At 43.0% G+C, this 254,114-nt stretch overlaps 3 protein-coding genes, 1 long non-coding RNA gene and 1 other non-coding gene across 7 annotated transcripts; 2 read left to right on the forward strand and 3 right to left on the reverse strand.

The window, feature by feature from the left end:
- Positions 1 to 97,941: 97,941 nt before the first annotated feature.
- On the reverse strand, positions 97,942 to 98,013 carry TRNAE-UUC (transfer RNA glutamic acid (anticodon UUC)). Its single transcript has one exon. It is a non-coding gene; the product is annotated as a tRNA-Glu (tRNA).
- Positions 98,014 to 111,472: 13,459 nt separating this feature from the next.
- On the reverse strand, positions 111,473 to 112,356 carry LOC109265810 (60S ribosomal protein L37a-like). Its single transcript, XM_019447365.2, has 2 exons — positions 112,336 to 112,356; positions 111,473 to 111,880 (listed from the first exon to the last, which is right to left on the reverse strand). Exons 1-2 carry the CDS (start codon positions 112,354 to 112,356, stop codon positions 111,488 to 111,490), a joined length of 414 nt encoding a protein of 137 aa, XP_019302910.2. The 3' UTR covers positions 111,473 to 111,487.
- Positions 112,357 to 126,275: 13,919 nt separating this feature from the next.
- NUFIP1 (nuclear FMR1 interacting protein 1) lies at positions 126,276 to 165,867 on the reverse strand. Its single transcript, XM_019447508.2, has 10 exons — positions 165,415 to 165,867; positions 163,287 to 163,369; positions 161,389 to 161,487; positions 160,586 to 160,648; positions 159,481 to 159,557; positions 147,360 to 147,452; positions 140,614 to 140,807; positions 132,633 to 132,749; positions 127,874 to 128,091; positions 126,276 to 126,557 (listed from the first exon to the last, which is right to left on the reverse strand). The coding sequence occupies exons 1-10, from the start codon at positions 165,815 to 165,817 to the stop codon at positions 126,441 to 126,443; spliced, it is 1,464 nt and encodes a 487-aa protein (XP_019303053.2). The 5' UTR covers positions 165,818 to 165,867; the 3' UTR covers positions 126,276 to 126,440.
- Positions 165,868 to 165,932: 65 nt separating this feature from the next.
- GPALPP1 (GPALPP motifs containing 1) lies at positions 165,933 to 229,620 on the forward strand. Of its 3 annotated transcripts, XR_008421044.1 has the most exons (15): positions 165,933 to 166,127; positions 169,332 to 169,464; positions 170,239 to 170,337; positions 172,702 to 172,810; positions 176,310 to 176,441; positions 176,891 to 177,055; positions 185,601 to 185,699; positions 188,817 to 189,035; positions 198,163 to 198,280; positions 198,807 to 198,862; positions 201,141 to 201,343; positions 210,981 to 211,277; positions 213,481 to 213,586; positions 221,132 to 221,233; positions 229,492 to 229,620. XR_008421044.1 is itself a non-coding variant. In XM_053899245.1 (9 exons), exons 1-8 carry the CDS (start codon positions 166,040 to 166,042, stop codon positions 189,033 to 189,035), a joined length of 1,044 nt encoding a protein of 347 aa, XP_053755220.1. In that variant the 5' UTR covers positions 165,933 to 166,039; the 3' UTR covers positions 193,740 to 193,758. The 3 variants fall into 3 exon arrangements, 2 of the variants coding, with proteins under 2 accessions (XP_053755220.1, XP_019303057.1); XM_053899245.1 differs by lacking the exons at positions 198,163 to 198,280; positions 198,807 to 198,862; positions 201,141 to 201,343; ... (2 more) ...; positions 221,132 to 221,233; positions 229,492 to 229,620 and adding an exon at positions 193,740 to 193,758; XM_019447512.2 differs by lacking the exons at positions 198,163 to 198,280; positions 198,807 to 198,862; positions 201,141 to 201,343; ... (2 more) ...; positions 221,132 to 221,233; positions 229,492 to 229,620 and adding an exon at positions 190,205 to 193,681.
- A 2,180-nt stretch (positions 229,621 to 231,800) lies between these two features.
- On the forward strand, positions 231,801 to 239,308 carry LOC109265911 (uncharacterized). The gene is made up of 2 exons (XR_002079416.2): positions 231,801 to 234,439; positions 237,289 to 239,308. It is a non-coding gene; the product is annotated as an uncharacterized LOC109265911 (long non-coding RNA).
- Positions 239,309 to 254,114: the final 14,806 nt, after the last annotated feature.

The following is a 254,114-nucleotide window of genomic DNA, read 5'->3' on the forward strand; positions in this document are numbered from 1 at the left end:
ACTGACCTGGTATCCTTGGATCCTGAGAGGCTGAGTTGCAGGCCCTACTGCAATGAGGAGTTCAGCAAATAGAGACTTTATTGTTATAACCAAAGAGCCCTTGACTTGACATCTTGGTAGGCTTGGACCCAGGCTCCTATATGTAGCTCTTGACCTGGAACATCTCGGTCTCATTCACCACTTTATGCTGGATGGTCTCGGCTTGCCCCACCCCCACCCCCAACCAGCTCCATTAGCCATCCTGCTCTATACCCTATTCTTAGAACTCTAAACACAGCATCTTTGGACTCTTACCTTCTGGCTTCCATTTGGGCCCCTCAATGTTCGGGGTATTTAATACCCCAGATTCCTCAGCACTGGGCCAAAATTTGGCAGTAACTGCATCCATGTATCAAAGGCCAGTGTGGCTGTCTGGAAGCCCCATTCCTATAGCTACATTCTTGGCCCAATTCCTTTGCTCACTGCCTCCCCTTGGCTCTCTGGGCTTAGCAGTGAGCTTCCTGTTACTGCTCTCCTGGGGTCCTCCTCATCTTCTCCTGGTTCCTTTAGACTCTACCTACACCTTTGCAAATAGTCCCTTCATTAACTCCCGAGGGTAGGTGCTTCCTGCTGGTACCCTGATTGATACACCACTGGCTCTTCAGTATCTAGTACGTCAGAAAATAGCAGTACTCAATAAAAATCCGTTGGGGAAAAAACAGGATTGATGCACAGGGAATAGAGTTTGCTTCAGCTTTGAAGTAATCCTTTTCTTCCTTCCCTCTCTTCACAGTCACCCTTCTCTCCATTCCTTTCTTAAATTTTTGTCTCTTCAGCCTTGGGTTTAGGATCTTGCTCCCCAGTTGTCTCCAGGAACAGAGAAGTGAGGTGATAATGGCTTAGCCACAGTTACTCGTCCCTAACCCCGAGAAGAACTAGAATTGGAAACTTGGGGCATCCAAATACCTGATTCCCTAACCCAGGGTTTGGATTCTGCCTCAAATGTCAGTGGAAAAGGTGACACAAGGGTTTGGTGAGAGGGGAGATGTCTGTGCATGGAAGTCGACGAACTGGTAAATTAGCAGTACCTCCCATCTGGCACGGAGAGGCCATGACAGAGAATAAACTGGGCTTGTGGAGGGGAATTCTGGACTCATACACACTGTGCCAGAGAGCTTCTCGTTTGGCATTTTAACATGCTGACAAGCTGTGCTGAAGGCCGTCTCATTTTCTGGGCCCATAATGAAATGATAAAGGAAAGAGAGGTCACCTGCCCTGGTGCCCTGGGCCCTCCCCACGCCCATTTCTTTCTTTCCTTTTTGTTATTTCTTTTCTCTCTCTTAAGTTTTCTCAAATTTATTTTTTATTGAAGTATGGTTGAGGAAACTGAATAGACATTTTCCAAAGAAGACATACAGATGGCCAACAGACATGTGAAAAGATGCTCAACATCCCATATCATCAGGGAAATGCAAGTCAAAACCACACATGAGCTATCACCTCACACCTGTCGGAAGGGCAAGACTCACAAAGACAATAAATAGCAAATGTTGCCCTGGGCCCTTCTTTAGGCAAGGCCACAAATGCTGAATTGGTGCATCTGGATAGAGAAGGCCAACTGAACATATGAAGTTTATCATGAGAGATTGGAACTAATTGGAAACCATGAGGAAAGTGTTCAGCTGGAGTTTCTGGCCTTTATAGAATCAATATAGAAGAGGTAGGGGACTCTGATGAGTCAATTATTGATAGAAACTTAGACCTCCATTTCTTTTTACCCTAACGCTTTTTACAAAGCCTCTCTAAACATCCTTGTATTGAGTGGGGACATTTTCTGTGACTTTTAGAAGACACTCTCGGTCAACCTCAGTCTTCTCATATCTTTTGGGTTGTGTTCCATTCGCTGTAAGTATTTGTCGGACATCAGGGATACTCTAGGCCTTCCAGATCAACATCCCTGGAGGCGACACGTCAGAGGAGGGGACTCCCTTTGGCCTATCAGACATCAGTAACAGGTACATATTGAGGACAGCAGTCAGTCGGGAGTGAGCCAGGCCTGAGTATGAATGCTGGCTCTGTGGCTGTTAACTAGCTGGGCGACCTTCCCCTCTTCGCATCTCTGTTTCCACGTGACCACAGTGGGGATAATCCCTACATCACAGCATTGTTGGGAGGATTAAATTAGGCAACATGTGCCCAGTACCTAGAATAATCCCTGGCCCTTAGTAGGCCCTCAGTAAGCGGTGTCTGTAAGGGTTGCCCGCTGCAAAGCCTCGCTGCATTGGTTGACCACAAAGACCCTGGTGAGGGTGCGTGATGAAATGAATCACTTTTGTTTCCTGATCCTAACAAAAGAAGTCCCCTGGCTCTTGCTGGGTATAAAGCAGCCAAAGCAGAATGAGTCCTAAGAGCCCCCTTTGTCCCGACAGAGGCCTCATTTGTCGGACACAAATGCTGCTCTGGCAGTCCTGGACGCCTGTGCCACTGTTACAAATCTGTTTGGGTTGGAGAACCACCAGTTCACCGCTGTGACGCGTCCAAGCTCCCGGGCTGCCCGAGCGCAGCTGTGAATTCATTCAGAGTGGCCCCGCGCACGGGGCTCTTGTAACCTTGGGCTTTAAATTCTGAAAGTCAGCAATTAATTTTGATGATCTTGGTCCTCTCTGGGTCAAGGTTTCCCAGGGGCCCCGGCCTGCCAATGGGTCAGATGACTTCTGGAAAGACTTCTGGGATCAGGGAACAAGCATTACTGGTGTTGGAAGTGAGGAGACCCGGCAGGATTCCTTCTCAGAGCCTGTGCACTGTACACATTAGCTGGGGGAAAGCTGCTGCTTTTGCTTTGTTAAGTTTTTGTTGTTGTTTTCCCTAAATGTTTATTTTTGAAAGAGTGGGGAAGAGAGAGAGAGAGAGAGAGAGAGAGTGCGAGCATGTGCCTGTGCACAAGTGGGGGAAGGGAAGAGAGAAAGAGTGAGGAAGACAGAGGATCCAAAGCAGGCTCTGAGCTGTCAGCACAGAGCTCAGTGTGGGGCTCGCACTCACGAACTGCAAGATCATGACCTGAGCCGCAGTCGGACGCTTAACCAACTAAGCCACCCAGGTGCCCCTAAGTTGTTAAAGATAAAAAGTGGGAGACTTGAACAGAATTTGGTAGAGGGACTCATTACAAACAGTTCCTCGTTCCGACCCGATGAACTGCAAACCTGAAGACAAGGTCAACTGGAAGCTATCCTCTCTAGCAGAGCGCGAAGCATATACCTGGAACAGGGGTGTAGACGGGGCAGCCCAGGGTTCCACCGGGGAGGGCCTCACACTCACCCCTATTCCTCTGGGGCACTTGCTTTTTCTACTCTCCCACTTGCTGTAGGGTGAATGGTCAACGGACACAAATAACCATGCATCTACAGAATTTGCTGCTAGTGACCTCACAGAGGTCTTTTTTTTTTCTTTCTATTTTTAATTGTGGTTAAATACATATAACAAAATTTACCATCTTAACCATTTTTGAGAGTACGCTTCAGCAGGGCTTAGGACTCACACTGTTGTGCAACTGATCTCCAGAACTCTTTTCATCTTGCAAAACTGAAACTCCATACCCAGTAAACAGTAAGTCCCCGTGCTGACCGCCCCCAGCCCCCAACAACGACCTTGCTACTTTCGGTCCCTGTGAGTTTGACAACTCTAGGTACCCCAGATACGTGGAATCTTTCAGTATTGGTCGTTTTGTGACTGGCTTACTTCACTTAGCCTAACGTTCTCAAGGTTCCTCCAGGTAGCAGCACATGTCAAGAACTTCCTCCCTTTCACCTGAATAATATAAGAGTTCATCTTTTCTTAATTGGAGTTGTATTAGGGATCCTTTGAATATGAGGGAGAGCAAGGTTGGGTGACAGAGATCCTGTAGGGCCTGAAGTTTTCGTAAAGCCTGCAGAGACTGAACCTTTTTACGGATATGTTCCCCTCACCCATACTTGATATCTGCCATCTTGGGCTGGCAGTCAGGCAATCAGTGAATCTTGATCACTGACCACGAAGACAGCCTTGTGTCATGCCTGGCCTTCTGTACTGACTTTTGGGGAAGACCAAGCCTTGCCTCCCAGGGGAGAGGGAGGCCCACCAGCACACAACTCTGACATTTATTGATGGTGAGATCCTGGGTAAGTACAGTGAATCACAGTGAATACGATTCTTCCAGAATAACGTGAATGATATTATGAACTCACCCTGGATTGAATGGCGATTAAATGAAAGAATGTATAGTAAAGCTCCAAGCATGGTGCTGGGTATGTTTTCAATAAGTGGATGTTATATATTAATACACAGCAAATCAAAAATGTATGCACCCACATAAACCAGGGGCTCTTCGCCTGTTTTTGAGTCAGGGATACCTTTGAGAGTCACACATACAAAGACACAGTTTGATTTGAATTTTCAGGCAATTCTTGAATCTTGTGATTCGTATGCATGGACTTGAGACACAAGATCAGGGATCCAGGACTAGACGGCAGAAGAGAAGACACTCATACAATGCAGGTTATGCCCTGTACAGGGAGCATAAATGGACTGAGTCGCATACAAGGCTGAAGAGACACTAACAGAAAGGGCCGAAAGAGTAGGTGGATCCAATCAGGATCGCTCCGCCGTGGATATTCAGACATTTCCCAAGAGCTCAGCACCTACTCTTCATTAGCCTGTGAGTGGTTCATTAGTCTTACGAATTCTCTTTCACTCACCACCCTTTCTTTGAAGGCACTTACCCTCTTGGTAGCTACACACTGTAAATACTTATCGGTGTTTGTCTTGTGGCTAGTTTGATTCGCTTGTCTACACAATTTTTGTGCGTGCTTCCTCGTGTTGTATGCTCTGGAGAGCTTGTCTGTTGCTGGGTGCCTCTCCCAGGGCCCCATAAACACAACCCTTTTGATGAGATTGTGAGTGAACAATCACTCTGGCAACTGTTTTAAACTTTCAGATACACCACTGTCCCATAAGGTGGAGTCAGTTCTCAACTGATTTCAAGTCACTCCATATGTGTTTCTATGGATGCTTGGCACAGCGTGGATAAACACAGCCTTGTGTGTCAAAGGGAATTTTTTAAAGGGCTCAGATGGCTTAGCCCTAAGATCCAGCTACCATCCTCTACCTCATAGAGTTTTCTGTCTAAAATTGGGGATTGGGGGCGCCTGGGGGCCTCAGTCAGTTAAACACCCAAGTGTGGCTCAGGTCGTGATCTCACAGTTCGTGAGTTCAAGCCCCATGTTGGGCTCTGAGCTGACAGTGCAGAGCCTGCTTGGGATTCTCTGTCTCTCCGTCCCTCTCTGCCCCTCTCCCGCTTGCGCTCATGCTCTCTCTCTTTCAAATACAAATAAAGAAACTTAAAAAAAAAGTAAAAATAAATAAAATTGAAGATCAAAGGTAATGATTCAGGGAACCATCCTGTCTCCTGCCTGCCTGCCAACCTGGGCCATTCTCCTGCCAGTCCCGGACATGGGCATCTTGAAAGCGGTTCTAGAAGTGTGAGCTGTCATTTCCAGCCCACTTACGCTGGCACTGTTTCAACTGCGTTACAGATACCACTTCTGCACCCTCCTCTCTGTGGTCTGGTGTGAGTGTTTTACCAAATTTCAGTATCCTTGTAATCGCCGCTTCAAGTGTATCATTAAAGATTTATATGGTAACAAAAAGCCTCTTGTCTAAGCACGTAGGGGAAAAACATATAGGGAGTCTAATCTTCTAATTGCCTAGGAACTGGCAGGTTACCTAGCTCTCCAATTAGAGAACCTTTGATTTAAGTCAAATAGCAAATCTATTAAATCTGATACCTTAGAATGGCTTGAGCAGCCATACTGTTACAAACTACTTTAAAATGGCAGTAATCTGAGGAATCCAGGGTAAGATAAGAAACAAGTCTACTCACACGGCCAGAACAAATAACACAACTCCCCCAAATATGTTAAGCGTTCCAAACCCAGAACCATGGAAAAGAAAGCATCGATCAAAAGGATTTCTACTGTTTTTCCCCAACAATCTCAATTCCAGCAAAGCCGAATCCTCCCAGTGGCAAGAAAAAAAAGTCAAGCTATGCATTTTGTTCGATTTGTTTTTCAAATAGCAGTTTCTCCCCAATTACAAAACGTGTTCATGCTTCCTGGGGAAGGCTTGGAAAACAACATAACAAAGTAAAGGTTACTTATAATCTCACTTAGCAGCAATGAAAACTATAAGCATTTTAATATATATCTTTCCTTTCTTTTATATTTACATAGATAGACTATTATTTTTACAAAAATGATATGCTGATAATAATGTCATTTGGTCTACTGATCTATTTATTTCCCTTAGCTAGATATAAATACAAATAGGTTTCCAAAGTAATAGATTTTCTCTTTAATATGTCACCGAATAGCTATATATAGTCCCATCATTTAAATGTACTATAATCCTCTCCACTTAGATGTTAGGGGTATTACAATGCTGTCACAAATAAGGCTTGGATGGACATCTTTATGTGAAAATCTTTACCTTCACCTCTGACTGTTCTTAGGACAACTTCCGACAAGTTTACCTCCTATCATCAACATATACACATACTTTTAATCTTTGGCAATCTGCAAGTTCTTCCTTTGATCCTATTTATTTAGGAGTAATGTCACCACCAAACAATAACACAAATGTAGGTATAAAACAAAAACAAATATGCCTCCTGTAGACCCAGAAACATATCAAAAATGGAAGTTGTTTGTTAAGGAACGCTGTAAGGCCAGACCAGAGATGAGCTATTTCCTGAAAAGCCAAGCAGAGAAATGAGCTATCCACTGATGTTAATGGAAAGACTCAAGAGAAGTTACTAAAATATAATTGCAAATTCAATTTCAAACACATCCAAAAGCAAACGCCATCGAGGAAGGTAGCACAATTAGAAGAGATACCCTTTTTGCACAGGTACCCTGTGCAAAAACAATGCATTATTTACAGTGAGTAATGTGTAAAATTGCAACATGTGTAGATTAAATTGTCAAAGATAAAAGCTGGTGATGCAAGAGTCACATCTGGTTCTGTTTGTTTCTTTCTATCCATGTTATGCATGCATACATTTAAGGAGTGAAATAGTTTTACAAGGCTGATTATGGAAAACAAGAGTGGGTCAGCACATTGTCTCTTATATTCTCCATGCTAGAGGCAACCACTTTCTTATCTGCTTAGCTCATTCTCTTGCCATTAACCTCCATATTCCTAATAGCTTATTTATATGCTATTTTTTTAGTGTTTTATTAAATCCGATTCTTGAGATTACTTCATCATATTTTCAGATTAAATCACCATACTTCGACTTTCCACCATGGAAGATGAGAATTTAGCCCTCCTCACTCCCATCCACATATTCATGCAGCCGCTCAGCATATTATCCATCAGTGTGTGTGTGTGTGTGTGTGTGTGTGTGTGTGTGTGTGTAAGTCTGGTTAGATCAATAATCAGTGATCACATTCTCTTAATAATACTCTCTGATTACTTTTCTGCACAATTTTGTTTTCCCTGGAAGCCATCATTATTTCCTTTGTTTGCTTAGTTTTGTATGTACTTACTATTGAGTCAACATCAATCTCCCCACCACCTTAGGCAAATCATTCAGTTGCCTGAATCAGGACCTGAGCTGAAATCAAGAGTCGGATGCTTAACCAACTAAGACCCCCAGTTCCCAACTCTTCTCTCATTTTTATCCTGAACCCATATCTCCTGGAAATCCCAACTGCCCCAGTCTGATCCAGCTGTCATCATGCCTCATACAGGTACCTCACCCTCACCTCCAGAGGAGTCTCTTCCTGTTAGATCTTCTGTTCCCTAAAACTCATGCTTTTTCTTGACAATGCTCCCAGGAGTTTTTCAACAAGGAGTGCTTAGGAATTAAACATTTTGTGAGCCAGAATTTTTTTTATGCTGTCCTCTCACTTAATTGATATTTGACTGGATGTAGGGTTCCAGGATAGAAATAATTTTACATCAGAATTTTGATAGCAATGATCCACTTCTGTCTAGACTCCAGAACTGTTGAGAAACACAAAGCCATTCAGATTTCTGATTCTTTGTATGCAGCTTGGTTTTCTCCTCTGGAAGCCTACAGAAACTTCCCTTGTTTTCAATGGTCTGAAAACTCATGATGATATACCTTAACATGGGATTTTTTTTTTCACCAGCACTGTTCTGGTGCTTCATTCTGTGAAATTTTCTTGAATTAGTGATTATTTCATTCCCTCTATTTTTCTAGTTTTACCTTTTCTCTTTTTCCCATCACTTCTGCTTTTAGTTCTACTTTCTGAGATATTTCTACAACTTTATTTTCCACCCTTCTAGTGAGTTTTCCATTTCAGCTATACTGTTCCCAAAACTGTCTTTTATTCCCTTGATTTTTTTTCATTGCATCCTGTTCTTCTTTCATGAATGCTATCTCTGGGAATATTAATTATATTTGTAAGTTTTTTCATATATCATTTATTTCTTCCTGTTGTTTTTCTGTTTTCTTTCCTATTTGCTTGTTTTGGTCCCCATCTATGTTTTTGAAGGCTTACCCTCAACTGTCCTGTCTAGTGACTTTACGTTGTCTAATCATATTTAAGAGCAAAGTACTGAAGTTCTGCTTGGAAGTTCTGAACACATGAATGGAGCTTATTGGATGTCTGCTTCAGTGTAAGATGGTCCAGCTAGGTCATTCCCATAGAGAAACTCTCATATTACATATTTAGGTCTTTACTCTTGAGCTTGTCAAATTTCCCAGAGAAATTCCCTTAAGGAGTAATGCCTTGGGCATTTCCCTGGAAATTTCTCTGGGAATTTCTCTCCTGCCTGGAGATTATAGGCCTGTCAATATTCCAGAAGCTTAAGGAAGGAAGAGAGCTGGGAATCAGTCTCTCTTTTTTTTTTTTTTTTTGTAATATCCTCACTGTCAGCTGTGGCTTGTATTCCCCAGGCCATAAACCCCCTCTTTTTAGCCTCTCTAGAAAATAATACTCATCTTCTGCTGGAACAGGTAAGGAGCAGTCCCTGGGCTACACAGGGTGAGAGAAGATATTTTGAAATATAATTATCTCTTAAATGTACCTTTAGTCAATATTCATACTATTCATATGAACAATATTCATACTCTCCCTACTGTTGGTGTAGGATTCCATGCCCTCAGGTCAGCCAAATTGGTCAACACTCATCCATATGCTTACCAGGTTTCAAAACATACTGCCCTTATCTTTACATTCCTGTTGAGGTTTTGTCATGTAAAAATACTATCACTTTATCGATGTTTCAAGAAGAGAAACATAGGTGCAGGTGTTCCTAGAAGCAGGGACTAATTTTAAGGAAGAGATATCACAATAGGAACAACTATTGCAGCCAAAGTTTGGAAAGAGCCCAAATGTCCATGGATGGCTGAATGGATAAAGAAGATGGACATACATACAATGGAATATTACTTGGTGACCAAAAAGAATGAGATCTTGCCATTTGCAATAACATGGATGGAAGTAGAGTGTATTATGCTAAGCAAAATCAGTCAGTCAGAGAAAGACAAATATCATATGACTTCACTTATATGTGGAATTTAAGATACAAAACAGATGAACATAAGGGAAGGGAAGCAAAAATAATATGATATAAAAACAGAGAGTGACATATCGGACAAAGGGCTAGTATCCAAAATCTATAAAGAGCTCACCAAACTCCACACCCGAAAAACAAATAACCCAGTGAAGAAATGGGTAGAAAACATGAGTAGACACTTCTCTAAAGAAGACATCCGGATGGCCAACAGGCACATGAAAAGATGTTCAACGTCGCTCCTTATCAGGGAAATACAAATCATAACCACACTCAGATATCACCTCATGCCAGTCAGAGTGGCCAAAATGAACAAATCAGAAGACTATAGATGCTGGAGAGGATGTGGAGAAACGGGAACCCTCTTGCACTGTTGGTGGGAATGCAAATTGGTGCAGCCACTCTGGAAAGCAGTGTGGAGGTTCCTCAGAAAATTAAAAATAGACCTACCCTATGACCCAGCAATAGCACTGCTAGGAATTTATCCAAGGGATACAGGAGTACTGATGCATAGGGGCACTTGTACCCCAATGTGTATAGCAGCACTCTCAACAATAGCCAAAGTATGGAAAGAGCCTAAATGTCCATCAACTGATGAATGGATAAAGAAATTGTGGTTTATATACACAATGGAATACTACGTGGCAATGAGAAAGAATGAAATATGGCCTTTTGTAGCAACGTGGATGGAACTGGAGAGTGTGATGCTAAGTGAAATAAGCCATACAGAGAAAGACAGATACCATATGGTTTTACTCTTATGTGGATCCTGAGAAACGTAACAGAAACCCATGGGGGAGGGGAAGGAAAAAAAAAAAAAAAAAAGAGGTTAGAGTGGGAGAGAGCCAAAGCATAAGAGACTGTTAAAAACTGAGAACAAACTGAGGGTTGATGGGGGGTGGGAGGGAGAGGAGGGTGGGTGATGGGTATTGAGGAGGGCACCTTTTGGGATGAGCACTGGGTGTTGTATGGAAACCAATTTGACAATAAATTTCATATATTAAAAAAAAAAAAGAAATAAAGGGAAATTAAAATTCTAAAAAAAAAAATAACAGAGTGAGACAAACCATAAGAGACTCTAATTTTTTAAAATTTTTTTTAATGTTTATTTATTTTTGAGACAGAGAGAGACACAGCATGAGCAGGGAAGGGGCAGAGAGAGAGGGAGACACAGAATGTGAAGCAGGCTCCAGGCTCTGAGCTGTCAGCACAGAGCCCAACGCGAGGCTCAAACTCACAAACTGTGAGATAATGACCTGAGCCGAAGTCGGACGCTTAACTGACTGAGCCACCCAGGCGCCCCGAGAGACTCTTAAATACAAAAAACAAACTGTGGTTGCTGGTGGGGTATTGGGTGGGGGGATGGGCTAAATGGGTGATGGGCATTAAAGAGGGCACTTGTTAGGACAAGCACTTGGTGTTATATATAAGTAATGAATCACTAGATTCTATCCCTGAAATTATTATTACACTACATGTTAACTAAGTTGGATGTAAATTTCAAAAAAATTAAAATTAAAATTAAAAAGGAACAACTATTGCCACAAAAATTCAAAGAGCATACACACCTGGGAGGATAAGGGGACAAGATATGATCCCCCAAACTCAGCACTTTCTTCTAAAAAGTGAAGCAGAATGCAACTGAATGACAGAGGAAGAGAAAACACCTCACAACAGGAAACAACATGGGGAGCAAAGTTTACTATAATGTGTGATTTTATCTGCCCCCACCAAAAAACAAACAAGCAAACCAGCTGTCATTTCCAGATTGTGTCTCTAAGTGTTGGTGTAAATAATTCACTAACACTTAACTCATTTGATCCTCATGATGTTATCATGCTCACTTTTCTAATGAGGAAACTGAGGCACAAGACGATAAACAGCATATCTAAGAATATAAAGATAAGTGATAGAGTCCAGATTTGCCCTCCAGTCATTCTGGCACTAAACTTGTGTCAGAATGTCCCTGGACCAAATTCTTAATGTAACACACACAGCCTGTATTTCTAATATTACACTTAAAATTGACCAGCCATCCATATTTTCCCCACAATTCCTCACTCCCCCTCACTCCCACTGATACTCAGAAACATGTGCTTCATATTTCTTATTTCCCTTGTTGGACTATTTGCTTTCTTTTCTTTATCGCTATGCTGACTTGTTTCCTTAACTTCTAGCTCTTCAATTAGTCAAGATCCATATCACTGACGGACGATCAGGGTGTGGTTCTTACCAATGTTTGTGGACAATGTAACTCAAACAAATAATATTTTATGGAATACTTGGAGAAATTTAGCAGATTAGAATAAAAGAAACTTGGCTTTATCTTTACCCAATGGACTAATAGCTAAGGACAAGAAATGATTTCTTGGGTGCCTTATCTAGAACACAGAAAATGAGTTTTTGTCTCTTTGGGTAATTAGTTTCTGGTCCATGCTGGGATGAACCAGAAATTAAGTTCATTGGCACTCTAGTTTCATACCTTGAGGTTTTGTATTTTGCTACTCTGTCCTTCTCCTTGCAATGCTAACATCTCTTCCCAGAATTAACAATTTCTTTCTTCTTTCTTTCTTTCTTTCTTTCTTTCTTTCTTTCTTTCTTTTTCTTTCTTTTCTTTTCTTTTCTTTCTAATGTTTATTTTTGAGAGAGAGAGAGAGAGAGACAGAGCACAAGCAAGGGAGGGGCAGAGAGAGAGAGAGAAAGACAGAATCTGAAGTAGGCTCCAGGCTCTGAGCAGTCAGCCCAGAGCCTGATACAGGGCCTGAACCCATGAACCACGAGATCATGACCCGAGCCGAAGTCCGATGCTTAACCAGCTGAGCCAACCAGGTGCCCCTAGAATTAACACTTTAAAATATGAATATTCAGGGGCACCTGGGTGGCTCAGTTGTTTAAGCGTTAGACTTTGGCTCAGGTCATGATCTCAGGGATCATGGATTCGAGCCCCACATTGGGCTCTGTGCTGACAGCTCACAGCCTGGAGCCTGCTTGAGATTCTGTGTCTCCCTCTCTCTCTGTCCCTCCCACACTTATGCTCTCTCTCTCTCTCTCAAAATTAAATACACATTTAAAAAAATAATAAAATAAAATATGAATATTCTGCAATGGGTGTGGTCTAGTATAAAACCAATGAACCAGTGCTGGTCCTGTCCCCCAGTTCAGAGTGTCACCACTGACTCTTCACAGTGGCCCTATGTACCAAGGGACACCATGCCAGTCTTCAGGTGGGGAGAAGGGAGGTGACAAATGTGGGGAAAAAAAGATAAGGAGAGATAAAAGAAGGGAGGTCAAGAAGAAATGGAGGAAGGAAGAGGAAACAAATAAAACCAAGAGGTGGCCTTGAGTACAGGTTGCTACCTTGGGGAAGGGGAGAGGTGCCCAGTCATCTCTGGGTCACCATCTAGGTTGCCCAATGGGGACTGGGCAGACATCCCAGGCCCAAAGGGCAGGAGGCTTCACCTTTCATTTTGGCCATAATACAGTTTCTTCAGTTCTTCTCTCATTGGTTTTAACCCATCCTGTTCACCTGTTCACTTCAAAACTCACAAATTACATCAGCTTCTGGGAGTGATATAGCCCTTAACTGTGATTGGTATACCCCATAGAGTGTTTTTTAAGTTGAATTTGAGGTGTATCTGGTGACTTAGTTGGTTAGGCGACCAAATCTCAGTTTCAGCTCAGGTCATGATCTCACCATTCGTGAGTTCAAGCCCCCCATGGGGCTCTCCACCGATGGTGCAGAGCCTGCTTGGGATTCTCTCTCTCTCTCTCTCTCTCTCTCTCTCTATCTCTCTCTCTCTCCCCTCTCTCTGCCCCTCTTCCACTCATGCTTTTTCTCTCTGGCTCTCAAAATAAATAAATAAACTTTAAAAAAATAAAAAATAAAATTGAATTTGGATGTCTTTAGACAGACCTGCATTTCACAGTGTCTCAGCCTCCCGCGTGCCTCATTACGCCCTCCACTTCTCTTGCTTAAGTAGCCTACCTGAGTATATGACTCCTGAGTCTTATACCTTGTGTGCCCTTGAAAGTTTGTTCTATGCGTTCATGTTCTTCACCCACCACACAGCAAAGCTGTTGAAGGCAGGAGCTATAGGTCAGGGTACCTCCCTGCCACTCTGCCTCCTCACAGCCATAACGGGAACTGTATGTGTTATATTAACTGCCATTTATTGAGTTCCTAATATGTGCCAGGTTCTGTCCCAAACACTTTACGTGTGATAACTCATTTAATCTCAAAACACAATCAGGTGGGGACACATGAGGAAACTGCGTCACAAAGTTAGGCCAAATTCATCACATGGAAAATCCAGGACTCCAACCCCTTCTGACTTTACAGCCTGTGACCAGCCATCACACCCAAAGTCAGCTGCTGCCACCGGCCATGGACGTCTAAGGAACTGATTAAATTGGAAAAACAGTGGGGAAGACTAGCAGTTGAGGCCTCTTGGATTCCAATCTATTTATTCAGTTCCTTAACTCTTTCCTCTCTGTAGGAAGGAGCATATTAGGCAAATTATTCCTTGTGTGCTTCAGGTGTTCTGTCTCCAAAATGAGGAGAACAGATCACATGTATCCATCTACCACCCAGAGGAGCCTCTTTTGTTTATTATGCAATTCTTCACCAATTAGGATTGCAACTCTTCTAAAGAAAGGTTAGGAAAAAACACTAAGCAAAATTGAAAAACACACCTTTCAGAGCAAAGCAATGGCTTACTTTGTAAAGGCTGGGGACAGGTTTCTGGGTATTTTTTCAACCATGTCTTTGAGCACTATAGGAATGCAACCCACCAGGCATAAGCTATGTTCTTAGACAGTCCAGAAGCTTGCAATACAAAAGTATTTGGAATTGCTTTTGAATGCTAGGTATTTAAAGTCCCCAACATAATGACTTATTAATAAAGTTCTCCACTGCTCATAAGTGAATGTTATTAACAAATCCTATTTAATCAGTCAATATAATCTGATTAACTGGAATAAAAGAGGCATCTACCTCCCCAGTAATTTGCTGAACTTGCACTACACCAAGGGATGTCTACGCTGCAAACCAAAGTAAGAGCATTTTTTGAATGTGTGTGTGAGAGGTCTGACCCTGCCCAACACCTTTCCCAGGGGGCTGTTGGCTTCTGAATTCATCCATACTCATCAGCAAGCTTGCCAGGGGACCTGCCTGTGTAGCCAACTCCTGCTGGCAGGATAGCTCTCTTCTCTCTGCCTTCCAGTTTCTGAAGTCAAAAACCTGTGCAGTCTTCTCTGGGCCCATAGAGGCCATGATGGGGGCAGGGACAAGGGCAGTGGAGCTAGAAGCAGCCTCTGAACCATAGGGACAGAGAAGCAGGGGAGCCATGGGGATTACCACCTGGGATTTACTACCCGGGGCCATCACTGGGTCCTTTCCACAGCCACCATTGGTTAGGACACCCATTCCCGCCTCCAGAGCTTGGGGTCTGTTGATTGCCAGCTCCCACTCCCTTCCCCCAGTCTCCTGGGAGTAATCAAGCAGATAGCTGCTTCCCTCTTCTCAACCCCAAATTTGGGCAATCACAGGAGTGGGAGGGAGGTGGGGGGGGGGGCCAGTGGGGGGAAAGGGTAGGAATCAACTAAAAATTCTGCCTTAGCATTATTTTTAAACTCCCCAAATTCTGGGCCCTGACCTACCTTTCTAGTTGTATTTACCATAATCTCTTATTTTTCCCTCCGCATTTGCAACCAGCTTTGAACACACCTTTCACATTTCCACCCTGTGCCTTTGCTTCTGCTTCTCCCCAGATCCCACAATGCCCTCTTCCATACCCTCAGGGCCGGGTGGGGCAAGTGTGGAGGAGTCTATAGGTACCACTCCTTCCCTGGCTTTGACCCTTCCTCAAAACTCAGGCCAGATCTCACCTTTGGGGCTTATTCTCTGACAACTTGAATTTTTGTTCCCAAATAGGGAATTTTTGTCCCAAATTCTGATAACATTTTAATCAATGAGTCTTTTATTAACATGCAATGAGCCCAGGTTTCTTTACATTGCATCTGCAGGGCCAAGGAAACAGATAAAGAAAGCATGGCTCCTGGCCTCAAGAGGGCTTCCAGTCTAATGGGATAGCACAGCATGGAGGTGCTAAAATAGCTGTATGAACAAAGTTGTGGAAGTGCTTTCCAGGGGTGGGACAAAAATCCCCCGTAATGGTCAGAACTCAGCATGAAATACGTCATCAGGCGTGACAGTGGGTATCCATGGCGGATTCAGCCCTGTTCCACTTTTACGTAAGTGTACTTCAAAATACAGTTCAAAATATTTGTATTTGGATTGTTTTAAGTCTCACAATGACCCTTCCTTTTTTCCTCTTCCTTCTGGTTTCGAAGCTCTTGGTCCCGTACACATCACCAGTCACTTGTGTGCCTTACTGGGGCTCCAATTTAGGCCGTAAACAGCCACTGGAAGGTAACAGTAACATTCCTAAATATTGCCATCCTGTGGCCACACGAAGACATAACAGGAAATAGCCGCCCTACTGCCATTTAAAGGGCAGAAGGCAAGCCCGTCTGCAGTCACCATCCACCCTCCTCTCCACCTCACATCCCACCCCCGGAGGATGGCTAGCAACCATAACGAAAAATTCCTAACTTGAAAAGCTGCTTCTGAAAAGAGGATCTGCAAGCAAAAAGCATTAGGAGGAAGGCCTAGCCTTCAAAGGTTCTGCATCTCAGGATGTGATGTTTCTCAGGAGGGCAGTTTTGGGATGAGCCGCAAACCAGTCATCTCTTCAGAAAGCTCTGGTTTTTTGAAGACGCTTGTAGAAAGCATGTTCTCAGAGGCTGCCCCATCTTTTCCAGGGCGACATTGCTGTCTTTGGTTTAAATAAGACTGCCTGGAACAACACCACCAGATTTTCAAATGTCTCCGTGAAGCCCCTGGGACCTGGTAGCCCCACCATTAGGCGCTGACAGCACTGACCATAACTTCAGGAATCGTGAAGAATGCTGCCTGGCCAATGATGCTAGAGGGAGAGGGAGAGGGAGAGGGATCCGCCTGAGTCTGTTTGCCTCTTGATGACTGAGGGTAATTGTCACTGAGGGTACCTGGAACTGCACTTGGGAAACCAAGCATGAAGAATGGACCTCAAGTTTTTTCAAGGTGCCTGACCTGCTCATAGACACCTGATAGGTAAAGGTACCCACCTGAGTCATTATGTGCCCTTGCAGCAGGGTATCGGTCTGGTTTAGATAGTCTGGTCAATCCAGACTGTCTTACATCTGTGACAGGCTCATGTTTCTTTGCTCTGAGTCATTTCCCCTGCTCACATAAATGGAAAAAATGATGAGACACCTGCTCATTTGGTCATCTCTACAGCTTCTCACACAAGGTGATGGGCACATGACTTTGTTAATCTGGCTTCAAATTTATTGCATTAGCTGCCAATGGACAAGGAAAATAGTCTATGACAACCTCTTCACCCATGCTAATGACAGAAATAGCTTACATTTTCATCGTGCCTTTTAAACTAGGTACTGTGAGAGAGAGACATCAATTGTTTGGGAAATTGAGACTCAAATTACTTACATTAACTAAAATAAGAGAATGGAGGGAAGTTTCATAATTTTAAAACATAAGATTTGTTTTTCTAGCCTTGAGTAAAAATAACTGGTAAGCCTAGTGTAAAAACTGATTATTTTCTCTTATCTAACAGAAAATGATCATAAGTCATGCCTGTGATCAGAATTCCAATATTCATTAGATTAAGAGAATGGAACGGTCATAGCACTGGGTGGTGACAGTAAGACCCGTTAACTGGCTATGTCAGTTACATAAGTGTGGCAGGCTGAAGGATGGCCCCTGGAAGATACCCAAGCCCTGATCCTTGGAATGTGTGAATGGAAATTTAAATGGCAAAAAGATTTTGCAGCTGGGATCACATTAAGGGTCTTCACAGGGGGGCTTATCCTGGGCCACCCAGGTGGGCCTAGCGTAATCACAGTGTCCTGATAAGAGTCAGAAGGAAGAAATCAGAGTCAGAGAGAAGGCGATGTGATAACAGAAGCAGAGGTCAGGTGTACTGTGAACGTGGGGGACAGGGCCACAAGCCAAGGAATACGGACAATCTCCAGGAGGTGGAAAGGCAAGGGAACAGATTCTTCTCAAGAGCCTCCAGGAGGAACCAGCTTTGCCAATAACTTGACTTTAGCCCACTGAAACTGACTTCAGACTTCGGGCCTCCAGAACTGTAAGAGACTGAATCTGTGTTGCTTTAACTCACCAAGTTTGCGGTCATTTACTACAGCAGTCATAGGAAACCACTGCAATAGCTTTGAGATAAAAATGGGCCAGACGAAAGGTTAGAGAGACTCCATATTCCTGACTGTAGTTTCCAGGCCCCACAGACCAGAGCTACTCTTTAACTCCAGTGTGAATCCTCTGAAAACGTAGGTTACCCCACAGGCTCCCAGATCTGCAGCAATGCACGTCCCTGCGGGCAAGGTGTGGTCAACTCTGACCACCGGGGCCTGCACGGTGTGTATGTCCCACATTCCACACTTGTGGTGAGCTGCTCTTAAAATGGCTCCTGGCATTCTCGCCCTTGTAGATTCCCCTGCCCTGGAATGTGGGCTGGACTTAGTGACTTTCTTCTAATACATAGAACTTGGCAAAAGTGATGGGATGCCCCCTCCAAGAAGGGACCGTAAAAGACCAAAACTACATCCTCTCCCCTCCTCCCCCTCTTCACCCCCACTACCCCGTTCCTCTGTGTGTGTGTGTGTGTGTGTGTGTGTGTGTGTGTGTGTGTGTCCTTCTCAGGGGCCCGCTACCAGATGCATCCAGGAGACCTCCCTGCCTGTAAGGACTCATTCTCCTCCTGAGGCCTCATGCCTCCAATATTAGACCAAGAAGGGTCAGCGTTTATTTGTCTTTGGCTGCTTTATTTGCGCAGGCTGTTTTCCTGAGGTAACCCGAGGCGTCCTCCTAAGGAGCACCGGGGAAGGTGGGGCGGGAGGCAGGCTCTGTGACCTCCTTGTCTGAGCTTCAGCTCCCGGTGAGAAGGCTTTCGTTTGTATGAAGGCCTCCACAGGCCCCAACCCCGGACTGTTTATTTACATTCAAGAAATAAATCTCGAAAAATGAAAAACAAACCCAGCAGGAATTTAGGCAGCAGAATTCTGGGTGGCAGGGAAGATCCTGTGATGATTTCACAAGCAGGATTTCAGAGAGGATTCCATCCTAATGCTGAATAACTTTGGGAACAGAATGCTCCCCTTCCTCACTGCTCAGCTTGGTTTCCAGGCCCCTGCTCTTTCCCGTAGCTGCTCTATCTTGCTTCCAGTTACAGGCACAACTTATTTCCTTGCACTTCACAGATACTGCACTTTTTACAAGTTGAAAGTTTATAGCAATCCGGGCAACCCACAGTATCGAAGGTGTCCCTGTATTGGGCGCTAACTGAGCCCTAGGCTTTATACCAGATGCTTTACATGCTCATTTCATTTAGTTATCACAACTCAATGAGGCTGCCGGGCACCATCACTATACCTACTTCACAATCAGGGAAACAGATGCTTCAAGAGGTCATTTGCTCATGGTCTCAGAGCAAGAAAGTACAGCAAGGGCACCTAGTGGCCCAGTCGGTTAAGCATCCAACTCTTAACTTCGACTCCAGATCATGAGCTCATAGTCATGAGATCGAGCCCCACATTGGGCTTCGCGCTGACAGCACGGAGGCTGCTTAGAATTCTCTCTCTGCCTCTCTCTCTCTTTCTTTTTTTCTTTTTTTTTTTTTTTAAGTCTATTTATTTTTGAGACAGAGAGAGACAGAGCATGAACAGGGGAGGGGCAGAGAGAGAGGGAGACACAGAATCTGAAACGGGCTCCAGGCTCTGAGCTGTCAGCACAGAGCCCGACGCGGGGCTCAAACTCACGGACCGTGAGATCATGACCTGAGCCGAAGTCGGATGCTTAACCGACTGAGCCACCCAGGCGCCCCATCTCTCTTTCAAAATAAATAAATAAACATAGAAAAAAAAAAAAAGTACAGACCCTGGAGTCCCGCTCACACCCATTTGACTTTACAGCCATCCACTAACCACTGTGTTCTTTCTCCTTCGAAACAAATGCTTCCTAGCTTCTGACCTTTAAAAAAAAAAAACTTTGCTCTTGACCTTCTAAACTGGTTTCATTTGTCAAGAGCGTTACGTACGAACCCACATCCTCCCACTTTTATTTTCAGAGATTGCTGTGGTGTTCAGAGTTTCTCAACCTTAGTACTCTTGGCACTTGGGGCCGGATGGTCCTTGGTTGTGGTGCTGTCCGGTGAAATGCAGGATATTTAACAGCCTCCCTACCCTCTACCCGCTCCCTGCCTCCCCCAAGTTGTGACAATCAAAAATGCCTCCAGATATTAGCAAATGTCCTGAGAGAGGGAGACACAGTCACCCCCAACTGAGAACCACTGGGCTAGTGTTATACATAGTATAACAGTATAACAGTATAACAGTAGCTATTTTAAAGAAGCAACAGGGGGTGCCTGGGTGGCTCAGTCTGTTAAGCATCTGACGTCGGCTCAGGTCATGATTTCACAGTTCATGAGTTCGAGCCCTACATCAGGCTCTGTGCTGCTGGCTCAGAGCCTGGAGCCTGCTTTGGATTCTGTGTCTCCCTCTCTCTCTGACCATCCCCCGCTTGTACTCTCCCTGTCTCTCAAAAATAAACAAAAACATTTTAAAAAATACATAAATAAAAATAAAAGAAGCAACAGATTTCAAAAGTTCCCTCCACACATTCCCCATCAGCTCATTCCAGAGAGGATTTCCAACCTTCAGTTATGTTTATCCTGCCACTAAGTTCGTTTTCAACTAACCCTCAAGAAAGGAGCCCAGAAATGGTTTGAGGAGGAAAAAAGTCTAATTTCGATAGGTGGGACAGCAGCAGGGTAACAGGTCTGTGGCCGGGACCGAGACAGCCAGCTATAAAGGACTCCGCAGTGAGGAGGAGAGACCACAAGCCATTCTCTCTTTCTTTTGGCTTCAACATCCACAAGATCCTTTGGGACCAATCTCGCAGCTTCACTATTTGCTCCAAAACACGTGTTGTTTGTGGATGTCATTGACACAAGTCCCAGGATTCTTAGAACCACACAGATTTATGAAATGAGAAGAGATATAAAGTGTTGCAAAAGTGCTCAGGCAAATCCTGTTGTGATTCAGCTTGATCTAGAGGAGATTCGTCATTGCCTTAAATCGTGGGATGGAACACAACTGTTGGAGGTTGTTAGTTATTTTACATCCTTAGCGAAACTTTTGGAAAATACCATACAGAGGTTTTAGCTGAGTTTGGGTTCCTCCAAATATAGATCCTGAAAAAGGATTTGGATGCTAGTAGTTTGTTTGGGTGGTGATCCCAGGGAGCATGGTAAGCAGTAGGGGAAATGAGGGAAGGGAAGAAGCCAATGAAGGCTGTTTCAGTGAATGGGTTACCTCTACATGTAACTATGGCTCAGTTTGCCCAGGCGAGACTGACAGACTATATAGAACACATTTTAGAATTGTGCCCCAAGGATTAGGCAGCTGGAACATCTGTCCATTGACTTCCATAACTCATTGGCTGGCCTCTCCTGGGGACATGAACTCCAGGGCACTTCTGGGCTGCCACGTATGTGGCCAAGCATGTTCCTGTGGCCAGAGAAAGCTCTCAGTTATAGCGCAGCAGGTGTTGCAGCCAAAGAGACAAGTGAGTTGCGTTAGTTATCTACGGCAGCATAACAAATTTCCCTGAAACTCAGTGGCTTAAAACAACACACATTTGTTATATCCCAGTTTCTGGGGGCTGGGAATGCAGGCACAGCTTAGCTGGGGGATTCTGCTCAGGGTCTTTCATAAGAGTGCAGCAAGGTTTCAGCTGGAGCTCTAGGCACCCCCAGGTTCAGTGTGGGGATCGGCTTTCAGGCTCACTTCGGGGGGCTGTTGGCAGGATTCAGTTCGTCACGGGGTGAAGGGCTGAGGGCCTCAGTTTCTCGCTAGCTGTTGGTCAAAGGCCTCCTTCAGTTCCTTGCCCCATGGGCCTTCCATAGGGCAGCAGGCTTTCTCGCTCAAAGAGAGCAAGAGAGAGCAAGCATAACAGACATCACAGTATTTATAACCTAATCTTAGAAGTGACACCCCATCACTTTTGTTGGATACTATGCATTAGAAATAAGTCGCTAAGTCCATCCCACACTCAAGGGGAGGAAGTTATGCTAGGCAAGAATACCAAGAGATCCCCCAGGGACCCTTTAGAGGGTGACGTCTCAGGAGTGTATGAGAATTGCCCTCCAAAGCTGTAGGTGACCTCTGGGCAGAGACACAAGAATGCAACCAGGGCCTTGGTACCTCTGCCCCAGGGATATAACTTCATGCTGTTCCACCATCCCTGGTGAACATTCTGGTTGTCTTCAAACCAAGAGGCCCCAGAACACACCATTTTTAAAAGATAAGTATTACGGTAAGTGGGGACAGTGCATGAACCTGTGCAGACTAAGGGAGTCCTCCGGATTCAAGACAAATCTGAAACTGACTTGACCCAAGTGACAGGCACTGTGCTGTGTTCCAGAGACACAAGAGTGAAGTCCAGAGCAGTCGCTGCGGGGTGGGGGTGGGGAGGATGTAAGCCAACGATCGCAGAACAGGACCATGAGTGCTGTACTCTGCCAGATGTGGGAACATCAGGCTGTGGGCACCCAGGTTTTCTACTTCCAGCTGGGTGGGGAAGGTGATGGAGAGGTATGGGAGGTAGATTGGGAGGGAAGGGGGTGACATGTGCCAATCTTCCTGCCGATATGGAACACTGCTGCCTCTCCTTCCCTGCAATGTCACCAGCATCCCTACTATGGGCTTTCACTCACTCCCTCTTTTGTGGAGACCTCTCAGGGCTTCAAGAGGCACACTATGCCAGGACCTCAGGGAAACCAGGAAGAAAGGGGGAAGAAAGAAAGGGAGAACAGAATGACAGAACCAAACTAACAGACCCCAAATACATGAGATAACAGGCAATTCCCCCTCCTCCTGCCAATTAGTGCCCACTAACTGCCCCCCCCCCCGCCCCGCTCCCACCAGGCCCTCTGCACCCCCTGACCAGGCCATCAATACCTCCATACCGTGGATCTGTGGCTCCCAGGTGTTAATCTAATCTATACCTGCCTCCTTACAACATTCAAACCGCAAATGGCTCCAGAGCAAACAACTCCCTGCTGTGCCAGCATTTCCCCTCTTTATTTAAGAAAGACCTTATCTTGAAGTTAAATCCATTAGCGTGAACATTGGAATGAAGTCCAACACCTGATGAATAGCCCTGCTGCCTCATTCCTGCCTCTTTGCCATTCAGACTAAATGGAGGAAGGTCCCAAAGGTAAAGGGGAGGGAAAGTTGAGTCACAGAAATTAATGACAGGACTCTACTAGCTTGCTTCCTTGGGCAAAACTGCATCTGATTTTCTCAACACCTCTCCCCCTCCTCTTCATTAACTTTTATCACCTTTGATCTTCTCTTTTTTTCCTGGCCTTCCCACCCCCACCCCCCGCCGCCTCCTTTTATCCTTTCCTTCTTTTTTTTATTTTTTCAAATTAGCTTCTCAGGGCACCTGGGTGGCTCAGTCGGTTTTAAATGTCCAACTCTTGACTTCAGTCATGATCTCGTGATTTCTGTGATAGAGCCTTGCATCAGGCTCCATGCTGACAGCACAGAGCCTGTTTGAGATCCTCTCTCCCTCTCCCTCTGCCCCTCCCCTGCTCATGCTCTCGCTCTCTCTCAAAATAAAAATAAACTTTAAAGAAAGGCATTAAAAAATACAACTACTCCCCATCAATCCCTCTCTTCAGAATGTGCTTTACGTGACTAATCAATTAGCAATGACTAATGATTAATGTGACTGATCATTTGACTTATTAAATGATTTAAATAATCATTTGCATATTTTCACTGCTGGCCGGTGAGGACATGGAAGCTTGTTTCAGAAGAAATGGAGAGCATCCGGCCCGGAATGGATATTAGGACCCCCATGGGCAAGGGTTACCCACTGCAAGCCTTCCTGGGCGTCTTCTAAATTATACCTCACATAACCCCGGCTGGGGAAGAATAAGGGCCTTGTTTTACAGATGAAGAAGTGAGACTTGGTTAAGCTCCCTTAAGTTATTGAGCTGAAGAGCTGAACTCATACATACCTGTGTGGTTCCAAAGGCCATACTTTTTCAACTATGCTGATCTCTCCAAGTGCCCAAAACAAACAGAAGAGCGCTACTGCATTCTAGTTATCCACATTTAAGTTCAGCATCCACTGATCTTAACCCCCTCACATCCACTTATCCCTTTACCTTTATTAAATCCCACGGCCAATCATTAAAATAACAGTCAATCAAGATCACTCCCTCATCCACCCTGTCAACCACCTTCACTCTCTCATAACTAGTCTCACTGGACAAGTCTCATTTCCTGGTAAAACCCAACCCTCCACCTACCTGAAAACTGCAGTCAGGCTGGAGAAGAGCACACACTGGGATCATCGCAATGCTCCGGTGGGTCCTTAACATGACCGGCCGTCCTACCAAGCTCCCCTGGTCCTGCACCTCCACCAGGCACTTTCCCCTCCCACCTCCTACCCTCTCCAGCCCTGCCCTCTTGCCTGGTGCTCCTGTTTCACTGAAAGACCTAAAACCCTCCCAAGAGAGCTCCCTGATCTCCCCTGCCCCATGCACCTGCCCTTCTGTTACCACAGAACTGACCTGCTCCTGCCTAAGGATTGCATTCTATGCCCATCTTAGTCCACTCAGGCTGCTCTACAAAATACCACACACTGGGGGCTTATAAACAGCAGAAATGTCTTGCTCACAGTTCTGGAGGCTGAAGTCCAAGATTAAGGTGCCAACATGGTTAGATTCTGGTAAGAACACTCTTCTGGGTTGTCAACTTCTCATTGCATCCTAATATGGTAGAAGGGTGGGGAAGCTCTGTGGGATCTCTTTTAAAAGAATACTAATCCCAGGCATGAGGGCTCCATCTTTATGACCTAAGCACGTCCCAAAAGCCCACCTCCTGATACCATCACATTGGCCATTAGGATTTCAACATATGAAGGCTGGGGGGGGGGGGGGGGGGCGGAGGGGAGACACATCCAGACCGTAGCAGTGCCTGCCCCACCCATGTGTCTGGCTCCAGCCATTCTCTCTCTCTTCCACATCATCAGTATCTCTCTACCGAGCATTTCTATCAGCATACAACATAGTTACCTCTTCCCCATTCCCGTAAGACTTCCCAGAAGACTTCTGCACCCCCTCTTTCACTAACACTGATCTTGTCACCAGTGACCTCACAGCACCAATCCCGAGGTTGGCGCTCAGACCTGCTCTTCCTTGGCTTTTCTGCCAGTGTAGCCTGCTACACTGGCCCCCTTCTATTCCTTGAACACACCAGGCATATTCCCACCTCAGGCCCTTTGCACTTGTTATCTCTCTACATGGGACACCTCTTGCAGATATGTGCAAAACTCACTCCTTCGGTTCTTTGCTTGAATATTACTTTCTCAGTGATATGTCTCCTGAGAATCCTATTTGGAATTATAATACCTCACATTTCCAAACCCTCTTTTCTGTTTTGTTTTGTTTTGTTTTGTTTTGTTTTTCTCCATAGTGTTTGTCACCTCCAATATTCTTTTTTTTTTTTTTTTTTTTAATTTTGTTGACTGCCTCTCTCATGAAGAGGTTAAGCTCCTTGAGGGCAAAGATTTTTGATCGATTTGTTTATTACTTGTCTTAGCCAGGGCTCTCCAGAGAAACAGAAGCAATAAGATACCACAGATATATAGAAAGAGATCATTATGAGGGATTGGTTCACATGGCTGTGGAAGGTGAGAAGTGCCACCACCTTCTATCTGCAAGCTGAAGGCCCAAGGAAGCTGGTGGTATAGTTTCAGTCCAAACCTGAAGGCCTGAGAACCAGAGGACCAATGGGGTAAGGCCCATTCTGAGCCTAAAGGCTTAAGAACCAGGAACACAAATGTCTAAGAAAATTCACCCTTCCTCTGCCCTTTGTTCTATTCAGACTGACCAGATTTCGGATAGGGCCCACTGGCATGGTGAGGACAATCTTCTTTATTCAGTCTACCCTTTCAAGTGCTAATCTCTTTTGGAAACACCCTCATACACACACCCAGATATAATGTTTTACCTCTATCTGGGTATCCCTTGGCCCAGTTCAAGATGATCCATGAAATTAACCATCCCTCTGCTCTTTCCCAAAGCCTAGAATTGTGCCTGGGCCATAGTAGGTGCTCAGTTCTTTACGGTGCCCACATCCTTCCTTGGTGTAGGGGATCAGAAGACGCTACTCCAAAATATACCACTTTGGCATATTGATTATTTTGAGCTGAAGACACTTGAGAAACAGCACATGCAGGAAGGCCTTTCTGACCTGAAAGTCAGAACAAAACTTCCCTTTCATGTCCCAGAAGAGAATATTCTTATCACCAGAGACTGGGAGTCGACGCTGAAATAAATCTGTACATCCTTATCTTCCCTATCTTCCCTTAGTTTCCCCCCATATATTTCCTAGTCATTTTCCCACAATTTATCACCCCTAACTCGAAACCCTTTCTCCTTCGTCTTGGTACAGCTCCACGATTTATGACTCTTCGTTGAATTGCCACATAAGCTCTCAGGCTGATCCCCTTCTTTGGATCTTCATTTCTTTCCTCCGAAGCCTCCCCTACCACATAAGATATTAACAACAAATGAAATCTATACGATCCTCTCCTGTTAATCTCCCTTTTGTTAATTCATTTCTCAGGCCCAGCCCAGACCTAATGTCAGCAAGTCCTCTTGCCCAAATGTAGACCCTTACAGTTAAAACCAGAAATAGACAAGCCCAGGGGCACCTGGGTGGCTCAGTCCATTAAGCGCCAACTTCAACTCAGGTCATGATCTCGAGGTTCATGTGTTCGAGCCCCACTTTGGGCTCCGTGCTGACAGCTCGGAGCCTGGAGCCTGCTTCAGATTCTGTGTCTCCCTTGCTCTCTGCCCCTCCCCCACTTGTGCTCTCTCTCAAAAATAAACATTAAAAAAACTTTTTTAATAAAAAGAAATAGAAAAGCCCATTGAACTCATGCTCTAGCTGAAACCCATTGTGCCAATTTCTTACACTTTCTCCCGGCCTTGATGAAAATGTTTTACCATGACCCAGCCAGAAAAGGCCTCCTAGCAACAGAATTACCTAGAAGACCACACCCCAGATGTCCCCTTCCCTGCCCAGTCCTCACTCGCTGAACACACATCCCACCCCCAACCCTGTGATCACGTGCCCTCTGACTGTAACCCCGGACATCTGCCTATAAAACTCTAGCGTCCATCTCGGTTGTTAAGGCTTGAGACTGTCACCTCCCCCAGCTGCCCAAATAAAGTTCTCCCTTTCTCTTTTCCAAACCACTGTCTCCTGAGTTATTGGCTTCTCTTGTGACAAGTGTATCCGAGTTTGTTCTGCAACCAGACAGGGGCTGTGCTCAGGATTTGTCCAGCCCCCTCGGGATCCACCTGGAGAGAGCAGTTGGCTGAGAAACATTTCCTGCGTTGGCGGCTCTGACAGAGAGATAAGTAACTCGAAGAGAGTAGAGGGAAACTCTTTTCCTTGCTAACAGCAAGAAGTCAGCTGCTCAGAAGTGCCCCAGTGTCTGGCAAGCCAGGGAGAAGTATCAGACTCAATGACCTCTGGCCCACGGGCCTTGTAATAGCGCCCTCCAGCGGGCTCTGAGCTCCAGGCTGGGCTGGATTCCCCACCGCAGCCCCCAAGCCACAGGCATAAATCTGAGGTTCGAGGTGGAGCCCAAGAGGAAGCCCGACCACAGCCTGCCTGTGGAGCATTCCTCAGACTTTTAGTCTTCTCCATCTTTCAGGGATTAGAATTTACCCAGCAGGTCAAGAGACTGTGGCTGTCCAGAAATGGCCTGGGGCTGGCCTAGGGCTGGCCCATGCCCTGGAGCAAATCCCACCAACTGCTTTCCAGCCCATCTCCTTCCTGCAGGCAGGGTCGGCCTTGAGCCCCTGAGCTATGAACTCCAGGTAACGACTGTCACAGTGATTTGTTCATCAGCTCTGTCTCTTTCTTAATTTCCAAAATCTGGAGAGGGGGGAAGAGGTAAAGAAGTAGGAGAGGGAAGGTGAAGGATGATATTTTGAAACCTGGATTTTCCCCTTCTTTTTTTTTTCTTATATGTTTGGTTATTTATTTATTTATTTAGAGAGTAGGGGAGGGGCAGAGAGAGAGGGAGAGAGAATTCCAAGCAGGCTCTGCACTGTCAGCATAGAGCCTGATGTGGGGCTAGATCTCTTGAACCATGAGATCATGACCTCAGCTGAAATCAGCTTAACTGACTGAGCCACCCAGGCCCCCAGGGATTTTCCTCTTCTTCAAGGACTTCATCAGTTGTGTCTCCAGGGTCTTTAAATTTTTTTTTTTTTATGTTTATTTATTCTTGCTAGAGAGAGTGAGACATAGCATGAGCAGGGCAGGGGCAGAGAGGGAGACACAGAATCTGAAGCAAGCTCCAGGCTCTGAGCTGTCAGCACAGAGCCCGACGCAGGGCTCAAACCCACCAACCATGAGATCATGACCCGAGCCAAAGTCCAATGCTCAACCAACTCAGCCACCCAGGCACCCTGTTTTTAAAGAATTAACACATTGGGGCATCTGGCTGGCTGTTAGAGGAGCCTACAGCTCTTCATCTCAGGGTCATGAGTTTGAGCCCCATGTTGAGTGTAGACATACCTTAAATGAACATAAAAAAAATAAAAATTAAAAATAAAGAATTAACACAGTAACTGATGAATGGATTTAAAATGTGGTATATCCAGGGGTGCCTGGATGGCTCAGTCGGTTAAGCATCCAACTTTGGCTTAGGTCATGATCTCACAGTTTGTGAGTTCAAGCCCCGCATCAGATCAGGCTCTGTACTATCAGGGCCTCTGTCTCTCTCTCTCTCTCTCTCTCTCTCTCTCTCTGTCTCAAAAATAAATAAAAACATTTTTTTGAATGTGGTATATCCATACAGTGGAATATTATTAAACAATAAAAAATAAAGTTTAATGCAAGCTACAACATGGATGAACTTTGAAAACATTATGTTAAGTGAAAGAAGCCAGTCGCGAAAGGCCATATATTGTGTGATTCCATTTATAGCAAATGCCCAGAACAGGCAAATCTTCTGAGACAGAAAGTAGATTAGTGGTTGCCTAGGACTGGGTATGCTGGAGGAAGTGGCTAGTGACTGCTGATGGGCACAGGGCTTCTTTCTGAGGTGATAAAAATGTTCTAGAATAGATTGTGGTGATGGTTGCAAAATTCTGTAAATACACCCAAAAAACCCACCCAATTGTATACTTTAGGTGAATTGTTTCCTATGTGAGCTGTGTCTCAATAAAGCTATTATTTAAAAACAAAAAGTGTTAACACACCCTCTGAGGAAGTGGGGTTGAAGGTGGTTTGGCTTCTCAATTTTCTGTAGGGAAACTCAGGGACAGATTCAGTGTGACCCAAAGTGTGAACTTCCGGCTTCTCACTTGCAAGGGGCCCCTTCAAAATCAAGTCATTCGTAATTCTGTGTTCATCATTTTTATTCTTTTCCCTAAAGATGTAGCCCCAAATTGTGTATGCTTTAGGACCCAGAAACCCTGGACCTGCCCAGATGCACATACATTACTTTTACAGTCAGAAAAAAAGCAAGCATGATTTTTAAAAATGTCTTTTTAAATCGCTAATGTGCCTCCCTTTGTACAGTGCTAGACCTCAAGGAAAACAGCCATTGCAGTCTCTGGGAGCTCGTCTCACAGGATCTGGTGGATCTAATCACAGGTTTCTCTGGGCACTCAGTGCCGTCCATGCTTTAAGGTATCGGGCCCTCCAGGAGTTATTCCAAGAGTAAATGCTCAGGAGCATCTTGAGCAAGAATTTTTTTTTTTAATTCATTGATTTATTTATCTTTAATCTGTGACTTGACTCTAGCCTCATGTAGTCACCTTTCCCCTTAGTATTTAAGAAAAAATGGTTCCAAGCGGGTAGTGCAGAGATAGTGGGAAATCTAGCATCCCCTTTCCTCCTTGTCTGGGGTCCCTGGGCCTCAGTTTCCAAGGAAAGAGAGACTGTAATACCTCCTACTGAAAGAGTGGTAAGCACAGAGGGAAAAGAGAGGCAGTACTGGGGGGAGGGGGGAAGATCCACTGTAAAGTCGTCCTTCCCTCTGGCCAGTCGGGCTGGTGCAGGGTCTGGGCGCAGGGTGTTGTTAAGCAGAGTCACACAACTCCACCAGCTGGGAGAACCCATATTCAAAGGGACAAGACAGAGGGGAGGCTCTTCTGAGTTCAGGGTATGTGGTGCTCCTGGAGTTTGAGAAAGAGGCTAAGAGGCAGGCAGAGTGATAGGACCCCTATGGTTTTGCCAAAAAGGGATCCCATCAGAGACAGGAGTACTCTGGGGGGTTAGCTATAAACACCCACACAACACTTCATCTGCTTCCATTGTGTGGACCCCTTAGCCAGCAATCAGACCACTTAGAAAGACTCAAGACTGCTAAACTTCAAGTTCACCTAAGGGAAAGCAAAATGCAGTGTTTTTACACTAATGTGAGATTTTACTGGTAAAGAGACCTCTATTAAGTTCATGGGATGGAATATTCTGGTTCCAGGGTCCTGACTGTAATCCTTTACCACCACTGGCTGGACTCTGCAATATCACAGTTTCTGAAGAGAGATGCTCCCCAATATTCAGGACTCATCTCTGTAGGCAAAACTTGTAATGCCTTTGGGATTTCCCTAGAAACCATGTATAATTGTAAATATTTAAAATGCCAAAAAACAGTCCCTACATTGAAATAGTCACCTTATGTACAAGAATTCAACTCAACACATACATGGTGGGACATGGCATCACACTGTGCAGAGGTGTGGGAAGTGGGGGCCCGGCTCTCCCCTCCACACCTACCTGGAGCTCCCTCCTCACACCAGAGTGCTTTCCCCCCCTCCCCAGGGACATCTGCCTCCTCACTGGTGAGCCACTTGGCTATAAATTCCATTTAAGCAGTCAGTATCAAGGGGAAAAGCTAACATCACTCAGCAGCTCCGTACAAGTTTATCCAATATCAGATTTTACCAGCACACAACTCTGGAGATGTACAGCCTGCCATTTTTCTAAAGAAGAGGCTCAGAGAAGTTGAGTAACTTGTTCAGGGTCACCCAGCCACATCATATGGTAGAGCAGGCTTCTAACACGTCTGTTTGAGGTCCAAAGGCTTTTTCTTTTCTCCTTTTTTTTTCTTTTCTATCCTTTTTTGATTCTAAACAGCAATCGGAATTTTGCCGACTAACAGAGGCCATTAAGGATGTTTCTGAGATTTTTACCTGGGAGCCCTCATTTAATTTTATAAACATTCTAGGAAGCCACTGGTGGCAAAAGAGACTCCCAAATTTTTATCCAATCCAGTACCCCCCCCAACTTTATGTTTTTTAATTAAAAAAATTTTTTTAACGTTTATTTGTTTTTAAGAGAGAGAGCAGGGGAAGAGAGAGAGGGAGACACAGAATCTGAAGCAGGCTCCAGGCTCTGAGCTGTCACCACAGAGCCTGACGTGGAGCTCAAACTCACGAACCGTGAAATCATGGCCTGAGCCGAGGTCGGACGCACAACTGACTGAGCCACCCAGGCGCCCCTTTTTAAATTTTTTTTAATGTTTATGTATTTTTGAGACAGAGAGGGACATAGCATGAATGGGGGAGGGGCAGAGAGAGAGGGAGACAGAATCTGAAGCAGGTTTCAGGCTCTGAGCTGTCAGCACAGAGCGTGATCCGGGGCTCAAACCCAAAAACCTCGAAATCATGACCTGAGCAGAAGGCAAATGATTAATGCTTAACTGACTGAGCCACCCAGGTGCCCCTTTGCCTGCCCTTTCTAACATTGCAACCCACACTTGCCCTTTCCTTCCCTACTCAGGTTCTGCCCACTTGTTGCTCTCTGACAAGCTCTGTATAAACTTGATTATTTTCTTTGTTATCTGTCTCCTCCAGTAGAATATAAACTACAAGAGGGCAGGGAAGTTCATCTGTTTGACAAAGTATCCATAGACTTGGAAGAATATTTGTACACGCTAGGACCTCAATAGATATTGGTTGAGTGAATGAACGAACAAATAAATCCTCTCCTCCTGATCATACTTTTTAGTGTATACCCTATAAAAAGAAATTTGAACTTCATAATCCCTAAAGAATAAAATTCAGCCAATGTTGGCTATAATCCAAATTCAGTTTTAGTATAACATAATTTTTTAAAATAATATTTTATAAAATCCCTACAAAAGTATTAGTAGTTAAGACAATAAATTGGGGCACCTGGGTGGCTCAGTCAGATTCTGTGTCTCCCTCTCTCTCTGCCCATCCCCCACTCAAGCTCTGTCCCTCTCTGTCTCTCAAAAATAGATAACGTTAATTTTTTTTTAAAAAAAGGACAGTAAATTGTACTTTATGTGCTCAATATGTGTAGGAATTTAACAATTTTTATTGATAAACTAGCGAATGAAACACAAATAAATAGGCAAGACCATCATTCAACCTGAGCTCTGTTTAAATATAACTTTTTTAATATAAGTCTGTCTCATAGAGAAGACCCATCATAGCCACTTGAGTCTCATAATAGTGAAAAATAGTCAACATTCACCTCAAACTTGGAGCACCACAGTCCTTCTGAAAAAGGATTCCTACAGAAAAGTGTACCAAAATCACGCCATAATTAACTGCACAAACAAAATCTATTTGTAGAGAAAAAAGTGTGTTCGAGAATTGAAGAGAAGAGACCCATGGGGAAAAAGATGGTATCAGCAGTCAAATTCTGCTTTAACCAAAAAAAAAAAAAATAGATGGGTGGAGGGTTAAAGAATATATGCATTATAATAACCAAGCTTTTTAAAAGTCTTATCACAGAAAAGTGAAAAGAAGATCCACAAGGAAGATGCCTGAACAGATGCTGATCTTAAATGACTGGCGAACTATAGATGAGCCTCTAAAAAAGAAAAGGAAATACAATTCACCAGGGGAGTTGGGGAGCAAGAATAGCCTTACAGGAGGCAAGTGAATTTGCTCAGAAATGTTTTTAACACTTTGTCATGTTCAGTTTTCAATACACACAAAATTATAGAGTATAGTAGAACGGAGACCATCTACCTCAACAGATGCCCAATTACAACAATCACAGCCAATCTTGGTTTCTTTATAGTTCCCTCCACTTTGTCCACCAAAGGAATTATTTTGAAGCCAACCCCAGACATCACATCATTGTGCAATATGCATGTCTTCAAAGTCAAGGACACGTTTTTAAAATTATAAACACAATACTAATATCACTCTAGAAAAAATTAACGGGCCCGGGGTGCCGCAGGTCAGCAGAAAAGAATGAGCTGCATTACCTTTTAGCTACGAGAGGGATAGGGCATCTGGATAAAAAATCCCAGAAGAGAGACAAATCCCACACCCTTAGAATTCACACTACCAGCCTGACTGCCTGTCAACATCTCCAACTTCTCCTTCACTTGTTCCTTCACGGCGTGAAGGCCACCTGGCCACCCAGTGCGGTGAGTGAGAGCAGAGGCTTGCGGAGAGGGCTTGATTCCTGACACGTCGCGTGTTAGTGTGTGACGCTGGAAGAGTGCCAAAACACCCTAAATCTAATCTATAAAAGAGCATCCACCGTGTAGGTTTTTTTAATAAGAGCAAAAGGAAATGGTGCTCATATTCATTCGGCAAAGAATTTAGCACATTAACAAGTGTGCAAAATAGGTTAACTTCTGTTATCACCATTGGGAAGTTATGGTGGGTGAAGATCTCAAAATTGGGATTAAAAGTGATGGTTTTCTAAGATATCTAACATACGCAGTTTTAAGCCAGTCTCTAAGTTCATTTGGAGTATCTGAGTATCTTGGGCTGAAATACCCAAGGAATGCTGAAATACCCAACAGAAATTATTTATGTAGGACCAGCAAAGCATGTTCTTCAAAAGCATGTGACATTGTTTATTGTAACATCAACTTTGATATCTTGGCCAAGAGCACCTTAAAAATCTAGCAAAAGCATCACAAAGCAAGGGGGGGGGGGGGAGGGTGATTAGTATGAAAGGAAGGACTACGTCCCAAAGACCATTTTGGAGATCAAGCAAATGTTAATGTTTTAGTGACTGATGGAACAGAAGAAATGGAATGAACTACTGAGATTTAGGAGAGGCCATCAGCTGGAGGCACTAAAAGCAACAGGGAAAAAACAGGAGGGGGGGAATCTAAGACACCCTAAAACGGGAAGAAAGTAAACCTAAAATAACAGATGAAGCCTAAAAGGGTAAAAGAAGCTAAAACAAATATTCCCTGGAAGGGATAAATCCAGAGAGGGAGAATCCTGAACAAGACCCAAAAGTAGCTGATGGTTGAGGGCAGGTAAAGGAAGAGGTAAGCAAAGCACAGTGTGAAGATATCTCCAAGAAGCAGCATCACCTTAGCCGCTTTACACAAGATGCAATCATCCTGGGATCCACTTGGGACCTGTGAGGAACAGAGAATAATTCAAAAGAAAAAGGATACAGAAAAATAAAGTTGGCTAATTTCTTTTCAGTCATATTGCAGTTGCTGTGGTCTCTCTTGCCTCTGGGACTTTGCACATGCTGTTCCCACTGCTTGGAAGGCCTCATCAGATCCCACATCACCTTGTTGGTTGCTATCCACCCTTTCGGTGTCAGTGGAGCTATCAGCCCCGGAAAGCCTTTCCTGGCTTCTTGAAACCAGATAGAGTTTCCCCCTGGTCACTCCTATGGCAATCTCAATTCCCATCCTAGGATGTCCATTTATTTGCTCCCCTGTCTCCCATCTCTGTACGGTACACTCCCAGAGAATAAGGAAGATATCTAGTTTGTTACCGTGTCCTCACCATTTCACACAGTGCCTTATTAAGAGTGGGCACTTATTAAACACTGTGAAAAAAAAAATCAATGTTTGTATGTATTGAACGCTTACTGTGTGCCAGGCACCATACTGAGCACCTTCCATTTAGCCCTCACAACCTTACAAAATAACTAATGTTATTTCTCCTATTTTATGGGAGAGGGAAGGTTCAACTGAGGTCCGTGATCACCCAGTTAGCAAATGATAGCGTTAGGTTTCAACAGAAAGTTGGGCTGTAAACCTACCCTCTTCATTGGTTACACTCATGGAAGGAAGGGAGGAAGAGGTGGGAGAAAATCAAGGAAGGAAATGCATCCATACGGCCCTCCAAAGCTTCACTAGCAGTGATGAATGGCAGGGCGAATCGGTTTTAAATACTAGTACTTGAAAGAAGGAACAAGTATTATTTTGGATAAACCTAAGAAATGTAAAAATATACATTTGCAGGTGATGAAAAAAGAATCCTCTTGTAAAATGGGCCCATACAGATAAAGAATGTGATTTTATCATTTTTATGTTTGAAGAAATGAGCTTTCCATGCCAGAAGATACTTAAAGAGTGAAACAGGATGTCCTTTCTCAGGGAGTCGGCTGTATTCCAACATTTATTCCTGTAACCTCTCAGTGCCTGCCTTTACAAACCTTTAGTCGCAACATCCTGAAGTCTTACCACCTGAGGTCATTATTACCTAAAGGAGGATTCTTTGAGCACAAAAACTAGAGGTCACACTTCCTACTGACTAGAATAAGAAGGAAAGACTTTCCTCTTTCAAAAAGTAAGAAGTGAGAGAGGAACCCAAGATATTCTTAGATGAGAAGCAAAATACACTATAGAAACTAGTTCTGGAAATGATAACTCTATTTCTAATCTAAAAGCCCAAACTTTAAAGGAAGATAGAATTCATAAAACTAGTTAGTTTAGCTTCTCAGGAAATGTAACTCACCAATCACTGCACTTCGGCGAATCTTGGCACATTCGGGACATATTTTCACTTCTACAGAGTTAGGCCATTTACATGAACATTAATCTTAAACAAGTTTTTTATGTATTCGTCTCTTTCTTTGAAAAAGTTGAGGGAATAGAAATAGCTTCGAACATTGAGTGGCTTTCACCTTTCCCATCAGTTTGGGTGTGTACCCTGAGTGACCGTCTAATATGACAGTGTGAGTGAAACAGAACCAGACCAGCTACAGGAGACTGGGATCAGAAGTCCTGCTGTCTTAAAAACTGAGAACAGGGGCGCCTGGGTGGCACAGTTGGTTAAGCGTCCGACTTCAGCCAGGTCACGATCTCGCGGTCCGTGAGTTCGAGCCCCGTGTCAGGCTCTGGGCTGATGGCTCAGAGCCTGGAGCCTGTTTCCGATTCTGTGTCTCCCTCTCTCTCTGCCCCTCCCCCGTTCATGCTCTGTCTCTCTCTGTCCCAAAAATAAATTAAAAAAAAAAACGTTGAAAAAAAAAACTGAGAACAAACTGAGGGTTGACGGGGGGGTGGGGGGGGAGGGTGGGGAGGGTGGGTGATAGGTATTGAAGAGGGCATCTTTTGGGATGAGCACTGGGTGTTGTATGGAAACCAAATTGACAATAAATTTCATATATTAAAAAAAAAAAAAAAAGAAGTCCTGCTGGATGAGGGAGGTCACTATAATGAACAGGTCAACTCAGGGAATCAACAGTTAGAGGCAGACCCTCTGAGACCCGGGCAAGCAGCCTCCCCACTGACCCTCTTCTGACAGTGCCCTTCCCCACAAGGTGAGAAGTCTGCGGGACTGAGGGAATGAAGGCCCCTAAAACCAACCACTAGATTATATTCCAGGTACCCAGGACCCTGGAATTTCTGGTCCAAACAGCCTGGAGCCTGCTTCCCAGGCCTGTGCAGTCCTCTTTTCTGAGTTCACCCTCCTGAGGATGTATCTCACAGCCAGCATGCAGATGTCTAGGCCCAAGTGGTGGCCACGGGTCAGCTTGGATGTGTGGGATGGGACATGAGTGTTGCTGAGGGTCAGACCTTTCACAGCAGAAGATAGATACAGGGGTGGGAAGAAGCCAGGAAGGGGAGGAGAGGAGGACAGAGATGCCTCCACCCCACTGCCACATTCTGGCACAGAACACTGAGGAGTCCGGGATTTCTACATTCAAACCTGGCCCTCCTTGTCAAGAGAGAAATGAGAAGAGAAACAGAAAAGCAGCATAGCCCCATCAGCCAGGCTTGGTATGACCCAGAACTGGCCTTCACATTCAGGTGAGTACTGATGTCCTCCAACTGAGCATAAACAATTTCACAGATCACAAGTTACAGGCCACACTGTGACCATGACAGAGTAAGAGAGAACCAAGACCTCTTTGTACTCACGTCTGAGTACAGACCAAACTGAGAACATTATTCAAACCACAGCAATGACCACTATCCCCCTACCCTGGCTAAGAAGACTGACTACTGTTTCTTCACCAGCCACAGCACCTACCCACTTTGTTAAGGTACCCAGTCACAGGACTACCCCACTTTTTTACAGCATCCATTTAACCCAGAGCAAAACCATACCTTCCTAAACTCTCCCCTAGTCACCCATCATAAGCCCAAATGTCTACTACGCCCTTTCTAACACTGCACGAGATGTCCCTTAGTTCCCCATGGGGTAGAGTCTCTCTCTCATTGGTATAAGTCAATCCACCCAACTTTGTTCCACCACAGGTATGTTCCTGGTGATCTATGCCTGAATGGCATTGACAGGAGATATATTTGTCAGGGTAGGAGGACAGACATAGTTTATTTAACAGCTCATAAACTTGCTTTATGATGTTTAAACACTTAGACATGTGGTAAATGGCCTCCATTTGGACTCTTGCCCAACCCCCACAAATGTTACAGTAGGCCTGACGCTAAGGCGGGGCCTGTGACTGTGTACCTCTGGAGAATAGAGCCACGTCCCAAGGAGAGGCATTAAGGAAAGCTTACTGGAGAGAAGTTTTTAGGGAGGTGGTGAGAACAGTCAAATGGATGTACATTCCAAGGCAGACAAATTGGGAACAGCACTTCAGAATCCAGAAAAACTTTTAGAAGACCAAATACAGTATGGTTGCGATTATGGACCCTAGATGGGTGCCCATTTGGAGCAGGGGGAAAATAAAATGTGCGGCATTTGTGAGGCAGAGGGGAGGGCTCTTTCATAGACAGTCATCAGAAGCTTGAGGAGACTAGCTGAGCTCTAGAGAAGGGACATCTATTCTAAGTGCTGTGACATCATTTTCATTAAGGTCATTGTGGATGGACTTGAATGGATCCTCCAGTTGGTTGCTATGGAAACCCTGAACTAGCGAAGACAGTCTAGTAGCCTGAGTCAAGTGAGTTTAAAAGAAAGAAACTTTTGAAAATGCCTAACTAAAAAATTCCTGGAATGAGGGGAAGAAGAAATTATTCAAGGTGCTTACAAATTTCATCTGAGAAGAACATGCTAATCAGAAATCATGACTGAAGGCTGAGGCCAAGCAAACGACCTTCATTCCTTCCTGTTCAGCTCAAATGCCTGCCTGGAACTGAAACGAGGGCCTCACAGCTCAGGCCTCAGGTCTCCCTCAGCTAAGTTATTGCAAAGAGATAAAGGGGCTTTTGTCTTCCTCTTAGCTAAACACGATCTGGTTACAGGCCCTTCTCCCTGGTCTCTTTCCTCTGCTATATGGAACATCTGCTTATGTAAAAATATAATCAACAAAGGTTCACAAAGACTTTCTTGTCGGCCGAGGGGGACCAGAGATCGCAGGCTTCACCCCCAAACTCAACTTGGCTTATGTGTTCCTGCTCAGATAATTAACTATCCAATTAAACTCAGGTCTGGAAAACAGGGTCACAAAGTCCTCTGAAATGTTGGAGCCAGAAACCAATGGACATGGCTTAACAGAGAACAGAGCGTTCTGGGACAGTCAAATATAGAAGCTTTCAGAGCCAAAAAATTCACCAAAACTCCTGTATGATTTATTTTACAGTTCAGGCAAGTCTCAGGATAAAGGTTTTAAAACTCATTTATTTTTAAGTAAACCTCCCTCCTTTCAGAAGGAAATGCTCCCTAGCTGTTGGCCATAAGAAGTCAAACTCTCTACGTGGTCCCAATAATGGTGAGTAAAACAGAGGGTATTTCTGAAGCACAGCCTCCAAGACTGATATGCTTTATTAAAAACAGCAACAAATCTTCATTACTTTTCAGTAATGCCATGAGAAGACCTGTGTTAGAAGTGAGAGTTCAGAGCACATACCTGAGAAATCAGTGCAGGATGATAACAGCCCCATTGGTGCAGAGGAAATACTGGTACCATATGCAACATTACCAGGCGTGGGGTCTTTAGGAATAATCCCTCATCCACTCGGTAATTTTATAGAGAGCAACAAAGGAAGTGCTGCTGTAGTTCTTTTTCTCTAAACGTTTATATATACAAACACGTAAAGAAAATAGAATGATAACAGGATGTTATTCCTATAAATCTTCAATCTGAGTTACCTCTTGCTTGGGCTTCAGCCACGTACAGTGGCAGAATCTTAATTTCACTTCCAGAGCAACCTTTTGCAAAGATTTCCCCTTGTTTTCCCATCAGGGCAATAAGAAAACACAAAAGAGACAAACATCCCCAAACATGAACGCTAATCCAATTCTCTGCCAGGAACCGGGTGAGATTTGATGAAACGCTCAGCACTTAACAACTCTGTGCTTCGCATCTCTCATCCAACAAATGGAAATAATAAAACACACCCTGTCTACTGTCATGAGGATGTTTCAAGAACCTGGGAGTAATAAATATTTAGAGCTGGATGCTTCAGAGGCCATCTGTCCCACCCCTCATTTTACGGATGAGGCCAGGGAGTCCCAACAGATTGACAGCTAGGAAATGGCACGGCCACAATGAGAACCCAAGGTTTTCTCCTGTGTGCTTTCTGTGTGGCCGCACTGTTCACACGTGGAATGTAAGATTGTTACATAAATTGGTCAAAAATGGCTTCTGTGCATTGGCCCCTAGGTTGTATATGTTTTCCACTGTAGGCTGAGACTCATTTGTTCAAAAGCCCGCTGACACCAAATTTAAATTTTTACATGCCAGGTTATATAGCCAAACAAGCAGATTTGTAGCCATTTACAGCCCACCTCTAGAGTTTTGCATACCCCTCGAAAACTTGCCCAGTACCTGTTGGCCATTGATAAGATAGAGATTTCTAATTACAAGACCCCAAGCTAACACCACCTTTCAGTGTTCTCTTACCCAGAGACCACCCACCATGTGCTGAACGCCCCACCCCACCTCCTTATCCCCCACTCCCTTCTCCCCACCCCACTGCTCTCTGCCAGGAGCTCCTCTACTCTCCTCCCCTTCTGGATGTTGGCTTCCTGGAGCCTCTGGATGGAACCTGATTGCCAGTTTTCTGACCTCTGTGGGTCTTCTTAATACTGTTCAGCCTTGGCCATGTGCGGATAAGCCCTGACGATGTGGCCCCTTCAAAAATTACATCTCTTATGCTCATTCACAGGTACCGAAGAAGGGATTAAGAAAAAAATTCACGTAACAAATTGGCCCCTGTGGCCACAAAGCAAATGCTCCACTCGTCTGGTGTGCCTCTGGAGCACCAACATGAAACCCTGAGATCAGGGACAATGCAGAAGTCACCCAGGATGTGACAGTCCTCACAGGCAAAACTGCTTTAGAAAACAAGGCAAGGAATTTCAGCTTAACATTGAATGTTTTATTATTATTTTTTATTTCTTTTAATGTTTATTTTATTTTTGAGAGAAAGAGAGAGACAGAGTGTAAGCAGGGGAGGTACAGAGAGAGAGGGAGACACAGAATCCAAAGCAGGCTCCAGACTCTGAGCTGTCAGCACAGAGCCCGATGCACGGATCCAACTCACGGACCTTGAGATCATGACCTGAGCCGAAGCCGGACGCTCAACTGACTGAACCACCCAGGCGCCCTTGTTTTATTATTTTAAAAGTTCCAAAATTTGAAAAGTTCTAAATTCTACCCATCAAAATCGAAATGCATGCACTTTTACAAATGCACAAAACTATTCAACTGCCTTAAATATTACTGACAAGGTGGGGAAATAGCCGACAGGTAGCTAGTTAAACTCTTCTCGCTTCCTGTTGCCATAGGTGTAGATGTAAGGCCATTTTACATTTTACTGGTCTGATGAAATCAAAGATTCAAGTACTTTGGGGGCCCCTGGGTGGCTCCGTCGGTTAACGCATCTGACTTCGGCTCAGGTCATGATCCTTACGTTCATGAACATAAGACCCCTATCGGGCTCTGCCCCAGTGGTGCAGAGCCTGCTTGAGATTCTCTCTCCCTTTCTCCCTGCCCTTTCCCCACTTGTGCTCCCTCTCTCAAAATAAATAAACTTTTTTAAATGTTCGAAAAAATAAAGTACTTTGAGTATGTGTTCCTGGTTTGGGCTAATAAACAATCCCACCACCACCAGCACCCCACCACCCCAACACAGATCTAAGCTCTAAATTTAACTCAGTTTCACTTGGTTTTGAAGTACTCTATTTTGGAGAAAAACTAACACTTTTCCCTTGTGTACTTTTGCCAAAACTAATAATGCTAGCTGACACAGATCGATCAAATATATGCTAGGCACTGCCTTGAGGGCTTTAAATATATTTGCACATGTCCTCTGCACGACAGGCCCAGTAAGGCAGATCCTATTATTCTTCTCATGTTACCAATGGGGAAACTGAGGCATGGGATGCTTAAGGAACTTGCTCAAAATCAGGCAGTTTCTAAGTCAATACAATTTGACTCTAGAGCTGTCCTGCTCAATACAGTAGCCACTAGTCACATATGGCTACTGAGTACTTGAAATGTGGCTAACTGGAACTGAGCTGTGCAGCAAGTGGAAAAAAAAAACACTATATTTTGATGACTTCGTATGAAGAAAAGAATGTAAAATATCTCATTAATGGTTTTTAAGATATTGATTACATGTTGAAATAAGCTTTTGACTATACTGGATACAATAAAATGTTACTAAAGCTAGTTTTAGTTGTTGGCTTTTGCTTTTTGTTAACGTGGCTTCTAGAGAAGTAGGCACGCCACGTGTGGCCCGCGCACGCGGCTTACATTATACCTCTACTGGACCCACGCCGCTCTAGACCCTGGACGCTTCACCATTTTGCTTTACCCTCCAAAAGAAAGAGCTTATGCTCTTCACATTAATGAAAAAAAGTGAGATCTTCCTTCACGGCAAGACTTAGGTTTTGTTTGCATGGGAGCACGCCAAGGGACAAAGTAGTTAAGACCCACAGTCAAACATTAACCGTGAAACAATCTTCAAAGCCTGCGAGAACAAAAGAGCACACTCTACCCTCAGCTTTACTTGCTTGAGCTGCTTTCCAACCTGGACTGAAGCCACAGAGTTCAAGAAGTTCAATGACTGTCTGAGCTTTAATGTCTAATCAAAAGCCAAACGTTTGCTTGCGTTTTTGCTCTTGCGTTATTCCCACTTGTGTGATGCCCACACGGAAGAACACAACAGGGTTGGGAGGATGTCGGTTTGTGTGGCTTCTTACCAGGGGTGGCGGGTTGGTTTTCATAGGACTCACACTTCAGTTATTTAGTGATTATCATTGGGTTTCCATTTTCAAGGGAATGTATGAAACACATGCCTGTAAGCAAATTCACCAAACAGCCTAAGGACTCCTTAAGAAAGCCCAAGCTATTCATAAGCTGTAATCGTGGCTCGGAGGCTGGACTGGTTCAGAGCGGAGGCTGGATTTTTCTGTTTTCCTCTGAAAGATCCCTAGGCAGAAAATATTTCCTGAAATGTGAGCGACTCCACAGGTGCCGTCTAATAGAACGGGACTTGGCGGTGAAAACTACAGACGTTCTGGTACTTTCTGAGAAACTCGTGGTCCAGCCCCGCCCCCACCCAGCTATGGACATGACGTCAGTGTGTATTTACTCAGCTCCCTGCAGCACAGGGAGGCTGTCCTCTGTCACCGCCTTCACCTGCGACAGCGCTATTTAAAGAGCCTTTATATGGTCCGCACATGTACATAGGAGCCAAGCCTTCAATGGACCCCTCCACACGTTCCCTCCCCTAACTTTTCTTAGGGCCTCCCCCTCTTTAGTCCTCTAATGCTTCTTTCTTCCCTGCAGACATGGAAAGGAAGATGTGAGGGCACTGAAAACCTTCCTGGGGTGATGGTAGGGCTGGCCCTCCACCCTGCTGCCCCTCCTCAGTGAGGATTAAGTGTTCCTCCCGGGTGTCCCAACACTGGGCAGCTGTCCCTGAGCCATTAATGGTGGATCAACCAATGACGCTCCAAGGGCTGCAGCTGAGAGAAGAGAGGCCCCGTGCGTTTTATTCACAGGGCTGCGTGTACTCATATGACCTCTCTCTATACAGTGGACCCAACTGTTACCTTTCCCAGTTCCTTGTGGTTTTGCCTCATCTTTCTGGATTCATTATAGGCTTGATGTTCCTAGAGAGCAGCATGCCACGTTGGGGCAGAAGCTGGATGAAAACCTGGAGGCTCAGACTCTCGCCGCCATTGTGTGACTAACTAGCTGTGTGGCTGTGGACGTGTCCTGGAAACTCTCTGGGCCTATTCTTCAGGGAAGTGAAGTTTGAATTGGATGACACCTAGAAGCCCTCTCCGTGCTACAATCCCAGGATCCGGAACTTGACAGATCTTCTGGAGTCGTTGGTATTCATTTCCCTAAATCTTTATTTCCGGTGACTCTTGGCTCCAAAGGGTATCACATATTTTGGAGATTTGTGATAAGCAAACTGAACAGGCCCACTTACGAGTGAGTGACTGATAGAATTCCATCCCAGGCTCCAGGACAATGTCCAAGTTATATGACCACCGCCCAGGAGTTTAAAAAAAAAAAAAAAAAATTAGGGGCATCTGGGTGGTTCAGTCGGTTAAGCATCAACTTCAGCTCAGGTCATGATCTCACAGTTCATGAGTTCGAGCCCCGCATCGGGCTCTGTGCTGACAGCTCAGAGCCTAGAGCCTGCTTTGGATTCTGTGTCTCCCTCTCTCTCTGCCCCTCCCCGGCTCATGCACGCGCTCTCTCTCTTGCTCTCTCGCGCTCTCAAAACTAAACAAACATTTAAAAATTTTTAATAAATAAATCAAATTAAAGTTAAAAAATTAAAGTGGAAGAAATTACTACAAAGGGTAATTTGTAGGAAGTGGAGTGTGAGTAAGGCCTGATTTCATTCTTGTAAGAACTGTGTGAAGTTTTTATCATTTGTTCCTATATTTGTTTCTTTGTTTTTGGATTCTTGGCTAAAAGGAATTACTGCTGGGGTCTTCAAACCACAGCTCTCTGTTTGTGGCTCTCCCCACTAGTCCCAATTTACATAGTGCAGCGGGATAAATACCACAAAAGCTGTTCTCACCACTCTGCCCCTGCTCAAAAGCCTCCCAGCTCCTTCTTGGCCAACTGGACTGAGCACAACCCACTCAGCTTGGCAGGGCAAGGCTACCCACACCATGGCCTCGTGATCCTGACCAGCCTGTCCCACTGCCGTTCCCCAAACACAATGACCAAGGCGCTCCCACACACCAGCATCCCTGGAATTATCACAGCCATCCCATGACCCCATCTCTCCCGTCCCAGGAACGTTCTCTGCTCTCTCCACCTGAAAGATCCAGTTCTGCAAAATTAATACCAAAAAGCCACTTCTTTCATGATAGGATTTCTCTCTCCCTCAAAACCCCTTAGACCAACATTATCCAAGACAAATGAATACAAATCACATATGTGATTTAAAGTTTTCCAGGAGTCCTATTAAAAAGAAAAAAAAAAGAGGGGCGCTTGGGTGGCTCAGTCGGTTGAGCGTCCAGCTTGGGCTCAGGTCATGATCTCACAGTTTGTGAGTTCGAGCCCCGCGTCGGGCTCTGTGCTGATAGCTCAGAGACTGGAGCCTGTTTCGGATTCTGTGTCTCCCTCTCTCTCTGCTCCTCCCCTGCTCATGCTTCTGTGTGTCTCTCTCTCTCTGTCAAAAATAAATAAACATTAAAAGGTAATAATAAGCTCAATAAGCTTTAAAAAAGAAAAAAAAAAGAAAGAAAACAGATACAGTCCATTTCAATAATATATTTTATCTAACCCAACATATCCAAAATACTACTAATGAATTTTTACATTCTTTTCTTTTCTTTCTTCTTTTTTTTTTGTACCAAATCTTTCTTTTTCTTTTTTAACTTTATTTTTGAAAGAGAGAGAGACAGAGGGCAAACAGGGAAGGAACAGAGAGAGAGACACAGAATCCAAAGCAGGCTCCAGGCTCTGAATTGTCAACCCAAAGCCTGAGGCGGGGCTTGAACTCACAAACTGTGAGATCATGACCTGAGCCGAAGTCAGATGCTTAACCAACTGAGCCACCCCGGCACCCCTGGTACCAAATCTTCTAAATCTAGGGTGCATTTCATAGTTACAGAACCTCTCACTTAGGGTCCTAAATTTTGATAAGAAACACACAATCTGTATGTAGATCTCACAAAGCCTAAATTGAAAAAGATACGGGCACCCAAGTTGTTCCAAAAAGCTAAAAAGTCTGCTAGTAACTGTACCCAGTATTCTTCAATTTACACTTAAACTAATCATAATGCAATAATATTAAATGTTCAACTCCTCAGTTACACTGGCAGCTTTTCCAGTATTCAACAGCCCTGTGTGACTAGGGGGATGGTGTCAGACGAGCAGCCATAGCCCGGCGGACCTCCCCAGAGGCATGAGTTCCACTTGGCTTCCTTCGGGCAGGTTTCCTGTGTGTGTGACCTCAGCTAGATGGCAAACTCCACAGGGCAGAACCGCACCCCTCCCTCTCACTGCTCTATCCCCAGTACCCAGCGTGGACCTCCCACAGGCTAGGCTCTGAATAAATACTTTATGGATAAATGGAAGAAAGAGTAAATGAATAAGGATCTTCTTTGTGCCATTAGGTTATTGGTTATGGAGTATATATTTTATTCTTCTGGATGTTTTCTATTGTGCAAACACAGGGTCGTGCCCATTAAGACAGCCAGCAAGCATCGGCTCCTCTCTGAGATGAATTTGGGATGCTGTAGCCACATAAGATTCATTTTTCACCTTATTATACTCACATATACATGTACATATATATATATATATAAAATACAGAAAAATAGTTCTTAGCCTTTAACTCTTTAAATTTTTTTTTTAATTTTTAATGTTTATTTATTTCAGAGAGAAAGAGTGTGAGTGGGGGAGGGGCAGAGAGTGATGGAGACACAGAATCCGAAGCAGGTTTCAGGCTCTGAGCTGTCAGCACAGAGCCTGACGCGGGGCTCAAACCCACGACCCTTGGGATCATGACCTGAGCTGAAGTCAGACGCTTAACCGACTGAACCACCCAGGCACCCCTCTTTAAAATTCCTTTTCATGTGGGGTGCCTGAGTGGCTCAGTCGGTTAAGCATCTGACTCTTGATTTGGGCTCAGGTCATGATCTCACAGTTTGTGAGTTTGTGCCCCGAATCAGGCTCTGCACTGACAGTGAGGAGCCTGCTTAGGATTCTCTCTCTCCCTCTTTCTTGTTCCCTCCCCTGCTCTCTCTCTCTCTCTCTCTCTCTCTCTCTCTCTCTCTGCCTCTCTCTGTCTCTCTCTCAAAAAATAAATAAACTAAAAAAAAATGTTTTTTAGTTCATTTTAGTGTTAGGGGAACCTGGGTGGCTCAGTCAGTTGAGCATCAGACTCTTGTTATCAGCTCAGGTCATAATCTCACAGTTTGTGAGATCGAGCCCCACGTTGGCCTCCGCACTGACAGTGTGGAGCCTGCTTGGGATTCTCTCCCTCCCTCTCTCTCTGCCCCTCCCCCGTTTGCACATGCACACTCTCTCTCTCTAAAAATAAACGTTTCAAATAACTTTTTACATTTTTTTCAAATAAAATTCTTTTTTGTGTTAGAATCAATGAATGTGCCCCCCCCCCAATGTGTTAGGGCCACACTGCACAATGAGCACAGCAGTATTTTTCCTCCTTGAGCAATGCTCTCAAGCATGCAATTCTGACCGATTCACTCTCCCTCCCTTCCTCCCTCTTGCTGAATCAAACACTCGACTTCTAAATTTTAAACAGGATGAAAGAATGAAAGAGAGAAAGAGAGAAAGAGAGAAAGAAAGAAAGAAAGAAAGAAAGAAAGAAAGAAAGAAAAGGAAGGGAGGAAAAGAAAAGAAAAAGAGAGGGGGAGGAAGGAAGGGAAAGAGAAAAAAAGAGAGATAGAGAGAGAGAGAAAGGAAAGAGCACTGGTATGCGGAGTATGAAGAACAGCCAGTAGCAAACCCCACTGGGAGCACACCGTCCCCACAGCAGGGTGCGGCCGTGGCCCCGTGGGTTCAGCAGCAATTACATCCATTTCCAGGATATCTGGAGCCTTATCTGGAGATCAGTACCTGGAGAGACAAGCCTTGTTTCCATGACAGAGGAATTACTACAAAAGAATCAGGCTGATGCTTATCAACTATTCTCATCAAAACATGAATCAGACTCATTGCTTTATGGAAAAGCTCCTGATCAGGCAAGGTGAGGGCGATGAGGCTGAGCCCAGTGCAAATGGACAGTCCTTGGACTTTTATCACAGAACAGGAGCACTGGGGCTCTAGAGACACAGTTCTGAAGAGTCCTGAGGAGTCCTGGGGTTAGGAAGCTAAGAGTCTGTAATCCCAGCCACAAGCTTGCACTGTCCCATTGCACCCCAAGCAGAGAATATCAGCCTCCCTTGCTCGCTCCCTCTCAAAAACAAGATGGAATTCATGTGATTTTTTTCTCATACTCCATTGACCTCGCCCTGCGAGCCCTCCATATGTGGCTCGTGAGTGGGTATGCCTTGCCCTCAGCGTATCCCCTGCCATTTATCCTAATTAAGCCCCTCCGACAGATATCAGGATTCCAGTTGAAATAAATCCTCCTACAACATATCCCATTTGTCACTGCTCCAGTCCAGCGGTTCCTCTCTAAGATTCTATTTCTGACATCTGAATAGGAGAAGGAAAGAATATCTGGCCAGAGGAAACAGCACAGCACAGGTAATCACTTGACCTGGATCCGTAATGATTCCCATATGACTGGGGGCAGGAGTCTGCTCCGACCTTCCTTCTTCATTTCTTGTCTTTTTGTTACTCCTAAATGTATCGGGGCTCTTAGAATTTTGTTTTGAAAAAAATTGAAATTACAAGAATATCCAAGGCAGCAATTTTAAGTGGAACCTCACTTCTAAGTCCAAAATGTTCCACCCAAACTGGAATTTCCTGTCAAGTTTCCTCCCATGCATATTTTTCCTTATAGCTGCATGATTTCCAATTGATTTTATATTTAGTAGTGGTTCCCAGAATTCCTAAGACAATAGACATCTTACCAAAAAAAGTTACATGACTAAATGAATCCTCATATTAAAGGAATTGTGAAAGTGGAACAGATGTGATTAAAAGTAACCTTTACTGGGGTGCCTGGATGGCTCAAGAGTGTCTGACTCTTGATTTCGGCTCAGGTCATGATCTCACAGTTCATGAGTTCAAGCCTTGCATCGGGCTCTGCACTCACAGCTTGGAGCCTGATTGGGATTTCTCTCTCCCTCTCTCTCTCTCTCTGCCTCTCCCTGGCTTGCTCTCTCTCCTCTCTCAAAAAATAAATAAATAAACATTTTTTTTTAAAGTTAAAAAAAAAAAGAAAACTAACCTAGGGGCACCTGGGTAGCTCAGTCGGTTAACTGTCAACTTTGGCTAGGGTCATGATCTCGTGGTTCCTGGGTTCAAGCCCCATATCCAGCTCCATGCTGATAGCTGGGAGCCTGAAGCCTGCTTCAGATTCTGTGTCTCCCTCTCTCTCTGCCCCTCCCCTGCTTGTGTTCTGTCTCTCTCTCTCTCAAAAATAAAGAAACATTTAAAAACATTTTTTAAAAACCTAACCTTTATTATCAGATGAAGGATAGTATAAGACTGACTTTCTGTAGGGCAAGGTTAACTGACTGCATTAGTCAAGATACTAACAGAAACTCAAACTACTTAAGCAAAATGGCTGGGTATTGCCTTATGAATCTGGAATATTTATGAATGAATGGATATGGACTTCAGGAAGAGCTCGATCCAGGTGCCAAAACAAGGTTCTCAGGACTCTTACACCCATGATCTTCATTTCTTGGCTTGGCTTTCTGCTGAATTTTAGAGAAATGTTATTCTTCTCTGGTACAGCAGTCTTATTCAACAGCTATGAAAAAATGGCTATTGGCTATTCTAGATCACAGGCTCCTGGCTTAGAAATCCTAGTGGAAAGAGAATATGTAAAAGTAGGTAAATAAGTCAATCTCTCAGAAGGATTCTGAGATTTTGGCCCTGACTTTGTCACATGTCCTCCTCTGCAATAATCATTCTTTTGTAAGAATAGGTGGAGGGAGTTTTTCAGAGCACCACAACCTGCCGAGAAGGCAGAGCAGGGATGGCGAATGATCTGGAGCTCTCTGCTACTGAACAATGCAAATCTTCCAGTTCAAGGGGAGGGGAGAGGTACCCAGAGGACTGGTGTGGAGGTGGCTCAGAGATCACTTACTGTGTAAATGCACCTCACTCTCTGGCTCCCTGACCAGAAGCTGCAGTTCAATTGTCTCAAATGCCCCTAGCAGTTCGACATACCCTTACTTTCACAACTCCTGAGAAAAAGCCCTTCCACCCTGAGTGCACTGTTAGAGGTGGAGGTGGAGAGAGGAAGGAAAGAGGAAAAAGAAGAGTGTCTGCTGAACCATCCCTTGGCCCTCCCCCTCTGAAAGGCATGGTCCTGCAGGGGTCCCAGTCTGGATGTCCCCAGCACTATTATGCACCTGCCCACAACCTGAGACAGTCCACATCATAATTCCTGCCCCAAATTTACTTTACTGCCTGAATCATCTGACCTTGAAACTGCAGAAAAGACCCCACCCAACCTTGCACAGGATCCTTATGATCTGAGTATCTCTGCCCCTGAGGCGAGGCTGAGGTACTAATCCAGTTCGTTCCCAGGAGGTGACGGACTTTCTAGGAACTGACCCACCTGTGCACACGTGGAGCCTCCAAGACCAGACAAAACAGGTCTCTTGCCCATCAGGCTGCCCTCGTCCACTTAGACTCTACTCGCAAGGAACAGCCAGGGGTCTTTTTCTTCTCTGCTCTCTCTCCTTCCTCTCCTCTCCCAAGACCCTTCTGCTGCCCCTACCCCAACGGTTCGAGCTCTGATCTGGAGGAACAGTGCCTCTAGAGGAACCCCAGGGTCCTTCTGATTCTTCAGCATAAAATAGCATGAAGGAAGTACATGTCTTTTTCCTGATGACACTGACCCCTTCTTGTAGCTCAGCCAGGCTAACAGTGTCCTCATCTATTTGCCCCATGGTCACCCCATTCTATCAACACTCCACATAGTGGCGAAATGTTCATGGGGGAAAGAACTCGCTGTCCAGCCACCATATTTTTCTGGATCAGTCTACTGTTCGTATTCTTCTGGATCAGAGCTATTGCTCTGCATTTGTGAGGTCATTTTCTCAGGGTGGACCATTTGGGTGGAAAAGAGGCCAACCAGGTGAATTTCTTCCTTCTGAGGTGCAAACTAACTTCTACTCCTCACTGGTCCAGATTATCATCTGGGCAACATAGAAAGAGAATAATAGTGCATAGTCCAGGGAGTTTTAGTACATTTTAAAGAATCTCATGACTTACTCATGTACCAAATATGTATTTGATGAAGCAGCAAAAGGCAAGCACAGGGCAAAGCACAAGCTAACACTCCATAAGGACCACCCCCCACTCAAGGTGGGATATGTGTGACATTCCTCAGGCCCTCCTGGCTGCCCAAGAACAAAGAAACAGGAAAAACAAATAGTGAACCGATAGAGATCACAGTCCTGCAGGACATAAGTCTCCATCAGTTTGCAACTGTCTTAATGATTTACAAGAAAAAAGGCAATCTCCAGAAACCTATAGACTCCATTTCCTGGAGTCCTAACCACCCTCCCCTCCATAGGATAGAAATTCTTATATTATCAGTCACTCCTCACAACCTCAGTGCAGCTCTTTCTACCCGAAGGTCCTGTCCCCGGGCTATAATAAAACCGCCTTTTTGCACAGATGTCTCAAGAATTCTTTCTCGGCCATCAGTTCCAAACCCCAACACTTCAAACCACATCATATTGAATATCATAGTGAACACGCCCGGCCCTCACTGGTTAGTGGTAAACTAAGCAGACATAATCACTACTCTCACGGCAAATTAACATCTAATTCCCAGTTGTCTTTTGCAACTCCCCAAGAAGTCATGTGTCAAGGCAGCAAACAGCTAAAACCAGTAGGTAACAGGGGATTAGAGGGGCTTCCTGTCTCTGCTGTAACAAATTACTGCAATGGTGGCATAACACAGCTATTACCACACAGCTCTGAAGGTCAGAAGGCCAAAATGGGTCCATCTGGGCTAAACTTAATGTGTCAGCAGAGCTGTGTTCCTTCTGGAGACTCCAGGGGAGAATCCATTCTCTTGTCTTTTCCAGATTCTAAAGGCCACCACATTCCTTGGCTGATGGCCTCCTTCCTCCCCCTTCAAAGCCAACAGCGGTAGGCTGGGCCCTTCTCATGCCGCCATCTCCCTCGTCCCCCTCTCCTACCTCCCTGTTTCACCTTTAAGGACCCTCGCAATTACATTGGGTCCACCCAATGATTCAGGATGATCCCTCTATTATAACCAACTGATTAGCAACCTTCTCCTTTACCCCTAAATTTAACAAACTCACACGTTCCAGGGACTAGGGCGCGGACACCTTTGGGAAGCCATGATTCTGCCTAACACAACTTCCAGATCCCCTCTTCCTGACACCGAGAAACAGCTGGATCCCAACCTGCCAAGTTGAGGCGGCAGGGCCAAGAGTGCTGCGTCTCTCTCCTCTGGCCTCAGTCACCACCTTCACATCTACGCTCTGGTCAAGGTGCTGAGCCGGGCCTCTCCTGGAGGCCTCAGCCTCCATTTCATTACCTCTCAGAAAGTGGGCCTCTAGTCCCGATTCCTCAGGTTCTTTAATTATCTGGTGTTTCTAAAGGGTTCTTCTATTCCAAAGCCCAGACTTAGCCTGAAGCCAGGAAGAAACAAGAATCCAACTGTGACCTGTGACCTCAGTCTCTCCCTCTGCCTAACTTCTTGTTCTCACAACCCCAACAGGAGGCTCGAGACTGCTCTTTCCTCCACACCTCCTACCTCCTCCGGGCTGGTGACAGACAACCTGAGGCCTAACCCACTACCTGCAAAGGAGGAAGAAGCTTCTCCAAGATCTTCTGAAGAGATTCATAGTTCTCCTACACTAAATTAATGTGAAGAATTCACATTACACTTCACTCCACACCCCCTCCCTTCCTCATTCTCCCAAGACTAGGATCTGACTGGGGACTGAGTCGAAACTATTTTAGCCACCAAAACTGACCAATTATCTGGAGTGCCTGGGTGGCTCAGTCGGTTGAGTGTCCAACTTCTCAGGGGTTCATGAGTTCAAGCCCCACATCGGGCTCTCTGTTGTCAGCACAGAGCCCACTTTGGATCCTCTGCCCCCCTCTTGCTGCCCCTCCCCCCACTCATGCTCTGTCTTTTTTTCTCTCTCTCAAAAACAAATAAACATTAAAAAAAAAACCAAAAACTGATGGGGCACCTGAGTGGCTCAGTCCGTTAATCTTCTGGCTTTGGCTCAGTTCATGATCTCACGGTTCATGGGTTTGAGCCCTGCATGAACCCATGCTATGCTGACAGCTCAGAGCCTGGAGCCTACTTAGGATTCTCCCTCTCTCTCTGCCCCTCCCCCACTCACTCATGCGTGTGCGCTCTCTCTCTCTCTCAAAAATAAATAAACATTAAAAAAATAAAAACTGACCAATTATCTTGTTGTTCCATTGGCTCTCTGACCTCCACCTGAAGCTCCCCAAACCCATTGCTTCACTGGGTACCGAGCGCCCCAAAGTAACAAGATTTACAGGCTGTGGAAACACATCTGAAAATGTTTCTAAAGAGCACTCCAACTTTTCTCATATAGAAGTGTGCATGACGTTGGAGAGGTAGGAAAAAGAGGATTAAACTAGAATTCAATCCGAAAAGCGGTGAGAGTAGTTTCTAGCAAAGCCCTGAACCAAAAAGAGAAACTTCTCTATGAAAGGCACATCGTGTGGTTCTCACAACAAGCCACAGACGTGGCGCATTTAGTTACCAACTGAGAACAGTGCAGGGGAGAGTGCCAGAAACTGTCGACACTCACAAAGGGTCTAAAACCCCAGCACAACCCACTGCCGAGTCATTAAGTTTCTGAATTTATTTGGTTAAATGTATGGGGTACTTGAATTTATTTTTTTAATGTTTTTTTTAATTTATTTTTGAGAGAAAGAGAGCACAAGGTGGGGAGGGGTGCAGAGAGAGGGAGACACAGAATCCGAAGCAGACTCCAGGCTCCGAGCTGTCAGCACAGAGCCCGACGCAGGGCTCAAACTCACGAACCATGAGATCATGCCTGAGCTGAAGTCAGACACTTAACCGACTGAGCCACCCAGGCGCCCTGGGTGTACTTGAATTTAAAAGCAAGGGAGCTTTCCTTTGAGACACTGTGAGACAACAGTGTTTGGTCTGTTATTAAAACTCCAGTTCAAAGTCCCAGCATCCAGGGGATCCACCCCATGCCAAACCTACTTCTTATGCAAAAGGGCTTTCCACAGATTTGTGCACATTTTAATTGTGGGAGAACTGATGTGGAGTTTGGTACCATGGCCTCTACTTAAAAGACCCACAGGAGTGCCTAGATGGCTCAGTCAGTTAAGCATCCAGCTCTTGTTTTCAGCTCAGGTCATGATCTCATGGTTCATGAGTTCGAACCCCGCATTGGGCTCTGTGCTCACAGTATGGAGCCTGCTTGGGATTCTCTCTCTCCCTCTCTCTCTTTCTCTGCCCCTACCCTACTCGCTCTCTTGAATGAATGAATGAATGAATGAATGAATGAATGAATAAGACACATAAAGGAGAAGCCCTGGAGTGCTAAGGGTCAGAACTCACGGTTTCTTCAGGATGTATTGCTAAGATGTGACTGAGTGGGGTCTTCCAGGGGGAGGCCTCCAGGGAGTTTTCACAATTTATTCCCCCACCAGCTTGTCCCATCTGTTGTCCTTCTAGTACAACGTGGAATCCACCACACAGGATGGTTGAAAGTCCACCGAGTTTAACGGTATGGGGACATGCCCGTGACATGTTGCTTAGTGAAGAAAAGAGGCTCACAGTCTATACACTTCTAATCTGGTTTACAAGTGTGTCTGTGGATATGCTTTATATATGGGAGTATGATGTTAGAAGGAAATAACACACAAATCTTAGGGCGTGAATCTCATGAGCGAACTTGTTTTCATCTCACTTTTTTGTATTTTTCAATTTTTCAACACTCAACACATACGGCTTTTGTTATCCTAAAAAGAACAAAAACGATTAATTAAAACAAAATGTCCTTTACGTCCTCCTCGCCATGGAGACCAAAGTTCAAATTCCTCCTATCTCCTCCTCCTTTGGCATCTGATCCCACCTTCTAATGAACTACAGCCAAACTATGCAGAAGAGAAGGGAGAGGACAAGAATTCTCGGGTGAACCCCGGGGACACTGGTAACCAAAGGGTTAGTGAGGCTGCACAGTCGGCAGAATTTACAGGGGTCACCATTTTGCTGAGAACCCGCACACCTTTCTTTTTGCTTATAGAAGGTGTGCATTCAGGGCTCTTGGCCGGACAGAGAGGTTCTTAACCAGGGTCTAGATGACCCGGGAGATTTGTCCACAGGACAGGCCAAGACCCTGGGCTGGACTAGTTGGGTCTTTCCAATGTCAGGTATGAAGCAGGGAGAATGAAGTCACTACCTGTGTTTGCCCAGCTTGGCCGGTTCTGTTTGGCAGGTGGGTGTGGAGGACCCACAATGCCCACTGCGACTATGCAAGCCGGGGCAGGCACAGGTGGCTCCCACAGCTGCCTCCTCCCAGAGGACAACACCCTGCCCAAGGCCAGGCTTCCAGAACGTCGCTCCCCTGCACCTACTTCCCCGGCTCCATGTATTATGGTGCAATGAAAAGAACAAAACAGAAATCAGATCACTAAGTTGGAATCTGTTACCTCCTAGCTGTGTGACCTCGGACAATACTTAACTTCCAGAACATGTGTCCTTATCTATTAAAATGGAAAGAATGTACTAAAGATCTGATTGAGCTGTGAGTTTTAAGTGAGAGCACATATACTGAAGACACTTCGTATTATACAGCAGTAAACACAGGTTTGTCATTCTCCTGAGGAGACGGGGCCTAGCCTTCTGCACCCTTGTCCCCATCATGGCAGGACCTAGGGGACAAGAGTCACAGTCACAGGATAGGTAGGATAAAGAAGTCCCTGCCCACCTTTGCCATCTCATCTGCCCCCGTCCTGACAGGGGTCACCTCCCAGCAAACCACCCTTATGGCACCCCGGGGATAATGATGGTGGCTAATGGGCATGGAGGAAGTTAGAACGGAGGCTTCGGTCGAAACACTAAGACAACAGATAAAAGACACCGAATTGCGTTGTGAGCAAACCATCCTGTAGCCCTGGTAAATGGCGAGTGGCCAAGAACAGCCTGGGGAGTCAAATTCCCCATCCCCATGGAGAGCAAGGGGGCCCTGAGAGGGAGGACTTGCACAGAGGACCGTTGATTTAGGTTTAGGACAGCAGATGCCAAGATGCGAGAGAATGTTCCCACTCCCCCCATCAACCCCTCCCTGCACCCCATCCCAGGGAGGCCAGGAACCACCACTGGCCAGTATGTTGAGCAAGAAAGAGAAAGAAAGGAACCTCCCCCCCACCCCCACCCCCCACTGCCCAGACAGACTTGATCGCAGCCAGCCCCTCTCCTCACCCACCCCAGCAGAGACAGAAAGACTGGAGTATTCACAAGGATATGAGAGCACACATTCTGATTTAGATGTGAAAATGACTCTACAACTTTGTATTTCCTAGAGCACGCAGGGAAGTCGGAGATGTTTCCTCCAGATGCACAGGGCAGTGGGGGGGAAAGTCAAAGCTGCTTTGTGACTACACCCCAGGAATTTGTGATTCAGTGCATCAATGTTCTAATTATATGTTTGTTGAGCACTGCTGAACACTATTTCAAGCATTCACTTTTATTAAGTTGTTTTAGTCTGACAACAACCATATAATGTCTAATCCCCATGTTACAGATGAGGGAACTGGCACAGTTCCCTGTTCCTGTAAGTAACTTGTCCAAAACTCAGAGGTTGGGTTCAAATCCAGATTCACCCTTCAAGCTTTAGCTAGAGCTCTCTTCCTGGGCCATCTTGGATCTCCCCAGGATCCCATAGGCCCTCACCACTAAAGCGGAATTGTGATGGCCTCTTTGGTGCTGATGTCTCCAGTTACGGTGACCTTCCCTGGGGCAAGGGCTAGATCTCTTTCATTTGTATGGGGCAGGACCAAAGCTCAGAACATCCTGCCTCAGCTCATGCCTGTCCTATCTCTGCTGAAGAGAGCTCTGACTCTATACACTGGTCCTCTGCCTTGGCCTAGCTGGCCCTTGGGATTCTTGAGCCACTGAGCTGAGAACAGGGACAGGGATGAGCAGAAGAAGCCTGAAGGCTAGTCCCAAGGAAGAGGTTTTCAAGGAGTCTGGAGGAGGAGGCATGGGACAACTGTGGGGTGTGGAAGGGAGAGAAGAGGGTGTTCTGAGATAAGGACCGGAATCCCACTTAGGGACGTTCGAGAATCACATAGACATATTTGCTTGAAACTACCTTTTTGGTGGCTGGAATGTGGCTTTTGCTGTGGTGATTTATTTCATTTTGTTTGTTGCCAACACTGCTCTGAAACTAAACTGTGTCTCAGCTTCCCAGTCCAAGGAATATCTGTATTCCTGGAACCTGGTCTCTGATGCATAGTAGGTGTTTGGTAAATAATTGTTGAATTGAATTGAAAGGAAATTGCAAAGTATCCTGTAGCTCTTAGTCACCCGCCTGCTTCTGAGGGTGAACATGTACTAGGGGAGGGGCTGGCAAAACAATCCCAGAAATAAACGTTGAGGGTCAGCGTTTGGGCAACTTGACCTCAGCCAAAAACCCAAAGACCATTGGTGTGCGGTTCGTGATTAGGGTCGGGTAGCTGACGAGAGCCTGGGCTAGTGCTCAAAATGTCAGAGCTTGGGCAGAATGCATGAACGTAAGATACCCTTGACCCCCCAGGACTTAAGGAAACAGTTACTTCCCCGGGTGGTGTGAGTCAGAGGTGAGGACTTGAGATGTGACCCTGGCCTTGTCTGTCACTTCGACTTGGTTAGAGTGTGTCCTTCCAGCCCTTTTTGATTAAATTCTATTTACCATTTTCTACTTTTAGGCGACCTTTGACAATATCCACCCTTTGAAATGGTCTGCCCAAAGGATTTCGAAAGGTCAACATCTTGTATCGGGTATTTTATAAAAGGGCCCTTCTTTTCTACATGTGGAACCCAGCTGGGTGAAAGTTTCTTGCTAGAGAAGCCAGCCTTAGAATATCCATATAACACATCATCGATTCAAGACTGGTCCTCATTTTTCTTCCATGTCCTTGAGGGGATTTCTCTGACACTATGGAGCAGAAGGGGGTGTGAAAGAGGTTGATGCCCTTGGCACTGAGAGTTTTGTTCAAAGTCTTATTGTTGCCAGCCTTGAAAGGAAGGCCAAGAAGAGAGAGTCTCTCCGTTCACAGCTGGACAGTTGTGACCTCAAGAATAGATGTGAACTAACCAGGAGTCTCTAATGAGGATCAGAGCCAGCATCCTCAGATATCTTCAATTCTGTGGGTCTTCAGCCCATAGCCTCAGTCCACAAAAAAGTTAGCAACTTCAAACTAAACTCTCCTTTGTCACATTGCTAGTGCTATGGAAGAGATGCCTCAAGGTAGAAATAGCCCAGTAAGTCCAATTAGAAAGGACGACATGAGACCTCAGACTTTCCCTGCCACTCGGGGACAACAGTTTCTTCTCTTCTGCACATATTCAAGAACTCCAGGACAACGAGTCTACTCCTTACAACTAGACTAGCAAGGAGCTCTTTGTAAACACGAACAGCAGAGAAACACTGTGAAGAGGCACTTCACTGACTTTTGTCAGAGTGGTTTTAAATGTTTGATATAGATGATAAGAAATAGGAATTTGTTCTCCAAATGGTGTAATTTCAGTAGGAGTTTGATGGTTCCTCTACTGCTGGATGTGGTTCTTCTTAATGCAGTATGGTCCCTTTTGAGGCAGAGATTAAGTAGGCATAAATTGGTATACCTGCCTAGGTATAAATTATGGCAGCCATCCCATGTCTGGATAGAGCTCCACGTCACTGCAAGGGGAATCATCATCCCCCCCTAAGAATCACATCTGGGGTCTTTCCTTAGTTATAGAAGGTACACATAAGTTATAGAGAGAGCCAGAAAGCATCTGCTGCCCAGAGAGAAGGGGACAGTGGCACCATATGTAGTCAGTCAGACACAGGGCTCTGAACAACAAATACCAAAGGATAAGGCCAGCAATGCTCTAGGGACACAACGGGCCAACTTTTGTGTTTCAAAACAGCAGGCAAAATGTCAAGTATGACAGCATGCTTCAAAATGGCACTCAGCAGGAAAGCCAGGGAAGTGTGGGTGAGGACATAGGCTCAGCCCAAGGATGGAAAGGCGTTCGGTCAGGATGGCTGTAGTCTGGAGCAAACCCTCCCAGGACCCAGTCAACCCTGCTTGGGACATGTGGGTGAGCACAGACACGTGCGTTGAAGAACGTAGGCGGCCCATGTAGTACACCTTGACCGAGCACGGCACCGAATGAAGAGTGGCGCTGCTGTCTTTCCAATAACCACTGAAGCCTGCGCAGGATGAGGACCAGCAGGGGAACCATCTTAGTCGAGGAGCAAACCATGCAAGACTCGTCTCCAACAGCGACACCGTGTGGCAGTGATGTGCAACTGTGAGCGTGTCTGCCTAGGCTCTCTTCAACCCTGTGCCTCAAGCTTGTGCAGAAGCTCACATCAGTTACATTCATTTCCATCTCTCTCACAATTGCTGTGTGTATAAGCACATAAATAGCTTTTAGCTGTACCGGTTTGTGGGTTACTTGTGCTGAATTTCTGGCTTTTCAGTAAATGTCAGGGCTACCCTTAAATGGCCCCAATTTCAGAGGTCTCATGGCAGTCTCTCAAGGGCAGCCAGCAGCAACGGGGTACACGCTGCTGGAAAAGTACAGTCCCTCCCCTGACTGGGTGGCAAAGGGACCCAATACAGCCAGGAGCCCACTGGCTGCTAGGTAATATTAAACCTCTTCTCTTCAGCCCTGTGACCATCTACATGGCCTGCAGCGACACAAAACTGTGACCCCTGAGTCTACTCTTTGGCTGGAGGTTCTCATTCCACAGGGTCTCAGGAGGACTACAGATGCCTTTTGCAGCTTTCTAGCATCTTCCCAGGACATTGTGAGCCTGTGCAGAGAGGGAAGCTGCTCCTGGTTCACTTGGGGACCAGGAAATCAGGTATCAATCAGACAAGCATGAAGACAAATGTCATCACCTTTCTTCCCTAAAGTGACAGAACATGCCCAAGAAGAGACCAAGGGGGCTGGGCTAGCCTTTGGTGTTTTTATATTTCTCAGTTATGCAGAGATGCCACTTAAAGGTGAGTTTTAAATGGGGAGAAGGAAATGGATCTGGCAAATTAAATGGAAAGCTATTTGAAGTAAGATGAAGGCAACACTCTACAATTTGCCCCCCAACCTCAGGTCACAGATCTGCAGCTTTCCACTCCATTTCAGTGTGTCCCGTCCTTAACTCAAAAACACAGAGGGCACCTGGGTGCCTCATTCGGTTAAGCATCTGACTTTGGCTCAGGTCATGATCTCACAGTGCATGGGTTCAAGTCCCACATCAGGTTCTCTGTTGCAGCACACAGCCCACTTTGGATCCTCTGTCTCCCTCTTTCTGCCCCTCCCTCCCCCCAAAAATCAACAAATTTTTAAAAAGCAAAAACAAAACAAATGAACCAAAAAAGCAAAATGCAGGCACCAGGTATGCTGGCCGTTCCAGAAGACGATGAATGAATATAAGATTATTCAGACCTTGCCACCTGTCTTAGCCTGGATGCCCCAGAAAGTAGAATCTGAGGCAGAGGGCTCACATGATTCAAAACTTTGTTAGGGAATATAATCGCCTAAGAATTCTAGGAAGCAGGAGTGAGGAAGAAGGGGAGGGAGGCAGAGAAGGAAAGACAACCGATTCAAGGATGCCAATCACGGAGCTGCCGACCTCTACTACGTGCAAATGCTGGCTACATATGTGGGCATCCATTCAAAATGTTTTTCTTTAACACTTATTAAACCCTAGGTATTATGCGAAAAGCTATAGAGTCGGTGCCTGTCCTCAGCCCCTGGTGGGTGGGGAGGGAGTAATTTACCCATCAGCTCTTGCCTCCCATTGGCTGAAGGTTCACCCCACAGGACTCCCCCTGCCCTTGGCCACTTCCAGTTTGCACATGGTGGGCATGAGGCAAGTCTCATGGAGGCGTCAGTAGAGGTGCCTGGAGCAGGGAGCTGAGAGGTGACCAGCATGCACGTAGGCAAAGCACCACTGTACCCATGTGAAGTCAACTGGAACCCAGTGCCACAGGCTTGTCCACTGGGACAAGAAACAGGTAAGGCCAAGAGGATGGGAAACACCAGCCACGGGAAGAGTTAGAGGGACAGGACTGTAGCAGCTGTCGCAGGTCCACACTAGGACGTCTAGGGCTAAGTGTCTCTGCCACAGCCAGCACAGCGTGAAGGGGCCAGACTCTCTGAGACAGATGGAAGGGACAATAAGGACATTCTAAGTCTGCAGAGCGAATGGCATTTCACAGGCCTCCAGGGTCTTCTCAAAATGTGCTTTGCTCTGACTCATAGTCCGTGTCCTCCACCATTTGGGGACCCAGCACAATCTCAGTTCCCTCCCCCTGGGAAGGCAACAAGGAAGTTTGCCGGCAGCCTGTGTTCCAGTCCCAGGTCTGCCATCTACTGGCTTTGTGACCTTCTGCAACCTTCTGTGACCTTCCTAAACCTCAGCCTCCGCGTCTTCATCTACACAAGGGGAAACTGATACATCCACTGAGATCATTCAGTGTAACATTTAGCCCATTGCCTGGCCTACAATAAATTCGCCATAAACAGAAGCCACTGTGGTTATTATGGCACCAAATACTGTGCCTCCAGGAGTATCGTGTTTCTCTGGGAAGAAATTAGGCTGGCATGGCACTCAGAGAGGGTTCTAAAGCCTGAAATATATCAACTGCTGCTATTTTAACACCGCTGTGAGCAAATAAAAAAAAACTTGGCAAAATCACCTGAAACAAAAATATAATCAAGTAGTAAAATTAGCATCACATTTTTCCATCTTCGCTCCAGGGCACAAGTGCTCGCCAACCCCCCAGGAGTGAGTCAGTTCTGGCAGAAGAGAAATGAATGCATCCTGAATGAGAATCTCTTATTCTTTACCCCACTAATCCTTTTCTTTCAGACTCAGTGTTTCAGCCTTAAGGAGGCTGCTTGTGAATGACTACATAGGCTTAGGACTTGGCCCCACATGTGTAACTTTCCATAAACAGAGATACCTACTCCGTGACACTCAGTGGTCCCCCTCTGCTTTGTTTTTGGAGTGCATGAGACTCTTATTACAGCTTTTTTCTTGCTTTCAGGGATAGATGAGTGACCTCTATCACTCACCACTGATGAGATATCAGTGATGAGTTTATCACTTCATTAGCATCCCCCAGATGTCTACAGAGCCCTGAATTCATGACAGGCCCTTGGGGATGCGGAGGTGAGTCTTTAGGGGAAAACAGCCTAGATGGGGAAACATACGGCACAACAGGTGAGCCCAGAGGCTCAGGTGTGTGTTCAATAGATACTCACTGAGCACTTATCAAGCCCAAGCACTGTGATAAAAGCCATAGACGTGGTGCCTGCCCTCAGGAAGTTTGTGAGCTAGAGGAAGAGACTGACTAATAACAGATGATTACAGTACAAGGAGATGGACAGTGTGCCTGGGGAACCTGCCATTGCGCCCCTTCTAGATATCTATTCCAGGAATCCGCACCAGACTGCACTGTGGCTGAGCCACTCCACACTCAATTCTCCGGCACATCTCAATCTTTCAGTCTCTGGGTATTGGTTCAGACCATTCTCCTCTCTTGAATAAGATTTTTATGTTTATCAAAGAGGGCAAAGATATTTTTTAAGGATTGATAAACAAGGGCACCTGGATGGCTCAGTTGGTTAATCATCCGACTTCGGCTCAGGTCATGATCTCACAGTTCATGGGTTCAAGCCCCACACTGGGCTCTGCACTGAGATTCTCTCTTGGGAATTCTGTTTGGGATTCTCTCTCCCTCTCTCTCTGCCCCTTCCCCACTGGCACTCTCTCTGTCTCAAAATAAATACATAAAAATATTTAAAAGAGGTTGATAAATATTCCTCTACAAGATACTTTCTGTCTGGCTAAAAGCCACCAATCTGGATTAACCAAACTGTCTCAGAGCCCTAGGCATAAGAGGGGGAGAAAGTTTCTCACCCTGTAAAAGACCTGCCTAACAAATTCCCATTTCCAGGCCCTAGACTGCCTCTTCCCATGTGATGACAGGGGAAAAGTCCACTCCCTTCAGTGGAGACCCCTCCTCCCTGCCAAGCCTTTCTCAGTCTAATTAATACCCATGCAGCAGCTGTGGTAAGAGATTTATCTCTATCTCCCTAAATTACCAAAAATCACCCAAAAGTGGACAGGTCCTTTCTTTTTAAATTTTATAAATTCTTTATTGATACATACCATACATATAGAAAAATTGCATAACTCATAAAGCATGTCTGGATGAATTATCTCAAAGGAACACCTCCCTCCCATGACAACTACCTAGGTCAGCAGTTATGTTTTCAGTTTTTAAATGTTTTTTTAATTTAATGTTTATTTATTCTTGAGAGAGAGACAGAACATGAGCTGGGGAGGGGCAGAGAAAGACAGAGACACAGAATCCGAAGCAGGCTCCAGGCTCTAAGCTGTCAGCACAGAGCCTGACATGGGACTTGAACTCACGAACTGTGAGATCATGACCTGACTCCAAGTCAGAGGCCCAACTGACTGAGCCACCCAGGCGCCCCTGTTTTCAGTTTTCTTACGTCTCAATGCTTAGGTTATTCCTAGACCTAGAGTTGAGATTCACCAAACCCAGTCCAAGTCTTTGTTATGGCTCCTTCTCCAGCATGAGGCCAAGGTAATGCCGGCATCCTCTTCCTCGGTCATGCTCTGCGAGCATCAGAGCTCCCCAGAGCAACAGTCTGCAGGCACAGCACGGTTTGGATCCATCATGGAAGAGAAGTCATTTCCCAAAGGCAACACTGGCTGTGGAGAGACATCTCTGCCTCCCACAAAGACAGCCTTTGAATCATTACACAGAGCAGCAATTAACTGCCTCAGCTCTAGCTTCATAATTTAATAGCCAGTTCAGATGTACTTCCCTGAAAAGAGAAGTTTCCATCAAAGGTATATTCAAGGCCCTACCTGTTGTATAACTGAAAACTATTGAGAGTGTGGAAGTGATCTTTTCCACATCTTTTACCACTCCCAACAAGGTGTCAAAGAACTAACATTAAATTCCCCTTCCCCCACAGAGGGCTCTGAAAGAAGGACGCTCCTTTCCAGCACAAGGACAAGGACAAGGAGCTCCACAATCACCTAAACTCCCATCTCTGGTCAGCTTTTTGTGCCCACTCCAAGGGCCTCATTTGATATTTGTAATCTACTTTTTCACATGCCATAGCATCACATTTGACCCTGGCACTTGATGGCCATCCAAGGTTCAGAAAAAGTAATTCACTCCACAGCCACCCTAGACATCAACTCTGGCATCAGATACTGGGTTAGGAGCCAGGAATACAAAGATAAATGTGTCTGGGACGGCTAGCTGACCAACAAATTTCGTGTCCCCCACCCCCTTCATAAAGTTGTCACAGAGAACTGACATCCCAACCAAGAACAACGTTTCCCAGTGCCCCCTGCATTTAGATGGGACTATGTGACCATTTCTCAACAACGGAAGATGAGCAGAACTAATATGTGTCATTTCTGAGCCAAAATGTTAAGAAGTGTGGCTTCTCTTCCCTTATCCACTACTGAATACAGGATTCCCAAGACTTAAGTCATGGAAAATCCACAAAAAGGAAAGAGTCAGTGTCCCTGTATGACCATATAGAGGAAAACCCCCCATCAACCAGGAATATTTATTTTATGAGACTGAGAAATGAATTTCTGCTGTGTTAAGCTGCTGAAACATGGGACGCTGTTACAGCAGGTGACATTACTCTAACTTTTACAATGAACAAATAAAGTCTCTACCCCCAAGATGCTAATATACCAGAATATTTGGACTTGCATTTTAAAAATCTCTTTCCAGAGCACTTGGGCAGCTCAGTCGTTAAGCATCTGACTTCGGCTCAGGTCATGACCTCACAGTTTGTGAGTTCAAGTCCCACATCGGGTGAGCTCCAGCCCCACTTTGGATAAAACATGAGCCCCGGGTGAACCCCACTTTTCTCTCTCTCCTTCACTCTCTCTTTCTGTCTCTCACTCACTTGTGCCCTCTCTATCTCAAAAGAAAAGAGAGAAGAAAAGAAAAGAAAGGAAAAGAAAAGAAAAGTAAAGAAAGGAAAAGAAAAGAAAAGAAAAGAAAAGAAAAGAAAAGAAAAGAAAGAAAAAAGAAATCTCTAGCAATGGGAGGGAGAATAGACTGAAGTGGGACCAATTAAGAAAGAAGTCTGGTATATAATTAAATGTTTTTAATGCATGTTAATTTTTATAATTATATATTTTTATATATATTATATATTTTTATATATTTATATACATATTAAATATACATTTTTTATATATTTTTATAATTATATTGTGTGTGTATCAGCTATTTTTTTCATTGTTTTAGGCCCAGCATTTCTCTCTTCTTATAACAACACCCTAATTTTTCCTCGATCCATGTAGTTTAAGTGTTCTAAAGGTTGGTTCGGACATCGGAGCCAGGTAGAGATATACTGAGACTTATCCTAGAAGAATGACAGAAAGGCATTCTCTTTTTTGGTTGGGTTACTGAGAGGGTGAATTGTGGGACTAGGGCTCAAGGCAGACATCTTGCCTCTATCAGGGGAAAAATTGTTGAGTGGAAGGGTTGAGGTGGAAGGAGTTAAAACAGCTGGCCCGTGACCCATTTCTTCCCCAATTACTAGAGGGATCCCTGCAAGAGAAGGCAAGTGACACGGCCTAGTCTCTTGGTAAGTGTGATAACTGACCTGATAATAGTTAACGTTTCAAGAAGGAAAGTCTTTATCTACGGAATGCTTTTAGCAGGATGTCTGTGGGTTTGGATTGTTTGTGGTAAACAACTCTAGAATCTACAGCTGTCTGAGGCACGGTTCCCTGAAAAATGTCACGTAAGCTCAATAATAATCTTGCTGTAAAATGGAGGTATTCAAACGTAAACCCTTCTTGCTGGGTAAGATGAGTGTAATTATTACTTTCGACCTCATTTTATTAAAAGTGTGCTTAAGCAGGAAGGAAGGGCCTGGTGAGCCACATGGGATGTCCCACACTTTTCTGGGTATTCACCTATCTAGTGCTGTGCAACAAATTCCCTCAAGATTTAGTGGTTTGAAACATCATCTCATCATCTCTTACAGTCTCTATGGGCCAGGAAGTTGACAGGGCACAGCAGGGTCAACATGTCTCCGCTCCATAACGTCCTGTGGGACGCGGGGTGCACAGCACAGCTGGGAGGGCTTGAAAGTGGCTGACGCTGCAATCACCTGAACCCTCATTCACTCACATATCTGAAGGTCGGTGCTGCCTGGGGAATCAGCCGTCGCCAAGGAGGGTTCCACTCCACAGCTTATTCGGCGTCCTCATGGCACGATGGCTGGGTTCCAAGAGAAAGGGTCCCGAGAGGAACAGACAGAAGCCATGTCACCTTTTATAGACCCAGACCCAAAAGTCACACAGGGTCACTTTGCAATGGTCACAAACCTGCCCAGATGCAATAAAAGGGAATCTAGACCCCACCTCTTGAGGGGAAAAGTAACAACGTCACATCATAAGAGCAGCATGTAAAATGGGAGATCCAGTTATGGCCTTCTTGGAAAAATGCAATCTACTTATGCGGTTTGATTATATTTTTGACATCACTAGTAAAGATCACTCATAAAGGTAAGATTGCTGATCTGACAGAGGAAATCAGGGCCAAAAGGTGATGAACCAGAGAGAGCCACGTTGACGGTGTTTGCGCTCTATTTTTTGGCTATGTTTTTTGTTTGTTTTGTTTTGTTTAAATATTTCTTTATTTTTCAGAGAGAGAGAGAGAGAGCACAAGCGAGCCAGGGGGTGGTACAGAGAGAGAGAGGGAGACACAGAAGCCGAAGCAGGCTCCCGGCTCTGAACTGTCAGCACACAGCCCGATGCAGGGCTTGAACTTGTGAACCATGAGATCCTGACCTGAGCCAAAGTCGGATGCTCAACTGACTATATTTGGCTATGTTCGAAGCCAAAATCATTCTCCTGCTGCCCAACTGCATGAACCAAAAATGTCCTCCTTTTTTATTTAAGTTGGTTTGAGTTTTCTTTCACTTGGAATCAAAAGGTTTCAAATTAACATAGTGTGTATATATTATTTACCACTTTGGTGATATTTTAGGCTTCTTCTAAAAATACATACATACCATGCAGCAAGAAAAAAATGTCTTTTATTTAATTTTTAAATTTCTTTAACACTTATTTATTTTTGAGAGACAGAATATGAGGAGAGGGGCAGAGAAAGAAGAGGACACAGAAGCCAAAGCAGGCTCCAGGCTCTGAGTTGTCAGCACAGAGCCTGACCCGGGGCTCAAACTCATGAACCACGAGATCATAACCTGGGCTGGTGTCGGATACTTAATCGACTGAGCCACCCAGGCACCCCCCAAAAAATGTCTTTAAAATGAGAGGAAATTAAGACCAAGAGAAAACAACAATAGAAAAACTTTTAGTTAAAATAAGGATGAGATTGGAACTCACCGCTCATGCTGGAAGACCAGGAACACTTACGAGAAGGAGGGGAGACCAGCTGAGATACTGTAGAAATAACCCAGGTGAAGGTGAGAAGGGACATGAGCAGATGGATTCATTAGGGTTTGTTGACTGACTAAACGTGAAGACTAAAGGAAAGAGTAGGATATAGCACAAGTCCAAAAAGGTTCTCGGGTTTCTGGCTTGGATGATTGGGGCAGACAGAAGTACAACTCGCTGAGATAGGGCTATCTCAATGAAGTACGAGTTTTACGGGGATTACTTGGAGGTAAGCAGTTCTTTTCAGACATTTTGAGTGTAAGGTACCATGAGTTTGCAAGTAGAGATGCAAATGGACAGTTGGTTTTCTACGACAACAAGTGAGGACTGGCTCTGAACTACAGATGCAAATTTAGTTTACAATAAACATTTTTTAAGATTTATGATGGACAAGGCACCGTGTCAATTACTGGGGCTAACTCGAGACGAAAAATAGGCAAGATTTCTGTCCTCGTGGAGCTGACATTCTAGCAAAAGCCATCAGCAGATTAAGTGATGGTTGAGGTCATGGCTGTGCAGGAAGTCACCCAGGAACATTGTCTTGGGCAAGCCATGGAAAAGGTCCCACAAAGGAAACTGAGAAGGTGGCCAGAGAAATGGGAGAAAAACCAGAAGGGATGGTGTAAACGCCACCCAGGAGAGAGAATGTGGACTATGCGCAAAAGGACTTAGTAAAGCACTATGTAAATATGTTTTATTATTATCATCTCTGGCTCTCCTCTCTCTGCCTTTTTCTAAGACCATCTTCTAGGTACTCGCCTTACCTACATCTCTTGAGGATGGGGACATTTTTCACCTTGGTGGCCCTGAGTGGCCTGGCTGGTGTCCTGCATTATACTCAGTGCCTATGGAAGTATCGTGCCTGTTCACTATTATGAGTGTGAGTGTGTGTGCTTCTGTGTGCAGGCGTGCACACGTGGCCCTGCCTGGTCTCCCTAACCTGATCAAACTGCTCGAGAACAGGGGCTGGACAGGACCTTGGGTTCTTTGTCATCAGATCTCCATTATGTCTCTAACACGTTAAGTCACTCAATCAGCATGCGTTGAACTGAATTTTCTCCCCTGTTCCAGAGGCTAAGCATTCATGTCTGACCTCTGAGCACAAATGTACTGCCTATAGGGAAAAACAATTTGTTTTCTTCTCCCTGATCCCTGTCGTTCCTTTGCACAACATGTTCTCACAGGGCTGTTTTTATGCCAGTGTTGGAATAAAGGTTTCCAAGGTTAGTAAGCAGGGCACTTAGCCTAACCAAGCCCCAAACAAACCAGGTCTGCTGGGATCTGAAAAGTCAGCCCTAGCAACACAGAATTCAGAACCAGAGGGATATAGGAGATCATCCGGTGATGGCCTTAGTCCCGCCTCTCTCTTACCAGCAACGGAACAAATACAGAGACTACTTCCAAAACTTGTCCAAGGACACAGCTAGTTAATGGCAGAGCTGAGATTAGACCCCAGTTCCCAGGCTCTCAGGCCTATCGTCCTTGAACTACACACAAGTTTTCCTCTCAGACTGAGTTTTATCTATAAACCTAGAGTACTTTGCCCTAAGCTATTCCTGTCACATAGGATTTGAATAATGCCGCAGAGGGACTAATACCCAAACAGAAGCACAAGTTGAGCACTCATCACAGCACTGCGTGGAATACCACGCGTGGAATACTTTTCATTTCCATACCCTATACACTACTGTTGCTACTCAACATTCACTATGGCATAACATTTGTGAAGACCGGAGACTAGAAGTTTCTCCAGACTCTTTTTACAAGACCTTCAGACTACCGTCTTTAAGAGGCTGTCACTCCAAGACCTAATCTTCTATTCACAACGTTAGAATCCTCTCCAGGGGCAACTCACTGTGGTGTCACAAACAAAGGATTATAACTACTTGAGGAATAAGCAGCGGAGAGGCAAGATCCTGTTTCCGTATCAGTGTTTCTGGAAAATTTGTTCTTAAAGAAGACACAAAACACAGCAGCCACTTGATCCTCACATTTAATAAAAACAATAACGCCTAACATCTCTTGAGGCTCTTGGTGAATCCCCTGTCACGTATGTGACCCCAATTAACCTATGCGACAATCGTTCAAAAGAGAAATTATGCACAATTCACCACAACGGGAAAGCAGTTAGAAAGCTTAACTAAACTGCCTAGCGTTGTTACGGATGGTGAGTGGCAACGCTGGCCCTTCCTCCAAGAGAGCTGGAAGAGGCAATGAGATATTCAAAATACAAAATACGATACGGACACATTGCATAACCTTGTTCGGAAAGAAACCACAAACGTCAGATAAAAAGGGGTCGTCCCTTTCACAGACAAACGTCCCAAGACCTGGAGAAGTTAAGGGACTGTTTCCCAAACTCCCAGAGCTGGTAAGTAGCAGAAGAATAAACTATTCGTTTCTCATTCACACTCTAGCACACTGGCCTCTAAGGTAATCTCAGTTATTACCAAGCACCCAGTGTAGGCCAGGGACAGATCTGGGTGCTAACTTACCTCACTGAATCCTTGCAATAATCTCACAGGGCAGTCATCACAATACCCATCTTACAAATAAAGAAACTCACAAAGATTGGAAAGTTAGAATATGCCAGAACCTAAACACAGGGCCGAGTCTCCCTACTGCTGGCTTGTTCCCTTTATCTAGATCAAAATATGTACCAACCAAATTTTTTTTTGAAAGACTGAATTTGCCTTCATCATCGGGGCACCTGGATGGCTCAGTCGATTGACCATCTGGCTTAGGCTCAGGTCATGATTTTGCACGGTTCGTGAGTTCGAGCCCCGCCTCAGGCTCTCTGCTGTCAGCGGAGAGCCTGCTTCTCTCTGCCCCTCTCTCTGCACTCTCTCAAAAATAAACATTAATAAAAAAAAAAAAAAAGTTGAATTTGCCTTTATCGTCATCATCAAAAAAAACAAAAAAAATTCCACCCACCTACCCCTGTGCTTCAAAGATCCACTGTGTGATTCATTCTTTCAAAATCATGATATTATGGAAGAGAAGGCTAATTGTCCCTCGGCTTCCACTTTCCCTCCACATTCCTTAGCCCAACTTGCAGTCAGCAGTGGATGGTGAGAAGTGGACCCATACCATTCTGGCCTGAGCCGCAAGACCACGGCTGTGCCTCCTGGGCACACTTTCCCTTTCTTGATGGCTGCGTGTTGGCATGGAGTGAAGGAAACGTCACCTATGTGGACAAGGACAACACCCTAGGAGAGGGAGGAGACATGCAATGGAAGAAATGGAGAAGAAGTGAATGGCTGTATGGAGCAGACCCACATGCCAATCTGGGACACCTACCTCATACTATTATCTGAGACAGAAATGTAATTCTGTCCTCTTCAAGCCACGAAATCGTTGAACAATAATACCCATTGTTTCAAGCCACTGAGTTATACTGTCACACAGCAATATCTGCTGATGCAAGTAGCAGATGGGACCTCTCTCAGGAGGCCTTTTCATGGTTCTGGCAACAGGAAGTGACTGACCAGTTGAAGCAGGAAATAATCTATTAAGAGAATAGTGAGTAGTTTACATAATCAAGGGAAGGCCGGAGAGGCTGCCTCGGGAAAACAGGCAGGGAAAAGGGCCCTTGGGCAACTCGGAGACACACTCCTGTGGCCACTGCTGGACACTGACTGGACACCAGAAATGACACTGGGGACTGGACCCCACTGGGGTCACCATGGCCACTGCTGCCCTGGAATCCACTGTTGTTGCTGCCAGAACAAACTCCCCCACCATCCCCTATTCCTTTTGAGAGAGAGAGAAAGTGTGAGCGAGCAGGGGAGGGGCAGAGAGAGAGGGAGGGAGAGAGTCCCAGGCAGGCCCTGCGCTGTCAGTGGAAAGCCCGATGTTGGGCTCGAACTCACAAACTGTGAGATTACGACTTGAGCTGAAATCGAGAGTCAGACGCTTAACTGACGGAGCATCCAGGTGACTCCTTCCAGATTCTAAATCCAAGCCAGATGATCTAATTGGCCACACCTAGATGAAGTACCCAAAACCTTGCCTTCGGGGGTATATATCTGGCTTTTCCAGCCATTCTAGGCCCACCACGACTCCTTTGGAAAGAGGTTCAGATGTTGGGCAGGCAAAAAAATAAGTGAAAATAATAATAATAATAGAAGCTGCAAAGCGTTCTCCCAGAGGAAAAATGCTTCTACAGCAATATGGTTCTGTAGAAACTCCTCAGTTTGAAAAGTGCTCTCAGAGGGCGCGTGCTTCCTCCCAGCTCATTATATCCAACCTCCTGGTTTGTCTTCACCGGGACTCTCAGTGACAAATGACTGAAACATAATTAAAACTATGTCATGCTTTTTAAAAAGGAGGAGAGTTATTGGCTCAAATAAGTAAAAAGTACAGACAGGTTGGGGTTTGAGGCCTGAAAGGTGTCACTGGGGCTCACTCTTTTCTCTGTTCTGCTTTCCCTGGAAGGCCCATCATCCCCACACACCTCCCTGTGTACGAGATAACTTCTGCATCCTGAGGCCTGTATCCTGTTGCAGGCTTTTTTACCTCAGACCTGGCGTTCGTTGTCTCACCGCTCAAAGAACGAAGAGGTGGACACAAAATAAAATGAGCAGCAGACAAAAGTTTATTAGAGTATAAGATCAGAAAGTAAGAATAGTATAAAAACTCTTTACAGAGAGGGGGCATCCAAAAGTGAGTGCCCGCGGACTATAGGCAAGGGACAATGTTTTATAGGGTTTGGGTCGGCCCCCTGTCCTTCTCCCCTGTTTCTTCTCAGGTTCTACCCTCATTGGGCAGGTAACTCTAAATGTCTAGTCGTTCCTTGTTGATCGGCTCATTTCTATTGTATGAGGGGCGGTCTATGACCAAACGTTCCTTGTGGGTCATACATTTTATGGGCTGCTACTTCTTTTTAGTTAAATTGCTGAGGGAAACTTGAGGGGGAGTAGGTGGGGTCTGTTACATTCTGAAGAGGAACTTTACCCCTGAGGGGGTTTGCTGTGCTCAGATGACGCTCCCAGCATTGTTCCGAAATATGTGTTTGTCCCCACCCAGGGACCTCGGGTCCTAACGTTTCCCTCTCTGCCTACTGAATCCTGTCTTTTCCTATCATATCCTCTCTCCTCAGTGTACCCAGAGAAAAATGAGAGCCTCTCCCCCACAGTTTATAGAAGCTCTGGCACTAATTGGTCCATGTCCCTTGCTGACCAGCCACTGTGGGCCTGTGGTACAATGGTCACATTCCCGTATCTGCTTCCCCACAGGGACAGTGAGTGCAGCAGGGCAGTTTTCTCAGAGAAAATCAGGATACGACCACCAGAGGAAGGAGGAAAGGAAACAAGAGATGCCTGTCAAAGGGTTGAATTGACATCTAGCCTAGGGCCCTAGGGGTTGCTAAAGAGGTTGAAGAAAAACATCATCACACAATACAAACCAAATAAAGAAGCCCCCCTAAATCAGAACTTCCTCCCATCTTCTGTGAAGCTTAGCTTTGCATCCACAAGTCAAACCTGAATGTTAGTCTAAGAGTATAAACGCTGTCTGCTTGCCAAATGCCCCCTCAGGGCAGAACCGTCCCCCGGGGAAAAAACACCCATTAGAAGGCACAAGAACAGAGAGGAAGCATTCTAAATCCTCACCAGGAACAAACCCGAGTCCCCTGGTCCAGGCGGGGCCCCCCCTTCAGCCCTTTGCTGGGGGCTGGGGCTGGCGTCAGCCTGCCAGGGTCTCCCCTGCAATTCAAGGTACAGGCAGTCACACATTTTACCACATACGGAGCGCCAGCTGCAGACGAGGCACCACCGGGCGCCTGCGGGCCCTTCCTCACATCACCGCTCTGCCACAGATGTCAGCTTCCTTTTACAAAGGGGGAAACCGAAGCTCTGAGAAATGAACTGCCCCCAAACCACCCTCAGTAAACGCTCGAACCGAGATTCGGAACCTTGGCTATCAGACTCGAGTCCTCGCCTTTTCTGATGCGCCCTGCAGCCTGTTTCCACTTCAGATGGCTCTCTGCATGCAACCTACCATAACTTACGATTTATATGCCAGTTTTTATTTTCTTTGAGGTCTTATTTTAGATTTTCTTTTTTTTTTCTCCTGGCACTTTTTGGTTTCTGCTTCGAGAGTTTAATGCCTTTATCGCTGTGGACCTCAAACAACAAAGAACCAAATTACAATAATGCCTTTTGCTCATCCTCTGTGAATGACCATACTTCACTCTTTCTCTTGAAGACTGGGTCATTTTCAAGATTTTGTTTCATGATTTCGTTTGGAATTAGGGGTTGGGGGGGTTCAGGCCACTGCCTGGATTTAAATTTATCATCTTAGAGAATTCATAGTATAATGAAGGGGCTTAGGCTTGGGACTCAGAAGACCTAGGCTTTCATGTGGGCCCTCCTACAAACTTGCTGTGTGACCTTGGGAAAATGATTTAACGTCTCTGAGTCTCACTTTTTTTTTCAACTATAAAATAGGAGGCCTGGACGTATTAACCTACAAGTACCCTCCTAGCAATCTGATGAAGACACTAAATCTGAAATTAATTCCATGAAATATTTAAAATAGTCTGCAAATAAGTAGCAACTGCCACTTTGCAGGGAAGACACTGGCAAGAGCTCCTCTGTGTGGAATAACAGCTCACAGCTGACTTTAGCTATGTTCCAAGAGGACAGAGAAGGGGGTAGGGCCGTGTCACCTGAGTCTTGATATAAAAGTTAATTAAAAATGCATGCCCAGGCTGAAGGAGGACACCTAGTGAATTAGTGATGGCCCTCGGATGTCTACATTTCAGGGGTGACAGCATGGGTACAGAAGGCACGAGGTAGGACCCGGAGTGAGACCCCACCAAGGAACTGTGTAACCGAGCGCCTGGCTCAGGAGGCCTTCCTCACCCGGTTTTGGGTGTAGCCACGGTGCAGAAGGAGCCTGCCTCTGAGTATTAGGTTAACATGATTCATTTAGCAGGAGCAGGAGGCAAACTCCGTGCCTCCCACACCACCAGGGCACACATCTCGTCTCGCAGCCTGCTGGCTACAGAGAAAATACCAACCCTGCTGTCAAAAAGGGGAGCCTCGCAGCAGGAGCAGGAATCCTACAGAGATGACAGAGTAGTCGGACCCCCCCCCCCCAACCTCTGCCAGGAGCCCACGACCTCTGGAAGCAGGGGAGGAGTTTGTAAAGTGGGCACACACACAAACACACACCCCTTCCTACCTGTCCCTGGCACTCCCAGGCCCTAGCACAGCTACTGGCAAAATGATTCTTCCGTTCTGAGTCCTTAGAGGGAGTCTCCAATGGATCCTTCACAGTCCAAGAATTTGAAACCCACCAGAGCTGGAGGGAACCCACCTGCTTTTCGGAGTAAAGGTGGTAGGGGAGGGTTCAAGAAACCCTCCAGGGAGTAATCAGAGAAAGGAGCATCTTCCTCTTTCTGTTGTGCTGTGGGCCCCGGACTGTGAGCCCCACCTGGAGGGAGAAGACCCAGAGGGTGTTGGGAAATTACCCAGGCCCTCCCTGGCCCCTGGAGTCCTGGACAAATCCACAGGCCCTGGTCATATGCACAGGGAAAGTCAGCCCCAAGCAGTGGCTGCGAGGAGACAGTTCAAAGAATGATTTCACCCGAGGAAAGCAGGGAGAGGAACGGCCCCGGGCTGACGAGGTATCTGGAAGACGCCAGGCCAGTCACCGAGGTTGGGAGGTGGAGAACCTAGAACTCTAGGATCACTGAGCATTTTGGGGTCATCAGCCACCAGGGAGTTAACGCTTGGAGGGTGGATGAGTCTGTACAGAGTGAGTAGATGAATAACAAAAAGCCTCATCCTGAAACATCCTTTGTTGAGATGCTAGGTTTTCTCTGCCAGGTCACTTTCCAGTTTTTAGGAAGGGCAATGATGATGATTATCACATATAAACTTTGCAACAACTTTAAAGTCTCAGTTAAAAGAGCAGCCAGCAGGCATTCCTCGGCACCTTCCAAGCTTTGACAGATATGCTGGGAAGCTTCCCTGACTCCCCCAGGCCCAAAGGGGGCTTCCTTCATCCACTCAACACATATACGTCTTTGACTTCAAGCCTTCATCGGCTCAGTTTATCCTTGTATCACAAGTGCCAGAACAGTCTCTGGCACATGGAAGGGAGTCGATAACTGTTTTATGAATGAATGAATGATTTAATCATCAATCTTTCTACTAAACACTCAAACCCTTTTTAAAAAACCATTTCCAGGAGCCTGGGTGGCTCCGTTGGTTAAGTGTCCAACTTCAGCTCAGGTCATGATCTCAGACTTCATGGGTTTGAACCCTGCTTCAGGCTCTGTGCTGACAGCTCAGAGCCTGGAGCCTGCTTCAGATTCTGTCTCTCTCTCTCTGTCTCTCTCTCTGCACCTCCCCCACTTGGGTGCACGCGCGCTCTCACTCTCTCTCTCTCTCTTAAAATAAACATTACCAAAAAATTAAAAAAAAAAAAAAGTCTTTATCCAAAGAGCCTATACCAGTGCCTGTCATACAACAGTTGCTGAATAGGTGTTTCTGAATGAGGTAAAATTATCCAAAGCCAACAGCAGGCAATGTTTGCTCCCTGGCTGCCGGGGGAACAGTTTGCTCCCACCCAACACTCCCCACACCTCCCCTCATTCCTCACCTAAAGGTGAGGTGAATTTCTGAGTTGTTTTCTAGACAAGCAATATAGTCACTTATTTCTCTTCTAAAGACATGTGTGCAAATTATTTCTTTTGGCTAAAGATAAAACCAGGCAAGTGTCTACCCCCTCCAACAGCAGAGAAATAAACACAGGACATAGTAAGGATACAGAGTAAAGGAGGAGAATATGTCTACCTGCTTTAGTTAATTTGAAGTGCTGATTTCCTAAGCAACTGTGTTTGTAGAATTATAACTGAGGATGTCCAGACCTCCCAGGCTTTATTTGGTGGATGCTATCAACCGCCTCCATTGATCCCCTCGGCAGCACGGGCTGAGCAGGACAGCACCTTCACCACCAAATCCGCATAATAAACATAATTACTACTATCAGGGTGAGTGACAGAAACCCTGTCATTAAAACTGTTGTGTAATCTTCCTTTTTTGTTTTCGCCTATGGTAAATTAAGACCATTTTCCTCCCCTCTTGAAAGGATTCAGCTGTCCTTCTCTTTCTCTCCCCCCACTCCCATTCCCCATCCCCTGATATCCCAGCCTTCTGCCCCCCCCCCTTTGCTTCTCCCTCCCATTCCCACATCCACCAACCATTGACTCACCTCCCCACTGTTCCTCTCTGGGATCTGACCAGAAGCCTCCCCTTTTCCCCTTTAATTTAGAGTCGCTGCATCCTCTCCTTTAGTTAGGACACCGGGAACCATGACCCACCAACGCCCACCCCAGAGGACTACCCAGGCCTCGCTTCTTGGAATTTGCTTTGAAGGAAGCGTTTCTGCCACGTGCAGGCTTCCGAGGGGAGACCTGTGCGTCGCCCAGGATTGCGGGCTGTGGTTTCGGTGGCACGGGAATGAAGCGGGTCTCGTTTAGAACCGATTGGTGAAGCCTGTGGCCGAAGTTTAGCCTTCTGCTGCAAGTTAATGGCCAGCTCTGAAAAGCAAGGAGTCTGAAGCAGAAACTAGCAAGCCCACGTGTCAACAAAAAAACTAAACCCGATTATAACATAACCATTTGTATTCATTTCCTAGGGCTGCAATTACCGCAAATTACCACAAACGGCAGGGCTTAAACAACAGCAATCCGTTCTGTCGGAGGTCTGGAGGCTACGCGTCCAAAGTCAAGGTGTCCGTGGCTGTCGTAGCTCCCGAGGGGAAGATGCCTCCTTGCCTCTTCTCCGCTTCTCTGGCTCCGGGCAATCCTGGTGTTCCCTGGCTTGTACTGTGTCACTCCAACCTCTGCCCCCTTCTTCACATGGCCCCCTTCCCACTGTGTCTCTGTGGGTCCCCCCTTCTTTTAAGCACACCATTCACTGGGTGTAGGATCCACTTTCATCCAGTGTCATCTCATCATAACTAATTACGCCTGCAAAGACTATTTCCAAATCTGAGGTTCCAAGCCGACATGAATTGGGGTGGGAGGGTGGGTGAATTTGCGACTCAACCCAGAATACTATTTAAAAGACTTAGGGAGAGGGGCACCTAGGTGGCTTGGTGGCTTGAGCATCCAACTTCAGCTCAGGTCATGATCTCACGGTTTGTGAGTTCGGGCCTCACAAGGGGCTCGCTGCTGACAGCATGGAGCCTGCTTCGGATCCTCTGTTCCCTCCCTCTCTGCCCCTCCCCTGCTCATGATTTCTCTCTCAAAAAATAAATAAACATTAATTTTTTTTTTTTTAAGACATAGGAAGATAGGTTTTAAAAATACATTTTCTCCATGGGGCACCTGGGTGGCTTAGTCGGTTAAGCATCTGACTTCAGCTCAAGTCATGATCTCACGGTTTGTGAGCCCAAGCTCTGCGTCAGGCTCTGTGCTGACGGCTCAGAGCCTGGAGCCTGCTTCGGATTCTGTGTCCCCCTCTCTCTCTGCCCCTCCCCAGCTCATATTCTATCTCTCTTTAAAAATAAATAAACAAAAAAAATGTTTTAAAAAATACATTTTCTCTGGAGTTCTTCATATTCTCTTGCATATCTTTCAAATATCATCTAGAGAAGGGAAGCCACGAAGGGATATATTTCAGGGGGTGTTTTGAGGGGGAGTTAATCCCAAAGAGTTCCCACAAAGCTAATTTAAATTTAGGGGCCTGGAGGCACCTGGGTGGCTCAGTCGGTTAAGTGTCCGACTTCGGCTCAGGTCATGATCTCACGGTTCGTGGGTTCGAGCCCCACGTCGGGCTCTGTGCTGACAGCTCAGAGCCTAGAGCCTGCCTCGGATTCTGTGTCTCCCTCTCTCTCTGTTCCTCCCCTGCCCTCATTCTGTCTCTCTCTCACTCTCTCAAAAATAAAGATTAAAAAAAAATTTTTTTTTAACAAAAAACAATTTAGGGGTCTGAAAAAAATCTCAAAACAATCCTCCTTAATGTTTTTTCAGCTCAGTGTACACATCTCCTGGCTGGAAAAGGGCCTTTCCTTCTGTGCCCCACCTCCCCCAATCCCCCTAGGGGTGGCCTTAAGGAGCTCATCCACCCGAGTAGAGGGGGACACACTGTAAGAAGACCGAAAACATCAAGGGATGGCAGAGCAGAGGAAAGATCCCTCAAAGCTTGCAAAACTTCATTTTAGAGTGAATTGAAACTTATTTGTATAAGCTTTTCTTAAACTTTAAGTCAAAAATATTCAGTAACTACAACTTAAGGTTGCCTTCCTATTTAAATCCGTAGTTCCTACGTCCTTACAATCATAGTGAGAGAAAACAGTCAATGATCAAGATATTTCAGGTCCAAACTCTGATTTCAAAAACAAAAACATAAAGATAAACAAAACCATTTTTTTTTTTTTAAAGTAGTGGTTTCAACCAGAAGTGATTTTCCCTTCCCCCACCCCCTAGGACATTTGGCCAGATCTGGAGACATTTTTGATCGTCAGGACTAGGAAGGTGGGTGCTCCTGGCATTTAGAGATCAGGGGTGCTGCTAGACATCCTGCAGTGTACAGGATCCTTCACAACAAAGAATGATCTGGCCCAAAGCATCAATAGTGCCAAGACTGAGAGGCTACTACCTAGTTTGTAGAAAATCTTTCTAAAACCACACTTCGATCATGCCTCTCTCCTGATCAAATGGCTGTACATGATCTTTGAGAATTCAAGTCCCTTTGCCTTCCAGAAGTTTCCTGAGGCTGCCTTTCCAGCCTTTTCTCTCACTCCTCCCATCAGGAACCCTTCTCACCCACCATCTTGGGTCGGCACCATCCTGGCTCAAGCCCCTCACAGCTCACCCTACTTTGCAAATGTTTCCCCTCTCGCAGACTCGAACCTTACCTGTCCTGAAAGGATCGGCTCAAGTTCCACCTTTCCAGAAAACTCTCTGGGACCAGCCTTGTCCAGTCAGTCTCATCTTGCATCAGTGTCCCCTCACTCAAAACACTCCGGCCACACCAGACACACTAACACACAAGCTCTTTGCCACCTCCCTGCTCCTGGCTTCCCATGTGGCTGGCTTCTCATCCTTCAGGATTCAACCATCACTTCAGAAAGGCCCTCACTGACCCTCCTATTCACTGCCCAAGTTCTCCATCACCGCTCTGTTTAGTTCCTTCAGTATTTATCACTCTATAGTATCCTGTCTGTTCACAGGCTTCCTTTCTTCTTTCCTGCCTTTTTCCTCACACTAGAATATATCCTCTGAGGCAAGGATATGTCCTTGTCCTGCTTGTTCATCAATATGTCCCAGTACCGTGGGTCTGATTCAAAGTACGGGTTCACTAAATAGTCGTTGGACGAATGAACAAATGAGTGAATGCCCTCATTCATAAGCAGATGTTCTGTCACCGAACTCGTGAACATACATCTCTGTCATTCTCAATATCACAGCTGCCCCACCCCATAGGCCAGCTTGGTGCAGTGGGTACCTATCGAGTGAGTAAGTGCCTGCCACAAATTTAATATCTCCAGAGCTTACATTCTACTATTTCTAGATTTAGACTCCACAGCAGACCTGCTTTAGAGTTAATTCCAAATGGTTGATGGTGGAAGCAGGAAGCAGCATTCTGACAGATTGGGTGAATTATCTGGTAGGCGCTGCATTCTGATGACTTCAAAACAGCTACTTAGGGTTTATGGCACTCATATGCCTTATTATCACTGGGCTTTATATTCTTGCCAGGGAGAAGTGTGCAGTGGTCTGTTTATCAAAATCTGTAGTTTGCCGTGCAAAGACCTGGCAGACAGCCGAATGGTTTTCCTCCCGGGGAAGTTACTTCTTCCCAGGGCCAGTTGCAAAGGATAATCATCATCGTATTCACAAGGCAATTTCTTCCGCTCACCTGTGACAGAAATACCATTTCCTGATACATCTCTTCCTTCTTTTTCACGGTTGTGGAATTTTTAGGCGGGACACAGCCACCCAGTTCAAGACCACATTTCCCAGACTCCTTTGGACTGAGGCAAGTCCACGGACAAAGTTCTGGCCAATGGGATAAGAATGGAGAGTACCCGTGCACCTTCCTCGTGGTAAGCTTGAAAGTTGAGCTCCTTCCCCTTCTTTTCCTCCTCTGGCTGAAATGTGGATGTGGTAGTCCAAATGAGGGCGAAGTCCAAAGATGGCAGAACAATGAGGAAAAGGCAATTGGATCAATGACATCATAGCTGCTGTGCAGACCTGTATTGCTTAAGCTCAGAATTTTATTTAATTGACTGTTATTGGGGGTATTGTTCCACAAGACAGTCTGACAGCCTCACCCCTTCCTACCTTCCCCACTAACACCCCTGTTTCTTCAAACCGAGGTAAAGGGTAGGCGAAGGGGCATGCCCACATCGTTCAGGAAGATCAGCAGAAATGCTAACCTGGAGCCAGTACCTCCTGGGACGTGTTTTCCTCAGCTTCCTCTGCCACCCAAGCTTTCCTTTTACTGCCTATCCTTGGCCTGCTCCTAGCCCCTTCCAACCCTGAGCTTGCCCACGGGCACTGATCAGGTGGCACAACATAATCTGAATAAAGGATATTTTGAGAGACCCCGAGCAGGCTTATCTCCTGCCAGCAGTGCTTTTTGCATTCTCAGATAGAGTCACTGGGTTCCCCTTCCTCAGCTTTCCCTGAGGTTTCCGGTACTGCAGGACAGTTCCTTCGGCCTCTAGATGCCTCCAGAACTGGTGATCTGAGCCTGTCACTGTGGATTGTTTTCAGGTTATCAGAAACACCTCAAAAATTAAGACTATTTACGGAATATCAAAGGGCTTTCAAACGGTCTCCATTTACCTTTCCTCATTTACCATGTGTTGAAAATAGACGACTGTAGTGTCCGTAAGTGTTCTAAATGGAAGCAGCCAAGGAAGAAGGTGGGGCGAGTCAACATAGTCACACAACAAATGTATATTGAGCACCTGCTCAGGTGCCGTCCCGGGCACTGAAGATACGTCTGCAAGCAAGACTGATAAAGAGCAGCCTCATGGAGCCCCCATTTTAGTGGGGAAGGCAAACAAGGAAGAAGAGGCACAAGGAAGGAGAGAGAGAGGAGAAGGGGAGGGAGAAGGGAGAGAAGAGAAATTAAACAATTTTGTATTGTGATGAAAGCACCATGAGGAAAATACAACAGGAAATGGGTCAGGCAGGCCTCTCCCAGGAGATTCTGAGCTGAGGCCTGAATGACACCAAGCCAGTGGTGGGGATGATGGTCTAGGGAAGGGTTCTGGAAGACAGAACGGCAGGTGCCAGCGCCCTGGGGTAGGAACACCTGAGTGTGTTGAGGAGCCAAGAGAAGACAAGACCGCTGTGACTACCGTGAAGTGAATGAGGAGGATAAAGGCATGAGATGGACTTAGCTCGAGGTCCTTCCAGCCCCATGAAAGTTCACACATGGAGTTGGAAAGGTGTGTGTGGAGTTCAGGAAAAGAGATGAGAAGCTTCCCTTTATTTTATTTTATTTTTTTAATTTTTTTTTAAATATTTATTTATTTTTGAGACAGAGGGAGATAGAGCATGAACGGGGGACGGTCAGAGAGAGAGGGAGACACAGAATCCGAAACAGGCTCCAGGCTCTGAGCTGTCAGCACAGAGCCCGATGCGGGGCTCGAACTCACGGACCACGAGATCATGACCTGAGCCGAAGTCGGATGCTCAACCGACTGAGCCACCCAGGCGCCCCAAGAAGCTTCCCTTTAACTAATGTCCTTCCTAGGAAGAGTGGAGCTTCAGAAATCTCTGGAAATCTGGCTTTAGTTGAATCCAGTCAATGTCTTCTAGAGAACATTCTGCCTGTGTTCACATTTGCACATCTGGTGCCTATGGTCATGATGGTTAAGTATTGATAACTGATAGCATCGCTTGGCTTTGGTGTTGAATGTATCCTCTCCCGCCGTCTCTAAAATATGTACCTTCTAGCACAAGCTGAAAGTAAAGCTGCTTCTACTAAGCCTGAGTACTTAATAGAACAATTCATTCTGAAACCAGAGCCTAGACTCTAAAACAAAAGATTCTTGCCTTGAAATCCTTTCTTTCCTGCATTTATTCCTGACATTACAGCCCAGATGGCCCAATCTCAGCCTTGACCGACCCAAAACAGAGGTTCTGATTGGATCTCTGGGATGACTGAAATGAGTTCATGGGAGTCACTTTCTATATCTGGGCCTCATTTTTATCATTGAAATGAATACAAATACCTTAGAGACTAATGTTAGTTAATTGGCAAGTAGACTCTAGAATCTTTTTTTTTTGGTAAATCATGATGACTTCTGCCTCTCTCTGTGGCATACCTCCCATTCTCTATAATTTCACCAAAATTACTGCTCGTTGCTCTGTGGTTAGTTATTTATCCATTGCCTGGGCAGCCAAAGGGGACACCGTGATGGACAGGATGGCCATGGATCCTGCCTTCAAGATGCTAAGGCTAGTGGAAAACACAGATACTGAGCAAGCAATTTCTGAAGTAAGTGCCATGCAAGAGAAATTCAGGTCCCTTTGGAAACAGCCATCTACGATGTCCAGGCCTGAGCTTACAGAACTCGATTCTCCTTGAAGGTCTCATCCACTTTAAGAAATTTGGTTCTATCCTTTGAAGATTGTGTTGCTTCGTGATGAACTGAAGAAAATATAGGAGCACCTAGTGTTGCCTACTGTCACACTGTCTCCGGGACCATGGGCCTGCTCATCTTTCTCTAAATATACTTCTAAATGATGTAACAAACAGTGATGTGGTGTGGTGGAAAGGCCCAGCATTTGGCCCAAGATGATCTGGGCTCAAATCCCAGCTTTGCCTCTGAGAAGTCCCCACACACTCTGAGGATAATAACTACCCCACCCCCAGCCCCACCCCCACCCCCACAGGATTACTGTGAGCATCCATGTGATCATTTACATGAAAATGCTTTGCAAATGACAGAGCATTATTCTCATGTCAGCTGCTATTTCACCAGTCTTAGCGTATTCTGGACTTCAGTTTTTCTGACACTAATATACAGATTCCTGCTATTCTTTTGTGACACCCTTCATGTTGTGCCCCTCCTTCCATCTTTTGTTTGTGTTCATTTAAAATCAGAGCTATGGCGGCTTTCCCTCTACACCACATTGCCTGCTTCTGCCTTTTCTTTCTTGGGATCTTTGGTAACGGTACAGATAGGACGCTATTTAAAGGTTCATAACCTTCCCAGGTCCTTTCCGTCATCCACAAATCCAAACCCCAGACATCCCCTTTTCCTTTCCATCTACCAGCTTGGAAAATCAGAAAACTCCTTTTAACCCACATCAAAATTATCTCTCTTGGCCTGCTGCCAACTAAGGATTAGCACAGCCCTCAGCTTTTCCATGAAATCTATCCTGTTTGGTGGTGGTCCCGGAAGAACTACATGGAAGCCGTGAGGACCAGAATTTCCTCAAGAGTCTGATAAAGCTGCTCAGACAACCTAGCAGCGGTTTATCTGGGGACTCCTCCCACATCCTGAAGCTGTGTTAGGCCTCCAAGACACCCGTCCCAACAGACCTCATCGAACCCGGAAGCTGGGCCTCTGTTTGCCGACCACTCTAGAACTTGGCCTCGGCCTCCCAGGCAGCTCAAGGCAGGATGGGGGCAAGGTGGGAGCCAACTCCTACCTGATGTAGGAGGCAGGCCATTTCTCCCAGCACCCTCCAGAGGCAGCTCAGGCGTGAGCTTCCCTTTTTCGTCCAGACAGGCCAGCACTGACCCTGGTGGCCACCAGCCAGCAGCATTATCACCTTCTCTGCTCCTGACAATCACAGGGGGCTTTGCACTGGGTCGCCTGGCATCAAAGCAAGAGTGTCATAATCCTCCACTCGGGAAGTCCCAACGGTTGCCGGGTAACACGATAGGCAGGGACTGGGGAGAGTTTCGGAAGGCAAGCAAAGAGAGGCTGTGGATTAATCTGGAGTTGGACACAAACACGTGAAAACTCAAGAGAGGAAAAGCCCACAGAGAGGAAATTGACATCACTTTTTCCCACTTCAGTGGAAGAGATCTCTGGGAAATTGCAACTCAGACCCAACTTCTTCACTGGAAGTGTCTTGCTGCCAATGACAGTGAACACGGAAGCCAGTAAGATGGGTGACAAAACTTCAGGTTGTGACCAGGAGGGAAGGGGGCAGCCTGGCGATGCCGGCATGAACACTGCTATGGAAACAGCCCTTTCTGTGCTGTGGGTACCTCGGCTGGGGTCCTCATCCCAGCATCCACAGCCTGCCTCTCTGCCTGAGCTGTGTGGTCCCAGGAAACACACACAAAGAAACATACACAAAGGGCAGCCCATTAAAAGGATGCAACTCTCCAGCAAAGAACCCAAGCATGGAGGGGCTGTGGCCACACATGGGCTCTCAGCCTCTGACCTCTGCTTTACCAGGGGACAGCACCTTTCTCTGGGGTGACTTATGAGCAATCCCGGGGGGGAGTGTGCATGCGTTTTCAAACAAAGACACTGGAGCTCTTTGGTCACTGCTCAGGACCCAGTCTTCTTTCTTTTTTCAGCCTTCTTAAATCAATCTACCCATCTTCCATAGTCATTACCAAATGTCACCGAATCCTCTGTGGCCAGAAACAACTACTGTTTGCTTGAAACACAGCTTCGTTTATATGCTGGAATATGACACATCTTAGAAACGGCAAATCAAGAAGCATTCTAAAAACTAAGCACTGGCAAGAAAACAAAATGTAACTTTATATTGTCCAAAACACCAGACCGGGAAATACCATCATTTTACACTCGCTGCAATCAGAGCCATTAATGGACCTCATCTTTCTAATTCTGAGTACAGTTTTAAAATGTGTGCCCTGTAAGTTCCGGCAATTAAAGCCCGGGGTTTTTGTTGTTGTTTTGGTGATGAGTGCAGAACTGTTTAAGGATTTCTTGGAGTTGTTTAGTGTGGCCTCATTTTCTCTTTTTCTTTCTCTCTTTTTTTGGGGGAGGGGTCAGGGGGGTGGGGTGGGGTGGGCTATGGTAATATTGACCCATGAGGATTTACTTAAATCCTCCTTGGTTATAGGCCTCCAAAGACAAAGCCATATCCATGGCAACCACAGGCGACCCAGCAGAAGAGAGAGCACATTAGAGCCCGAGCATAATAGCTGTTTACTGATGACTAAGGTCTTGAAAGCAATACTGTACATCCCAACTCCCGGCTCAGGCAGGACTCCAGCCCATCCTCATCCTCCAGACCCAGCAATCTATAATCAGAGACACAGAAAGGAAGAGAAGCCCTTTGCCCAGCCCTCAAATGTTCCTCTTCCCTGGGAGGGAGGAATGTGCCCCTTCTCACAAGCCTCGAGATGATCCCGCAGGAAAGGAAATGGTGGCCAACATGAGAAGAAGGCAGAGATGGGGTGAGTCGTGGGGGTGCGGTGGAAGTGCACCTGCTGGAGCCCTCACTGCCCTTGGGCTTCCCTGCCCAGCTGGGCACCCTCTGAGGGCGGTCCCTTCAGGAACAGCCTCTTGCAGAGCCAACCCCCTGAGGCAGAGGCGCACACAGAGGCCAGTTCACACTAGACCTTAGTGCACAGCCAAGTGTCTTGTGATTGACCCTGTGACCCCCTTCTTGCACCAGCGTGCCTAATCCTATGTCTTTTTCATGTGCCAATAAGATCTGGTAGGCACACCAACTTGAGTAAAGAAAGGGCTGTGCAGTCCAAGTATTTCCCCCATTTCTGACGCAGGAGCACAAAACAAGAACCCTCACTGCTCTCGTCCAGCTCCTGCACAAGAACATTCGCACCTCAGGCTCAGCAAGAGCTCCCAGGCAGCTAGTCCCACTGTTCCCCAGAAAAGTGAGTTCATCAGAAAAAACACCAGAATAGAAAGAACTCTGACTCAAAGTGCTTTCATTTAAACCCAAAACACACCAGAGCCCTCCATGGGAAGATTTCAGTTGTCAGGATCTGGGAAGAGTGGGGAGCAGCACGGGGGGGGCACCAATCAAAGGTGCCCCTATTCCACAGGGTCTCCCAGCACATGAGAAAGCCCACCTCGATGGCACTGAAATTGCAGGAAACTTCTACCAAGGAGAAGAGGGGACAGAGCAGGTGCTTCCTTGGTAGCAGCTTGGGATTTTTATCTGTTTTCTATGTTGGGCTTCTACATACACATTTATTTGAATTTTTAAAAAGTTCCAGCAGTGGGGAGCCTGGGTGGCTCAGTCAGTTAAGCGTCTGACTCTTGCTTCCGGCTCAAGTCACGATTCCTCTGCTCATGGGTTCCAGCCCTGCATCAGGCTCTGCGCTGCCTGCTTGAGGTCCTTTCTCTCCTTCTCTCTCTGCCCCTCCCCTACTCAGGCTCTCTCACTCTCTACATAAATAAACATTTAGATAGATAGATAGATAGATAGATAGATAGATAGATAGATAGTTCCAGCAGTTAAAACAGTTTGAAAATCATAGCTCTAGAGAGAGGAGAAGGGGGTGGAGATCAGGAGGAGAGAGAGGGAAGGCTAAGACTCTTGGAGTGCCTCCTGGGCACCTTCCGTGTTTATTCATTCATCCTCACATTGACCTTCTCACACAGGCATTGTGTTTTTACTGCTTTTTAGATGAGGAAGTCGGATTTGAAGAAAATACAGAATTTCCCCTAAGGTTACACATTGGCAGATCTCTTCCAAGTCCTCTGTCAAAGTTGAAGCTGTGCTCCCCCCCACCCACCCACCCCAGGCTATCTGATTCACTCCAGCTTTATTTCTCTATAAAACTAGTAGCTGTTTGCCTATTATTACAGATGACAAAAGAAAGGTTACACAGTCTGGGACAGCTTTGCCAAGAAATTCAAAATATTTGGGGACCCACTAAAGTCCCAGCAGGCCCCAAGTGGAAGCAATCACTGTGACCAAACCTTTGATGCCAGATCTAAAGTCTGAAAGCTCCGTGCTGAAAAGTGGGGCCCTGTTTCTTGTCACGAGTGCCCCAGGGACTCTTTGTTTTAGATCCCAGTGATCTGAAGATGTTTAGGCTGCTCCATTTTTACCATCACAGAGAGAGAACTTCGTAGAATTGCTAGGAAATAGAGCCAGCTCTCTATGTCCGGGGAATTTTCCACAGTGTCCTTGCCAGAAAGGGAGCCTGAGCTCGAGTTACAGGGTGAAGCAAAAAGGATTTGCCAAGGGCTCCATTCAGAGCTGTGTGCTGGGCAACCACTCACTGTGTGGGACCAGCTTTTGTGCTCCAAAAGCCTCGTGCAAGTAGCCAAGGCTCCCTGACCAGAAATGCTGGCTTTTTCCAAGTTTAGACTGGTTGAGAATTTTGCCAAAAAAAAAGTCTGGTCTAGCTACAGCATCCAGGGCAGGCAGAAACCGTGAAGCGACATTGTCCCGCGGGCAATGCCTTCTGCTCAGCATCTGGTCACTGAGGTCATTTTCCTCGCCAGCGACATGAACTTAAGAAAGAATCTTTCGTTGGCTGCACACTTGATCCCTCAGAACACCCCCGAGAGTCATTATACTTGTTTGACCCGACTCGGCACTGGGCGTTGGGCAAGTCAGTGGGTAAGGAAAGGAACAGAGGACCTCGAGTGTCCACAGTGGAATTCAGCTGCAGTGCCAGGGACAGGCATCGACACCTCATCCTCTAACAGTAAACAACAAAACAAAACATAACCCCACACAACCAACTCAACTGCCGCCCCTCCTCCCCAACCACACCTCACCCTGAAAATGTTCAAGGAAATACAAGTGTTGCTTCCTCTGTCTCCTGGTGGAAGAGTGGAGCCCTAGGTTTTCTCTTCCAGTGTCTCCGTATGCTCTCCACCCTCTACTTCCAAGCCCATTACCCTCCACCCACCAGCATCTACCTTGACCTCTTGGTCACATACCTGAGGATGGCAGCAAAGTTGTAATTGGTACCTTGAATCTACATAATCCCCTGGCTCCTTATGTTGACCCTCGTCACTTAACTTCTTTTAACTTTTTGTTTTGAAATAGTTACAGACTCACAAGGAGTGGCAAAACATTTAAATTTTAACAGTAATTTACCTGAGGGAAGAGCTGTAGCCTTGTTCACTATGTCTCCCTTCCCTAGAAGTCTCTTGACCCTGTGGTGGATACAACCTGAGGAAAGGATTCGTTGGATAGGAGACTGGAAACGTATGAACTCTTGGGGTCTAACTTTCTTGGAAGAAGGGTGATTATCTATGTATATATGTATATGTATGTAGCTGTATTTATATCATGCCCTCAGAAGATCATGTTTATTTTTTTTTTTAACGTTTATTTATTTTTGAGACAGAGACAGAGCATGAACAGGGGAGGGGCAGAGAGAGAGGGAGACACAGAATCGGAAGCAGGCTCCAGGCTCTGAGCCGTCAGCCCAGAGCCCGACGTGGGGCTCGAACTCACGGACCGCGAGATCGTGACCTGAGTTGAAGTCGGACGCTTAACCGACTGAGCCACCCAGGCGCCCCATGTTTATTTTTTTTTAAGCTTACATATTTATTCTGAGAGAGAGAGAGAGAGAGAGAGACAGCAAGTGGGGTAGGGGCAGAGAGAGAATCCCAGCACAGAGCCTGATGCGGGGCTCAAACTCACAAACCAAGAGATCATGACCTGAGCCGAAATCAAAAGTCCGATGCTTCACCGACTGCGCCACTGAGGTGCCTCAAAGATCATGTTTAAAAGGTAGAGAGCTCTTTCTGAATATCCAAGTTTTCCACTGTCTTGTCATCACTGTGGACCCTAATATGGAATGAATTCTATTTTCCCCTTTTATTGTCTTATTTGTAATATCTGACATTGGCCTCTTTACAACTTGTGAAAGTACCAGTTGTTTCTGCTAACCCTCAAATAAGAACTCAAATTATTGTGACTCCCAATATAGAAATTCATTTTGATAAAACTCCCCAGGGCCTTCCACATCCAGCTAAGGAGTAATGGATCAAAACTCAACATGAAAATAATTTTAAAAGGAAAAAACCTGACTTTTTCATTTGTGACTGAGCACTAAGGCAAGGCAGCGCCCTGAAAAGAAGTTTCCAGATGAAGAAAATCCAATCAGATCTCAGTCAGGCACTTAAAAAGTCTCTCAACTCTGGAGGAGGGCTCTTACTGAAGGGTTACCAGATGATCTTGGTTTATTAAAAGAAGGTCACATAAGGGGCGTCTGGGTGGCTCAGTCGGTTAAGTGTCCGACTTCAGGTCATGATCTCGTGGTTTGTGAGTTCAAGCCCCGCGTCGGGCTCTGTGCTGACGACTCAGAGCCTGGAGCCTACTTTGGATTCTGTGTCTCCCCCTCCCTCTGCCCCTCCCATGCTCATGCTCTGTCTCCCTCTGTCTCTCAATAATAAAATAAAATGTTAAAAAAAAAATTTTTTTAAAGAATGTCACATACCACTCACTATCCTGGCATTTCCTGTGCAAGGCCTAGGGCAATCCAAGTTTTGTTTCTGGATAAGAAGACGGACTAACCATTCCTCCCTGGGTGAGGACACAAGGGACTGGTGCCTTGTCCCTTCACTGCTGGCCCCACCCACCACAGGGGTCAGCCCAGAACCCCAAATCTGAAGGGTGAGAACAGTAAGTAAAGGCTGACAGAAGGCTGGAGAGCTCTGAAATCCCCTTCTGCAGGGTTTCTGAGAGCCTATGAAAGCACCTTTCATACTACTCAACACAGATTTCTGGGTTATAGCATTTTCTAAAAACATCAGCCTTCTCCTGGTTAAGGAGGGCCTAAATTGATTTTTCTTTTTCATAAAAGTCTTGGCATTCCCACACTGGGAGTCGAACCCGGGCCATCTGGATTTATTTCAGGGGGAAAAGTTTGTGATTATAAAAGCAATTATATACTCACTTCAAAGAAGTTGGAAAATTAAAATAAGTGTAAAGGGAAAAAATATCACTTGTAATTCTGCCATCTAGAAATAGCCACTGTTAACTTTTTAGCATATTTCTTCCCAGTTTTTGCATGTGTTTACTTACATAAACATATTAATACGTGATACAAAGTTGGACCCACACTATGCATATAGTTTGGGATTCTGCTTTCTTCTGTACCATAAAATCATCTTGACAGTAAATAACACCAGCTGCACAATATTCCATCATATGGATATACCACTTGTTCATGCATTCTCCTATCTTTATCATTTTATTGTTTTACACATTGTTTGGTAAAATTTTTTAAATGTTTTATTTATTTTTGAGAGAGTGCAAGTAGGGGAGGGGCAGAGAGAGGGGGACAGAGGACCCAAAGGGAGCTCTGCACTGGGAGCAGTGAGCCAGATAAGAGGCTCGAACTCATGAACCATGAGATTATGACCAGAACCAAAATCAGACACTCAACTGACTGAGCTACCCAGGTGCCCCCCACATACTTTTAGTGATAGATGATGCTGTAAGGAAAAATACCCTTGCTCATAAATCTGTCCTTGTTCATAAATCCGTTTCTTGGCGCTTCTCTGATTCTTCCTTTGATGTTGATTTCTGGAAATAGAATTACCAGGTAAGGGGAAGAGACATGCTTTTGGCTCTTGAGGTATATTATATGCTAAGCGGTATTCCATGAAATTCGTACAACCCACCTTTCCAGGGTGTCGCACAATTACACACACAGCACATGCAAGAAGCTATGTGCAGATGTTGAAGTGCCCAATTTACAAAATAATTAGTAGCAGAGGGTCTGTGACTCCTCACATAATGTAGCAAGATCGGAAAGGACTGGAAAATTTGCAAGACTTATAAAAAAAAAACCTAACAAGCACCCCAGAGCCTCTGCTAGCTCATACAGTACCTTTGCACAAATTAGAAAAAGTCACACCTTCCTCAAGACGCTTTGCTGCCACCTGCCAGGAAATCGTCATAAGAAACATCAAATCTATGGGGCGCCTGGGTGGCTCAGTCGGTGAAGTATCCGACTTCGGCTCAGGTCAAAATCTCATGGTCCTTGAGTTCGAGCCCTGTGTCGGGCTCTGTGCTGTCAGTCCAGAGCCCGGAGCCTGCATCGGATTCTGTGTCTCCCTCTCTCTCTGCCCCTCCCCCACTCACACTCTGTCTCTGTCTCTCAAAAAATGAATAAATGTTAAAAAAAAAAAAAAAAAGAAAGACACATCAAATCGATGCTGGCTGCAATGGGACCAGAGGCCCATGGAGCTCTTGAGATGTCTGTCACTGCGGGTCAGATATACACAGCACAACCTCTACTACCTTCCTTTGCACACACTCGTCCCTCTCCCCCTTTTCCACCACCCACCGCTTGCAACAGCCAGGCACCATTCAGTGAGAAACTCCTAAACCTCCTATTTGCCTGAAAATGACAATTGCCCCCGTAGGTGTCTCAGCTTTCACAGGTGTTCCAGCCTGGATTTCCTGCGCTCTTAGGTTGCTCCATTTAGATGTCCCGGCAGTGCCTCAAATTTGTCAGAGGAGACAAATCTCATTCTCTCTGCCCCACTTCTCTGTCTCTCTGGGGATGCTTATCATCTCGGGGTTGTCAACAAATCATCCCTTCCCTTCACACCCCACCGCTGAGCTGTTGCCAGCTTCTGATCGTTCCTCCTTTCCTTCCCTTCGTGCGCCACTTTCTCTGTCTCCCTTGAATCCATTAACCCCAATCAGGACATTAACGAGCACAGGTTATGGAAAATTACTCCAGCTTCTGATAACTGTCAGGTTCACTGTTTCCACCTCCACTCAATGAACACATTTGATGCTTACAGAATCTCCTGCCTTCCTCTCCACTCCCCCGCTTCCAATCTCTCTATATTAGAGCTTAGAATGGAAAACAGCACTAGACCAAGAAGCACCCAGAGGCAAGAAATAAATGATAGGGGCCATTGCCTTTGGCAGATAGATGTGGGAAGTTTATACACCGTGAGAAGACCAGGGTAGAAGGTGATGCAACCAGAATGCTGCAGATGTTGGCTGACGTAGCCAAGACCCACAGTGGCAGGGGTGGGTGTGGGGTGAACTCCCCAGGTGCCAGACCTGGACAAAATCCTTACAGGCCTCCAAATGCTGCATGCAAATCTGTTTGCTTTTGAGCTTCCAGTGGAAATCCTAATGCAGGTGACATTCCTCAAACTAACCTGTGGTTCTAATGATGCATTAGGCACACCCCAAGGGCCCACTGTTCCCATTTAAAAATCAGAACATGGGGTTGTAAGGCAGCCAGCCGAAGAGCGTGGGCCTCGGAGAAAACCTGCTATTCCCCACAGCCCCTCCAAACCCCTCTTTTTGCAACTTCCCTCCGGGAAGTCTAGTGAGAAGCTGGGAGGGAGGCCAGAGCCAGAATGAGCTGCTGTCCTGAGCACTTACTGATGTTTTTGGCAAACAGTCCATGGCAATAACCAATCTTCTCTATCTCTAATGAAGAGAGACTTAGGGAGAAAACATGCTACGTAGTAAAGAATTTGGACTTGCCCAGAAAGAGGTCTGGCCTTTACCCTCAGCTTCTGGGATGTAATCTATGTCATACCTGATAGGAGTGTCTTTCTTTAGAAGCAGGTGCTGGAAACACCTGATAATTTTAGCAGGGAGCTCACCCTGCCAGAAAGACCATGTGACTTAAGGTCAGGGCTCTGGATCATTTGTTATCAGTCAACCTAGAGACTGATTCAACCACGTGGGCGATCCATCAATCACACGACACAATAAAGCCCCAATAAAAACTAGGATGAACTTCTCTGATTGGCAATATTCAATGCACATTGTCACACATCAATACTGGGAGGGTAATGCATCCTGATTCCATGGAGAGAGAAGGCAATGGAAGTTTGGCATTTGGAACCCTTCCAGACTCTGCCCTGTGTGTCTCTTCCTTTGGATGACTTCATTCTGTATCATTTCCCTGTAATTAACCACAACCATGTGTACTACAGATTTCAGTGAGGTTCTGTGGGTCCTTCTAGCATAGCATCAAAAACCTGAGGGTGGTTTTGGCAAGCCCCGCAAACTTGCAGTCCAAAGTAAGGGCAGTCTTGGAGCACCTGGGTGGCTCAGTCGGTTAGTTGTACAACTCAGGCTTAGGTCATCATCTCCCAGTTCGTGGGTTCAAGCCCTGCATGGGGCTCTGTGCTGACAGCTCGGAGCCTGGAACTTGCTTTAGATTCTGTTTCTCCCTCTCTCTGCCCTCCCCCACCTGTGCTCACTCTCTCCCTCTCAAAAATAAATAATCTAAATTAAAAAAAAAAAAGTGATGGCAGTTTTGGGGACTGTGCCTTCCAACTTTGCAATTTGGCTGATTTCGGGCAAATGGGCTGAAAGCAAAGTGTAATGTTATCTAGGTTAGCCCAAAAGGAAACTTTATTTTATGACAAAGTCGCCAAATTCTGAAAATGAGGTTATCAACGCCATCTCGAGAGACTTGTTAAAACATTCTCATTTTCCTACAAAAGTGTGGTTGGTGCTGACCACAAGCATAGGGCCAGGCAAGAAAATTCTCAAAGCCAGGGAGTCTCCTCATCCTGGGCTGGAACTTTTTCCATATTTAAACCCCCAGAGATTTCTCACCACATTGAGAATGAAATCCAAACTTCTTTTTTAAAATAGTCTTTAAATGTTTTTTTTAATATTTATTTATTTTGGGGAGCGCGCAAGTGGGGGAGGGGCAGAGAGAGGAGGGGGACAGAGGATCCAAAGCAGGCTCTGTGCCGACAGCAGCTAGCCCGATGCAGGGCTCAAACCCACCAACTGTGCAATCACAACCTGAGCTGAAGTCAGACGCTTCAACCAACTGAGCCACACAGATGTCCCTGAAACCCAAACTTCTTGTCTGATTTGTGTGCGTGTGTGTGTGTGTGTGTGTGTGTGTGTGTGTGATTCCCCCAACTAAAATGTAAACCTAGGTCAGTGCTGGCACATCATAGGCACACTATAAAAGTTGGCTGAATAAATGAATGGCTCGAATAAAAGAAATATAAAAATGTTTCTTTTGCCAGCAAGATTTTTATCTCTGGCTTACTTTTTTCTATTCTTTTTTATTGAGAAATAATTCACATTTCACAAAATTCAGTCTTTCACAACTGAGAGATTTTTAGTACATTCACAAAGTGGTGCCACAATCACCACTATTTAATTTCTCTGGCTTCATTTTGATACCTATTCCTCCTTCCTCTCCACCATGTGATTCCAGAGAGGGCTGCCAACCATAATACCCCACGTGCATCAGCCATCAGAGAGCACAGGCCCGGGTGAGGCCGAATTCCTCCCCAGCACTTTCCAACAGAAACCAAGAAATGCCTTCCTTCTCTGCTGGGAAAGATGCAAGGAACGAATATAGAGCTGGCAGTGTCCAGATCCCTTGCCAGGTGGAAGCGGCTGCTCCATAAGAGATGAGAGCAAATCTGACAGAGAGACTGAGGGAGAGGGAGAGAGAGAACACTGGCTCTGGTTGTTCTCGAGGCCAGCCTCCCTACCCCTCTCCCACAGTTCTGTTATATAAGCCAATGATTCCCTGGGGCCCTAACTAGTTCCAGTGGCTTTCTGTAACTTAGAACCTAAGGTGTTCCTTAGGACAATACAGTCCTTGTCTGGCTCCCACGTTCCCTCAACACGTTTATTAAGTATTTACTGTGCACTGGCCTTGGAGCCTGTCATCTAGTGGGGCCGTGGCAAGTGCGGTAAAGGCAGTGAGAGAGAAACGTGCAGAGTGGAGCATCTCACCTACTCTTGGTGGGGCAAGGCAGACCTGCGGAGGAAATGACATCTAAGCGAAGACCCGAAGTTAGACAGGAATAAGTATCAAGAGGGGAGGCACACAGGATACTAAAAGGAATCAGAAGAGGTTCCCAGTGGCAGGAAAGGTAGGGGAAGTTCCGTGAAGGATGGGACATGTGACGTAAGCCTGAAAGGATGGGTAAGATGCAGATATTTGGAGAAAGGGCACAAGAGCATTTCAGTAGAGGAAACACTGAGTAAAAGCAGAGAAATTAACCGGAATCTGTGATGCACAGAGGGAAGACGTAGGAATTAGGCTGCAAAGGTAGGTTGGGAGCTCATAGCAGACAAAGCGGTAGAATGAGAGATGAAGACATGGGTGAGACGGGGACAGAGGAACCAGTTCAGCACTTATTCCAACAGTCCAAGGAGCAAGACAATCTGACCCAGCACAGCAGCAGGGGAAATAGGTGCCGACATACGTGGGCACCACTGAAGAGATAGAAATGGTCAGATTTAACATTGTGATTGGAAATAGAGGAGAAAAAGGAACCAAATGTGGTGATGTTGGTGACGTTCGTGCTGATGGCGAGGGCAACCCGTGGCCACCGGCCCCGACCTGGGCCAAGCCCTTTACCTGATCCAATCTTCACAACACCATGAGGTGGGTCCTATTATTACCCCCATTCTAGAGTCCAGAAACCTGAAGAACAACAGATGAAGTCATTTACGTAAACAACACCTGAATGACACTTGAAGGAATCCAAGCAGAGGCTTGGGAAGAGCAAGGTCATTTTTGCACAGACTGAGTATAAATTGCCCAACCTGGGCGAAGCCCAGCCCTGAACTTGGGTTTGACATGTCCCTGCCAGACAACAATAGCCTTCCCTATGTTTTCTTCATGAGGACACAACAAAGTGCAGAATCCTAGGGTTTCTTAAATCAGGAGAGATTATCTTGGCTGCTCCCCCCCTCCCCATTCCACTGTGCCTGTCACTCTGGGACAGAAGGAAATTAGATTTATCCGATAAGCTTTGTTCTTCACAAAGCTATGTGCGATGATTACCCAGTACCCTGTGGTCTTCTAGGTGTTTGCAAATTGATTTTTTGATTATTTGTTCCAGTGATTTTCCAAGTATTCAGTGTTTTTCCAAGTTATTCAGCTTTACAATGTGGGTGAGTAAAATTTTATATTTGCCTTCCCTTTCCTGTATTAATATGAAGTTTTAATGTTGTGATTAAGATACTCTTTGCATGCAGCACAGATCTCTGAGGGAAGATACATACAAACCTATATGACTATAAATACACGTGTGGATGGGCATATGGCAATCTTTATGCAGACTCCCTCAGAGTTTATGACCATATGCAAAAATGGAAGCATATTGAGAACCTGTGACTAGTTCAAATATCCCAAATAAAGATCCTCACTTTCTAGAAATGTTTATATAATGAATTTTTTAAAAACTCAAAAAGTGTTATGACTATGTTCACATAGCTACTCTGTGAACACTGACCAAAAAGCCTGATACAAAATTTAAAAATTCATGTTTCTTGTACCCAATCCCCCTCCCTGACGACAGGATTTGGAGAGAATGGTGTCTGTTCAGGACACCATACAGAGATTCCATTTTTTTATGGATAAATCTAAAGTCCAGTACCAAGGAATCAGAGGAATAAAATCCCAGACCCAGTGCTTCACGACTAAAATAAGGGGCTCAATGAAGGGACTGTTAAGGACCTTTGGAGCTTAAATAAGCTATGAATCTAAAGACTGATCATGAGGATGATTAATGAAAATTATGGCAAAGTGTTTTGCAAAAATGCAAGGCTATAAAAATGCCAAATATGACTCAAACAACCATCTCTCCACAAAGTTAAACTCTTTCATTTTATTAGGCATGTCTTTAGAAGTATCACCTATGGACTGAGTCTCAAGGATCATAGGCATCTAAGTATGTAAGTGATGAATCACTGGGTTCTACTCCTGAAATCAATATTACACAGTATGTTAACTAACTTGAATTTAAATAAGTAAATTATGTATTTAAAAAGAAAGGTTTTGTCAAATCCAAGAGCCCCCAAATCTATTTTATGAAAATGATTTATTCATAGGATGAGTACATTTGACAGCCTTCATGTGAATGGAACTCACCTGCTAGATAAAGGCAAATTTTAAAAACAAATGAAAAAGCACAGCTTCACCCCCACCCCACCCCCACCCCCCCACCCCCCACCCCCAGCCCTCTCCACCAGCAGCCCTCCCTCCCCTCACCCCGAGGACTGATGCATTATCCTTTGTTTCCCTAAACTCTAAATAAACCTTCAATAGTCCCTTTATTAAATTCTCTGCTCAGAATTTGTCATCAGTTTCCTACAGGGCCCCTGGCTGATGGAGACATAATAATATTAATAACAAAAATTAAATAGAAAAAGGTATATGAAGCATTTAGCCTCATTCATAGCAAGTGCTCAATAGCAAGTGCTCAATAAATATTACCTATTATGATGATTGGGCTTTTTATTTGCCTATCAATTCTCTCCTACTTGATTCCATAAACATCAATTACCTATTGATGATAAATCTCTCCTCCAAGCCGTTTGTTAGGAACTTTGAACGAATGTATAATTTCACCTAGTAATTTTCTTGTGAGGGATGACATTTGTTTTTGCATCCCTTAGAATCCCAAAGGACTTTAAAAAGAGAGCAAATTTCAAAGTCACATGGACACCAAGTTATTTTCACAATCATTCCTCAGTGTTAGTGGCAGTCTGGGAACAACTGGGGAAGCTTCAAAAAACTCGACACCAGTAGGAAAGGGGTGTGGCTTCTGAACGCCTTGAGTATTTTCCGAATGGCAAATGTTTGGAAAAATAAGCATGATAAACGATTAAAGCAGAGGAAACACTTCTTTGGGTAACAGTTGGAAGCTGTCTTGTGACACACCAACGCGAAGATTCCTAATTCTAGCTCAGCATATCATGAGTTCCAAAAGTTTTTAAAACAGAATGTGCCAGAGAAATGTTAGGGCAGGAGAAGTAAGTGGTTTTTTGTTTTTGTTTTTTGTTTTTTGTTTGTTTTTTGAGGGTTTTTTTTTTGTTGTTGTTGTTTTTTTTTGCCGTCGCCTCACTCCTCAATATCGATAGGAACCTAAGTTTCTTTTCCCTTCCCTCTCCCTCCCCACACAACTGGTTTAGCGAGCTCTTGGAATGGCAAAGGCTACAGGCTGTATGCTAAACTACATCTGCCCTTAATAGTGTGTCTTTTCTGGCAATCTTGCTGTCCTTAATGGAATAGTTTTAGGCAACTTAAAAGCCTTATAATGTCCCAAAATGCATCTTTTCTTTTGCTTTCAAAGAAGAGCACTTTTTTGGTCATTTGCTCCATACCCACAGTACAAGGAGCAATTACATCAGAAGTACCAGCTGGAACACGATTTTCTTCACCTGGGTTCAAATGCTGACTTCTCACTGCGGGCAGCTACCGCCTTCCCGCCAGCGGCACCGGGTTTGGGGTGGGAAGCCCTGATTTCCCTTCAGCCCCAAGCTTTCTGGGTTATAGCATTTTCTAAAAACATCAGCCTCCTCCTGGTTGAGGAGGGCCTAAATTGATTTTTCTTTTTCCTAAAAGTCTTGGCGTTCCCACACCGGGAGTCGAACCCGGGCCGCCTGGGTGAAAACCAGGAATCCTAACCGCTAGACCATGTGGGAGACGACGGGCGTCGCTGTACATCTAGATAAATTGAGTCGTTCACGGCGGCTTCCGCCCGCCCCGACACACCCGGCCTCCGGAGTCAGAGCTGTTTCTGCGCTTGCGGAGATCCTGAAACCCCTTAACCCTTTCCAGCCCGCGCTCTACTCCACTCCACGCGTTAGACAACTGAAATCTTTCCACTCTCGCGTCCTTTGTGATCTCATCCAGTCTCCTGGTTCTAGACAGCACGTCTACACCCAAGTACACCCCAGATTGGATGAGTCATTGTTCCAAGTTCCGCACAGGAAATCCCGCAGGGTGCAGAAGGACTGGTGTTTAGACTCGGGAATGAAACCACTGCCGCGTGGAGTCGTCGTACCGCCACTGCGGAGGCCAGACTGGAGCGGGCGGCGCTGACCCCGAGGGCCGCTGCCTTTGCGTCCCAGCCGCTGACCAGCCGCTCCGAGCCCGCCACCCCTGGCTCCGGGCCTCCGCCTCGGGAGACGCTGCGCGCCGGCGCCCCCCACCCTCCCCGCTGGACTTGCGGGCCGGCAGCCCCCCTCCTCGCCGCGCTGCTCGCGGCTGCCCCCCGCCCCGACGCGGAAAGTTGATCTTTCCTCTCAAGAAATGGGAACAAGGGCTGCCTGCAAGCCCGGAACATTCCAGGCTCTGTTGATTCAACCGCCAATGGCAGATTTGTGTCACCAAAAGTAGGCGATGGTGGTTTGCAAAAGTAGCTTATAAACCTGGAGAAAGCCCCTCCTGCAAGCAGTCCTGGTCGATGGAAATTCTTTGTGGTTTCCAACCCGTCCTCGGGTTGAAGGAGCATTTCATGAGGAGCAGTTTATGCATTACCGATCTACTGTTTGGATTAGGCAAGTACAAAGAGTCAGTTATTCGGGACAGCCAGGGTGGGGGAGCTATGGTTCTGGTGTCCTCGTTGTGGCTTAAGCTACACAGAAATTGTTTTTGCAAGCGGCGGACACTTTGGAGCCCATTTAAAAACCCACTCCCCACCTGCCAAAGGAACGTGGAAGGCCCTGGCTATCCCCCTAACTAACTGAGGCTCTCTAAGGCTTCGATTGTGACATTCATCAGCAAGAGGGGAGGGGCGACGAGAGACCCGAAATAGAGACTATTCTGCCTAGCATTTTTTAACACGGATGAAGCTCCTTAACAGGGAGGGAGCCTAACCCAACACCACCGGAACTTAATGAAGCTCGGAAGAAAAACTAGAACCTACTGACTGCAGACCTACTATGTGTGTTAGACACACTCAAATACGTCTGCTCTCGTAATCGTCACATTATACCGATGAGAGAGGTCTTATCCCAGTCTTTGGTGGTTCTTCCTGTACTATCTTTGCATCTTTGAGCAGTTTCATTGGTTCGTTTTTAATCAGTGACAGTTGTCTTCCTTTTGGGGACATCTATTTGGGAACACTAAGAAAAGTCTCCAAACGAACCTCATCAATTAACAGAATCCCTTACATCATGTGGTTCTCAATTTAGGGCCAAGATTTCTCATGCACCTTTCAGTTTTGTATTTCCATTTGATGATAATCTTTTTAAAAAGTATCTTGCAAGTTTTTAAGATAAAATTTCCCACTGTAGCCCATATGTCGGACAGGCACCATCTTTAGGATATAACCAAAATGCAATTTTATTTTTGTCTCTGACTATCCCCAAGCTGAAATTTATTCAGTTTTTCTCCACGCCACTGGGTGAAAACTTGGGCACTAATAGAAAGCCCTATAGTCACTTTAAGTAATCAAGCACAGTCCAGGACAATATGCTTTTCAACAACTCAATCTTCATTCTAGATAGTTCTGCCCCACCATCCCAGCTTGAGCACGATTTCAGGCTGGGAACACTGGTGTGAGCTGGCTCAGGGTCCTATCAGCTCATATGATCCAACTGTGGGCTTCTCTCAGCTCTGCCTTCAGTGACATCACATCGGTATCCTGAGATAGAGCCATGCTGGGAATACTGCACCACAGAAATCGGCAAATGCACCAAGGCAGGGCTTCTTACCTGGGGAGCTGGTGTGCTGGTTAAAAAATAGTGGTGTACTGGTTAAATATTTACCAGCACCACACTGGGCCAAGGTCTACTGTCGGGGGAACAGGGTGTGATCCACTTCTTATCTCACTCCATGCCCTTCCTTCTGAGGCTCCAAGGCCCTCCAAGATTGGAGTGTAGGGAGGGCAAGAGAATAGGGAACTGAAAGTTCCTACTGGACTGGTACTATCAAAAGTCCGCTTCCTGCTTTCTGGGCCTGCCTGTGTTCTAGGGCTGACTCTTTTTCTCAGTGGTTCTCTGTGGCTTCATCAGAGGCTTCCCTGCTTGGGGCCTTTAGACAGTGTCATCCAGGAAGCCAACAGTATTCTCCCAGTGGGGGTCTTACACCAGTTACACCAGCATCACCAGTGGCAGAATTTAACTGCAGATTCACAACTCTACCCAGAACAAGAACCTCTGGGAGTGGGGACCTGGGAGTCTGAATTTTAACCAGCACTCCCCCCTGCAGTGACTCTGATGCCACTGGAGTTTGAGAAACACTGAACTGCATAACTAAGTTCCCTAAAACTGTTAAAGTCTTTAAAAGACCATGATCCCTAAAGCACAATGTCCATCATTTCCCTTTTCTGCTCAAAAACCTGAAAAAACTGGCTTCCAGTTGACTATTGAGTATGTGAAAGGTGAAATGAATTGGATTCACTTATGTCAAGGGGTTTTAAAATGGAGCCAGGAGGCCATTAAGGAGATAGGCCTTATGCACGTCCTCTCTAGTGGAACCATGAACTTTTGAATTGGGCCAAACTGCAAATATTCCAAGGGCTGAGCCCCAGCACCTGCACCTTGCTTCAGTGAGAGAGCTTGCTTGGTGAGAGCCTTAGCAACCAATTATATTCAGTGAAGACTAGCTTCCTGCCACCAACACCAATCAAAAACCCTCTGTAGGGGCAAAGGGTGGCTCAGTCACGTGTCCAACTCCAGCTCAGGTCATGATCTCAGTTTGTGGTTTGAGCCCTGCACTGGCAGTGCAGAGGATGCTTGGGATTCTCTCTTTCTCTGTTCTCTGCCACTTGTGGTCTCTCTCTCTCTCTGTCTCTCTGTCTCTCTAAATAAACTTAAAAAAAAAAAAATTCTTTGTAAACAACTGATACAAGAATGGAGCGCCTGGGTGGCTCAGTCAGTTGAGCATCTGACTTTGGCTCAGGTCATGATCTCACAGCTGGTGAGTTCAACCCCCACATGGGGCTCTGTGCTGACAGCTCAGAGCCTGGAGCCTGCTTCAGATTCTGTGTCCCCCTTTCTCTCTGCCCCTAACCCACTTGCATTCTGTCTCTGTCTCTCTCAAAAATAAATAAACATTAAAAAAAAAAAAAAACAATGGATACAAGCATTCCCTTTTTGCTTTAAAAATCCCAACTTTTGCTCCCTAGTGGGACACTACTTAGGTTGCTATGAAAGTCTGTGTACCCTGAATTGCAAGTCTCTGATCCCTGTGAAAGCACAGTCTTGCTTAATTATTGCCTCCTGACAATTTTAGGCTGACAGGTAAAATCTAAATTCCCTGACCATGGCTTTCACGCTGTCCACAATCCAGCCCTCCCATACCCGGCTAACATTATTCTCCCATGTCCCCCTTCAGTGAGCACATTCCAAATCACCCTCCGTGCTCTGTCCCACGTGTACCTCGTGCTTTCCCGCCCTGACCCCTTCACTCCATCTGTGTACTGCCCTCCCCTCTTTTCTCTCCACATCTGACCCCAACTCCGAGGCCAGCTCACTCCCGTGAAGCCGCCTTGGGTCCTCCTGGTCACAAGTCACTCCCGTTTCCTCTGAATCCCAAAGTGCAGGACTTTCTAAAATGGTGACGTGGGCTAAAATGCCTTATTATTTGAGTTATTTAATAGGAAAGCCCATGAATAAAAACGACTCCATAATCCCCCTGGGAACCCAGCCCTGCGCTCAATCATTCTACCAAATAGTCCTTCCTTGTAACCAACTTAAATACTTCCTGCTGCACTTCAATGTGAAAGCTTCCCCCTTTTAACCACCAGCGTGAACAAAATGTTCCTGGGAGGAGAAAAAAAAAAAAAACGCACAAATTTTTGAAGTTTAGCCAGACCAGTGAGTGAGCTGTGTTTCTTTAGCTCTGCACACACAAAACAAGCCTCCTTGTTGACATAGGAACAGCTCTTCCTGTTCCCATGCATCTAAGGCTGCCTCACCCCAGCCTCATTGATACTGGGAAAAAGCCCCAAACATCTTGTACTTGCTGGGCATCCATATTAGCCAACGTGCTGGGTGCGATTCAGGTCCCTGCCTGCAATCACTTAGGAGTTAGGATGGTTTCCATTTCAGTGGGCCCAGGAGTCACCCTTTCTAAGGGCACTGGAAATCAGCACCAATTAAACTCCGCTCTCCCCGGGGAGAGCTCTGGTCAGCACAGATCCAGCTATGGCACACAGTTAACCTCAAAGCTCTTTTGGGTAACAGCACCTGCCCCTGCTGACCAGTTGGGGTGAGTTAATCTTTGTGGCCTAACACTAGGTTCAGTTTCTAAAATTGGATCCAAGCTCAGGAGGCCACCGGGATGACAATTTCCTCAGGGCTCATTTAGATTATACAACTCTGCCCTTCACCTCTACCCCAATTCTAGCAACTCCTACTCGTCCTATGACTCAGGGCAAATACCCTTGAACTCCTGGAAATGGGTTAGGTGCTATTCTGTGCACACATCCCATTAATCACTGGGCTGGACGAACTCCCTGCTTCCCTCTCTATGGTGGCCTGTAAACTCCGGATGGTTGGGTCTGGTTCTTACTCTGTTGTATCCCCAGCTTCTGGCACAGCGCTTGGCCCACATAACCATTTACTGAATGAATCAATCTCCTAAAATATCTTCGGTTCCTTGGGGACCCTCATATAAGGGTTACTTTTTTCCTTAAATCAACAGATCACAGGAAGAAACTATTCAATCAGGTAAAAACATCTCCACAGCATGGTACCTTCCCTGGCAGATCAGCAACGCTCAGTGAATGTTTGAGCGGTTGCTTACTTGACTCATTCATTCATTCAGGAATCAGTCAATCAATCAGTCCCAGAGGAATAGTCTTGGTCTTCAGTTAGCACGTGAGTGGTGAGCCAACGAAGAGTCTCAGTGGGCCATAATTCCAATATCTGATCAACTACAACATAGGACAAGAAACCACAGCGCTGTCTGCTAATATCCTTCTCTACCTTGTAGACACTTTTTCCTAATGCCCTCCTCTCCTCTGCTTTGCTCACACAAGACAGGGAGCGCTCTGGCAGACCATCCTCATACGCACCTTGTATGTATGTTCCTACCCCGGATGAGCCCTGGGGAGAGACAGAGTTTTTTTCATTTTTCTGGAGAACCACACTCCGGGGTGGTGTGAGGCCAGGGACCCCATAACCTGGCATCTAGAAACCGTGCTCAGCATTGTAGTTTCCCTTCCATGTGGCAATTGTTCAACTATTGAATTTATGGCCCTCTGAGACCTTCAGTTCGTTTACTCTGCCACTCGAGTGCTAGGTGGAAATCAAGCTGCATAGGAGGTTAAAACCATTTCTGGTTCATTTCTGAACTTCCCACCAGCAGTTCTGGATGGAGTGAGCTTTCTAAAGTCATTTTCTTCTTTCCCCTTGAGATACTCTGTCTCAATTACCATCAATAGATCCACAGCCAGGAATTATGTCAAGTCCTATGTTCATCATGGCACCCGGTATATATCTGACGGTGCTTGATATAAAAATAATAGCTATCACATATAGGATTCACCACGTGCCAGATAATTCTAAACACTTTAATATATTAACATTTTGATTCTCACGACTCCATGTGATAGGGACTAATAGTACTCCCATTTTACAGATTAGAAAACTGGAACGCAGGAAGGTTAAGCAACTTGCTAGAAGTCTCACAACTTAGAAATAGTAGAAGCAGAATTCAAGAATTCCAGAATCTGAACTCATACTAACTGCCCCTACTATTATACAGAGTGCTAGAACCGGGGGCTGTCATTGACAATAATAACCACAGTGCCTTCAACAATGACAACATGCATTCCGAGGCCTGATGGCATCTTCAGGGGAGAGGAAAGATGTTATAGGCTCTTTTTAAACCAGTGAAAATAAGCATATCATGACCTAAGGCTTCATAGATGCTGACCTTGGCACAGAGATGGCACCCTGGCCCCTTGTCTCTAATCAGCTTCCCATTTTCAGAAATACTGCCTTCACGGTTATCCAAAAACAAATTGATGTTCTCCCTCTCTCACGGTCTAGGATGAAAAATCTCATAACCCTTTCCCCTAACCTCTATTCAGAGATATTGTTTCCTGTTGATTACTTAGTTGATTCATGCAATCAGCAGCCTAGGCACAGATTCATGAGGGGACATTCTGCCCTTCTGAAGCCACAACCTCCTTGCGATCTGCACGTGGATGGCTACTGAGCATCTCAAACTGAACATGTTTATTTTTTTATTTTAGAAAAAGCACACGAGTAGGGGAGGGGGCAGAGTGAGAGAGAGAGAATCTTTTTAATGTTTATTTGTTTTTGAGAGAGAGAGAGAGCAAGCATGAGCTGGGGGAGGGGCAGAGAGCCTGATGCAGGGGCTCAAACTCACAAACCATGGCATCATGACCTAAGCCGAAGTGAGACAATTTTTTTAATTTTTTAATGTTTTATTTATTTTTGAGACAGAGAGAGACAGAGCATAAGCAGGGGAGGGGCAGAGAGAGAGGGAGACACAGAATCTGAAGCAGGCTCCAGTCTCCCAGCTGTCAGCACAGAGCCTGACGCGGGGCTCGAACTCACGAACCGCAAGATCATGACCTGAGCCAAAGTCGGAGGCTTAACCTACTGAGCCACCCAGGTGCCCCAAGAGAGAGAATCTTAAGCAGCCTCCCACGCCCCTGGGATCACGACCTGAGCCGAAATCAAGAGTCAGACGCTCAACCAACTAAGGCACCCAGGTGCCCCCCAAATGGACATGTTTAAATTTTTTTTTTTTAACGTTTATTTATTTTTGAGACAGAGAGAGACAGAGCATGAACAGGGGAGGAGCAGAGAGAGAGGGAGACACAGAATCTGAAACAGGCTCCAGGCTCTGAGCTGTCAGCACAGAGCCCGACGCGGGGCTCGAACTCATGGACCGTGAGATCATGACCTGAGCCGAAGTCGGAGGCTTAACTGACCAAGCCACCCAGGCGCCCCCAAATGGACATGTTTAAAACTGAGCTCCTGAGCATCCAGCACCTGCATTCCCCCCAGCCAGCTTCTTTTGCCATCTTCCCCATTTGCATTAATGGCAGCAACATCCTCCAAGTTGCTCTGGCCAGAAATCCGGAATCACCCCGGATTCCATGCTCTCTTTCTCTCCATCCAATCCCTCAGGAAATCTTATTGGCCCAGTCATGAAAATATATCCACAATTTGATCACTTCTCCCCATTCCTCTGGCCCGAGTCCCCATCCGCTCTCACCTGGATCACTGAAATAGCCTTACTCCTGCTTCAGCCCACAAGCTCCCCACCCCCGCAGACTATTCTCAACACTGCAGTCTGAGGGCTTCTTTTAAAACAAATCAGATCATGTCACTTCTCTCCCCACAACTCTCCAGTGGCTTTCCATCTCACACAGAGCAGAAGCCAAAATCCCGACTATGATCTACAAGGCCCTACAAGGCCGCCACCCCCTCCCCTCTCTTATCCCCTCCCCACAGCCAAGTGCATTGGGCTTCAGACACACTACTCTCCTATCATCTTCACGTCCTCTAGATATGCTGCCACCTCAGGGCCTTTGCACCTGTGTGGGGAGAAAAGCGCTTTCCATAGCAGGGGAACATCTTCATAAGCTTGCTCCCTGACCCTTCTCAAATCCTTTAGAAATTATCTCAGTGAGACATTTTCTGCCTACCCTACCCCAAATTTCAGTTACCTGCCTTTTCCTGCTTTGCCTTTTCTCATGAGCACCTACTGGCACTTGATATACTATGTGTTTTATGTATGTATGTATGTATGTATGTATGTATTTATCTTGTTCATCACCTGCCTTTCCTACCAGAATACAAACATTTCTGCTGTTTTGATCACTGATATATCCCCTGCCTCGAACAAAACTGGGACTTTAGTGGGCATTCAGTAAATATTCGTTGGGCAAATGAACAAAGGAAGACAGTTAGACAGATGTGCCCATTGAAGGGCACTCTGGGTGGTGTGGACAATAACCACTACAAGAATTAAGAGGTAAAAGATCACTTCTTGTAAGGGCAATCACAACAAAAAGGACATAGAATCTGAGCTGGGCTTCTAAACATGAGGAACCTTTGGGCAGGTGTAGGTGGTGGGGAGAACATGGCATGTGAGAATGTAACACGAGCAAAAGCCTGGAAGCAAGTACCTACAAGACACGCGTGTGCACGCAAAGTGCCTGGAATGGAGGTTCCTGAGGAAGGGAATGCCGAGAGTTAAGCTGAGGCGACTGAGGAAGCTTCGTGTGCAAGCCAAGGAGCGTGGGCTTCCCCATCAAGCCTTACTTCCCACTTCATTTGTCCCCGCTGTAGTCATAGCTGGCTCTGCAGCCGCAGCGTGTCAAACACCTGATGTGATCATAGGGCACAAGAAGAGTAGATATCCCGATCTCTTGTCAGTCAGATAGCCATGTTTATTGACCATTCACTGTCCTCAGAACCTGTGCTGTTAACTTCCTGTTCCCAAGCACAGAGTGGCAGCTTCAACCCAAACATCTGGAGGCTGGGACTAGGACTTTTAGCAATGCACAGATTAGCGTTATAAATAGAAAACTCAAGGACAAATTGGAATTCTTCTTACAGTCAATATATTTTGACTGTATATATTATTTTCGTTTACTACCATTAGGCATAGATGGCTGAGACTCAGCAAATTAGAAAGCAGGCTAAGTAAGTATTGCCCCAAATCTTTAAGCAAATGTGATTTTCAGAGGGGGCGTTCAGTAGAACATATAATTAACTTTCATGCAGCTGAAAGACAGTTCCCAACAATTAGACACTGTGGAACCACAATATATTTCTTTGGAGCCACTCTTAGAACAATAAAACTTTTATAAGGAGGACTGGGATGTACTGCTAAGTACAGGGTAAGTCAAGAGGAGTTGAATGTCCCCTTAGCAATCCTTTAAAATTATAAAGCTATTCAGACCACATCAGAACAGCGCTGTCTCCCATTGCCCGTTCCATTTGAGCCCATGTTCTTGCCACCCTACCTAAAAGGAGACACTCAACAGCATTTCCTAGTGATCCTAGGAAAGCAGACTTGCCTCGGCATTGCTGTTAATCTAACTTTTTCTATTATTTTCTTTGGGCAAAATGCCAAGCAAAAGACAAACGATGCTTGTTAAAGTAGAAATAGAAACACAAGGGGGAAGCTGTGCAGCACATGAATCCCGACCAGCAGCAGCAGGATATTCCTGTGGAAATAAAGAAAGACCAACCAAATGAGAAAAGCAAAGGTTATTTTGTTCAGAGCTCGCTGGAGCAAGGTTGTCAGCCTCTGTCGCTTGCGTTCTGGCAGGGACTCAAAGGCAGGCAGAGGAGAGGGTGAGTTTTACAGTGAAACAAAGGGAAGGCTGCAGGTGCGCCTGTTGGAGGCTGTTGGGGAAGCTAGAAGCAGGCTAACTAGAAGCAGGTCGTCCCATGGGGTTGGGTAGAGGGTGCATATTTGGCTTTCTCTGATTGGTCCCTAGTTGGAAGTGGAGATAAAATAGGGCAGCTGTCAGTTATTAATCAAGTTCTGGCCATTTGGGGCTGATTGTTACAGGGGTAGGTGTTTAGCTTCCTGGATTGTTACTAGAGATAACAGTCAGACTTCCTACAAGCCTGACCTGTAGCAGGCTGCCTTCCTGGGTGTTTTCTTGGAGAGCATGGGTTGCTTCCCTGGAACCTGTAGGAAAGCTTCCCTTGGAAGCTGTAGGGTGTGGGTCAGAGTTCTATGTCTATATATGGTCTGGCCACACGGTCTCTGATTACCCAGAGAGTTAGCATCTCTGGCAGTTTCAAAACACCTCTTCAGGCCAAGACACATAATCCAGCTTCTCCTTACGCCTTTCTTCTGCTTTCCAGACTTGCCCCTCACCTGTGGCTCAGCAATGTGGATTCTTCCTTCATTCTGTCAGAACCATCCCTCCCGCCTTGTCTACATGGGCAAGAGCTCTCCTTTACACTCAAAACCACTTTGAAAGCACCTGATGACAGGCCTCCCCAGAAGGCTCCGGTTCCCCTTCTTGCTGAAGTGTTCACATGTCATTCACTTATTTACAGGCACTCGTACTTATCATATAGTGTTAACAGAAACAACAGTGACTGTGTCCTTTTTCCAAGACTGTCAGGGGGCTGGGACAGTGCCACTATCAGACAGGCGTATAGCAGAGGATTGGCTCTGATGCATTAGGAGGGTGGGAAGCAATTCCAGTCCAGCAGTCAGGAGAGTTTCCAGTAACCTGTTCAACTTCAGCTGATATCTTTCTCTCCTCAGGCCCTCTTGTTAAATTTACAAACGCAGCAGAGGCATTCCAGAAGTGTATGCATCCTCTATGTTTGGGGGAGAAAAGTTTCCCGGCTCTGTTTGAGTAGTACTTATTATGTATACATATCTTATCCAGCTACTGATTCAACGAAATTTTCACTTATGATAACGTTTTGTTTTTGTTTTTGTTTTTGTTTGTTTTTGTTTTTGTTTTAGAGAGAGAGAGAGAGCAAAAGCAGGGGAAAGGGGTAGAGAGGGAAAGAGAATCTCAAGCAGGCTCCACGCTCAGTGTGGAGCCTGACATGGGGCTTGATCCCACGACCCTGGGATCATGACCTGAGTTGAAATCAAGAGTCGGACACTCAACTGACTGAGCCACCTAGGCGCCCCACTTGTGATAACTATTAAACTAAAAGTCATAAGGCAATAAGAATGAAATAGGCCTCCCCACATTCATAATCTGAATAACAAAATAAACTGGGTAAATATAATAAAGGCTGATATAGCAGCACCCAGTTCTAACCATGCCTATCACATAAAACACCTCAGACCTCACCATTATCCACCAGGAAAGCCTGATGTGGCATGAGCTATTGTCCAACTTCTGGTACCAGACTCTAAATACATTCCATTCAATGAAAATAAAATGGAGTTTGATGGGGCGCCTGGTTGGCTCAGTTGGTTGAGCGTCCGACTTCAGCTCAGGTCATGATCTTGCATTGGTGGGTTTGAGCCCCACGTCAGGATCTGTGCTGACAGCTCAGAGCCTAGAGCCTGCTTCAGGTTCTGTGTCTCCCTCTCTCTGTTCCTCCCCTGCTCACGCTCTGTCTCTCTCTCTCAAAAATAAATAAACATTAAAGAATTGTTTAAAAAAATAAAAAATAAATGGAGTTTGAAAAACATGTCTATTATTAAACTTTCAAATACTTACATAGTCAAAGTCAGTCACTGCTGTTTTAAATACATAGACTAATGCCCTCTATTGAGATGTATGTCTAAGTTATCTGGGTCCAAATTCTGACTTCAAAAAAGAATGGTCAGGAGGGCCATTATTTATAAACACCAAATCTTAAAACTGTAAAACTGCCCTGTTAATTTTGTTAAGTTCTGAGCTTTTGCTCTCTGTTCTATTTATTTCCTCTGAAACCCTCCCTGGGATACAGAAACCTCTCTGGAACTCCGCCAAGGACCAGAAAGAATACAAATAATAAATACCACTTGTCGTCTGCATTATGCTTTACTGCTTATAAATCAGCTCATATACAATGAAGTCATGTGGACCACAAATTATGGGTGAAATATAATCAAACATCTGTGGTTGTCTATCTCTTAAAAAGGTATGAGTCTTTATCAAAGTGTGGGCAGATATGGGAATTTGCACAAGCCCATAAAATTGTATGCAGTCTAATAAAGTTGCCAGTGGGCCTATCTCCCTGGATCATATGAACATGTTCCATCCAGCGTACTCCACAAAATAGGCCAGGTAATTGCCCACAGTACCAAGTAATAATACAGGATATCCAAGTCAGCGGTCCATGGCTACGCCCTTCCCTGACCTAGAGAAAGATACTAAGTTCAAGTTAATGCTGGAGACTCTTCAGGCAATTTCCCAACCGCCCCCAGGTAATAAATTAGTTCCTTCTCTCATTTTGCAACCTTTGGTCAAAACAGGCTTTTAAAAATCTTGTGTTGGGGCGCCTGGGTGGCGCAGTCGGTTAAGCGTCCGACTTCAGCCAGGTCACGATCTCACGGTCCGTGAGTTCGAGCCCCGCGTCGGGCTCTGGGCTGACGGCTCGGAGCCTGGAGCCTGTTTCCGATTCTGTGTCTCCCTCTCTCTCTGCCCCTCCCCCGTTCATGCTCTGTCTCTCTCTGTCCCAAAAATAAATAAAAAAACGTTGAAAAAAAAAAAATTTAAAAATCTTGTGCTGGTTCTTTCCATCCTCTGTTCTGTGATGCTGGGGCATCACTCTGTAGCCATGCCTCTTTGCCAGCTGGCTTCCTGTTTGGTTCTGTCGGTAGGAGGCAGCAGGAGGACACTTGGAAGTTGTTTACTTCCAGTTCCCGAGTGTGACCATGACCACGAAACACTCTTCATCCTCGCAGCAGCAACTGTTCCCAACACTTCCTGAACAGCCTGATCACTACCACCCCTCCCTGTTCAGAGACCCCCACATTAACTGGCCAGCATCCCCTCCTCAGAGGTCTGAGTACCAGCTCCGCAGAGCCCTCCTCTAAGCTTCTAAGTTTCAAAAACTCCCAGCCTCTTACTTTTGTTATCCCAGCCCTAGGCGTGACTGCCATGATTCTTACCTCTATGAAACCCCAGTGCCCCCTCTTTGCCTTTTCTCTTCTCTAACAACCTGGCTTATAATCCTTTATATTAAGTTCTTCACAAAAATACCTGCTGTGGTCTTCGCCTCCTGATCGGATTCTGACTGATGTAAGGCCAGAGAAGGAACCCTTTCAATCTGATTTCATATAAATTCTCTAAGAACACCGCTGTTGGTTCTGTCTTCCAGAAGGTCTTTATTTGTCTCTATTAATTCATTCCCCAAGGCCAGGAACTGGTCCTCAGCTTGGTAGAATCAGAATTGACAATGCCAGCAGGTAAAAGCAGATCAGTCATTCAGTTCACTGTCATAAGGGAAGAGACACGCAAGTCACCGTGACCATAAGCGAGCCAGCTTTGGGTCAGCCAGTTTCATGGATGCCAGAAGACACAAAACTCCTGGATCAGAGACAAAGGGTTTCTACTCATGGCAATAGTAGTAGCCAGAGTGTCAGCAGGGTGTCAGCCCCAGTTCTCATGTGACCCTGAGAAGAGGGCTAGGTGACACCTGCACATGCAGTGAGTTGAGTTAGAGGACAGGAATTCTAAGCTTAAGGAATCTAATTTTTTTATAATGTGCAGTAAGCTTGCTTGCCCTGTGCTCCAGAGAGCTAGTATGTCTTTCAAGGCCAGTTGCTATATATTCTTTTTGTTGTTGTTTTGTTTATTGTTATATCAATTAACCCATTTATTATAAGTAAGCAATGTTTCAAACGGTGGAGCTTCTTCTGGTCCTTCAACTCCTTCAGTCTCCTGATAGCCGGCTTTACTGTGACAGTAGAAGTGGTGTTGTAGGTCCAGGTACCACCTGCTACGGTTTTCATGCAGGAACCACAACGCCAGATCCCCACAGCTTGTCTTTTCATCTTGGTTTTGCCACAGAAGGAGCAAGTGTACTTGGTGTGCTGGCTTATTTCAATCTTCTTCACCATTTTCCTGAAGGAGGTACCATAACGGGTCCAGTATTTATTGGCAATTCTGACCTTCTTGGTTGTGTTTAGCCATGTTGCCACAAACTAGGTCCGAGCCCAGAGAGCTAAACATTCTTGAAAAGACAGTCCAGAGAAAAGGAAACACTAGAGACCCTGGGAGAACTCAGCATTCATCTGAAACTTGCATGTAAACATACATTTACATAAGAACAATTAATTGTATAATTGAATTGCTTATGTTTCCACACCAGCAATTTATCTCTAGGACCTAGAATGGTTGAGTCTTTGCGCCACCATCTCTCCTTTCTTATTTAGTGTTCATATGTCTCTTTGAATCTATTTTTCTAAATTATAGCCTATCAATCCCTTTTCTTATTGACATAGATGTAATCGGGATATATATTGTTACTCAGGTCCTGTTCTGGCCAGTAACTAAAGCATCCTGTCTCTACAAAATGAATGCACTTTCCAGATGTTACCCATTATAAGATTCCACTCTATGGAGAGAGCAGTCATGTTTGCAAGTAGTTAAAAATTACCTTACTCTCCCGTGGTACCATCTATCCCCAGTCCCAAAAACCACTTCAGAGATAGTGGCTTGAGCATAAAATTGCTTTCTGCTGCTCTTCCTTAATATAGCATTAAGGAAATATATCTTCTATCTATAGATCCTATCTTTATAATACACATTGGCTTGCAGAATCATAGGAAAAAGTAACACCCAAGATATTAGCAGGCTGAGATTCTTGACTTCCTAGATCGGTGCCCAACATGAGACTACATAGCTGGTGCTTCACATATGTATGAAGCACTCAATAAATAGCATACTGTAAGGGCTCTGGCAAATAACAGAAACCAGTAAGTCCGGTTGCACAAAACAGGGAATTTATTATAAGAATAACTGTCTTCTGGAAACCCACAGGCAGGAATGCAGCCAATTTTGGAATGCCTACCCTGCCCTTACTGCTGTTTGTATATGTGACCCCATTCACTGCTACTCATGCAGCTACTGTGTGTCAGGCACAGTGTTTGTGTTGTGGCCAGAACACAAAGGGAACACAAACTGATCGACTTTTTCACAGCTTGAGTCCCAGGGTTTATAGTCTAGTAGAGAGACACAAATCAAGTTATCACACAAGTAGATCTAAAACTGCAGGCACGTGGTGCTGAGTGTGTAAAAAGGGAGGGCCTGACCTACTGAGGGAGGTCGGGAAAGGCTTTCCTCAGGAAGTGATTGCTGAGCAGAGATCCAAGTATAAGCAAGCAATAACGAGACGCAGGGGAAAGGGAAGCACTCTCCAGGTATGGAAGAGAGAAAAGGCGTCCTGTCAGGAGGGAAGCATGGCAAGCAACCAGGACTGGAGCTCCATGGCTGGAAAGCAGATTAGGTAACCTGCCCAAGATCACAATAAAACCAGGGTCAAGCACAGAAATCTCAGCCCAGATCTGCACAACTCCTCAGCTATTTTCATTCCCCTGCCCAGCCACCCTAACCAGCGAACATCATCTTCTTTCCACTCGAAACTTTTCTCAGGGATAGAGGTCTATCAATTAATGCTCACTCCAGAGGAAGAAAATCACCAAGTAGAACATGACAAAGAAATGCAAAGGCTTGAACCAAAGAAACCCAAGACCTTGCCACAGAATTCGGTTTGTTGTTTCCCAGTCTGGGACTGGGAAGTCTTGGGAAAGATCCATGTCAGTAGTACTCAAAGTGTGGTTTCTGGACCAGCAAAAGCAGCAGCAGGGAACTTAATAGAATTGCAAATTCTCAGGCCCAATCAGAGACCTAGGAGTCACACACTTGGGAGGAGGGGGACCCAGCAATCTGTATTTTAACAAGCAAGATGTCCACATACACGGGGTCTACATCAGTGGTTCCCAAACCTGTCAGTCCACATTCATCACCTGCGGAACTTGTTAAAATATTCTTAATATCTACAAAAACCAGAATCTCAGGGTAGGAACCTGTATTCAGATCATCAGCCTGGTTTGGGAGCCACTGGTTGATATCAAATAATAGTGTCTCACATGGTGAACAATTAATTTTCAAATGCCATTTTCCCTTTCTACGAAATTAACGGTAATAAATACCACAGGCTCTACGAGTCTGACTCGGTACGTAATTTGACTGATACCTTATTTTGACTTGATACCTTTTTTCTTATTTTGATGTTTTTTGATGAACGTCTCCTATCTCAGTTTTATATCATCATATCCACCAAAAATAGTATGAGATCTAATAAGTGCCTACCAAATTCAAACCTTGTTATTTTAATTGTAGTCTAAAAATCTGTCCTTGAAAATGTCCCCAAATTTCAAAATATCCAAAAGAAAGCACCCAGCCTTGTAATACAAATATGTATCTAATTCAGAGCTTTTTCTTTTTCCTGCTTCTGTAAGGAAGTAGATGTTCTAATACAGTGATTCAGCATTGTTTTAAATATATATACAAACAAATATGGGAGGAACCGAGCCAATATTATGTCTAAAAGCAAAATCCAAAAATACTTTCCAAGCTGAAAGAACAGATACCATAGATTCATTTTCAAGCAGTAACATTTTCAAGAATTTTCCCATTTTGGAATCCTTCCATATTTTGGGATTTATGCAGCTCATCTGCAAATCATATTGACTGGTCTACGGTAGCTAATTTTGTGTGTTTTTAGACAAAATAATAATATATGACTTACTTCCTTCAAGATATAAAAAGGCCACAGTCTAGTGAGAAAGACCAAAAAAAAAAAAAAAAAAAAAAAATCAGTGGTCATTGTGACATTAAAAAAGGCCCCAGTTATTGGTTATCTTCAGATAGTCTGGTGTCTGGGGCCAGCAGTCTTTGATTGTGTAAAATCAAAACTCGTGAAGTGGTTGCTGCTACCATTCCAATAACACAAGGAAGCAATTACAGTAGTTTTTAAAACATAGAAAAGAGGGGTGCCTGGGTGGCTCGGTCAGTTAAGCGTCTGACTTCGGCTCAGGTCATGATCTTGCGGTCCGTGAGTTCGAGCCCCGCGTCGGGCTCTGTGCTGACAGCTCAGAGCCTGGAGCCTGTTTCAGATTCTGTGTCTCCCTCTCTCTCTGCCCCTCCCCTGTTCATGCTCTGTCTCTCTCTGTCTCAAAAATAAATAAACATTAAAAAAAATTTTTAAAAAACATAGAAAAGGGCATGGGAAGAAAATGCAGCCTTGATTAAATATCTCTGCCTCTTATGACATTACAAAAAAATCACTGTGGAATTACATAATAAACATGGATTGTTTCCTATTATATGGTATCATCTTCAAAGAGGAAAACAAAACAAAACAGAAATCCTTCTATAGAGCACAGAGCCTAGAAGGCAGCATCAAGATTTACACTTTACCTGTAAAAATAATAGGATTAGAACAACAGCAAAAAAAGGTCGAAGCTCCTCTTCTATAGTTTAATCGAATAAGGACATAAAAGTAACAGATCCCTATATCTCATACTATATGCAAAATAGATTAAATCAAAATATAGTATCACAAAAGTTTTAGAATATATATATGTATGAGGATGACACAAAGCCACAAAGCCATCGAAGAAAAAGTAACAGAATGAACTTCCCCCAAATTAAAACGCTTGCAAGAGACTGCAATATTGAACAAAAGATTGAGATCCATAACAAAGCATTTGTACAAACCAAAAAGAAAAAACCAAGCACCCAACAGGAAAATAAAGAATTGGAACACACAAGTCACAGAGTGCAATGGCCAAAAAAAAACATAGGAAAAATGGTTAGCCTCACTAGCATCGGGAAAATGCAAAACAAGATAGCATTCTCTCACCTGACAGAGTGCTATTTTGAGATGTTTTTGTCCCTACATAAGGTTGTCTGCATATAACCTGTGTTACATTTGAAAGGTCCGACACCAGGGACCTACTCCTGCTCTGGACAGGCAGCTGCTGACAGGCCCAACTCATGGGTAGGAGCATTCAAAGGAAACACACACCTCCTCCACAAGGTGCTACCTGGGATATGGAAGGGGAAGCCCGGGAATCACCTAGTCCTTCTTAAAATCTAGAACCCTCTTCAAGCACCTGAACGGAAGACCCATTGAACTCTGCGGAAATGTTTACAACTTTTTTTTTAACTTTAAGTCTTACAAACTCCCTGGCACATCTCATGCACCAGGAAAACCAGTAAAAAGATGTATAATACATTGGTGAGAACATGAGTAAAAAGAAATTCTCATGTAGTTGTCAAAGAATAATTTTCAAGAAGTTGAAACATTACATAGTAAGCACAGATCAAAAGATTTCTTTAACTTATTACCAGAGGACCCCAAAGGATGACAAAAGAAGATAACTAGAAAAGAATGTGGGAGAGTAAGATTACAAACAAGTCAGACAATTAACATCCTACGAGGCTAAACAACTATACCCTCCTTTCTACCAGAGAAAACAAACAGGTCACTCTACCAAATATAAATCATTTGCAGCTTATCAATATCGTACAAGTTAACATCAGGCCTTACAGAGTCTGGGCCCTAATCAATCAGTAAAACAGAAAGGGTCAGTTAACCATTAGGTGGATTTTTAGGTACTGCTCTAGTTCAGTGACTTCCCAAACATTTGGTCTAAGGACTCCTTCACACTTTTAAAAATAATTAAGATCTCCAATATGGGTTTATATTTATTAATATAATGCTATATGCATTAGAAATTAAAATTTAAACATATATAAATGGGTTATATTTATTAATAAACATAGCATTAGAAATTAAAATTTAAACATTAATTCCATTAAAAACAATAAACTACATATTAACATAAATAACATTTTTTAATCTCTATTTTCTACTGCAAAACAACTATGAGTGAGCTGAGTGGCATCATTTTTAAAGTTTTCCAAATCATTAGCATTTCAAAATAACAATTTATCGATGACATTAATTCAATAATTACAAGGTTACAAAGACTATTAACAGGCATAACCAAAGATAGCTTAGTAAGAGTACTGAGAACAACCTGAGTTAAGCTCTAAAAACTCATGTATGTTTATTCTCAAACTACCACTTCAGAAAATTCTAGACAACACAAGAATTGCCAAGGACACCTCCCAGTAGCTGTCACAGTAGTGACAGCATCACATATCATACAGCTTTGGAAAACTCTACACATTTATAAAAGAATGAGAATGGTAAAGGCAACTAATGTCCTAGAATTATGAAAATAGTTTCCATTTCACACACCCTCAAAAGGGTCTTAGACACTCCCAGAGGCCTGATGCCACACTTTGAGAACCACCGCTTTTGTGTGACGCTGAAAAAGGATGCAGTAATCTATTTTCCTTCTTTCAAGTTTTGATATGTTTTCTAAACATATTTTTAATAAGAATGTAATCTGATAAACAGCCTTTTAAAGGCAATTTGACCTTTGAGCTCAAGACTCCTACAGAAATATCCGTAGATACACACACACACACACACACACACACACACACACACACACACAGTGTGAATCCCGGTAAATTCAGCAGTGTTCACTGTAGTCTCATTAACATTAGAGACAAATTGGAAACAAGTTGCCTCACAGAGGAATGATTTAAAAAGTGAAAGCATATATATGCATACATGCATACATTTACATATGTATACACAAACATTCATAACACACTGTCAAGTGAAAAAATTTGCAAAGCAAGATCTATGATGCTTTTCCTATTTAAAAACAATTTATATGAGCATATTTAGATATTTGTAAATATATGTAACTTAAAAGTCTGGAAATATACACCATACAGGTAACAGTGGTATCTCTGGGTAGTAAGAGAATAGTATACGGCAAAACAAACCTTTTTTAAAATTTTATATACTACTAGATTATTTGAATTTTTACAATGGGCATATCACTTTTGTCATTAAAAAAAAAAAAAAATGAAAAACAAGGTAACCAAGAGACATAGTGACTAAATGCAGTGTGGTATCCCAAACTGAATCATCAAAAAGGACATGACGGAAAACTGGCGAAATCCAAATAAAGCCTCTAGTTTAGTTGTACAAATTAAATAAAAACATTAAAATATATATAGAGAGAGACATTAAACTGCAAATATTTGACCCAGGAGATGGTGGCATTGTCCTCCAATAGCCAGAGACAAAGACTGCCAGAAACCACTAATTGGAAACCACACCCCCTAAGAAAAGTTCTCAGGTGGACACCGTAGGTGGTCCTTGGGGTGTACAAAGAGACATTTAAGTCAGCTGGTACAGAAGATCAATAGAAGACTGAGAAAGTGTTCCAAACACCAGCCACAGCTGGTGTTTCATAGGATGCAATGCATTGCAGGGCATAGTCTAGGGCAACAGCCGTAAAGAACAGAAATTTCAATTTAGGGTCTTTTTTTTCAGGTTGTTGTTTTTTTTTCTATATGCTCTTAATATCTGTCTTCTTTCCTCCTCCATTTACTCACATGTACTGATTTTCTCCTCTCTCAATTTTGAAATAATCATTGTTTCCTACGCCACTCCCAAGAAGCCTCCAGCTATGCTAACAGGAGAAGGTTCTGGAACAAGTCTGCCCTCTGAGAAGGTTCTGGAACAAGTTCGCCCTCTGAAGCTCCCGCTTCCATCACAGTTGAAGTGGCTTCTCCTCTCCCAGAATGACCATTCAGTCCATTGCAGCCTTGTGTATCAGGGAAATAGTTACTGGACAAAGTCCGTCCACAGGGCAACTTTCAAATGCTTATTAAATATGTGGCAAAACCCCCCTGCCCTGGTCTGTACCTTCAGCAGGATTTTCCTATCTTCCTCTCCCCTGGGAACAATAGTAACGCAGAGCTCTACCGCACTTGCAATAAGATACAAAATGAAATATACAGAACAATCTCAACTATGTTATCTTTTTTTAATTTATTTTTCAGTTTATTTATTTTGAGAGAGAAAGAGAAAGAGAGGGGGAGAGCGAGAATCCCAAGCAGGCTCCACACTGTCAGACGTGGGGCTCTAACTCACGACTCATGAGATCATGACATGAGCCAAAATCAAGAGTCAGAGGCTTAACTAACTGAGCCCCCCAGGGGCCCCTCAACTATGTTACCTTAACAAGTTATAGAAAATTCATCTGACTGGGCAGTCGATTATTATTAAGGAATTATTGATCTTAAAGACATGGGGGAGAGGGCACCTGAGTGGCCCAGTCGGTTGAGTGTCCAACTCGGTTTCGGCTCAGGTCATGATCTCAGTTTTGTGAGTTCGAGCTCCACATAGGGCTCTGCATGCACAGAAATTGCTTGAGATTCTCCCTCTCTTTCTGCCCCTCCCCCACTCATACTCTATAAACAAACAAACAAACAAACTTAAAAAAAAATAAAGATATGGGGGGGGAGTTAAGTCTTTACCTTCTAGAGATACATACTGAAATACATATGAATAAAAATAAGATGCCTGGGCATTTGCTTCAAAATAATTCCTGGCAGGGTGGGGAGGAATGAGTGAGGTACGGATGAAAATAAGATTGGCCACAGACTGATACAGTATTGAAGCTGCACGACAGCTGGGAAGAGGGGTGTCATTACATTACTCTCTATACTTTTACATGTTTGACATTTTCCAAAATAAAATGCTTTTTAAAAAGCCACAAAAAGAAGAATTTTTACATAAAGATGCTAACTCTAAAACTGAGGAACACAACGCATGAAGAAATTGTTAAAAGTCTAGGTTAAAGCAGTGGACTAGCCCTCTCCTCATGCTCCAAATTCCTTGAGATGATATTTTTAAGAAGAACTGGAGATTTACAACAGGGAAGGAATACAAGAGAGAGGGTAATATTGGGGTGCCAGGGGTTTTGAGAAACTCCTAAGTTCCGCAAAATGATTCTCAAATGTGGTCCTCCAGACAAACCTCATCAGCATCGCCTATAAACTAGTTTTTAGAAATGCAAATTCAGAGGGGAGGGGCCCAAACGGCGGAACAGCATAGAAGTCTTTTTTGCAGCTCCAGTCCCTGAAATACAGCCAGATCAACACTAAACCATCCTGCACACCTAGAAAGCTGATTCGAGGATTAACACAACAACCTGCACAACGGGAACCACAGAACTCAGCAGGTACATGGCGCGGAGAGGTGAACTGGGGGAGAGTGAAGCCACGGAGGTCAGGGAACTGTTTTTGCTTGTGGAGAGAGGACGGAGGGGCGGGGGGAGAGTACGTGAAAAGCAACCCCCCCCCCCCCACACACACACACACACAAAGGCAGCTGGAGAGAAAGTGGAAAAGTGGAAACAGCCGCAGGGACTGAAAAAAAAAACGGAGAAAGGAGAGGGTTTAAACTCTACTAAGACTCTATAAACAGGGGGAGCGCAGAGGCTGAAACTCTGCAGCTCTTTACCTGGTGGAGCTCTGGTGGGAAGAGCGAATCCCCAGGAGCAGAGTGAAGTTCAAGGGTTCTCAGGCCACGGACAGAGGCGGTTCACCTGCTGGGAGGACATCTGGTAGAGGCCGTGCCACACGTCCTGCAAATGTTCCTGGGTACGGCCGGCACCCGGCCGTTGCTTGGTGAGACCCTCCCCCAGAAGGTCTGAGCAGGTCAAAGCCACAGTCCCTCGGAAGTGAGGGGTCGGGAAACAGCCGCATCGGAGATAAAGCTCAGGAGGGAGGTGCCGCCTGGCAGCCTGACGGCTGGGCCACAGACAGTGTAAAGGCGGGGAGTGGATGGAAGCCGGAGCCAAAGACGGGTGCAGACGGCTGAGCCCAGAGAACAGAGTTCCCATACTAGAGACTGGGTAGTTGGGTCACGCCATTTTCCCTCCTCGCGCGCATAGGGACCGACAAGCGCCGCAACAATCCACCTCAGTAAGCCAAGCAGCGCCACCTAGTGGAGAATGGAGCCATTACACTAAGCCCCGCCCAACTGGGCCACCCTCGCTCTTCAGGAACACGGCAAGTCTCTCTGCCTGCTTAGTTTACAGACTATAACGTGCTTCATAGTTTGACCTCTAGGGGAAAACGATGTAATTTCAATTACACTTCAGTCTGTTTGCTGGTCCATCTATTCAATTTTTTTTTCTTTTTCTTGAATACAAAGAAAATATTTATTTTCAATTGTTATTAAAAATATTTTTTTAAGTTTTTTACTATATTTTTTACTTTTTTGTAAATTTTCAAAACTATTTTACTTCCATCTTTCCATTTTCTTCTATTTCATTGTATTCATTTTTTCAAATTTTCAAACTTTTTTTTCTTATCTTTTCCTTTTTTCTCTAATCTATCGAGCTCCTTTCAACAACCAGACTAAAATTCACCTAAGATCTAGCATCATTTATTTGATTTTTTTGCGTGTTTTTAACTTTTTAATTTTAGTGGTTTGGTTTTTTTTTACCTTATTCCTTTTCTTCCTTCAAAATGATGAAATGAAGGAATTCCCACCAAAAGAAAGAGCAGGAAGAAACAACAGCCAGGGACTTAAGCAAGCCAGCAAGATGTCTGAACCAGAATTTACAATCACGATATTAAGAATACTAGCTGGGGTTGAAAATACATTAGAATCCCTTTCTGCAGAGATAAAAGAAGTAAAAGCTAGTCAGGATGAAATAAAAAATGCTGTAACTGAGCTCCAATCTCAAATGGATGCCACGGCAAGGATGGATAAGGCAGAGCAGCAAATCAGCAATACAGAAGACAAACTTATGGAGAATAATGAGGCAGGAAAAAAGAGGGAGATTAAGGCAAAAGAGCACGATTTAAGAATTAGAGAAATCAGCAACTCATTAAAAAGGAACAACATCAGAATCATAGGAGTTCCAGAACATGAAGAGAGAGAAAAAGGGGTAGAAGGGTTATGTGAGCAAATCATAGCGGAAAACTTTCCTAACCTGGGGAAAGACACAGACATCAAAATCCAAGAAGCACAGAGGACTCCCATTAGAGTCAACAAAAACTGACCATCACTCTGGAAAACAGTATGGAGGTTCCTCAAAAAATTAAAAATAGAACTACCCTACGACCCAGCAGTTACACTACTATGCATTTATCCAAGGGATACAGGTGTGCTGTTCCGAAGGGGCACATGCACCCCACTGTTTATAGCAGCACTATCAGCAATAGCCAAGGTATGGAAAGAGCCCAAATGTCCATCAATGGATGAATGGATAAAGAAAATGTGGTGTATATATATACGATGGAGTATTACTCAGCAATCAAAAAGAATGAAATCTTGCCATTTGCAACTATGTGAATGGAACTAGAGGGTATTATGCTAAGTGAAATCAGTCAGAGAAAGACAAATATCATATGACTTCACTCATATGAAGACTTTAAGACACAGAACAGATGCACACAAGGGAAGGGAAGCAAAAATAATAGAAAAACAGGGAGGGGGACAAAACATAAGAGACTCTTAAATATGGAGAACAAACAGGGTTACTGGAGGGGTTGTGGGAGGGGGGATGGGCTAAATGGGTAAGGGGCATTAAGGAATCTACCCCTGAAATCATTATTGCCCTATATGCTAACTTGATGTAAATTTTAAAAATAAATAAAGGGGGGAGGGAGAAATGCAAATTCACAGGCCACATCCCAACCTCCTTAATTCTAATCTTCAGAGGTGGGGACCTGCAATCTGGATTTAACAAGCCCTCTGGGTGACTTTGATGCCCACTGAAGTTTGAGAACCACTATAAAGCTGATCAGACTGACAAAAAACAAGAGTGGAGAGCCTCAGCCCAAATCAGCCCTGGAGACACCAACAGAAAAGGTAAAAGCAATTCCAAGGATACTCTAAGCTGAGTCAACAAGGGACAGAAGGTGGAGGCCTCCAGCTAGCTGCAACTGTCAAGTCCTAACCTTGCCCACCTCCAAAACCAAGTGGTGGGTACAGCGTGAGAGCTCTGCCCCACATAGAAGAGCTATATCCTCAGAAGAAAGCCCGGTATATCTTGGCAAAGAGACGGGGGTGATGATGGGACAAGAACATAGATCTCCTGCCCATTCCCCATCCATGTATTCTAAAAAGTCTGCATGAACAAGCCCCCCTTTCTAGGTCAAAAGTCTTTTGGAGACAAGAAGGCTTATACCAATGTGGGGAAAGTCCACACCCAACTACCAATACATTCATCAAGTAAATCTTTCATATGTAAGAGTGATACTTTAAAGACAACAAATAGTGGTAAAGATAATTAATACACTGAACAAATTAAAAGTTGGCAGTAGGAACAAAAGTAATTAGAGGAATAGAAAATAAAGTGAAAATTCCAATTGCTATCCTCAGAAACAGAAGGGTACTCCAGCTATGAAAAAAGCAATTAGAACAAGAAATCTTGAATATTTAAAAACAAATTACTAAACTTAAGATGAAATAGAAAAGCTAAAATACTAATGTCATGGACACACCTGAAGAGAGAATCAGTGATCTGGAAAATAACATCTGAAGAAGTCTTCCAGAATGGAGCAAAAAGACCAAGACAAAATATAAATGTCCAATGACAGAAGATGAAGGCAGGAGGTCCCACAGTTACCCAGTAAGAGGTACAGAAAAATAAAACAGATAAAATGGAAAGAAAGTCATTAAAGATGTCTTTCTAGAAGCTGCCCTCAGTGCAAGAATGGTCCAATTCTGCAAAGTGAAAGGACCATGGGGTATGGGAAATGTTCCACATACCCAGACACATAAGGGTGAAATTTTAGGACTCAAACCATGAAAAGAAAATCCTAGAAGTTTTTCAGTGACAGAAAAGCAGGTTTCTACCAATAAACAAAAAGAGAAGGTGAGAGAATCAGATTGGTGTCTGGGTTTTAAATCAGCAATACTAGCAAACAATCATGTTAAGGCTTTACAATTCTCAAGGGAAATGATGTTGAACCTAACACCCTAAACTCAATTTTAAAAAATTTCAAATGGAGGATGCAACATTTAATGACCTGAAGATATGCTTCAGTACACCAAAAACCTCACCCCAGGATGCAAGAAAAAGCAGTGAAAAGGACACAATAAAACTTACAGTTGTCTAAATAACGACGCATACTGTTAAACACACACAAACACACACACCAAGATAATAGAGATTAATCTGAAACAAATACATGATCACACCAGGAGAAAAGGTCCAGGCGGGCAAGTGCAAGAATGCTAAGGGAGAGGGGTGGAGGACATGGCCACTGTAACTGCAAACACAGAGAAAAGGGTAACCACTAAAGGAACAGCAATATGGTTAATTATTTCCAAAGCACTAGAAAGAAAAACGAAGAGAAAAAAACAACACTCAATCGTGCCACTGAAAAGCTGAAATAAAATGGCAGGGACAGTCCAAACATTTCAACAATTTCCATTAAATGCATTAAATTCCCCAGAGACTATTAGACTGAACTCCCAAAAAGCTGTTTTGACTAGAGTAATTAGGGAAAATAAAAGTCAGTGCAGGACTGAGGACAAAAAAAGAGCACTGCATAGTTATAAAAGGCACAACTCAGCAAGAGTCATCATAGAATGCTTTCACATCTCAGAAATCAATTTACTGTATGAATAGGAGAGGAATGTAGAGGTGCCTGAGTGGCGCAGTCAGTGAAACATCAGACTTCAGCTCAGATCATGATCTCACAGTCTAGGAGTTTGAGCCCCACGTCTGGCTCTGTGCTGACAGCTCAGAGCCTGGAGCCTGCTTCGGATTCTGCGTCTCCCTCTCTCTCTGCCCTTCATGCTCATGCTCTGTCTCTCTCTGTCACTCAAAAATAAATGAACATTAAAATTTTTTTTTTAAAAAGAGAGAGAGAAATGTAGACTGTATGAGCAATTAACAAGCTAAATCCAAAAATCCTTCTATCCAAGAACAGGCACCCCTCCCCTCAAAAAAACTCATAGAACATTTACAAATATTGACCATGTATTCCATAAAGGAGAAGCAGTATGGGCTGTATTCTAGGGGCCTGGAAATTTTAAATGCACTTGAATAATTCCTGGGTTAAGTATAAAGGTAACTGAATCTGAAATTATCCACTAGAAATAAACAGCAGTCACCAGAGCTCAAGACTGCCAGACACAGTCAAGGTAGTACTCAGAAGAGCATTTTCAGTCTTAAATACATTTATTAGAAAACAAGAGAAATTGAAAATCAAACGTTGCGCAATACACTTTAAGGCAGCGGTTGTGCACATCCCTGGAGACCCAGGGGTCTGTGAAAGTAGCCCTGGGGTCTGGAATCATTTATGTACTTACAGCCTATGGAATGCGCATGCCAACCTGTGATAAAACTGCAGACTAAGTCATGTTTTACAACATCAACCCCATTTGTAACCCTGGTTACTTAGTCACGATGAGATGAAGGGTTAAGAGTCACAACTATGAATAATACAAAAATTAAACTGAGTTCCTTAAAGTCAGGCAAGGCCTCGTTCATGTTGATACCTTTAATCCATGTATAGTGGTGGCACATAAGCAAGCACTCAACAGTACTGTATAACCTGAATTAAGTAATGTACTGGACAGGTAATTTTCTAAAGCATTGGATTCACTGGAAGAGGAGAATAAAAGAGACTAAAACGGTCTATATGGTGGTTACAAAGTCGGGAAACACAGACCTCATATGAATTTTAATCTCAGCTCTGTAATCAAATAATGTTACATGCCAGGTGTTCCAGGATTCTGGATAAGATGAGGTCTTCCTTCAAGACTCCCATCAGCTTTCTTGCCTTTTTCTTGCAGGCAAGATTCATAGACTTCCATAATCACAATGTCAGATAAAATCAGTTTTTCAACTACAACAGACTGATTTTTAAAAACCCAGTCAAGAAGGGAAAGTTCCTGCTCTAGCTAGCACAGGTGACTACAACCTAAAATCAAAATCTCTGGTAGGACAGGACTCAAAAAGATCCATTTATTTAAGACATTTAAAAAGGGTTCAATTAATATGCTCATAGGATGGATTTTAATTAAATCTTAAAACTGAGGCTTTCCGTTATTTCACAAACTACTGCTTTGGCTATAAATTAGTTGGACCTCATCCAGTACCATGCTTTACATAGTTTTCAACAGAAAAATTAAAAAGGTACAATTCTGAACTATACCAAAAAGAAGTACTTTCAGTGACTCCAAACACACATGGAGGACATATCTATATTAATATACCAAACATTCAATATTTGAATTACTTAAGTAGTGCCAGTAGGTGAATTTCAAAATGTCCTTTGAAATAAAGAGGGAAATTTTAAATTTCAAGACCTTCGAGTTGAATTAATTGATAGGGTTTATTTTTAAAATAATCCCCCTTGCTATAGTTAAAGAATGATTCTTGCTCTCCTGCATTAAAAGCAAAATGACTGTATTTCTCTCCCTAACCTACAGCTTTGCTCAGCTGAATTCAACATTTTTAAAGCTTTTTTCTCTACTACTAAACCAGTATCTTCCATTCTTAACTGGTCCAAGAGCAAACTACCTTATATGACAGCAATACATACAAATAAATAAAAATAAAAAGCAGAATTCTGCCAGCAATTATTATGCACAACCCCAACAATACAGACACACTCTTAAAAATCAGTTATGTATTTATTTGCATAGATTCAAAGGAAAGAATTAAAAATCCAACATAATATCCCATGAGGCTGACAATTTAATTATTAATCCAGTTGTCTTTTAAAAATGTTTTCCTCTACTAACTTTAGGAGTTACATGAGCGCTGAAACATCAGGTACCTATACATCTTTAGTTTTTGCAGAATTAGTATTAAGTCCAAAAAAGTCATTTTTGATGATGTACCGAACACACTGCAAAATAACATTTCTTTCATGTCGAATGTCTGGAGCTAAAAGCTAAAACAAAAAACAAAACAAAACAAAAACAATAAAATGATTAGCTGGTAAATAAAACATATCCAAGAAATACAATCTAAAATATTATTATATTTAAATTATTTGTTAAAACAATAATGCAGGAACATTTCCTTTTAACTTATACCAAGACTATTTAGCTTTTTAAACAGCACAAATGTTCACATTTGGGGTCCTCTCTAGGAGTATCTAACAAAGGACAGGAAATATAGGTTTAAAAGTCTGCAATTCTTTAATCTACAAATCCTGTCAAAGAGGACCCTCCTAAAACCAAACCTACAAACAGTATAGAAACTGATAAGCAGATATATAAATACAGTAATAATGAAACCAGCATTAAAAAATCCCAACATTCCTGGAATTTTACAACTTCTCATTTTTGTGCTTATTGTAATCGAAAGAAATCTAAAAATCCCTGATTTTTAGAAGAAACACATAACCAAGGAATCATATGTGATCTGCAGAAAAGAGTAAGATCACTCAATTTCTTTTCTGATGTCATTAGTGTAGTCTAGAAACATCACAGAGGAACAAATGTTCAGTGGAGAGAGGATTTAATTTACTACTTATAAGGTAAGTATTTTAAAAATGCAATTTACTTTATATAAGCACTGAAATTTACATTTCAGATCAATTTTAAGAAGAAGCAACAGTGTCTACATGTAACACCCCAAAGAGTGCAGGCACAGAACACTTTAGCTACAGCATAAGCACTTACTTGACGGGGCAAAAACAGACTTTCACACAATGTCAACAGTTCTACAACTCTAGTAAAAAATTTGGAATATTTTCTATCACTCTTAGCATGAAAGTCCTGGGTCACTGAACAGCTTCATGTCCATTAATTAGAATCAAAAGATGTGATGCTTCCTCTTTTAAAATTTGTTGAAGAAATAAGATTTTTCAGCATATCACGCTGAGAATAAAGTCAATAACGCACAAAATAAACGCATAAAAACCTCTTTCACCCTTTAGTCTGCCACTGCATTTATCTGTGCTTTCAATGAAAACTTTAACAATGTCAGCACACCTCAATACATATTTCCTTGCCAATCAGTTAAATCTAGATTCTTTTATTTTAAGCAGTTTTGAAAAGTGTAACTATTCTACACATTTACCAGACGTCAGCTATATGTGAAATGAAGCTTCAAAGTTAAGATACACAGTTGAGTCGTCAAGGAGCAAATGTTGTTGGTGACCTTAAAAAACACGCATCGTGAACCCACACACAGACCCAGTGGCTGTCTTCATCATCTGAGAAAAACACAAAGATCACAATGTAAAGAACAGTCATTTACCATTTCCAGGAGATATGGATGGTGTGTTCTTGGTTCAAATAATGTTTGATAGTTGTGATAATCTTTTCTCCTCTTAGGGTTTGTCTTTTTAAAACTTTTCTTTTGGCTCTCATACTTTCTAACAGTCACTTTAACATCTTGACTTGGTTTCTTAGGAGTTTCACTATGAAGAACCTCATCTTCCACCAGAATGTCTGCTTCAGTCTTAATGGGAGCTTCTAAATGTGATGAACAAAAAATACAAAAATAAATAACAAAAAAAAAAAACAAAAAAACCCTGGTAAACTTCCAACAATTTAAAACAAAAATAGTCAATTATCCCCCCCCCCCCCAGCAGCCATAATACTGGCTACTTAGTAATAAAAACTAGGCATTTATAATATAATACAATATTTTTCAAGTTGGGAATATAATTTGCCAAGAATTGAAGAGATTACCATAAAGAGCTACAGAAAGTGATCCCTATGAAGGAAATAATACCAGATGGAAACCTGGATCTACACAAAGAAATGAAGAGTGTCAGAAATCGTCAATATGTGGATAAATACAAAAGACATGTTTTCTCATTTGCAAAAGGTTTTAAAGATAACTGTTTATTCAGAGCCAAAATAATAACAATGTATGTGGGATTTATAACATCTCTCGGAAAACCCATGATAACAATAGCACTAAGGAAAGGAAGAGGAAAATGTAAGTATATTGCTATAAACTTCTTAAACTATATGTGAAGTGGTGCAATATCATTGAAACTATATTGCAACAAGTTGAATGAAGATGCACACTATAAACTCAGACCAATTCCTAAAAAATAAAAAAGAGGTTCAACTAATAAGCCCATATTTGCACTACCCTTAAAATAAGACAAGATAAATGCAAAGGCAGGAAAAGAAGGAAAAGAGAACAAAAAACAACTGAGACAAAAAGAAACAAGCCAAATCAATTACCATATATATAAATAATTTAAACATCCCACTTAAAAGGGTGAGTGGTCAGACTGGGGAGAAAAACACAAGACCAATTACATAATGTCTACGAGAAACCAACCTTAAACTGTAGCCAGTCCTTGCCTTGCACAAACAGGAATGACAATAAATCTCAGTTACCAAGGAAGTACTTGCCCCAAGGTGTTGGCACCTTGATTTTGGCTCAGGTCACGATTTCATGGTTTGTGGGTTTGAGCCCCGTGTCAGGCTCCCCACTGATAGCACAGAGCCTGTCTGAGAGTCTCTCTCCCTCTCTCTCTGCTCCACCCCCACTTGCATGCTCACTTGCTCTCTCTCTCTCTCTCTCTCTAAAAATAAATAAGTAGGGGCACCTGGGTGGCTTAGTCGATTGAGCGTCCGATTTCGGCTCAGGTCATGATCTCAGTTTGTGAGTTTGAGCCCCGCATCAGGCTCTCTGCTGACAGCTCAGAGCCTGGAGCCTGCTTCGAGTTCTGTGTCTCCCTCTCTCTCTCTGCCCCTCCCTGCCCCTGCTCATGCTCTGCTTTCTCTCTCTCAAAAATAAATAAACATTTGGGGCGCGTTGGTGGCTCAATTGGTTGAGCATCCGACTTCAGCTCAGGTCATGAGCTCACCGTTAGTGAGTTTGAGCCCCGCGTCGGGCTCTGTGTGGACAGCTAGGAGCCTGGAGCCTACAGCCTGCTTTGGATTCTGCGTCTCCCTCTCTCTCTCTCTGCCTCTCCCCAGCTTGCACTCTGTCTCTCCCTCTCTCAAAAATAAATAAACATTAAAAAAAATTTTTAAATAAATAAATAAACATTAAAAATAAATAAATATATAAATAACTTTTAAAAAAAGAATTCAAAGTGGTTTATAGAGTTCAAAACTATGGGAATAATAACAAATGGCAGAAAGGGCACTATTTTCTATTATTTCCTTCCCCTCCAAGTATTGCTCTTCCAATTCAGGAACACGAAAGTCAAATGGACCGGAGCTCACACTGTCAATCTTCTGCTAAGGAATGAGGAACTGGGACCAGTTATGTTTTTCTTGAGGCTCACAACATTTCCCAGCTTAGTGTCATATTTTAATGCAATATTTATCAATCCAAATGAATTTAAAACATAACCGTTCAAGTTTTTCAAACCTATAAATCATACTTTTTTGGTTTGTGGCCTTTTAAAATGAGTTTTCAGTTTAGAGGACCACCGGTCATAGCCCAAACCAGTTTGAAAAAACAATTTTGAAGAGCTATAAAACTGCACTTAACTTCTAACATGGCAAAACAAAAACAAGAAGCTAACATGCAAAACCCAGGACAGATATCAAACTAACCCACTTGGAAACATTACTCACTGAAATTTTCTTTCCTATGTATATCTTAATGATTCGGAGCCAAGCACAGCCTCTTGTTTTGCTTCAATGTTTCTTGAGGGACCCTTTCCTTGTTTAAAACTCTTTCTGGAAAAGCACTATTCATGTTTAAGATCCTCTCCACACCTTTGTATTAATTCCCAAGTTGAGACAGATCTTAATTATGATGATACAATTGTTAAAATCTGTGATGAATCAGACTACTCCTCTCCATTTAGAATCCACTTGAATAAGCAGCCTTCTAGATGTTATTTCATGGTTCAGCGAAAGCCCCCTTTATTTCTTTGGTTTACTTCTTCCAAAGTCCCTCTGTGTCAATATTCTATCCTGTGGCCCAGAATTAACCGTGAAAGTTGGAAACTTGCTAGTGACCTGGGCGACTATGTACAATAAAGCTGAATTCAAACTACAGAAAATAATTCTTAAGCCTTAGGAATGTGAAGTAAGGTCTTTTTCCTTTAGGCAGGGAATTTTAGACAATTAGTAAAAATAAGTTCATATAAAATCAAATGTATCTCTTAATAGATGATATCTTCTATTATCTATAAGAAAAGGCTATGCATTTCTGTTCAGGAACACAGAGCATGACTATAATGAAAGGCAATATAGTTGACTTTTTTAGATTTTTAAGTCCCTAAACCTAGGCTTTATATCAGCTCTAACACATACTAACTTCACAAACTTGTCTTCTTTAAATTTAAGTTTCTATAAATGAAGGAGTGGGACCTCCCAGTTTCCTTTCTTCCTTCTAACTGAAAGATGGTGGCAGCCTCAAAATGAAGACATGAGAATGAAAGTATCAAATGTTTTATCTTAAGAGAGAAGAGAAGAGAGCATTAGTGCAGCTTGTTTTTATGAGATTCAGTAATCTGGTAACAGCTTTCATTGCTATCACCTGTCATAAATAAGAGCGATAAGCAGGAAACATAATATGTGTTTAAAGAATAACTCCATAATCGTATCAGTGTATTGGAAACAAGAGTAAAGAAACAAATACTTTTTCTTAAAGTAAAAATAAAAATAAGAAGAGGCAACCATCTGTTAAGAAATAGTCTGATAAAGCCAGAGTAGTTTATATATCAAAATTCAAGTAGCTTTTAACCAGCTACCATAGTAAATCGTGGTCCATTAAAAAAGAAGAAAAAGTCCCTATGTTACGGATACATCTAAACATTATCCTTCATATTAAAGCCCAACTCTTTCTCCTTCAACATCTTCCAACTATACAAACAGTGATTACCTGTAACCTAATTAATATTAAAAGTGCTGCCTTCTTCATCCAATTACACTCAAATCCTCCCTTCTTTCTACACACTCACTTGTAGACCCTATATTCTCATCTTCGGTATAGCTCCTACTGTGATTACACATCTTGTCCCGAGACACACACAAATGAATTCTCTCATGGACGGTAAAGCCCAAATAAATTTGCCATGCAGAGCCAGGGTTCCACAACAGAAGGACACGGGCTTACTCAGTAAGCATATGCTGATGATTTATATATGAACCCTGGGTTTAGAACTGCAACACTACGACGATCAATAACCTACTCACAACTCTTTTAGGTGCCCCTAAAAAAGATGCTAGATTAAGCTGGTTTGTCAACATCTTTAAAGGTTAGACATGTATCCTGTACATCACTGACTTCTCAGAAAGAACAGTCAAGGATTCCATTTCGTCCAGTATTTAAAACACATAGGCTAATTCAACCACAAGTACAGTTACTGTGTTCCTCAAATGAGCAGTTTATATAAATACGCTCTATAAAGAACAATGCTCCATATACATCTAAGGAATTCTATTATCCATTTGGTCACAAATGACCTCTACCTACCAAAGGTGCTAAATAATTTTTTTTTCTTTTTAAAGTTTATTTATTTTGAGAGAGAAAGAGCGAGCGAGCGAGCATGCACACCAGGGAGGGGCAGAGAGAGAAGGTGAGAGAAACCCAGGCAGGCTCCAGGCAGAGCCCGAAACAGGGCTCAAACTCACAAACTATGAGATCATGACCTGAGCCAAAACCAAGAGTCGGATGCTTAACTGACTGACCTACCCAGGCATCCCTGAATAAACATGTTAAGACAAGTGTTCTTGAGAGTAAAAAAAAAGAAATTAACTTTCTTTGTCGTATCTTTTAGAATTTTTATTTCATTAATGGAATATTTCTCTTTCCCTTTCTCTTCCTCTTCTGTCATTATATTATTTTTGCCTTTTTCTCCCAGGCTAACAATATATTTCCTCGTTTCTCCAGTTTTCCTTTTTCCTATGCTAACTTCACTTCTGAATCAGATGAAAAAAGTGAAGATTAAATAAAGAATATACTTGACACATCTTGCCCTCAGAAACACACACATGAAAGGATGCTACTGATGCACAGTATACACCAAATTCAAAAGGCACCAAAACAAAACAAACCGCCTGTAACAACTGAAGCCACAACTTACCTTCTGGCTCACTCTCTGACCCTGAGAGACTGCCATAGCTGCTCATTAGTGAGCACAGGGCTGGTGTTACTTCCTTGGGTATGACAGTACTCTGTGGTTTCTCCTCTTTATCAGACTCTGAAACAGAACAGGAAAGAAGGGAAACAGTCAACCAGAAACATCCACCACCATATTTAAGAAAGCTGACAGTCCCCCACTCCCTCAGATGTTAATAAAAAGGAAGCAATTTCTGATCATTTCCCTAATCTTCCCCAAAAGCAAAATTCAGGAAACCTAAAAATGTCCCTTGGTTTGAAACCTTCATGGTCAAAGAAGCTATCTGCCCCAAAGAGAAGACAGAGGGTCAATGGAAGCTACAAAAAGCTCAGTTTCTTACCATGCTTCACAGGTTATGGAATTTGGGCCTTCTCTAAATTAATTATACAGTCTTTGCTATTAATTATTTTACTTCATTTATGCTACTGTGCAAATAATTAATTTCATTAAGGCAGTGGAAAGACCAAGACCAGAAATTTATTTAACTTCACTAGATTGGGATGGTTGACTGTAAAAATTAGATTTAGGAATAAGTAAACTATGAAAAAAAAATCTACCTCTTTTGTTTTTAAGACTGGTTTTGAGGGCACAAGTAATATTTAAAACACTTTATACACAAAGGATTACTCAAAGAGTTACACTGAAATGAATTCACCCAAAGTTTTTATTATTTAGAACTTCTAAGAACTTAAGTAAACAAGTTAAACCAGAGAATTGAGCAAGTCTCAAAGAGCCTGCCAAAGGTAAAGTGTTTGATCATAGCCCAGTGAACCTGGCAGTAGCCTCAGGACACTGCCTATTACATGTGTTTTTGGCAGCTCTAAAAGTGTATTCAATCTCTTCTAACCAACCAATAAAAAGAAAGCCTGACTGAAGAATGAAAACAGGAAGTAACCTGTCTATGTAATAATGAACCAGCTCAACCCACAACCAATATGAAATGTTTCAAGACAGCATTTAACATTCACCAAGTCAGCCCAGGGGAAAATGAAACATGCTAGTAGGATATGGGGTATACGTCTATGTGAACAAGGAACTACCACCTGCTGGTGTATGAAGTTAAATCCCCTCTCCTCCACCCATCCATACTAATCAGCACCACAGCCCCCAAAACGGCTCCTTGTCAATTTTAAGCTATTTTATTATCTTTTCTCATGAATTAAATAAGGGAAAAGAAAAATACACAGTTTTATATACAAATTACTAGTGGACTAAAGAGAATTCTACAGCAATATTAGTATGGAGACTGTTCATCTCATTGTTTGAGTGATGAGATGCCAAACTGTATTATTTCCTTCTAAGACCCAAAGAGAGGTACCGAAAAGCACAACACAGTTGACTATAAAGCTCTCTAAAAGCATAAGCTTGTTTAAGTCTCAGGAGGTGTCATATGTTTTCACTATTCATTACAGGTGATGAAATCAAAATTCAGAAAATCTAAATTACTTTTCCTTCAGGTAACAAAATTATACAACAGTTGGATCAAATTTAAATCCGGGCTATTTGACTCTAAATCCCAATCTTAATTAGTGGGCTAGAATATCTCCTATAGATACATAAAGTCCTCTTCTTAAAATGAGGCCATCCTACCAAAATGTCTCCATGGACGGGGCACCTGGGTGGCTCAGTCAGCTGAATGTCCAATTCTTGGTTTTGGCTCAGGTCATGACCTCACAGTTGGTGAGCTGGAGCCCTGCATTGGGCTCTGCACTGACAGTGCAGAGCCTGCTTGGGATTCTCTCTGTCCTTCTCTCTCTCTGCCCCTCTGCAGCTTGCTCTCGCTCTCTTTCTCTCAAAAAAAGAAAAATAATAATAATAAAAAACATAAAAAAGTTTTAAAAAAATGTCTCTATGGTCAATAATAATGCTAAAAAATATCTTCTTCCAGCCTTGGTTCCATTTCTCTGTTCCCTGTTCTAGCAAAACTCCAAACAACTACCTGATCTACTTGGAGGTCAACAAGCACAAGTTACAGGGGGGAAAGGGTTCGGCTTTGTTCAGTACTGTATCTTCAGAGCCTAAAACAATACATAAATGTTCAACAAATATTTGAAGAACAAACTGTTGCATGAATGAATAACGACAAGTTCAAAAAAGGCTAACTAGTACAGAACAATAGGGTTAGGAAAAGGTAGAGCCTCAACACAAACCTAGTTCTGTCTGGATTCAAAGCTCTTTTTTTTTTTTTTTTAAAGTAGTCTCCACAGGGTGGAGCCCAACCTGGGGCTTGAACTCACGACCCTGAGATTAAGACCTGAAATGAACCACCCAGGGGCCCTTCTTTCTTTTCTTTAATAACATGATTCCATTTTTATTTTTAAAAATCATATACACGTGATAAGAAAAACATTACAAGGATATACAACAAAATGTGAGCAGTGGCTGTCTCTGTAAGTTAAGAAAAAGTAGGGTTTTTTTTTTTTTTTAATGCTTTTTAGTTTTTTCTGTTTTTATAATCAACATAATAGAAAAGCACAGGGAAATAAACCCTGGGGGATAGTGTTTCCTCACAACTCAATTCGAAAAGTGGAGGGCAAGGCTTTGATTGGCCTACATATCACACCTTTTCCTGCCTTTTTTTTTTTTTATAAAAAACTTTGTATTTGAAACAATTTTAGATTTACACAAATGTTGCAAAGATACTACAAAGAACTTCCACATACTCTTCACCTAGCTTCCCCTACTGTTAACATCTTACATAACCATGGCACATTTCTCACAGCTACCACATTAACATTGGTATAATACTACCTAATCTACAGATTATATAGTAATTTCACCACTTTTCCTACTTCACCACTAATGCTCTTCTCTTGTTTCAGGATCCAATCCGTCGTGTCACAATGCATTTAGTCATTATGACTCCTTATCTGCGTCTTCTCCCAATTTGTGATGATTTGTCAGGATTTCCTGGTCTTTCATGAACTTGAAGATTCTAAAGACTACTGGTCATTGTAGAAGGCCCCTCAGCTAGGGTCTGCCTGATGTTTTCTGATGATCGCACGGAAGCTACGGATTTTAGGCAGTGCCGTTCTCATCACATCATTTCAAGGGCCCATGACATCAACATCACTTATTACTGGTGACATTAACCTCGATCTCTTGGTGGTCTGACTGGTTTCTCTGCAATAAAGTTACTATTTCTCTCTTTTATTATTCTGTTTTTTCAAATGATTAAGTCCAGCCCACATTCAAGGGAAAGGGAATTAAGCTCCTCCCTCTTAGATAAGGAATATCAAAGAAACTTGGACATATGTTAAAACCACCACAGTATTATTTTACTAGTAATTAATAAGGGGGAGATATTTTGAAACTATATTAAAGTTTTACATTAAAGTTTTGCCACTAATTTTACCATTCTTCAGTGGGTCTTGCCTGAAACAATTACTGTTGTCGTGTTTTAATGGTAACTTTCTATTTCCTTCATTTCTCCTACTTTTATCAATTAGAATTTGTCTGTAAAATCTGTTCTTCCTTCCTCATTTTTTATTTCTATCTGTATGGACTCATGGATATTTGTTCTTTGGGTTCTAATCTATTATTCTTTATTCTGTGGGTAGAACTGTTCCAACTTTGGCTCTTGGGAGCATTTTCCAGTTGGTCCCTATATTCTTTGGACACGCCTGCATCCTCACATTTTTCTGAGCACTTTCTTCCCTTCTGGCACTATTAAGGTGCTCTAGGTTCACTTTGTATCTTCTCTGTCCCAGCTCTACAGTCAATCATTTCTCCAAAAGGCCCTGGTTTCTTCAGTTTGACAATGGTAAAACCACAATATGGATGCCTGGTGAACTCACTACCAGGACTGTCACATAGTTCGCTGCACTTGAGTACCCTCCCCATGGGTCCACACAAGTGAACAATTGCTCCCCGCTTTTGTTCTCCCTCAGGCATGTTTTGGGAATCCATGATATGCAATAACACTTTGAAAAGGGGGATTGTCTTTTTGGCCCTATCAAAACAGTCCTTGACCATGACTTTTCATCTAAAAAAAAAAAAAAAAAAGAAAAAAAAAAAAAGCCATTCCCAAAGTCCCTTGGATCTACCAGCAGTTCAAACGCAGGCATTTTTAGCAGCTGCAAAAAGTATGCTGAAGGCACTGTACTGGCTGACAAAATTATACTCACGAAAATTCACTCACTTTTTAACAAAAGCAGCCAAAACACCTCTCTAACCCAAAAATGCCAGTATAAAGATAGGAGCAATGAAGATGATAAAATCAAACTTTAAAATGATTACAAAATACTAGCTCAAATAATTTCTCTTACTGTTAAAACCCTAGCAATCCTTTCCTTAGGGTAAACCTCACCTCACTCTCTCACACATACATATCATATGCCCTCTGACCAAAATACATATATATATAATAATCTAAAATTTATCACTGGACTATGAATTTCTTGAAAGCAGGGAGAAACTTCTCTAAATTACAATCCTGAACAAGCAGAATGTGGGACCTCAAGTAAATCCTTACTGAAATGAAAAGTGGGAAAAAAATGCCCTCTGTAAGTCTTGCAGACTTTGTAAGTATAAACCCTAGGTGTAAACGCTTCCCATCTGGCTTCTTCCTACAACTTCTTTCTTTACGTGTCTCTCGCCTTCATCCCCCTATTTCCTATAGCCTTTATGAAGCAAAACACAATTACACGCTCTAGCTCCGTGAAGATTTATCGATTATGTACCCTAAAGAAAACGCAGTATGTTGAAAAAGTCACCCTAAAAAATGGAAACCTTGCTTTACAGTTTCCAACTCTCAAAAACAAGTATTAACAACAAGCATTCATGGCAACTGACATGCTAGCTTATTTTCTTATTTTCACATCTACCTTTTAAACGCCAGAAGCCCACCTACCTTAATGTCAGTGTAAAGACTGATGTCCCCCAGTGATTCTATGACAATAGCTATATTTATACTATACAACTGACAACTTGGATCTTTTTTGTTTTGTGGATGCTGAGGCACTTCAGTCGGCGATGCCTGACGCACATCATTGCCCAGCTCTTTTCTTTCTAGCTCAGACAACACTTACTAAAACCACATGTCAGGAAAGCCATAAAACATGTTGTATATATACTTAAACAACAAATAAACATGGTCCCAACAAATGAGGTACCAAAAACAGATTTGCAACAACACCTTGCGAGATGGGTTAGCAGAATATGCAAGGAACTATTAAAAAAAAAAAAAAAAATACAGCACCATTAAGGACATCTAGTAACAACAGGCCATATTCAAAACTGATAAACTGGGAGACTCCAAATGATAGGCTTTCCCTGTGTAACAGTATCAATCCCCAGTTAAAGCACCTGCGCAATTAATCAGTGTTCACATCCTGCCAACTATCACAAAAAACACTGGTTTTCTAAGCATGATCTGAAGTCTATAAAGATCCTTAAAAACTGTTCTTGTTTAAGATGTGAATGCTGATGTCTATATAAGGTTCTGAGCCTAAAAAAGGAGAAAAAAAAAAGTAAAGCATTGAGAAATCTTCATTGTAAAAGTGAAATTAGTGATGAAAACTGCCACCTGAGAGCATGAACAGGGCCATATTATTACAATGGTGCCCTGCCAACGATAACCTGGATAATGAGCATGACAACCGATCGTAAGGTGGGCCGGCTCAGGCCCATGGAGAAGGAAGCTGCCTGCAAACAAGTGTAGGACTGACAGATTGGAGAGCAGACATGCTGACAATATCTGGGCATGTGAAAATATGGTACACACAGCTTTTTGTAGCTACAACTGGAGTGAAAAGTTGAAGAACCAATGCTCTAAACATTCTTTTGGAAAATATAAAAGTCCAGAAGAAATCCCAGGTAAAGGATAACATAAATTTAAATGGAATCTCTCCCACAAAATAAAGCTACCCTAATTTGATCATTTTTTTTTAAATTTCCTTAAAGAACATTATCATAAACTTAAAACTTACTTGTAAGAGTTTTATATTCAAGACTTACATAATCATCTTTGACCCTCAATACAGGTACATTGCTATCTTTGATCCTCAGTATAAGTAAAGGTTTCAACATTTAAACCAAAACAAAATTACTTGAGATCCCTCATTTAACTGCTGCTAGGAATCTGACTAAATGCTTTCTACCATGAACATGAAGGTATTTACACTGTTCTCACATCTAAAGTATCTCCTGAATACCTAGATACAGGCTTCATAGAGCAAAATATATAATCATCTTTTTGTTGGTATTTCACCAGATCACCACATACTAAAATACTTCTTTAAAAATGAGAAAACAGAAGGGGGTTCTGTCTGGCTCAGTCAATAGAGCATGAGACTCTCGATCTCAGGGTTGTGAGTTTGAACCCCATGTTGGGTGTAGAGATTACTTAAAAAAAGAGAAAGAAAACAGAATTACCCATCTACCAAAGCTAACAGGATGAAGACTATGCAACATTACAAAGTCCTTCAAATGTTCATTTAGAAAAGTGCATGAAGAATTACATAATTTTCAAATCACTAACTTACTAATTTTAACAGTAGTCTTTGTGTTTCAAGTATTTTAATGACATGAAAGTTTATACTTGAATACAGATGGTTTTTATCATCAAGGTCACACACTGTGAATCTGATGAAGTGTGTGTGGGCTCTAATATCTTTGAAGGGAAAAAAATCAGTGTCCAAGAGTAAACAGCCCTGGCCCAGATGTCATCTGCCTTTTCCTTGCTATCAACAAGGATAAAAAGTTGCCTTTTCTAAACTCTCTCCTACATCTCAACTATCCTAGGCTCGTACAATATTTTTTTAGATAAATTCAGACTTCACATTTAGAGGAAGTCTAGTGTCCGGTCGAGTCAGACTGTTAAATTCAAACTTTGGCTCTGGCATTAGCTAGCAGCTGCATTAAGGTAAATTCCTTACCCTGCGTCCCTCAGTTCTAAAATGGCAGTAGCAACAGTACCTATGCATTAGAAAAGGTTTGCTATGAGAAAAAGAGTTAACACGTACAAAGTACATAGAGCACAGTTAAGTACTTTACTCCATAAGTATTAGTTGGTGTTAAAATAATTACTATCATTCTAACTAAATTCTATCTTATTCTTAGCCCAATACTCTCTTATACCAAGATCCCTTCCATCCTGATTCAGTCACTGAATGAGTGACCCCATCTCTTGCCATCCATAAGTTTAATAATTTGCCATGTGATTATCACAGAAGCCATTGTCTTCCAAGCGGAACAGAGCTTGCTAGCAAACTTATAATGTAAAACCAGTCCACTCACTAATAACACTCCTTTGCAGAAGAGAACACACATACATTATTGGAAGGAAAGATGGCAGAAGTATTTACACCTACATTTTTGTTTTTCAAGACACTTACATCTACATTTTTATTTTTCAGAAGGGAAAATGGAGCCTCAGAGGCTGGAGGGTATCTCTATGTGGTTAGCAGCATTCTGGTCCTTTAATTTTTCAACTTATTAAGCAAGAATAAGGGAATTTAAGGCTAATATAAATATATTCTATGGGCTGAGGAAGAACAGTATCAAATACAATGAAATAATATCATTTACCCAAAGAGATTACATTCACGCTTAGCTGCATAAATAATACTGGCTTCCGCTGGAATTACCCACTTCACTGGTGGGCGAAAAATTAACATAACAAAGATTTTGAATCTATAGCATTAACACATTCAGAACAATCTTAAGAAAGTTCCCAAGATTACACCATACTATGAAAATTATCCAATAAATACAACCTTCCTTTCATATCTGTCTGCCTCATGCACCCACTCCCCAAGATTCAGAAAAAATGACCTGAAATGAGGGTTTTGACAAGACACTCCCATTACAAAGAAAAAGAAAAGCATCATTCTACTTTTGTACATATTTGCCATTAGACTCTCCACAAATAACACTGTGAAGAATCAAGTTCAGCACCATGGCCTGTAAGCTTATCAACATGCTGCTTTTCTGTTTAGCTTACCAGAGTCCGTGTTTACCAAAACACCCAGAGGATCTGCATTTGCCTTGGGCGGATCTTCAGGCTTCGAATCACGCAAGCTACTACCAGATCCAGTGGCTGCTGTCTGTCCAACACAGTCATTTTTCCATTTGTGATGCCTGCCAGGACTTCTGATCTTTGCCATATGTGAATGTCTGGACATCCCTTTCATCTTGCTGGAGTGAGAAAAATGCGATTCTTAATATAAAAGGCACTGACCCCCCAAGAAAAAGAAAAAAAATTTTTTTTTGAGAGAGACCACAAGAAAGCACCAGTGGGGGAAGGGCAGAGAGAGAGAGAAAGAGAGAATCTCAAGCAGGCTCCTGCCCAGTGGGGAGCCCAATGCAGAGCTCGATCTCAGGGCCATGAAATTATGACCTGAGCCAAAACCAAGAGTCTGACGCTTAACACACTGAGCCACCCAGGTGCCCTCCTCCCAAGAAAAATTTAAAGGAGAGTACTGAATGCAAAAGAAACCTAGCCACCAAATCAATCATTCATTTGTAGCCTACTACATTCAAGAGATAAAAGAAAGAAACTCAATGGCTTCCAAGGATAGGGAACTTTATGGCAGAACTTTAATAAAATAACACACGACAATAAATACCACTTTATGAATTCCAAGGTGCACATTTCCTCCCGTATTTTAACCCCTCTGAAAATGGTCTATGTTGTATGATCAACAGGAGGTGAATTTAACTGGCAGAATTTTCATTCTGATTGTGCATAAAAGTGTTTCTTAAACTTACAAAGTGTGTTAACTCTTGTCTAGTCATTCTACAGGCGTCTTAAAGTTTCTGACGCACTTACAAATATGCTGCCTTGTTTGATCTTCATGACAGCTCTTTGAAATTGGCTAGACAGGTACTACTCTCTTCACTTTGTAAGAGGATAAGCTTAAAGATCATAAACTGAGCACAGTTTCACAGCTATCTCAAATCAAGTGCCCTCTCAATGACTACAATTACTCCTCTTAGAAGAAAAACAGTGCTTACACAAGCATATTCTAATGTAAGCTATGTATAGGGAAAAATTTCAAAAAAAGGTTTGTTACACATTCTCAATAGAAAATACAAAGTATCCTTTGGTGGGGATGAATTTTCACAAGAATACATTTTTTTTTCTAATTTGTCATTTACCAGAATTCTTTTTTTGTTTGTTTTTTTTTTGTTTTGTTTTTCATTAATAATGGAGGCTGCAGTTAGGAATATCGAAATTAGAAATCTGGGTTCAAATCCCAATTTTGCCACTTACTAGCTGTGCCTCTTGGACAATATTAATATCCCTGAGTCTGCTTAATCCCTTGTTTGTAGAAAGGGAATCACAGACACATAGAATTAATATAAAGTGCCACAGTGAGCCCTTAATAAATGGTAGTTATTACCATAACATTTTCTAAATAACTTGCTAAGCCAACATATTCGGTTAATATTTCTGTAATCCAAAGGTTCTTAATTCTTTTAGGGTCACCATAATCCTTACAAAGTCTCATTCCAAAAAATCATATATAGGCTCCAAATTTTGCAGAAAACCATGGACCGATTTCTAATGTGCAACCGCAGACGTCAGGCCTCAACAATTTCATCACAGGTAAAACAAGTTAAGAGTCTTGCCTCTGGCTCACAGTCCCCATGAGGATGATGAAGAGATGCCACTTTCCATAGGCTCCCATTCACAGAAGCCTTCCCTGTATTCTGCTCCTACAGTACCTCACCACAGATGACTTCTAAATGATCATTTTTAAGGTATTCAGTAATAAGCAATGAATTAGAATGACCTTTTTTTTAAGGTTTTTTTTTTCCAGTAATCTCTATACCCAACATGGGGTTCGAACTCACAACCCCAAGATCAAGAGTCTCATGATCTACTGACTGAGCCAGCCAAGTGCCCCTGGAATGACCTTTAACTGATGAGATCAGTAAGACTTCACTGAAAAGTGATGTATCTGGAAGTTGCACTGCCCCACCTTTGAGGGAGTAGTTCCTTTACACAGTTGCCTAACAATCATTTACAGGGAAAAGTTTAGGGGCGCCTGGGTGGCTCAGTTGGTTGAGCATCTGAGTTCAGCTCAGGTCGTGATCTCACAGTTGGCGAGTTCAAGCCCATCGAGCTCGCTGCTGTCAGTGCAGAGCCCGCTTGGGATCCCCTGTCCCCCTCTCTCTGTACCTCCCCCACTTGCACTCTCTCAAAAAGTAAATAAAACATTAAACATAGATAAATAAATAAAATAAAAAGTTTATTTAATCAACACTTTAAAACACTTAAAGTATAACATAAGTTAAAGTGTAGATGCACATGAAGTGGAGAGATAAAGGAACAATTACAACTAAAAAGCTAATAGAGGGGGAGCAGAATATTAACAAATTATTCAATTATTCCAAAAGGAGGCAAGGAAGGAAACAACAACAAAAAAAACAGGACATATAACAAAAAAAATTAGGGCGCCTGGGTGGCTCAGTCGGTTAAGTGTCCAACTCTTGATTTCAGCTCAGGTCACGATCCCAGCCAAGGTTGTGGGATCGAGCCCCTCATCAGGCTCTGCGCTGAGGATGGAGCCTCCACTTATGATTCTCTCTCTCTCTCCCTCTGCCCCGCTCTCCCACTTGCATACTGTCTCTCTCTCTCTCAAAAAAAAAAAAAAAAAAAAAGATACAAAAAGAAAGGCAAAGAAAAACCTTTTCAGACACACAAAAGCTGAAAGAAGTCACCTCCAGCGATTCTTTACTACAAGAAATGTCAAAGAAAGTGTTTTAGCAAAAGGAAAATGCTATTAGATGAAAAGATGGATCACCATTAAAGAATGAAGAGTACCAGAAATGGTAAATATGTAGGTACCCCAGCCATCAGCCAGGCTAGATCAGCCATCAGCCTACCAAACCCCAGCTGTGACTGAAATTTGTCAAGATCTAACTGAACCCCAACTGACTCCAGATATCTGAGCGATTAATACTTGCTATTTTACTGGGGGGAAAAAAGGACACTCATTAAGAGAGTAAAAAGGCAAGTCATAAGTTGTGAGGGTATATTTGCATATATACACTCTACTCAAAATAGGATTTGTATCTAAGTAAATAACTCCTACAAATCAAGAAAAGCAACCCAATTAAAAACTGGTTGAAACCTGAACTGGCACTTCACAAGAAAATAGCAAAATTGGGGCGCCTGGGTGGCTCAGTCGGTTAAGCGTCGGACTTCAGCTCAGGTCACGATCTCGCGGTCCGTGAGTTCGAGCCCCACATCGGGCTCCGGGCTAATGGCTCAGAGCCTAGAGCCTGCTTCCGATTCTGTGCCTCCCTCTCTCTCTGCCCCTCCCCCGTTCATGCTCTGTCTCTCTCTGTCTCAAAAATAAATAAACGTTAAAAAAAAAAAAAATTAATAAAAATAGAAAATGGCAAAATGGCTGATAAGCAAATAAAAAGGTGTCCAACATCAGCAGCACCTGGGTGGTTTGGTCAGTTGAACGTCCAACTTTTGATCTGGGCTCAGGTCACGATCCTAAGGTTGTGGAACTAAGCCCTGTATCAGGCTCTGCACTGAGCATGGAGCCTGCTTGAGATTCTCTCTCCCCACCCCACCCCTCTTCCCTGCTCACGCACTCTTGCTCTCTCTCTCTACCTAAAATAAAAATGGTGGGGGGGGGGGGGGTGCCTGAGTGGCTCAGTCAGTTAAGCATCCAGACTCTTGATTCTCGCTCACTCACGGTTTGTGAGTTCAAGCCCCGTGTCGGTCTCTGCACAGCCAGCAGGGAGTCTGCTTGGGATTCTCTCTCCAACCCCTCTCCACCCCTCCCCTACTCACACTCTCTCAAAATAAATCAATTTTTAAAAATAAAAAGTAAAATAAAAATAAAAATAGGGGCAACATGGGTGGCTCAGTTGGTTAGGCATCTGACTTGATTTCGACTCAGGTCATGATCTCATGGTTCACTGGATTGAGCCCATGTCAGGCTCCATGCTAACAGCATGAAAGCCTGCTTGGGATTCTCTCTGTCTCTCTGTCTCTCTCTCTGTCTCTCTCTGTCTCTCTCTCTCTCTGCCCCTCTGCCACTCACACACACTCTCTCTTGCTCTGTCCCTCTCAAAATAAACTTTAAAAAATTTTTTCTTAACTTTTAAAAAAGGTGTCCCACATCATTAGTCAAGAGAGAAATGGTATGACATGAGGAAAAGGCATAACTAAGCATTAGTCAGGAAACAAGGGCAATTAGATACACAATCAGTACGAGTGTAAATTGGTACAACCATTGTGGAAAACTGTTGGGCTTTACCTATCAAAGCTAAACATACAGATGCCCAATGATCCAGCATATATATGACCAGTGAAAATGAGTACTTATGTTCCCAAAAGACATGTAAAGGAATGTTCGGGGTGCCTGGGTGGCTCAGTTGGTTAAGTCTGACTTCCACTCAGGTCATAATCTCACAGTTCGTGAGTTTGACCCCTGCGTTGGGCTCTGCACTGACCGTGCAAAGCATGCTTGGGATTTTCTCTCTCTCAAAATAAATAAACTTTAAAAAAAAAAGAAAAGGATGTTCATTAGTAACAGCTTATTCATAATAATCCACACTGGAAACAACCCTAATGTCCAACAGTAGAATGGATATTCTTACAAATGAGTTCTACACAAGAATGAACAGTTTACAGCTACACATGAAATGAATGAATAGCACAAAATAATTCTGAACCATAGAAATCTTACACCAAAGAATATATATTATATGATTTTTATATAAGGTTCCAAGAGCAGGCAAAATAAATCTGTGATGACAGAAATCAGAAGAGAGGTCATCTTTGCGGAGAGGCATCGAACTAGGGAGAGCTTAAGAGAGATTTATGAGGCGAAGACATTTTGTATATTAATCTGTGTGGAGGTTGCACGGATGTATAGGTGTATGTGTGTATGTGTATAAACCCGAGTTGTACACTTGAGATTTACAGATTTTGTTTATATTAAAAATAAACTTTAGCAAAAAAATAAAATGGAGACAATTTTTTTTTTTAATGTTTATTATTTTTGAGAGAGAGACAGAGAGCAGCAGGGAAGGGGCAGAGAGAGGGGGAGACACAGGATCGGAAGCAGGCTCCGGGCTCCGAACTGTTAGCACACAGCTTGACGCAGGGCTCGAACTCACTGACCGCGAGATCATGACCTGAGCTGTAGTCAGCGGTCCAACCGACCGAGCCACCCAGGGGCCCCAAAATGGAAACAATTTTGAACAAACTTCTATGAAGGTGAGGGACTGGGGAAAACAGGGCGTCTCAGAGGCCGCTGGTGGGAGAGCAAGCTATGACAGCTATTTGGCAGTTAACCATTAATACTGCAAATACACATTTTATCTTTTGACTCAGCAAATCCACTTCTAGGAATCCATCCTTAGAAATATTTGTACATGTGTAAAATGTATGTGCAGGCCAAGCATGGCATATTTTTATTCGTAAAAGATTGGTAAAAACTTAAGTACCTGTCAACGGGAAATTAGTTTTAGAAAAGAAAAAAAAAAAAAAAAACCTGTGGGTTACCCTTAGGGTTCTATACATCCTTGAAGAATGAGGAGGCTTGTTATTTATTAATATGGGACAATCTCCAAATATATCATTTGGCTAAAAAAGCAAGATATAGAAATAGTGTCAAAAAAGGAGAAAGTAAAAAAAAAGACTACTATCTTATGTGCTATATGAAGTATCTCTGGAAGGAAAAATGGGTTGTCTCTGAGAAGGACAACTGTTTAGCTAGGAGACAAAGACAGAAAATACTTATTAACGAGTCTTTGTGAAAACCACGCGAATATGGGGTATTATCTGTTTAAAAATATAATTTAAAGAAATCCTGGGGGCGCCTGGGTGGCTCAGTCAGTTAAGCGGCCGACTTCAGCTCAGGTCACGATCTCACGGTCCGTGAGTTCGAGCCCCGCGTCGGGCTCTGGGCTGATGGCTCAGAGCCTGGAGTCTGCTTCCGATTCTGTGTCTCCCTCTCTCTCTGCCCCTCCCCCGTTCATGCTCTGTCTCTCTCTGTCTCAAAAATAAATAAAACGTTAAAAAAAAATTAAAAAAAAAAAATAATAATAAAGAAATCCTGAAGTTAAAAATTTATAAAAGCAGAGATTTCAGAATCAGAAATGTAGAAATTTTAAGATTTTGGTGTATGCTCGTTTATTAATTTTCAGCATACTCGTTTAAAATAAGCATTGAGGGGCGCCTGGGTGGCGCAGTCGGTTGGGCGTCCGACTTCAGCCAGGTCACAATCTCGCGGTCCGTGAGTTCGAGCCCCGCGTCGGGCTCTGGGCTGATGGCTCGGAGCCTGGAGCCTGTTTCCGATTCTGTGTCTCCCTCTCTCTGCCCCTCCCCCGTTCATGCTCTGTCTCTCTCTGTCCCAAAAATAAGTAAAAAAACGTTGAAAAAAAAAAATTAAAAAAAAAATAAATAAATAAAATAAGCATTGAGTTGGGGTGCCTGGGTGGCTCAGTCTGTTGAGCCCCCGACTCTTGATTTTGGCACAGGTTATGACCTCATGGTTTGTGAGTTCAAGCCCCGTGTCTGGCTCTGTACTGAGAGCATGGAGTCTGCTTGGGATTCTCTCCTCCCCGTGCCCCTCCCTGGCTTGTGCACATGCGGGCACGCTCTCTCCCTCAAAATAAAGAAATAAACATTTAAAAAAATAAAATAAAATAAAATAAAATAAAATAAAATAAAATAAGCATTGAGAATGCAAGCGATTTTAAGGAACTTACCCATACTGTGTTGTTGTCAAAACTGCTCCTCTCTTTTCCTTTTCAAGTTTTAATTTTTTCTTTCTTTCAATATTGGCCAGAGTAGGGTAGTTTCTAGAAAACAATAAAAATCAATTATAAAAGGGCTTTTAGAGTACAAATTTAATTATCTAATCAAGGAATTACTGCATTTAGCAATTTCTGTTTATTTAATAACTAATACAATAAATCATTTTAAACCTTTAATTCTTTCTAGAATTTTTTAAGGGAAAAAAAGTAGACTGTGACAATGCTACTCAAGTAGACCAGCTGTCAGTCCACAAACTGTCACCAGTCAATGAGTAGATAAGGAGCTTATACTAGAATGTGAATTAAATATATCATAAAATGTGCTCAAACTGATATAGTTCATTTATTTGCCATTTATCCATAAATACTATTTAAAAAATGTAAGTCTATGCAATTACTTATGCAAATACATACTAGGTACACCCAAAGTTACCAAAACGAGGAAGAAACAGTTCTCAAAAAAAGATAAGAAAAGCACACAAATAGCTATTACAAAGGGCAAAATATAATAAAAGTACCCCAAAGAGGTACAAAGACTGGGTGGGAGGAAATGATCATATCCAGCAGGAGAAATCCAGAAGAAAGATGAAAGAAATTAGTCTTACATGGTGTTAATAAACAGAAATCAGATGGAAAAGCTTCAGTGTTCTAAGCAGAATAAACAATACAAACAAACCAAAGCCTCAGAAGGTGTGCAAGATATCCAGGGAATGGCAAGTGGTTCATTTTGTACGAAACAGTTACAAGCAATCAGACAGAAAGGGAGGCTGAGGCCATTAAATGTGCCTTGAAACCAGACTAGAAAGTTTATATTTATTTCAGTGACAATAGGGAGCCACTGAAAGTTATGAACAGGGAGAGCTCTGTGTAAGGCAGTGATTAAGATTAAATCTGACAGCAATGTGCAAGATGAATTGCTCTGACAAAGCTTTCTTTGTCCCTTGGCACAGTTGTGTGGAGATGCAAACTCTGGTGGTGAGGGGAACAGATCTTAGGAGTATAAAAAAAGCACAGACAGAGGGGGAACACAGCTCTCTACCACTCAGCTTGGCTGATCATCAGAGTAAGTATTTTAAGAAATATCAACAAATTGTGTTCTGCCATTGTTTCTAGGACATTGTTTCCACCCCAACTTCCTTTTTTTTTTTTTTTTTGTTTTTGTTTTTTAACACCTGCATCACTGATTTGAATGGCACAGACAACATGAAGCCTTTGGGTTGGCCACAATGGAAGATAAGAATGGAAATGACATTGAGTAAGTGGTGAAATAATCAGAAAAAAGGCAATGAATTTCAATGAGGACCGTGCAAAGCAATCTATTCAGCCAAGGAAAGTAAACGCCATAAATAAAAGATGATGAATGTACAAGCTATAAATAAACATAAGAGGAGAAGATCAAGGTCATAGGAGACAAAAATCTGACAGCCAGTCAGCACCATATGACTGGACTTTTGGAAAGCAAACATAATCTAAGGTTATGTGAAATGGAGTCTGGCATATGTACAAGTGTGAAATCTTCCTCTCATGATATTCAAAAGTGGTCAGAAACTCTCAGGGCACTGTGTTCAGTTTTGTGCCCCTACACTGAAGAGGAATGTTGAGGAAAAATAAAACTTGGAAGGGATTCAGAAGAGATTCAAAGATGATTAACAAGATGAAAAAGAAAACCTCTGAAGAAAGATGAAAGGACCTGGAACTATTTGCAGCCTTTAAAAGAGGAAGAGAAATGACAATAAACGCTCTGACAGGAAGGATGGCAGCCAGCTGGTCCCAATCTGAAGACAGAAACACGCAGACGCAGAAATGGTGAGAAAAACGGTGATGACGTTCGCAGGCCCCACAGTGTCTAGGCAAGTGACTCACAGCCACTCAACACCCTTCACATCTCCGAAATTCACTTCTTCTTACTACGAATGTTTCTTCAACACTTTTCTTCTGAGTACTGCAGACCCTGACCATGTTGAGCCATACGCCAAGCACTAAAGACTTGGTGCTACAGTGGGCCACGAACAAGCAAACAGAGGCTACCTACGTGCTTCCCAAAGGTAAAGAATGTAAATGTGACAGCAAGGGGATTTTAGGTGAGATCTAAGAAAGAACTCCTTAAGACATCAAGGAGGTTGTGCAAACTCCGATGGTGGAAGTCTTTTAAAACAGCTCACTTTGCCTCTAGCCGATACTAAAGTAACACTTTCCTAAAGGTAAGGGCTCTTTTAATATCCCTTGAAAAGCTACAAGATGCCATTTTTCAGTGCTTGAGTTAATAAAACCCTCTTCCAAATTTATGCCATTCCTATTTACACAGCACCCGAAGACTAAAAACTAGGAAAAGCAAGGGCACTAGAAAGCAAATTATCCAAAAAAAAGGAAAACCAGAAACACAAGACCTTGTTACATATAGAGCAACATTAATACTGAAACACAAGAATAAGGAAGAGTTTGCAGCTTTGATTAAAAAAGCCATATGCCCTTTTTCCTTCTCCTCCTTCTTTCCTGTCTTCCCTACTCTGTCTTCCCCTTGCCTCAGCCTTTAGCCTGCAGTGATGATCCTTAAGCACTGAGGTCGATAAACGGTCAAAACTATGCCAACCGTGATCTCGGCACACATCATTCCGGTCATACTCTGACTCTTTCCTTCTCAAATCACCACCCATTTGTTGACTTTTCCCCTAAGCTTATTCTCTATATAAACACAATCCCTCTTTACTGGCACTGACCCACAACTGCTTCCACACAAGCCATACTACTGTATTTTTATTTCAAAGTCTTTCTGGACTTCAAAAAGACGTAGCATGTTTTAGAAGCAGACCCCCTCTGTTGGAATTCTGAAAGAATTGGGGTTACAACTTAAAAGAATTTCCTCAGCACCACAGTAACTAGTGAAACATGTATCACATTACTACTCCACCTAGTGGACTCCCTGTCTACTGTGAAATACGTTTCAACGTTTCTAGCAAACTTCCACCGCTGCTTTCAGATAGATTCTGTGTTCTAGAATGCCAAATCACAGCATTTATACCTCAAAGGTCAGGAATTAAGAAAGAATTGCTTCTGGCAGGGTGGGTTGCAGACTATTAGCAGAAAGCCTTAAAGTTGTTTTTTGGTTTTTTATTTTGAGAGACAGTGTGTGCAGCATGCGCGTGCAAGCAGGGGAGGGGCAGAGAGAGAAGGAGAGAGAGCATCCCAGGCAGGCTCCACGCTGTCAGCACAGAGCCTAACGTGGGACTCGATCCCATGAACCGGGAGATCATGACCCGAGCCGAAATTAAGAATCTGACACTCCACCGACTGAGCCACCCACGCACCCCAGAAAGCCTTAAAGTTTTTAAACACAGTGGGCATCTCCAAGTTTGGCTGGATAAAGGAATAAACGTAAAGATGTACTTCCTTTAAAGATAAACCAAATCTTTAGCATTCTCTTCCAACTCTAAAATTCTTACTGTATGAAAATCTTTTACGTTTTTTAACATAGCAATTACATAAAGGCTTTACCTTCCCTGTATATCAAAGAATACAATGCCTTCCTCAGAGAGAAGGTAGCACTCAAAAGATAAAATTCAAGACATACGGATTATTCTGCCACATTGATGTGAAATTTATTCTTTTTAGGCCTTCAAATAACATTTTTTAATAGAGAATGATAGAATTTTAAAACGTAAATATATTTTTATAATTGGTTTTTATAAAAACTGCTAGTGGAAAGAATATTCACATATTCTTAAGAGATCTATCAAATGTACCAAAAAAGAAATGTTTCCCAGGCTTTTTATTAATAAAGTACACTTAGAGAAACAATGTATGAATATTTTCAGAGAAAGAACTTGAGGAACAAGATATGGAATAACCTCAGATGAATCAGCAAGTGCAAAGGGATCGTCTCAGAGCACTTTATTATTATTTTTTTAATGTCTTTATTTATTTTTGCGACAGAGAGAGACAGAGCATGAGCAGGGGAGGGGCAGAGAGAGAGGGAGACACAGAATCCGAAACAGGCTCCCGGCTCTGAGCTGTCAGCACAGAGCCCGACGCGGGGCTCGAACCCACAGACTGTGAGATCATGACCTGAGCCGAAGTCGGACGCTTAACCGACTGAGCCACCCAGGCACCCCACAGAGCACTTTATTAATAAGGCAACATCACAGGTATAAACTTCATCCCAAGTTGTCATCCTCACCCAATATCCTCATTCTCTTTCAACATCTCTAAATTTCACAAATCTGTAACTTCATTTATTCACTCCACAGGTTTACCCATTCCTTTCCCAAGGCGTTTCTGTCCACTGTCATGGGATACTTTCAGCCTACATTCTAAAAACTAGAACTATACTCTATCCCCTCTGTCCCCACCTATCTTACATAAAAATCATCACCAATAAGCATATTAAACACTTGCTCAAGTCCATCCTTTAGTCAGGATAGAGCTGCTTCCAAATACCACTTAAGAGGTTTGAAATTAAAAAAAAAAAAAAAAAAAAAAAAGAGTTTTGAAATTCAAGGAGCTTTAAACTTGGCCACCAAGCACCGAGGCCAACACTACGAACTGCCTGTTCTCCCCTCTTCCTTAACAATTTCATTTGGGGATGCTCCACCAACCCTGTCGTCACTAAAAGTGGTCAAGCAACCCACTTATAGCCAATGAGAGCTACGTGGGAGTCTCTTGGTCGGGTCTAAAAACAGAGCTACTGTTCTGCCAATGAAAAGAGGCAAACTCAGCTTTGTGTGTCTTTTGCCTTTTTCTTGTCGTCTTGCCTAGAATGAGGGCTTAATATTTGGATATGCAGGAACCTTCCAGCGGACATGAAGAAAGCCACCAACTAAGGAGCAACAAGCAAGAAAATGTGCCTGATGGTGCTGCTAAGCAGCAGTAGCCCCAGACTTTTTTTTCCACTTGGGAAAAACAGACCTCTTTGTGCTAAGCTAAGATAGTAAGGTTGCTGATCCATTTACTGAAACAGAATCCTAACTGATGTAATCACCAGTGCATCCTAGCCATCCTCTTTGATCCGAATGCTGTCCATGCCCAACTAGGCATATCTGGATTTAAAAACTCGCCTCCTAAAAGCAGTTCCTTATAAAGTTAAACATACGCTTCTTATAAAGTTATACATATGCTTATCCTATGACAAATCAATCCCACTCTCAGGTATTTACCCGAGTCAAGAAAAAAAAAAAAAAAGTCTAAACAAAACAAAGACCTGTACATCAATGTTTACAAAAGCTTTACTCATAATTGCCAAATACTGGTAACATCCCAATGTCCCTCAGTTGAGAAGTAAATGAACAAATTGTGGTACATCCTTATAGTGGAACAGCACAGCAACAGAAAGGGACGAACCACTACCACATACAACAATATAAATGAATCTCAAAGGCACTGTGCTAATAAGCAAGAGTCAGACTCAAAAAGTCACACACCGTATGATTCCATCGACACGATATTCTGCAAAGGCACAAACACATCAACGGGAAACGTATCAGTGGTTGTCAGGGGCTAGAGCTGGGCTAGAAGTTGACCACATCGGGCATGAGGGGATGTGGGGGGATAATGGAATAGTTCTATACCTTGACTGCGGTGGTGATCACGCGACTACATACATCTGTCAGAACTATGCATTAAAAAGGATGAATTTCACTGTGTAGACAACATACCTTAAAATAAAGGGGGAGGAGAGGTGAGCGGGCACTATACCTCCTATAAGAAGTTTTGTAAAACAAATTAGTAACCCTGCCTGCCTTCCAAAGATTCCAAGTACACCTTAACCAGTCATTATTATCCCTACATGGCTAAAATTCAGCCTTTACTTGCCTGTGGTCTCATGGCCACCTCACATATATTTATCTTAGAGCTCATATTAGGTTAAGAGTCTGAAAGGCAAGTGTCTACTGCTTTAAGTTTTTGGTGACCTCAGCCACATACAATGTTTGCCTTTTGAAATACTGAATGTTTCTCTCTAATTTTTAAGCTAACCAATTGTCAAGAAGTTAGTCAAACATACGTTAACATAAATTCAAAGGGTACTAGGATTTCTTGCTACCATTAGAAAGTCAAACTAGCCTTCTACTAGGGATTTTACACAGGCTACCTAAGCTGGTTTTCATCTTCAAAGGCTAAAGCATTTTTTACACAAAACCACAAGGGGGCATAGTTCATATGCATGTGGGGAAGCTACGTTAGAAAAGAAATGCATTCAGACACACATCAATTTGGCTGGTCTAGTGATGGTCTGTCCTATGTGGTGAGAATTTAATGTTCAAAACCACAGCAGTTTAAGTACTATTAGCTATTATTACTGGCTTCCAACCACAATTATTAATCAGATCAACACATTTCTGCCCAATTTCTTTAGAAACGACAAAGGTACAAAAATAAATAAATAAAAATGACAAAGGTATGGTTTAAAACAGGAATTAAAAATATGAATCTCAGCAAAATTTCTACAAACACTTACTTGAATATACCATAAGAGAATTACACCCATAATAAAAACATTTTCCAGTCCCATAAACATATACCAACATTTACAAACATCCCTTAGATCTATGGCACCAGGAGGTAAAACAGCCACATATTTATATTTCTAAAGACTATAATTTAGTTTTTTTAAAAAAAAAGACACATATGCAAAGAAGTTCATTAATAGGATCATAAGGGACATCTGTATTAAAGTGGCAGACAGAAAAGAAGGACAAGATAGTCCTCTAGCCAGATGAGGGGGAAAAAAGCCCTCAAGAGGCAGGATTTAGCTGGTCTAAGGGCAAAACTCAAAGATAGAATAGGTAAGATTTTTCTAGAAGTAACCGCATGAGCAAAACTGAAGCTGAAAGGCCAGAAAACCTGTTTGGGAGACGCTTAGTAACAGGTCTAGCCGGGACAAAGAGCTCCTAGGAGCAAGAAATGTGGAAATAATCAGAAAATGCATGTTAAGCCCACATTACAGAATCCTGACTGCCACTTTTAAGGAGCTGTTTTTACTGGCATCTTTGTTGGCTAAACTAAATAAAATCAGTTTAACAAATTTATTGAAATTTTATTCTACATAGTCACCTATATAACCAAGAAATGTATGCCTACTGAACATCTAATTTTGCACAACAAGGAACAAATACTAAGAAAATGACCCAGCCTTCTCATCAGTTAAGTCAGTTCCTTGCAGAGAACACTTCAATTGTGTGATTTTCTTGAACAGCGCTCAGCACCTGAGCCAGAGCTGACATTTTTGCCAGGTGGCTACAACGAAGGATGAAGGAATAAGGAGCTGAGATATTAACCAGAGGAGCTGAAGCGAAGGGAAGACAGAGAGGATGATGGAAGAAGAAAGTAAAAGGGGTAAGGGATGGGAGGTCTCAACTAGTCCCAGACCAGGCAGAGGTAACAGAGCTGGACAGAATGGAGGTTATGATCAAAGAGGAGTATGCCCAGGGGAGCCTGGCTGGCTCAGTCAGTACAGCATGTGACTCCTGATTTGGGGGTTGTGAGTTCAAGCCCTACATTGGGTGTAGAGATTACTTTAAAAAAAAAAAAAAAAAAAAAAAAAAAAAACACTTTAAAAAAATTAGAAAAGAGGAGTATGCCCAACTTTAAGATTTTCAGGACAAAAAGTCCAGAGAATGACCACAAAAGAGGCTAAAATTGCATGCACAGAGGTGAAGGACACTGGAAATCCGAATATGAAAAGGTACTGAATGAACTATTGCAATCTGAGTCTCAAAAAGTCAGGGGAATTCAAAGTATACACACTTCTGTTGGAGCATCAAATATGTCAAGGGCAGGTGGCAAAGGCAGCTGCAACCATCTTGTTAGGAATCACTGGGGAGGGTGTCAGGACTGCAGAGATCTGTGTAGACAGATGGCAGGAAACTCAAAGGAGAAGAGCGAAGGAGCAATCAATCACCTGTGTCCACATCAAGGAGGCCCTACATGTCACAAAATCAAATAATCACTTTTTGTCCTTGCTTTATCTGACCTTTCCACAGCAAACTACACTGTTACAACTAACCACATCTTCCTTCTTAAAATTCTCCTGTCCACTGGCTTCTGTGACATGTCATGTTCTTAGCTCTCTTCTACCTCTCTGGCTCTCAACTCAGCAGTCTTGTTGGTTTTTATCCTGTTAGGCTGCCTTCTCCTTTCACTCTGTCCTCTCTGTCCTCTCTGGGGAGAATGTCTTTACATTTGTAATTTCATGATTTAAAAATATCTATCTCCAGCCCAGTCCAGTCCAAGTCCCAATATCTACGCAACATCTTCAAGTAAGTATCTCAGAATCTCCTCATACTGAACAATGTCCAAAATCAGTATCTCCACACCCTCTTCCAGGATTCGCCTCTCAGATTCACCAAGTTCCTGTCAGGAACTTGGAAGTCTCCTCAAAACCTGTTTCCTCCTCTACCTCACATTCTATCACCAAATAGTGCCCATTTATCTCCCAAATGTTCTGTACCCACCTAGTTCTGTCTGTAACACTGCCATCTTTTAAGAGCTTCTGTCATCTCTTACCTATAGTCAAGTCCCTTGAACATGCCAGTCCATCTGGACACTACTCTCTGCCTCCCCTCATCTTTTCCTAGTTAGATCTGAGTTTAGCTCAACTTCCCTTTGTCAAGGAACACTGCACTCCTCCAGACTAGATTGAGGTCCTCTTACAGGCTGAGAAGGAAGGATTGTGAGAGAGTAAAATAGCTAGACTTGTAGCAGAGAGTCAACGGAGGTGGTGACCATTAATAGTGGTCTAATATTCCCAAAGTTCATATAATGACTCCGTTTACACACTGACTACAGATAAGAGAACCAAAGCTGACAAATCAGAAACTCATCAGACTTTTCCTACTAAGTTAAGTGAACTCAAAACTTGAGAGATTCAACAACTAAGTTTACTTAGTTAACTTCTTAGTTGCTTTATAATCTTTTCTGACTAGCAGCCATTGCTACTCTCCTAAAAAGAATTAAACATTTATGAAAGGGGCTGGCACCACTGAGCTACACTAACTTGCAAATGATCAAAGTCAGGGCTAAGTAGTAGGGGACTATGTTAGTGTTTTAGCAGTCAAGCCATTTCCACCCCATCTAGCAGGATACAATCTTCAACACTGGTAGCATCCGCTCCTGAAAAACTAAATATCAGACAGAAAGCGGAGTTAACTCCTCTTGCTTTACTATTCCTCTGTGTAAAATAATCAGAAAAACATTAAACCAGGTGATTAAAATGAAGAAGCAAAACAAAACAAAACAAAACAAAAACATATACTTGATAAAATGCTTCAAAATTCTTCACCAAGTCAAACTACATCATGGTCCTGACTACTTTGACAATGCAACTGGCTCCCTCATGCCAAGACTGGGTCTTCCTACTCTGCACCACTTAACAGGACTTCGATCAACAACAACAAAAAGAAATTCGATCAACAAGCATTTATCCTCCACATACGAAGCTCCAGGAACAGTGCGAAGTGCAGCAGAATCAAAGATGTCCAAGACTAGGGCCAACTATAATAGAAGGCAACACGCGCTACTGTGGTCGTATTACTAAGCTACGTATTCACAAACGAGGTAGCAGATAGTGCTTTACGTTACGGCAGGCCATGGACTGGCAGCCAGTCCACACACTGATGCCAGAGTATACGTCACTTCTGTCGCTCAGCAAAATGTTTAGATCAGCTGACATCTTTTTCCTAGCAAGATTTTCTGAATAATAAAAGTGATGAATAAATTCACATTCTGGTACAAGTTCCTTAACTTGTTACAGACTAGCACTCTGGCAGCACCGAGATAAAGGAAATGAAGATTGAGAAAGAGTGACAAACCAAGTGACATTTAAGACAGTCTTTCAAGATAGTAAGATTCTGCTAAGGAGATAAAGAGAAAAAGGCATTCTAGTATACTCTCTCCGAGAGGCCTAAACTCCTTCGTTCGTGAGCCAAAGATGAGACTGAAATTCTATTAAATCCACCAAGTCCATGCTGAAGTTTAAAAGTGAGACAGTGAGCGCTGTATAGAGCATAAGATAACTCTGGGGTGTATTTCATTGGAACATTTAGTCACAACCTCACACCGTACCCAAGGCATGTATTAACCCATGGCTATACTCTACTTGCTTAAAGATTCAATTCTTCTGATTATCCCTTCACCCTCTCCATCTCTGCACACTATATTAATAACCGACACAACTACACACATCTACTAAATTCTATTTGCTCTCAGTTGGCTCTAAATCTTTATGTTTATGCGGGCTTCCCTCAGAATTACCTCCGAAGCTTTAACGGGCAGTAACTAACTTTTTCACCTAATAGTATAACGTCTGGCACAATACTACATGTAAGTGGATTTAAACTAAAAACTTAAGACCTGAAGGGAATTATGGTAAGTGAAGTAAGTCAGAAAGAGAAAGACAAATACCATATGATCTCACTTATATGTGGAATCTGAAAAATTAAGCAAATTAAATAATAAACAAAAAGTTCCCTATACACATAGAGATAACAAACTGATGGTTGCCAGAGGGGAGGTGGGTGGAGGGATGGGTAAAATGAGTGAAGGGGAGTGGGAGATGCAGGCTTCCAAGTATGCAATGACTAAGTCACAGGGCTAAAAGGTACAGCACAGGAATATAGCCAATGGTACTGTAACGGCATTGCATGGCGACAGGTGGCAGCTACACTCTGGTGAGCAAAACATATAAACCTGTTTAATCACTACGCTGTACACCTGAAACTAATATAACATTGTATGTTAACTATGCTCAAATAATAAAAAAAAAAAAAAACCCAAAAACATGTATTTTAAGAAGTTTAAAAGCGCGACAGTGAGTGCTATATAAAGCGTAAGATAACTCTGGGGTGTGTTTCACTGGGACATTTACTCAACCTCACACCGTACTCAAGGCAGGTATTAACAAAATAATAAAACATGCCATGTCATGTTTTATTGTTTGCTGGGCATCTGATCAAGCTTATCTCACTCATATATCCAAGACTTTAAGGATGATGGTAGTGAAGATAACAAATACCTATAATTTGACTAACATTCTTTTTTTCATAAAGTACATAGTCTCAAATAATTCATTACACATAAAAATGTTGAATTTAAAAATAAACTAAAACCTTAAATTGAGCTGAACAAAGTAAAAATTTGACCCCCCTGTCAAAAGTTTCAAGTATCTTTCTTGACCTTAGAAGAGAACTATCCCCTTTTTCATCTCAGGCTCTCTTCATTTTTTAGTGCCAGAAAAACACTGTTTGACTTCAAAATGCGTCTGACCATTCTAAGAGTTCTGCCTTAGCTTCAGCTTCAGGATGATATTATAGTCCTTTCTGAGAAGACAATAAAACAGTGTCCCACTGGGGTTTTTCATAGAATATCCTAGCTAGACATCTAGTAAATGTTCTTCCTTAATAAGCATAAAGCCCTAAGTCACATGGCCAAATTTCTTAGACATTACTTAAAGGAAAGAATTCCTGGCCTTTTATAATTAAGGATAAACCCGTGTATCATTGTTGTACTCCCTCTACCTAGCATGCTGCAGTCAGTCAACAAATTTTTGCTGGGGGAAAAAAAAAAAAAAAAATCAAAGGAAAAACACAGCAAAGCATTATATATTTTTTTAGTAAGAGTACCCACTCGTTACTGCCTCGACATTGAACTTCTGACACAGGGGGCATGTAGTAGCTCCCCTCAAAGAGTAGACTACAGTCCCATTATGCAACCAGTCATTTACAAAGAACTCCTATTAGGTTTTCTAAAAACTTATTCAATAATAGCCTCATATAATATAGCTTACTGTCCTATCCCCTAGCACCAACATCATAAGGGAATTCAATGAATCAAAACTACCCTAATAAAATTGTAATGCTTATATTTGAAACATCAAGTAATAATCTCAAAGTCTCTGTATACCAACTCGGAAGAACAGCAAAATTAGTCAGTACTAGTCGTTTTCAGATGAATATTTGCAATGTTAAAAAACACCAAATTTCCTTTTTCAAATTACTCATTAGAGCCAGAAGGGCCATTATTTGGAAGTACTCAGCCTTGACACAGAAGAAAAAATTACGTCACTAGTTCTGAACTCTTGACTCACTTCCTTCTTTCTTCCCTCCATCTTGCAATCTCCTCTGGAGTGTCTAACTTGATCTTCTTCATACCAGGAGCATGCATCTAGGGAGAAAAAGCCTGATGAACATCAGGAAGCATATTGTACATGTTTGGGTTTTGGGTTTTTTTTAATCTTTTTTTATCTTTAAGCAGGCTCCACGCCCACGTGGGGCTTGAACTCACAACTCTGAGATCAAGAGTCGCACACTCTACTGACTGAGCCAGCCAGGCCTCCTCATATCGTATGTTTCTGACTAAATTTCAATTATGGGGGATAATGGAGACTCTGTATTCAACATTAAATTTACTAGCAGAGACAAATTTAAAACTAAGTAAGCAGGTTTTATCCATCCATATTGTGACTTTCCCTTTAAAGAAAAAGGGATAATTTCTCATGTGTTCAGATTAGTGCAATTGATAAGGAAAAAAGGAGTAATGCAATTTTGGTTACAAAGTAGGTATGTCACCCATATCTCAACTAACATCATGTACCCAAATGAATGACCCATCACCCAAAATTGAGTGAGGTAGCTAAAGAAATAATGAATACACAGAACGATTTGAAGCAGCATGGCATAATAAAGCAAGCAAAGAATTTGTGGTCAAGAAACTCAAGTGCAGAAATCAGTTCTAAAGCGCTCGGTAAATCTTTTTTTTTTTTTTTAATGTTAATTCTGGCCAATATTTATCTATTTCACATAGTGGTCTGTGAAGATAAAACTGAATAATACAGGGGCGCCTGGGTGGCTCAGTCGGTTAAGCGTCCGACTTCAGCTCAGGTCACGATCTCACTGTCCGTGGGTTCGAGCCCCGCGTCGGCCTCTGTGCTGACTGCTCAGAGCCTGAAGCCTGTTTCGGATTCTGTGTCTCCCTCTCTCTCTGACCTTCCCCCGTTCATGCTCTGTCTCTCTCTGTCTCAAAAATAAATAAATGTTAAAAAAAAATTTAAAAAAAAAAAAACTGAATAATACAAAGTACTCCATGTTACTTATTACTAGGCTATGTAAATGAAGAGCTGTGAAGATAACAAATCAATGAATTAAAAAGAATGTGAATAAAAAAACAAAACAAAAATTCACACAAGAACTTACATTTCTCCAATGGAACTGGACAATCTTCTCATGTGCACTAAAAGAACAATCTACCTCAGGACACTGCAAGAGTTTAAAGAAAAAGACTATTCAATGTTTTCTATGTTAATTTTACCCTACTACTGCATATTCAAACATAATCTCACTGAGCTACATAGTTATCCCATCTATGTGGGATAGACAGCATCCCAAACTATGTCAATAGCAAAATAAAGAGCACTCCAAACCAGGTTGTACTTAAAAAGGAATGACATTCTCAAAGCAGATAGTACAGTAACACATATCATTTACTTCTCTACTTAGTATATACATGACATCGGCAATGTTATAAAATTTTCTTAACTCCTAAAGTTGAAGGGGCATTCCTATAAACTGAAAAAGAACCTTTCCAAATTAAGAGCATTTTTTTTTAAAGTACTTAATAAGGTCCAGACCAACCTTAGAGAGTGATGGGCCATGGCAAATTACACAGTGTGATTAAATGGTCAAGGGCAGCCTTAAAGGGGAAAAAACACACAAAGGTACACAGAGCAACTGGGGTGAGGCCCAGCACTCTTACCAAGCAGAGGAGGTGAGCACACACAGTTGTCAGACCTCCTTTCTTTACTGCCATCTTGCCTCGTCCTGAAGCAGTAGGCTCCCCACCCTCCAACTGCAAATCCCAGGGTCCCTATCTCAATGTGTCAAGACATCAAATGACATTTCTATGAAAACTATAAACTTTTAAGGAAAAAAAGCTCAGAATTTCTACCAAATATACTCATTTTGTTAAAGACACTTCAGGGCAACCAAGAAAAACCTACTTTTGTATGTTCAGACATGTGTTTATCATACTTCTCTTGATTTTTAAAACCACGATCACAGGTATCACAAAAACAGTGAAAAACTGGTTCCTTTCTTTTCTGCAAACAAAAACAAGCATTAGATTTTTGATAAAAAATGTTTACTCAATGATGAAAATATAACTATCCTCTCAGTAGTATGTACTTTCTCACATAATCCCTGTATGTGGGGAAAACTTCTGAATACGTTTCTAATGAAAGGATAATTCTGTTTTGTTTTCTATAGGAAATATATTAGGAAAAACAAGCATTATAAAAAAATTGTTAAATCTGAGTAGAATATAAACTGCGAGTAGATCAAATTGGTAATCTAATTAAGGGCACAGCATATGTCAAAATGGTCTAATCAATACTCATGGTAAAACAGCATTTTGGGGCACCTGGGTGGCTCAGTTGGTTAAACGTCTGACTTCAGCTCAGGTCATGATTTTGAGTTTCATGGGTTCGAGCCCTGCATCAGGTTCTGTGCTGACAACTCAGACCCTAGAGCCTGTTTCAGATTCTTTGTCTCCCTCCCTCTCTGCCCCTCCCCCACTCACACTCTAGCTCTCTGTCTCTCAAAGATGAATAAATGTTAAAAATAAAAAAAATTAAAAACAAAACAGCATTTCAACTTTTAGGAAAAACAACTATATCAGATTTTGTTTTAACCCCAAAAAAGAATCATTTAGTAAAGGTCAGTTACTTATTCCCAATTTGCTATTTTTATTCTTAAATTTAAAACAAAAAAATTGTTTACAATGAGACTAGGAAATGGCCTTCTATTGTTTAACATTGGGATTATGTTAATACACTTGTACAATATTTTGTTAATATTAGCTACACAGTTTTCATGTCAAAATGAGGAATACTAATTTCATGCTGTAGACTTTATTCGACTCATTCTAAACTAATGACATTATTTGTTTTCCAGATTTTATTTTTAAGTAATCACCACACCCAACACGGGGTTCGAACTTACAACCCCAAGATCAAGAGTCACATCCTCTACCAACTGAGCCAGTCAGATGCCCTGACGCTAATTAATGCACATCTTTAAAACAGACCAGATTTATAAATTTCCTCAGAAAGCAGCCTATTTTAAGATTTGGTCCCTGAAGCATAACAAAGAGTTGATCCTGATTTTTAAAAAACAATAACTTTGTTCCTAAAAATGATAAATATCTACTACTGAAAAGAACTGAAGCAGTACAATCAATTAAGATAAACAAATAAAGTAACAATAATAACACAAAAAAATCTTGCCTGAACAATTTCAGACATGACTTCAGGCACAGAGGATAAACAAAATATAAACTATTTTAAATTAACATTACATTTAATTTTAATTGATTTTGACACAAGAAGAAGAAACTGCTCTTTTTTCAATCACAGAAGTATTTTTTCCTAAAAGATCCCTGTGTCAAAAAGAAAAAGATAATGAAAAATAAAGAGTTTATGTCATTATAATTTGTTCTCAACTCCATACTTTCAATTTTATAAGAGAAAGTTTGGACTTCTGTTCTTCTCCCTAAATTCCATCCTTCCCCTTCCAATTTGCTAATATATAAATATTTAGTTCACCAAGGTTTAATAACATTTATATTTACTCATAATCACAATTCTGTTATGTTTATTTTTGAAAATATATTGAAATGAATTCAATGTTTTCTCTCTCTACAATTTCTCCATTTACTTCTCAAAAAGATTTTGCTTAAAGTTTTTACTTAAAGCTAAGATCTTTAAAGATCCTATTATAGCAAGGCCCCACTGTGTCAATAATGGATGCAAAACACTGAAACAGTTACGTTAGAAACGCAAGGCATGAAACAGTGACATAGGGACCGAAGTGTCCCATTCAAGAATATCTTTAAAAATACCTTTTTCTTCTGTTTTCTACTGGGAGGGAAGTTGACGTCAGTGAACTTTGCATCATATTTTCGTGGAAAATAAGAACGCTTAACTAAGAAACAAAAAGAAATCCATAAATATTTGCAACTATACAATTTTTTAAATTTTTATTTGCTCTATCATGTCACAAATACTTGGGCAGAAACTACCTCTTCTAGGAAGAAAAGTAGTTCAAACAAACTAACAAAGATTAAGACTAGTCTACCAAATAAATATGTTTCAAATGAACACATAATTGGTAAGATTAGATGTCCATACAATGTTTCAAAGGCATCAAAGAAAGGAATGGCTACTCTAACCTTGATGACATTTCTTGTTATTTGAAACATTAGAAATGTAAACAATACTATCCCAATACAGCTTTTCAGCATCAATTTTATACCAGGAAAACAACCTTGTGAAATACATTTTCTCTCAAATTCGTTCCTTTCTTATGGCTGTGATCCAGCTCTGAAACCCTGATCCTTCACCTAGATTACTTTGACAGCCTCCCAGACTGTCTTCCAGTTCCTAAGCCCTCTCTTCCAATAGACACTGTGCACTGACACCACCGAAAAATAATCCTCCAATGGTCACAAGGTTGCTGGAAAATCTACGAATGACTTCCCAGAATCCTTCAATGAGACGCCGGTATATTTTCTCATGCTACTCTTCCCCCATACCCTCCACTTACTCGGCTTCAGTCGCAACAGAAAGTGCAATCTTTAGAACTCGCCTTGTACTCACACCTCTTTGCCCCGACTTACAAAAGTATCTCTTCCAAAATCCTAAACATCTCCCAAGACACTTCTTCCAAAAACTTTCCCCAACTTCCTCCACACTCTGAAATCACCTTTCATATGCCTCCAGCACCAGTCATGCTGTGTTGTGGTTATTATTTATGAACCCATCTCACCAAACCATCTCACCTGTCTTAGGACTGTCTTAGGCTTATTCATATTCCCAGCATTTGGCACACAGTAAAGGCTGATTTGGCATCAAGTTAGTGTAAAATAATCTTAGGCAGAGTTGAAGAAGGTTTTAAGTAAACAATCTCATGGCTTTAAATATGATCTGTATGCAGATGACACCCAAATTCACAGCTCTAGCCACAAATCTCCCCTGAAAGTACAAACTAACAGCTTACTGATATATCTTCTTGACACGTATTCCAAACTGAACTCCTGGTCTTTCTTCCAAATCTGTTCAATCCACATCTTTCTGCTTGGCTGGCAAAAAACTAAGTTATTCTTGTCTTGAGTTTACCTCACAGCCTGCAAATCGTGTTGGCCCAAACCTACCTTCCAAACAGATCCAGAATCCAACACTTCTCATCACCTCCCGAGCTCCGCCCTGGTCCAAGTCCCCAGTATCTCTCACTTGGATAACTGCAATAGCTTCCTAACTCATCTCCTTTTAAGTCAATTCCCATGAGTAGCCACATTAATCCTTCTAAAACATAAATTATGCCACTCCCCCGCACTACCCTTATCACAAGAGTAAAAAGTCAAAATCCCATCGTCTACAAGGCCCTAGCAGGTCTGTCCTCTTCCCCAGTCTTCTACAATTCCACCCCAGGATTGCTCATCTCTAGCCACAGTGGCTTCCATTCTGATCTATAGCACCTGCCTCAAGCTCTTTGCACTTGCAGTTCATTCTGCCTGCATCCGTATTCCCCCAGCAGCGGTCCCCATAGCTCTGATCACTCACCTCCTTGAAGTCTCTGCTCAAATGTCACCTTCATTATGACTGACACTGACAATTACACCAGAACTACCTATCACCTTCTTTGCTTTCTCTCTCTAGGTAGCACTCACTGTCTTCTAATACACACTGCTTTTTTTTTTTTTTTTAATTCTGTCTCCACCAGGAAATGTTAAGCTACATAAAAATAAGGATTTTTCTATGTTTCGTTCACTGCTATATTCCCAGTTCCTCAGCGGCTAAACAGACTGAACAATCAGAGCAAACATTCCGGTCGAACAAATTGTGAGACCTTAACTGACCAGACCCCCAAGAGTGCAGGGCAGAATCAAAAGCAGAGAAAGGGAAAAGTGGGAAAGGGAAGAAGGGAAGAAGAAAAGTAAAGGGGCGGTAAGGAAAGGAGTAATAGCCTACCCGGAGTGTTCTGATATCCAGGAAAAACACCAGGAGACTGTCTCCAGTACCACGATGTAGAAGCCTGGAAATTCCAGGAAGGCTGGCCGTTGAGTTGAGGCTGAGAATCAAGGGGGGACTGGGCGTCGAAGGGAGGCTGCGCCCCGGGAAGAATCTGGGCGTCGAAGGGAGGAGGCGCCTCGGGGAGAGCCTGGGCTTCCTGGGGGTGCTGCTTCTCTGAGGAAGGCTCTGACCCTCGTACGGGAGGCGACGACGAAGGCGGTGGTGGCGGCGGCAGCATTGCCCAGAACATCCAGTTGTCGGACAGTGAAGCAGTGTCTCTCAGAGGCCCCAACGTGGGGGTCAGCTCGGATGCTGGAAGCCACCCGTTAGAAGTCACGAAATCACCAGCAGGCTCAGCCATGCCTCCAGCCAGGTAGGGAACCTAGCATGCGAATATGGAGCAAGCCTTATGCGTCACTTCCGGTCTCGTGAATTACAGGACTCTGCCAACCACGGGCTGCAACGTCATTGGTCGGCGCCGGAAAAACTTCCTGCCGTTTGCGGCGGATCCCGGGCTGCCTCTTGGGTAGGTTTGACGCTGCGTGGATAGGGTTGTAGGCTAGACCGGTGTCCGCCACCGCGGATGGCGAGGGATCTGATCGGGCCGGCGCTGCCCCCCGGCTTCAAGGCTCGCGGGACAGCAGAGGACGAGGAGCGAGACCCCAGCCCTGGTAAGCGGCCGGCGTGTACGCTGCCCGCCAGGCCTGTCCGCCCCTTTTCTGGCCCGGCCCCACTCTCGGAATTGAGATCTAAGGCCTGAAACGGTGGAGCAGTGGCAAGTGGGCGAGGAGGACCGGAGCTAACTTTGCTTCTCTAGCGGTAGCGGGGAGGTGGCGCTGGAACGGGGCGAGCGGGGGGGGGGGGGGGGGGATGGTAATCATTGTAATGAAGATGTATTCCCATTTAACGGTTAACGGGCCGGACCCTGTGCCAAACGATCGATACACATTGTCATTTAATCCTCCTAGAAACTGTATGAAGTAAAGATGATCATTTCCATGTTATAAACGGGAACACTGAAGCCCAGGCTGTTGCCCGTATCACACGGCTGGTAAATGGTGGAGCCCAATTTAGAACACAGCCAGTGCTCCTAACCTCTGTGCCATATTGCCTTCTGACGAACAGTGCTCATGGCTCTTGCAGGGGATGCTTTGCTCCTTAGCCCCCGACCTGCCTTCCTAGCCTCTCCTCCTGTCATTGTACCTGACACACACAGCCCAGTATTGAACTAGTTTAATACTGCGCAGTTTCTAAATTCTCTAGGAGCTTTCTGGCCCCACTCTGCATTTTTTGACATACCTGACGAACTCCTACCCCATCCTCCGAGGCCCAACTTCAGTGTCAGCGAAGGCTTCAGTGAAGCATTTCCAAACTCTCCCAAGCATTGTCACGCCCTCTTTTTCCCCCACAGGGTTTTCTTCCACTTAATTACATCATATATTTAATACACTTTTTTGAATAACTTGTCAGCATATCTGCTTACAGGTCTTCTAGCCTTAATACAGAGTGGGCACTTTGTATTTGCCAAATAAATGCTTTTTAGACTCTTCATGCATTTCTATCTTCTTTAATGTTTGCTCTACCTTTTAGTGAATACATGTTGCATTCCTTTTGAAATTTTTGGATCACTGGATATGTCTACATTCAGCTTTAGTACATACTGCTAAAATCAGTCTTTTGTTCATTTTTCCACTGATCTGTCTTTCCTTACTGGACTGTTGAGTTCTTTGTTGTTTTTTTTGTTGTTGAGTTCTTTATGTAGTCTGGACAAGTCATTTTTTTCAGTTATGCATGTTGCAAATATCTCCTCTAATTCTGTGGCTTGCCTTTTCACTCTTCATTTGTATGTGTTGATGAACAGAAGTTTTTAATTTCAGTACATTCTGATTTTTAGTTTTTCTTCTTTTATGGTTACAGCTTTTTGTACCCTATTTAAGTAGTCTTTGCCTCTTCTGAGGTTACAGAATTATTCTCCTTTGTTTTATCCTGCAAGCATTACTGTTTTATCTTTCACGTTTATATTTGCAGTCCATCTGGAGTTGATACTTGTATATGGTGTGAGGTAGGGGTGAAGATTTATTTTTTTCCTCACAGGTTTCTAATTGATCCATCACCCTCCCTTCCATACTGCACTGTAATGTCACTTTCTTTGTAAATCATGTGACCACAAATGTGCATCTAGTTTTTTTCTTTTTCATTCTGGTAGAATACACATAACATTTACCACCTTAACCACCTTTAAGTGTACAGTTCATCACTAAGTACATTGACATTGTGCAACCATCACCACTATCCATTTCCAGAATGCTTTTCTTCTTGCAAAATTGAAATTCTGTACTCATTAAACAGTAAGTCCCTGTTCCCGTTCCCATTTCCCCCAGTTCCTGGAAGCCACCATTCTACTTTCTGTCTCTGTAAATTTAACTACTCTAGGTCTCTCAGGTAAGTGGAATCATGCAGTACCTATCTTCTTGTGACTGGCATTTTCACTTAACGTAATGTCTTTGGAGTTCATCCGTGTTGTAGCATGCACCAGAATTGCTCTCAGGCGGGGGATTCTTGAACCCAGTCTGATATCTGTCCTGTGTTCCTCACACTCAGCTACCCTCCTGAAAGAGATCACTGAGTTTGGAAGAGGGAGTGAGCACACAGGTCTGAGATGGAACAAATTAACTTTACTCAAATACCTTGGAATATTGAATGCTGGGAAATGTCCCCTGAGATCATGTCATTAGAAAACTCGGGGAGAGGGGTGTGGAGATGTTTTCTCAAGACCAGTCCATGTACTCCAGATGCTGCCTTGTGGAAAATAGGTGGAGCCTTCGCTATTTTGACTCCAACTTCAGACTCTGCAATGACCATCACCTCCACGAATTTCAGCTGCATTTCTAATCACACACTGGATTCTGTTCTATCTCTGAAAACTTAAATTCAAGTTTCTTTCTCAGCAAGAACCCCTTATCATTCTCATTCAGTTATTCTTGTTAGACTTTGTTGTTGTTGTTGTTGTTGTTGTTGTCGTTGTTGTCATTGTTGTTGTTTAACCTCATTGAGCTCTGCAGACCCTGCCTTCTATCCTTTTTGGCCTCCTCCTTTTAATTGCTTCTGCCCCTATTTGACGTAGACCTCACAGTCCATCAATTCATCCATTCTCTTGCAATGTTTTCAGCTGCCTTAACCATTCAGTATTCTGTTAAACTCATCTGGCAAAAACCCAGCTCTAGATCATTCCAAATGTTTACCTTCTCATGAGCCTACATCCAGCCTTCCAAATGCTGCTAGAAAAAACTTCACAGCTCCACAGGCTAATGTTACGAAAAATTACAGTCTCCTCCCTAATTGGGTTCTCAGCTGTGCCCAGCAGTCCTCGGACAGTTTCCCCATGCAGTTCTCTCCCTAATCTCAACCATGGTTTTTTAAAAGCCTCTTTTTCTTCCTCAGACTGTCTTTCCCTCTACTTCACTGGAAGAGTAAATGCCATCTTAAAAGAACTAACTCTATTTTCTGCACTATGCCTGAAAACTTCCCTGAATCTTCGCTCAGCTTTTTTGTCTTCCCTGTGATTACAATAGAAAAGGTGCACTACCTTCTTCTAAGGCTAGTCCTTCCATTTTTAATCTGAATCCCTTCCCTTATTTGTTTTGTGCACAAAACAGGAACAAATGAGATAAAAGTTCACAATAAGTAATAGCCAGCGAGTGCTGGGAAGATGTATAGTGTAAGAAAATATAAAATGTATACTTTTATAAAAATATAAAATAAAGTATAAAGTGTTGGCTAAGGGGTTCATTGAAACAGTTTATGCATAATTGCACAGTTATGCGTAATTGCAACAATTATGACCAATTGTGACTTAAACAAGAGATTTCCTATAGTTGCAGGACCAGCTTTACCCCCCAATTATAAAAGCAGTAGCTCAGAGTCATCAGACAGTGATGAGGACAGTAGTTCATTGTACGAAGAAGGAAATCAAGAATCTGAAGAAGATGACACTGGTCCAAGTGCAAGGTCAGTCACTTAAATAAACCAAGCTTCAAACCTAGTATACTTTGGCTGGAACAGATAGTCAGGAATGCCATATCTGTATTTTTACAGCACAGGAAGAAATCGTTTCATATGGCATTTCGTCAGGAACTACACCTTCTAGAAGGAAATTTATTGTAGTAGATAGTTGTGGAGACATCTAGGATTTCAATTAAATTCTTATCTAAAAGATTTTTTCTTAAGGTATTACTGAAGTGTCTAAATACATATTCTAGATGAGCCATAGGATTTCTTTTAGAAATTATTTATGCAGTGTACGGTTTTTGCTTAAGTAAATGAATGATTTCCTTCTAACTACCCTTCCTTGCCATGGGTCCGTGTAAAGAAAAGTGGAATTTTTGTTTAGTATTGGGTAGCAAGGGTTTTTTGATGCGTTTTAAAGATAAGACAGAACTAGCAACTTAAAACCTTCCTGCATGAGATAAAAAGCTAACGTCAAACTTTTTGCTCAAAAACATTCAGCAAGTAGACTCTTTGAAACCTCAGTAAAGTGGAATCTTTAACGCTATAGAAAATATAGAAAACTACTGCCATAGAAAATATGGCACTATTTTAGGCCAAAAATAAATTCCAGGAAAAGGTTGATATAAGATCAACTGTGGTGTCCATTTGTTCTCATTGGGCAAGATGAATTTATTGTTTCAGTGTTCATACAACTAGTTGGAGTTAATGCTTCCTTTAAAACTTAAAATTCTCCGTGAAAAAAATTTGTGTAACGTTGTACTACTGTGTTTTTAGAAAACAGAGGAGAACTCAGGATGATGACGATGATGATGAAGGGTTTTTTGGACCAGCTCTTCCTCCCGGATTTAAAAAGCAGGATGATTCTCCTCCCAGGTGACAATGTGTAGTGTTTCAGGCCAGTCTTTTCCAACTATTTCAGTAGGTGTTTGTTGATTCAATAAAGTGCTGTCCAAAGTTGTTTTTTAACTTACAGATTTATAGAACATTTGAAACGCATAGGGGAAAGTAACTGTTTCCTCTAACAAAAATGATTATTTACATGCCTATAAACACTTCTGTAGTTTATCAAAAACCTCCACATCCCTTAGTTGATGCTCACAAGAGTGCTCTGTGATAGACTGAGTGCAGCATTATCCCTCTTCGCCCTTTTCTTAAATAGATAAGGTTGCACACATAGTAAGCAGTAGGCCTGGGGCTGGAATCCTGGTATTTACCTTTAAAATTAGATGCTTTCTTAGTTATTTGGTGACAGAAAGAACAATTCCTGTGTGCCACGTTAAACAATTTGACTAACTTCTCTGTACCTCAGAATTGCCATCTGAAAAATAGGATAACAACACGTACCTTTCAAAATTGTGATGATTGAGATTTCATATTTACATACATGCACATACGTGTGTGTGTGCGCGTGTGTGTGCGCGCGCCTCTTACGTGATGCCTGGCTCCAGGTAAGCATATAGTAAGTTTTGATTCCTATCTTCTCAGAATTATAAAGTTTTTAATGCTGAATATGTAATTGCACACCACCTTGTTTATAATTCAGAGCACTGTTACCAGTATGCAAGAACAAGTCAAAAAGACTTGTATATTTTAATGTGGTTTTTTTATTTATTTTTGAGACAGAGAGAGAGTGTGAGTGGGGGAGGGGCAGAGAGAGAGGGAGACACAGAATCCGAAGCAGGCTCCAGGCTCCGAACTGACAGCACAGAGCCCAACACAGGGCTCGAACTCACAAACTGCGTGATCGTGACCGAGCCGACGTCGGATGCTTAACAGACTGAGCCACCCAGGCGCCCCAATTATTGTATATTTTATATTCAAACTTTACAATCCTATCTCTCAGCTCCAATTTTCATGTTAACTTTGGACCTTTTGGAAATTAGGCTAGACTCTCTGCTGCCTGATTTTGTATGCCACCAAGCCAAGAATAATCTTTAAAGGGTCATCTAAAAAACAAAGACCGGCATGCCTAAGAGACCCATATATGGCCCTCAAAGCCTAAAATGTCCTCTCTGGCCTTTTACAGAAAATTTGCTAACCACTGGGTCATAACATTCCTTTCAAGAAAGCACATTGTTAGAAGTACAGCAATGTCTTTCTTGAGAGTTGTATTTGGCTGTTAAATGGCCAGGATCAGAACCCAGACCTTCTGAGTCAGTACCAATTTTCCTCTGCTAGGAAGCCTGTCTGTGAGGCTCTGATTGAACACAGTGCAACCTGGAAAAGCCAGCTTAGGACTTCATTGCCATCTTGCTTGTTAATACTGGTACAGCGACATCTCTGGGGAAAACATTGGTATGAAAGAAAGAATTAAGAAACGTAAAGTATGAAAGAGAGTAGAAAATATCTTGTCTCTGTTATTTTTTCCCTGAAGTAAGGCTTTCTCTTTGTAAGCCCCAGATTTTAGGCACTTCTCCCATTTGGACTGATGTCAGTTCCCTCAGAAATGTAGCAATAGGTCCCCTTGAAAGAAAATGAACTTTGGCCTCGAGGAGACCAGGGTTCAAACGCCAGCACTGACACTTGCTAGTGTGTGGTGTCCTTGGGCCTTATTTTGCTCACCCAGAAAATGGAATGACTTAGGGGTTGTTTGAAGGAAACAGAAAAGTGCTCTGGTTGAAATGTGGCTAGCACAGCACCTTTTCCTTTGTCTGTAGGTCTCAAATGACTTTTCATTCTTGTGCACTTCCATAGTGAGGACAGTGTTCAGATTTGTATACTCCCGTGGCACATGTAACCATAAATTGCCGACATCTCTGTATGCATGCACCGTTTATGTTCTTAGAACTCAATTTATACTTAAGGAGTTCTGACTATAACTATAACACGCCTAATGCACCTGTCAGTGGTCAGTGAATATCAAAACTGAAAGCCGAGGCACAAAATAGAAAAATATCTTCACAGGCTTTAATTCTTAATAAGGATTTTTAAAAAATACTATTTTTATTTAATGGAGTTCTTTTAGGAAGTGATATACATCACTGCCATTGAGAATTACTGGTTTAGTATCTTAGCATTGACTAAAATAGAAAATAAAAATGAGAAAATTGTATTTTTTTAAGATACTATAGAAAAATACTGGGCCATAAAATACAAATAATATGTTACATGAAATTCTCATCTTCAACATTTGTTAGTACTTGGTTTTTTTTTTTCTTTTTCTTTTTTGTGAACGCTTATTCTAAAAACTGCTTTTGAAAATCAGGGAGAATGTTAAAGGTACATTTTATTTTTCAGGCCTATAATAGGTCCTGCATTACCACCTGGTTTTATTAAATCTACTCAGAAAAGTGACAAAGGCCGAGATGATCCAGGACAACAAGTATCATCATATTTCAACTATGAGGTTTGGAAATTTTTTGATTAAAGCATAAGATGTAACAAACTCAAGACTTTGCAGAGTAATAACTGTGTAATCATTTGGCTCAAATGTAACTAATACGCAGTCACACAGTTGCATCCACATTAATCTAGGATTATAAGGTATACTAAATCAGAAGCTTGTCACAGAAATGAGATGTTATAAAAAAATAACAAGGCAGTTACATGTTGACAGAATGTGATCTATTCATGCTTCTCATCCTTGAAGGCAATGTTTACAGTGCCAGAAAATACAACATGATGAAAAGTTTAAGGAATCATGGTGATTTGACCTGAAAAAAAGACAGCTGAGGAATTTTTTGATAATGGTCTACCTTGAGATTAGTTCTTATCCATCCATCTCTGGTACCCGTATTTAACAAAGCTGGTGGTTAAATGATTTTATGAAAAAATAGGTCAATGATTTTAGAGTCAAGTATGAAAGCTGTTTTCTTATTAGAGGCCTGGTCCTTACCAATAGCTGAGATTTGTAGAGTACTTTATAATTTGTAATGCTTTTTCCCCATATATGGATATTATTTTCTCTGCAACCTTATGAAATAGATATTATCCGCCATCTGACAGATACTAAAAACCAGAGAAATTTGGTAACTTACCCAAGATTGCACACTTTGCACTAATCAAAGCCAAAGCTTAAACCCAGTTTTGTTTTGTTTTTTCTTTTTTAAGTTTTTTATTTTTAAAGATTTACTTTTAAGTAATCTCTACACTCTACAAGGGACTCAAACTCACAACCCCAAGATCAAGAGTTGCTTGCTCTCGGGGCGCTTGGGTGTCTCAGTCAGTTAAGCAACCGACTTCAGCTCAGGTCATGATCTCCCAGTCCGTGAGTTCCAGCCCTGCGTCGGGCTCTGTGCTGACAGCTCAGAGCCTGGAGCCTGCTTCGGATTCGGTGTCTCCCTGTCTCTCTGCCCCTCCCCTGCTCATGCTCTGTCTCAAAAATAAATTGAAAAAAAAAAAAAAACATTAAAAAAGTGTTGTTTTTTTTTTAATAAAAAAAAGTCGCTTGCTCTCCCGACCGAGCCAGCCAGGTGCCCCTTAAGCCCAGTTCTTAATGCTTTAGATCACCTCTTCAGTCTGTTATTCTGTAGTAACTTCCTGGATGTTCATCTCTATTGAGAACTGAGCAGTTACACTGTGGCTGTTACCAAGGAAAATATAATGCAGTGGTTAAGACCATGAACTTCAGAGTCATTTACTCCTTCCTTCAACAGCTACTTAGAGAGTACCTACCACAGTGTATGAGGCACATGGTCATAGGAATGAATGTCAACAAGTCTAGTTGCTCCCACCTTCAAAGGACATCCACAGTCCAACCATTTCTGCTCCTCCCCTAGTCTAAGTCAAATCACAGTTCATCTGTTTATCGATCTTGATATTTTAAACCTTGTTTTTCTGTTACCTCCTCTTAACACGGCAGCTAGAGCAGCCTGGGTAAAATGAAGTCAGATTGTGTCACTCACACTCAGAACTATCACACTGCTCCTCCTCTCTCTACATAAAAGCCAAACCCTGGGGCACCTGGCTGGCTCAGTAGAGCATGCGACTCTTGATTGTGGTGTCATGAGCTTGAGCCCCATGTGAAACGTAGAGATTACTTAAGAAAAATGAAAAATAAAAACAATAAACAGAGCCATTACACTGTGCTGACAGCTCAGAGCCTAGAGCCTGCTTCGGATTCTGTGTCTCCCTCTCTCTCTGCTCTTCCCCCACTCATGCTCTGTCTCTCTCTTCTTCAAAAGTAAATAAATATTTTTTTAATTAAATAAATATTAAAAAAGTTTTTTTAATAAAATTAAAACTAGAGCCCTACACATTGTAATGTCTCCTTGAGCTCCATGATCTTCTCTCTTAACGTCAATCTGACCACACTGTGCTCCTTGCTGTACCTCCTCACTTACGCCCAGCAGGCTCCTGCCCCTGACTGTTCATTTCTGCAAAGTCTCCCCAGAGTGGTCTTCCCCTAGATATCTATGTGGCTTGCCTCTCAGAGCTTCCGTGTTGGGCTGGAATGTCACCTTAGGTCGTTTCTGACCTCCTAGCTCAAAATTACTATCTCCTCTTCCCTTTACTCGTCTCTCCTTCCGGCCTTTAATTCTCTCCATAGCATCTGTCAGCACTTCAGATACCATCTGTTACTGCTTCTTTCTGTTTATTGTTGACCTCTCCCCACTAGAATGTTGAGGACGGAGATTTTGTCTTCTCCATAGGGGACATTCGGAAGTATTTGTTGAATGAATGAGTACGTTAGACATAGTCCCAGATAATCACACTAATCAACCTGCAGGGTAGTGGGGAATATGGACATTACACAAACATCTAACATTATGAGTGATTCAAAAGGTGAGACAAGGGGCGCCTGGGTGGCTCAGTTGGTTGATCATCCGACTTCAGCTCAGGTCATGATCTCACCATCCATGAGTTTGAGCCCCTCATCGGGCTCTGTGCTGATGGCTCAGAGCCTGGAGCCTGCTTCCGATTCTGTGTCTCCCTCTCTCTCTGACCCTCCCCCATTCATGCTCTCTCTGTCTCAAAAATAAATAAACGTTAAAAAATAAAATAAAATAAAAAAAGGGGGTGAGATAAAATACTATGGAACCATGACAGGGGAATCTAAACTAACCTAAAGAAATGAGAAAAAGTCTTTGTCTCTGAGAAAATGTCTAAACTGAAGACTGATGAGTTGGAGATGTCTCAGCAGAGGGCAGGAGAGATTGTTCCAGAAAGCACAGATAGCTTATTTGAAGAGAAAGCAATGTAGAGAGGAGGAAAGTTAGGGCTTTAGAAGTTTAGTGTGAGGGTACCCGGGTGGCTCAGTCAGTTAAGCATCTGACTTCGGCTCAGGTCATAATTTCGCAGTTCGTGGGTTTGAGCCTCGTGTTGGGCTCTGTACTAAAAGCTCAGAGCCTGGAGCCTGCTTCAGATCCTGTGTCTGTCTCTCTCTCTGCCCCTCCCCGACTCACTCTCCAAAAATATAAACATTAAAAAAAAATTTTTTTTTTAAAAGAAGTCCAGTGTGGTTGGAGGGAAGAGAGCAAGAGAGAGAAGGCAAGAGCCATTGGCGCCTGGGTGAGCTTAGTTTCATGTCAGTATCATGCAGGTTGTTATCCTTGTCTTAGAGGGTTGTTGGTGAGGATTAAGTCAGAACATTTTCAACTTATAATAGCTCTCGTCATTGTTGTTATTCTTAACACCTTCACTACTGATACCGTGAGAGTATTTTTTTCTATAATTTATTTATTTTTTTATAATTTACATCCAAGTTAGTTAGCACATGGTGCAACAATGATTTTAGGCGAGGAAAAGGTCCTCATTGCTCAGTGATTAGCCAGCAATACATTGTTTGCGTTTTTGTCTTATTGTCTCTAAGTAATCCGTTGCAGTGAAATTTTAAGTATTTTAGGATCATTTTCTATAACCTATAGCTCTGCTCCTGGTTTAAAGGCAATGTCTTATTTCAAAAGGAAACAGATAGCAGTGAAGATGAGGACATTGTTGGACCCATGCCTGCAAAAGGACCAGTTAACTACAGCGTCACAACAGAGTTTGAAAAAAGGGCCCAGAGAATGAAAGAAAAACTGACCAGAGGAGATGATGTAAGTTTTAAATATACTATACTCTGAGAAATTGGCTAAATGGATTAAAAATCTAAATTTTAAAATCGAGATGAAAGAAAATATATGCATTATGTATATAAGTAATATAAATAAATAATATAATATAATTAATAATATAAATAAAATATATGCAATATGTGTATAAAGAAAACTTAGGAGCAAGGTAACCTAGAAGCTGTAAAAGGAAAAGACCGGCAGATTTGCCTATTTAAAAATTTCTGTGTGGCAAAAGATAACAAAGTCAAAAGAACAATAAATTGGATGAGGTAATTGTAACATATATGACAAAATATAATCCTTTATATTAAATTCTTTCTCTTAAAGCCTCAATTGAGAAACATGACCACTTACACAGTATCTTACAAACACTTTCTGGGCTACTTTTCTTTTTTTTTTTTTGACTGTTTGATTTTTTACTTCTCTTAAAGAATTCATCCAAACCAATTACAAGAGAGTCATGGATGACTGAGCTTCCTCCAGAAATGAAAGACTTTGGTCTCGGGCCCAGAACTTTTAAGAGACGAGCCGATGAGAAATCTGGGGATCGATCGATCTGGACAGACACCCCAGCTGACAGGGAGAGGAGAGCTAAGGTGAGAGAGCTTGTTTGTGCATGTATTTCTGCCCATGTTGGCTGTTTTTTGAAAACATAGAAGGCATGATGATTTAAAGGTACTATTTTTAAATTATGATTCCAAAGGGAAAATACAGATTTCTCCCTGAAAGAAAATAAGGAAAGTGACACCAATTGCTTGCAATTTCCCAATGAATTATCTCATTTAAATCTCAAGAAAACCCAGAGATCTGGACTTACTGACTTCATTTTATAGAGGGAGAAACTAACTTTTGTGAGGTCCACTTTTCTGGAATTAGAGGGCTGATTAGTAATGAATAATAATTCTATTCTAGACCTTTCTATAATTCTAAATTCTCTAGTCCTTATACACCATCATACTGTCTCCATGAAACTAAAGCCACGGGTTCACCTAGGTTAAATGATACATAGAGATTCTCCCACAAAATGACCTTACTTCAGGTGCACTAAGTTTTGTGTTACTGTCAAAATAGGCAAGAAATGCTTTTATCGATAGTGCTGAATACTATATGATCTCCCTTCTGTGCAGAATCTAAAAAAACAAACCAGAAAAAAAAAAAAAAAAGTCATGGATATAGAGAATAGACTGGTGGTTGCCTGGAGGTAGGGGGAGGCAAAATGGAGGAAGTAAATAAAACTCATGGGGACATATGTACAGCATGGTAACTATACTTAGTAATACTGTATCGCGTATTTGAAATTAGCTAGGAGAGTGGATCTTGAAAGTCCTCATCACAAATGGAATAAATGTTGGTAGCTGTATATGGTGATAGATGTTGACTTATTTTGATTACTTTACAATATATAACAAATATTGAATCATTATGTTGTACACCTGAAACTAATAAAATGTTTCATCAGTTATATCTCCGTTTTTAAAAAAAGAAACGTTTTCATTAGTGTGCTAAATAATTTGCTAAAAAAGAAAAGAAGTTTGGATAGAATGCATTATTGACTCTGCTTTTTACAAAATCTTCCACTGTAAATTAGGAAATGAACCATTGTAAATTAGAAATACCCCCAGCACTACTTCTTAAATTTACCCCATCCGAAGGTTTTTACTCCCTTTAATTCAAATTTGAATGCTTGAGTAATTGGCACCCGAAGGCTATAGCTTTCCAGTTTTGACTTCCATAGTTCCACACTTCATTCATTCCTCTACTCTGTTTATATTTTCCATCAGTACCAAGAATTATGAGACCTTCTCTTTTCATTCTGTAACTATAAATTGAATACCTTCTCTGCCAGGCATTCAGTTTGGTTGTAGGTAATAGTAAAATGGAAAAGCTTTTTTTTTTTCTCAAGCTTATTTATTTTGAGACAGAGAGAGAATGAGAGAACACATGTGCACACAAGTAGGGGAGGAGCAGAGAGAGAGAGAAAGAGAGAGAGGAGAGAGACAGAGAGAGAGAAAGAATGAATCCCAAATAGGATCCAGGCTGGCACCCAGAGCCCTATGCAGGCTCGATCTTAAAAACCATGAGATCATGACCTGAGCCGAAATCAAGAGTCAGACACCCAACCAACTGAACCACCCAGGTGCCCTGGAAAAGCTTCTTATGGAGTTTTCATTTTAGTGGAGAATTGGTTATAAAATACCCCGTGTTACTCTTTTTTTTTTTTTTTTAATGTTTATTTATTTTTGAGAGAGAGAGAGACAGAGCACGTGCAGGGAAGGCTCAGAGAGAGAGACACAGAATTCGAAGCAGGCTCCAGGCTTTGAGCTGTCAGCACAGAGCCCGATGTAGGATTCAGACCTACAAACTGTGAGATCATGACCTGAGCTGAAGTCGGATGCCTAACTGACTGAGCCACCCAGGCGCCCCCCGTGTTATTCTTAAAATGTGGATGGTATGGTAATGTCTCCAGATTTTAGCACCCTACCTTGCACATGTGGCAAAATTGTAAATTCCCTTTGGTCCAGAAGGTTAAGGGAAATCTAAGAGTTGTAATAGAAAGTTGAGGTGAACCAACACACCTGAGGCAGAAGAGGCAACAGAAAAGGTGGTGTGGGGGCACCTGGGTGGCTCAGCTGGTTGAGCATCCGACTTCAGCTCAGGTCGTGATCTCACAGTTCGTGGGTTCGAGCCCCGCATTGGGCTCTGTGCTGACAGCTCAGAGCCTGGAGCCTGCTTCGGATTCTGTCTCTCCCTATCTCTGCCCCTCCCCCACTCGTGCTCTGTCTCTGCCTCTAAAAAATGAATCAACCTTAAAAAAAATTTTTTTTTTTTTTTAAAAAGAGGTGGTGTGGAAGTAAGCCACATGCTTTGAATGACTAGTGTTGCAGTGCCTGTCTACTCTTTCTTAACTGGTGTTTTATAAAAATAACATACTGGCATTTCTGTAATTTAGCCTTTAAGATTGTTTCCAGAAAAGACATTCCCTTGTTTACGTGAATTTATTCATGTCTGTGTTAGTTGTGCTTTTCTCTCTCCTTCTGTTCCTCTGTATAGGTAAATAGATGTCTAGCCTATAGCCAGATACGGAGGGACTCTTCTTCCGAGGAAAATATCAGAAAAATGGAGCAAATGGAAATTAGACAACCCAGTGATTTTAGGACCTATGATTAAGTTCTTCAGATCTTTTTCTTTTCAGTACTTGAAAGTGTTTTGTTCAGTTCTACAGCAAATTCATAAAAGGATTATTAATACTCCTTCAATTTTATGGGATACTATATTTAGCATATAGTACCACAGAGGCGCCTGGGTGGCTCAGTCGGTTAAGCATCCGACTCTTGATTTTTGGCTCAGGTCATGATCTCATGGTTTGTGAGTTCAGGCCCCACATCGGGCTCTGCACTGACAGTGCGGAGCCTGCTTGGGATTCTTTCTTTCCTTCTCTGTCGAAGGCTTGTTCTTCCTCTCTCTCTCTCTCTCTCAAAATAAATAAAAACTTTAAAAAGTAGCGTATAGTACCACAGACTCATATTTATGGTATAAACTATACAGTATCGGAGAGCCGTTCATTTTCTTGTGTGTTTCATTCTGTGTAAAGTTTATGAGTAATTTTTGTCACAGATCTTAGCTAAATTTCCTTTTTGACAGACTTTCTCCATCTTTCCATTTTTGTTTCTTATGATGCCATCTTTTTTTTTAAGCTTTTATTTAAATTCTAGTTAGTTAAGGGGGGAAGGGAAAAAAAAAATAAATTCTAGTTCGTTAACCATACAGTGTATACAATATAGTGATTCACCACTTCCATACAGTGCCTGGTGCTCACAATTGCCCTCCTTAATCCCCATCACCTATTTAACCCATCCCAACACCCACTTCCCTTCTGGTAACATCAGTTTGTTCTCTATAGTTAAAAGTCTGTTTCTTGGTTTGCCTCTCTTTTTTTTTTCTCATTTGTTCATTTATTTCTTAAATTGCATTATGAGTGGGGCGCCTGGGTGGCTCAGTCGGTTAGGCATCCGACTTCAGCTCAGGTCACGATCTCGTGGTCCGTGAGTTCAAGCCCCGCGTCAGGCTCTGGGCTGATGGCTCAGAGCCTGGAGCCTGCTTCTGATTCTGTGTCTCCCTCTCTCTCTGCCCCTCCCCCATTCATGCTCTGTCTCTCTCTGTCTCAAAAATAAATAAACGTTAAAAAAAAAAAAATTGCATTATGAGTGAAATCATAATGGTGTTTGTCTTTCACAGACCTATTTCGCTTAGCATAATACTCTCTAGCTCCATCCATGTTGTTGCAAATGGCAAGATTTCATTCTTTTTTTATGGCTGGGCAATTTTCCATTTATATATATATACCACATCTTCTTTATCCATTCATCAATTGATGGAAACTTGGACTGTTTCCATAGTTTGGCTCCTATAAACATCAGGGTGCATGTATCCCTTCAAATTATTATTTTTGTATTCTTTGGATAAATACCTAGTGCAATTGCCAGATTATAGGGTAGTTCTATTTTTACCTTTCTGAGGAAGCTTCATACTGTTTTCCACAGTGGCTGCACCAGTTTGCATTCCCACCAACGGGCCACCAATGGTGTAAGAGAGTTCCCCTTTCTCCACATCTTCACCAACATTTGTTGTTTCTTGTGTTGTTGATTTTAGCCATTCTTACAGGTGTGGAATATCACGTGGATTTGATTTGTATTTCCCTGATGATAAGTGATGGTGAGCATGTTTTCATGTATCTGTTGGCCGGCCATCTGTATGTCTTCTGCCCATTTTTTAATTGGATTATTTAGTTTTGGGGTGTTGCGTTTGATAATTTCTGTATAGGTTTTGGATACTAACTCTTTATCCAATATGCCATTTTCAAATATCTTCTCCCATTCCATAGGTTGCCTTTTAGTTTTGTTGATTGTTTCCTTCGCTGTGCAGAAGTTTTTTATTTTGTTGTCGTTCCGGTAGTTTATTTTTTATTTTGTTTCCCTTGCAACATATCTAGAAGAAGTTGCTAAGACCAGTGTCTAAGAAGTTACTGCCTGTATTCTCTTCTAGAGTATTTTATTTCATTTCATTTCATTTCATTTCACTTCATTTCATTTCATTAATTTATTTTTAGAGAGAGCATGAGAGCAAGGAAGTGGGGCAAAGAAAGAGAGAGAATCTTAAGTAGGCTCCATGCTCAGCATAGAGCCTGACGTGGGGCTCAATCCCATGACCCTTAGGATCTTGACCTGAGACAAAATCAAGAATTGGACGCTCAACCGGCTGAGCCACCCAGGCACCCCTCTTCTAGGATTTTTATGGCTTCAGGTTTCCCATTTAGGTCTTTAATCCATTTTGGATTTACGTTTGTGTTTGGTGTAAGACAGTGGTTCAGGCTAATTCTATTTCATGTGGCTATCCAGTTTTCTCAGCACCATTTGTTAAAGAGACATTCCTTTTCCCATTGGATATTCTTTCCTGCTTTGTCGAAGATTAATTGACCATATATTTGTGGGTTCATTTCTGTGATTTCTGTTCCGTTCCATTGATCTAGGTGTCTATGTTTGTGCCAGTACCATACTGTTTTGATTACTACAGCTTTGTAGTATAACTTGAAGTCTGGAGTTGTGATGCCTCCAACTTTGTTTTTTTGTTTTTGTTTTTGTTTTTGTTTTTCTTTCTTTTTTTTTTATTTTATTTTTTTTTTTATTTTTTAATATATGAAATTTACTGTCAAATTGGTTTCCATACAACACCCAGTGCTCATCCCAAAAGGTTCCCTCCTCAATACCCATCACCCACCCTGCCCTCCCTCCCACCCCCCATCAACCCTCAGTTTGTTCTCAGTTTTTAACAGTCTCTTATGCTTTGGCTCTCTCCCACTCTAACCTCTTTTTTTTTTTTTTTTTTCCCTTCCCCTCCCCCATGGGTTTCTGTTATGTTTCTCAGGATCCACATAAGAGTGAAACCATATGGTATCTGTCTTTCTCTGTATGGCTTATTTCACTTAGCATCACACTCTCCAGTTCCATCCATGTTGCTACAAAAGGCCATATTTCATTTTTTCTCATTGCCACGTAGTATTCCATTGTGTATATAAACCACAATTTCTTTATCCATTCATCAGTTGATGGACATTTAGGCTCTTTCCATAATTTGGCTATTGTTGAGAGTGCCGCTATAAACATTGGGGTACAGGTGCCCCTATGCATCAGTACTCCTGTATCCCTTGGATAAATTCCTAGCAGTGCTATTGCTGGGTCATAGGGTAGGTCTATTTTTAATTTTCTGAGGAACCTCCACACTGCTTTCCAGAGCGGCTGCACCAATTTGCATTCCCACCATGTTTTTGTTTTTCTTTCAAGGTTGCTCTGGCTCTTCAGAGTCTTCTGTGGTTCCGTACAAATTTTAGGAATGTTTGTTCGAACTCCATGAAAAATGCTGTTGGTGTTGTGATAGGGATTGCATTAAATGTGTAGATTACTTTGGGTAGTAATATTTGTTCTTCCAATCTAGGAGCCTGGAATGTCTTTCCATTTCTTTGTGTCATCTTGAATTTTTTTCATCAGTGTTCTATAGTTTTCAGAGCACAAGTTTTTCACCTCTTTGGTTAGGTTTATTCCTAGGTATCTTACTTTTTTGTCTGCAGTTGTACATGGGATTAATTCCTTAATTCCTCTTTTTCTTGCTTCATTGTTGGTGTATACAAATGCAACAGATTTCTACACATTGATTTTGTACTATGCGACTTTACTAAATTCATTTATCAGTTCAGTTTTTTGGTAGAGTCTTTTGGGTTTTCTATATAGAATATCATGTCATCTGCAAAGAGTGAAAATTTCACTTCTTCCTTGCCGATTTGGATACCTTTTACTTCTTTTTGCTGTCTGATTGCTGTGTTGAACAACAGTGGTGAGAGTGGACAACCCTGTCTTACTCCTGACGGTAGAGGAAAATCTCTGTTTTCCCCATTTAGGGTGATCTTAGCTGTGGGTTTTTCATAGATGGCCTTTATTATGTTGAGGTTATGTTCCCTCTAAACCTACTTTCTTGAGGATTTTTATCACGAATGGATGTTGTACTTTCTCAGATGCTTTTTCTGCATCTATTGAAATGATCATATGGTTCTTACCCTTTCTTTTATTAATGTGATGTCTCACCCTGATTGCTTTGCAAATACTGAGCCACCTTTGCAACCCAGGAATAAATCTCACTTGATCATAGTGAATGATTTTTCTCATGTATTGTTGGATTCAGTTTGCTAGTATTTTATTGAGAATTTTTACATCTGTGTTCATCAGGGATATTGGCTTATAGTTCTCTTTTTTAGTGGTGTCTTTATTTGGTTTTGGTATCAGGGTAATGTTCGCTTCATGGAATGAATTTGGAAGTTTTCTTTTCTGTTTTTTGGAATAGTTTGAGAATAGGTATTAATTCTTCTTTAAATGTTAGGTAGAAGGTGGCTAACCTGGGTGGCTCACTTAAGCCTCTGCCTCTTGATTTCAGTTCAGATCATGATCTCATGGTTTGTGAGATTAAGCCCCATGTTGGGCTCCTTCCTGACAGCACAGTCCATTTGGAATTCTCTCTCTCCCTCTCTCACTGTCCCTTCCCCGCTCGGACACTTTTTCTCTCAAAATAAATAAACATTGTTTTAAAATAAATAAATAAATAAAACTCGCTGACATCTATTATTACCTTACCTCCCAGTCTTGATTAGATCTGTTAACTCTTAAATATTAAATGGTCAGGTTTTTATCACCATTTTACCATAATATCATTTTCCATTTAATATTAATAAACGAAAGCATGTTTTCTAGGAAAATTTTTATGAGAAAATAAGAACTCAGCTATGCCTATGTTTTTAACATACTTTAGCAAATGCAGTGTTGTTTTGTACATGTGTTTTAAGTAGGCTCCACACCCAAAGTGGGGCTTGAACTCAAACCCTAAGATCAAGAGTCATGTGTTCTACCACCTGAGCCAGCTAGGAGCCCCTGTTTTGTATATTATTAAGATAAACATTATAGATGACCTTTTTGGTTTTCTTAAGCAGATAACAACAATATTAAAATATGCTTTGAGAGGGGCGCCTGGGTGGCTCAGTCGGTTGAGCGTCCGACTTCAGCTCAGGTCGTGATCTCGTGGTCCATGAGTTCGAGCCCCGCGTCAGGCTCTGTGCTGACAGCTCAGAGCCTGGAGCCTGTTTCGGATTCTGTGTCTCCCTCTCTCTGACCCTCCCCCGTTCATGCTCTGTCTCTCTCTGTCTCAAAAATAAATAAAGGTTAAAAAAAAATTTTTTTTAAATGCTTTGAGAACAGTGCTTTTAAATTGTTTTTATGTGGGCTTTTCTCATCCCTGGTTGGGACTGTATTCTCTAGAATTTTTTTTTTTTCTAATTAAAATTTGTTGGAAATCTATCTAAGTACTTCATCTTGTGTATACACTATTGTTAATTTTTTTTTTTTAATTTCGAATTCCAGTTGTTCGTTGTTGGATTATTTTGTATATTGACCTTGTATCCTGCAGCTTTGATCTAGTGTACTTTCTTATTAGTTCCAGGAGTATTTTCATGGATGCTTTGGAGTTTTCTACATAAATAGTCATGTCATCCGTGAATAAAGATAGTTTTATTATTTCTTTTCCAAACTGTAAACCTTTTCTTTTTCTTTATTTTTTTCCCTCAAGAATGATATTACTACTTTTAAAAGCAGATAATGTAAAATTTCTTTTCTATTTTTTTAAGGCTTTATTTTTAAGTAATCTGTATATCCAAGGTGGGGCTCAGACTTACAACCCTGAGCTCAAAAAGTCACATGATCTACCCACTGAGCCAGCCAGGTGCCCCTCTCAGATTTCTTTTAAAGCCTAATTTCCTCTCCTACAATTCATCATTATTTGTCAAACTCCTTTGTGAGTTTGACACACACAACTAAGTAAATGAGTTTTTCTATTGATCTGAATAGGTTTTCTTCTTGTTTTCAAGAAAATCACTGAGTAGAACATGAACTGATCCCTTACCAACTCTATTCATATTCCTAGTGGAAAAGATTCAACAAACTTACTTTAGTCTCTTATTTAGTCAATCTGAGTAAAAATAATGGTATTTTTTTTTTCCCTTAACTATATGGTTCAGTAATGTGTTAACAACCTGTGTTCATTCTTCAGGAAACACAAGAAGCAAGGAAGTCATTCAATAAGAAGGATGAAGAACATATATTGTCAGGAAGGGAAAAGAGATTGGCTGAGCAGGTGTCCTCATACAATGTGAGTAAGAATAAAATATATAAGCTTTTCTTTTTTTGTATCCTTCAATGCTCTTCTTATATTTTCTTTCTTGTTTCTCATTCTTTTATATGTCTTCCTTTTTACCTCAGTGTTTTTCTGTACATCTGCCCTTAGAAATATTCCATTCTGTTGTATAATGTATAGTTATATAAAATCCTTTTTATAGGCTTTTTGTAGGATTTTTTCATGTATTCATGTAATGTTTTCAGTTTGTACTTTAATGAAGGAAGGAAGGAAGGAAGGAAGGAAAGAAGGAAGGAAGGAATCATGTTTACATAAAGAAGTGGATGAGAATGGAATGAAGTTCATTATAGCGATCCATTCAATTCTTTTTTTTTTTTTTTTTTTTAATTTTTAACGTTTATTTATTGTTGAGAGACAGAGAGACACAGAGCATGTGCAGGGGAGGGCAGAGAGAGGAGGAGACCTAGAATCTGAAGCAGGCTCCGGGCTCCAAGCTGTCAGCACGGAGCCTGACGTGGGGCTCGAACTTACAAACTGTGAGATCATGACCTGAGCTGAAGTCAGACGCTTAATTGACTGAGCCACTCGGGTGCCCCTCCATTCAATTCTTTAAACAATTTCTGAGTTATTTACTTAAACCTCATAGTGATCTATTAACAGAAATTATTAATGATCTCTCAACTGTCAACTCATTAGGACCTCCTTCAGTATTTTTCACACTGGTCCAGTTACTTTATTTTCTTAATTTTTCTTTCTGGATCTATATAATGAGAATAACTTTTGGTTTGTGGAGGTAATGTGAAGATTAAATTATAGTAAATGGTCAGTAAATCTGACACATGGCATTTATGAGTGATTCTTATATACCTGACACTGTACTAAATCCTTTTTAATTATGTCATTTAACTCCTCCCCAGCCAAATATTTGAAAATGATTACTACCATTTTACAGCTGATAAAATGAAGTTCAAATTGTTTGCCCAAGGTTACCAGTGTTGAAACTAGCAGGACCACCACTGCAACCCAGATTTTTCTGAATCCAGAACTTAAGTTCCTATTTCTCCACGCTCCATGTATTGAGAGCTTATTTTTTCTTAGCAATAACTAATGAATGTTTTAAATTTCCTTCAATTTTCCTGAAAATAAAGAATTAGAAAGCATTTGACTTGCACATCTATTTTTTTCTAAAAGATCTGACCAAGATTTATGAAATGAGTGAGAGGGATTAAGAAGACGGAAATAGTGGTAATTCAAATAAATACTCAAATAACATAATATCTTTTGTACATTCTGCTAAAACCTGCAGCTCCAGATTGAGCTTATTCAATTGATAGGGAATAACTACCATATAACCTAATTGACAAAGTCAGTTCTGATTTGTCAAATCAGCCAAGTAAGACTTACTTTCTAGCAGAAACTCTCACTTCATTTTTCCATTCAAATAGATGTGTTCCTGATTATTCCAGTGGCACTTCTGAGTTCTAAAGTAGATAGATATCATGAGTTTGTCTCCTGGATGAAATAAGATGCTACCATTTTTAACGTTTCTTACCAACGCCTTTTTCTGTTGCTTTCACAGAGCTCTTTTTACCTCTTTGCTCTCACATTTTTTAACAAGGTAGGGCCTGGAAGAGAGGTGGTTGCTAAGCAAAACTTGCCCTTTCTTCCATTGCCCGTCTATTCAGTGTCTGCACACAGATCATTCCAACAAAAAGCAAAACATCAATTTCCGAGGGACACCACACACTTAAGAGAAATTTGTTTCAGACACAGAACACAGAGCCCTCCTGGGCTTACAGTTCCTCAGTCAGAGGCAGTTGCCTCGTACCAGTATTTCAAATTTTTTGTTTGAAACCATGGAGACTTGCTCTCCTAGGCAGTATTCTTACAGGGAGATTCTGAGAGGCCTCTCCCTTGTTCAATGGCAGAGGGCTATAATAAAAGGGGAGAGATCAAGATAAAAAGAGGGGTGCCTGGGGGGCTCGGTCCGTTGGGCATCTGACTTCAGCTCAGGTCACGATCACTCAGTCAGCGAGTTCGAGCCCTGCGTTAGGCTCTGTGCTGACAGCTCAGAACCAGGAGCCTGCTTCGGATTCTGTGTCTGCCTCTCTCTCTGCTGCTCCCCCACTTGTGCTCTGTCTCTCTCTCTCAAAAATGAATAAACGTTAAAAAAAATTTTTTTTAGAGAGATAAAAAGATGCATCATCAACCAAATCAATTTGAAGTGAGGTTACATGAAGAAGTTGAGAGTTGTGGGTGGATAATCTTAAAATTAGCCATACCTTCCCACCATGTGTAATCCACTCTCTGTAGCCCCCGGGCCCGCATATGCCCCGTGCCCCACTTTGCAAGCTGCCGGTCTACACTGCCTACCTCTGCTGCTGCTTTCCACTCCCTGCTTCTTCAGTCTAGGGCCCTTCTGTCTTGTACTTCAGTCAATACTGAGACGTCTACAATGAATCTCTAATTGATGAAGCCAGTTGCCTTTGCCCAGACCTCATCCTACTAGATATATTTGAAAATGTAAGCACCTGTCCCAGCTAAGAAGAAAGAAAATAAGGGATGTCGGAGAAAGAACAAAACTGAAAGGAACAGAACTCTGTTAGCGTATGGAATATGCCACTGTATATCCTGAACAGGCCTTGAATTTGATCGCTTCCGTGCCATTACTTTTCTGGTTTGCCCTTGTTCTCGCTTCAGCCTGGCAGGGCCCTTCCTATTCCCGTCCGCTCGTTCGGGTTTCACAGACCCACGCATCCGTGAAACTCTAACCAGGCTCCTAGGCAACGATGGACTTGCTCTTCCTCTCTCAGCCGTGTTCTTGGTTTGGACTTTGTGGCACATCGCAGGATGCTTCTCATTATGGTTACTTAAACATGTGTTCCCCCTCTGTCTTGCTTGTGAGTGTGTGTGGTGGTAGTTAGTAGACACCTTCATTTTGGCTGATTGAATTTGCCCCTGCTACGTATTTGCTTCATAGATGCTGTCTTGGTTTTGGCAAAAATTGTTAGGGTTTGTGAAAAGCCCTCTCTAGTGTTTGTCATCACTGCTTAATCATTTTGTTCATGATCGTATTCTGCCCGTAATCTGTACCAACAAAGATTTTCACTTCTACTCTCCTGCTTTCCCCAGGAATCAAAAAGATCAGAATCTCTTATGGACATTCATCATAAGAAATTAAAGACTAAGGCTGCTGAAGAGAAAAATAAGCCCCAAGAACGAATACCATTTGATCGTGATAAGGATCTCAAAGTTAATCAGTTTGATGAAGCTCAGAAAAAAGCCCTGATAAAGAAATCTAGAGAACTAAACACCAGATTTTCACACGGCAAAGGCAGTATGTTTTTATAAGTAAGTATACTTCAGTGAGGTATAGTTTCAAACTGATGAACTTGAACTTTTCTATATAATCTGTTGTCCGTAAATGATTGCATGTAAAAATCTATTCCCTTTTATAATAAAGTAGATTATAAACCTTAAAATCTTTTTCTATAAGTAAATGGTGATTTTTTTTTTGATATTCAGCCTTGTGTGATAAAAAATGTAGTTTACTGGAAAAGTAGCCTTGTCCTCATAATAACCTAACCAGGCATTGCCATTAAAGACACTAAAATTTAAGTTTAGTTTAGAAGAAATGGCAAAGGAAAGAGTGGTTTGAGGCTGGGGTAAATGTGCATGGTTTTTTTTTTGTTTTTGTTTTTTTTAAGTTTATTTATTTTGAGAGACAGAGAGAGGATCCCAAGCAGGCTCTGCGGTGACACAGGGCTCGAACCCATAAACCACGAGATCGCTACCTGAGCCAAAATCAGGAGTCAGATGCTTAACCTGCTTAGCCATCCAGGCACCCCAATATGCATGCTTTTTTAAAGAATGGACAAAGGAAATGTGTTTGTAGTCTCTGTGTTAAATACGATCATAGAAAGTGTTTAGTGCTTTGAAAGCTTCTCTATGAGTTAAGGTTCAAAATGATTGCATCCTTCATCCATAGCCCAATCTGACAAGGGCTCATAATGGTGATTAAGGAATTATGTAAAAGCTGAGGTTGCTTCTTAAAACCTTTATCATTTTTAATTGTATGAAACCTACATCAATATTGAATTGTGGCTTTAAAGGAAATACAGGAGTGCCCGGCTGGCTCAGTCAGTGGAGTATGCGACTCTTGATCTCAGGGTTGTGAGTTTGAGCTCTACGCTGGGTGTAGAGGTTACTTAAAAATAAAATCTTGGTGTGCCTGGGTGGCTCAGGCAGTTAAGCCTCTTACTCTTGATTTGGGCTCAGGTCATGATCTCAAAGTTCGTGGGTTTAAGCCCCGCGTTGGGCTCTGCACTGGTCACGCAGAGCCTGCTTGGGGTTCTCTCTTTCCCTCTGTCTGCCCCTCCCCTGCTCTCTCTCTCTCTCTCTCTCTCTCAAAATAAATAAACTTTAAAAAATAATAATAAAATCTTAAAAATAATAAAGGAAAATATAGTTAAAGTTAGAAATATTTTCCAACTTACTGAACTTTCTTATTCTTACTGCAGGGGGATTTCCCTGTGCAATGAAGAAAAGTTGAAGAATACTCTATTATCTGTCTGTCCACCTTCATTCCTTTGTTTTGAGTTTAAGATTGGAGATTATTTTAGTCTTAAAAACCATACAAACTTACCTTGTGCTGTCCTTTACCTTGTCCTTTAAAGTCACGTGGAAACCTAAAGTCAGTATTTCTTACGTGGAATAGAATTTCATGTGCTTTTGGCTTCTGATGAAGTGTGGGCTTTTCTTCAAGTAATTATTTTGAGGATTTCCCTCCATCTCCTAATTTGTGTGATGTCTCTTAAGTACCCTCTAAGGTCTGGTCAGGACTATCTGCTAAATCTCCACAAGAGCTTAGACTTCCTCGTGAGATACTATTAACCTGCCCTGGAGTAAGTGTGTCAGGTCCTTGCAGTAAATCCATGAATTGGAAGTTACTTGGGTTTTCCCTCTAAACTTCAGCCAGTGAACGCACATTTACAAATAGAGGGTTTGGAGGTTTTGTCCTGTTAACATTTTGCTTGTTTGGGCAAACGGGGCTTTTTGTTTGTTGTTTGGGTTTTTGTTTTTTCATTGGTTGTTTGGTTGGTTGGTTGGTTGGTTGGTTGGTTGGTTTTTAAGTCAGAAAGAGGGACCTCTGCATTATCTCATGTGCTAAGGAAAAACTATTTCGATTTTTCCAACTTTAATAAGTATTTCTAGGGGAGGCAATCTGAGGGACAAAATATGCCATTAACCATTAACAGTGTGAAGCCTAGGACTTGGTCTCTATGGGTCTCAATCAAAGCTTTCTAAGTCTTTGAACTTTGCTTTGAGATGATCTAACTTAACCCATTTGTATTTAACAGATTTTAGCTAATTTATTGGGGACTGATCTTTTATATCAATCATAAATATTTTTTTTAAAAAATCAAAATTAGCCCTGAATACAAAAATATAAATGGAAACTCTAATCATAACCACTCTAATGAGAGTATATTAGTTTGTAATGCTTTAGGTACTGTTTCTTAAAATGTCAAATAGAGCATTCTAAATAGTTAAGGCCTAAATCCAAGTCCTCTAAATTATGTTTTCTTACAGAGTAATTCTAATTGTTCACTAGTTCTGTGTCCTAGTTTTGATGAAGTATAAGGAGTTTTGTTTTCTGTGGGGAAAAAGAACACAAACCAGAGACTAGCTGGGAAGTGTGGGGTTTTAATGGAAAAAATTCTGATTCCTAGGGTTTTTTTAGGCGTTATGAAAATTGAGTGAACTGTTCAGATTATGGCACAAATCAGTCTTCTTTACTCTCTTATAATACCAGTGTAAGATATTATAGCCTACTCGAGGAGTGTTGCTATTAAATAGATGAATTAGGGGTGCCTGCGTGGCTCAATCAGTTAAGCATTGGGCTTTGGCTCAGGTCATGATCTCACAGTTCATGAGATTGAGCCCCACATTTGGGCTCTGTGCTGACGGTGCAGAGCCTGCTTGGGATTCTCTCTCTCCCTCTCTCTCTGCTCCTTCCCTGGTCACACACGCGTGCTCTCACTCTCTCTCAAAGATAAATAAACTTAAAAAAAAAAAAAAAGATGAATTATTCTCCTAAGGAAATCGAAAAAGCTTCTTGTCTAAGCAAAATTGAACTAAAGATGTCATTTTTAGTGGGTAATGCGTTCTGAACACAAAACTTTGTGTAAAAGCATCCATTGCTCTCATTTAATTTGGTTATATTTTTTTCCTTGGTGAAATGAAGAAATGTTTTCCAGTTCCTCATCCTTAAATAAATTTCTAACATTATGTCTTAGGGAAACTTGGTATTTTTTAAAGTAAAAATGTCACCATTGGTTACTTACTTTTCCTTGCTTTATTTGTCTTAAAGGGATAGGATGTTTCTGTATTGCATATTTGCTATTTTTTTCTCTCACCCTTGAAGTGTCTTTGTCCTTAGCAAAAGGAAGAAAAACCTTTTCTTTCTGCATAATGCCTTCCATAAGTTGCCAGCTTACTGCCGCTTTAGATGTAATGCTCTTTCATGCCACCTGAGGACAATTTTAATAAAACATAAGGCCAGACCAGAGGGTTTTTTGTCCCTCTGAGAGATTAAGCCCAATATAACAACACTGATAATAAAAGAACAAAGTTGCTATTTACACAGGATACAAAGGTGCTCATGTCAGCCCCTCCCCCTTCCAAAATGGTAAAAAGCCTAATTAAATCAAGTCTCCATCCATCTGGAGGAAAATTGGCATTGTTGACATCTTCTAGTAAGAACTTTTTAATTACCTACATTTCTTGGTCAAGTTTTATAGAACCATGACGTCTTTTGAAACTTAAAAATGAAGAGGGGCGCTTGGGTGGCTCAGTTGGTTAAACGTCTGACTCTTGACTTTGGCTCAGGTCATGATCTCACGGGTTCATGAGATTGAGCCCTGAGTTGGGCTCTGCGCTGACAGCACAGAGCCTGTTTGGGATCCTCTCTCTCCCTCTCTCTGCCTCTCCCCTGCCTTCACACGCATGTACACATGCTCGCTTCTCTCGCTCTCTCCTCTCTCTTCTCTCACAAGCTCTCTGAAAATAAATAAATAAACTTTAAAAAAGATGGAGAAGAAAAAAGCAATACTAAGTTCAAAAGGTGAAGCAGATACTCCAACTTTCTTTATTGTTGAAGGTGATGTCTAAGTTCAGTGTATCTGAAATTATATGATTTTTGTCTGCCTGTATAAATTGTCATCTCAGATAGATTTAGTTGCTTCCACTAGTGACCACAAAAAAAAAAAAAAAAAAAAAAAAAAAGCCATGGTCTTACTAAGAGTTTTTAATCGTGTTTGGATGTAGCAACCATTTGACATTTAATTTATCTCTTGAAATTTTAATGGTTCTATGAATTAACGACTTGTTTTAGAAGTGAGGTTGAGATTTACCTGGTACTGAGGCTTACATGCTCCAGAATAGATTAATACTTATTCTATAAATTATTTGGTCCCCAAACATTATGACGCTTTATACTTCTTACATAGGGTGGATAATGTTAATATTATTACTCAGAAATGTGTGATCTTGGGAGATAGTTTTCTAACTATTTACAAGAGTCCTTGTCATGTCTCTTTCACTTCTTCCATGGTACTAAGTATTGTTAGAAAACAATTTGCTGTTAATGTATCTGAGAAGAAGAATTAACATAGAGAGAAGTGGTCAGAGATAGTGCCTGTGCTAACATCAATGCCAAATCTCCTCTATCATGATAGTAATTTTACTTTGGCCTTGAATGGCATCATGAGATTTAAGTATGCAGTTAGAGGTCATGTATTTCCTATTATAGGACAGGTGTATGTTTTTGTGGCTTAAAAAATTGTTTAACTGTGACTGTATTATGTACAAAATCAAAGAGCTATACACTGCCTCTTTGAATCTTTTCATTTTGAGCTTTACAATAAAAGACTTTTTAGAAAAGAATTCCTGATGTATAATTTTTTATGTACAAATAAAGTTTCATCTATATCTCAGGAGTTGTGGTCTTTTATTTTTGTTTTGTTTTGTTTTAATGTTTCTTTTATTTTTGAGAGAGAGCACGCGCAGGGGAAGGCAGAGAGAGGAAGACAGAGGATCCGAAGCAGGCTCCACATTGACAGCAGGGAGCCCCGATGTGGGGCTCGAACTCACGAACGCAAGATCATGACCTGAGTTGAAGTTGGTTGCTCAACTGACGGAGCCACCCAGGTGCCCCAATTTTTGTTTTGCTTAAATATTATTAATTCATCTGGAGCAGGCAATATTAGTAAAGAGACTATTTCACAAAAATCTACTCTGGCCAACCAGAACATTTTAGGAAGATGGCTCACTTACCAGGTTTTCCTTATCCCAACATAACTACAAATAGTAATATTCCTTAGAAATTTAAGACAAATTGGAAATGCTTTTAAGAGCACCGTGGCACAAGAGGGGTCATCCTGGGTTATAACCAAGATTCCATTGTTCTGCATGTTGTAAGGTTCTATAACAGTTGGTGGTGTTTTCAGGAGTGTTTTATTAGCAGATTGTTTTTTCTTTCTCTCTTTTCCAAATGCTTTGCAAAAGCATGTATTCTTTTATAATTTGGAGTGGGGCATTATCCCCCCTTTTTTCAAGTCCTAATTTTGTATTATATATGCTTCTTTAGGGAAAGCAATAAGGAAAGTCTCTCTGAGATATCATTTAAGCTGAAACCTAAAAAATGAAAAAGGTTTGGGGCACCCGGCTGGCTCAGTTGGTTCAGTGACCGACTCAAGTCCTGATCTCACAGTTCATGAGATTGAGCCCCGAGTCAGGCTCCGCACTGAGAGCATGGCACCTGCTTAGGATTCTCTCTCTTCTCCTCTCTCTCTGCTCCTCCCCCACTCACACTCTCTCAAGATAAGTAAACTTTAAAAAAAGGAAAGAAAGGAAAAGGTGCTAACAGTGTGAAAAGTGACTGACCGCACAGGCAAAGGCCTTGAAGTGTTAATTCTGAGGTGTTTGAAGAACCGCACCAGTGTGGGTGGTATGTAAGAACTATGGGGGCTTAGGGTTGGTCCTTGCTACCGGTGCTAGGAATCCCACATAAGGGCATCTAACCCAGTTTCAGTAGATCGAAGGAAGCCTCCCAGAGGAGAATATACTTTAGCCAAGTCATAAACACCAGAGAGGAGTTACCTAGATGGATTCTAATACCAAAAATCTGCCCGCCTGGCCTTCTAGAATTTCCCAAACATGCCTGAGTTCACCCTTTAGGCCCTTGTTCTGAAGACTGTATGTACTCCATTAATAATGGTCATCAGCAGAAAATCAGTGCATTGAACTTGTGCCCACACCTGTCCCCGAAACTGTAATTATTTGAAGCAGATCTGGGTTTTTCTCTTTTGTCAAAATGTGTTATAAATTATTATTCATTTCCTTCTCCTAGGCCTAATTATTAAGGATTATGTACATTCTTTTAAAGAGCTCAATAGCACCAGAGGAATGCAACAGATACCAATTGAGTAATTAATCTTTAGAGTTCCAGGACATGGAAGAACATTTTCATTTAGGGACAAGAATACAGTAAATCCATCTATTTCTTAATTTGTAATCCTTGAGCCACCATCAAAATCACCTGAGGTCAGGGGGCCGCGTGGGTTGCTTAGTCGGTTAAGCCTCAGACTCTTGGTTTTGGCTCAGGTCATGATCTCACGGTCATTGGAGAGTTCAAGTTCAAGCCCCACATTGGGCTCTGCGCTGACAGCGAGGAGCCTGCTTGGGATTTCTTTCCCTCCCTCTCTACCCCTCCCCTGCTCATGCTCGCCCTGGCTCTCTCTCTTTCCTTCCCTCTCTCAAAAGATGAATAAATAAACTTAAAAGGCATGGTGGGGAGCCTGGGTAGCTCAGTTGGTTGGGCATCCAACTTCAGCCCAGGTCATGATCTCACCGCTCATGAGTTTGAGGCTCTGTGCTGACAGTTCAGGGTCTGGAGCCTGCTTCAGATTCTGTGTCTCCCTCTCTCTCTCTCTGCCCCTCTCCTCGCATTCTATGTCTTCCTCTCAAAAGTAAATAAACATTAAAAAAAATTTTTTTTTAAAACAAAATTTTCAAGAACTTATGCTAAAATATTAAAAAGAACTTCAAAACTCATTTCCAAGTCTCTCTGATAACCACCTTTTTTCCTGTCCAGCCCTTCCATTTGGTTTCTTTAGGATGAGGTCAGGTTGGACAAACAGGCCATAAGATAAGGTATTTAGTTGTAAAGTTTTCTCTTCATACCGTCCATGTGCTGAGAGAAAAACAAATGTGCTCCTTTTATCACTGGGCACAAATGCCCTCACTAACAAGTTATGCTAATTAAGAGCATAAACATTGGAAACGGCAGCCTGGAATCCAATCCTGGCCCTGCCACTGGCTGTATAGACTTGAGAAAGTTCCTTAAGCTGTCTCAGCAGTAATTGGTCTTAAGATGAAACCAATAATACCTCACAGGGTGTTACGAGGATTACAGAAGATGATACATAGAAACAGCACAAAATCCAGCAATAAATGATGGTTATCACTGTAGACCCCTGGATAATAAGCCCACTCAGACAACTTTTGGAGACAGATCTGCTTACTTCTTACGATCTCAGAATAGTCCTATATTTACCAGGACTCTTGGCAACAAGTGAGAGAAGCCTAATTCAAACTGGCTTAAGCAAAAAAGGATAATTTATCCCTTCGTGTAATACAAAGTCCAGAGGGTAGCCCTGGCTTTAGAGACAACTGGATCTGAATGCCTAAGCTATGCCATCAGGATTCTGTCCCTATCCCTCAGCCAGCTTCCCTTTGTGTGGACTTCATCATTAGGTGGGCTTCCCAGTTGATGACAGATGTGGATAGTGGCACCTCTAACATGACATCCTACCATCTTAGCAACCCAATGAGAAGAAAACTTACTAAATCCAGCCAAAGCCCAAGGACTGATGCCAACTGGCTGCAAGGACAAGCTGTGGTCATTTGTTCATCCCCGAATCGATCATATGGTCAGGAGACACAACACCCGATGACCCAGGCTGGTTCGCACCCCCTCTTGTGGAGCTAAACCCTCCCCAACCACACAGACTTCAAAGTTGGGAGGGCAGTTCCCTAAAAGAGAATGAAGGTGCTGTAGCTGGGAACAAGGCTACACGCTACAACGGCAGAAACATCTGATGCTTGCTTTAGTCCTCATCTGTTTTCATTCCCACCAATTTTCTAATGAGAAAACCAGTGGTCTGCCAAAATGGGATATCGCCACCTACCTGTCAGTTCTCCCCAGGTTATCAGTATTAGTGTCTGGCCATTGTGAATCTCCTTTTCATCAGTTATCTTCTAGTCCAGGTCTCAGGGTTATGAGTCTGTGTTGGGGGAAGCGTGGGGAGGGCGCGTCCATACACTGAAGTGCTTTAGAGATGCCTGAGACAGGTAAGGTTCCGCCCAGTAAGACAGCTCTGCGTGTCTCCTACTTACGGGCTTCCATCGAATCCTCTGGATGATACAATTCAATACACAATACAACTCAAAATGGTTCATTTAGCCTTTTCTATTTACAAACAAGATGAGAAAAAAGAAAAATGAAAAAATGTGACGAACTGCCAGCTTCAACCCAATCAATAACAAGGAAGCTTGCCTGACATTGCTAATTAATCATGTATCTTGGATAGAAGGTGTTCAGTGTCTGGGGCAGCTTGTGAGAGGGGTTAACCAAAGTTGGGGCCACAAACCCCCAAATCATAAAACGAGGTGGAGTCAAGAAGGGAGATGGGAGAGTCTCACATTCCTCTCCTGAGCACTGGAGGTCTGGGTCTGGAGAAGTGCCAGGGGTAGTGGCTGCATCGCGGCCCCCAAAAGTCACATCTACCCGGAGCATCAGAATGTGACTGGTTTGGAATAAGGGTCTTGGCAGATGTAATTAAACTCGGGATCTCAAGATGAGATCATCCTGGATTTAGGGTGGGTTCCGTCCAACGACAGGTATCCTTATTAGCGGAAGTGATACCCTCCACACGCCAAGGAACTTTACAAGCCACCAGAAGTTGTAAGGGGCGAGGAACAATTCTCCCCTGGAGACTTCAGAGGAAGCGTGGCCCTGCTGACACCTTGATTTCGGACTTCTGGCCTGGGTTTTCTTTTTCTTACGTAGGTAACTATTTCTCAATGAGCTGTATTTGTACTGCCTCCCGAGCAGTTGCACTTCGATGGGGGCAGTAATCACATCAATTTAGGTGTTAATAATACAAATTATACTTTATTAGAGTATGAGCTTTGAATTCCCCGTTACAAAGCAGAAGAGGGTTCAGGAGTCATTTAGACCGACGCACGGTGTAGCTGTAGCCAAAAGAACACATTTTTTTTTTTTTTTAAAGCTCGTGGAGTACTGCATGACGTAAGAGAGAAAAGAAATACAAGAAAAAAACAAAGAGGTGCTACATTTGGACAAACCCGCCGTGTGCCTACCCAGAAAACGGTTTGTTGTTCTAATTTCTAGGCCTCAAGAAAAGACAGGAGAGAAGAGGGTCTAGAGAAGAACTGAATCGATTAACTCCTGACTACAAATATTGATCGAGCTTCCCATGGTGTGTGAGACATTGGTCTAGAGATATAAAGTAAGATGTGGTCCTCAATTTCACAGTCTCACAGGAGAGACAGCACAGCTGTAATAGTGCAGGGTGGGGGGCACGGGACAAAAGTGCACGGGATACTGCGAGACCACAGAGGAGAGGCCCCCGGCCTGCTGAGAGCAAGGGAGGGGGCACCAGGGTGCCGGAGTGTGGTGTTGCTGCTGTCCTGTGAGGGCCTAGGAGCGAGAGAGGCCAGTGTGAAAGGCAGGAGGCGTGGAGGGGAGGGGAGGGGAGAGTAACTCAGAGAAAATAATCCGGCAGAAAGGCTGGAGTGAAAGGGTGATGTATGGGACTGGCTTTGAAGAAACAGGAAGAGGAACCCCATGTCCTCCAAAGCAGAGAAAAGGAAATGAGGGTGGTTATGGATATATATATATATAAGTTTTTAGGTAAAAGTTAAAAAGCTCAAGGAGATTATACCTAGCAAACTCTATTTGCTGAGGGAGAAGTTTTCTGACCTTTTGGGGTGTTGGGAATCTGATGAACACTGTGGATATTTCACTTCTCACAGATTTTGACACAGAACTTCTGTGAACCAGCCTCTTGAATCCCTACCGTGGACTCCGGGTGAGAACCTGCCGTCTACCCAGATGAGACAGGCCGTTGGCTGGGAGGAAGGGGCCAGAGCCTGGGAGGTTTGGAACGAACACCGAGGGGCAAGTGAGAGGTACCTAAACAGAGAGGAGCAGAAAGCGAGATGGGCAGTAACATTGGTCCAGGCTGCGCTCTGGGCCTCCGAGAAGTGCAAGGAAGGTCCATGAGAGAACACTTGGTCAACGGACACAGATTCCCGACGGGGTGGCCAAGAAGAGGCTGACAAACTGGGAGGGAGGGCTACACGAAGCCAAAAGGGAGGAGACCTCACACTATGCAAAAACCCTTTGAGAATCCAGAGCACACACTCCCCTGTCGGAGGTGGGCATACCACTGAGCTGTTTGGATCTGTCATAACGGTCCCAACTTCTTTGCCCTTCATGGCCCCGTTGGTGCCTCCTCTGTACTTTCCTTTGCCACCTGCTCTTCCCCTCCACAGACAAACATTCTCAAGGCTCTCCCGTTTTTAAAAATAAAACAGTAACAATGAAGCTTTCTTGGTTGCACAATGGTTTGGGAATGGGGTTAAAGCTCATCTGTCATAGAAAGTTCTGAAACAGACACAAATACAAAGAAGGCATTTCAAGTCAGTGAGAAGGAAAATAGATTACTCAGTAAGCGATGTTGAGACTCCTGGGTAGACATGTAGGGGGAGAATTGGGTTAGATCTCTGTCTCTCACTGTAGATCAAAACAAATTCCAGACAGATTACATATTTTATGATGTCAAAAAAATGAAACCATAAAAGTACTGGGAGAAAATGTGAGAGAATTTACTTTTATAATCTCAGAATTGGATTGCCAAAAAATAAGTTAACACCCAGAAGCCTTAAAATAAAGCGTTGATAAATTGAACAATATTAAAAAAAAAAAAAATTCTGTATAGAAAGCCGTCAAAAGACATGAATATTTGCAACTCACATCATAGACAAAAGCATAATTTCCTTAGCATTTGAATAACGGACAGAAGTCGATAAGAAACTCAACAATGGGGCACCTGGGTGGCTCAGTCAGTTAAGCATTGGACTTCAGCTCGGTCATGATCTCATGGTTCTTGAGTTCGAGCCCCACTTCTCTCTCTCCCTCTCTGCCCCTCATGGGATTCTCTCTCTCTCCATCTCTCTCTCTGCCCCTTGCTCACTTGCACCCTCTCTCTCAAAAAAAAGTAATTCAACAACAACAAAAAATCAACAAGCCAACAGATAAATGGGCAACAAATATGAACACAATTCATAGAAATAAAATAGTTTAAGCTTAAATATATGAAGAGAAACTCAACCTTGCTCATAAAAAAGAAATGCAAATTAAAACTACGGTAAGAAGTCGCTTTTCAATTAATAGATTCGCAAAAGTAAAAAATATTAAAATACCCCGTTGGCAAGAGTGGTAGGAAATGTGTTCTCCACATTGCTAGAAGGATGTAAAGTGGTGTGGCCTTTTTGACAACTTGTGAATATTCATAAAAATTACATACAACAGAGGGACACAGTCGGTTAAGTGTCTGACTCTTGATTTCCGCTCAGGTCATGATCTCATGGTTCCTGAGATTGATCCCCAAATAGGGCTCTGCACCGTCAGTGCTTGAGATTCTCTCTCTCCCTCACTCTCTGCCCCTCCTCTGCTTGCTCTCTAAATAAATAAATGAACATTAAAATTCAAAAAAAATTTTTTTTTTAATGTTTATTTTTGAGAGCATAACAGAGCATGAGCAGGGAAGGAGCAGAGAGAGAGGGAGACACAGAACCCGAAGCAGGCTCCAGGCTCTGAGCTGTCAGCACAGAGCCAGATGCGGGGCTCAAACCCACAAACTGAGATCATGACCTGAGCCATAGACGCTTAACCGACTGAAGCACCCAGGTGCCCTAGAAACCCATATCCTTTTACTTCTGTGACCCTATTCCCTAGCTTTGTCTCCTACTAGTTATGCTTCATCTAAGTCACTCTATAGTATTAGGATGCAGCAAAGGTCAGAAGCCCAATTCAAATTAAGAGGCGTTTGTGGGAGAAACTCCCCATCATTCAGAAGTAAACACAGAGCTCAGGAAGGGTGAGGGTGCCTGCAATCAGCGTCTCCAGCCCTGCGGACTCTTTCTTTTCTAAGTCTGCTCCCCTATGAGTTCCTGTGTCATCAACCTCAGGCCCCACAGGCTGATCTTCTCCATGTGGAAAAGAGCGTGGCCGTTAACAGTTTTGAATTGGACATCTCACAGCTTTAGCCACACCAAGAACACTGCCTCCTTCTTTCATTTCAGCACACAAATTGCCAGGGAGGACAAACTGGCTCTCCCCCATCTCCACTCCAGGCCCTGGCTACTGGAGCAGTTCATCACGGCTGGTGCCATGCTCTAGGCCGCGGCTGTGACTCACGTCAACCGCCTCCTCTCCCGTGACCCACAGATGTCACACGAAGGGAGATGGTCTGCGGGACCGTGCTGCAGAAATTGCCTGCTGGCAGGTGAGCATCTCAGGCAGCATCTCCTCCATATAAGCTTCCCAGGTCCACCTCTTGAAAGGCTTTGAGCTGTGCAAAACCTCAGTGCCCCCCGTGCATCAACACCTCCAGAAACTGACCCCAAGTGTGCTCCAAGATGGGGCATCAGAGACCTAGTACGCTTGCTACATTTGGAAAGATGATTGTATTCTCCTGGAGTTCACCAACAGACCTGCCTGCTTAGCCAGACAGAAGGTCTTTGTGTCTTAAGGGTGGACAGGAGACAAAGGAGCAGAAGGCTTGCCTTCCTGGTTGAAGGTTGTTTGAGCTTCGAGGGAGAGTGAGCCCTCATATTTGGATCCTGATATTGAAAGCTCAGGATCTGGGCCTTCTGATGGTCTTTACTGGGGGGGTGAAGGGTGACTCAGCTATCTACCCTCTCCTTGGGGACAGGGAAAACTGAGTACTCCCCACCCTGTCCCCAGGCCAGGGTATATGAATGCTAGAGCTGGGTATTGAAATTAAAAGAAAAAATTTTTTTAATGTTTACTTATTTTTGACACAAAGAGAGCATGAGCAGGGGAGGGGCAGAGAGAGAGAGGGGGACGGGGATCCCAAGTGAGCGCCGCACTGACAGCAGCGAGCCGGACGCGAGTCTCGAACTCACGAACCGCGAGATTATGACCTGAGCGGAAGTCGGTGGCTCAACTGACTGAGCCACCCAGGAGCCCCTGAAATTTAAAAATGTTTTATCTCCTAAAAAATAATAATTTCTAGGGAGGACTCAGGCTTGGCTTGGGTCAGCAGCCCACCCCTGGATCAATGAGCTGTAGCCGGAATGGAGGAGACACTTCTGTTCTAATCTGTGTTAGGTGCTCACTAGGCTGGATTGGTTTGAGGATGTCAATTCAAAATAACATGGCAGCTTCTTCAATAAACATGGGGGGGGGGGGGCAGTTGTAGAAGAAGGACGAATGTTGAACAGTCAGTCCCATATGTCCACTACAGGCCTTCACAGGTGTCTTTTTGTCTACTTCCCCCTTAAATATAGTTGTTCCTCATAGTTGTCCTCTCTTCCCATTCTGCTTATTCTCCTATGATTTTGCTTTTTGTCTAGATACCCATGACCCTCAAAGCTAAATCTCCAGGCAGACTGCTTTCTTTAATTCAAAATCCCCTGCTTGCTGGACATACCCATGTGATGCTCCTAGGCCCTACATGACCAAATAGAATTCATTATTGGCTTTAAATTGAAATATGCTCGTAGAAGCAAAGAATATCTCGGGGAGAATACACAAGAGACCAGTAGGTGTAGCTTCCATGCTCCGACCTCTCCTAGATTCCCTCTTTTTTTTTTGAAAGAGAGAGAGAGAGAGAGCAGAAGAAAGGGAGAGAGGGAACCTCAAGCAGGCTCCTCACTGTCAGCATAGAGTCTGATGCGGGGCTCGAATTCACAAACTGTGAGATCATGACCTGAGTGGAAATGAAGAGTTGGACACTTAACTGACTGAGCCACCCAGGGACCCCTAGATTCCCTCTTTCTGTGAACAGGCACCACCATCAATGAAGTCTCCCGATCCAGACCCCAGGAGTCATTCTTGAACTTAGTTATGAACACAACAGCATTAGAACAACGTTTGTAATTCATAAATTGGATTATGTTTCTCCCCTACTTAAAGTCTTTCAATGACTCCATAGCCTTCAGACTCAAGTGCCCTGTCTTCAGACTAGCTCACAAAGCCTCTGCTGCAGGTGGGGGTATGTCTGTGCCTCCCTCCCAGCCTCTTTTTGTGCATCTCTGCTCACTCACACACCCCACCTTCTGCCCAGGGAACAACCTGGTCCTTCCAAGAGGTGCCTACCATCTGTGTTTTGGGTGCCCATAACTCAGCCAATGGTGCTGTGCTGGATTGACTCTAATACTGGCACCTTCTCAGGTTTTCCCACCAGCACTGTCTTTGTACCTGCTTCTGACCACAGAGTAGCAAGCATATGAGCCCAGATAAAGGTGGGTGTTACTACATTTTGTACTCCAGTTTATTTTGAAGACAGAATCCCCTGCTTAATGGAATATTGTCTTTATTTCATCCTTCATCTTTGAGGGACCGGTTCTTTGAACACCCAGCTCAAAAAGGCGCTCCAGTTTCACAGCTTCCCCGGCTTCCCCAGCTGGTGGGTCCCTCCCTCTGTCATGGTCCCATTTGCTTTTTTTTTTTTTTTAATTTTTTTTTTAACGTTTATTTATTTTTGAGACAGAGAGAGACAGAGCATGAACGGGGGAGGGGCAGAGAGAGAGGGAGACACAGAATCGGAAGCAGCCTCCAGGCTCTGAGCCATCAGCCCAGAGCCCGACACGGGGCTCGAACTCACGGACCGTGAGATCGTGACCTGAGTCGAAGTCGGACGCTTAACCGACTGAGCCACCCAGGCGCCCCCCATTTGCTTTTTTATTACCGGGAGCTATTCACCTGTTTTGCCCCTTCCCCACACCGCATGGTGAACTCTGTGAAGGCAATATCCTCTTCTTTCTTAGTACTATTTCTAGGGCCTAGCCAAAACGTAATGGATACCCTGTAACTTTGTGAGAAGGAAGGAGAGAAGGATGGATACGTGAATCCAGGGAGAAAGACAATTTTTCCTTCCGAGATACTAACAGGAAAACATTGGGGGGTGGCGGGGGTGGGGGGAGCGGTTCCTACAGGATAAGATAGAGCTAGAAATGTTAGAGATGCCACAAGGAGGCACTAGAATTCCACCTGGGCTCCCTCTGTCAAGAAAAGCCAGCTCCGATGACAGTGTCTTGACCTGGACTGGTGCCTTGTAACAGATGCCTGCCTGGTTGAGCCAAAATGGTCCAAGAGAGATGATTCGAAATGAGGAGCTTGGGGGAAATCAACACAAGAAGGCTACAGCGCTGTCATGGCAGAGAGATGAATTGGTCACTCTAAAGGGACTCTAATGTGGAAGAATTCCCCCTCCACCTCTGGCCAACATCCCCTCTGCCCCCAGGGAGCCAGATCCAGACAAGGGCGTATTGTTCCCTTACCCCAGTTTTCCTCCTCCACTAATTAAGCAAAATGCTCAGGCTCATAATATAGGGATATCTTTCTACTGCCACAATAGGTCCCCATTGAATCCTTTCTTCCTCATTCAATGATAGATTGCAACTGTCCCAAATATTATTACCATTTCCCCCTTTCCTTCCCAAGAGGTCACTGAAACTTTCATCTCAGACCTTCGGACCCTAGATTTCTGTGTAGGCTGGCGAGAGAGGAAAAAAAAAAATCCTTTGAAATTTCACATATATCTAACTCCTGCAAGGGACTGGGAAATGTAACCATGGAAACCAGAGCATGCCTGTAACCATGGAGACCCATTTAAACCAGCTGGGCCATTACCATCTAGAAGCTGGTGGGGCTTGGCTGTTAGAAGGATAGTTAATATGGTCGAGTGATTTCAATTGTTTAGGTGAGAATTTTACAGATATTTTAAGCAATTTCTAGGTAGTGCCAATACTTTAAAATGTTCGAGAAAAAGCCTCTGTTAGACTAATTTCTAAAGGATCCTCCAAATGTCTTCTCCGCCCTCTTACCACACCTCCAGAGCCATCACTTAATCAGACATTCATTCAGCAAACACATGCTAATCACCATGGTGTGCTGGGCACTCTGCTGGATCCCACCATATACGTATCCCAGATAATATACTCTGTCTGTTCCATCAGCTTTAATGCTGAGCCAAGTCCTTGAATAAAGGGTCTATTTATCAAAAGCCTTCTTTACCACAATGCATCAGAATTTGGCTTTGTGGGAAGGCAGGGTGGCTCAGTCAGTTAAGCACCAGAGTTCAGCTCAGGTCATGATCTCAAGGTTCGTGGGTTTGAGCCCCGCATCAGGCTCTCTGCTTTCAGCGCTGAGCGCACTTCCTATCCTCTCTGTCCCTTGCTCGCTTTCTCTCTCTCAAAAATAAATGAACATTGGGTGCCTGGGTGGCCCAGTCGGTTAAGTGTCTGACCTCGGCTCAGGTCATGACCTCACAGTTCGTGAGTTTGAGCCCTGCGTTGGGCTGTCTGCTGTCAGCACGGACCCCACTTCTGACCGATCCTCTGTCCCCCCCCCCTCTGCCCCTTCCCCACTTGCCCTCCCCCATAAATAAATAAACAAACAAACAAGCATTGTGTTTCCAGTGAGATGTGAACTAGCCTTTTGTCACTTGGAGGAAACTTCCACTAGCCATTGTCACAGAAGTGCTTCACAAAGCCAGATCCTTCTGTCTGTCCTATGTCTTTTGTTCTTGCCCTGTACCACGGATAACCCCATTGCTGCCTGGCAACCACAGCTTCTAGAGCCTGGTGACAGTTTGGTTTGTGAGCTGCTTCGTGGTGTGTTTTGTACCCCATTGTGGTTAAAAGACAGAGCTGGTGGGGCGCCTGGGTGGCGCAGTCGGTTAAGCGTCCGACTTCAGCCAGGTCACGATCTCGCGGTCCATGAGTTCGAGCCCCGCGTCGGGCTCTGGGCTGATGGCTCGGAGCCTGGAGCCTGTGTCCGATTCTGTGTCTCCCTCTCTCTCTGACCCTCCCCCGTTCATGCTCTGTCTCTCTCTGTCCCAAAAATAAATTAAAAAAAAAAAAAAAAAAAAAAAAAAAGACAGAGCTGGAGTCAAATCACTTGTTCCTGCCAGCTTACCGGTGTGTGACCCTAGGCAAATCACTGGAATTCTCTAAACCTCAAGTGTCCTCTCTAGGAACAGAAAACAAAGCCTGTCCCTTTAGGTTGTTTGGGGACAAGGTCACACAGGCTAACAGTCTTATCTCCTGGTCTTAGCTGCATCCCCCAGTATCACTCAGCAAACTCTTTTTTTTTTTTTTTTTTTCCTCAGCAAACTTTTAAACTTTCACGTTCTTCGGTCCCTATTTTACTCAACAGCCGGTCCACATCTTTACAACCTCCAACCGTGCACCAGAGACCTTTTGGCTCAGCAGATAGCGATGGTGACAATGACAGCAGTAACAACAACTGTTACACGCCGCCTGTTGTACACCTGTTCCAAGCCCTTCGCATATTGTAACCCATTTGATTCTCACAGCAATCCATTGCGCATTCTTGTCCTATCCGTTAGGCAGATGAGGAAACTGAGGCACATGGTGTTTGGGCATTTGTTTCTCAGGGTCATAAGCTAGCGAACGGCAGGAAGAGAACGTGAACTCCAGCCGTGCCTCCGGAGTCTGCCCTCTCCACCATTATGTGGTAGCTGCCCTCTCTCCAGTGACTGTGTCAGGCCCTGGCTCACTGGGGATAGAGTCCATGGGCGCAGACCTCAGATGTCTCCTGTTCAACCCCTGCACTCGCCACAGTACCCACATCTTCCTCAGCACCTGTCCCGACAGCCTTCCTCAATGTTTCTGAGGAAAGGATCAGCCTTCCTCTAATCGTCCACCCGCCCCGCCTCAAGTTCCTTGCTCCCCTGATTATTCCCCTTTTCCTGACCCCCAATCCTTCCTCTCATCTGGCGCTTGCCTCTCAGTGGGTGGGTCAGTCCAAGGCTCTCTTATCTTATTAACAAAAAAAGAAAATGTGTCTCTCTCTGCTTGTCATCCTCTCCTTATACAGCCAAGCTCCTGGAAAGTTTCTACCTCGTCTAGGCTTCCTGACTCAACGCTCTACTGAAACTGCTCTCCCAGTGGCCCCTCAAACTTCTAGAATAAAGCACCTTGTTAAGGTGCTGATCCTGTTCATCCCTTGTTATATTCCTTACATCTGGAGGTCTTTAACCTCTGTCACCTCTCTCTGGGGACTGTCCATGTCATGTCTGTATATTTAGCCATACCTTTTTCTGAATCTCAGAGCAGTTAATGAAAATGAAGATGGATCATTGTGACCTAGAGGCTCCTCAGGCTCCTCATGGTCGACGGCCCACTGCCATCCACCCAGGAGGCCATCCCCAAACCGGAAGTCGTCCTCCAGTCCTCGCCTCTCACCCATCTCACCAGCACCTCTTACATGTATATCTTAAATATCTCTTCTTTCTGTTCCTCGTCTCATTCCCTCCACCATTGCCTTGGGCCGGGTCCCCATCCTTCGCCGCCATATTAAAGTCACCTCCCTACCTTATGCCTCAAGTATAATGATATCAGCAAGGTCTTTCTAATATCAATCCATTGCTCAAAGTTCCTCAAGGATCCTCAATGACAACATAATGAAAATGAATTCCTTATGCCTAACAAGGGAGGCCCTTCGCGACCCTGCCTCTCTCCAGGCTCATCGGTTGTCTGTCTACGCCCCTAACCTCTGCCTTTCTAGTTCTGTGGCTACAATGCTGAACTCCAAATGTAGTAATGGCCCCAGGCATTTCACGCACACTTCCTTGCTTGGCGCATTCCACCCCTTCTTTCTAGAACTGCTTTCTCAATTTGTTTATCACCACCATCAACATGAGAAAGCACCTGCCAAATGCTGTCAATAACTGAACAAAAAGAGTTGACCATGCAGCAGACTAGCGCCACAGGGATGCATTAGTACAGACACCCATGTGTATGACCTAACCCAGTGGCACAGAGACATCCCCAATTCACACACCAGGTGGCGAGTTGTACTCAGTGATTTCTAGGGTCTCTTCAAATTCTGACATTCTGTGAACAAAGGCATGAAACCAAGACATCCAGTCAAATCAACCACCACACGAGCGCCTATTATGTGCAAGTTGTTTCACTAAATGCTATCATAAGTGGGTAAGAATAAACCCCGGTATTTAGATCAAAGATAAATCTAATTAAAGACCGTTTACATGTGAGATCGGGGTGGTCAAACAGGGAAAGACAAAGGAGGGAGCTCATTCCAGTGTTCGGCTAACACTTGTTAGGGCCCAGCTCCGCCAGGTTCCATGTCAGGAGCTGGGGCATAACAACAAAACCATGTGCTTGCTGCCCTCAGTGCCTGGCCTGGTGAGGCAGACAGACATCCAGCCATCAAACGCAAAAGGCAGGGGGGAAATGGTGTGATTGCTTCTTCCTAGAGAGAGAGAGAGAACACAGGATGGGGCATAGACCGGAAATAAATTTCTCAGGCGTGGCATTTGGTATGGCTCTTAAGGGGCTAATGAGTTTTTTCAAGTGGGGAAGGGAGAGTTCCACAGCGAGAGAACAGAATGAACAGAAGAAGCACATAGAGTTCGCAGCTGTGGCGCCTTGGAAACCATTGATTTTCTCCAGGACGCGCACAGCAACAGCTGAGCAACTTGCTCCGAACTCCAGGGGCTCCTCCTCCGGGGCCCGAGTGGAGGGGTAGCGTGTAGTCCTGTGTGGCTGGAGAACACAACATTGGTTGCAAAGCAGGGAAATACAGCAGGGTCACAAAGAAGCCAACACAAATTTCTTGGGTATGCAGAAGGAAAAGCAATTTTGAATTTAATCTCTCACTGATCTAGCCTTCCTTCTCTGCCCTACCCACACCTTTGCCAAGAACAGAAGTAACTAAGTAGCTAATACAATAATTTCACCATCCATGTAGGTAACATGTGTCTCTCAGTAGCTCACCTTGCCCTCTGCTTCTCTATCCAACAGAGCGCTGAGGGCTATGGTTTTTACAACCCCATGATGTCCAAAAAGAGTTGGGCTCTTTTTTTTTTTAATTTTTTGATACATTGATTTATTTTTGAGAGACAGAGAGAGATAGAACACAAGTGAGGGAGGGGCAGAGAGAGAAGGAGACACAGAATCCGAAGCAGGCTCCAAGCTCTGAGCTGTCAGCACAGAGCCTGACGCGGGGCTTGAACCCACAAACTGCAAGGTCATGACCTGAGCTGAAGTCGGACGCTCAACTGACTGAGCCACCCAGGCGCCCCAAGAGTTGGGGTCTTAAGAAGCTATGATAGCACCTCTTTCACCTTGGGTGCTGCCTGCCATGCTAACATTTGAGGCTGAAAGTCTATGGTTACTCTGGTCTAACTTAGCCAGACCCAGCCAGCCAGCAACACTCTCGACTCTGAGCCCCCCACACTCAGAGGTCTGGGATTTCCAATCAAGTCTGGCTTGGGTGCTCTTCCCTACACAGGTCTTCGCTGTAGAACAACCTCCTCACCACATCTTGAGCTCCTCAGCTAAACTCTACATTTCACCTGTGCCACACTGGAATCAAGGACATCTCTGGCCATTAACCCTCAGAGATCCCCTCTCCTTAAGCAAGATGAATAGTTGCACCCAGGAGCAATTCAAAATATTTACATTTCTTAAATGTTTATTTAGTTATTTTGAGAGAGAGAGAGAGCATGAGCAGGAGAGGGGCAGAGAGAGAGGAAGAGAGAGAATCCCAAGGAGAGATGTCAACACAGAGCCGGATGCAGGGCTCGATCCCACGAACCACGAGATCATGACCTGAGCCAAAACCAAGAGTCGGACGCTCAACTGACTGAGCCACACAGGCGCCCTGCAACTCAAAATATTTCAAAGCCCTTGAAGAGATATCTGCACCCTCATGTTCATAGCGTTTTTCACTACAGCCAAGATGTGGAAGGGACCCAAGTGTCCATGGATCGATGAATGAATGAGGAAAATGTGGTATGTACATACCATGGCATGTTATTCAGCCTTTAAAAGGAAGAAGATCCTGTCAGGTGCTGCAAAATGAATAAACATTTAGGGTATCGTGCTAAGTAAGACAAATGCAAAAGGACAAATACTCTAGGTTTCTACTTACACGTGCTCTCTAGAGCAGTCAGAGTCACAGAAACAGAAAGGGGCTGGAGGAAGGAGGAAAAGGGGAGTTTTCTTTAATAGATACAGAGTTTCAGATTTGCAAGACTAGTAAATTCTGGAGATCTGCTTTACAACGATGTGAGTACTTAATACTATGGAACTACACTTAAAAAGGTTAAGATGCAAGGAGCACCTGGGTGGCTCAGTCGGTTGAGTGTCCGACTTCGGCTCAGGTCATGATCTTGCGGTTTGTGAGTTCAAGCCCCACGTCGGGCTCTGTGCTGACACCTCAGAGCCTGGAGCCTGCTTCCGATTCTGTGTCTCCCTCTCTCTCTGCTCCTCCCCTGTTTGCCCTCTTTCTCTCAATAATAAATAAACGTTAAAAAAAAATTTTTTTTAAAAGGCTAAGATGCTAAATTTTATGTTATGTGGGTTTTTTTTTTTACCACAATAAAAAAAAACCCTGCAAATAAAACCCCAAAATATTTTTTAAAAATTTAATGTTTATTTATTTTTGAGAGAGAGACACACACAAAGCACAAATGGGGGAGGGGGCGAGAGAGAGAGAGAGAGAGGGAGACACAGAATCCCCAAGCAGGCTTTACCAGGAACGGTGAGATCATGACCTGAGCCAAAGTCGGATGCTTAACCGACTGAGCCATGCAGGTGCCCCCAAACCAAAACATTTTAAAAACCAGTAAAGCATAAGCACCGCACAATCCAAATGGACACTGGTGTTTACTAACCGGATCAGGCAGTCAGAATGGGCTGTGAACCACCAGGACAGCTCCACCAGCGCAGACTGGCACAGGAGCACCCTCAAAGGCCTCCGGCCCCTGCAGCTTACCTACATTCCATCTCCTGTCCAAACCCATTCCCGCCCACCCTCCTCTCCTATCTCCCGCTCCTCTTGTTCTCCTCTCCATAATTTCTCATGCCTGGGAAGACTTTTCTTTCATTTATCGCTCATAGTTTTTAGGTGCAAGGCACAGAACCAACTCTGGCAGAGTGAGGGGGCAAAGGGACTCATCAGAAGGCACTGGAGAGCCGGCAGGATCCCTGGGAGAGCCAGAACCAGGCGCCGAGGCTCTGCAGTGGGGAACGACGCTCACAACAAGGCTTTAGAAACACTGCTGTTGCTATGGACACTGGACCCCGCAGGTTCCTCCACTGACAACACTGGACACCGTATGCAGCCAAGGTCCCTGTCATCACCCAACACCAGAACACCTGCTTCTTCCAAGTACCAGCTTCCTAATCAATGTCAAGGTACATGTATATATCTGACTGGCACATGCCTCACTTATATTCAAGGGAAGCTAGGAAAGCAAGTATCTGTGATAGTCTCGTTTCTTTTTTTAAAGTTTATTTATTTATTTTGGAGAGACACAGAGCACAAGCAGGGGAGGGGCAGAGACAGAGGGGGACAGAGGATCCGAAGCGGGCCTCTGCTCTCTGACAGCAGAGAGCCCAGTGCAGCACTTGAACCCACAAATCGTGAGATCATGACCTGAGCTGAAGTCAGAGGCTTAACCAACTGAGTCACCCAGGCACCCTATGTCTGATATTTTCTGATTCCATAGCGGGTGTGGTCTCTGGTCAAATAGAGAAAAGGGCTTCAAAGTTTGTACAGTCAGTATGACTATCATGGTATAGACTCCCCTCACATCTTATTTTCCTACTTTATGATATTATTTGCCTCTCTGTCCTGGAAATTAGGCTTGCCAGGCTTAGCAAATAAAAATACAAGATGCCCAGTTAAATTTGGATTTCAGATAAACAAATAATTTTTTAGTGTCAGTATGTCCCGTACAGTATTTGGAACACATTTATGTTTAAAAACTTTTCGGGGCGCCTGGGTGGCTCAGTCGGTTAAGCGGCCGACTTCAGCTCAGGTCACGATCTCACTGTCCGTGAGTTCGAGCCCCGCGTCGGGCTCTGGGCTGATGGCTCAGAGCCTGGAGCCTGCTTCCGATTCTGTGTCTCCCTCTCTCTCTGCCCCTCCCCCGTTCATGTTCTGTCTCTGTCTCAAAAATAAATAAAACGTTAAAAAAAAAATTAAAAAAAAAAAAAACAAACTTTTCATCGTTTGCCTGAAATTTAACAGGGCAACCTGCATTTTATCTAGCAACCCTCCTTGGGGTTCTTTTCTATATGACGCTACACTTTTCTACACTATACCAGGGCCTGGTTCCTAGGTACGCTAAAGATGTTAACATGCAAAATCCATATTCAAGACAGGCCTGACTGCCTAATCCTGGTTTTAAATGCCAAAAAATGGAAATTACCCAGCCTTTCTCTTTGCACCATGACAGATTTTCATCTCCTTCATGCCTAGATCATGATACATGCCTAGAACCAACTAAGGGGAATCAGATACATGCCTAGAACCAACTAAGGGGAAAATTATGTCCTTGGGAAAGCAAAGGAGAGAAGCACAATATTCTAAAAACAATCACCCTGTTGCAATAAGAAACGGTAGAGTAAGCAGTGTGGCAAGATGGGCTCTCTCAAATTCTAGGACCTCAAGTGGACGCTGACTCGCATTTAACAGGGCTTTAATAGGAGGTGAAACAATAAAGCAATGAAACTGGTCTTCATGTGCTGTGTATGGAAATGAGTCTTGTGACTCAATGATTACTGCAGCTCTCACCTCCCACGTGGCAAGGTGGATCCATTACCCAACTGTCAATTTGTTCCTTTGCTGTGAAAAGGCAAATGATTTTCAAAGCCACCGCATTTCCATTTCCATATATTATAGAAAATTACGGGACGATTTTGTAACGTTACCTAAAATCATAAATAACGCAAATAAGGAGCACAACTTTGTCAAATTCTTCTACAGCAACACACGCAAAGCTCATCCACTTGGGTCTCGCGTAAAGAAAAAATTAGACCTTCCCAAACCGATGTCAGCTTTCTCTGGGCTGCCAGCTGAACCACAGTGGGATAGTTCCAAGCCCCCCAAAAATAAATGGTGTATCTGAGGGCTGATGCACATGTTACAATATATTTTACTAGCCAGCCTGGGTCCTTGGGAAGAGAACTGATTTATGTATTTGCTCAAATTAAACCTTTTTGCGATTCCTCTATTTCGGAGTTTTTTGCACGTTGTTCCCTCCTCCTAGAACCTTCTTCCTTGCTTCTTCTAGTGAATCCCTTAGACCTCTGCCTCGGGAAAAAGTCAATTTTCTGACCCCTCAGACCGGATCAGGACTCCTCTTTATAGTTTCCCAGTTTGCTCTACCATTGTATCACAGTTTATTAGGATATAGTTCTGAGAGTTGGGGGGTAGTGTCTTATCTCCTTGTCTTCCTCAGCAATGACAGTTTTAGCTGCTCATATACCAGCCCCAGACCATTTTTCCCAGCCTCCCTTGCAGCTAGTTGTGGCCATGTGACTAGCGTCTAAGCCAGTAGGAAAAGTTCACCTTCGAGTGAAGTCTCCCCTTTCCTTTTTCTCTCTCTCACAGGCTGGAAGGCAAGTAGGTGAATGGTCTTCACCTTTGCAGGGATAAAGGGATGAAAAGAACTTGAGTCTCCATCACCAAGAGCCAACAGACCAGCCCTCGACTGACGGTCAGGATTATTACTTGAGAAGTTAAACTATTTTCTTATTTAAGTCACTGTTTTGTGTCTCTTATTAAAGCAGCTAGCTATAACCAGCAAATGCAGAGTTGAACCCAGGGCCACTTGACCCCAGAGACCAAAACCTGAACCACCACAATATGATGTCTTTTGGTTTTTTCTTTAAATGTTTATTTAGTTTTGAAAGAGAGAGAGCACACACGCATGAGCAGGGAGGGGCGTAGAGAAAGGGGGACAGAGGATCCAAAGCAGGCCCCCCGCTGACAGCAGTGAGCCCAATGCGGGGCTCAAACTCACAAACTGTGAGATCGTGACCCGAGCCAAAGTCTGCTCAACGGACTGAGCCACCCAGGCACCACAACAACATGGTGTTTTTCCACACCACCCATATACCTTATAATCATCTATCATACACCTTATGTTATATATCACAGATCACATAGTGGAACACTTTGACAGAGGTGGTTCTCACTTCCTGAATTTATATTAGATCCCAAAGTGTATAAAAGATGGTACTGTATTTTTTTTTTAATGTTTTTATTTATTTTTGAGACAGAGAGAGACAGGGCATGAGCAGGGGAGGGGCAGAGAGAGAGGGAGACACAGAATCCGAAGCAGGCTCCAGGCTCTGAGCTGTCAGCACAGAGCCCGACACGGGGCTTGAACTCATGGACCGCGAGATCATGACCTGAGCCGAAGTCAGACGCTTAACCGACTGAGCCACCCAGGCGCCCCAAAAGATGGTACTTTAAAAGACTATAGATAAGCAATTTGGCTCCCCACATGCCAGGCAGCAGGCCATCCCTCCAGTTAGGAGAGGCGGGAAAGGCAGCCACGACCAAGAGTCTTCATGTCTCTTATGGGTCAATATTGCCTAAGGCTGTCTTGTCCCTCTGCCATTAACATGAGTTGATGGCCTCAGAGGTGAAGAACCCTTACCCAGGGAGGAGACTAGTTAGCTTTCACTGCATAATTTTGAACTTAATTTTTTTTCTACGCCACACGTAACTTTATGTACATGCAAATCGTATGTGTTTTTATCATCTCTACTTTGTTTCCTCCTTCCTGTCTCTTCTTCTTCCTCCCCTCCGACACCAGACAGTCCCACAACAACTCACCCGACAACTATGCGTGCTCTCATATTTTCCTCCATGCTCACAAAATTGGAAATAGAGACTTGAAGGGCTTTTTAACTCTTTTTTTTTTCCTTGCAAAAGTGGAATATATGTGTGGACGTTATAGACACTTTTCTGCACCGTTCTCTTCTCACTCAACGACACTTCATGGAAATCTCTCCAAGTCCGTTGATTTAGATTTAATTCAGCCTTGTTAATGCCTGGATAATAACCGATGGTGTTGTATACTATAAATTATTCAGTCACGGGCTTTGTTTCCAGCTTTTTGTCACAGCAAGGAATGCTGCAATAGCATCCATGTACATGTGTCTTCATGAACCAGTGGTTTTGCCTCTGGGATATTCCCAGGTATAGGCTTTCAAAAGATATATGAATTTTTAATTTTAATGACTATTGTTTTCAGTTGCAATTGCTCGCTTCCCTAGAGCCGTCTTTTTTTCCCCTCCCCTCCCTACAGGTCTCTTTCCCCACTTGCCTGTTATATCCTTCCTTTCTTTTATTTTCTGTAACTAAAAGGCTGACGTGTTTATTTTAGGTCAAATCTAATAGGCTAAAATGTAAACTATTTGTGCTAAACTACGAAAATACAATAAGTATTATTTCTAAAATTCATCAGCATATTAAAAGGCTCAAAAGGGAGAATCCCTCCTCTGCAAGGGACAGAGTGATTAAGAATGTAGCTATAGGTATGGGCCGCCTGGGTGGCTCAGTTGGTTGGCTGAGCATCTGACTCTTGATTTTGGCTCAGTTGGTTGGTTGAACATCTGACTCTTGATTTTGGCTCAGTTGGTTGGTTGAGCATCTGACTCTTGATTTTGGCTCAGGTCAAAGGCTTGAATCAGACTCCACCCTAAATGTGAAGCCTGCTTGGGATTCCCTCTCTCCCTCTCTCTCTGCCCCCTGCCCCCCCCTCTCAAAATAAATAAATAAGCATAAAAAAAAAAAAAGAATGTGGCTCTAGGTATGTAACGTGATACTCATTTTTCCTCTCTTTCTATATTTAATCAAGATACGTGTTCACAAATGCCCAAGTACTATGACAACTAAATATTATCGGTAGCAAACTACGCAATAATCTGCCAATGTTTCTTAGGTAATTCGTTATATGGGGTACTGCTTTCCTAAGGCATAACCTGCCCCCCAAATCCCACTCCCAGGTCTATTAATGCCTTTGACAAGTATTTGTGAAGTTACTGCTACATGCTAGGCACTGTGCTAAATCATGGGCACATAGCAGTGAATAAGATCCTACTGGGACAAGATCCCACTCTTACAGAGCTTATCTTCTAGCTGAAGAGAAAGATGTTAAACAACTAATTACACATGTGTTTGGATAATATTTTTTTAAGTTTTTATTTATTCATTTAAGTAATCTCTGCACCCAATGTGGGGCTTGAACTCACAACGCCAAGATCAAGGGTCACATGCTCTTCCCATTGAGCCAGCCAGGCGCCCCTGAATAATATTTTTATTCTGATAAAATATACATAACATAAAAACTATTTAAGCCACTATATTGTGTCTCTTATTAAAGTTGCCTGTATCCAATGAATACAGATTTAAACATTTTTAAGTATACAGTTCAGTGGCATTAGGTACATCCACATGGCTGTGCAACCGTCAGCAACTTCCAGCTCCAAGTAACTCTTTTCATCTTGCAAAACTGTAACTCTGTACCCATTAACTACTAACCCCATCCCCTCCTCCCCAGCCCTTGGCAACCACCATCCTGCTTTTTGTCTCTATGAATTTGAGCGCACTCATGTAAGTGCATCATACAGTGTGTCTTTTTGTGACTGGCTTACTTCACTTATTATAATCCTGTCAAGGTTCATCTAGGTTGTAGCATGTGACAGAATTGCCGTTTTTTTTTAAGGCTAAACAAATCTTATTCTCTGTGCAGACCATATTGTGTTTATCTGTTCAGTAGTAGACACCTGTGTTGCTTCCACCTTTGGATACTTTTAAACTTTCTTTTCTTGTCTTCTCTTTTTAAACTTTCCTTTCCTCTCTTCTTTCCTTTCCTTTCCTTTCCTTTCCTTTCCTTTCCTTTCCTTTCCTTTCCCCTTTCCTTTCCTTTCCTTTCCCCTTTCCTTTCCTTTCCTTTCCTTTCCTTTCCTTTCCCCTTTCCTTTCCTTTCCTTTCCTTTCCTTTCCTTTCCTTTCTAAGAAGCTTAAGCTTCTCACTAGACTGGTAAAGATTGGAAAATTATTTCTCCCACATAACTTTCACTACTCATTCCCAGACGGAGTAAATATGTGTGTGTGTGTGTGTGTGTGTGTGTGTGTGTGTGTTAATACTATTTTAAAAATATTAACCAGGGGGCACTTGGGTGGCTCAGTCAGTTAAGTGTCCAACTCTTCGTTTTGGCTCAGGTCATGATCTCACAGTTCATGAGTTTGAGCCCCACGTCAGCTCTGTGCTGACGGCTCAGAGCCTGGAGCCTGCTAAGGATTCTGTGTCTCCCTCTCTCTCTGCCCCTCCCCTGCTGTCACTCTGTCTCTCTCCATCTCTCAAAAATGAATAAACATTAAAAGAAATAATAATAAAAGAAATAAAATAGTGAAACTGTGTTCATTGTCCCAGAGGAGGTGTGGCAGGGCAAAAAGCTTTTCCAAGGGTTTCTCTGGCTGCTGTTGCCCAAGAACCTAGGTACTTAAGGAAATAGAACCAGATAGGACTCTAGGTATCTTAACAGTCAGCTTCATGGACAGATAACAGTAAGACAAAATGGTCACCCTCTAATAACTTCTTTTCCTCCTCTTCTCCCTTCAATTACAGAAACTTACTCCTGGGGGGCCTGGGTGGCTCAGTCGGTTAGGCGTCTGACTTTGGCTCAGGTCATGATCTCACGGTTTGTGGGTTTGAGCCTCATGTCGGGCTCTGTGCTGACAGCTCAGAGCCTGGAGCCTGCTTTGGATTCTGTCCCTCTCTTCAGATTCTGTTCCTCCCCCACTCATGCTCTGTCTCTCAAAAATAAATAAACGTTTAAAAAAACTTTTTTAAAGAGAAACTTAATCCTACATCTCTATAGAACCCTTTGCAACCCCAAATTGACTGAAATTATATTTCTACCACCATGGTTGAATGTATAAATTAAATTACATTTCTTGCTCACCTAAGCTGTGGACTAGGATCTCTGCACAGTGAATGGTGTAATTACGGTGCTGTTACATGCTGTCGGAGAAGGGCTATTTTCTAGCTCCAAACTCATATCCAATGAGATTCTAGGACAGGGACCTCATATGGGGGCGGGGGGGGGGGGGGGCAGCAGATGAGCAGGGTGGGCTCCCTTAAATTTGAGCTAAGATCTCAAGGATGAACATGAAGCAACTTGACCAAGGCTATGGGCCAGGAAGTGGCGTCTTACCTTCAGTGCTTCTGGCCCACAATATTCCCGTGTCCTCTTCCTCAAAAAGCAGGCCCCACCTTTGCTTTATTACCAGGGAAACTTGTCCAGCACTCCCCCTTGCCATAACCGTATTTTCCCCATTCTTTTTTATTTTTAATGTTTATTTTTGAGAGAGAGAGAGAGAGAGAGAGTGAGAGAGAATGTGCAGGGGAGGGGCAGAGAGAGAGAGGGAGACACAGAATCCAAAGCAGGCTCCAGGCTCTGAGCTGGCAGCACAGAGCCTGATGCAGGGCTCGAACCCACGAACTGCAAGATCATGACCTGAACTGAAGTCGTATACTTAACCCACTGAGCCACCAAAGCGCCCCCTAATTCTTATTAGTATTGCTGAGGCATCCGAAACTCCATGTGGACGTAGTCATTTTCTAGGAGCTTTAAATTTTTTTTTAACATTTTTATTTGTTTTTGAGACAGAGAGAGACAGAGCATGAGCAGGGGAGGGGCAGAGAGAGAGGGAGACACAGAATCCGAAGCAGGCTCCAGGCTCTGAGCTGTCAGCACAGAGCCCAACGCGGGGCCTGAACTCACGGTCTGTGAGATCATGACCTGAGCCAAAGTCGAACGCCCAACCGACTGAGCCACCCAGGCGCCCCTTTAGGAGCTTTATATTGAGAATTCTCTAGACATTTTAAGATACTATCTTAGTGATCTTTGCAGCTTATCTTCTGAACATCTGAGCATTCTTCATACAGCACAGGCATTATCAGCTCATATGTGTTTTTTCTAGCAATCTTCATATTCAATCCTAACACTCTATCCCTTATCAGAGAACCATCATGTTGAGAAGCAAATAAAAGAAAACTATTTTTCCCCACATCATTAATTACTCCATTTTTAAGCAGACACAAACACTTTTCCTCTTTGGATTTGGGAACAGCTACTATGGTGGCCAGCTGGGACTCCTGGGGGCTTTAAGAGCGTTAATCATCGCCAGGCTAAAGCTTTGTTCTTTTTTAGACTTTTCATAAGACTAAATTAAAGGCCCACTCAGATATCTTTCCCCTAGTTAGAATAGGCACAAAATCTGGTGACGAATTTCTCATATACCCACCAGTGATTCTTTTTTTCCAGTTACTTTAATTTTAGTCAATTTCTACTGAAATATAAGCAAATTATAATTTAACTATTTAGTCTAAATCTATTTTCTAGCTCCAAACTCATAACCAATTATCTATTACATCTCCCTTAAATATCTCACGGGCATCTAAAGAGGAAGAAAAGGGGCACCTGGGGGGCTCAGTCAGTTGAGCGTCCAACTTCGGCTCAGGTCATTCTCTCGTGGTCGGTGAGTTCCAACCCCGTGTCAGGCTCTGTGCCGACAGCTCAGAGCCTGGAGCCCACTTTGGATTCTGTGTCACTGTCTTTCTCTGCCCCTTCCCTGCTCGCCCTCGGTCTCTCTCTCTCTCTTTCAAAAATAAATAAATGTTAAAAAAAATTTTTTTTTAATTAAAAGGAAACAACATTTCTACACTCAGGATTCTGACACCAAATGCGTGGGGTTTTCTCCACACCCAGAACTTTCCTAATTCTCTATGGATACCAGCTAAGTGTCCTACAACTCAATTCAGATCTGACACTCTCTATCCAGAGTGAGCCTCCGATGCCACAGGTTAAGGGCTGCCCCACAAGACTCTCCCTCCTCAGACACCAAACAAAAGTTCTAGGCTGCTACCTGTACTTCTGACTGAGGGATTCTCCTGACCCTCTTCTCAGGTTTGATGACCGGCCAGAATGGTTTGCGGAACTCAGAGAGACATTTCGCTGTTCGCTGTTACTGGCTTGGTATGGAGGGATACAACCCAGGAACAGCCAAAGGGACGAGATGCATAGGACATGGTGTGGGGGAGGAATGTATGGGGGCAGAGGTTCGGGGCCCTCTCTGGGCATGCCAGCCTCTCAGTATCTCCATGTACTTACTCACCAGCCCAGAAGCTCTCCGAATCCTGTTGTTCAGGGTTTTTTGTGGAGGCCTCATTGCATTGGCGTGATTGATTCATTCTTTTTTTTTTCGGGGGTGTACGGGGAGCTTTGAAAGTTCCAACCCTCTGGCAATCAGCCCCCGTCCTCTAAGTGTTATTGTGAATAACCTCCTCTCACCCTATGACTCAGGAAGCTACAAGGGTTTTAGAAGCTCTGTGCCAGGAACTGGGAGGAGAGACCAAATGTGTATTTCTTTTTATGTCACAACATCTCAAGGTAATCATGTCCCAAACTGAAGATTCATGATCTTTCTCCCAAAATTGTTTTTAAATGTTTATTTCTTTTGAGAGAGAGAGGGAGAGCACACCAGCGGGGCAGAGAGAGGGGGAAGGAGGATCTGAAGTGGGCTCTGTGATGGGGCGCCTGGGTGGCTCAGTCGGTTAAGCGGCCGACTTCGGCTCAGGTCATGATCTTGTGGTCCGTGAGTTTGAGCCCCGCGTCGGGCTCTATGCTGACAGCTCAGAACCTGGAGCCTGTTTCAGATTCTGTGTGTCCCTCTCTCTGACCCTCCCCCATTCATGCTCTGTCTCTCTCTGTCTCAAAAATAAATAAATGTTGAAAAAAAATTTTTTTAATTGAAGTGGGCTCTGTGCTGACAGCAGAGAGCCCAATGTGGAGCCTAAACTCATGAACCGTGAGATCATGACCTGAGCCAAAGTTGGATGCTTAACCCACTGAGCCACCCAGGCGCCCCTCCTTCTCCCAAAATTACTCAATATTGTCAATATCCACCCACCCACCCAGTATTATCTGGACCCTGGGAGGCATTTACACACGCCACCCTCCTGGTCTAGAATACTTCTCCCTACTCAATACCTGATTGGCTTCCCCTCATCTTTCAGACTTCAGCTGAAATGTCACTTTGTCAAAGAAGCCTGCCCTTTCCCGATCTAAAGACCCTTTCCCAGTCTAAATGATATTCTCACATGTTCCCTACACTTCTTGATAGTACTTATCTCAGTTTTTAATAATGTTTGATGATGATTTGTTTATTCTCTGGCTCCACAGCAAGTATGAAGTTGTGAAGAAACCGTGGTTCTGACTCTTCCTATGAGTGCCCAGCACAGCACCTGCTGCTAAGTGGCCACCCTGTGTTTGCTGGAAAAATGAGTAAGTTGTCTATATATATATATATATATATATATATATATATGTATTAAAAAAATTGTTTTTAATGTTTATTTATTTTTGAGAGGGAGACACAGAGCATGAGCGGGGAAGAGGCAGAGAGAGAGGGAGACACAGAATCCGAAGCAGGCTCCAGGCTCCGAGCTGTCAGCACAGAGCCCAACATGGGGCTCGAACCCACAAACCGTGAGATCATGACTTGAGCCAAAGTCAGACGCTTAGCCAACTGAGCCACCCACACGCCCCTATATCTGTGTTTTTTAAAGTAAACTCCCCAGAAATTGTTCTCCTAGATGATAATATATGTTTCCTCCCAGAATGGTTGTGTGGCCAAATAAACTTGATAAATAACAAGTTAACGTTAAGCAGGTTTCTATACTGCAGGATTTCACAGACTCTATAACTTTTACACAACATTATGAATATAGTACTTCAGAGGGGAAATGAATATGAGGTTTCTCCAACAAGTCAAATTGTAGAACCCTTATTTCACAGACTGTCTTTCAAGATGAGTGTTCTGTGGACCATATCAGGGGAAGTTCTAGCAAACAGTAATTTAACCTAATAAATATTCTTTTTAGGGGCACCTGAGTGGCTCAGTCGGTTAAGCCTCCGACTTCAGCTCAAGTCATGATCTCACTGTTGGTGAGTTTAAGCCCACGTTCGTCTCTACACTGAAAGCATGGAGTCTGCTTGTGATTTCTTTCTCCCTCCCTCTCTCTCTGCCCCTCCCCAGCTTGCTCTCTCTCTCTCTCAAAAAATAAACATTAAAAAAATTTTTAGTAATAAAAATAAATAAAATAAATACTCTCTTGAAAAAGTATAGAACTGTGAGCTCATAAATGAAGGTTGTTTTAAGTTGCTAGGTTTGTGGTAATTTGTTACATAGCAATAGAAAACTACTATATGCATGAAAAGGGAATAATAATAATACCAGAAAGCTTTCATGTCAGACATGCTGCTGGATTGCATGTGGAGCTACATCTGTCTCCACGTCAAGGTATTTTTTTTTTTAAATGTTTATTTATTTTTGAGACAGAGAGAGACAGAGCATGAATGGGGGAGGGGCAGAGAGAGAGGGAGACACAGAATCGGAAGCAGGCTCCAGGCTCTGAGCCATCAGCCCAGAGCCTGACGCGGGGCTCGAACCCACGAACCGTGAGATCGTGACCTGAGCTGAAGTCGGACGCTTAACCGACTGAGCCACCCACGCGCCCCAAGGTATTTTTATATATGCAGATAATGTGGAAGATTCTGGAAGAGACTGTAATATTGCATAGTAAAGAGCTCAGTTGGGAAATTTAAGTGACCAGATTTAAATCATGACTCCACTTCTTACAAGTTGTTTGATATTCCATAAATTATGTAACATCTAGGGATATTGTGAAAAGTAAATGGAACATACATACCTATGAGAATGGCCAAAATCTGGAACATGGATAAAACCGAACATTGGCAAGGATTTGGAGCAACAAGAGCTCTCCTTCGTTGCTGGCGGAAATGCAAAATGGTACAGCCACTTTGGAAGACAGTTTGACTGTTTCTTACAAAACAAAACATATTTTTCCCAAAAGGCAAATCCAGCGATTGCACCTCTTGGTATCTACACAAAAGAATCGAGAATGTCTACACAAAAACCTGTACATGGATGTTTTTAGCAGCTCTATTTGTATTGCTGAAACTGAGAAGCAAGGTGTCCTTCAGTAAGGTGACTGGGCAAATAAACTGGGGTCCATCCAGATACTGGAATACTGGCCAGCGCTAAAAATAAATGAGCTCTCAAGCCATGAAAGGACATGGATGAACCTTAAATATATATTACTGGGTGGAGGAAGCCGATCCGAAGAGGCTACATACTGTACGATCCCAACTATATGATATTCTGGAAAAGGCAATATTGTGGAGACAATAAAAAGATCAGTGGCTGCCAGAGTTGAGAGTGGGAATTGATGAATATACAAAGCAGAGAGGATGATTAGAGCAATAAAAATACTCTGCTCTCTGGGACGCCCAGGTGCTCAGTCAGTTGAGCATGTGACTCTTGATTTCGGCTCAGGTCATGATCCCAGGGTCATGAAATCGAGCCCCGTGTTGGGCTCCTTGCTGAGCATAGAACCTTCTTAAGATTCTCGCTCTCCCTCTGCCTCTCTCCCCCACTTGTGCTCTCTCTCTCTCTCTCTCTTTCAAAATAAAAAAAAGCAAATAAATACTCTGCACTGTATGATACTATAACAATAGATATATGTCATTATACATTTGTCTAAACCCATAGAAAGTACAATAGACTGGAGCGAGGTGGACATATTCAGTACCATTCTGATTCTTGGGTCTATTTTTGTCCTGCTGAGGAATAACAAAGAACATTAACATTTAGTGGGTTAGTGGAAGAAGAGGAGTCCATGAAAGTATCTGAATAAGAATAAACAGAGGAAAAGCAGTTAACATTTTTTTCTTAACTTTGGAAGAGAGAATTTTAAAGAGGGAGTAATTACTATGTCTAGTGCTACACTGAGTGCACCTAATGTGTCCTTTGCATTTGGAAATTGCTGCATTACTTTCAGTAAGAGGAAATCACAAAGAGATTAGAACATACTTAGAGATAAATGAAAATGAAAACAAATTTGAGCTTGCATATTTGTTGCAAGGGAAATTAATAGCTTTAAACACCTTTTAGAAAGAAGAAACCTAATAAGCTAGGCTTTCACCTCATGACATTGGGAAAAGAAGGGCAAATTAAACCCAAAACAAGCAGAGAAAGGAAATGATCAGAATTAGAACAGAAACTAATTAAGTAGACAATAGAAAAACAATAGAGAAAAGCAATGAACTAAAAAATTGGTTCTTTGAAAACATCAACATAATTGACAAATCTTTAGCTAGAGTGGCCAAGGGAAAAGAATGGAGATTCAAATTACTCGAATCGGAAATGAGAGCTCTTGGGTGGTTCGATCAGTTAAGCTTCCAACTCTTGATTTCAGCTCAGGTCATTATCTCCTGGTTGTGAGATAGAGCCCCATGTTGGTGCTTGAGATTCTCTCTCCCTGTTCCTCTGACACTCCCCAGCTTGCACTCAAGAAGGAGAGAGAGAAAGAGAAAGAAAGAAAGAAAGAAAGAAAGAAAGAAAGAAAGAAAGAAAGAAGAAAGAAAGGCATTATGGGGCACTTGGTTACCTTTGTTGGAAGACCATGCAACCCTTGATCTCAAGGTTGTGAGTTCAAGCTTCACGTTGGGCATAGAGCTTACTTTAAAATAAGTAAGTAAAGTAAAGTAAATAAATAAATAAATAAATAAATAAATATAAAGACTGACATATTTAAAATTAAAAAAGAAGAACAAGAAAGAAGGGACTTTGCTATTGACCCTCCAGAAATGAAAGAATTGTAAGAGTCAACAAATTAGATAACTCAGGATAGTCAAATTCCTAGAGACAGAAAAGATCAAAACTGACTCAAGAAGAGCCAGCCGTGAGGCTAAAAGCCTGATGGGTGTCAGGAAGGTGAGGAAGGGCAGATGCTCAAGGACTATTCTTTGAAGAAGGTTGGCTCTGAAGGGAAAGAGACAGATGTGGTTACTAAAGTGGGGTGTGGCCCACAGAGTCAGGGTTTCTTTCTTTCTTTCTTTCTTTCTTTCTTTCTTTCTTTCTTTCTTTCTTTCTTTTGGTTCTATGACCAGGTTGCAGAAACTAACATTCTTTCTTTCTTCCTTTCTCTCTTCCTTTTTTTCTTCCTTCCTTCCTTCCTTCCTTCCTTTCTTTTTTTCTTTCTTACTTTCTTTTCATTTTAAGTGGGCTCCACACCCAACGTGGGGCTTGAACACACAACACAGAGATCAAGAGTTACATGCTCTGCCAACTGAGCCAGCCAGGCGCCCCTAGGATGCAGAAACTTGAACATAGTTGGATAATAAAAGACCAATGGAGAGAAGAGGTTGAGGACATAAGAGGAGAAAGAGGAACAGGAGGTGGCCTGGGGTGGGACGGTATCCAGAAGGAAAAGTCAATGCCCTGCCTGCCCTCAGCCACAAGGACCAGCTGTGGGAAGTCAAATGGCCTCTACCTGGAAGGTCCACAGGGAGGCCACATCTCCAGGAAGAGTCAGGTTTCTGGTAAGGCAAGAAGGTGCCGGGGGTACAGACTGAGACTATGTTTTCAAATAAATAGATGTCTCAGAGGACATAGAGAGAATGATTAAAACAGAGGCCAGGAGTAGCAGCAGGTGGACATACACTTGGGTCTCGGTCATCATCAAAGCCAAATAGAGCTATAATTCATGTCCACTCTGGGCAGAGTGCTATTCTCCACATCTTTCTCTTTCCCCGATACTCCAGACTAGGTTGAGTGACCCTGGCCTACACATATACTACCCTGCGATACTTCTATGATAGAGCTTAATTGCATTGTATCATAATTGCATGTTTACTTTCTTATCTCCCCTACTAGACCATGACAGTAATTAGCATAATCTTTACATAATGGCTTTTGTAGTTTTCTTTTCTCACTTATTTTTTTAGATCTCCAGGTCAGTAATTATAAAGAAGAACTTTTAAAAAGTTCTTACTGTAGAAAATTTTAAATATATACAAAAGTATAGGGAGTAGTATAATGACCCTTCTCATCACCCCGATTCAACAATTATCAATTCATGACCATTCTTCCTTCATTTATGCTGTCATCGACTCCCCTACCCTGATTATTTGAAGCGTATCAGGGACATCGTATTTCGTCTGAAATGTTTTAGTGTCTGTTTCTAAAAGATAATTCTCTTTTTAAAAACATAACCACATGGGGGCGCCTGGGTGGCTCAGTCCGTTGAGCGTTGACGCTGGATTTCCGCTCAGGTCATGATCCCAGGGTTGTGGGATTGAGCCTCGCATGGAGCTCCTCACTGAGCATGGAGTCTGCTTAATATTCTTTCTCTCTCTCTCCCTCTGACCCTCTACCCTGCTCATGCTCTATCTCTCTCTAAAATAAAATAAAATAAAATAAAATAAAATAAAATAAAATAAAATAAAATAATAAAATAAACATAACCAAATGTTATTACTATATATATTTTAAAATTAGTAAGTTCTTAACTTCACCAAATATCAGATGAATGTTTGAATTTCCTCATTTGATTCATAAAAAATTGTAAACTTTTTAAAAATCTGCATTTATTTGTTTTGAAATATGACTATCTCATTTTTTTTTTTAATGTTTATTTGTGGGGTGCCTGGGTGGCTCAGTTGGTTGAGCGACCGACTTCAGCTCAGGTCATGATCTCGTGGTTTGTGAGTTCGAGCCCCGCGTCGGGCTCTGTGCTGACAGCTCAGAGCCTGGAGCCTGCTTCTGATTCTGTGTCTCCCTCTCTTTCTGCCCCTCCCTCTTCACGCTCGCTCTCTCTCGCTCTCTCTCTCTCTCGGTCTCAAAAGTGAATAAAGATTTTAAAAACATTCTATAAATGCTTATTCATTTTTGAGAGAGAAAGAGTGAGAGAGAGCACACACTCACGGGTGGGGGAGGGGCAGAGAGAGGGAAACAGAGGCTCCAAAGCAGGCAGCAGAGAGCCTGATGCAGGGCTTGAACTCATGAACACTAGATCATGACTCAAGCTGAAGTCGGGTGCTTAGCCGACTGAGCCACCATTTTATGGTATAAAAAATACCTGTATTTTTATTTATTATTATTATTTTTTAAGATTTTATTTTTAAGTAACCTCTACACCCAATGTGAGGCTCAAACCCACTACCCTGAGACCAAAACTCACATGCTCCACCGACTGAGCCATCCAGGCACCGCTTAAGCATCTTTTTAATATAGAAATTCCCTCTCCCTCTGCTTACTTCTCCATGCAATTTATCTTTTGAAAATATTGGACAATTTATCCTAAAGTGTTTCCCACATTACGGATTTTGCTTATTGCATTTCCATGGTGTTTTACATATTCCTAAAGAGGATTTTTTTAAAACATAGTTTACCCTGTTAAAATACACAGCTTAATTCTCATATTCAATTGTAAACATGTTATTTTAGAACTCTGTGTCTACAAATAATGAGAGCCAACTCAAGCTGTCCTAAGCAAAAAGATGGAACTTTGAAATTAGCAAACTAGCAAAGGCTGCTGGCTCCCTCTCCTCCTCTGGCCCTGCCCTAATACAACTGGGTTATGACAATGACTGAACAATTTCATATATTTGCTAAAATTTAAAAGGCTTATGTTCTAGGGGTGCCTGGGTGGTTCAGTCGATTAAGAGTCCAACTCTTGATTTCAGCTCAGGTAATGATCTCATAGTTTGAGGGATCAAGTCCCACGTGGGGCTCTGCACTGACAACGGAGGAGCCTGCTTGGGATTCCCTCTCCCTTTCTCTCTGCCCTTCCCCGACCCCTCTTTCTCAAAATAAATAAATAAACTTTAAAAAAATAAAAAATAAATCAAAGGCTTACGTTCTAACAGGGAGAGAGAAATAATAAGTAAAATACATAGAATGTTTGATGGTAAAAATGCTACAAAAGAAGTGTATGAATCTGGACATTACAAAGGCTATGGAAGAGAGCTCTTTTCCTCATCTCTTTCAGAGAGAGAGAAAGGGATTGTGATCTGGTGCTGGGGGCAGACTGCAGGAGGGCTCTTTTCTTTCTTCCTGTGATTAAAATCTAGAGCTAAACCAAGATGATTCCTAGCATGTTGAGAAAGGGAAGCAGGGTTGGCCAGAAACCAACCAGAGATCAATGAGGATATACTTATACTTGTCTTATGTGGGGAGAAGATAAAGATCTAATTCATGTAAGAAAGTGATACAACTCAACAGTAAAAAAAAAAAAAAAAAATCCAATTTTAAAAATGGGCAGAAAAATAACAGATAATAAAGAATAACATGTTCTAGATATGATGATGATTGAACAATTCTATAAATTAACTAAAACTAAAAGAACTCACATGATAATGCAGGGAAATAGGCAATAAAAAATAAAGAATATGTTTGATGGTAATAAATATGCTACATTTATTATAGCTATAGCTATTATTAATGCTATAGAGGAAAATAAAAATAAAGCAGGGAGAGGAATGGAGAGGGTTTGGAGAAGCTACAAGTGTCAAGGGTGTGGGCAGGAGCCATTGGAAGAGGAGGACTGGCTTTGTGGAACTGAGGGAAGATTATTCCAAGCAAAAAATAAGAAAACAACCCAACAAGCAAAAACCAAAATACTATAAACAAATAGCTGAAGAAATCAGAAAACAAGCAACAGGTCATACCCAAGGAAACCAGAAGAAATCAATAAAAATAAAAGCAGAAATTAAGCAGAGAAGATCAACGAATCACACAGTAGGGAATATCAATGAAGCTAAAAGCTGTTTTTTAAAAAATAACTGGAGGGGCACCTGGGTGGCTCAGTCGGTTGGGCGTCCAACTTCGGCTCAGGTCATGAACTCGCGGTTCGTGAGTTCGAGCCCCGTGTCAGGCTCTGTGCTGACAGCTCAGAGCCTTCCTGGGGCCTGTTTCAGATTCTGTGTCTCCCTCTCTCTCTGACCCTCCCCCATTCATGCTGTCTCTTTCTGTCTCAAAAATAAATAAACGTTTAAAAAAATAAATAAATAACTGGAAAAACTGATGAAGAAAACATCAGACAAGAAACAATTACAGACTAGAAAACAATAATAGAGTTTAAAGTAATAAAAAAATAAAATGAGTATTGGCAACCTGGATAAAAGAGATACATTCTGGAAAAAAAAAAACAACAACAAAACATAAAATGCCAAAATGGATACAAGAAGGAAAAGAAACACAGAGACTACTAATAAAGAAATTGACATGATTATTAAGGACATCCTCAACCTTGCCCCCAACAAAAAGGCCCCGCTCCTAATGATTTTACTATTGAGTTTTGACAATTCTCAAGGAACAGAAAACAACTATACAAATCATGCCAGAAAACAGAATTAGAGGGATAACCTCATTTCTTGAAGCTGGTGTTTCTTTGACTTCAAACCCAAACAGTGTCAGGACAAGAAAAAGAAATTATGAGCCTTTTCACTTCTGAGTATGAATGCAAAAATCTAAAGAGACTATTAACTATCTGAACCCACCAGTATATTACAAATAAGAATCATCATCACCAAGTATTTATCCTAAGAAGGCAAAAACAGGGCAACATTAAACTATCAGTGAGTGACTACCTGGCATATCATAATGCTTTGTAAATATTAGTTATTTTTTGGCTATTAATGACAGTGCGCATATAAACTTGTACAATTGTTGTCAGGTGAACTGGGGAGATCCTGGGCCCTGGGGCCTCTAGCCAGACAGAGCCAAAGGACTCGCGGACGATTTTTGGTCAAGGGAACCGATTCAAGGACAAACACGCAGCACAGCACATGAGTGACACAAGCAGGCAAGTTCATTAAAGCAAAAAAGCACACTCTCGAGATATGAGAGCCGGCGAACTAGAGAGGGAGGCGGGGAGCGGGAAGGACCGAGGGAGACCTAGCGAGCATGCGCAGGTGCGCAGGCGCGCAAGCGGGTGGAAGAGCATGAGCGAGCTGCACGCAAGGTGGGGATGTTTCTATCTTTTATTGACAGTTGTTAACTAGCGGGCGGAATACATATTACTTGGGCGGCAAGCAGCGTTTCAAGCTTTTTCCTCCTAATTTGGTCAGAGGTTGCTTGTCGTGGCACCTGCCATCTTAGTTCTGCCTGGGTAGATCCGGCTTCTTGGGGAGAGCTGTCAGGACCCGCCTCTGACCTTCCCGATAGCTGGCCATGACTTCCTCGTGCTGGCCTGCAGGTATCGTGTTAGAACCTGACTAACTGCCTACTCTAACACAATGACTTTAGAAAACGATTTCATATTGTCTTGTAAAGTTGAACATGTGTAGTGGGTAACTTCCAGCTCCGCAATTCCACTCCCAAGAAATACACCCTAAGGATCGTTACTTATATGCAGTTGTAGATATATATAATATTCTTTGTGGTTTTTTTGTGAAATATTGAAACAAGAAAGAAAAAAAAGGAAGCAACTTACGCCTCTATCCATAGGAAAAGAGATAAATCACTTGTGCAGTAATCACACAATGGCCTGCTATTCAGCTGTGGCTTGGAGGTAAGCAATTGGAGGTCGAAGGGTTGAAGATGAAAGAGAAAAGTAGTCACAACTGTAACCAAACCAACGCGTGTTGGCTCCTTGGTGAGTCATAGAAACTGCACCATGTCAGTTGTCCCTTAAGGGAAACTTTATTTGCAGCAAATGAGTCCAAGCTTCCAAATAAGGTTTTCCTTGTGCAACAACTCACTTGGTGCAGTTTCTGTGACTCACCAAGGTGTAAACGCCTGTTGGTTCGGTTACAAATTTGGTGACCCAGATGGGACAGCTGTCCTGAGGTTCTGCCCTCCAGTTCCCTGGGTTCCGACGGATGGAGCAGCAGGCAGCGGAAGCTTGCTTGGGCTAAACGGTTCAAGCTGTCAGGACCAGGGGCAGATTCCTTGGAGGAGATTCACCCTTTTTTGGTGCTTGTGACCACTGGCGTGCCATTCTGTCCTCATTTGAAATCCGGATCTCATTTGAAACTCTGATTATATTTACCCGAAGCATTTCTGTTGGGATAAATTATGCCAGGTCCGTGGCAGAGATCTTAGAAGTAAAACTAAAGCTCTCTCACAAAGTCTGGGCAAGACAGCATAACAGAATACACTGGGTAAACAGGGCCTTTCTGGTAAACACTCTGGGAGATTGAACACTGATTAGGGTCCAGTGTTGAGTCTAGACATCCCCAAGTGACAAAGGATCACATGACCCAGCCATTCGGAGGGTTGGATGCTCCAGCCTGGTGAAATGGGAGTGATCTAACAGACTGATCTAGGATCTGGGAGATTGAAGAAATCACTCTCCCACTTGGTTGTTTGGTTTGTTTGTTGTTGTTCTGTTTGTTGTTGTTCCCTGTTTAAATCCACCCTGGGGGCGCCTGGGTGGCTTAATCCGTGAAGCATTTAAGTGGTTAAGCGGCAGACTCTTGATTTTGGCTCAGGTCATGATCTCACAGTTCAAGTTCCGCATCTGGCTCTGTGCTGGCAGTGCAGAGGCTGCTTGGGATTCTCTCTCATTCCCTCTATCTGCCCCTTCCCCGCTCATGTGCATGCACGCTCTCTCTCAAAATGAATAAATAAAATTTAAAAAATTATTGGGCCAAGTTTGTTAAAACTGGACTTGTTTTCCAAACACATTAATACTCGTTTTGGCTATCTTTGATGGAAATGAGGGTGATTTTAGAGAAAAATTATGTTCCAATAATATATCTTTGTGGATGTTAGATTTAATTCTGATTGTCTTAGTGTTTTTTGTTTGCCTATAAACCTGAATCCTGAATTCTGGTTTCCTTGAATATCTGACTATGGCTCTCCAAACTAAGGTTTCCAGTTTTCTTTCATTCTCTTGACTTGGAATCAAGTCAAGACTTGGACTAAAACTGTCCCCCCCCCCCCTTTTTTCCTGAAGCCCTGCAAACTGAAGCTAGGCAAGTAAAGCCCTATTTATGAAGCTCCAGCCTTAGCATTCCCTGATTTTGACAAGCTGTTTGATTTGTCTGTACATGAAAGGCAAGGAATAGCTGTAGGGGTTTTAACCCAAATGCTGGGGCCCTTAAAGAGAATGGTAGCTTCTTTTTCTGAACCATTGGACATGGTGGCCAAGAGGAGCTGTGGCAGCCACGTGCCTCTTGATAAAAGAAGCGGAACAAACAAACAAAAAATCCCCTAGAAGTCAGCCTGTGCCTGTTTGGACCATGTTTCCAGGGTTTTTTTTTTTTAACCTAGGAACTATCCCAAAACAAAAGGTTACAATCTCAGGCCATGCTGACAGATAGATACTCCCAGATACAGCTGCCACCCTACCCCCCAATCAGGAAGTACTTGATCAGATTCACTCTGGCTACAAAGATCTCCAGAGTGAACCTCTGTCCACTGCAGAGGAAATCTGACTTCTAGACAGCAGCGGTGTTGTGGATAATGGACTAGGAAAGGCAAGATATGCTGTCGTATTCCTAAAGGCTCTCATGGAGGCCAAAAGACCGGCCCCACGCACCTCAACCCAAAAGGCAGAAATAATTGCACCAACCAGAGCATTAGAATTGAGTGAAACAGGGGCGCCTGAGTGGCTCAGTTGGTTGAGTGTCCGACTCTTGACTTTGGCTCAGGTCACAAATCTTATGGTTTGTGAGTTCGAGCCTCTCATCGGGCTCTGTGCTGACAGTGCAGAGTCTGCTTGGGATTCTCTCTCTCCCTCTTTCTCTGCCCCTCTCCCCCCCGCTCAAAGTAAGTAAATAAACTTTAAAAAAAAGAAAAGAAAGGAACTGAAATTAAGGTCAGCCAAGCCTCCAGGTGTCTTTCTCCATCTGTCACCTCTGCTTCTCCATGTGGATTTGTTACACGCTTCTCTCTCCGTGGACTTCATTCCTCTGCAACCTCTGCAGGTTCACGGTGAAAATGGCTGCCTCACAGTTGTTAAACTTACAAGTTGCAGTTCCAGACACATAATGAGTATGACCTAATTCTTCCTGGGTCCCAATTAAAATTTTCCAGAAAAGAGAATTTTACAGGGTGTCAAACACTAGCTCTAAAATCTGTGGATCCTGTGATACAAATACAGCTGCCAGAGGTCCATTCTTGTGTCCACCAAGAAAAAAATTCACTGAAAATTTAATCAAACGGGCATTTAAAAAAATTTTGTTTTTGAGAGAGAGAGAGCTTGAGTGGAGGGGGCACAGAGAGAGAAGGGCCAGAGGATAAGAAGCAGGTTCTGTGCTGACAGCAGTGAGCTCAAACTCACCAACTGAGCCGTGAGATCATGGCTTGAGCCAAGGTCAAATGCTCAACCAGCTGAGCCACCCAGGCACCCTGAATCAGATAGCCTTTTAGTTAGGCGGTTAGGATTGCAACTCTGGAGACAAAGATGTAGGTAGGAACCTGACTCTTTTTCTGAGGAGGACAGAGAGGGGCAGGGTTATAAAGGCAAAAGTTCATAAGTGCAGTTCTCATTTAGGCCCTCTATGCAGAACACAGACGGAAAATATGTGACCTGGGATTGACTGAGTTAACATTCAAATGAGGGATTGAAATTTGTCGAATCCTCTTGGCTCCTTTCAGAGTGAAGAATGCTAACAATTCAGGTGTCCTGGTGAGGAGGAGTTAAGTCCAGGCCGAGGGCTTGCAGCTGGCACAACATTTATGGTTCCTCCGATGAGGGTGGGCATAAATTCTTCTTAGTTTATGGCCTCCCGACCGTATTTGTAAAGAAACTCTCTTATGTAGGCTTGCTTCCTCCTTTTACGCCTGAGACAGGTGGATCAAGGTGGCAGTTCCCAAAAGAGGGGAATCTTTGTGAGCTGGGCAGGCATCTACTTGCAAATGACCAATGTTAGAATCAAACTAACATTCACGTACAGGTCAAAGGACAAGGACACTCTGACTCCCAAAACCTGGGTTTCCAAGCAGAGTCATTTTTTCTACAGCCCCATCCAATTTGTTATTTAAAGTGATCCAGAAAAATTTGCCAGGTAGAGTGTAGGGAGAGCAGTCTCGATGGTAGAAACAACATTGTTAGAAGTAAGGAGGCATTAACATGGGCATAAGTCATATGGACTGGCAGGCCCCTGTTGTGGCTGTTACATGTCTTCCATATCAAGATCCCAAATGGGGGAAGAAAAGTGGGCAGAGTAGGTGGTATTAGATTGTGAAAAGCTTTGTATGCCAGACCTTTGAATTTTATCTTGAAAACAGAGGGAGCCACTGAAGGTTCTAGAACACATGATGTCATGTGTCATCTACAGCTTAGAAAAATAAATGCAGAGGGTGAAGCCTTAGCGTTGTTACTAATGCTAAACTACTGAAAACAATCATGGTTGCTGATGGAAATTATTTCTTGAATTTATTCTGGTTTTCAATTTAATGTATATGTATTTGCAAGTATCTCCAGGATAAACCAGAGAATTTGTTAAGCAGTCGCTGACCTCGGCCAGTAAATATGCAGTTTATTCACAGAATCCTCCTCCTCACCACCTGCAGAACAGAAGGCACAACACTGCACCTTCACCCTCAGCGTGGTTGGAGGACATTATAAATAAAGATCCCATGGAGAAGGTTCATTGTATCCCCCAGGAAGTCAGCGTATTGTGAATTCCAGGCAGCCGATTTATGGACTATGAGTAGGAGATACTCTGAAAGTGAGTGATATTAATGTGAAAATGTTGGGGTTTGGCGTGAACAGTAAAGAAAGAATTCTTGAGGCATCTTTGGTGCAAAAGGGTGGTTTTATTAAAGCACGGGGACACGACCCTTGGACAGAAAGAGCTGCACTGGGGTTGTGAGGAGTGGCTGGTTATGTACTTCCAAGTTGGGAGGGGGTTAGGGATAGCGTAAGTCTCTGAGGAATTTGAAAGTAAGGTTTCCAGGACCTTGAGGGGGTTAGCTATTATTGTTAGGAAAAGGTCACTTACTACTGTCTAGTAAAACCTGAGTCAAGAGACCCTTCAGGTGTATATCAGGGAGCCATATACTTGGGGGATGATTGCTCAACTGTATCTTGGGGAGTAGAGATATAAAGGAAGTTTCCAAAGGAATTTTTATATGTTAAAGGAGATTTACACGATCCTGGAGGTTGGGCTAATCTTAAGCTAAGTTTGCCTTTTGGCTTTAGCAAAGTCTTAACATGAAGGCGGTTGAGTTCCCAGAAGATCACTCTGCCTGTCTCAGAACTTGTCAAAGGGCTGTAAGTTGTAAGGACGTTTAATTCTTTTTATCTTTGTTCTCCACATCAATATGAACGAGCCATACTGCAAATGAGATGTTCTTTCTAACTGTGCTGTACTTCTCTCTGAATGCCAGTATTTCATCCTAATCCATTTATGAAGGCAAGCTGTTCTCTCTCTGCTGCTCATCTTCCCACACTTCCGTATTTAACTAACATCTGGTTTCAGTAAGGTTTCACAGCCCATTGACTTTTGACTGGTTGATCACGCTCCCATAGGGATAATACTGCCCATTGTAGGTATGAACTCTTCTTATAGTTTATTCTTATTTCAACTAATATCACAATTTATGTGCAGCCGGTTGCCGAAGCAGAACTTGATTTAATTGTGTGATTCTAAGTAGCTGATGCGTAGCCAAAGTTCATCAAAGGGAAAATAACCAGAGCAAAGCCACCACATTGGTGGTTGGCGGACAAATAGGGCAATTAAGACCCCTCTATGCCGTTTTGCCACTTCTGCGTGTGAAGCTGGGAATGCACCTCTTATTTCTCTTTCCTGGTTCCCATATTTCCTCCCATCGTAGGCAGGAGGGCAGCTTATGGCCCCTGCGTAGTGAAGACAGTCAAGACATGCAGATGTATTTTACAAATAGAAATAATAACAGCCCTCCTTCCCTCCTCACTGAGTTATTGTGAAGATCCACTGAGAAGTCGTTGCAATTCCTTTGTAAGCTGTAAGGGGCAAAACTCTGCTGCCGCAGCCTTGCCTAAAACCCTCCAATCTCTCCCCCTCAGGACCTTGAAACGAAGTCCAGAGTCTGTACATGGCTTAAAGATTCTTCCTGAGCGGGCTCACCTCTGCAGCTGCCCCCTGTCTCTGAGCCACCTCCTGCTCTAGGCTTCACCCTGTTCAGATCCCCCACTGGCTGTGCCCCACAGGCCTTCACTCAGGCCGCACTCTTTCTTCCCTGCTCCTCCCTTTCACCCTCATGTGGGCTGGTGCACCTCCCTTTAGCAACATTGGCTTCCCCAAGGAAACATTTCTCAACAGCAGCACAATTGACAATTGGGCCGAATAGTTTTTATTGTGGGGGGCTGTCTTTAAACATCATAGGGTGGTTGGCTGCAGGGATGGCCTCTATCCGCTAGATGCCAGTAGCACCCCCCCTCAAGTTATGAAACCAAAAATGTCTCTAGACACTGCCACATGTCTCCCTGGGAAACAAAACTGAACCCGAAAAATCTCCACTCCAGGGTGTTGCTTTTAATGGGGCCAATTATACTCTCTATACATCCAGATGCTACAAGAATAATAAGAACAACAACAACAAGAAAGCTGTCTTTATTTGCTAATGGTGGTCTCTTCTTGGGTTCAAGCCACCATCACCCTCCTGAGGGATAACACTTGATCTTGCTAATTAAAAGTACCCTAGTCTCTTCTGGCTTAAAACCATCTCTTTCATTGTTCTCCCACTGTGTGAAGGGTGAAACATTCTCGGAAATCTGATTCCATGCTTACTCATGACTAGCAGCGGCTCACAAGTTCTTCACTTATTGAGTAAATCATAAGCGCTTCTGAACACATAAATATCCTGAGGGTTTCTTTTGTCTTGTGCCTCAGAAGAAGAAAGTGGGACCAAATGAGCTGGCGGTGGATAAGATTACAGACAGCAGGGCTGAGCGGGAGTGGGGGAGGAGGGACGGGGATGCTGTCTCTGATCCTCCCTCCGCCTAGATCCACAGTTTCCTGCCTCAGCTGGGTAGGGGCTGGATTTCGCATTCTTCTAAAGACACTTGAAAATTTCCCAGTATTTACCCATAGAAAAAAGGAGCAGTGTCCCCTTACTCTAAAATCTCCCCCCAAATTTTCTTCCTTTTTTTTTTTTAATGTTTATTTATTATTGAGAGACAGAGAGACATAGAGCATGAGCAGGGGAGGGGCACAGAGAGGGGGAGACACAGAATTCAAAGCAGGCTCCAGGCTCCGAGCTGTCAGTACAGAGCCCGACGCAGGGCTCGAACCCACAAACTGTGAAATCATGACCTGAGCCGAAGCCGGTTGCCTAGCCAACTGAGCCACCCAGGCACCCCACCCCCCAAACTTTCTGGTTATTTAAAACCTCCCTCCTCTCCCAACTTGGGGGAGGAAGGTGAGGGAAGACAAACCCATGGTACATCATCCCCTCTTTCTTCTTCCTCTGCCTTTCCTCTTAGAAGCAAATGGACTTTTGTTTTCCCTTCCCTCCCTACCTGGAAGGGATTCCCCCCTTCCCCTCCCCCACTCATGTCCTCCTCCTTCCCACATTCTCTGTTTCCCCTTCCCAGCAGGCATCATGGCAGCAGACCTGCAGTTGAAGAATCCTGCTCGTGATGGAGTGGCAGAAGCACTTAACTCGAGCACTTAATTCAAAGTACTTAACTCAAACGTACTACTCCTTTATTCGTTCATCAGATAATAGTTAGTCATCTTATTTCCTTGTTTGTGTTCCTAGCAGGGCAGGGTTGTGCTTGCCTTGTGAACCATTGCATCCCCAGCACTCAGCATGATGCTGCATAACATATTACCTGGAATATAATAGCTTAAAATAATGCACATTTATTATCTCACAGTTTCCACGGATCAGGAGTCTTGGCGTGGCATAGCTGGCTCCTCTGCCGAGGCTTTCACAAGGCTGCAACCACAGTGGCACGGCCATGAGATGGGGTCTCATTTGAGGCTCCAGGTTCTCTTCGGACCTTCTATGGTTGTTGGCAGAATTCATTTCCTTGCAGTTCTAGAACTCCTAATGACCTGCTTCCAAGCCAGCAAGAGACTGTTGCTGACACTTTCAGGGCTTTCATCTGATTCAGATCCACCCAGGATAATTTCCTTTTTGCTTAACTCAAAATCAACAGATTTGCAAAATCCTTTCAACTTTGCCACAATACACAACTTCAGCACAGGAGTAACATTCATCATAGTCACAGATCCTGCCCACCTTCAGAGGGAAAGATTACACACGGGTATGGGTCATTGGAGGTTATCTTAGAATTTTGCCCAAATCTTGCACTCCAAAATATTGGTTGAGTGAGTGTGTGAAAGAAGGAAGGCAGGCAAGCATCCTGTTTGTCTTCACAATAACTCTGGGTTATTAGGTAGTATCACCTTTACCTTATGGAGAAAGACATTCAATTCAGAGGCAGCAAATGATTTGCCTTCGTTCAAAGACGTGAAATTGCAGGATGAGGCTCCAGACTGAAGCCTGTCTGAGTCCTTACCCTTTATGCAGCAAAACACTCTCTGAAACCTCAGTCCTGCCACCCTGTCTCTGGCCAGAGCCCTGACACCAGCAGGGCCAACCTCTCTGCTTCTATTCACCTGGCTAGAGCAGGCCATGAGGTGGAGACAGAGGCCCACGGGGCCAGGACACTTCCCGTCCTTGCCATAGAAGGATTCCCTGGGCATCCGTCAGCCCAACAGACTCCAGAGGCCAGTGTGGGCCACGTCAGGGGTTCTGTGCACTGAGGGAGAGCAAAGATCAGTTTACTCCTACCCAGAGGTTTTGGCCCCAGTCCATGCCCAGACCTTGGCACGTGTGGGTTCTTTTTGTTCCAGCATTCTCCAGGGGCGGAGAATGGGAAGCTGGTGAGGGATGTTTTCTGCACTGCCTCCTCCCTCTCAGAGGCCTAGTAAGCTGTTCCCCTTGCTCTAGTGGGAACGGAGTGTGAACAGTGATGTCCAGACCACAGAGGACAAGAATCCGGGGAATCCCTGGGAGAAGCTATGGGGTTAGTTCAGACAGCAATGATATACAGTGTTTTATACAAGTGAAGAATTTGTGCAGTACGTGGCTGGCTCAGTTAAAAGAACATGCGACCCTTGACCTTGGGGTTGTGAACTTGAGCCCCCTGTTGGGTGTTAGAGATTAAACAAATGTAAAACTTGTTAGAAAACAGCAACATATTAGGCTTCTCTTTTCATCTGCTTCCCATTCACTCCTTTGCCCTCTCCCTCTGACTGTCCACCAGATATTCAATACCTTCTCTGTGTCAGGGCCACCATGGCTTATTTTCTTCCCTGCCTCTTAATTTTTCCTAGTCTACTTGTGATCTTTAATAAGCAGTACCCTTTCATCTGTCTTTGTGTCGCCAGACTTCACATTTTTACCACATGGAAACAGCGTATTATAAAGTCTCTCCACTATAGTAAAATCTGCATAATGCATAGGCAATCATATCCCGCCTTGTGGAACCTCACAGCACGCCAGGCATAAATCCAAGGTGGAAGATGTTTGTTTGTATATTTTCATAATCCACTTTAGACTTTAATTACAATGAGACAATAAAAGGAAGATAGGAAGGCATTGATCTTGTGGCTGGCACCTTTGTTATTCACTTCATGTTGACAATTCCCATTGAAATTCAAGCATTCCTCCTCCTTAGCCACTGTGCCTCAGTCTATGGAGAGCATTCAAAACAAATTATCTGCAACCTTATGAATATCCAGCTCATTCTGTCCCACTTCCTTCTCCTGAGACACAAAACAAAATAAACCTTTAGGATATTTATGTGCTCAGAGGCAAATTTATAATTTACTCAAAGGTGAACAACTTTTGCAAGCAGCTGCTACTCATGAGTAAACATGAAATCAAATTTCAGAGAGGAAATTTTTACATTCCACACAAATAAACCTCCTAACTGCTACTTACATAAAGCCAGACAGAATGGTAAAGGGGCTTCCCGAACAGAGCTGGATAGTCCAAAAGAAGCTTTTATTGATGAAATACAAACATTTGGAGCCAGAGAGCCTGTTTGTCGTATCCACTAAACCTATTTCCAACCACTGCTCCACCCTACTGATTTCCTTCCACCATCCAACTTGATTAAAACTGAAAGGGGGAGCTGCATATACAAAAGCATGGAGGCCTGGAAAACCTTTCATTTGTGGAAATGAAAGCAATTAATTCCACCTTTGAAAGATGGTGGGGACACCATTATCAAAGGCCTTCCGTTAAGAAGTTTGCTCTCTCCCAGGGGCACCTGGGTGGCTCAGTCGGTTGAACGTCTGACTTTGGCTCAGGTCATGGTCTCACAATTCGTGAGTTCGAGCCCCACATCGGGCTCTGTGCTGACCACTCAGAGCCTGGAGCCTATTTCAGATTCTGTGTCTCCCTCTCTGTGCCCCTCCCCTGCTCATTCTCTCTCTCTCTCTCTCTCTCTCTCTCTCTTTCTCAAAAATAAATAAAAACATTAAAAAGAAGAAAGAAGAAGAAGTTTGGTTTCTCCCAGAGACCCTCTGAATGGGTTAAATGGTAAATCTCCAAAAAGATATGCTCACACCCTAACCCCTAGAATCTATGAATGCTATCCTATTTGAAAAGACAAGGGACTCGGGTGCCTGGGTTGTTCAGTCAGTTAAGCCTCTGACTTCGGCTTAGGTCATGATCTCACAGTTTGTGAGTTCGAGCCCTGCATCAGGCTCTCTCTTTGCTGTCAGCAAGGAGCCAGCTTTGGAATCTCTGTCTCCTTCTTTCTGCCCCTCCCCCGTCTTTGCATGCTAGGAAGTTCAGGGGCGCCTGGGTGGCTTAGTTGGTTAAGCGCCCAATTTTGGCTCAGGTCAAGATCTCACTGCTCGTGATTTCGATTCCTTCATCAGGCTCTGTGCTGACAGCTCGGAGCTCAGAGCCTGAAGCCTGCTTAGGATTCTGTCTTCCTCTCTCTCTGCCCCTCCCCTGCTCATGCTCATGCTCATGCTCTGTCTCTCTCTCGCTCTCTCCAAAGTAAATAAACATGAAAAAGAGAAAGATAGGGGCACCTAGGTGGCTCAGTGGGTTAAGCATCAAAGTCTTGATTTTGGCAGGTCATGATCTCACAGTTTCCTGAGTTCGAGCCCCACACGGGGCTCTGTGCTGACCTTGTGGGGACTGCTTGGGGATTCTCCTTCGCTCTCTACCCCTCCCCCACCTGCACTGTCTCTCACAAGATAAACTTAAAAAAAAAGTCTTTGCCACTATAATTGATTTAAGTATCTTGAGGTGAGATCATGCTGTGTCATCCAGGTGGGGCCTAAATCCGAAGACTTGTGTCCTTAAAAGCCACAAAAGAGGAGAGGGCCGCGTGAAAGTGAAAGCAGAGGTTGGGATGGTGTGGCACAGGCCAAGGGAGCCGGCAGTCATCGGAAGGAGGAAGAAGCAAGGAATGGAGTCTCCCCAGAACCTCCAGGTGGTGTGCCAACGCCTTGAGGTCTTCTGGCCTCCAGAACTGTGAGAGAATACATATCTGTCGTTGTAAGCCACCCGGCTTCAGGTCACTTGTTACTTCAGCCTAGGACAGATACACCTGTCCACACTCTGGGCTTTGTGGAGATCTACTCTTCGCCCTTCAGACTTAGTTCAGGTGCTGTGCTGTCTGTGGAGGCTCTCCTGGGCAGCCCGGGTAGAGTCAGGCCCTCCCTGCCCTCAGCTCGCGGCTGTCACCCTCTGCCTGGTGTTTCTCCTGTCGCTCTTGTTTCACTGCCTGGTGACACCCAGCCGTCCTTGGCCTGCTCTTCAGCACGACACCGAAACCCTTCAGGGACAAGTCACCCCTCACCCCTTTCACTTGCTCACCTGGGTCTTGAAGTGAGAGTAAAAACGGATTTAGATCTGTTACCTAAAACAGCACCTAGAGCAAGCCTTCGGCTGTGCTTCGTCATCCCTCCGCGGCAGCCTCCCCTCACCTTCTCCCGCTCTGGCCGTCAGAAACGGGCTTCCCTGGTTTCTCTTCACTGTGTTGAAACAACTCACGGGAGCTGTGCAGCCGCCTTCCTGGGAGAAAGGCCAGAACTAATTGACTCACAGCATCTCTAATAAGAGGTTAAACACATATTCTGAGGCACAATTAAAACAAAGAGAGGGGAATTTTGTGAACTCTAGGAAATGGTACATTCGTTTCCAAAATCCCTTTCTACTTGCACTGCGTCTGGCATTTAGCTCCCTGTCCTTCCCCATCCCAGGCTTGTCGTCACTGGCTTCTGAGTCTTCCTGTCGGGCTCCCCATCCCACCGCCAACTTGTAGCTCTCCCCTCTGTAATGCAGAAGGTTCCGGTCCGTGTCAGGGCTTATTCTGAAACATGGGCTCAGCGAAGCCAGAAGCCCATCCTCTCTGGGGAGTTACTCACCTGAACATCATGCCAGACGATAATCGCCCCTCACCAGAAGCAGCCATCCATGTACATGAATCAAACACCCACAGTGCCTTCCTTAATAGGTCAAGTGAAAGACATTTTCTCCATCTCCCAAAACATGTCAATTTTATAATCAGAAAAATAACCAACAAAAACTAGATAACGTGTGTCAAAGCGTGAATATCCTACTCAGAAAGAAATCAGTGTGCTTAAGAGACGGGCTGCCTGTCTCTCTTTTAGGGAGTTTGCCAGGATCTATCAGTGTTTGAATATGCTTTCTCTTAGACCTAGAAATCCTCCTCCTAAGACTGCCACAGAAAAATCTCTCCGAAGTGTACTTGGGCCCATGTTCAAGATGCTGGTGTAATAGCAAAATACCTAGGAGAGATTGTTTACCAAATATTAAATAAGGAAATAGTTAAATATACAGCACGGGGAAGATAGTCAGTGGTATTGTAATAGCATTGTACGTGACGGACGGTAGCTATACTGGTGAGCATCACGTAATGTACAGAGTTGTCACATCATCATGTTGTACACCTGAAACGAATGCAACATTATGTGTCAGCCATACTTCAATAAAAAAGAAAGAAAGAAAGAAAGAAAGAAAGAAAGAAAGAAAGAAAGAAAGAAAGAAAGAAAAAAGGGACGAATGACAGTACACATACAAAGAGGGCAGCAGCTGTTACAAAGAACGCCTTAGGTGGGTATATTCTGACCCGAAAGGATGTTTAAGGTACATTGTGGAGCGTTTGGTTTTTCTTCACTCATCAGGCTTGTGAATTCACCTTCACTACACTCAGGTGTATAAATAGAGTGTTATATTATTATATCCCATTATAGATCTGATCTGATGAGCTCTCATCATTTGGGGTAGCAAGGGTAAAAATTCGGTCCAAAACCACAATTGTAACCCAATCCAGTGATACCTTTAGTTACTCTTTAGTTACTCTTTCTCTGCTTGGATAACTCAGGCAAATGCTCAGCCCTACTTCTCTCCAAGGGGAAGTCTGGGTCTATGGGGAGGGACCTCCTGGCACGAGGGTCAAGGGGCCTGGCTTCTTGGTGGCTCTCGTGGGGTCTCATAGAGTGTCTGCAGAGGTGTGATGTGTTCATTCCTAATCCCTGGACCCTCTTCGGGTATCAAATCCCTTCCTTCCAATTTGTACCTTCATTGCAGCCACAGTGATCTTTCCCCAACTACAAGTCTAATTTTGCCATCTCTTTGTATAGGAAAACTTAACCACCGCCCTCCCCTGTTGCCTTAGGAGAAAGACACAAACCTGAACACCATCTAAGAGCCCTTGCATGTGTCACCTCTCACTCTCCTGCCTCAACCGGTACAACCCCCCACCCCCACCCCAGTGCGCATGAGCCTTCTTTCAGTTCCTTCACTATGGAAGGCCTTTGTACCTGCCATCTTCCCTTCTCTTTGTTAATTCCTATCATTCCTTCAGATCCTTTCCTGAGATTCATCTTCCTTGAGCTCCTTGATGTCCTCAATTCTCTGGCTTATGTGCCACAGTACCTCTCTCTGCAAAGCCCTGATCACAATTGCGATTTTATATTTGTGACACGTATGGTACCTAAAACACATCTGACGCTCTATCAATATTAGTTTCTCCTTGGGGTGCCTGGGTGGCTCAGTCGGTTGAGCTTCCGGCTTCAGCTCAGGTCACGATCTCGTGGTCCGTGAGTTCGAGCCCCGCATCGGGCTCTGGGCTGACGGCTCAGAGCCTGGAGCCTGCTTCTGATACTGTGTCTCACCTTCTCTCTGTCCTTCCCCTGTTCATGCTCTGTCTCTCTCTGTCTCAAATAAATAAATAAATAAATAAATAAATAAATAAATAAAATAAAAAATATATATATTAGTTTCTCCTCCTGCCTGATTCATAATTTAGGCCTACACACCATGTTGGTGCTCCCTGAGAGAAGACCTGTTATCCTGCCAGACATTTCTTATTGTAGATGAATAAACTGAAATCTGAGTTTATAAAACAGTTTGTGAATTTTGGTTAGAATGAATCAGCTTCCCAAAGCTCAGTTGCACATGAGACTGCAATGTCGTGGTAGTATCCTGGGGCCGTGTAGCAAATTACCACACACTTGGATGCTTAAAACAACAGACGTTTATTCTCTCACAGTTCTGGAGGCCAGAAGACCAACATCAATGTGTCAGCAGGGCATGCTTTCCCTGGAGGCTTTAAGGGAAGATTCTTCCTTGCCCCCTCCCAGCTTCTTATAGTTCTTGGCTTGAAGACACATCACTACAATCTCTACCCCCATCATCACATGGTGTTCTCCTGGTGGGTCTGTGTCTAAACTTCCATTTTCTTATAAGGACATCAGTCATTAGATTACCACAATCCATAATCACCATAATCCAGATGACTTCACTTTGATTTAACTAATTATGTCTGCAAAGACCTTATTTCCAAATAAGGTCACATTCTGAGGTTCTGTGTGAATCTGATTTAGAAGACACTATTCAACCCAGTACACACATCCATATGTCTCATTTTTAGGCTTTTTAACATGCTTAAAACCAAAGGAGTAAAGATTCCTTTCCCTAGGCCCAGCACATGTGAGATAACAGGAAATAATAAAGTCATATAATAAACCCCCAAACAAACTTAACTCTTCTTTAATAATTAAAAAAAAATTTTTTTTTATTTGAGAGAGAGAGCAGGAAAGGGGCAGAGGGAGGGAGAGAGAGAATCCCAAGCAGGCTCCATGCTCAGAGCAGAGCCCAATGCAGGGCTTGATGTCATGAACCATAGGATCATGATCTGAGCCAAAATCAAGAGTCGGATGCTCAACCTACTGAGCCACCCAGGTGCCCCTGCACTCTCCTTTAGAAGTAATGGCCATAGTTTTGTAGCAACGTGGATGGAACTGGAGAGTGTGATGCTAAGTGAAATAAACCATACAGAGAAAGACAGATACCATATGGTTTCACTCTTATGTGGATCCTGAGAAACGTAACAGAAACCCATGGGGGAGGGAAGGAAACAAAAAAAAGAGGTTTAGAGTGGAAGAGAGCCAAAGCATAAGAGACTCTTAAAAACTGAGAACAAACTGAGGGTTGATGGGGGGTGGGAGGGAGGGCAGGGTGGGTGATGGGTATTGAGGAGGGCACCTTTTGGGATGAGCACTGGGTGTTGTATGGAAACCAATTTGACAGTAAATTTCAAATATTAAAAAAATTTTAAAAAAAATTAAAAAAAGAAAAAAAAAAGAAGTAATGGCCATAGCATTTTGTTGACATGGAAGAATGTTTATGAAACATCGCTCAGTGTTTGTTCTCCTGTGTCAAGGCTGTACATCCATTCCCACTACACTCAGATCTATAAATATAATGTTATTTTATCATGTCCTATTAATGTATCTGGTCTAATGAACTCTCACCTGCTGCCACTGTGATATATAAAAAAAGAAAGCACTGAAAGAAAAACATTGAAAAATAAATCAAAAGAGAAAACATCTTCCAACAGCAGACTTTTCTTCCTTTGTGTGAGTTGAATGTTCATTGTCTAATTCCTATGACTTGAGTTTTCCTGTTCGCTTTAGATACAACTTTTTACGGCAAGCATATGTGTATTTAATATTTTATAGTTGATCAATGATAAGCTTTTTCTTACAAACCCCTGAGACTAGTATTTTCTTACTTGCATTGCTAAAGAGAAAATCAAAGCACAGAGAGGTGGTATAGCTTGGGTAGAGCTTGGCTAGAGTGATTTACCTGAACAGCCAGGTTTTAAGTCACTTGTCCCGCTCTACAGAGGTGAGGGCTCTTACTGCTGACATAAGAATGACTTCTGGACCCTTGAAACTTCAACCAAATCATCTTCTTCTTCTTCTTCTTCTTCTTCTTCTTCTTTTAATTTTTTTTAATGTTTATTTTTTAGAGAGAGAAAGACAGAGTGTGAGCGGGGGAGGGGCACAGAGAGAGGGAGGCACAGAATCCGAAGCAGGCTCCAGGCTGTCAGCACAGAGCCCGACACGGGGCTTGAACTCACAAACTTGAGATCATGACCTGAGCTGAAGTCAGACGCTTAACCGACTGAGCCACCCGGGCACCCCAATATTTCTTCTTAACAGACTCCTAAGGACAATTTTAAAGCCTGGTGTTTTCTTAGCACACTGTTTCTTATCATTCTTATTATTCAACTGCTCAAGATAAAAGGAGAGTTATGGGACATACCAAGCAGTAACAAATGTCTGATTCTAGATTGAATCTTTGTATGGAGAAATTAACTGTAAAGGGCATATCTGGAATAATTAGGGGAATCTGAATGTGGACTGGGTGTTAGATAATGTTAAGGAATTGTTATTATTTTTAAGGTGCTGATGTTATTTCAGCCACATAGGAAAATGTTCTTAAACGTTTAGCAATGTATACTGAAATTAAGAAATTATTTTTATTCATTTATTTTTTATTTTAAGGCTCCATACCCAAAGTGGGGCTTGAACTCATGACCCTCAGATCAAGAGTCATGAGCTCTAGCAACTGAGCCAGCCAGGTGCCCCAGAAATAATTTTTTCCTCCTTTTTTTTTTTTTTTTTTTTTTAAAGTAAGCTGTAGGCCCAACCTGGGTTTGATCTCACAACCTCAAGATCAAGAGTCACATGCTCTATTAACTGAGCCAGCTAGGCACCCCACAAAGAAATTATTTTTAAGCAACATTTTGAAGTTAAAACTTAAATGTTAACAACTGCTATGCTTAAGGAGTTGGAGAAGAGGCAAATTTTACCTAAACTTTTATGTACTTCTCAGTTTGAATTCTTTGCAACATATGGGATACATATGTAAAACTATTCCCTCAAGAAACATCCAAATAAATCTAGATTGACATTTTATTTTATTTTTTTGATGATTTTTTTAAAATTTATTTTTGAGACAGAAAGAGACAGAGCATGAGCAGGGGAGGGGCAGAGAGAGAGGGAGACACAGAATCTGAAGCAGGCTCCAGGCTCTGAGCTGTCAGCACAGAGCTCGATGTGGGGCTCGAACTCACGGACTGTGAGATCATGACCTGAGCTGAAGTCAGATGCTTAACTGACTGAGCCACCCAGGCACCCCTAGATTGACATTTTAAAAACAACTGGCTTGTATCCTTCGAAAATGTTGAGGTTATGGAAGATAAAAGACAGACTGAGGAGCTATTCCAGTTAAGGGAGACTAAATTGGTTTGACAACTAAATGCTACTTGAGTCTGAATTACATCCAGACCAGAAAAAAATGTATTTTTAGTTTACTATTGAAAAAACATTATTGGGGGGTCGCCTGGGTGGCTCAGTTGGTTAAGCATCCGGCTTCAGCTCAGGTCATGGTTTCATGGTTCGTGAGTTCGAGCCCCACATTGGGCTCTCTGCAGTCGACATGGAGCCTGCTTCGGATCCTGTCCTCTTCTCTCTCTGCCCTGACTCCACTTGTTCCTTCCTCTCTCTCTTTCTCTCTCAAAATAAGTTAAACTTAAAAAAAAAAACAAAACAAAACATTATTGGAACAATAGGAAAAAGACAAAGTCTGTAGATTAGAGGATAGTGTAGTATCAGTTTCAAATTTCCAACTCTGATCATTGTACTGTAATTGTGTAAGTAATGTCCTTGTTCTTAGAAAATACACATCAAAGGGGCATCATGTCGGCAACTTACGCTTTAATGGATCAGAGAAAAAAAATTGGGTGGAGAGAAGGGTTAGAGAGAGAGAAAGAGACACGGGAAGGGATAAAAGATAAAGCAAATGTGGTAAAATGTTAACAACTGGGGGGTCTGGGTAAAGAATACACCAGAATTCTTTGTTCCGTTACTGTGACTTTCTGTGATTAAAAACGTTACCCCCAATTTTCCTTCTCTACCTTCAGAAAAGATTGGAAAGTTGCTTTCTCATCTGGTAATAGATATAAATAATAGTAATTATTTCTTGGCCATGTGATGATTAAATTAGGTAATGTACGTAAAGGGCCTAGGATGTTACAAGACAAAAATTGAACTTCTGAAGTAGTTAAGAATAGAATCCTCTCTAACTAGTTTAAGTACAAACAGATTTATTGAGGAGTAGAAAGAGCTCCCAGAACTATTGAGAGGGGAAATACAAAACCAAACCCAAAAAACCCAAAACCTAGACCCACAAACCAAACCACACTAACCAAAGAACTGGTCTGCCAAGATGGCTGCTGCTCCTGCGGCTATTAGGAAGCTGCAACTTAGGGGCGCCTGGTGGCTCAGTCGGTTAAGTGTCCAACTCGGTTTCAGCTCAGGTCATGATCTCATGGTTTCGTGGGTTTGAGCCCTGAGTTGGGTCCAGGCTGACAGCACGGAGCCTGCTTGAGATTCTTTCTCTCCCTCTCTCTCTGCCCCTCCCCTGCTCTCACTCCCTCTCTAAATACATACATACATACATACATACATACATACATACATACATACATAAAAGCTGCAAACTCATGAAGCTACAAGCACAGCTGCTATCTGACTATACTGCCTCCACTATCATTCAAACCAGCCAAGAGATGATTCATAGCCTGCCTCTTTCTCCATGGTCTTCATTCCAAGTCAGCATTTTGTTTGTGTTCATCTGACTAGGGAAGCCTAAAATGTATCTAGATCCTAACTGCAAAGGATTCTGGGAATATGGTTCTTTGTTTCCCAGGCTTGTGGTATAGACAGCCATACCAGCAGTTGGTTGGAATGGGTGTGGAAAGTACAACTGAAGCTACCTAACTAACCTCTGAAACTTCTCATTCTTGAATTTCCACACCACAAAATACCTGCATAACCTAAATCTGTCTCCTTCTCCCTACAGTTAGAAGCCCAAAGCCACATGAGCCCCTGCATCTATCTCTAGAGGATTTTTATTCCTCTTCTAGTTTAATCACATACTGTCTTGATATCCTGTAACCCGGGAACTAAATTAAAATTCAATCAGGCCAGCTGGGTGGCTCAGTCGTTGAGCATCTGACTTCATCTCAGGTCATGATCTCACAGTTCATGAGTTCAAGCCCCATGTCGGGTGAGCCATGCTTTCTCTCTCTCTCTCTCTCTCTCTCATTCTCTCTGCCCCTTGCTCACTTGCACCCTCTCTCTCTCTCAAAAATAAATAAAATAAAATAAAATAAAATAAAATAAAATAAAATAAAATAAAATAAAAATTTAACCCAAACCAAAACATTTATAAAGCAAAAAGGGAAATTGGTGGCAGGAGAGGAAGTGGGACAGGACAGTGGAGGGAAAACCATGTTAACATGTATGAAAATATATACCTAACAGAGTTAACAGATAAACTGGCTGAATGCTTAGTGGCCAAATGTTAAAATAAATACTTTGACAAAGGCAAGACCAAAGCTAAATATTACCAGCATAGGATGGACTTCTTGGACATAAGAATCAATCTGAAATATTATCAACATGTTTATTTTTATAAACTTTGGTGGCCCTCTTGAGAGTTATCACAGGGCAGAACAACATTCTCAGGTCCTGGGTACCTCTCATGGTCACCATACACACATTAGAAATAGTAATTCATCACTTGCTTTCTCAACAATAGCCAAACTATGGAAAGAGGCCAAGTGTCCATTCACTGATGAATGGATACAGATGTAGTATATATATATACACGATTGGATATTACTAACCATCAAAAAGAATGAAATCTTGGGGCATCTGGGTGACTCAGTCAGTTAAGCCTCCGACTTCTGCTCAGATCACAATATTGTGGTTCATGAGTTCGAGCCCCATATCTGGCTGTTTGCTGTCAGCACAGAGCCTGCAGCCCTTTGGATCCTCTATCTCCCTCTCTCTCTGCCCCTCCCCTACTCGCAATCTCTCTCTCTCCCTCAAAAATAAACATTAAAAAAAACGAAATCTTGCCATTTGCAATGATGTGGATGGAGCTAGGGTATATTAGGCCAAGTGAAATAGTCAGAGAAAGACAAATACCATATGATTTCACTCACATGTGGAATTTAGGAAACAAAACAGATGAGCATATGGGAAGGGAAAAAAGGAGAGAGAAGCAAACCAGAGGGAACAAACTGAGGGTTGATGGAGGGAGGTGGGTGGGGTGGGGGAGGACTAAATGGGTGATGGGCACTAAGGAGGGCACTTGTTGGGATGAGCACTGGGTGTTGTATGGAAGTGATGAATCACTGAATTCTACTCCTGAAACCAGTGTTACACTACATGTTAATTAACTAGAATTTGAATAAAAATTTGGAAGGGAAAAAATAAATCGTCACTTGCTTTCAACTGTAGTCGGAAAAGCAGCAAGAATCTTTTCTAGCTTTGCCAGTAATCTTTGCCTGATGGGATATTACCACTGAAGTGGAAGCTGTCCTTCTCTAATCACAATTGACTCAAGTAAAGACTTCTTTGCAACTCCTGGTCTTGAAGCACAGTAGATCATGACAATGCACTTTGCCTAAAGCAGCCTCACAAACTGAAGTCCTGTGTACTGTTTGGATATGCTTTCTGCATATTTTTAGAAGTAGAATTGGGGCGCCTGGGTGGCTCAGTCGGTTAAGCGTCCGACTTTGGCTCAGGTCACGATCTCGCGGTCCGTGAGTTCGAGCCCCGTGTCGGGCTCTGTGCTGACAGCTCAGAGCCTGGAGCCTGTTTCAGATTCTGTGTCTCCCTCTCTCTGACCCTCCCCCGTTCATGCTCTGTCTCTCCCTGTCTCAAAAATAAATAAAACGTTAAAAAAAAAATTTAAAAAAATAAATTATAAAAAAAAAAGAAGTAGAATTAAGATTGTAGTAGTGATTTATGCTCTTCTGTTTCTAATATTTCAGTACGCACTTTCAGCTTCAAACAATCCCTTGAGAAAATTCTGTCCTTAAATATTTGAAGTAGAAATTTTTTAGTGGAAAGTATAGTTCATTTGACTAGTGAGAACAAAATGTGTTTTCTCCACCCACTTTCTTCTCTTCCTCATACTTTTTCTGTTCTTTATTATTCATGGGTCACAAGTGATTGTCATGCTCCATGTGATTTTGGAGGTTTTTTGCTTGTGAAATTTTGAGGTGGCAAAGTTGATATTCTATTTTAAAATTAAAATGCAAAGGGTGCCTGGATGGTTCAGTCGGTTAAGCATCCTACTCTTGACATCAGCTCAAGTCATGATCTCGTGGTCATGAGATTGGGCCCGAGTTGGGCTCTGCACTGAGTGTGGAATCTGCTTGGGATTTTCTCTCTCCCTCTCTCTCTCTCTCTCTCTTCCACTCCCTCACTCTCTCTCTTTTTCTCTTTCACAATAAGTAAATAAATATTGAAAAATAAATAAAATGCAGCCTCACAAAATGTGAAGAAATCTCTAGTAGAACTTAAAGCAAACAAACAAAAACCATGGCCTAAACTTAACTAAATACAAAAAAATTATATACATTCTTAAAGGAAACACATCCTACTGCCTGCCATTATGCATCAGCCCATTATAAGGGGAACGTGAGAAAGTGGCAGTAAAGACAGAAGACAGTGAGACAGGTGTGGGAGTGGCAGATGGCCAGACATCTATCCATGGGGAACTAGATGCTGGGGAGCAGTGAGGTGCTGAGCTTGCACTTGAGAGTGCCTCCTTCAGTTTTGAGCCCTGAGCCCCTTGCTTGCCTCACCCTAGGTTAGCACTTTCGAATGTCCATTAGTATGCATGCAGCAAGGACATAAGTTGTGAGACGGTGGTCCTCTGTGGAGTTGTTGTGGGCCGCGGTGACCCTACAGCCGAGGCTCGGGATGCACTACCGGGAAAGTGTGTAAAACAAAGGACTTTGCAGAAATTCAGGGACTGAGAAGATGGAGTGAGCCAATGCTCCCCAAGAGCAGGTATTTCTCTTATTATTCCTTCTAGCAGCTCTGCACCTTCTGCTCCCGTACGGACTAGTCTGAAGCCACATGTAGAGTTGTCACTGTGTGATTTTCAACACCCTCTCTCCTGTGTTGGGCCCCTTCTATCTCATGGGTTTCTTCTTATTGGTGTACTACTAGAGAATTTTAGAGAATATCCTCTAATAGCTTTCTGAGAAAAGGTGCATGGCAGGTTCCTTTCTGAGACTTTATACGGCTGAAATGTGTTTTATTTCATCACGAAGTCGTATTAATCATTTGGCTGGGAATAGAACTCTGTATTAAAAATCATGTCCTAGGGGCGCCTGGGTGGCTCAGTCAGTTAAGCATCTGACTTCAGCGCAGGTCATGATCTCCCAGTTCGTGGGTTCAAGCCCCACACTGGGCTCTCTCTGCTGTCAGCACAGCAGATCCTCTGTCCACCCTCTCTTTCTGCCCCTCCCCCACTGGTTCTCTCTCTCACAAAATAAATAATAAATAAACTTTAACAAATAAAATAAAATACAAAGTATGTCCCCCCAAAAAGAAAAGAAAAGAATGTCCTTACGGAATGTTGAAAGCAATGCTCTTCTGTTTCCAATGTGGTTGTTGAAAAGCCAGAAAGCACTTTCGTGTCTTATGTTTTATTTCTGGCCTATTCTCCATCCCAGCTATTCTCCAGAATCTATTATTATTTTTTGTTAGAATTTACTCTTGATATGTACCATTTCATATTTACTTTGCTGTCCTCTTTAAAAAAAGTTACTTGTTGAAGTCTGTTTTTCATGTTGGAGACTTTAATCAAATACTTGGTAATCCCAAGGTATCCATTCGTGATAAAGAGTGGAGCACTAAATATCTGACTGCCTTCATTCTGGCCACAATGTGGTGACAGTGACCAGGGTTACTCTTTTACTTGAAACAAAGACTCGCATACAAATGTTCATACCACTTTATTTTTTAAATGTTTTTTTATTATTATTACTTTTGAGGGAGAGACAGAGCACAAGCGGGGGAGGGGCAGAGGGAGAGGGAGACGCAGAATCTGAAGCAGGCTCCAGGCTCTGAGCTGTCAGCACAGAGCCTGATGGGGGGTGGGGGGCAGAACTCGTGAACTGCGAGATCATGACCTGAGCCGAAGTGTGACGCTCAACCGACTGAGACACCCAGGCGCTCCTAGCACTTTATTTTTAATACCCCAAATGTCCATCAATCAGTGCATGGATAAACAAATTGTGGTGTATCCATATATTATAATGGGATCCTACTTGGAGATATAACAGGGCAAATTAGTAATATATGCAACAGTTTTGATGAATCTCAAAATTATTATCATGGATGAAAGAAGTGAGATGAAACCTGTCAGAATGGTGAAAATTAACAACTCAGGCAACAACAGATGTTGGCGAGGATGTGGAGAAAGGGGAACCCTCTTGCACCGCTGGTAGGAATGCAAACTGGTGCAGCCACTCTGGAAACCAGTGTGGAGGTTCCTCAAAAAGTTAAAAATAGAACTATCCTACCACCCAGCAAGTGCACTACTAGGGATTTATCCAAAGGATACAAAAATGTTGATTGCACTCCAAACATTTGCACTCCAATGTTTATAGCAGTGCTATTGGTAATAGCCAAAGTATGGAAAGAGCCTGAAGAGCCTGAATGTCCATGGACTGATGAATGGATAAAGAAGATGTGATATATATCACATCTTCTTTATATATATATATATATATATATATATATATATATATATATATATATATAATGGAATATTACTCAGCGATCAAAAAGAATGAAATCTTGCCATTTGCAACAAGGTGGTTGGAACCAGAGTGTATTATGCTAAGCTAAATAAATGAGAGAAAGATAAGTATCATATGATTTCACTCATATGTGGAATTTAAGATACAAAACAGATGAACATAAGGGAAAGGGAGCAAAAATAGTATAAAAACAGAAAGAGAGATAAATCATAAGAGACTCTTAAATGCAGAGAACAAGCTAAGGATTGCTGGAGGGATGTTGGGTGGCGGGATGGGCTAACGGGGTGATGGACATTAAGGAGGGCACTTGTTGGGATGAGCACTGGGTGTTATAGGTAGGGGATGAATCACTAAATTCTATTCCTGAAAGTATATATATAATTAAATAAATCAAAAAAAGAAAAAGAAAGAAAAAAGTGAGACTG

This window comes from Panthera pardus, unplaced genomic scaffold, assembly GCF_024362965.1.
Source record: "Panthera pardus isolate Hobbes unplaced genomic scaffold, ASM2436296v1 HiC_scaffold_1, whole genome shotgun sequence".
Lineage (NCBI taxonomy): Eukaryota > Metazoa > Chordata > Mammalia > Carnivora > Felidae > Panthera > Panthera pardus.

What these genes read in the sequence shown, in the direction of transcription:
- LOC109265810 (XM_019447365.2), bottom strand. Translation starts at nt 112,356, where the DNA reads ATGGTACCACGGGAGAGTAAG. An exon ending in TGGTACCACGGGAGAGTAAG is followed by an intron (nt 111,881 to 112,335) that starts GTAATTTTTAAC and finishes GCTCGGACCTAG; the next exon opens with TTTGTGGCAACATGGCTAAA.
- NUFIP1 (XM_019447508.2), bottom strand. Translation starts at nt 165,817, where the DNA reads ATGGCTGAGCCTGCTGGTGATTTCGTGACTTCTAACGGGTGGCTTCCA. An exon ending in TCCAGTTCCATTGGAGAAAT is followed by an intron (nt 159,558 to 160,585) that starts GTAAGTTCTTGT and finishes TTTTCTCCCTAG; the next exon opens with ATGCATGCTCCTGGTATGAA. An exon ending in TTTGGTAAACACGGACTCTG is followed by an intron (nt 132,750 to 140,613) that starts GTAAGCTAAACA and finishes GTTCTGTTTCAG; the next exon opens with AGTCTGATAAAGAGGAGAAA.
- GPALPP1 (XM_053899245.1), top strand. Translation starts at nt 166,040, where the DNA reads ATGGCGAGGGATCTGATCGGGCCGGCGCTGCCCCCCGGCTTCAAGGCT. An exon ending in CAGGATGATTCTCCTCCCAG is followed by an intron (nt 170,338 to 172,701) that starts GTGACAATGTGT and finishes TTTATTTTTCAG; the next exon opens with GCCTATAATAGGTCCTGCAT. An exon ending in AGCAGGTGTCCTCATACAAT is followed by an intron (nt 185,700 to 188,816) that starts GTGAGTAAGAAT and finishes TGCTTTCCCCAG; the next exon opens with GAATCAAAAAGATCAGAATC.